Raw genomic sequence first — 283,326 nt, forward strand, 5'->3', positions numbered from 1 at the left:
GTTGAGTGGATTGAGTATATCAAAGCTTCTGGAAGTGCTATTGTTATTAATCCTGAAAAATATAAAACCATGGTATTTTTTTTTTTTTTTTTTTGGTTTTTCGAGACAGGGTTTCTCTGTGGCTTTGGAGCCTGTCCTGGAACTAGCTCTTGTAGACCAGGCTGGTCTCGAACTCACAGAGATCCGCCTGCCTCTGCCTCCCGAGTGCTGGGATTAAAGGCGTGCGCCACCACCGCCCGGCCATGGTATTTTTTTTTTAACCAGCTTCCCCCTGATTTCCTTACAGGATCTCTCCTAAGAAGAAAATACAGCTGCTTTGTTTGCTGAGCCATCAGCAGGCATCCATGTGAACCCATCCTTGCTGGTCCCTGGGCTATGGGGACTATTACACCACTCACTAGTTACTCCAAGGAATTTTTAGGTAGACAGAACAACCATTAGACAGCCCTCTAGACAGAATAAGAGTGTCACTACTTTTAACTCAGAATCATTTCTTTGGGTCCCTAAGTTTCTCCTATGATTCAAACGTGTGAGTCTGCTTTTCCTACAGTGTGGATTTCAGTACAGAGTACAAACAGTGGCAACGCTAATACACCTAAAACTTTTATCTCTTTTTATAAACTTAAAACAAAAATCCATGTAAGCTTCGACTTGGATCCTCCTCTTGCAGGTCAAATGGACTCCAGATAAGTACCCCTCTCTCTCTCTCTCTCTCTCTCTCTCTCTCTCTCTCTCTCTCTCTCTCTCCCTTCCTCCTCCCCTCCCCCCACCTCTGGTTTTGGGACTCCCCTCACCCAACTACCAAGACTATGGACCTAAAAGTTTCAAACGTATACCCAAGATAAAAATTTCCCCCTAAACTCCTTAACTTTACCTTCTCTCCCTAGCCTATCTGCCCGTCAGGTTCCAAGTCAACTGCAGACTGCTTCAAGGTTGTCTACAACTCTCCAGCCCCAGGTGGTCCTTTGGAATCTGTATCTTAGACAGCTCTAAAGTATCTAGCCCAGGTGGTCGTGCAGCCTAGACTGCCCAATGCACTTCATTAGCCCCAGGTGGTTCTCCAAAACCTGGGCCTCAAGTGAAACAGATGTCTCCCAGCATGCACTCTGCTCTACCTTCCTGTCCTTTGATGTCATTCCAGTCTTCCTGGACCCTAATAACGATGCCACCTTCCTCTCAATTTTGCTACTTGAGAAAAAGCCCTTGCAGATACTGATTATGTCAGGTCGGGTGCTTTTATAGACACAGTTCTTGGCCAAGTCAGAATGAGCAGCAGGGCCCAAAGGCTGAGAGGGTCAGAAAGGAAAGAGGGTGAATGAAGCTCAGGGTAAACATGGGGGGGGGGTGAGGCGGTCCCACCTGGGCCTGCACCTGGTTTAGTACCAGGAAATTAGTCTCCAAGCAGTCTGTCTGTTTTCCCTCCCTCCCTCCCTCCCTCTCTCTCCCTCCCTCCCTCCTTCCTACCTTCTCTCCCTCTCTCCCTCCCTCCCCCTCTTTCTCTCTCCATGGTCTAAGTATCCCTGTCTGTCCTGGGACTAGCTATGTAGACCAGGCTAGCCTCAAATGTACTGAGATTCATTTGCCTGCCTCCAGAGTAAGGCATGTACCCCTACATCCAGTTTTCGTTTTCCCTTTTTCTTCCTTCCTTTTTTTTTTTTTTTTTTTGGTTTATTTGTTTTTGTTTTTTGAGACAGGGTTTCTCTGTGTAACAACCCTGACTGTCCTAGAACTCTCTTTGTAGACCAGACTGACCTCTAACTCACAGAGATTCACCTGCCTCTGCCTCCTGGAGTGCTAGGATTAAAGGCATGGGAAGCCCTTTTTTTCTTAAAGTATGATAATGTGGAATGCTTATTGGTATGTAAAATTACCCATAAAATTCTTGCTTTGTTTTGATGTGAGGCAGGGCACATTGCAGTCTAGTCTAGTCTAACCTGTAACTTATGACAATTCCTCTGCCTCAGCCTTCTTCATACATAAACCAGAAAATCTGACTTCATCATAACATTTTTTTTTTGAGACAAATCTCACTCTGTAGCCCAGGCTAGCCTGGAACTTACTGCACAGCCCAGGTAAGCCTCAAACTGGTGACAATCTTCCTGTCTCTGTTTCTTAATTGCTAGGATTACAGCTATGAGCCACAGTGCCTGGCCCATAATGTTTTTAAAGTAAAAATTCCAAGCTATAAAATAATAGGCATACTATGATCATAGTATTAATTTTTATATTATTTGTATGGGTGTTTTTGCCTGGGTGTATGTGTGTGCCTGGTGCCCATGGAGGCCAGAACAGGGTTTCGGATCCCCTGGAACTAGAGTTATAAATGGTTGAGAGCCACTATGTGAGTGCTGGGAATAGAACCTAGGTTCTCTGGAAGAGAATGGCCAGTGCTCTTAACCACTGAGCCATCTCTTTAGCTCCCTGCCCTTTTTTTAAAACGTAAAGCTCTATATACAGATACATATATCAAAATGTCAATGGAAGAATTATAGCCATTATTTTATTTATAACAGTAATATCTGGGGCTGGAGAGATGATGGCTCAGAGGTTAAGAGCATTGCCTGCTCTTCCAAAGGTCCTGAGTTCAATTCCCAGCAACCACATGGTGGCTCACAACCATCTGTAATGGGGTCTGGTGCCCTCTTCTGGCTTGCAGGCATACACATAGACAGAATATTATATACATAATAAATAAATATTTTTTTAAAAAAACAGTAATATCTGAACTTTTATACAATGGCATTTTTTAATTTATTACTGGATTGGACCCCTCTCTCTCTCTCTCTCTCTCTCTCTCTCTCTCTCTGTCACACACACACACACTCACAAAACAAAATAAAATAAAGTGATCGGCATTTTTAAAATCAACAAACAGACACTGAAATGACTTTCCTGTCGCAAACATCGCTCACGCTAGTTTTGGCACGCAGTCTTTAGCCGGACAAGAGTAGAAACAACTCGTAATTTTGAATTCAAATAAAAATGTTAAAATATTTTGATGTAGATGCTATCTCTGATTGAAGAGGACCTATATTGGTCTAAATTTCGCCTCCTTTTTATGGCTATGGGTAGCACTTCTCAAAGGACCCTGTCCAAATATGACTTAACTATCCAAGCTAGAGAAGGTGTGGGGAGTTGGGATGCACAGCCAGGGGCTTGGGGAAGACAATTTCCTAATGCCCCTGCTTACATCTGAATCTGGCTAGAGCCCGTGTTCTGCCCTGAGCCTCCCTTTGGCTGGAAACACGTTCCGTCCCTTCACAGGTTTCAGGGATCCCCACCAGCTCCCCCAAGACTGTCAGTTTTATCTTTAACCCCTTTTCTCCCTGTAATACTGTATGTGTATCTTGAAAGCCTTCCCTCCCTCCTTCTGTTCCTTCCCCCACTCCCTACCCCAGGTCCTTCTCTTCCCTACCCCTTCCTCCCTTCTGGCCTCTTCCTCTCCCTTCCTCAAACTTTCCAAGTTCTGGGAACTATACTTGGTGCCTCAGCATGCCAGGCAGGGGCTGTGCCGCTGAGAAAACCAATCAGCACCACATTCTTGAAATCGCAGTAAAAATCATGTAAGATAAAGTTCACACTTTTCACCATTTTAAGGGTATCTCTCAGTTCAGGGGTAATAAATACATTCACATGATTGCACAACCACCAACCCCCATTCATGTCCAGAACTGCTTTGGCCTTTCATATCATAGTTTCATATTAGAGTGTGTGTGTGTGTGTGTGTGTGTGTGTGTGTGTAGCTCATAGTTTCTAAGATATGGATATGGATATATGATAGGGAATACTGAAGTAGTTCCTGAGATGAATGAGACGGTGTTTGTGCAACAATGTGAATATGTATTAGTGTTTTGAGGTTCAAACTGATCTTGAACTCACTACCTACCTAAGAATGGCCTTGAACTCCTGTTCTGCCTGTCTCCACCTCTCAAGTGCTGGGATTACAGACTACACCCAGTTTGTGGGAATTACAGGGTGCTAAAGAGCCCATCAGGAGAAGGGCTGGGGCAAACTGAACCCAAGGCTTTTCTTGTAAGCTAGACAAGCACTCTATAAACTGAGCTACATTTGCTCAGTTTATGCTTGCCTTGTTTATGCTTTTGAAGAATGAATTTAAAAGGGATTCCCAGTCCCTGCTGGAGTCCAAACAACCTGGAGGCTGTGGGATTCAGGCTTTGATGGCAATCAGGTCTTAGGGCCCTGGTGCTGGGTGTGCCCTCGCTGTCTGGGCTCTGTGCAAGGGTGGGAAGTTGCAGGGATTTACTTCTGAAAGGGAGGCATGGATTCCTAAGGAGTGGAACCTCACACTAGGATGCTGAATTTACTCCGCCCTTCCCAGGCTCTGGCCATAGCCCACTGGGGAAGGTTTCAATTTTGCCCATCCTCCAACTTTATGAGGTATCCGTTCTTTTCCATTCCTGCACCCAGGAGCTCACTCATTTCCTGAGCCTTTATAACCTCTGTAGTGTATCAAGAGGGATTTAAGCCCCTTCCTCTGGAGTAAATGTGTCCTCTATTGGGAAGGACCAGGGGCTGACTAGAGCCAGGATGGGAGCTCTGCAGTGCAACAGGCTTTAGAGGGGTCTGGTCTCCTTCAGAGGGGTCTGGTCTCATAAGGACCTTCAGTTCTGCTCAGGCGTCCCATGCCGCCCATCTGCTCTGGCCCCTCTCCTGGTGGCCTCCAGAAGGAGACGCCTCCCCAAGGCCTTTAGCCCTTGAATCTCCATGTCTATAAACAGCCGCAATGTTCCAGGTCATGTCTACAGTCACCTGACATGAGGGGTGTCTGGTGATAAGGCAGGACTAGGCCATGCCTCGCTGCCCTCAGTTACAGCTTGCTCCCCTGGCCAGAAGAGGGAGGGCCAAGACCCACAGAAGTCTGGGACCACACCAGCCTGCAGACAGGTTTTGCCCAGTGAGCACTGCTGGAATCTGAGGGGGTGGGGTTGAGAGGAGAGCAGAGTCTCAGGCCTTTAGCTTGCAAGAATGTTCCCCATCCCCCCACACCCTGAAGTGGGAGTTCCTTCAATCATCCATGAGACATTCAGCAATTTACTTAGCCATTCCAAGCTGTATGAATGGGGGATTTAAAAAGACCCTGAAGGTTTTTTGGAGAATTAAAAATGAATGCTCTTGTCTTTGATGCCTTGTATTCAGAAAGTGTTCATTGAATGCAATTTCTCAGCCAGGCACACACACACACACACACCTTTGATCTCAGCACATGGGAAACAAGGGCAGGTGGATCTCTGAGTTCGAGGCCAGCCTGGTCTACAGAGTGAGTTCCAGGACAACCAGGGCTGTTATACAGAGAAACCCTGTCTCAAAAACAAACAAACAAAAGAACAAAAAAAGAAGCTACATAATGGAGAGACCTTCTCTTGAAACAAAACAAACTAACAAGTAGAACCCCTTCTCCCCCCCAAAAAAAAAAACCCTCAAACTAGAATGCTATTTCTCGTTGCTTCCTTCTCTCTAAGAGCTTACGACCACGGCTCAGGTGGCTGAGTGTGGTTTGTGTCTAATGCGGGTCTGGGAGGTAGCCCCACTGTTGGGGGCGTCTACTTCCATGTGGTTCACACATGGAAGGCAGAAGCAGGACAACTGATGCCAAACCCCCAAAATAATAACAACAAATACAATAAAATGCAATAAACTTACGAATTTAAAGGTGGCACCATCAGATTGTCTAAACCAGGTCCCTTCTAAGCATTCGGTCTCGAGGTTGGAGGGGCTGGAGAAAAAGTTCAGTAGAGAGTGTACAGAGGGTCTGAGTTCTGAGCCCAGCACCCACATCAAGTCGCTTACAAATGCCTGTGATTCCAGCCCCAAGGGATGCAACGCCCTCTTCTGGTCTTCGAGCGCACTGCAGCATTCATATGCACATATTCACACAATATATGAAAACTAAAAATTTAAATTAAAGTTAAAAACCACTGAGCGATCTCTTTCATACAACTGAAAAAATAAATTTTTATTCATTTTTATGTATATGGGTGTTTTGCCTGCATGTAAGTTAAGTCTGTGCAACATGTGTGTCCCTGGTGCCTGAGCCAGAAGAGGGCATTAGATCCCCTGGGACTGGAGTTACAGACAGCTGTGAGCTGCCATGTGAGTGCTAGGATTCGAACCTATGTCCTTTGGAAGATCAGCAAAAGGACTCTTAAGTGCTGAGCCATCTCTTCATGGCTGCTCCTCCCATTTTTAGGCTTTGGCACTTTACGCTGCACTGGCGCCTGAAGTTACACAATCCTGGCCCCTAACTCCCCGAGCTTTCAAAGGCCTGCGTAGATAATGCTCCCATTCAGGAAAGGTGGGGACAGGCATAGGACACAGGCTTGCTGGCGTGCCGTCAGGAGGGATGAGAGACAACTTCTCTGGCTACTATCCGCTGCCAGCCACGGGAGCACTAAATGCCCACCCGATGCTGGCTGGATGGCGGTGGGAAGATGAGGGTTGAGGGTCCGCGTCTTTCAGGGAAAGCAGTGAGGACTTTGGCAGAGACTAAACCCATTCCTGGACCTCTCTTGCTAGCTGTGAGAATTAGTCTGAGCCTCAGTTCCCTCGTGTGTAGAAGGAAGAAGAAGAAAATAGTACCAGAATCACCATAAGGCGGCCCAGCATCCCGACCGTCCCACTAGGTGCTAAAAATACTTGATTTCTCTTCTATTTGTGGGGGAGAGAAGAAAGCAGCTTTCTCCAAAAGAAGGGGACTCACGTGTCCCAGATGCAGCCTCTCAGTCATCCAAGGTCTTTTGAGGGATATTGCGGGGAGGATCTCAATAAACCCCTGGTTTCTGCTTTTCTTAGGTAAATTAAGGACAAGCAATTCTGTGTGAAACAGAAGTCAGAGCCAGTGATTGAGAGCTGCCGTCGCCCCCTGGTGGTACTTTATGATACCGACCTGTTATTCTAACAGGAAAAATAAATTCTTGGTAATATTTTTAACGCAATTTACTGAATATGTATTCTGCTAGGTAAGGCTACAAAGAGAAAGACACGGCTTGTTACGATTTGAAAATGAAGTGTCCACACAGGCTCACGTATTTGAGAATTTAGTCCCAAGTTCGGTGGTGGCTTTTTTTTTTTAATTGTGGACCGAGGTAGGTCACTGGGGTGGCCTTTGAAGATCTCACTTCCTACCTAAGCACTCTGCTTCCTGAGTCAGTGAGATTAAGTTTCATCACAGCTCCTGCTGGACGCGTGGGCAGGTGTAAACAGCTTTGGGGAGTCGAGGCAGGGTCTCGCTTGTCTCCACCGCGCTGTATTATTCCAAGCTAGCAGCTCTTTAAGCTTCCAGCGGCTTCTCCTGTCTCTGCTCCCATTTTGCTGTGGGAGTGCTGGGATTGCAAGCAGCCATTGCTCTGGCTTTCTGTGGGTTCTGGGGATTGAACTCTGGTCACCAGGTTAGTGCGTTCTCACTGAGTTATCTCTCTGGATCAGAAAAAAAAGAATATTTTCAGTCTATTGTCCTTTTTAAAAAATTTATTTTAGGGCTGGAGAGATGGCTCAGAGGTTAAGAGCACTGGTTGCTCTTCCAGAGGTCCTGAGTTCAATTCCCAGCAACCACATGGTAGCTCACAACCATCTATGAAATCTGGTGCCCTCTTCTGGCAAGCAAGCATATATGCATAATGAATTAATAAAAAGTTTTCTAAAGGCTCTAGAAACTACAGGGAAACCCTGCCTCGAAAAAACCAAAAAAAAAAAAAAAGTTTTCTAAAAAATTATTTTACTATTTTGTGTGTATGGGTGTTTTGCCTGCATGCACGTCAGTGCACCATATGCATGCCTGCTGTCTGAGGAGGCGGGACGCCTCCATGTGGAGGCTGGGAATCGAACCTGGGTCCTTTCCAAGAGCAAGTGCTCTTAACCACAGAGCTCTCGCCCAATTTTATTATTCTTAATTTTAGTCTGAAATTCAAATTTACCCCAAGCCATTGTAGCAATAGTAGTTTGTCACACCCAGGTGTATGTGATTCCTCAGGGCAGCAGGCCCTAGTCACCTCAAAGCCCAAGAAAAACTCAGCTGTCCACATCCACTGCGGTTGGGAAGTGCCAGTCTAGGTTCTGACACTGAGACAGGGATATCTACATGACTCCATCTCGTCTGGATGTTCCGAGGTTGCCCAAGGGAGCTCTTAGTGGCTTAGCTCTGCCCGACCGAAGCCAAAAGCTTTGTAACATCATTGAAGGTCTACCACCGATTTTCAATTTGCCTTAAGAGAAGGCAGACTGAGGATTCATTTTACTGGTCATCAAAGCCGGCAAATCTGAGTCAGCCATGAGGACTGTGCAGCCAGCCTTCTTATCTGAATTGGTAAGCACCTGTCCTTGTCATTCTTCACACCCACAACTCAGATGGCAGTCTGCCCCGACCCCCTCAGCTGGCGCTGAGACACCTTGGGGAGCTCATCCAGGCGTAGGATTTTAAATGGCAGCTAGGAACGCATCATTTCCAAGTGACCTCTTTGCCCCAGCTTTTCCTCGTTTCTCTATACTTGCATATCTAACAGCACACCTGAAGCCTTCCCACCTGGGGAATTAGCCTCGTTTCATTTGTGCTGATGCAATAAAATAAATAGCCTTACAAAAAGCAATTTAGGAGGTGAAAAGGTTTATTTTTAGCTCACAAGTCCAGATTAGGGCAAGGCAACAGGAATTTAAGGCAGCAGGAACTTAGGGCAGCCAACAGTCAAGAGTGAGGATAAATGAACTGCATGCCCATCTGCTGGTGCCCAGCAGAGTTTCTTCACTCACATAGTCCAAGCCCCTCTGCCTAGGGAATGGTGCCGCCCATCATGGACTGGCTCTTCCCACACTCATTACCTTCACTAAGACAACCCCATGGGGATTGGCCCACAGGCCCGTCCAGTGTAGATGGTCCTTCACCGATACCCATCCCAGGTGACTCTAGGTAGCATCAAGCTGACGAATCATCACGGGGGTCCAGCTGGCATCTTAATCACGTTGCCTGACTAGAGCCTGATACTCTGCTCCCTCCTTACCATTGCTTCCTTACTCCTCTACTTTTTATCATCTTTCAGGCCCTAAACCTCTAAGTTATATCATCATAGCCTGCAATCTGTGGGCAGCTACTGTTAGCTCCATATCTGGAAAGTATCTGTAACACAACCGTGGTTCAACAGCCCCTGCACCCCCAGGAACCTTGGTCCAAAATCACTGCCATAAAGTGTAGACCAATTGTCTCCACGTTTATTTGATGTTTCCCCTTAAGAACACAGGATTACATTAGAGGGGCTGGAGAGATGACTCACTGATTAAGAGCACTTGCTGGTCTCCAGAGGATGAGAGTTCAATTCCCAGCAGCCACATCAGACAGCTCACAACTATAGTTCCAGGTCCAGGGGACCTGAAGCCTCTGGACTCCAAGGACACCTACATTCATGTGAACATGCCCATACGCAGATATAAATACCTACTCATGATTAAACATAATAAAAGAAATCTTTTAAAAGTAACATACAGAGGGGCTGGAGAAATGGCTCAGAGGTTAAGAGCACTGGCTGCTCTTGCAAAGGTCCTGAGTTCAATTCCAGCAACCACATGGTAGCTCACAACCATCTATAATGGGATCTGATGCCCTCTTCTGGCATGTAGGCTTACATGCAGACTTATATATTTTTTTTAAAAAAATACATATAGAAAGGTGTTGAATCTGTATCCCCAACATATGTTGTTGTGGGTCTCACACTGTAGCCCTGGCTGGCCTAGAATTCACTATGTAGACCTACTTAGCTTTGAACTCAGAGATCTGCCTGTCTCTGCCTCTTGAGTGCTGGAATTAAAAGCACAGTGCAACTATGCTCAGCTCTTTTCTATTAATACATATTAATATATATATAATATATATATTATATATATATAATGAAGTGTAAAACTTAGAAACAATAGTATAAATAAGTAGCAAGACGGGTTTACATGCCCAACTAATCATACTTTTTTGTTTTTTGAGACAGGATTTTTCTGTAACAGCTCTGGCTGTCCTGGAACTCACTCTGTAAATCAAGCTGGGTTTGAGCTCACAGAGATCCACCTGCCTCTGCCTCCCCAGTGCTGGGATTAAAGGCAAGCCACCGATGGCATTTTCATCTTTTTTTTTTTAAAGACAGAGTTTTTGCAACACAGCTCAAGAACTCTGGATTCTCCTGTCTCAGACTTTTACTCCTAAGTGCTTCAATTATAAGAACATGCCAACACGCCCAGCTAATATTTCAAAGTACAACAAACATTTGTTAAGGTCCATGGCTTTTTATCCTTATAAGAAAAACAATCTGTTCCCAAAGCCCTCACTCCACATGGTGGTACACACTGTGATCCCTGTTTCAAAGACCTCTTCCGGCATGGCGGTACACATTGCAATCCCAACACTTGGAGGTCTGAGGCAGGAGGACCAGGGAAAGAGAGCTCCAGGACAATCTAAGCTGCATGTCAAGGTCTTTTATTAAAAATAGACAATGTTGCCAGGCGGTGGTGACACACACCTTTATTCCCAGCACACAGGAGACAGAGGCAGGTGGATCTCTGTGAGTTCGAGGCCAGCCTACTCTACAAGAGCTAGTTCCAGGACAGGCTCCAAAGCTACAGAGAAACCCTTCCTTCAAAACAAACAAACAAACAAACAAACAAAAAACCAACCAAACAAAAAAATAGACAATGTTAACAAAAATTTAACAGTCTCAGTAATTCTAAATCTTATCTGGATAACTTAAATGCAAGATTTTATTGAATTATCTTTTTTTCTTCAAAATACGGTTGGTATTCTAGGAATGGTGTCATATTATATTTATGTGTTGATTTGTGATTGAAATATTAACATTAATGTGAGGCTTTATTATAGGAATTTTACAAGGCCATGTGCCCTGTTCTGGAAAGAAATTTTAGGTTAATACTCAGTCAGATAATTCTAAATCCCCTTAATCTGGTACCAATAAAAACTCATATGAGGGGCAGAAGAGACGGCTTAGTGGTGTAGAGCACTTGTTCTTGCTGAAGATCGGAGTTCAATTCCCAGCACCCACTTGGTGGCTCACAACCATCTATAACTTCAGTTCCAAGGGATCCAACATCGTATTCTGATCTCTGTCCACAGGCACACACATGATATCTATATGTGATAGCAAAACACTCATACATTTAAGATTTAAAAATAAATAAAATAAGTACCATTCAGTGGCCAGGGATGAGGCTGAGAGGGAGCATTATCGACAGGTACCTGCCAGGCCCTGGGATCCATCCCCAGCAACCATTCCTCCAACATACAATAAATTAAAAAGAAAAAGAAACACCTATGGATGTTGGAGATGTTGGTACAGGTGCTTGGCTGTCCAGCATGCACAAAGCTGTGGATCTGATCCCCAATACCCCATAAACAGGGTTTAATGGGGGCATGCCTGCAATCCAGCACTGGGGAGGCAGAGGCGGGGTGATCACAGAGGTTCAAGGTACATCACCGGCTTGAGGCCTGTTGGGATACAAAAGTCACAACAATCAAACAAACAACAAAAACAAGTTTAAAACAAAACGCCACAAAACACTAGCATCTATTGAATGGATGAGGGTTAAGATTTTTGTTTTTAAAGGCAGGTTCTGGGAATATAGACGTTCTGGTATAATTTTTTTTTTTCACCCAAAGAACTGACTTAGGTACTCTCTGGTGTGTTCGTTCCTTCCTTAGTTTGTAAGACAGCCTCCCAGATGTTCTGCAGACGCCTCGTGGATCGCACTGCTTCTATTTTGACTCCTTTGGTGGCCTGTAGTATATCGAATTCTTCCACCTAGGACCCCGAGTCCTGTCACTTCCCTTCCTTCCCGGAAACCTTTCCCTGCCTTCCTGTCCTTCACAGGATCCACAGCCCTTCCACTGTACTCCCTGCTGCCCGGCTGGCCTGGAACCCTCGATCCTCCTACCTCCGCCTTCCGAGCGTGGGGATTATGAAATTCATCTTTACGGAAAAAAAAAAACAACTAAAGCCTCCGTCACCAGATTCTGTTCCCTAAAAACTTCAGAGTAGTCTAAAGAGAGTCTGACCCCAGCCACGCCAAACCCCAGCCCGCACACCGCCCAGGCTCCGGGGTCCCAGGAAACAAGCCCCGCCTCCGACACGCACACGCCCCCGAAGTACCGCCTCTTTAAATTTTAAAACGAAGGCTCAGGCCAATGAGGACTGAGTTTCTCCCCGGAATCATCGCCCCGCCCACAGTCACACCCTCCACCAATCAAGCGGAGCTTTTCTACCCTCCTTCCAGTTAGGGTTAAAAATGGGAGTGCGTACGTAACTTACGTTCAACTCGCAGCCAATAAGAAGCAAGCTCGGGAACCGGCTCCTCCAATAGCGGCAGCTGTCGCGGAGCGCGGGAGGCTTCGGAGCCTCAGAGAAGCGGGCAATGGCGCTGGTTCACTGAGGAGAGTGCCTTGCAACGCGCGGCCGGGGCTGAGCCCGGTGGCGGCCGAAGATGGCCTGCTGTCACAAAGTGCTGCTGCTGGTGGACACCGCGGGCGACGCCGCTCGCCACAGCCCGGCCCGGCGCGCCGCCCTGCGCCTCCTCACTTACCTAAGCTGCCGCTTCGGCCTGGCCCGGGTCCACTGGGCCTTCAAGTTCTTCGACTCCCAGGGGGCCCGGAGCCGGCCCTCCCGCGTGTCTGACTTCCGCGAGCTGGGGAGCCGCTCCTGGGAGGACTTCGAGGAGGAGCTGGAGGCCAGGCTCGGGGATCGCGCTCCCGGCGCCCACCTGCCCGGCCCGACGCCCAGGGCCACCCACACGCACGGCGCCCTGATGGAGACGCTGCTAGACTATCAGTGGGATCGGCCGGAGATCACGTCGCCCACGAAGCCGATCCTGCGGAGCAGCGGCCGGAGACTGCTGGACGCCGACAGCGAGGCCCGGGAGGCCCAGGCCGCGCTCGGGGGCTTTGGGAACGCCGTCTTCCTCCTGGCGCCCTGTCCGCACTCGCAGAGGGAGCTGCTGCAGTTCGTGTCCGGGTGCGAGGCCCAGGCCCAACGCGTGCCGCTAACCCCCAGGCAGGTGATGGAGAAGGTGCTGCCCAAGAGGGTCCAGGAAGTCATGATCGCCCGAAATATAACCTTGTACTGGGTGGACACCATCGAGCGGTCCAAGGTAAGGTGAGAGCGGTCTCGGATCCAAGACTAGATCCCAGCTAGAACTTGGCAGGCTCTGTAGAGGGCCATAGACCCGGAATGAACGGTGCATCATGACCCGCGTCCCTTCCGAAAGACTCCTGCGGGTCCCAAAGAGGGACCGTTTTCCCCAACAAAATGAGTAGATTCCACACTAAGTACAACTGTGGAAGAGCTTTTGCGCTTTGGTAGCTGTGTGCTTTCGTGTACTTAATTTTCCTGCACAGTACTTTGTTCCAGCATGTGGAAGCTTGGTTCGGCCAGGCCACTGATCTTTTTTCTTTTTTGTTATTTTCCGAGACAGGGTTACTCTGTGTTGTCCTGGCTGCCCTGGATTTCACTCTGTGGTCCAGGCTGGCCACGAACTCGCAGAGATCCGCTGCCTCTGCCTCCCTAGTGCTGGGATTAAAGGCGTGCGCCACCACCGCCCTGCTCTGGTCACAGATCTTGACTGCTTGTTTTGTCTTGTGCTGCCCTGTCTTCCTGCACCTCTAGTCCTACCCCTTCTAAAGTTGTAGAAACCTGTCTTAACTTTTGTTGGCATGGTGGCCACCCAGCCCACACCTGTAATCCCAACACTCAGGAGGCAGAGAGAGGCAGGTGGGTCTCTCTGAGTTCAAGGCTATATAATGAGCTCCAGACAGCCTGGGCTATGTAGAGAGAGACTCTGTCTCCAAAACAAACAAAACCAAAAACCCTTTGTGGTTGTGGCATGTAGAACTTTCTCTATTCTGTTCCAGTTGGACACGTCTGTCATTTTCCATCTGTTCTAAAATACCACTTCAATGATGATGGCCTATGGGAAGCTGAGGCAGGATTGTACAGCTCAAGCCTAGCCAGGCTGCATAGAAAGATTTTTATCTCAAAAAAAGCGAGCAAACAAAAATCTCAACCTTGACTTCCTGGTCTCTTTCATGTATAGACCAGGCTAGCCTTAACTCACAGAGATCCACCTGCCTCTGCCTCCTGAGTGCTGGGATTAAAGGTGTGCGCCACCACCGCCTGGCCTAAAATAGAGTTTATTTTCTAGTGTGGAAGATGTGTTAAACAGATGAGCAAATAAGTGATGATTTCAAAACTTGCTCCAAAGAAAAGAAGGGCTGGGTGAGGCCAGGCAGGTGGCTACTGTATTAGAGGTGTCCTTAGGGAAGGCCTTTCCTAGCAGAATTGGACGGTGAATGGGGAAGACCGTGAAGGCTTGGGAAGAACATTCCCAGACTTAGAGAAGGGTGTGAGCTGGGAATAAACTTTGTATGTTACAAATAGAAAGACCAGGACCTGGGGACCCAGGAAGCACTGGGGAGAACAGAGTTGGGAAGGCGAAGTGCTGCTCCACCAGGCCTGGCTTGAGTCGTGGGTTTTGTTCTGTTCAGTGAGAAGATTTGGACAGTGATTTAAGCAGGAGGAGAGCTTCCACTTAACAGAATACACAGCTCTGAACCAGGAGTTGGTGAAATAGGAAGATTAGAGATGAGAAATTAGCAATAATCATCCAGAATGTTAAGATTTAGGGGAAAGAAATGGGAGGTAAATATGATCAAATACATTAAAAGAAATTCTCCAAGAATTAATCAAAATTGTTTGGCTTTATTTTACATATGGGTGTTTTGTCTACATGTATGTCTACAGGGGCCAGAAGATGGTGTCAGATTCCTTAGAACTGGAGTTTTAGGTAGTTGCCAGCTGCCATGTGGGTGCCAAGAAGTGGACCCGGTTCTAGAAAAGCAGCCAGTACTCTTAATTGCTGAGCCATCCATCCAAGTCTAATGAAAACATTTTGTTAAATCTGGATATAGTGGATCTCTGAGTTCAAGGCCAGCCTGGTCTATGTAGTGAGTTCCAGTCCACCTAGAGCTACATAGTGAGGCCCTGTCTTGGAAAACAAAAAGCAAAAACAAATAAAAATTATGTTAAGTGCTGGAAAGATGACTAAAGTTAGGAACACTGATTGCTCTTCCAGAGGATCTGTATTCAATTCCCAGTACCAACCTGGAGGCTTACAACTTTTTGTTTTTGTTTTTTTCTGAGCTAAGGTTTCTCCGTGTTGTCCTGGCTATCTTGAAACTCACTCTGTAGACCAGGCTGGCCTTGAACTCACAGATATCTGTCTGCCTCTGCTTCCCCAGTGCTGGGATTAAAGGCAGGTGCTAGGATTAAAGGGACACGCCACCACTGCCCTGCTTTTTAAATTAAAAAAAAATTTTTTTTTAAATGTGCATTGGTGTTTTACCTGCCTGTATGTCTATGTGAAGGTATTGAATCCCCTGGAACTGGAGTTACAGACAGATGTGGCTACCACCTGGGTCCTGGACCTCTGGATGAGCAGCTAGTGCTCTTAACCACTGAGCCATCTCCCTGGTCCCTGTTTACAACCTTTTGTAACTCCAGTTCCAGGGGATCTGACATCCTCTTTTGGCCTCTGAATGGCACCAGGCAAGCAAGCGGTGTATACATTCAAGAAAAACACCTGTATACATATAATAATAAATTATAAATATGTATCTACACACATATATACATACACATGATAAATTTTATATATATATATATATATTTAACACATGTAAATGAAAGTCAACATGCTTTATCAAGCTTTGCCTTCATTTGCAAACAGCCCCACTCCACCTTTCCAAGCTGGTCTTGGCTGAATCAGTTTCAATAGATTTGTTTCTATCCTTTTGACAGGAAAAAAAGTCATACAGTGATATCTGAGCTAGTTTGCTAGCAGTGAACTGTGTGTATGATAACAGATTAATTGATGAATTGTTATTTGCTGTTACAACACTTACATGATGTGCACAACTGAAAGAAAACTTTCAGAATATATTATGTTTTTTGTTTTTAAAGCTGAGACCGGTGTATAGCTCAGGTTGTCCTGGAATTCAGTCTTCCTGCTTTAGCCTCCCAAGTGCTGTGACATTTAGTTGATCCATGGAAGTGTCATTTTTACAAACATGAAGGTGGTTTCATTCTTGGACTGGTTGTGTTCTGTCTGCATTTATGTCTGTATTACTTGTGCTCTTGGTGCCCTTGCAGTTCAGAAAAAGGTGTCAGATCCCCTGGAAGTGGAGTTACAGATAGCTTAAGGTACCATGTAGGTGCTGGGAAGTGAATCTGGGTCCTCTGGAAGAGCAACCGAGGACTGAAGAGTATTTGCTGCTCTCCCAAGGGACCTGAGTTTGGTTCCCAGCACCCATGTTGGGCGGTTCATAACTGTGTATGTAGTGTTAGCTGGCCTTTGAAGACACCCACACACACTGCATATACTTATACAGATATATGCATATAAATAAAACATGAAAAGCACTAAAAAGGGTTGGAGAGATGGCTCAGAGGTTAAGAGCATTGCCTGTACTTCCAAAGGTCCTGAGTTCAATTCCCAGCAACCACACGGTGGCTCGCAACTATTTGTAATGGGGTCTGGTGCCCTCTTCTGGCCTGCAGGCAGACACACAAACAGAATATTGTCTACATAATAAATAAATATTTAAGAAAAAAAAAAGCACTAAAAAGAGGGCTACTTTAAAAAAAACAAATCTTTTCTTTCTGTGTAGTTTATATTCATTTGTGTTTTATGTGTGTAGGAGGGCAGTAGGCAATTCTGGGTGGTGTTGCTCAAGTGGAATTCACCAAGTAGGTTAGCCAGCCAGTGCTCCCTAAAAATAAACACTCACTCTATTTCTCGGTGCTAGGATTAAAAGCATGTGTCATTGTGCTTGGCTTTTTAACCTGGGTTCTGGGGTTTGAATTCAAGTCCTTACACCTACAAGGCAAGCTCTTTATTGATAGTCATCTCTCCGGTACTCTGTTTCCTTGAAGGAATGTTATGTGGTAATTATGACTGTGTAGTAATAGATGCTAGCCGTTATTTGTACTTGGCTCAACAGACACATTAATTGTATAATTTGACCCTTTAATGTTGGTATCAACTTTTCTCCAATTTCCTCTAGTTTATTCACAAGTGCTTAATTTACACTAACCTAAGCTCTTTGTCATGTTCATTTTAGTTGTGGGCCTCCCCAGACCACGTTGGGTACTGGACAGTTTGTGAACTGCTACACCATGGAGGAGGCACCGTCTTGCCATCTGAAACCTGGAGCCTGGGTTTTACTAAAGTCAGGGAAACGGTACTGCAGAGTGATGGCAAGCTGTCACATGAACCTCACCTCTCCCCGTGGATCTCAGCTCTGCCAATAGATGCCACTGTAAACTGCTTACTCTATAATTCTCATGAGTATGAAGCCTCATTTCCCCAGACTGAAGGGACATTGTTTCTCCCTGTTAAAGGTAAGCAAATAGCTTTTTAAAAAATCTTATTTTTTTTCTTAAGGCATACTTCTAGTTTCTTTAGCATTTCCTATAGTCAGTACTCAGTTTCACTGAAATAATTTTAAAAATCCATAAGCAAAATAGACAGCACAGGAAGACTGCCAGTGCCCGTGTGGAAGGAACAAAGGAACGGTCATAAGAACTGTTTCAGCCCTTCCAAAAAGGAAAGGTGATATTGCTCAGATACCCAAGCACATTGCCTTGTAGAAGAAACTGATAAATTAGAGATCATATAAAAAGAGGATGATTACAGAAGAAATAAATTACAAAATCCTCAAACAGTTCTTGTTACCAGGAAAAACCAACAACCTCACAAATTTTTCCCATATGATTTACTATGTGGTGAAGCTCATTCTGAATATATCTGTATTCACAGAGAAATACTGCATAGAGATGGATAATTTAAACTATGTTGTAATTATGCGCAGTTTAAGGATTTTTAGTGGTTTTTCTCTTTGTGATTTTTTTGTTGTTTTTGAGGTAAGATCTCAAGCTGGTTTCAGGCTTGCTAGCCTTGAACTACTGGTCATACTGTCTCCACCTCCTAAATGGTGGGATTCTAGGTGTATGATTCAAGAATTGGCCAGTTTAAAGAATTTTTAAGAGTATTTTCGGAGGCTGGAGAGAACACCTGCTTGGTTTCTAGCACCCACATGGTGGCTCACAACCATCTGTAACTCCAGTTTCAGGAGATCCAACATCCTTCTGACCTGAGGACACTAGGCACATACATGGTCCATATACATACACATATATAAACACTCTAACACATAAATTTAAAAAAAATTTAAAGAGTACATTTGTTTAAGCAATTTACCATTCAGCCTTTAGAATTATGAAGATAATATATAATACAGTTTTTATAAGATTTTTTTTTCTATTTGGTACCTTGATATTGAACCTAGAGCCTACATGCTAGGCAATTATCTACCACTGGCCATATCCTGATCTTACCAAAGTAGGGTTATTTTTCTTCCAGTTTTGTTTTTGAATCTTCTTTGAGACAGGACTTCAGTATGTAGCACAGGTTGCCGAGGCCACTCTGTCTTCCCACTCAGGCACCTCAGTGCTGGGATTATGGACATTTGCCACCACACTAGTCAGGGAGTCTTATTTTTTGTGAGTAGTACTACTTGAGTACATATTTCCAAGTAATGATTGGGAAGTTCTGGTACCATACCCATTTGTGTACCTCCTCTGATAGCTTGTAGACCACAGGCTAAGGGTTGAAATGTGAATTGAGTGACATTACTCACTGTCTCAACTGGAAATCTGATTCTTTTCATTCTTGCTATGAAATCTCTTTTAGAAACTATTTCTTACATTAAAATTTTAATATTCTTTATTTCTATCAGGAAAAGAAATTCAAGAAACATGGACAATCTCCCTAGAGCCCTTAGCCATGCATCAGAGACATTTCCAGAAGCCAGTCCGAATATTTCTAATGGGCTCAGTGGCCCAGTGGTCTCTCTCAGTGAGTAGTGAGTTAGGCACAGACAGCTGGATGCTACAAAGTCCAGGGGCTCCAAGGCTGTTGTTTCAGGAGCTGGTAAGCAGGTTGACTGCTGAAGAATTCCATCTGGTAGGTGTCCTCCACACGTCAAGGATTCTTGTCAGTAGCACACTGGTGAGATGAGACAAGCTTGTTCATAAAATGCCAAGGATCGCCTACCTGATACACTCTTACTGAAATTGGTGGTGTTTTTCAAATAATATTGTTTGTACTGAAGCATAACAAAAATGATGATTATTAGTGAAGAAACCATTTGTGAAGTTGCATACATTATGAATCCAATTAAGTTAAAGACCCTGAATTTACATAGGGAAAAGGTAGTTGACCCAATGAGTGTTGAATGAGAATGAGATGATGGGTGGTTTCTCACTATTTATTAAATATTCTGTAATATACTTTGATTTTAATCTATTTAAGAAAAAGCTGCTATAATGTAAAATTAAATATAATAACTTAAGAATAGGTACTCAAACTTAGAACTGTCTTCTGAAAGGAACACAAATATATCCAACTTTGACTTTAAAATGGTGGCTTCTTTTGTTTCTTTTGTTTTGGTTTTTTAAGGCAGAGTCTCACTTTGTAGCCCTTGCTGGCCTAGAACTCAACTTTGTAAACCAGACTGGCCTTGAAGTCAGAGATCTGCCTGCCCCTGCCCCTCCAGTGCTAGGATAAGTGTTGTGTAGCACCACGTCCAACTATGATGCCTATTTTGAAATTACTCTCAAATTCCTTTTTTTTTTTTTTTTTGCCTTTGTAATCTCAGGAAATATCTTTATTCTGGATCCTGTGGTAAAAGATTCTAGAGGAAGATTCTAGATCTGTGGGAACTGTCCTAAGAGTTGCGTGCTCCAGTGGAAAGATGTGTTAATATTAATGTGATACAAAACTTGGTTATACTAGGTAGACAAGCTTGGGGAATCAGGCATCTGGATTAGGTCTCAGCTCTACTGCCCAGATGTGTTGGCTAACTAATCCTTCAGTGATTGTATTGCTTCACAGTGAAGTCAGGTGTACCTAGTAGCATTTTCTTACACCAACAGGTGACCTTGAACAAGGAGCTTTTTCCTAAGCTTCAATCCATCCTATAAAATGGAAGTGATAATCATTTTAAATTGAGTGGTTGTAAGATTCGGCAAACGTGTAATGCATGTATATATAGCTGTGCTTGCTTGGGTTGTCATATTCTAGACTTGAAGAAAGTGGGCCAGGAGTTCTTTATTCTTTTTCCCAATTATTTAAACAATTGTTTAAATTGAATAAATCTTGTTTTCCTGCTTCTCACTATTAAAATAAAGCAAATACAATTGGAAGGATGCAGAGACCATAAGCAAATAGTAAATATTATTGGCACTGTAAACTTTTTCTTATAGGTTGAGATTTAGCGACTGTATAATTAGTAACTGTAAGTTCTCTTCTGCCACTGTTAACCAACTATTGTTCTATCTTCTAGTAGGCTACATTTTTTTAGGCATATTGACAATAATAGTCTCAACTAATTAGCATTTCTTTGCAGGTTGCCAGTGTGGATCCTGGTGAAGGCTGGCCCCCCATTACAGGAATTATTTCCCCATTCTCTGCCAATGCTATGATTCTCACAGTGTTCCGAGCCAAAGAAGCTGAATTTCAAAGACATTTTCTCCAGACAGCTGGGGCTGAAGGCCCCCAGGAAAAGGCGTCCCTTTTCTCAGATGTTGTAGATAGTGTACTGAATCAGGTTCATAATTTATCTGAAGATCCTGCTTCTTCTGGTAAGTTTTCCCACCAGTAATTAGCATGGCATGAGGTGGTCTGCAGTCTCTTCCAGCCCTTTCCATCATGCATGTACTGGAGCTCTAGGGTGCTGTAAGACAGATGAAAAGCAAGCCCCATTATAAGCTATAGGCAGTTTAAGTTTCTAGTTTTAGTAATCCCAAAGGCCTTCAGCTGAAGGCTCTAGAGAACACTTCGAAAGTCGTCCTAAGATGAAGCCTGGCTTTTTTTTTTGAAGCTTGACTCTTACTATAGTTTATGACTATACATGTAGATGGATAGGACATAAAAGTAGAAGGAGATTAAAAAAGCAGGAAGGACATGGGTAATAACAATGTACAAAAAGACAAAATATTCTATATTTCTCTCATGTGGGTCCTGTTTTTCTGTATACACACATATATGTGACATGAAAGCTGGAGAGCTGTTTGAAGGTGGGAAGGGGAACAGCAGAATTAGGACAGTTTAGGAAGGGGTGATAAATATGAACAGGGTTCAATGATGCATGATAAAAGTCCCAATGAAAAAAATTTAAATGAATGAAAATACAGTGAAACCTATATTTTATACACTGAAAAATTAATTTTAAAGCTTGGGGTGGAGAAGGCTGCATGAGGGCTGGAGAGGTGGCTCAGTGCTTAAGAGCACTGACTGCTGCCCTGGAGACCTGCGTTCAATTTCCAGCTCCCATATATACGGCTCACAACCATCTATAATGAGATCATGGGTGCCTTCTCACAGCTGTCACGGGCACTACACAAAGTGGTGCACAGACACATGCACCCATACACATAAAATTACAAAAAGAACCGTGAGGACAGTGGAGATGGCTCAGAGGGACTAAGAATGCTTGCTGCCCAGCCTGAGAATCTCAGTTTGATCTCTGGAACCCATGTATAGAAAGAAAGAACCAGCTCTACAAAGTGTCTCCTGACCTCCATGTGCACACTGTTACACGCGCACACACGGTAATATAATTACTAGACAGCTTTTGTAAAAGGTGCACTATATTCATAAGTAAACTGCTGAGTGCATGTTTTTCATTCCATAAATAAGAGGTAGAGATGCTGCTGTGGAAAGGGGTGAAAGGAAAGGTTGGGATTGGTATTCTAGAGATATGTCCAAGTGGCAAGGAAATGAATGTGTCCTGACGGCAAGAGTGTGGGCTGGAGGAGGGCAGTGGATAGTACTGTGTTCTCCTATTGTGTTCATGTTAACTCACTCTAAATTCAATTGTTGCTTTTTAGGTGAAAGACTCTAAATGCATTTGTAAGCCCCCTCAACCCTAAGACATTTTTCTAAAACCTTACACTCACTCTTGGAAACTGGACAGTTGCCCACACACACACACACATGCAGGACTGCTCATCCTCTTGTGTCTTTGTGAATAATCTTCAAACATTACTCCATTCTGGGAATTGAGACAAAGACAACCCACAGATGTTGACTCAGTTCCTGATGTATTGATTTAGTCACTAAAACAAGGTCAGGATGGACCACAGATGCTTCTCTTATCTCACCCGATCATGCAGCGATTCTCCTGCCCTGGAATAGACCAATCACTGCTAGTAACCCTTTGAATAAGCCAGTCCAATAAGTTGGAAAACAACCTACAGGTCCCCCCTTGTGTCTGTGGCTTTTTGCTTTAAAAGATGGATTGTAACAGCTATCAGGTGTCCTTCATATCCCGAACCTGAAGGGCCCTGTCATGACAGAATAAAAATCCTCTTGCTTTTTGCATCAATTGTGCTTATGTGAGTGGTGTCTGGAGCAACTCCTCCCTGATGTTTGGACTTCTAGTCCAACATAGGTACAATAACGTATTAGCATATTTGAAATAATACATATTAACCAAAGCAATGGATTATTTTGTGTCATTGTCTTATTTGTCAAGTGTGTGTAGGCTATTTGTAAAATCTTTAGAAACAGGTCAGAAAGCTATTTTAGAATACTGTAAAACAGCATTCTGAGTATTTTGCCAGAGTGTTCTAGCATGGCTCAGTTTCTTGGAGTACGTAAGTCGGCGTGATGCCTTACTGTCCAGGCTCCCCACCATTCTCTATCCTGATAAGATCCTATTCATGAGGTCCTACTGAAGCTTGGTCTGGTGCTCCAAACACATGCTCTAGCAGGCCTGTTGTGAGGGAACCCACTCTTCTATAACTCAGTGTCACATCTTACTGTCTCAGAACTACCAACCTGGTGCGGTGTGGTGGCTCTGCTCTGTGGTTTTAGATTGCGTCTATGTTAGTGCATTATTTATTCTTTCATGTTAGTGCATCGTTTATTCTTGTACTAAAAGGTACTTTTAAAAAGAAGTAAATTTCTTAGTATAGAAAAATAGCACAATTTTAAAATGCATTTAGAGGAATATTTCAGAAATAAGATCAAAGGTTGTGAGAATAATAGGAGCAAAAAGCTTCAAATTGTGTTTGTATTCCCCACCCCCTCCCACCCGTATCGCAGACAAGATAGACTGAAGGAGTCAGTAATGCAGAATGGCGGTTGTTATTAACAATGAGCATTTACATAGCCTTTGGAGAGAGGGAGTCAGTCCAGGGACAAAGAATTGAATTTTCGCCTTGGTTCTGATGTCTTCTGTTTCTGTCCTTTTAGCCCCCTGTGTTCCAGAGTGGGCCCAGCAGGAGCTTAGTTGCACCAGACCCTGGAGTCCAGCTCTTATGGAAAAGTGGTTTCCTTTCTCTAACGTCAGTGGTGCCACTTCAGACTTGATGGAATCATTTTGGTAAAGCTTTATACATCTTTCTGAATATTGATTATTAAAGTCAATAGTCGGATGTGAACAGGCTTGTCATAAGGGAGCTTACTTAAATAACTCAGTGTCACGTTTTACTATTGCGGATTTACCAACTTGATGCAGTATGGTGGCTCTCTGCATTTTACATTACTATATTATTTTCTTATACTAAAAGGTACTTTTTAAATGAAGTAAATTTCTGAGAATAGAAAATAGGATAATTTTTAAATGCATTTAGAGGAATATTTCAGTCAAAAATAAATAAATATATAGTATACAAACACATTTATCTCCTTTAATCACTGTTATATTGCTATGAAGAGACACTGTGACCAAAGCAACTTATAAAAGGGATTTAATTAGGTGTTTGCTTTCAGTTTTAGAGGGCTAGTCCATGACTGTCATGGTGGGGAGTATGGCAACAGGCAGACAGACATGGTTTGGGAGCAGAAACTGAGAGCTTACATCTGATTGTTAAGTTGGAGGCAGGTCAAGAGAGAGATGAGGCCTGGTGTGGGCTTTTAAGCCCAGTCACACACCTTTTCCTACAAGGCTACCCCTCCTAATCCTTAATATTCTACAAACTGAGAACCAAGCAATCAAATGTGAGTGAGTTTATGAGGCCATTGTCATGTAAACACCACACCGTTTATCTGTCTGTATAAATATATGGCAGCAGGAAACATTTAGAACTAAGTATCAGTGAAAGCAGAAATTAAGCAAACGAGTTGGTGAGATGGTTCAGTAACTAAAGCTGCCAAGCCTGATGATTTGAGTTTCATCCTAAGAACCAAATGGTGGAAGAAGGGGTAACTTCTGCGAGTTATCCTCTGACCTTTACATGTGCACCGTGGCATGTGTGTCTCTTCTGCTGCCTGTGACTCTCAATGTAGAGTCTTAGCTACCGTGTCTATCTACGTGCACCCTTGTTCCTCATCGTGATAAAATGGACTAAACCTCTGAAACTGTAATCCAGCCCCAATGCTTTCTTTTATAAGAGGTGCTATGGTCATAGTGTCTCTTCACAGCAATAGAACACTGACTAAGACAATAGATTAATTTATACTGAAAGAAACATAGGCTTCACTGACTATTTTTCTAAAGAGAATTTAAGGACCAGTTAATAAGAATCAAGTACAAGAAGGGATAAAGAATCAGTATTGCCAGGCAGTAGTGGTGCACGCCTTTAATCCAGCACTCAGGGGGCAGAGACAAGCGGATTTCTGAGCAGATCAAGGCCAGCCTAGTCTACAAGAAACCCTGTCACAACAAAACAAGAAACAAACAAACAAAATCCAAGATCAAAATAAAAGTTCCTCTTCCCATGGCATGCAGATTTTCTGTAAAGCTTTAGTACATGAGGCAGTGTGGCATTAGTGCACAAATAAACCAAAACAGAAGAGAACCTGGAACGTGACTGCTATATGTGGCACATAACAAACAAGGGTGGATTGTGAGCCAGCAGAGAAGATAGCCAAAAGATAAAATCAGATTTTAATCATTCAGAACACACAACAGTAAATTAAAAAATATGAAAAGCACTTTAAAATTATTAGAATGGTAAAGCCCAGGATAAATTATATCTAGGTGTGTATGTCTGCATATAGATATGTCACATGAGTGAAGGTAACCTAGGGGGCCAGAGTTGTCCCCTGAAACTGGAGATAGAGATGGTTTGAGCCACCATGTGGGAATCGAAATCCTATGAAAGAACAGCACATTCTTTTTTTTGTTTTTTGTTTTTTGTTTTGTTTTTCGAGACAGAGTTTCTCTGTGGCTTTGGAGCCTGTCCTGGAACTAGCTCTTGTAGACCAGGCTGGCCTCGAACTCACAGAGATCTGTCTGCCTCTGCCTCCCGAGTGCTGGGATTAGAACAGCACATTCTTAACCACCGAGCCATCTCTCTAACCCTCATATACTTTTGATAAAACTTGTAAAGATGAATAAACTAGAGATATTTATATGCAAATGAAAAATATGTTGAATATGAACAATTGCAAAAAAAATGACGCCATTTTTATAAAATTTACAATGCGGAAAATAGAAATCATGCTGGGTAGTGAGAAAAGATGGACTGTGACTTTAACTATGTCTGCAATGCTCAATTTCTTTTAACAGTCTGGAACAGGTGCAACTATTAACAAGAATTTAATCTCTAATTTTTTTTTTGTTTGGTTTTTTGAGACAGGGTTTCTCTGTAGCTTTGGAGCCTGTCCTGGAATTAGCTCTTGTAGGCCAGGCTGGCCTCGAACTCACAAAGATCCACCTGCCTCTGCCTCCCGAGTGCTGGGATTAATGGCGTGTTCCACCACCACCCGGCTAATCTCTAATCTTGATGCTAGGTTCATTCTTACCTTTTTCTACTGTTTTCTCTGTTTTTCTGGTTAAAAAGTTCATATTTCCAAATTAACAGCAAAATTTTAGAAAGGGAAAAAGGGGAAGACAAACCTTTACCTTCCAGCTCTCATGGGACAGTCAGTCTGCTGAAGATTAGCATGCGTGTATGAAGTTGATAGCCCTGTACCTGTTCTGATTCTGGTGGTTTGGAAAGTTAGAATTCATCTTTATACTATGTATCTTGTCTTATAGGTTATTACAGGCCGCCTCATCTGATAATGAAGAATCCTCTAAAGCTGAAAGTGAGCTAACTCGCTGCCTCTCTGAACTCTACCAGAGAAAATCTCATGAAGAATCAACTGTAGTTAATCAAGACCGCAGCAGAAAGAAACGTATGCTTATAGAAAGCCTGGTTCTTGAGGCAGTCTTTTTTCCTTTTGAGACTATATTTAAATCTGTTATTCTTTCTAAAAAAAGAAACAAAAGGTTGATTAAGATTGAAATGGTAACTAAAGGCAAATTTTTTTTTTTTTTCGAGACAGAGCTTCTCTGTGGCTTTGGAGCCTGTCCTGGAACTAGCTCTTGTAGACCAGGCTGGTCTCGAACTCACAGAGATTCGTCTGCCTCTGCCTCCCGAGTGCTGGGATTAAAGGCGTGCGCCACCACCACCTGGCCTAAAGGCAAATTTTTATATTTCAAATTTGAAAGTATTAATTCAGTTTAGATTAAATCACTAATGTTCTTGCTAATGAATTGAACATTCTCATTTTTATTATAATAGAAATATCAATACAGCTTTTTTACTCCCTATTTACAAATATTTGCTCATGAGTTACTTTGCCTCTCCTAACCCCATGCTAGGGGCATGAACCTGGGCATCAGGCATGCTAGGCAGTGCTTTCCCCTAGAGCTGCATCCCCACATGACTTTGCCTTTTTAATCATTCTGCTTCGCTCATGTTGTTGACTATGTAGATTGTTTTCAATTTTTGTCATTACAATAATATTCTAGTATGTATACACTACACACACACACATATCATGTATAAACTCTGAGTTTCCAGGAGTGAGTTGTCAGTGTTAAAGAATAAGAAAATTGGCTTTTGATGCAGATTGTGCTTGAGAAAAGCATCTACTTGCCTAGCATGCCTGAGCTATAGGCTCCATCCTCAGCACTACCAGAAAGAAAAGTCTCACCACCACTGTCTCTTGAGCAACATCAAACTGAAGCATGCTTATTATTTGCTTTGGGTAAAATCATTGAGATGGTTCAAGAGAGATGGCTGAGAGTTAAGAGCACTTTTTTCTTTTGTAGAGGACCCAGGATTAGTTTCCAGCACCCCATGGCAGTTCACAACCATCTGTGATTCCAGATCCAAGGGATCCAGTGGTCTCTTCTGATCTCCCTGGGTACTAGAAACGTACACATACACAGGCAAAAACATTATATACACAGATGTAGGCTTATGCATGAAAATAAAGTAATCTTAAAAAAATGACTGAGTTATTTAGTCCCTAAACTTCAGCAAAAAAACCGGTTTATATTATAGGAAGAAGCAGATAAAAGAACTACCTAGTTCAGATAATTTCTGAGGGGAGCTATTTCTTTCATATATGTATGTATACATACATTCATGCATACAAACAACACATACACACACACACACATAGCATAATATAGTTCTTGATTCCATAGAGGTGAAAGTTGACTTTTCTTCCATGCTGATGTTTTGGCAGGTGGTATTCCTCGAACTCCAGTGAGACAGAAGATGAATACCATGTCCCGCTCCTTGAAGATGCTGAATGTGGCAAGGCTAAATGTGAAGGCTCAGAAGTTACACCCAGACGGTAGTCCAGACGTTGCTGTGGAGAAAGGCCTCCAAAAGACAGCTGTCGGGAAAACAGGAGATAAATCGGAAGATAGAGGAAGAACATTAAGAAGTTCTAAACTTAAGGGTATTCATTCATTCATTCTAGAGCGTTTAGTGTCTGTGTTGTTATATAAGAGAGCTGGAATCTGGGGAGTCCAGCCCAGTTGATAGAGTGTTTTCCTAGCATTAATGGAATCCTTTGGTTTGATTCCCCACATAAAACTGAGCGTGATGGTGCACACATGTAATCTCAGCACTGGGAGGTAGAAGCAGGAGGATCAAAAGTTCGGTGTCATCTGTGTAATGAGTTTGAGGGCAGCTGAGCTATATGAAACCTCTTGTAAATAAATATACAAATAAATAAAATGAAATAGGTGAGGGGGTGGGACATTGAGATAATCTGGGGACATGAAGACCAGACTAGGATTTGTCCCTGTGTAGGCCGGAGGACAGCCTTGGTTGTCCTTCTTCAGGAACCATCACCCTTTTAAAATTTGTATTTAATTTATTTTATTGACTTAGCTATCTTCAAGCTCTCTATGTAGCTGAACCTGGCATTAAACTCCTGATCCTCTTGCATCCACCTCCACAGTGCTAGAACCACAGGCATTTGCCACTATACCCACTTTTTTTTTGTAGATAGATAGATAGATAGATAGATAGATAGATAGATAGATAGATAGATAGATAGATAGATAGATAGATAGGGTCATTCATTGACCTGAAGCTTGCTGAGAGGCTGGGCTAGCCTGGCTAGTAAGCTGTAAGGACTTATCTGTCTCCATCCCCCAGCACTGGGATTATAAGTGTGGTCTACCACATTTGTCTTTTAAAACGATGATGCTGGGAGATCAGGTTCTCATCCTTACAACTGAGCTGTGACCCTCGGGTGGCCATATTGTTTGATTTTAAATAATTTTTGTAACATTTTCATTTATGTTGTATGTTATGGTGTGCATACATGGTGTGTGCATGTTATGGTGTACATGAGAGTCAGAGGACAGCTAGTGGGAGCTTCTCCTTTCCATCCACGGTGTGAGTTTGATCCTCAGACCATCAGTCTGGACAGCAAGACTGTTTAACTATTGATCACCCTTACTAGCCTTTTATTTTTTAAGAAGTCTTTGCATATTTTGGATAATGAACCTTTATCAGATGTCCTTTGCAGATATTTTCTTCAAATCTATGACTTACCTTTTACACTCTCATCAGTATGTTGGTAGAACATTTCATTTATTTAGCTTTTCATCTCAAGGAGCCTAGTCTAACCTCAAGCCCACTATGTGTCTGAGTCTTGCCTTGATCTTCTGTTTTTCCTTCCTCCTAGATATCTAGATTTTGTTATCTTCTACCAATCTTAGACCTTTTATTTTTGTATTATGACTGACTTATATTGAATTAATCTTTGTGGAGGGTAAAAGTTTGTGTCTGAACTTAGTATTTCCCATTTGGATGTTCAGCTGTTCTACACCAATTATTTATCTTGTATCTGTTTATCACCTTGTTTAAGTCAAAAGTCAGTTGACTGTACTAATACTGAGCTCTATGCTGTTCTACTGATCTGTTTGTATTTTGGTGGTTTTTTTTTTGGGGGGGGGGGGTTTCCCTGTAGTTTCTAGAGCCTGTCCTGGAACTAGCTCTTGTAGACCAGGCTGGCCTCGAACTCAGAGATCCGCCTGCCTCTGCTTCCCGAGTGCTGGAATTAAAGGCGTGCGCCACCACCGCCCGGCTTGTATTTTGTTTTTCTGATACCACACATATAGTAAACTTAAAGTTGGGTAGTTTGTAGTCCTCTGCTTTTATCTCTTAGCATTGAGTTGGCTTTTAGCCTCTGTATAAATTTTAAAATCAGTTTGCCAGTATCCTCAGATTAATTTGTTGAGGCTGTCAGTTGAACCTGTAGATCAGACAGTAAGAATTTACATCTTGACAATACAAAATCTGCCTGTTTATGAACATAGGGATACTTCCATTTATTTGGTTCTTTCTAGTTCTATAGTTTTCCTCATATAAGTCTTCACATATTTTGTTAGATTTAATTTCTGAGTACTCCATTTTTTTGCATGTTAAAAATGATTAATGATGTTTGTGCGAGTTTATAAAGATTTATTTATGTTTATGAGTTAACCTGCATTTATGTATTTGTACCACATGTGTGTCTGGTATCTGCAGAGGTCAAAGGAGGGCTTCACATCACCTAGAACTGGAGTTACAGGGAGTTGTGAACCTCTAGATGGGTGCAAGGCACCAAACCCAGGTTCTCTGCAAGAGCATCAAGTGCTCTTAACACTGAGCCTTGTCTACTAATCCCTGCTAATGTGGTTTTAGTTTCAAATTCCACTCATAAATTGCTAATATTTAGGGGAAGTGGCAGCTTTTTGTAGGTTAACTTTTTTATACAACCTTTTCATAATCCCCACTAATTCCAGGAGCTGTTGTGTTAGTTCTTTCAGATTTCCTGTGTAGAAAATCTTGTCATCAATGAACAAAGACATTAAAAATTTTTTTTCTTGATCTTAAATTTTTATTATATATATTTACAACGCCTTAGACATAGTCACTAATCTCTGTTCTTCCTCAGCCTTGGCACTAGTGATATTTTGAATGAGATATCCTTTCTTGTTGGCCTGTGCTAGGCACTGTGGGGTGTTTAACATTATTCTTAGCATCTACACACTGTATGCTAATAATCCCTAGTGTCTGTCATGGCAATCCAGTCCAGATATAGTTAGATTTTTCCTGGGAGACAAAAGTCTCTCTCCCCAATTGATAAGCCCTTTAAATGATACAGAGTTGATCAGAGTATGATAACTAAATGTTTGGTTTTTTTTTGTTTTTTCACAGACTTTAAAACTGAAGAGGAGCTAATGTCTTACATACATGAAAACTACCAAAAGACTGTGGCTACGGGAGAAACCACATTGTATTCATGTGCTCAAAATATGGTCTCAACCATTAAAGTGTTCCTAAAGTCGAAGGACATCAAGGAAGTAGAAGTAAGGACGTCTAGATGATGCAGTCATCGACGTAGTTGATAGTTTAGTGCACGTACCTTGAAGAATTTCCATTATGTATACATGACTAAAAAATTATTAGTAGACTGGAAAGCTGGCTCAGTGGTTAGCACTGACTGATCTTCCAGAGGAACAGGTTCAATTCCCAGCTGCATGGTGGCTCACATTTGTAACTCTGATCTGATTCCCTCTTCTGGCTTCTTTGGGTACTGCATGCATGTAGTGCACAGATGTATATTCAGCCAAAACACCCATACATGTAAAATAAAATAAAGATAAATATTTTTTTAAATGATGAGTAAAGGGTTGTATGTAATTCCAGATTTTGAAATGTGAGCCTGATAAAATGGAGAGTGGACTTTTGTCCTAATGAAAGTGCTATAATTTGTGTGTGTGTGTGTGTGTGTGTGTGTGTGTGTGTGTTAGCTACATGAATTAAACTAATGGGTTTAACCCTAGCTGCTCTTCAGAATCAATTTGTTGTTGTTTTGGTTTATTATTATTGATTATTGTTTATATTTGATGTATATGGGTGTTTTGTCTGCACATATGTCTGCACACATATGCATTGGGTCCTCTGGAACTGGAGCTACAGACATTTGTGAGCTGCTGTGTGTGTGGGCACTGGAGTAGTAGTAAAGTTGAACAAAGTGGTTGCTTACTCTCTGACTTTGTCTTTATCCAGTTTTCCCCCGTGATTCTGTTGGAGAGTTTTCAGACCAGCATTTTCTGGAAGAACAGCCACTGCTCTTAATCGATGTGCTATCTTTCGAGGCCTTCTGTTTTGTTTTTAATGCTGGTGTCTAGTCTTTCCAGACTGACAGACTAACTCCAGGTCTCTTTGTATTAGGACTTGAGCATCTATATGTTTTTAAAAACTCCGTACATAACTTTAGCAGTGCTGTAAACCACTGTTTTAGAATACCTTATTCTTTTTTAATTAAGTGGATATCTCTGGGTGTGATGACACACCTTTCATTTCTGCACTTGGGAAGTTCTAGGACAACCAGGGCTACATAGAGAAACCCTCTCAAAGAAAAAAGTGTGTGTGTGTGTGTGTGTGTGTGTAGTATAAACGTGTGAGTGCAGTGTGTTCAGAGTCCAGAAGAGGATGTCAGATCCTCTAGAGCTAAAGGCACAGATGGTTGTGAGCAGTCCAGCATAGGTACTAGGAATCATCTGCACAAGCAGTTTGTGCTCTTAACCTTAGCTGTTGAATGTCTATAGCTCAGGAAACCTTCCTTTAATAGTTAAAATCTAAAGGCTTGTTGTGTCTACTTGGGTACACATAGATTTTTTTGTTTAGTTGGTTTTTTGTTTTTTTTTTAAACCTGCATTCTCTTGATATCAAAGGAAAACATTCATTCCAGTGCTTTTCATTCAGATGAAAGAAAAGGAAAGTACATAAGGCATTAGTCAACTGTGCAGCAAACTAGAAATGAGTAACATTTAATATAAAAATTTTGTATTTGCAGGTGGCTTGCCTGAATCATATGAACAGCAGCCTCTTAAAAACCAGCAAAACTCTCCGACAGAATCACGGGGAAAAACTGGATAAAGAAGACAAAGTCAGAGAGTAAGCAACCACTTTGTTCAATTTTACTACTACTCCAAAACAGAGTTCTCAGGTTAGCTTGGGACGGTTTAAAGTTGTCAACTACTCAAGCATGCTTTTGTTGGTGATCTTTATGATGCTCTGAGGGGCAATTTGGATCACCTGTTACCTAATAGGTACACCAGTGTTTAGAGAAAGCACTGGATTCTTATTGGACTTAGTCTTTCTTTCCTTTTTTTTTCTTTCTTTTCTTTACTTTTTTTTTTTTTTTTTTAAAAAAAAAAAAAAAAAAAAAAAAAGACTGTATCATGGCACCTGGCCTGGCCTCAGACTTGCTGTGTAGCTGGGGCTGGCCTTGAACTCCTCATTCTACTTACAAGTATTGAGGTTGCAGATATACATCACCATGCCCAGTTTATGTAGTGCTAGAAATCAGATAAAGGCCTCAGGCATGCTAGGCAAGCACTTCACCAGCTGAGCTACACTCCAGGTTTCCCCACCCACTTACTGCTCTCCCCCCCTTTTTTAGTACCGGAGATTGAGTTCAGGGCTCGGTGGTAATATGCTAGGCGTCTGCTTTGACACTGAGCTGCCTTCCCTGTTCTTGGTCATTGCTTCTTATGTAAATAGATCTTTGCTCAGAGAAAGAGTTTCCAGTAAGCGACAGTCAAAGGAGATGTGACAAAGTATTTTGTTTCCTACAGGTGCCAGCTTCAGGTGTTTCTTCGTCTGGAGATGTGTCAGCAGTGCCCCTCAATACTGGAAAGTACAGATGAGGTAGAACAAGTAGTGGAGGAGGTGAGTCCATGGCTGCTGCCCTGAGAGCATGTGCCCGCACTTTTTGCTTCCCAGCAGAGGCTATGGTTATTTTCTGCAACCTCTTCCAGGTAACAGATTTGCTGCGCATGGTATGTCTCACTAAGGACTCAGCATACCTGTCAGAGTTCCTGGAGGAAATTTTGAGACTGTAAGTTTGATTACTGGCTTAGTTTAAAATTGTTACTGAGGACTCCTCATGGTGCTATCTTAGAATTACAAGATTACAAGGGCATTTTATTTTCAGACTGGGTGGAGGGATAGGGAGGATGACATGGGAATCTGTTCTGTATCTAACCAGTATACTTCACAGGTATATTGACTCTATCCCGGGGACAATTGGACAACTTTACCATAGCCTGGGGTTAAAGATTCCTCAGAAGCTGGCTGGAGTCCTTCCTACAGAATTTTTTAGTGATGATTCTATGACTCTAGAGAGTAAGTCACCACCTCCCCCATCAAGTGATCACAGATCGGTGTCAGGCGCCACTGAGTCTGAGCAGCTGGAGGAGCTGCGGACCAGATCAGCCAAGAAGAGAAGGTATTGGAGCAATTACCTGTGCTATAGTTGAGTTCAGAGAAGGGGCAAGTTTGAAGACAGTCTTGTTTTTGTTCATTTAATGTGCTGAGTTGGTAATTGCCCTTGTATCAGAACCACAGACATAAATTTTCAGGAGTTCCTCCAAGTAGCATCTGACACTTTATGTTTTTTACTCAGGAATATGTGGTATTTATTTATTTGTTTGTTTGTTTGTTTTATACAAAGCCCTTTACTGTCTACAGGGGTGTCTAAGAGCTAGGAACCTCTTCTGAAATAAGATTAAGGTTTCAGCTTATTTATAACACTTTCCTTGCTGCCTGTCATTGTTATTAGCTAGCTGAATCTTTAGTAGTTATTATTGATTCTGGATTTGTTATAAATACAGGCCAACCTCAAGATAACAACTAGAACTTACTTAAACAATGTATTTTAGATTCTGGTTTCATGCAAGCCTCACTACATCTTTTATTTGGTGTGTTTTCTATTTTTAAAAGGAAAAATGCACTAATAAGACATAAAAGCATTGCAGAGATTTCACAGACTCTTCGACAAATTGAAGTTCCCAAAGTGTCCAAGAGAGCTACGCGAAATGTAAGTGATGGCATTGATTAAGAGCTAGCGGCTCCTCTCTGGGTAGGGTTGACAGTGAAGAAAGGTGGTGTTTCTCTGGGTGGGAAGACAGCTTTGGTACCTTATCTGAAATGACACTTCAGGGTTTGGATTCTGGAGTATTTACAATAAAAAAAAAATTTTTTTTCTTAAATCTTTGGGAGTTAGAGAGATGGCTTAATGGTTAAGAGCAGTTGTTGCTCTTTACGAGGTCCTGAATTAATTCCCAGTACCCTTCATTGTGAGTCAGAGCCTATTGTAACTGTGCTACTATGGCATCTGCTGTCCTCTTCTGGTGTGCAGACATACATGCAGACAAAACACCCATATACGTAAACAAATCTTTTGGAAAGAAAAACCTTTGGATTTTAGTGCAGTTCTGACTTTGGACTTTTGGATTTAGGTATATTCAACTGATGTTGAATATTTATGTGAACATGTATGAAACTATAACCAAAGGAATAAAGAAATATAAATTTAAAAAACCAACAAAAGCAACAAAACAAGAGCTAGGGTGATAGTTGAGTTAGTACTTGCAGCCTGAATTCAGTCTTCAGAACTGCTGCGTGGACGTACACAAACATGCAAGTGCACGCGCACACACACACACGCACACACACAAGGATGGGGGTAGGGAGAGATAGAAGCTCAGTCAATAAACTTCTTGCTTTAACATGAGAACCTGAATTTGATCTGTAGAACCCATGTTGAAAAAAATGCATCCAATAGGACTAGAGAGGTGGCTCAGTGGTTAAGCAAACATGAAGACCTGAGTTAGTTCACAAATCCCTGGGTCTGCTAGACAGCTCGCCTAGGCTACTTAGCAAGTTTCAGGCCAGTAAAAGACCGTATCTCAACAAAATTGTGGATAGTACCTAAGAAAGGAACCCCTAAGTTGGTCTTTGGCATCCACGTGCACACATGTGGACCTGTCACTACAGAAATACACACATCTGTGAACAAACTCAAAGACAGTGATAGTGATAGTAAAATGAAGAAAGCAAGGAAAAGCTAGGCGTTGGGGCTGGAAAGATGGCTCAGTTAAGAGTGCTTGCTTCTCTTCCAGAGGACTCCTTTGGTTTTCACAACCCACACTGGGAAGACTCACAGGCACCTGTAACTCCAGTGCTAGGGGATCCTGTGCCTTTTACCTCCAAGGACACCTGCACAGACACACATACACATAACTGAAAATAATAAAAATAGGTCTTGGCCAGGCATGTGACTCACGCTTTTAATCCCAGCACACGGGAGATAGAAGTAGGTGGATCTCTGTGAGTTCAAGGACAGCCAGAGCTAGTTCCAGAAGAGCCAGGGCTGTTGTACAGAGAAACCCTGTCTCAAAAAGCCTAAGAATAAATGAATGAACGAACAAATGGATAAATAAATGAGTCTTTTTAAAAAGTTAAGCAAGAATAAATTAAAAGTCTTTAATGTACATAACAAAACTTATAAAACAACAGTGAAAATGTTATTGAAAAATAATATGATTGTACTAGGTGTTTGATTATCTTCCAGAGTCAATGTGTTACATTTCATTTCAATAGTAGTTTGGGGGTGGGGAGAGTAGATAAAGATGACCACTGTCAGGAAGCCTGGTGGTATTGGTTTTCCTGTGGCAGAGTAATAAGGGCTTGTACGGAAACAAAACAGTACACCTAGAATCTGCTTACTAGGTGGGATTAACGTCGTGCTGAGGAAAGAAGGGAGAATAAAGATGCAGTGATGCTTTGGAACACGAACTATTTGAGAAGAGGGCAAGTCTAGAACTTGCTTCTGCAGCATCTGCTACGACAGTGGCTGCTCATTTCTCCCTTAGCATGGGAGGTGGGGCTTCTTTTAGACATAGAAGTATTCACTTTTCTTAACTTACCTTATCTGTGGATAGCTGCCAGTTTCACAGATCTTACAGTCATGACTGAAGGGCAGAAATCCAAAATTGGATTACAGAAGCTGAGTGAATTCTGTTATCACTAGTTTTTATAGTGATTTACTCTTTCTAGCATTTTTAAAAGATTTTTTTAATATTTATTTATTCACTTATTATGTATACAATATTCTGTCTGTGTGTATGTCTGCAGGCCAGAAGAGGGCACCAGACCTCATTATAGATGGTTGTGAGCCACCATGTGGTTGCTGGGAATTGAACTCAGGACCTTTAGAAGAGCAGGCAATGCTCTTAACCACTGAGCCATCTCTCCAGCCCTTTCTAGAATTTTTTGAAATTTTTATTTTATATTGTCCAAGACAGCCATGACTGGACCCAGTGCTCAGGAGGCAGAGGCAGATGGATCATTGAGTTCAAGGTTGGTCTGGCCTACCTAATGAGTCTTAGGCCAGCCAAGGCTACATAGTGTGACCCTGCTTCTAAAAATAAACAACAATAAAAAATATCAGCAGACTTATGGAGATCAGAATTTGATATTGATTATAGAATTATTTCATGACAGTTGGTACCATAGGTAATGATAGCTATTGAACAGGCTCAGATATTAGTTTCTGTTAGAATGATTGGGAAAAGTACCTCCTTGATACACTCTCCTAGTTTTTCTTTCTTTTCTCATTTCCCTCTTTAAAAGTTTTTTTCACTTTGTGTATATTTTATTTATGTGTATGTTTTAACTGTGTGTGTGTGTGTGTGTGTATGTGTGTGTTTTAATTTACCATGTGAATACCTAGTATCCATAAAGGCCAGAAAAGGACATCAGATACCCTGAACTAGAGTTACAGACAGTTGTAAGTGGCACTATGGGTAATGAGAACCAAACCTGAGTCCTCTGCAAGAGCAGCTAATGCCCTTTAACCACTGAGCCAAAACTCCAGCCTCAGTTTTCCTTTGTAAATGGAAGAACAAGGTAGATAAACAAGGTTAATTACAAAGGGCTGATTAAAATGTTAATAATGTGTCATTACAGAAAAAGTAAATAATAGTAAATATTTAAGTCTTAGTAGGCTGTCCAGTGTCTGTCGTTTTGTCACATTTCTGTTAGGAAAGTGACCATGGGCAATTTGTAAACACACAAGTTTTGTCTTCTAAAAGTAACTAAATTATTTATTTAATTTATGTGTATGATTATTTTGCCTGCATGTCTGTATGCACATTTGTACCTGGTGCCCAGGGAGGCTAGAAGAGGACATCAGGTCTGAGGGGACCTGGTTGCTGGGTACTGCGAATCAACCCAGGTTGTCTGGAAGAACAGTCAGTGCTAGTGCTCTTGACCATTGAGCCATCCATCTCTCCAGCCCATTTTGTTTCCTAAACAAGAGCTGATCCAGACTTTGTCTGTATATTTTGGTTTGCTCATTAGAGACTCTTATGTTAAACGTGTTTTCGTAGTTGTTATTTAGATCATTATAGAAGGTATTACCAACTATTGTAACTAATAACTATCATACTTGGTTTTTCCAGAAACACCCTAATTATATTACTGAGAACATTTATTAAGTTTTTCTCTGCTAGTGCAGAACTGTAATCCCAGTTCTTTGAAGACTGGGGCTGGTGGATTGCAAATTCAGAGCTTTCAGAATGAGTTCACAAAACTAACCTGGGCAAACCTATCTCAAAATAAGGTACAAAAACAGGGCTAGGGGTGTAACTCGGGAGAAGAGTCCTTGCTTGTTTCAGGGCTCTGGGTTCAATCCCAGTGCCATCAAGAAAAAAAAGTTACGTGATATGTGGTATTCCATTCTTCAACTATTATGAGAAATGGCACAGTTGAAACAGCAAGTATGTGGGCTGGAGAGATGGCTTCATGGTGAAGAGCACTGGCTGCCTTGTGCAGGACCCAGGTTCAATTCCCAGCACCCACATGGTGGCTCAGAGCCATGCATAGATCAGTGCCAGAGGATTCAGTGCCCTCTTCTGACCTCTGTGGGCACATTAATGGTACACATACAGACAATGCAGACAAAACACTCATACACACAAAGTAAGAAATAAATCTTTAAAAAGAAAGAAATAACAAAAAGGAAAATTTTGAGAAAGGATTCCCTTATTAGATGCACCTGGAATTTAGAGTTTTGACTTCTTTACTAGAATACCAAGCCAATCGAGGTTCGATAGAGATATGTTAAGAGTCCCATGTCCTAATCAATCTGTATGGCTTTCACCTTTTTAGGTCAACATTAAAAAGTTGAACAATATCTCTTCTCTATTCAGTCTTCAAAAATTGTAACACCAGTTACAGTCTGTATAATCCTAGACCCTTTTCTGTGTATACCTAAAACAGACATCAGCAGTTTGTTTGTTCATAACGAACCCACATCTATATGAACTTTAAAAATAATTTCATTCTAGCTGGACATGTGCACATCCCTGTAAACCTGGTGTAAGGTGCTGAAGCGTGAGGATTGTTACATGGCCACCCCCAACTACATAGAAACTCTTGTTTACAAAGAAGCAATAAACTTAAGCTGCCATACTTACTATTCTGAATTTCAGAACCCTTTCCATCACCATCTCTAAGGTGGTGAGGTGGTACACACAAGTCTCCCATGTGTGGTTTCAAACCCTCGTTGGTTGGGTGTGTGATTTCACTGTTGCTCTTTTTGTTTTGTGTGTTCACAGTGCTTCTCATTTTGGATTACTGCTCTGTTGCAGAGGTGTCTTTGGAGCGTGTACTTTAGTGCATTTTTGCTTTGGATCTCTCTGAATTGCAAAGGTCAGAGAGTTTCAGGTTGAACTTTTATCGTGAACGAATGCCTGTGTTGATCGTCCTCATTTCTCATTTCCAGGAGAATTCTCAGCTTGCTTCTGCACAGCCATCACTCCCAAGGAAAGACACGGGTCAAGGTGTGTTTTGTGTTTTCAACACCTATTCACTGGATTGGCAAATTTATTTTGATTGGATGTATTTAATGTAAGTTACAGGTCTATATCAACACTGGTTTAAAAAATACATCCAAATCCTTGTTTGCGGGGGAATAAGATAGTTCATATAGCCTAAATGAAAATACTGTGTCATGTAAATCACTGACTTAAAATATTTTAAAATGTCATTATCATGGAATCCAAAATTAGGAAAAAGAAAAGAAAGAAAAAGAGTGAGGGAGGCAATGAGACTGTTTTAGACAAAAGGAGTTTAACATGTTGGTCAAAATACACTCCGTGTCCTGCTTGGATCTTAAGTTAATTTTATTTCTTTCTTTTTTACAATTATAATATAAATATATCACTTTTATCCTTCCTTTTCCACTCTCTAGTCCTGCTCATGAGCCTTCCCCTCCCTTTGGAATTCATGGTCTCTTTTTCTTTGTTATTGTTATATGGATGTGGAGTACAAACCTAAACATATAAATATATAAACTTCTTGGTCTGTTCAGTGTTGCTTATATGTCTATGATTTCAGGACTGGCCATCTAATATTAGATAACCAATTAGGGGCTTATATCTGCTGAAGACTATTTCTCTGAAGTTAATATATTTTTGTTTGTGTTTTTGTTTTGTTTTAAAATAGGCTCTTACTAGTTAGTTCTGGCTGCCTAGCACTTGATATGTGAACCAGCCTGGCCTCTGGAGCCAGAAAGCTGTCTTACCTTGACTCCCTAGTGCTAATAGATAGAAATATTTAATAAATCTATAGTAAAGATACTAAATTCATTGTTTAAAAAAATACTTCCCACGAAGAAAAGTTGAAGATTAGATTAGATGATGGCTTCGCTGCTGAATTGTACCCAGCATTTAAAATAAACACACTAGCTTGTATTATTTCTAGTTGATAATTCTAGACAGTTCATTGAGGAATGAATTACATTGAATAAATGATGCTGGGATAACTGTATATCCATGAACAAAAGAGTGGTACTGGACCTCTACCTCATTGAAAATTCTTTGTAAAAACTTTTGGAACCTGTAAGGTCAATAGTTTTGAGATCCCCGAGAAGAGTGCTATACAGGGGAATCATTTTAATACTTAGGGTTACAGAGTGGCTTCCTTTAGCAGCTCTGTGTTTAGATCCCGTGTCAATTAACACCAACATAATGCTTTTTATCTCTGTCTCCCTCCCCTTAATGCTCTTAGAAGTGACGAAAGTCCGAAGAAATCTCTTCAACGAGGAAATGCTTTCTCCTTCAAAGCGGGGGCTGAAGCGGGGACTGCCTCGCAGCCATTCTGTATCAGCCCTGGAGAGTCTGCACCACAAACAGAACAGCTTCAAGAAGACCAAAAGTAGCACTTTTCAAGGTAACACAAACACAGTTGGTAACAAGTTTGCTGGTAACATTGTTACTACTTCTATTCCCAAATTAGTAATCTGAGTCTTTTGCTCATTTCTGTATTAGTTTAGCTAACGATTTGCTAGTTTTATTATCTTTTGGAGAAACTTGAACTTTTCTTCATTGACTTTCTAGCCTTGCTTTCTCTGCTTACTTTGGCTTTAGTTTATTATTTTTTCTTTTTCTTCCTTAATAATTTTTGTCATTGGTTTTGTTTTAAGACAGGGCCTCTATTTGTAGGGTGTGGGCAATACATTGTCTCTTTGGGCTCATCCTTCTTGGAGTACATTAAACTTGAGCAGTTAGTTCGTGTCTTTCATTCTGATTTCTTCAGAAACATTTTCTGCCCCTTTTTCACCTAGAATTTTCATGATGCATGTGGTGACATACATGATGGAACAGTGTATGCGGGTGCCTCAGTTCTTTATTTTTATTTTTTTCTGGTAAGGCTGTTTGGTCAGGCTGTTTAATTTTGGAAGCCTTATTTTTCAGATTCACTGATTATTCTGCCTGCTAAGTCATGTGGTTGAATCCCTTTACAGAGTTTCTTATTGCATCTGTATTTCTTTGTTGTTATTTTGAGTCAGTTTCATTTAAACTAGGCTGGCCTCAAACTTGTATATTACTAAGACCTTTGGTTTCTTCCTTCCTTCCTTCCTTCCTTCCTTCCTTCCTTCCTTTCTTTCTTTCTCTCTTTCTTTCTTCTCTTTTTTGTTATCCAAATTATTTTTATCTTTTGGAAATGTTTAAATTAAAATATAACTACATCATTTTTTTCTCCCCTCCAACCCCTCACTCCCTTTCAGATTCATAGTCTTTTTTAAAAAATTATTACTGTTAAACACATACACACACACACACACACACACACACACACACGTAGGTAAGTGTATGCATATATATGCACATAAATATATAAATATAATTTGCGGAGTCCTTTTAGTATTGCTTGTGTATATATGAATTTAGTGCTGAACACTTGGTATTAGATAACCCCTCGATTTCCTCTCTCTCAGCCATTAGTTGCCCATAGTTCTTTGTCTAGGCCTAGACAAAGAATCTATGAGATTATGTTAGCGTGTCTGCTGATGTCATTGTTCAGTTTTTATTCATCCAAATTGTTGAAGTACAATGTATGTAGCTCCTCTGTCAGCAGGTTTTCTGTCTCCTGGCTCTTATTAATCTTTCTGCCCCCTATTTGGTGATGTTCCCCAAGCCTCAGGTCTGCGGTTTATGTTGTGGATATACTAATTTGGGCAAAGTACCCTACAATCAGTTGCTCTCGGGATTTTGGCCAGCTATGGCTTTTTGTATTGGTCTCCATTAGCTGCAAAGAGATGCCCCTTTGATAAGAGGTGAACGCTCTACTTACCTGTGGGTATAAGGATAGATATTTAGAAGGCAGGTAGGGATTATACTAGTTTAGTAAAGTAGAAGGCTGTCCCCTAAGACCCACAATCTCACTAGCCATAGATAGTTGGTTAGATTTCTCTGCCAGGCCTGAGTTGACTGGGACTTAAGTCTAACTAGACAGCTGTTGGTTACTTACTGCCAAGACAGGTGCCGCTATTGCACCTTTAGGGATGTTTTACCAGGCTGCTCACTGTTACAGTTCATAGGCTTCACAGCTGTTTAGGACTGTGGGTTACCTCCTTCCTTTGGCAGCTTTCATGGCAACTTCCAGTGCAAGAAAAAGCTAGTCCTCAGAAAGGAGGCTTCTGGGTCAGATCCAGTTCAAATCTTAAGTCCTGTGTCCAAAATATCTCTCTAAGTGGCATAGCTTCATATATATTTACACAAATATTTTATATATAATTTTAAGTAAATATATAATAATATGATTTCTTTGGCTTTTCAATCATCCTTAATATTATTTATCCCTCTTTCTTCCTTCCCTCTCCTGTATTGATCTCTCCTTCCCTCATTCTTAATTAAAGCCCCCTCCCTGATTTAGTTTCTCCCTTTATATCAGTTTTGTTGCTCCTGTTTCTGCCTCCTGAGTGCTGGAATTTGCTGCATGTGCCTCTTGTTTTTGTTCAGTGCTATTGATTGAATTCAAGACTTCCTATGTACAAGGTAGAAATTCTTCCAGCTGAGCTATGTCCCCACTTCTGGCTATATATTTTAGCTACAGAATTCCCTTTGATACTTATATTGCTTGCTGATATTTTTATGTTAGTTATGTATTATTTCCCGGTTTCCTTAATTTTTGTAACCTGTGAGTTCATAAACTCATTGTCCATATTGAGACTCCAGGGTCTAGGCTACTTTAGGAGTGGTTTTTGCCGACTTCTTTTTTCCTGTGAATAGGCCATGATTTATTGTTCCTTTGTATGCCTTTTGAATTTTGTTATGAACTAGCTATTCAACAAATTATAATGCAAAGCATTTCTTGTTATGAGTGACATTGAAGTTCTGTCTTTTATTTTTGTGTACAGTAATGACTTGCCAAAGGTTTTCATAAATGTCTGGATTTGAAAAGGATTGGAAAAAGCTGTGCCTTTCCCTTTAAATCTACTGCTAGAGGGCTAGAGAGATGACTGATAGTTTATAGCACTTCCTGCTTTTCCAGAGTACCCCCATCCACACTGGGCGGCTTACTACCACCCTTAACCCCAGCTCCAGGAAGATCTGATGCCTCTGGCTGCCACCAGCAACTGCACTCACACACACACACACACACACACACACACACACAAGCACTTAAAAATTAACAATCAAAAATCAATCAATCAAACTATTGATAGATGCTGTGGGAAAAAAAACCACTTGTTTGAGAGGCCCAATGTCTATAGCCATCCCACATAGATTTTTATTATATCTTCCGTGGGCTTGGTTTTTTGTTTGTTTGTTTTTGAGATAAGGTCACACTGGCCTTGGCCATTGTGCAGCTAGGCTGGCCTCAAACTCACAGAGATCCACCTGCCTCTGCCTCCTGAGTGCTGGGACCAAGCCGGCTTGTGTCATTTTTAATCAGAGCTGAAGACTACTCTATTTTGATGAGCCCTGAAGGTGTAGAGTCTAGCTCAGTTTAACATCTTCTCTGGCCAGTAATAAGGCACACATAAGCTCAGACTGCTCCCTTTCCCTTGCTGCTGCCTGAGGGTTAAGTGAGATTTACTGTTTTCACTGGTTTTGCATCTTAGGTTATCACAAACTGCTGACTAAGAGTGTGGCTGAGACCCCAGTCCATAAGCAGATCTCCAGGCGACTGCTCCACAGACAAATCAAGGGCAGGTGAGTGACAGCCCAGTCCAGACCCCGTCAGGCCACCTTCACATCCCACAGGCAGCTCTTTCTTGGCTAATTCTTCACCTTGTTGCTTATATTTGACCGACAGTGGAGCAGTGTGCACTGTTGCACCCTGGCCTCTCACCAGCTGTAAGTGATTATTCTGAGATTTACGCACACTGCTTGTTTGTCCTTTTTTATTATTAAGTAGTATTCTATTAAATGGATCTTCTGCAGTCACCAGCTAACATGGGGAAAGGTCGGTCCTTTTTCCTGCCAGGCAAGGCTGGAGAGCAAGTTAGCCTTTGCTGAGATATGAGCAGCACAAATAAAGCTCAGGGAGCTCACTGCCCCTCCTTCCAGGTCCCTGTTGGACTCTTTCCTCCCACAGCTCATTAAGAACAGGGGAAATACATCTACTACATATTGTCACAACTCCACCTGGACATCGTATACAGATTTCACACCCTTGTGAAAGTTACAGGGGATTTGTGAGAATAAAAGTCAGACGTCTTTGACGAGCTGATGGCTGTTAAAGCTCTTCATAAACATGCCTACCCTCCACTGTGACTATACAACGTTTAGCTGTACTTTCTTTAAAATACATTAATGGAATTAAAAAAAAAAAACTTCTATTTTAAAACTAATTTTGACATTGTCAAAATACATTTCACACCCGAGTAGTGGCAGTGCACGCTTTTAATCCCAGCTCTGGGGGGGGGGGGGAGAGCAGAAGCAGGCAGATCTCTCTGAGTTCAAGGCCAACCTGGTCTACAAAGCAAGTTCCAGGACAGCCATAACTGTTAAACAGAGGAAACCCTGTCTCAAACAAACAAACAAACAAAAAAAGAGTACATAGTCTCTTACAGAGGACCTGAGTTCAATTCCCAGCCCCCAGCACCAGCACCCACATAGTGTAATTTGTAGCAATCTGTAACTCCAGCACACATTTATAGATAGATAGATCCACACATTTATATATATGTATTTATTTATATATGCTGTTTCTCTTCAAGGTCTTCTGATCCTGGTCCTGATATTCACGTAGTTGAAGAATCTCCTGAGAAAGAGGATGGTGAGCATGCTATCTACTCTTTTTGCATTCTACCTAGCTTCCACGAAAGCTGTTCTGTGTTTTTCACTCAGCATATCCTCAAATAGTTACAGAAACAGGGGTGGCTCTGGATCTAGCATATGTGAATGTTGCTTTACTGCAAATGTATTAAATTTTTTGGGAAGAAATTGAAATACTTTTACATACTAGAAATAGGGTTTGGTGTGAGGATATAACTTCCATGTTATATAGAGTGCTGTGACTTATTTTAAAGTGTATCTTAATAAGGGCAGGTGTTCAAAACCACTTTTAAAAATTTTTTTTTCCGTCGGGCAGTGGTGGCGCATGCCTTTAATCCCAGCACTCGGGAGGCAGAGGCAGGCAGATCTCTGAGTTCGAGGCCAGCCTGGTCTACAAGAGCTAGTTCCAGGACAGGCTCTAGAAACTACAGGGAAACCCTGTCTCGAAAAACCAAAAAAAAAAAAATTCCTTCCTTCTTTTCAACAGGGTTTCTCTGTGTAGCAGCCCTGGCTGTCCTGGAACTAACTCTGTAGACCAGGCTGGTCTCGAACTCACAGGCCTGCCTCTGCCTCCCGAGTGCTGGGATTAAAGGCGTGCGCCACCACCGCCCAGCTCAAAGACTACTTTCTTAAATTGTTTAAGTATTTGTGGCATAAAAATGGCTTGATAATCCCAGCACTCAAAAATACTTTAAATATATTTTAGTGTGTATTCTTCCTAGACAAAATATTATGTAATGTGTATAGAAAACCTAGGTAAGCTGGGCGTGGCGGTGCATGCCTTTAATTGCAGCTCCACCACTCTGTACGCAGAGGCAGGTGGATCTTTGTGAGTTCAATTCCAGCCTGGTCTACATAGAGAGTTCCAGGGCAAGCAGAGGTACATAACAGATAAACTCTGTCTCAAAAAACAAACTTTTGTTTTATTCAAAAGTCACACTATTTATACTTTTCATTCTTTCTGTCACACTTAGTAGTGACAATTGATGAGACTTGTAAAGGAGGAAGCTCACAGGTCAGTGTGTTCTACCCCCTTGGTGGGACTGTGTATTAGTCTCTTGTACATTTTTCAGACATTTCAGATGCCTCTAAAAGTCATTGTTGAATCTGGCATCACAGATTGATGCCTGCAACACAGACACTGGGGAGGGAAGTGCTGAGTCTGAAATCCCTCCTGTTTACCAGCTCTGCTTCTGGTTTTGCAGAAACAAGTTTGAGACGAAGTCCTCGAATCAAACAGTTGTCGTTTAGCAGAACAAATTCTGGTTCCTTCTATTCTGTGTCTCAGCCAAAGTCTCGAAGTGTGCAAAGACTCCACTCATTCCAGCAGAAGTCAGGTAATGCGAGCCCGTCTGTCAAGTGAATGTTTCTGGGAAAGGGAATGTGCAATTTGATATCTTCTCAACGTTTGAGAAGGTTAAGACTAGAAGTCAGTAATCAAGGTGATGCCTAGATAGCAATCCTTAGTCTGTAGCCATTCCTCCTTGGATTCCTACAGCTGGTCACCCATGCTGCTGCTGTAGGTAACTCATTCACTCCTACACACAGTTGCCCAGGTAGAGGGTGGGTACTATCAGTTTGTCTGTTCTTCATAAGTTATTTCAGTTACTTACATTTTCTAAAATAAGGTTAAAAATCCAGGTATACAGGGCCTACAGAGATGGCTTACTAGTTAGGAACAGTGGTTCAGTGGTTGCTCTTACAGAGGACTGGGGTTCCCAGTACTCACTTATTGCTAACACCTGCAACTCTAGTTCCAAAGGATCCAGTACTCTGTTGGGCTACCTCAGGCACTGCATGCATGTGGTGCACAGGCTTATATAGACAAGACACCTATACACGTAATAAAATAAACCTAAATAAAATATATTTTTTTAATCCAGGAAGGTAGCGGTCATTGCAGTTATGTGCATCATCAGTGGGGATTCTCCACCCCAACTGCGCTAAACGTTGTTTTTCTTGTTTAATCATGTTGGGAGCACTGGACATGGTGGCACACACCTTTAATCCCAGCACTAGGAAGGCAGAGGCAGGTGGATTTCTGCAAGGTTGAGGCCAACCTGATCTATGTAGTGAGTTCCAGCAAGTGCTGCATAGAGAGACCCTGTCTTGACCCCACCCCCCAAAACATATTGCCAGGGCAAGTCTTGAGGAAGAATTAAATGTTGTTTTTGACTTGCAGACCAAAGAGAAAACTTTCCAGTCCAAAATATTCAGTCTCCTAAAACACTTCTTTTTGGGGCACTATCTGAGATAACTGGCTCCTCCAAGAAGGGCTCAGACCGAATTAGGAAGTCCTCAAGAAGCATATTGGATTCTGAGATCTCTACAGCTTACCAGGTATAAAATTTCTTTAGTTTTTAAAATAGTACAGTCTTGGGGAACATAGAAACATGGCTGAAAGAAAACTGGGAATCTGTAGAGAATAAAAGGTGTGGATGGGTGTGGTGGTGCATGTCTTTAATACCAGCACTTGGGAGGCAGAGGCAGTCAGATCTCTGGGTTTGAAGCCAGTCTGGTCTACTCATTGAGTCCAGGACAATCAAGGCTGTGTAAAGAAATCCTGTCTTGCCGGGCGGTGGTGGCGCACGCCTTTAATCCCAGCACTCGGGAGGCAGAGGCAGGAGGATCTCTGTGAGTTCGAGGCCAGCCTGGTCTACAAGAGCTAGTTCCAGGACAGGCTCCAAAGCCACAGAGAAACCCTGTCTCGAAAAACCAAAAAAAAAAAAAAAATCCTGTCTTTAAAAAAAAAAAAAGGTTTGGGTGGCTGGCTTAAACCTCATGAATGGTTGCTGGGAATATGGGGTTTAAAGCAGCAGGTCTGGCTGAGTCACGACAGTGAGGAGGAGATAGAGGCACTATTGACTGCTCTCTCCTTTGGCTGTGTCTACCACATGTATGATTACTGCAGAGACTTTTCTAGTTTCTGCTTCTTCCATCCAGTCCCACTTCACTGGCAGCTGCTTTTCCTGTCTCTCAGGACGAAGCCACTGAGTTAGTCCTGTATGTCTTAGTACAGACATTTATGCTCTCCTCCGTCCCCCACAGCCCTGCCCTCTTCAGTTCACCCGGAGCATTTTATTGGCCATCCTCCATTTGGAGCAAGCTGGTCTCTGCCATCTGGCCTTGCTAAAAGCAAAGTTCCCTGAGTTTTCCTAAAGCAGAACCCTTGCGTTCAGAAATCACCATTTTGTTTGAAAATCATTGAAACTGCTTCACTGTTAGAGGATGCCACAGGGCCACACGACCATGGCCACTCTCCCTAGGGCCGTCCCCATGTTCTCATCGGTCCACCATGTCCATATGCGGGCCTGAGCCCTCACCACTGAGATGCTGTTGCTACTCAGACTGGACCTAGAAAGCTACCAGTTGTCATATTTCTGCTTTTGTTTGTATTGTTTTCTGTAAATCAAGTCCGCGTCCCTCCCCACCTCCCCACCCCTGCTGCCCCACTTTTACAGTCTCTGCCTTCCCTCGCAGATGCTCATTCTTTTTTTAAATTAGTACTTATTTGTGTGTGTGGTATGTAAAGTGCTGTGCACATGTCATAGCATGTGTGTGAAGGTCAGAGGGTAGCTTTTTGGAACTGGTTCTTTGTTCCTACCTTTATTGAGGGATCCAGGGATCTAAGTTAGGCATGTATGGAAAGCATCTTTACCTACTGAGCCATCCTGTTGGCCCTCAGCTGAGCTACACAGCTCCCTCTGTGCTTTCTTCATGTCCCTGCCAACTCACTGAACATGAAAACCAGTTAGCCTGGGCTTCCCCTGAAACAGACAGTCATGTTATAGAAAGATGGACATTGACTGCCTTACCTTGTAGAGTTTTTAGCTACACTGCTAACAAAACAGAAGGAGACTTGGGGTTTGGGAGTAGCCTTTCTGAGACATCATTGTTGCTATGTATATTCTGCTGCCTCCTCTCCTGCCTTGACTGTAGGAAAAGTGTACCAGTAAAATCTGAGTAATGTTTGGGAACAGGAAACAGGTCACTACTTCTAATTTCCAACTTAAGACTATTCTTTTGGCTGACTTTAAATCTCCTGTTTGGTTTTCTAGAGGTCTAGAGATTATTAAGACTAATCTTTAGAGAATAGAGATTATAATATTCAAGCTCTGAAATAAACATTTTTATCTTTTCAGACTCCCAAAAAGAGTAACAAAAAATCTCCAAGCTTTCCTAAGACTACACCAAGAAAGTTCCCTCGTACGGCACAGACTTCACCATGCACTCCAGAAAGACTACAAAACTCCCCTACAGAAATACCTCCGGCTGAGCGAGCCATTTCTGAAGCATCCTTAATAGACTCCTCACGCAGTTATAGCTCACCATTGGCATCAAAAGTCACTCCCCACAAAAGAGCCTCCCCTGCAGCAGAAGAAACCTCTCCTCTCCTCACAGAGCTGCCCAGAACACCCAGTGGTGAAGATGTCCGACCTCCTCGATGCTTGTCGGACTGTGCATGGCTACACTCACTGAATTCCAGTCCAAAGGGCCTTTGTTGTCCAGCATCCCCACCTCCCTCGACTGCCCAGTCCCAGAGTCAGTGTCTAAGCCCTGTAAGCTATTCTTTCAGAACACCTCCACGTACAGCCCTCGCTGGCACACCTGAGCATCAGAAGCACCAACAGCTCCCTCTCCCCAGGACCTCTCAGGTACAGGAACCTGCACAGAAACTACAGGAGAAAGCCGTCAAAATCCCAAAGAAGCCAACAGACTCCATTCCTTCTTCCCTACTTCTTTCTCCAAAGGAACACTTTACTTCTGGATGTGATGGCTCCCAGCATCAGCTTAGGAAATCCTTGTCAGCCTCTCCTCCTACATCAGCCAGCAAAGCTGCATCTGCCTCTTACTCTGTTCTCTCAACTCCTCCCAGAACCCCACAGAGAATGACCTCCCACCCCATCCCCCCTTCTCCACCATCGAAGCTTAGGAGACAATGGAGAAAGACCTCCAGTCCTCAAGACTTCCCAGAGTGCCAGCCTGGACCCTCTGTTGCTCCAGTGCTTGAGGCAGCTGCCAGCCTAGGGGCCATGGCAGACTCTAGAGGACAGCAATCTCAATCTCCTGAAGGACAGAGCTGCCCGGGCACTGGTTTCAGGAATTCCTGGCAGGTATCCTCTCCTGTGCTCATTGCAGGTGACACAGAGCACCATCCTCTGATTGAAGCCCAACTCCATAGCCTTGAGAGCCATGAGGTAAAAGGTGGCATCTTACCAGGGGAAGAAGGTGAGGGGTGGAAAAGCACACGAGCTGATGAGCCTCCCTCTGTATCTGGCCCTGGGATTCTTCCACCTGTCCCTTCCTCTGTGTCCAACTCCCCTGAGCTGGTGGCCTACACCTGCATGGCAGGCAGAAGGCAGAGCGAGACTGGTGCCCAGCAGGGGAGCCCACACACATTGGAGGCCACTGGCAGCCCTCAGACCTATGAGGTTGAGCTGGAGATGCAAACATCTGGCCTTCCCAAACTCCGAATTAAAAAAGTAGACCCTGGAGCTCTTCTGGAAGCTGAGGCTCCAGGAAAGGAAAGCCCTGTGGGAGAGGAGGGTTCCCTCCCTGCTCTTAGCATGCCCAAGGCCAGCAAGTCCTCCAGTACCTATTTGTCGCCCCCTTGCCTCCGCCCCTCACACAGCACGCCTGGCAAAAATGGGGGGCAAACCTTCATCTGCCAGTCTTGTACTCCCTCGCGCTGCCCGCCTAGTACCCCCTCTCCATTTCAAGCAGATGTCGGGGTTTCTTGGACACCATCCCCCAAGCAAAGTGGGAAGACCACTCCTGAAATTATCAAAGACTGGCCCCGAAGGAAGAGGGCGGTGGACTGCAGTGTTGGTCCCTGTGCTGGGAGAGGCGAGGCCAGTGCGGACTTCCCTGGGACTTCATCACTGCTTGAGCCTGAGACTGAGGGAAAGGAGCAAAGCCTTGAAGGTGACCTCCCTAAGGCTCTTGTCTTGGAGGATTTTGAACTAGAGGGGGTGTGTCAATTGCCAGACCAGACACCTCCCAAAGACAGTGTGTCTAAGGCTGAGGAAGCCTTCTCCTGGGAACAGTTTGGATTAGGCTCCAGAAAGAGACACCAGTCTGCCAAGGAAGAAGCCGAATACGATGTCAAAAGGGTCTGTGATTCCCTGAGTGAAGACCCCCAAGCTAGCAAGCACAGAGAGTGGTCTCCACACTGGAGTGCACTGCCACTCTGCTCTGTAGGGGAAGACGAGGTGTTTGTTTCTGGTGAGTGTAGTTTTCAAACCAACATGTGGTGTGTTTTCTCTTGGGCAGGGTGGTGAGGAGGTGTTTGGAGCTGTGGGTCACCTGGAGTCTTGTGGCCCACACTTACCCTGTGGCCTCTCCTTAGGCTCCACCCCACCCTCTGGCGGCATGGTACGGAGCAGCCTCTCTGCCAGTAGTCTGCAGGCCCTGACTCAGTCCCCGCTGCTGTTCCCAGGAAGAACACCATCCTCTCACAGCAGGGACGGCAGAGGTAACCTGTGTTAAAGGTCCCGGGTGCTTACCAGGGCAGGGCTTTCCTGTGAGTGACGCGCAGGATTCTTGAGAGTGCAGAGTGTGGGAAGGTGTGGTTTGGACCCTGAAGTGTTGTGTGCCTTTCCCAGAGACTTCATGGTAGAACTTAGGGCGCCTGAAGAAAAACCTGCAAAATCCTCCCAAACTAATTCAGATTCTGGGAGTGGTGCTGGTCTGTAGTCTTGGGCTCTGGGTAGTGAAATGGCTTGGGCAGCACAAGTGACAGTAGTCAGCACTTTCTCACAGCTGGTTTATGTCCACATTTCCTTTACATTCATCACTAGTAAGTTCTGTCGGCCTCTGCCATTGGACCCTTGCTTCCCTACCTTCTGGCCCTTACACAGGATCCAGCTACTCAAGACAATGGTTAGAAACATTTGTGTTGAGGGACTTGGGTGGCTCTCTTCTCACAAAACATTTCAGCCATGCAAAGTAACATAAACTCCTCTACTCCGACCTAAAAGAAAGACTTATGTGTGGACACACGTTCGGGCACTTTGCAATTCCAGTGGTTTTGCACTGTCTGCACGTAGGTGGCACTCCTGAGTCCACTCTTGTAAGACCCTCTGTGGTTAGAGCATGCTGTCTTTTATTCAGGCCTCACTGACCTCTGCTTTTCCCTAGACGAGGATGTGGATGTGTTCCCCTCCACTACCGAAGTGTCTCCTTTCAGCCAAGCCTTCTCCCGGAGACGGCCTTTCAGAACCTACACAAGGAAGAAGCTCATTAGCTAGCCCTGGTGGAACACAGCTGGAGGACTCAGAATGAGGAGCACAGAGCCTGGCCAGATCCCTTGCATTCCTGGAGCAGTACTCCAGAGTGGCTTTCTCTGGATGTGGAAACAATGCCAAACTCATACCACCAATCCCAGCAATGTGCCCAGAACTTAATGGGACTGAGAAAGTTCACAAGCAGCTAGGTCTCCTGTGGAGTTAAAGAAATTGGGGGCTTTGCAGGGTGTGGTACTAGGCCTATAGTCCCAGCACTTGGGAGATGGGGGCAGAAAGCTCAGAATAGTCTGACCGCTCAGCAAGTACAAGGACAGCCTATGATATATGAGACCCTGTACCAAAAACAACAAAAAGACATCAAGGACCTTGGCTTTTCCCCAGTCATTGTTGAGCTTACCACTGGAATGCCTCATTGACTTCATCTGAGGCCAGACCCTGGTCTTTTTGGGGAAGGTTAGGAATCTGTTGGGCAGCCTGGCAGTCTAGACACCAAGCAAGGTCCTACTCCAGTGCTTCCATGTCATGACCTTGGTGAGTCAGAGGACCATTGCCACACTGAAATGGAGAAAAGAACCCTTGATATAGTCCCTTGAGGTACTTGTCATAAGGCTTGAGTTCCCTGACACAAGCGGTACTTCATAAACTAAGACCTGTATGTAAAAGCCTACAGTGAGAAGCTAGATCACAGTAAAGTCCTCCTGGCTACTTAGCGTTCAGTGTTTTTGCCTGGGAGTAATTGCAACTGTGGTCCAGAGTGATCATACTGTAGGTCTGCCCGGAGAGCCAGCCACATGGCAGGGGTCTTAGCCAGGTATGTGCTTGGCATCTGAGTTGACCTGTAATCAACTAAGCCACCTGCTGTGGAGTCTTGGCAGGAGCCTTATCTGCAGTGAGGGCTGCTTTGGTACCTTCTCAGTCTTCCCAGAAGGGTCAACCCTATTGTGGCTTCCTATTATCAGATTCCAAGTGAAAACTCCCATTTCTCCTTTCAGAGATGTTCACTTTGTGTGGTTGAGATAAACAACTAAAAATGAAGAAAAGGCAGACCTAGAGTGTCTGCCTGGGTTCAGTTCCCAATACTGCTGATAAAGAAAGGGCTTCAAGTTGGCTCAAGCTTTCCGAGGTCAAAGTTCATGGCTATTTGTCCACCTGTGCACTGGCAGGGAGGCAGCCAGGAAGTAGAGAGGAGGGGCAAGACTCTAGTATCCCCCTTCAGGGATGCTCTCCAATAGCCTAACTTCACTAGACCCCCAACTCCAATAGGCTCCACTGCCTCGCTGAGGACCAGCCTTCAAGAGTCTTGTGGACACATTTAAGATGTAAACTGTAATGAGATTATTTGTTTATTATTAAATGATATTTTTAAAAATTCTAAAAATGGTAATAACTTTCCTAGCTCCCCACCTACACAAGACCATCGGAGCTTTAACCCTGTTGTTGCTGTTGTAATCAAGCCTTGGATGATCTCCAGCTGTGTCCCACAAATGGAAGGTAGCTGTCAGGTACTACAGCTTAAAGGGGTGGTAGGAGTTTGCATGTGTTTAAAAAAAAAAAAAGACTTCCTGGATTTGATCCACAGTGGGGGAAAGTCTCGTTCTTTTGGGCTACAGCCTGAATTTGCTGACTCCAATTAGTGTAAAGATGAGACAGGGTTTACAGTGTGAGGCTGTCCTTCACAGAAGCCAACAGGCAGCCTCTCAGCAGGACTGCAGTCAGAGGCAGGGCCTGACCAAGGCCTACAGGGGGTTTTTCCTGACATCAATCATCCATGGGCTGGTTCTTCGGGGTTCCCACCGGGGCTTAGGCAAAGGTCCAAAGTTCCAGGAGAGGCCCGCTTCACCCACGGATAGCACCCGCCCTCCTGGAGGTTCAGTTGTTTCTCGGGCCCTTAGCTCCTCAGAGGAGCCCTGCTCGCTGCACAAGCTCGAGCGTTTCCATGTCAGGGGAAGTGGGGCATGGACCAAGTCCCTGCTCTCATCCCAGGCACGGGGTGCCCCCTCCAGAAGGGAGGACTGCCAGAGAGCTTCAGGAGCTGCTGGGTGGAGCCCATCTTCGTTTCCAAGGCCTTGTCTGTTTTCCAGGCAGAGGCTTCTCCTCTCCCCACCTGTCAGAACAGCATCTTTGTCAGACATGGAAGAAGACAGATGTTCCCAAACCCAGTGGGGCAGACTCACAGGGCAGCACCAGTGTTTACCTCGGCTCTGGCCTGCCGTGTTTCCTGCCCCGAGCTTCTGTTTCAGCTCCTGGTTTATCCACATGTGTCGGCCCAGTTCCTTCTCCAGAGCTTGAATCCGGGCCTCATATTGCCTCTTGCTGTCTGCTAAGCCCTCGCCAAGGTGCTCTGGTGTGGAGAGACAGGATTAAGGAGTGAGGGCTGTGGGCAGGGCACCTTGGCCTAGAGGCAGCCAGTGTTGTGGGCAGAGCACCGGCACTCCCCTGCCCTCACCTCGGCCCTGCTGGAGGAGCAGCTGCACATTCTGCTCATGCTCCTTTTGCTGCAGGGTCAGCTGGCGGTCCATCTCCAGGCGCTGCCGCTCCAGTGCCACCTCCAGCCAGTACACCAGCCGCTGCTGCTCCTCCAGCTGCATCTCGAGCTCCGAGAAGGCAATCTGTTGCTGGTGTTGCTCCTCTCGGAGGGTCACCACCTGTCCCAAGACCAGCCAGGCTCAGCCCAAGTGATCCTTAGCCAGTTGGTGATGTGGTCCCCAGGAAATCACAGGGTCTTTCCTGCCTCACACAGTGCTGTAGACAGTGAACTCCCAACACTCAGAGCTGGCTGTCCAGATGGAACTTAACCACAAACCTTTCCCCACCACAGAGTACACAGTGGAACTGTGGGATTGCACCCAGACCAGGATTTCTCAACCAAAGAATAAGGCATTTGGGGCTGGGTGATTCCTGGTCGTGGGGCCTGTCTATTATGCAATATTTATCAACATCCCGGGCCTCCCTCTCCACCTCCCAAATATCAACCAAAAGGACCTGGGGGGTGGGGAACCAGTCTCTCTTGAAATCCCTTGAGTGTGGGCCAGGGCCTTCAGACCAGAAGGGAGAGGAGACTGAGTCCTAGCTTCAGTGAGATAACTTCAAAGAGACTGTATAGTAAAGGGGACCCTGCCCTTGACTCCTCATCTGGGAGAAAGGAACAAACTTTTTGGAGTTGCCAGCAGAGCCTCCAGCAACAAGCTAAAGGAAGCAGAGGCAAGGGTTTGTGCTGGTAATCCACCTTGTCAAAATACTTGCAGAGCAGAGCTCTGGTCTCCGAGGAGGAGAGGTAGCTGAGCTTGGCCATGAGATTCATCTCACACTGCGACAGCAAGGAAGCCGAAGCCCGCAGCACCCGCTGGCGGCATGTGATGGCCTCGTTCTTGTACTCAATGGCAGCATCCAGGGCCTCGATGGCTTCATCCAGCTGGAACAGTGTCCTCTCCTCCTGAAGAAACAGGTGCATGCATGGAGGAGGGGTACCAACCTTCCTTATCAACAGAGTCCTGGGCAGATATAAAACAGCCAATGCACAGACACAGCTGAGCCTTCCGTGTCCCCTCGACCAGAGAATGTCTTGAACATAGCAGAAGTGCCCCTCACTGCAACAGCACCCGGGTCTGCCTGACCACAGCGTGACGGGCACAATGCTCTGAGGCTGGGTTCTCAAGGGAAGCTACCTCTATTCCCTTTGGGAGAAGCTCGGGGAGCTCCAGAAAGCGGAGCTGCTGGGACTGCCTAAGATCCGGGACAACCGGGGATAAGCTTATGCAGTGCAGGCTTTCGCTGTTGGAATGAAGAGCATTTTGTATACAGCACAGCACAGTTGTCTAGTTCCGCTGGAAGGGAGCTGAGAAGTCCGTAGGGTCCCACATCCATCAAGGGGTCCCAAGGGACAATCTCACTCCACCTTACGAGGCTTAGCACACCCTAAGGCTCTTGTGTCCTAAAGCAGCAGGGCCAGCCCTGACAGAGCCAGGGGAGGAGGTAGAGGGTGGCAGAAGGATGGGTGGACAGGGATCAATCAGAGAGCTGAAGCATAGGGACAGTGCTGGGTGGCCGCCCAGTGGCCATACCTCGGGTGACAGCAGGCTTCCTTGCCTCAGCTTGCTGTCAATCTCTAGGCGTTGCTTCAGCAGCGAGTCCTTCTCCTGGCGCAGGGTGTCTATCTCCCCACGGATCTGCTGCTGGTTCTGGGCGCTGCCTTGCCGCAGCTGCCCGCTCTTCTCAGATAGCTCCTTCTCCAGGTGTTCCAGACGGCTGGACACGCGCACAATGTCCTCGTTTAGGGCCTGAGGCAGCACCACCAGTGATCAGAGAAGGAGCAGGCACTATCCTCACAGAGGACACAGAAAGGGCCCGGCTGGCTCACTAGATGCTAGGGAGGATGTGGGTCTTTCCCTGGCCTACCTGTAACCCCAATGCTTGCTTAGGGAGCAGGGCCCTTTAGAGGACCAGATCATCTGTAGGGGAGATGGCCCAGAGGATTGTGCAAGCGGAGAGAAAAGACTCTAAAATCAAGAAGCTGCTGTGCAGGAGGCTATCGGGGAGGAGACTTGGCTGTAGAGTATGGGACTATGGGAAATTGACCCTTCCTGGAGGCTCATGTGGGAGGAAGCAAGGGGAACTGTGTCCAAGGGATGTTAGAGATCACCTAATGTCCCCTAGACCTCTCAGATCTCTTGTGTTCCGTGATGACAAGGACAGGAGCCCTAGTCTGAGTGTCCACAGCCCTTCAGGAATCTGGCTTTGACCTAAGCATCTGGATTAGAACAGGCCTGGATTTGGGTGTGACATAGTCCCACTGAATTCTCTTGGCCACATTCTGATCCCTTCTGACAGAAGGACAAGGTGGCTCAGCAGCTGGACTTCCTATTAAAAAGGAGGTAACCATGGCAGATGTAAATGGACCCACAGCCTGCCTCCCACAAAGCTGGATTCTACTTGGCCATACCATTTCCTACACCTGTTCCTCATTTTGCCCAGGTGGGTCCCAAAAAAGCTGTTTGCAAAACGCGAAGTAGACTATAGGATGGGTACCACTGTCCCATACGCTAGTTCCTGTATCATAAACAGCCTAAAGCCTTAAGATTCTTGGGCACCCATAGGATACAGCCCAGAGGGCAAAGCTTCCCCTGTCTTACCTGGCAAGACTATCACTTCGAAGAACCTCGCCCACCTACACACTGCCCTGCAGGGCCTCACCTGGCCAGGAATCTTGTGGCGTGGGAGGAGGGGTGGGGGTGGAGGGGTGGAGGAGTGCTCACCTGGCTGGACCTCAGGCGCTTGCTCTCTAAGCCGGTCTTCTCCTGTATCAGGGCCTCCTTCTTAGCCAGGATGACCTCCCGCTTGTGGAGCTCTTGCCCTAACTCCTCCAGCGCCCGCCGCTGTTGCAGTACCTTTTCCATCTCCTGGTCCAGCCACTTCTTCTGCTCCTCGATCTTCTGAGGGACCGTGGGGGAGGCGGGAATCTCAGTACCCGCCTCGAGCTGGAGCCACTACCGTGGCAACGAGCAGGCTCCCCGCCAATCTCACGGGGACACGGGCTCAGCCCAGCCGCACCTGCTGCTGCTCCAGGCTGACCACGGAGCCATTGCTGCCACTGCGCCTCTTCCTCTGGAAGGCTGCAATCTCTTCCGTCTTGATTTTCAGGATCTTTTGCTGTTGTTCATGCTTCAGCTCCAGTTCCTGGGGGGAGGAAGCCCGGTGAGGATGGAAGAAGCGCGGTGGGGAGAAGGCCTGCCGGACAAGGCCATGGCGTGCGCTCATAGCCTCAAGTTTCCTATAAGCTCTTGGCGGACCCCTCTCAGTGAACCTCCAGTAGCCTGTTTCTAAGATCTTGTAGCTGTGAGTAGTGGGAACCAGACAGACCCCTTACCCACCCGGCCAGCCAGAGCCTGACCTTGACACGATGCTGCCGCTTGTTCATCTCTGTCTCCAGGCGCCGCTTCTGCTCAGTCTCCTCCCGGAGCCGCCTCTGAAGCTGCCCCTGCTGTCGCCGCATGAGCTGCACGTTCCTCTCCAGCTCCTGGAGCCGGGCCTCACTTTGAGCCGAGAGTGACACCAGCCGCTCGGTTGCTTGCTTCTTCTCCTTCAGAACCTGGGACCCACACAGCAGCCACGGGGCTATGCACAGGGCTCCTAAGGAGCTTGGCACAGTGTTTGGCACTTAGCAAGGGTGGGCAGGGCTAACAGGTGGGTGAACAGGAGGACACGAGGAAAGAGGGAAAGGTAGGTGGACGGAAGACTAATGACTGACAGCAGAATACTAATAACGTAGCTCCGACAACTTCTGCTGCTCTTTGGGTGAACTGTGCTAGGTGCTTGGTACGTAGTAACTGATCTAACAGACTTATGACAAAGTCTGCCTGCTGGGATGGGAAAATAGTTCAGTGGGTAAAGATGCTTGCTGCCAAGCCTGGTAACTGACCGAGTTTGATCCCTGGGACTCACACAGTGGGAGGAGAAAGCCAGCTCCTAAAAGGTGTTCTCTGAACTACACACATACATGCACACACACGCATGCACACACACACACACACACACACACTGTGGCACCCTTATACATACACACAAAAATAATAAGGAAAGAAAATTGGTATGGCCATTATCCCCACTTTATAGATTAGGAAACAGGCACAGAGAGAGAGGTTAGGGGAGTTGATCAAGAACCTACACCCAGGGACTGGAGAGATTCAGTGGTTAAGAGCACTTGCTGGAACCCTGGGTTGGGTTCCCAGCACCTCCATGAGCTCACAAGAATCAGTAACTCCACTTCCAGAGGATCTGATGCCCTCTTCTGGCTTCTACAGGTACAAGCACCCATGCGCTACACATATTCAGGCAAAACACTCATCCACATAAAAATAAGTGAGTCTTTGATCCCAGCACTTGGGAGGCAGAAACAGGCAGATCTCTGTGAGTTGGAGGCCAGCCTGGTCTACAAATTGAATTCCAGGACAGGCAGGGTAACACAAAGAAACACCGTCTCTAAAAACAAACAAACAAACAAACAAAAAGACAGAGGCAGGTTTTAAAGCCAGGCGGGTTCCAGAGCCCATATTCTCAGCCATTCTACCAGATCACCTCTTGGGCTGGAACTGAGAACAGAATGAAAGACGGAAGTGGAGAGAGGGTAGATGGGTGGGTGGAGAGGCAGCTGGGATCGTCTGAAGGACGGACAGGGCTGCGGGCCAAGCTGTTTTTCCCCACACTCTGAATGGGATGGGGCGGCCTTTCAAGAAGTAAGTGGAGGCCTGAGGGTGATCCTAAACTAGCATCCAGCCATCTGATAAAAGAGGGAGAAACACCAAGAGCGCAGGGGCACAGGAAGGCAGAGGACCACCATCCTCAAGCCTCAGGAGGCCTCAGACAGGCCAGACCTGTGGAGACCTTGAACTTGGATGCCCAGCCTCCTGTGTGTGCGCGAGGCTAAGGCGCTGCTGTGCGATCCCCCTCCTCCCCCCCCCTCCCCCCCCGTGGAATCCGCTCTCGCAGCACTAGCGAATGAATATAAACTGCACGAGCTGCTCAAGGGAATGATGTGAAAGATGGGCACACACAGCTACGTGAGCCGTCATCTAGTGGAAGGCTAAAGCAGGCCACGGGACAGTGCTCGGTCTGGGCAATCTTCTGTAATACTCAAGGTCTTAGGTTTCCTTCCCAGAAAAAAGCAAGCAAGCTAAATTAATGAGGGGTCAGGTGGACACACACACTGACAAACAGGAAAGACGGGACTGAAGAGCTGGGTTGCAGGCAGAGACGGAAGTAAGTGTTGTGGGCTGAAGGACATTCTCTTTAGACGACCGCCCTTCCTTGGTGGGCAGCACCTGCCTCTCTATCCCTGTTGTGTTGAAAGCTAAGCTCAGCCTAGAGGCCAGGAGGAGTAACTGCCACCAGCTAGGGCTGATGGCAAGGATCTCGGTACACACAGATTCCAGGCCCACAAGCCTGTTCCCAGAAACCTCCCACCCCCCGCTGGGAAACCCCAACACTGACCTGCACCTGGCTTTGGGCTGCAGCCACTCTCTTGCGGAATTCCTGAAGCCTGGACCGCTCGCTGGCATCTTGGGGCTCCCTGCCCTCCAGCTCACGAAGCTGCCTCTGCCCTTCGTACAACTCCGCCCGGACACACTCGGCCTCCTGCTCCAGCTCCCGGATGCGCTGGCTGTGCTGGCGGTTCAGGGCCTGCGCTGCCTTCCCTGAGAAAGCAGGTCTATGGTGGCACAGGCAGACCCCTTTCCAGAGTATTGTTTCCTGGGCTGGAACACTACATGGGTTTCTCCAAGCCCTCTAATCCACTCACTAAATCACAAACCCCTCCCTCCCCACACACACACACACACACACACACACACACACACACACACACACAAACCTTGCTTCTAGTCCTGGCTGACCAAAACTCCTGATGTTCACCAGGTTGGCCTTGAACTCAGATCCACCCATTTCTGCCTCCCGAGTGCTGGAATTAAATATATGCACCACCCCTTCTAGCCCCCTACTCAATTTTAAATGAGTTTTCCTCACAGAGGTGACCCAAATTAGCAAGTTTTATCTTTATCTTAATGCCAGACAAAAATCAATATATACCCTGAACCTGCATATATCTCTAGCTTGAATCTGCAAGAAATATGAAGGACAGAGGAAAAACACCACTTCTGGGAGTGACCAGACAAACTCTGGCAGGATGGCTCAGAGCTGAGAGAAGGGAACCTCAGAAGCCCACGAAGCCAGCCAAGACTGCCCAGGGCCCAGGTATGGGAGGCCAACTCAAGCCAATGAGGCTGAAGAACACCGCTGGGTCACCAGGAGATAAGGCCTGGGTACTAAGGGAACAGGAGTTCCTAATGTGGAGAGCCTGCACTGCGCAAAATACACAAGCCAGCCTGCAATCCCAGCACTTGGGAAGTGGAGACAGGATCAAGAGTTCGAGGCCAGTGCTGGCTACACAGTACCTTTAAGGCCAACTGGGGCTACATAAAACCACCTAAGAAAAGGCGAGAAAACAACAGGATCATAGCATGGTGGTTATTCAGGAAAAGGTCCAAGCTGTTTTTTGTTTGTTGTTTGTTGTGAGGCCATTGTAAGTAGAAAAATAAAAGGGTACAGTAGCTGGAATTTGTTTCAAAATCTTTCAGCAAAGAAATGGGCACAGAGCTCAAAGGGGGCTCCCTCAGTGACTGCTAATTCTGAATGATGACCTCTGGACTGTTCTTTCTTCACTGTCTATTTGAAAGTTTGAAAAGGGAATTTCTAATAAATTCACAGCTAAGACATTCAGACCTGGGCAGTGGTGACGCACACCTTTAATAAAAATGTCAACCACCAATCTAATTACCCCAGGCCACAGGGTAGAAGCAGAAAACTCCGCCTGTGAGTTACCCTGTGACCTTGGCGCGCGCACACACACACACACACACCACACACACACACACACACACACACAGAGAGAGAGAGAGAGAGAGAGAGAGAGAGAGAGAGAGAGCAGGGGCGATAGAGAATAAATAAAAATGTTTTTAAAGCCGGGCGGTGGTGGCGCACGCCTTTAATTCCAGCACTCGGGAGGCAGAGGCAGGCGGATCTCTGTGAGTTCGAGACCAGCCTGGTCTACAAGAGCTAGTTCCAGGACAGGCTCCAAAGCCACAGAGAAACCCTGTCTCGAAAAACCAAAAAAAAAAAAAAAAAAAAAAAAGAAAGAAAGAAAGAAATGTTTTTAAAAATTTTTTGGGGGGCTGGAGAAATGGCTTAGAGGTTAAGAGCATTGCCTGCTCTTCCAAAGGTCCTGAGTTCAATTCCCAGCAACCACATGGTAGCTCACAACCATCTGTAATGGGGTCTGCTGCCCTCTTCTGGCCTGCAGGCATACACACAGACAGAATATTGTATACATAATAAATAAATAAATATTTTTTAAAATTTTTTTTGAAAAACCTATCAAATGGCCACCACTTAAATTATCCTCCGTTCCTCAGCTCAGCACCAGTACCAGATGTGGCACATCTGGAGGGAGTGGGTTCTCATTTATACTGTGTGACAAGGACCAAGAGTTACTGGTCTTGGCACCTCCAACACAGCAGGTCAGGAAGTAAGGGGCTCTGTTTACTGAGGACTAGTCAAGACACGCCACCAGAGTGATGTCATTTCCCCGTCACAGCCATCCTATGAAACAGGTTCAGGCATCACTCCCTTCAGACAAGAGGAAGCAGAGGGCTTATTATACCTGATGAAGGCCAAACAGCTATTAGAGGCTGAGCTAGGTCTCAGACCGAGGCCCTGTGGCCTGTGCTGCTAAGGGGGACGCTGCCAAACCCTCCCCAAAGCAGCATAGGAAGAATGCAGGGGGAACGGGGACCATCCCAAGGAGGAACCACCCCAATACCAGCACTCACCTGTGCGGACCAGCTCACCAATGAGCTCCTCCTTCATCCGGATGTTGATGGCCAGTTCCCGGATCTTCTGCTGGGCCTGAGCCAGCCGCCACTCCGAAGCCATGGCAGCTGAAGCCTGGCAGGGCTGGACTGGCACCTTGCTGCCACCAACTGCTACGACATGCAGACCGTTAGGGTCAGCACCCTGACTAAGAGTGGAGGAGGCAGAAGGGTAGTGTGGAGGGGCTCCTGCGTGAGTAGACGGGAAGAGGACCCCTCGGTTCTCCATCCAGCTTACCATGGGGAGCGGGGTTGGCAGGAGCTGACTCCTCTAGGCAGACCTCTGGGCCCTTCCTGTCAGGTGGGCTCCCCGGCTGGACCCCTGCCCTCTGGCTCCAGTTGCTGATCCCATTTCTGGAAGGCAGAAGCAGAAGTCAGTACCATTCCCCAGCTCCTAACCGAGACTAGCTACTACCTCTTAGGCCTGGAGGGAAGAGGAGAGGCCTCTGGACCCTCCAACCCTCAGGATCAGGTTGAGGCAGAAGCCAGAAGTCAGGAGCAGAGCTTAGAAGATGCCAAGAAGCTCCAGGTACCAAGGATCACCTTGGAAACTGAGCAGCAGGAGGCCTGGGCACTTCCTCTCACAGGCACCCCAGTGAAGCCTTCCTAAAGCTCACAGACCCCCAAGGGCTGGTGAACATGAGACAGGCAAGCACCTTCTGTCATGTGAGAAGCCTTCACACCACCACTGGGAGAATGACCAGGAGTCTCCCACAGCCTAGCGCAGCCCCGAGCGGATCCAGAGTGTCCACACACTGAGTCTCCCTCACCTGCGAAGGTGTAAGGTCCGCCTGGGTGGCTCCTCTTCTTCCTCTTCCTCCCCTTCCTCCTCTGAGGTACTGGAAGAGCTACTTCCCAGCTTGTCCACTTGGGCCAGCACCTCCGCCTTGACCTCCCTGCCGTTTGTCACCTGCTAGGGGAACATTAGGGACTCAGGATGAGAATATTTGTGGGGCATCCTCCTAGCCGTCTCCCTCCCAAGGCTGTTGCTGGGGTGGGCCCAGCCGTGCACACCCTCCTCCCCTCAACTTCCCCCACCATGCTTTACCCTCCAGATCTGTCAAGGGACACACTGGGAAGTAGTCTCGTCCTCGAGGAAGCATCTGGGTCTCCTCAGGTGACAACCTGCCCTTTCTAGTAGGCAGCTCGTGATAACCTAAGCTCTTTCTCACATTGACGCCCCACCGGAATGACGACGGGTACCTGACACACTCCCACCCAACCCGAGCCCTCTACAGCTGCAGAGCTGAGATGAGCTGGAGTTCTGAAGCAGCGCAGGATCAAATCAACTTTATCCAAAAGACCCCAAGCTGCAGAACCTACGGGCAGGGGACCAAGCCTTGGGGAGACAGAGCAGAGCTCGTGGAGGGGTGAGCCTGCAAAGAGTCACCCGCAGACGGTAAGAGTTCCATCCTCAGGTGTACAAGGTGCCACCTTGAGATCGCCAGTCTCCTCCCTCCAAGTAGTCTCCAGCTGTCTCAAGATGCTCACCGGCCCTGTCCACTTCTGAGAGGCCCCACAGTCTCTCGAATTCTGGCCCTTTTTCTAGGGACGCTTAAAATAGGAATTTTTTAAAAAGATTTATTTATAACTATGTATACAGTATTCTGTCTGCATGTATGCTGCAGGCCAGAAGAGGGTACCAGATTTCATTACAGATGGTTGTGAGCCGCCATGTGGATACTGGGAATTGAACTCAGGACCTCTGGAAGAGCAGTCAGTGCTCTTAACCCCTGAGCCATCTCTCCAGCCCTAAAATAGGAATTTTATAACTCACAGCTGGTCCCGTGGAGACACGAGCAAGGGACACACGCCCCAATGTTGCCCTGACCCTGCTCCAAGCCTTGCCGCTTCCTCACCTGCTCAGAGCTAACTTCTCCAGGAAGACAAGTGGGGGACACCATGCCCAGCATGTTAGGGTGAATACCCCCCAGGGGGGCTGTGTGAGGTCGAGGCATAAAGGACCCGGGAGGCAAGCCCTGCAGGAGCCCTGGTGCTCCCCAGCCAGGCCGTGCCAGCTCCAGCCGGAGCCGCAGTTCCACCATCTCCTCCTGTTGTTCTCGCAGGCGGTCACTCTGCAAGACACAAATCCAGGGGACGTGGATGCCAAGGGATGTCTGCTGACCAGCACAAAACCCAATCAGAACATCTCACCTTCTGGGATGAAACAGACGTTTGAGTACCACTGACCCCATCTGGATCCCATTCTGTCTGAATAACATACTAACTACACTGGTTGACTCAAGCTCCCATGTCCAATGCTCATCACATTCCCACCATGCCTGCATGCCTCCCCTGTCCCCGACGGGAGAGCCCAGCATAATGCTGACCTGATGAGCAGACTCCCAGATAGCACCCTGCTGCCCTCCTGCAAGGGCCGAGGTGCCAGGCAGTCAGCACACTCCTTTCTCTGTTCTGCCCTCACCCCATGCTTCCGTTCATGCCGGGCACCTCCCGTCTCTACAGATCCCTTCACCATCATCCACTGCCCCAGTTCCCCCATTTAAGCAAACTCCCTTCCACTCTGGGAAACTCTCCCTCCCTCCTGCAGAAAGCCTTCCTGCAGGAATAACATTCTACCTGCAGTTTGTACTGTTCCATGGCATCCTCCAAAGCCGCCAGGAAGTCTCGATTCTCCTCCTCCAGCCGGGCCACCTGGCTCTGCAGGCTCAACAGCTGCTGGGCCCCCTCATCTTCCTATGCGGCAAGGACAAAAGCTGTAGGTTAAGATGGGGCCTGCTAAGGCACTGGGACACCCCAACTCTTTCTCTGCCCTGCCCCCAGCTCACCCAGTCCTATTCTCCACTACGTTCTAAGAGCTGCCTTGCAACGGGTGCTCCTGGCCCCATCTAAGCTTACGTGCTCTCTGTACGCCATCTGAGCCATCTCCCGCCATTATTAATAAGGTTTTAAATGTTGCTTATTATTAATAGGACCTTAGTTTTGAGCTAGGGTATTGCTATGTAACCCAGGCTAGCCTGGAATTCGTGGTCATCATGTTTCCGCTTTCACGGGGTTGGAATTAGAGATGTGGTCACTATTCCCACAGGTCACGTTTTTATTAATGTTATATTATTAAGAACACCTCGGTCTTTACCAATGTGCTTGGTACCTGTTACACCTTCCGATCTTATAATATCCTTGTTTAGCAGATCTAGAAGCTAAATAAAGTTAAGGAAGTGACAGTGAACCCCGAATATACTGTTAACAGGCACGACTGCCTGGCAAGGACCCTCTTCCCTCGATCCCTACCCCGAGCCCACCCCAGGGCCACCTTTCTCCCGCTGTTCCCCTGCGCAGTCTGGTCCTCGGCTGGAGCGCTCTCGATGCCGCTGTCGGGTCCAGAGGCAGAGCTCAGGGCGCTGCGCTCGCCTTCCACAGCGCACAGCCAGTCCCGCACCTTACGGGCAGCAGCGCCCGGCAGCCCCGGCTCTGCCTGCAGTTCCCGCAGGAGGCTGTAGGCGGCGCTGGTGCGGGCCCGGCAGCGCGCGCACTCGGCGCCCAGGCTGGCAGCCGCTACCGTGGAGCCCCCTGCGGGGCCGGGCACGCGCCGGCCGCGGTGGATGATGCGCGTCTCCGAGCGGTGTCGCGGAGGCCCACGCGCGCCCCCCGCCTGCTCTTCGGGGGCGCGCTCGGCCTCGGGCCGCCAGTTGACTGTGGCGCGATTGCGGATGTTCTGGGCGCGGCTGGCGTAGTTGAGGGTGTTGAGAGTTTCGTCGAAGTCGGACGAGGAGGGGCTAACGCAGGCGATCATCACCGTCTTGGCGTTCCCTCCCAGGGAGTCTTTGAGGATCCTGACGGCAAGAGGACGATGAGCATCAGCGGCTGAGCTCTTGTGAATACTCATCTGGGACCAGGTGACAAAGCCACCCTTCCTGGAGGGCTCCATGACCCCAACCGAGCCCAGAGAGATGGGCCAGCTCACCGGGTGATCTTGGAGTCGCGGTAGGGAATGTGGCTGCCTCGGCGCTGAGGGTCCCCTAGAGCGCTGATGACATTGCCGAGCGCTAGCAGGGTGCTGTTAATCTGGATGCTCTCCTTGAGCCGTTCGCCGGTGCTGCCGGTCTTGAGAACCCTCTCGGAGCCTGCCAGGTCCACGAAGTGGAATTTGGAGACCAGCAGGTGGCCGGCGGCGGGTCGAGGCAAACGGCTGGGAGCCCGTCCCCGCTGCTCCAGGGTCACAGTGAAGACGGTGTGTGAGCGGCTGGAGAGCCGGTTGAAGTGGGTGGCGCCTGTGTGCCGCGCAGCGTTGCCCATCTCCAGGAGGCTCAGCACCTCATCCAGGCCTTCCACGTCCACTTCTTTCACCCCGCACAGCACTGTGGACACAGAAGACTGTGAGCAGCTCCCCTACAGACAGCCAGAAGACAAGCACAACAGTCCGGGACTCCTACCTGTTCTTCCTCCCCAGAAGCACCCACTCATGCCCAGGGTCCCAGCTTTCCCACACTTAAACTTAGTGCTTCTCACTCTGGACACAGAAGCATATATTCAACTAACTGGAGGCAGGGGGGAAAAAGCGTCCAGGGCCTGGATGGTGTTTTCCTTCATGGAATGTCTCTCCCACACAGGTAAGCCAGCCCACTCTCAGAGCAGCCTGAGGTTTTCCTTGCCACAGGCCTCACTCCCAGTCCCCGAGATTTCTCACCAACGTTTCCCCGCTCATCTTCCCGAAGCTGGATGTCGCGGCTGGCGGTACCCACTTCTAGCAGGTCTCGGAACTCCTCCTTGTACACTTCCAGGTAGGACACGTGCACCAGGCAGTCCAGCAGGTCATTCTCATCAATGAGCTTGAAGGCCTCGGCCATGGCCCTTGGGATGATGCCCTGCTCATCTTCACGCAGGGAGGCTAGGGAGATACCACAGAGTCTCCCGCTGCCATCTCCCGCTGCCATCTCCCGGCTAAACCTGGCCCAAGTATCTTACACCCCACCATCGGCTTGAGAATGGGGCTGTAGCATGGAGAGGACAATGACAGGGAAGAAGGACAGACAGCCTCTGGTAGGCGGTGCTCCAGGACGGGTAAACAGAATTAGGGAATTCAAGCAACCGCTCATGGTTTCATCAACCGCCTTCACTACATTCCCCACAGATATCAGATACCCTGGGCTTGATTACTCCCTGGGACAAGTAAGTCACCAGCATGGCCCATGCACAGCTAACTAAAGGGCTCTTAGTTTGCTTCAAGGAAATACAGTGTTCATCCTAAGATCCCATGTGAAGTTTGCTTAAATATATTCACAGCAAAATGCCTGGAAGTTACTAAATAAAAAGAAGATTGAAAGACTCCTTAGTGGCTTAGTGGTAGAGCACTTGCCTCACATGTGAGACCCCAAGTTCAATACACACACACACGACTGAACAATATTTAACAATAAGTGTTCATCACACACTCACACACACACACATACACACACACAGTCTTTATCATATCCCCAATTCAGAGTAAATGGTTCCACATATCGGGGTCAGGAACTAAAATACTATTCTGTGGCCAGAAAATTCAGATGTTGCCAGGTGTGGTATTGCATAAGCCATGAACATTTACCATGAAATATTATTCATTTGAGTGTAGGCGTCAGCGCATGTGGTGTTGAGGATCAAAGTTATGACCTCAAACATGACAGCAACTCTACCAATGAGCTACATACAACCGTGGCCCTATGGCATATTATTAAGAAAATAAAACAGGCTAGAAAAGATTAAGTATAAAATAATGCCATGTTTAGCTGGGCATTGTGATGCATGCCTTTGATCCCAACACTTAGGAGGAAGAGGCAGGTGGATCCCTGAGTTCTAGGCCAGCCTGGTCGACGGAGTAAGTTCCAGGACAGTGAGGAATACACAGAGACTACACAGTTTTTGTCTCAAAAGCCATAAATAAATAAATAAATAAATAGACAAATAAATAAATTTCATGTTTAAAGAATATTTTCACAGAAAAAAATGCTCGGAGAGGCAATTATCAAACATGCTATTTTACATTTTTCTGCATTTTCTTCATTTTCTATAATAGACAATTATACCTTTGTAATGCTATGGTCTGCTTATGTCTCCCTAAAACTCATGTGTTAAAATACTCACCCCTATTATGATAATATTAGGAAACAGGGTGACTAACTCATGAGTTGGAGCGCTCATGAATTAAATGAGTGCGTAGAAAAAAAAGTATATGGTGCTGGAGAGGTTGCTGAGGGGTTAAGGTCACTTACTACTTTTGCAGAAGACCAGGATTTGGTTTCCAGCACCCACATGGTGGCTCACAACCACCTGTTATTCTAGTTCCAGGGAATCTGGTGCCCTGCTCTGGCCTCTGAAGACACCGAGCATACATGTAGTGCACATACATACATACATACAGGCAAAACATTCATACACATAAAAAGAAATCTTTTTTAAAAAAAAAAGGTTTTGAGCATGGTATGGTAATTAATGCATGTCTATAATTTCCTAGCACTTGGGAAACTGAGGCAGAAAATTGATAGTTTGAGGTCTGCCTACACTATGCAGTGAATTCCAGACCAGCCTCAGATACATCAAGACTCTGCCACAAAAGACAAGAGAAAATAGTTCATGTTGCTTACAAGGAGGCAATGGAACTTCCATTGGAACTGGCTCCAAGAATCTTCCCTGGATGCGGAGGCTCCAATCTCTGACTGGAACACAGATTCCTAGACCTTGGTAGCCCTGAGACATAGTAACTTGCCTTGTCCTTCCTATGCTACGATTCCAAAACCCATCTTATCTCATCTCGAGAAAGACACCCATTCTCAACTCTACCCTTCCTGCCTTTCCCAGCAGCTGGCATGCTGGTCCCACTATGGAGTGCTGATCTCTGTCTAGGAAATCTGCATTCCCTCCTCACCTTCGCAGGGTGGGGGGGGGGCAGAAATTCAGGAAGACCTTGAAGCCCCTCAAAGTGGTCAAACGGGTACAATACGGGTCACTCACCCACACTGGCCTCCCCCATGGTATACGTCTTCCCGGAGCCTGTCTGACCATAGGCAAAGACAGTGGCATTGAAGCCCTCAAAGAAAGCCTCAAGAAGGGGCTGGACGCAAGCCTGGTACACGGCCTCTTGTCCGGTGTCCTCTCCCAGTACCACATGGAAGCCAAAGTGGCGGTCACGCCCCAGGGTGATTCGACCATGCTCCGGCTCCACCTGCAGGCAACTCTGATGGCCATGCAGCAGCTCCTTGGGTAGCAGTGGGCGAACTCGAAGGGCCACCCTCACTGGGGCTTCCTCAGCTCCAGACAGCCTCTGGGCCTCCAGCCCCATGTTGAAGGAGGGCAGCTCTTGGATCTGCAGAGAAGAGGAAAGGTCCCTGCCATTAGGACCAGACCACACAGCTGTAGACCTTGAGTAGTTTGGGAGAGGGGTGTTCAAAATTGAGAGCCTCTGCTCAACCCGGTACCCATCTGCCACACAAACGGTGATACCACCTTAACACAGTAACTTCTCTTGACATCCTCCACTGGCAAAAAAACGCCCCACCACTTCGCACCCCCTTCCCCTGTGACCTCATCTCGAACCACACACAGGGCACCACACCAGGGAACTCCTTCACCTAGATACCCACTGGGCTTCACACAGCCCACCAGTGCCCATCTCCGAGACTGCTCGGCGCCTGCCCATTTCTTCAAAGAAGTCATGGGATCCTTCAAGGTAAGTTCCCATTACTAAGTTCTGCCAATTCCATCTCCTAAACACCTCAAGATCTATCCTCATCCCGTCTTGCTACCGACATCCTGTCGGGTTTTTTTTTTTTTTTTTTTTTTTTTTTTTTTTTTGTCAGCTTTCTGAGTCTCAGTCTCCCTGCCCTCTCCAAACCCACAGCCTGGGGCAGCTTTCAAAAATGCAGTCACAAGCCGGGCGGCGGTGGCGCACGCCTTTAATCCCAGCACTCGGGAGGCAGAGGCAGGCGGATCTCTGTGAGTTCGAGACCAGCCTGGTCTACAAGAGCTAGTTCCAGGACAGGCTCCAAAGCCACAGAGAAACCCTGTCTCGAAAAACCAAAAAAAAAAAAAAAAAATGCAGTCACAGCCATCTCCTTTTTATATACGCCGCCACCAACAATAAAGGAAGCTTAGAACAGACACCCCACTTTCCCCGTCTCCTGGACAACCGTGCCTCTCCTCACCTCTCAGGTCAGCAACCACTGTGTTACCACCCACGCTTGGGGCTGGACCCACTTTTTGCACAGGGCCGGTGAAACTGCTCTTTTCCGTGCCCACCACCACCATAGACAGACCTTTGAGCTGCCCACATCAGACACTGACCACACAGATGCAACTGCCAGATTCGCCTTCCAGATGGAAAGCAAGAACCCTCTCTATTTTGAATCCTATCACCAGCACCCAGCACAGGGTACAACACTACCCAGTAATCCGTGGTGACCCCACCACCACCACCACGAGCTCCATTCCCCCTTCCTCATCACATTCCTTAGTCCCCAGTACTCCCACACTGAACTTTGTTGTTTTGGTATTTACTGTTTAGTCTCGCTACATGTATAACCGCTCATTCATTCGGTCCGGGTTAGGTACCCGGACCTGGGTACACAGAGGTAACACTGTCTGGTGGTGTGATAACACTACCTGGAGTGGTAGTAACACTCCAGGTAAGGCTCTGAAGCTTAGACCTGGCTTCTCCATCCCCACAATCAACGCCCCGAGCCTCAAAGGAGTCCTGACAACTCCACCCGCGCGATCGACCACTGGGAACAGGCCCTCCCGGAAAGTTTGCAAAAGCGATTACAAACGCGGACCCTCGCAGGCTGCTCCTCCTGGCCAGGCCGGCCCAGTGAGGAGCTCCGGGCAAGCTGGAGAGCACCGATGGGGCGCTGCTCAGGCGCCACCCGGGTGCGCCCCGCCTCGCCCTCCACCCTCTCCTGACCCACACCCACCTGCCCGTGTGCAAGCTCAGTCCCGGGACTTGCGATCGTGCTCGGCGCCCCGGTGCGGCGCGCTCCGATGCCGTCATCGGGACCCCCGCCCCCCAAACATCCCTCCCTTCACCCGCAACTCCGCCTGCCCTGGCGCTCGGGGGCGGAGGCGCTAGCTGGGCGCCTCCAAGTCGGCCCGCAGACAGGGCGGGGCGGGCCCTCGGCTGGGGGAGGGGCGGGCCTAGGCCAGAGGGGGCGGGCCTGGAGAAGCAGCCAGTGGCGTCTCTTCGACTCTCAGAAGTCTCCGAAATCCACACTAAGCATCTGTCCTTCACTCAGAGACCAACTTCTTTCTACTCCCAGCGTTAAACCATCCTCCTCATTAAAAACAAAACAACAAAAGCAAAAGCCCGCCTTCCTTCAATTCTAAAACTAACTTTGTCACATTTTAGGATTTCTGAAATCAAAATGCATTTTACAGTCACTGTCAAAGGACACATGTCGTGGAGAGAGGTGATACAGGTGTGGCCATCTCAGTGACCTCAGAGGGATTGTTCCCACTGGAAACACCATGCATTGTTGAATGTTTAATCCAGAACTGGAATCCAAACGGGACGGGAGGCACAAGCCTGCAATCCAAGCGCTCTGAGGGATTCCTAAGGCAGGGAGACAGGGAGGCATTCAATGCCATCCTGAGTTACAGAGTGAGACTTTGTCTCAGAACAAAAGCAAAAATATGAAATCAGGACACCGAACCGGAAAAGTAGTAAGGCATATGCCTAGACCAGGAAGGCCTTGGTTTCCATCCCAAGTACCGCAAACCACCACCACCATCTCAGAACACATATGTGTCACTTAAAACAACACCAAAGAAAACTCTGATATAGCAGTAATTTTTAATGCGGTACATCCGCAGAAGATTGCCTGTTATAGACGGGCAGCATAATTAAAGGCTTTAGAAATTGCCGGCTCTCCCAGATCTACATGAGAAAACTCTCAGCCCCGAATGGAAGAAACACAGCCTGAAATGACAAGAACAAAGACCATGCGGTATAAGCAGAGGAGAGGGGAGGGGTCCCCAGAAGGTGGAGTCAGGGGCAACAGTACCAAGGACCTTCTCTTTCACGGGTATGATCTGCTGCCATTACAGACGTTAAACACCCAGCGAAAGGAGGGAGCACCATGTGGTGTGCAGGGCTCTGGGGATCAAGCGATCTGACCCTACGTTCTCTCCTTCAGCCCTTGTATGTCACATGGTAAAGTCTTTATTCCCGAGCTAATCACTGGCAAGGCGATGGCCTACAGGTGCTCAGGAGATGGCATAAAGAGTGAGAAGTCAGCCAGAGCCATAGTCTAGACTTTTGAAATAAGAGCAGGTAGCCAGCAGATTCCTGGGCGAGGAAGGGCTACCAAGAGGACACCAGACAGCTCTTTGTTAGGTGCACATGGGCTGATGCCCGGGATCTGCCGGAAGCTGTGGCACTTCCTACCAGATACAATTCAGTGAAGGAGATAAAGCAATTGGGAAAGGCAGATGCAGTGCAGAGTTCTCTCACACGCCATAGAAGTGCATTGTCTGCCCCAAGTATTCTAAACCAGTTGGAGACCTGAGCAGGAATAACCCAAAATGCAAAGCAGCCTGCCACGGAGACAACCAATGAGATTCATTCAGACTCTGGATGTGAAGAAGCCAGATGCTAAACCTGCATAAACATCGCACAAGGCGATAGTGACTGATGAAACATCGCATTTTTCAGAGGAGTTATGACTATAATTATAATGGCAATTATAGTAATTAAGTTACCGAGAAGGTAACACTGAAGCTGCCTCTGTTACGGTAAAACTGTAGAATCCTGTGGTGTTAGGCGTCTCTGGAGCTGTCAATCCCTATTCATGACTTTACAAAGAAGTGACCTTTGTCCAACCCTTACTACTGAGCAAGTGGTGACTTCATGTCTACCGCCAAAGCCCAATGTGGCACAACCTAGTATGCCCGTCCCAGGGTTCAAACTGTGGTCTTTATCACTGTCCTCAATTCAAAATAGCTGATTCCACATATTAGGTCAAGAACTGAAATAATTTTGTGTGTGTGTGGTCAGAAAATTTGGGTTCTGTTAGGTGTGGTGATGCACACCTGCAGTCCCAGAACTGGGAGGATGGACGCAAAAGGATTAGAAGTTTGGGGCTAGCCTCGGCTGAATATCAAGTTTGAGGCCAGCCTGGGCTATATAAGACCCAAGAAAGAAAAAGGGGTTGAGGAGGAGAGAGAATGATGAGGCAAAAGGGAAGGGAAGAGGAGGATAAAGAGGAAGGGATAGAAGGGGGCAGGGAAGGAAAGAAAAAGGAAGGAAGGAGGGAAGGAAGGAAGGAGGGAGGGAGGGAAGGAAGGAGAGAAGAAAGGGAGAAGGAAGGAGGGAAGGAAGGAAGGAGGGAGGGAGGGAAGGAAGTGAGGGAGGGAGGGAGGGAGGAAAGAGGGAGGGGGAAGGAAGGGGAGAAGAAAGGGAGAAGGAAGGATGGAAGGAAGGAAGGAGGGAGGGAAGGAAGGAAGTGAGGGAGGGAGGGAGGAAGGAAGGAGGGAAGGAAGGAGGAGAAATCCAGATGCTCTGACAGTGTGATAGGCCTAAAGACCATAAGGACCTGACCAGCGGGTTTTTATTACTGATATGGAAATGCAAAGTGCAGGGAGTAGCAAAGACCCTCCTGCCGATGAGCAGCATGGAGATGGCTAAACAGATAGAAACACTGGAACATATGACCCAGATAATCCCGTAGAAATAAACAAAAAGAATATACCAGAAGCTAGGCTTGTATAACAGGATGTTGATCAGCAGCAGCAAGTCAGGCTGCCTGAGACATCAAATAGAACTCAGTTTGTTGACTCCAACTAGGCACCAAACAACAATAGGTCAGAAATTTCCAGCTGACCTCTGAGAAACTCTCGATTCTCCTGTAGTATTCAGTCACAAAGAAATTCCAGGGTGAAGCGATTGGGAAACATGCAGGCCTCCAGGCAATCCTCCACATAGATGGAAAAACTGACTCCTCACTTAAATCATGTTTTACAAGTAACCAAATGTATAGAACAACATTATGAAACTATTTGGAGAAATACAAGAGACATTGTTGTGAGTTTTCCACTGGGAAAGATCACTCGGATGTAGGTTTAAGCCAATAGAAAGTATTTAATAGCCAGCTGGTAACTACACCGGTGTTTTGGGGACCCAAATGCAGTCTTGAGCCTTTCTTAGGGTGGGCACACATGCACACACACACACACACACACACACACACACACACGTGCGTGCACGCACACGCGAGCACACACAACAAACAAGAAACCCCACATCCCTGGCTGACACCCCTTAATTAGCAATAACAGTTAGCCAGAAGTGGAACTACAGAAGCCGAAAACCAAGGTTAGTGCATTTAGGGACTTTCTCAGAACTACGGGATCTAACGGATGAGGTCTTCGTTCTTGTTTTAGCAGGCAGGCGTAGCTGCCACGTGCTGGGTTCCCAAGCCTATGTGGTACTTCCATCACGGTGTCCATTGTGCGAAGGTCTAGGGCCTACAAAGTTCTGGAGCCCTGTTACAATAGCATAACGACTTCGTGGTAAAGAATAATTTTAAAGTTGTAACTAAGAATTACAAACTATAAAATAAAAAATATGGTAATATGACTAAATTTAAATGAATCAAATTTTTTTTTTTTTTGTGGTTTTTCGAAACAGGGTTTCTCTGCAGCTTTTTAGAGCCTGTCCTGGAGCTAGCTCTTGTAGACCAGGCTGGTCTCGAACTCACAGAGATCCATCTGCCTCTGCCTCCCGAGTGCTGGGATTAAAGGCGTGCGCCACCACGGCCCGGCTAAATGAATCAAATTTAAATCAATCTGTGCTTGAGAGCACATATCGCTCTTGTAGAGGGCCTTAGTTTGGTTCCTGGTACCCACACCACGTAACTCACAAACAATTGTAACTCCAGGTTCATGAGATCAGACACCTTCTTCTGGCTTCCTGGGGTAGCTCACTCAAGTGGCAAACCCACACACAGACATGAACTTATACATATAATTTAAAAACTTTTAATTTAATGTTATTATTATTATTATCATCATCATCAGTTTTTTCAAGACAGGGTTTCTCTGTGTAGCTCTGACTGCCCTGGAACTCTGTAGACCAGGCTGGCCTCGAACTCAGAGATCCACTTGCCTCTGCCTCCTAAGTGCTGAAATTAAAGGTGTCTGCCATCACTGCCAGGTCAAAATAAAACTTAAAAAAGAAAGAACTCCTGCTCGTTTAAAAGCAGTCACAAAGATGAAAAATAGTCATAATCAGAAGGAAGACATGTGCGGCACGTGCAGCCGGTGAGCCATCACTATCTGGGGAAACGTGCAGAGCCCAAGCCTCGAGGAGGAAAATACAAAGTTACCAAAAGGAAAATACTTAAAAGATATAATGCCACTTCACAGTAGGGGAACTACGAATGTTCAAGAAATATAGTAGGACTTCTTGCGATTTGGTTTGCTTTGTTGCAGCGCTGTGGGTGGAATCTCAGGGTGGATGGGGAGGTCTAACTTGGGTAGGAGATATCCAGGGTTAGACAGGGGAGGTCCAGGGTGGTGCGGATGCCTACAACAGATAGGGAGGTTAGGATGAGCTTGCCTTTCTCTCTGCACATCCAGGCCTGGTGTCACTTTCCAGCAGCTGCCCACATAGCTCTGCCAGAGATGGATGGGTTCTGTCTTCATAGCTCTGCCCCCCAGCGTCTAAGAACTCCTCTTGCCAGATCCAAACCCACTCGAGTCCAGGGCATTCCTGAATGCAGTGTGTACTTAGGAGGAGTGTGCTAGTCATGTTCACATGTGCATGCCCCTGTCCTCTCCCCTTCCCTACTTTTTGGCATCCTCAAATTCCAAAACCATGGATGAAGGTATAGAACTTATTACAACAGAGGTCTGCCAAAGACCAGGGGTCAACATACCACAGAGCAGGGGCCAAGGAGGTACTCATGGGTCTGAGGGATCCCAACAGTATGTTGTATATATGAATGTCTAAAAGGACTAACAGACACGACCTAATGATTTGTGTACATTTATACAGCAGCATATGGCAATAACTGAATAAGAGTTTCCTTTGGAAAGATAGCTGAAATTATTGTTTTTTGAAATCACGTATTATTTCATCAAGACTATCATGGTTGCTGGATGGTGGTGGCTTATGCCTTTAATCCCAGCACTCAGGAAGCAGAGACGTGCGGATCTCTGTTAGTTTGAGGCCAACTTGGTCTACAAGAGCAAGTTCCAGGAGGACAGGCTCTAAAACTACAGCGAAACCCCGTCTCAAAAAAACAAAACAACAACAACAACAAAAAGAATATCACGGTTACAAATTACAATTTGTTCATAGATTTATGCATATATGCATAATAGTGTATGTTGCTGGGAATTGAACTCAGGGCTTTGTGCATGTTACGCACATGCTCTACCACTGAGTTATATCCCAGCCTTATTGTTTACAGACGGGAATAAAAAGAAAACAACCTAGAAGTTCATCATTAGGAAGCGAGCTACACCAAATTATTCTTATTATTTTTATATTCTGGATTATCATTCAAAAGAGAACATAGGGCTTCTGATTCTGGTACAAAAAAATGGCTAAGATGTACAGTTGAGGAGCTGGGGAGATGATTCGGGGCTTAAGAGCACTTGTTGCCTTCGAAGAGGACCAGGATTTTATTTCCAGCACCTACATGGCAGCTAACTACTTACATATAACTCAGTTTCAGGGGATCCAGTGCCCTCTTCTAACCTCCATGGACACCAGGCACACACATGGTGCACAGACACATATATGTGAGAAAAACATTCATACATGTAAAGTAAAAGAAAAAGACCTTTTTAAAAAGTGTAGTAAGCATTTTAAAATGATGTATTAAAACCAGGGAGGATACCACCCACGGTTTGTGTAAACAAAGATAGGTGTTTATACACATGTGCTTGCCTATAACTGGAAGGAACCATAAGAAACTGAAATGTGGCTGTTTTTGTTTTTGTTTTGTTTTTCGAGACAGGATTTCTCTGTAGCTTTGGAGCCTGTCCTGGAACTAGCTCTTGTAGACCAGACTGGCCTCGAACTCACAGAGATCCGCCTGCCTCTGCCTCCCGAGTGCTGGGATTAAAGGCATGCGCCACCACTGTCCGGCATGTGGCTGTTTTTATAAAAGAGAACTGAGAAATCCAGAAAGGAAAACACACACCTCTCAATGTTTGAACGTTACAAGTATATTTATGAATTCCCTAGATTGATCAAATATTGATATTCTCCAAAAATGGGATTTGGAATGAATGGTGGCTATGGATATGTGCTCTATATAGTATACGCTGTTAGGCTAAAGGTGACCACTGTCGGCTCCCAGCGTCTGGGGTATCAACATTCAAGAGTGACCGCACAGGTGGAAGGCAAGAGTGATGAGATGGAACCGTGGCTGTGAGCAAGAGCTGGGGCTATAGAGGCTCCACTGTGCAGGCAAGAGAGACGCAGAGTCTGAACTGTTATCTAAATAAGCGCACAAAGGCTTTGGCACCTCGTTGTTCTTTTTAAAGCGGTGTGCTGAGAGTCAGGTTATCAGAGGTTCTCAAAGCTCAGCGCTAAAAAAGCACCAGGAATTCCTGACATTCAGAGGGAGCAGGCCAGAGAGGGCATCTCCTAGCACTGGAGAAGGACCCAGCCTGTGCTACTTGGGAGAAGGAGAATAAGAGGAAAGAGAGAGGGAGAAGAGAGGGAGGAAAGAAAAAAAAGAGAGAAAAGAAATTGTCAACTGATCCACTACCAAAAAAAAAAAAAAAAAATACATGTTCACAGAGAATGAATTTGAATTTTAGAACCAGTCAGGTGTTATTTCGCCATAAATTTTGACACAGAAGTGAGAAATTGAATTAAACAATTACATTTTTAGTGAAAGAAAGAAAGGAAGGAAGGAAGGAAGGAAGGAAGGAAGGAAGGAAGGAAGGAAGGGAAAAGAAAAGAAAGCCATGAAATGAAAATCGACCGCTACTCTGGTGCCCCTTAAAAACTGCCTGTGATGGCCAAGCCCCCAACGGATGCTTTAGAAATGATGTGTGCAGCATCGTGGGGATGTTGCTCAGGCTTCCAAGGAGCCACCCTGACCGAGAGGCCCACTTAGAAATGTGGTTTCTGTTTCCTTGGTGAGAGGCGGACCTTCCATGGGGTGGCGCCGGGGCGAGCAGGGACGCAGGTCGCTCAACTCTTCTTGCGCAGCTGGTTGTACTGTGCGCGGCCCAGGATGGGCTCCATGACGCTGGGCCGGAAGAAGCTGTCGCTGACCCTGCGCGCAGGCTTCTCCCGGGGCATGGCCAGGAAGCCGGGACGCGCCGACGACTCCGCCTTGTCGTCCAGACCCGGGCAGGAGGGTGCGCTGAGCCCCCGCACGCTGCGCAAGCCACCGCGAGGCTGGCCCGGACGCTGCGCAGACTCCGGACTGGCTGGCCGCGCCCCGGACCCCTTGCGCTCGACCTCTGCTGGCGGATTATCGATGTCTCTGAACTCGCTCTCGGGCTCCATCAGGGACAGCCTGGGAAGCTGACAGCCGGGCACTCTGGTTAGGGATCCCTCTCCTTGAAGTCATGCCCCTTTCTATAGCTTTTAACCTAGTTCCCCCCACCGGGGTGCGTCCATCACAAGGGCACAGACTGGGGTGCAAGCCATCAGGATGGAGGGGGGATCCGAGAGACCCCTGAGGTTCTAAGGACTCTGGTCGCCTCTAGTAGTGGGAGGAGTCCCCTCCTTGAAGCTGATTGAGTAACCTTTCCCCTGGCCAGCTCTAGGGACACCTCCCGTTCCGCTAAGCTCTACTGCAGCCTGCTCACGCTGCTCACCCTTTGGAGAGGGTATCAGGGATTCCCAAAAGGACGGTATTAATCTTGGCTCCCCCAACCCCACCGCGCTGCTGTTGATAGAACTGACCTAGGGCCCGCTACTCTCCCTAGGATGCACAGTCTACTGCGCAGGTTGCCCTGAAAGCTTATGGCCAGGCCCTTCCTCCGGAGCTAAAGGGGAGGTCTGAGCCTCTAGGGACTCACAGACCAATGACTCCATCATCAAAGGAGAGGCACAATGTAGGGGAGAGATCTGAGGCCAGGGCTATGAATGTTTGTGCTCTGGGCTGGCAAAGATCAGTCTGTAAGAAGGTTTTGAGTACTGAAGATTGGAGAAGGGTCTCCACGGGGCTGGAAGAAGCGGGGGCGGGGTGTCCTACATCTCCTTCAGCCAAATCTTGGGAGAAGGTGGCCCTGGGGTGGGACTCACCGGCACATAGTGTACCACAGTGTCTACCACGTTATCGGTAACACCCTTCAGGGCATCGGATAGGGACATGGCCCTCCCTTTGGTGGGGGAGACAGCCTGGGCTGGTGTGAGGTGCAGGATCCTTCCCACCGTGCCCAGCACAGCCGCAGGTGCCCATGTCACTGCTGAGATGGTGTTCCGGAGAGTCTTCTGCACGGTGTGTACCACCCCACCCAGGAGGCCTCTCGCGTTGGGCAGGGCTGTTACCTGCGGGCCAGAGAACCATTAGCCCCTGCCCTGCATCAACTCCTCTGATCCTTTCCCTAACCACCAGCCCAGAGCTAGAGGGGAAATGTGGTCACAAAATGGGGTGGGGGGTGTTCTGTCCCTAGCTGTGGGTCGTGTGGCCTTGGGCATGTCACTTCCTCTCTCTGAGCGTGCCACCCCCCCCCCCCGCCGACTTTCAATTGTAAAAAGGAGCAGCAATCCCCACCCTGCCTACTTTTCTGGGTGTTGTGAAGCCTGCTGAGTGACACAGTGATACTTAGTTGGCTGTGGATTGGGGGTGACCTGGGGACAGAGTCCTTTATTTTACTCAGCTTCTCTGCTTCTCAGCCCCACCCACAGGCTGTGTGGCCTTAGGCGCTCAGTCCCCTCATCACCTCTCCAAGCCCGTTCTCTTCAGCCTCTGATCCCTCTTCTTCCTCCTCTTCTGTCTCCTCTCCCTCGCTGTCAGTCTGGTCGTCATGGCTCTCATCCTGGGAGGCTGCTAAGTTGTGCAGCCAGGGCACCCGCACCTCACTCTGCCGCCGCGGGGACACCACCTGCAGGGCTGCTGATGCACTCCACTGGGCCAGGCTACTCTGTGGGAGAATGGCCAGCAGACAGATGTTTCAGTGGACCCCCTAGGCTGGAAGGCTTTGCCACAGGAGCAGGGACAGGGGTGGTGAGCAGGGTCTGGCCCCACAGGGTCTTGGGTTTATTATTTCTTTATTTCATTTTATGTGTATACATGTGTACCACCTGTGTGCCTGGTGCCCACAGGGGTCAAAGAGAGCATCAGATTCCTTTGAACTACAGTTGTGGGTGGCTTTGAGCCATGATGTGGGTGCTGGGAACTGAACTGGGTCCTCTGCAGCAGCAACAAGTGTTCTTTTTTTTTTTTTTTTTTTTTTTTTTTTTTTTGGTTTTTCAAGACAGGGTTTCTCGGCAGCTTTAGAGCCTGTCCTGGAGCTAGCTCTTATAGACCAGGCTGGTCTCGAACTCACAGAGATCCGCCTGCCTCTGCCTCCTGAGTGCTGGGATTAAAGGCATGCTCCACCACCGCCTGGCAGCAACAAGTATTCTTAACCACCGAACCATCTAGCTAACCTCTTCTCCAGCATTTTAATTAGTAATAGCTTATCACTGAAGGCATACATTGTTAGCATAGAACTCTGTGACTTTCTAAGCACACCTTACTGTTGGGAGCAGTGAGACCCCAGATCCTGAATTTCTTGTTTTCCCCTGATCTGAGTGCCTACAGCTGCTCTGGGCACGAGACCTTCAGGAGTTCCTGATGGCAGGAGAGTGGTTTCTGGTGGGTTTGGCTGGGGCGTGGCTATCTCTATATAATCTGCCCCTGAACACAATAAAGGGGGCATTCTTGGGGAATTCAAGGATGACCCGTGTCGCTGTCTCTCTGTCTGTGTGTGTCTGTGTATTTTAACCTCCAGCCCCTTGCCCGAAACTCGGTAACTGGGTGCCAGCACACTGAACGCAGACACGGTATATAACAGATAAAGACAGAGACTATTTCAACATCCCAAAAGATTCTTGTCAGTCTCTTCCATCTGTATTCCCCAGTCTGTGGTCCCTTACGACTTTACAGTCACACATTCATTTTGGCTATTCTCTTTTCTTTTTAATGTTGAGGTGGAATCCGAGGCCCTTCTATTCAAAGCTTGAGTTTGTAGCTCCAACCTCGGTCCATATATACATATATTGAGACAAGGTCCCACTATGTAACCCTGGCTGGCAGGATCTCACCATGTAGACTGGGCTGGCCTTCAACCTGCAGGGATCCTCCTGTCTTGCTTCTCAAGAGCCCCAGCCCCTGAGAGCTATCTTTTGACCTCGGGATGGGTGCTATCACCACCATGCCAACATAGCATGAATCCATCCCTATCTCAGAAGGAGGAGGGGGCTACACACAGAGTAACAAGTAAAACCAAATGTGAAAAAGACCACCACTCACATCCAGGTGTGGTGGGAAACACTTGCAATCCCAGCATTTGGAAGGTCAAGGCAGGAAGACGGCCACAAAATAAGGGCTAACCTGGGCTACAGAATAAAACCCATCTCAAAGAAAATTAGTCAATTAAAGCTTAAAAAATAAAGTAAAAAGACCTTTCACACAACTGAAAAGTGGTTACTGCCTGCTGACTCCTGAGATTTCTCGTCTCGAGCTCTGTGGGTGTGTGGCCTCCAGTGAGCTCTACCACTGAGCTGCAGCCCTGTTCAGACCCCACCTCCGTGTTCTCCACACTGTTTTACTTGTCTCCGGTGTTCTCTTTATTTTTGTTGGAGGGTCTTGTCTTGTTGTCTTTTGAAACAGGGTCTGGATACAGCTTTGGATAGTGTCTGGAACTCACTCTGTAGACAAGGCTGGTCCTACACTTGAAGAAATCCTCCTGCCTCTGCCTCCCAAGTGTGGAGATTATTAGCATGTTCTTAAGTGCCTGACTTTAATGTCTTTCTCATTTTTTCTTTCATTTTTTTCCCCTCTTAGTTTCCCACTAAGTTCTCTATTTCCAAAAACTGCAGCCCGACTGCAATAAGATGAATGGAGATGCAGCTTGGCCTGGGCATGGTGGGGAGGTGGCCCGGGCATTTTGGGTCATGAAGACTGGGAGACAGGGAGACTTCTGGAGAGGGTGGGGGAGACAGAAGAGGGTGGTGGATCAGGGCCACCCCTCAGTTTGTGTCCTGTTCTTTCTCTTCTCCCATGCCCTGGGCAATTAGCCCAAAATCCTATTTATTTATTTATTTATTTATTTATTTATTTACTTACTTACTTACTTACTTACTTATTTACTTACTTGCTCGTTTGTTTGTTAAGACAGGGTTTCTCTGTGTGACAGCCCCAGCTGTCCTGGAACTAGTTCTGCAGATCAGGATGGCCTTGAACTCACAGAGATCTGCCTGCCTCTGCCTCCCAAGTGCTGGGATTGAAGGCGGGCGCCACCACTCTCTTAAGATCCCTGTCTTTATGTCTAAGGTTCCAGACCAGCTTGAAGGATGTTCCCAGGACAGAGGGACCAGGAAACCCACAGATCAGGGCCAGGCAGAGTTTTGAGCAAACACTCACCAGAGGTGCCACACCCGGGATCCACATGGCCAGAGAGTGGCCCTGCTTCAGGGCCCAGGCAGTGGTCTGCAGGGTGTGTCGAGAAAGAGTGTTGGCCAGTGTGCTGACCCTCCTCACCAGGCTCGGTTTGGCCTTGGGAGTCTTCAGATCCCTCTGCCGTCCAGAAGTGGGGACTAGACAAAAGATACAGAAGAAAACAGATAGAAAAGGGATGGAGGGACCTTGACTCAGCAGGCAGGAGTGCTTGTCACTCCTATAGAGGACTTGAGTTCAGTTCCCAGCACCATGTGGTAGCTCACGGGCATCTGTCACTCAGTTCCAGAGGATCAAGAGCCTCCTCTGGCTCTTGCAGGCCGTAGTCACACACATGCTGTACACACATACGTACAATCAAAACACTCATACACATACATTTTTGAAAGACCAAAAAATGACCTCAGGGTGGTGCATTGGACTGGAAAGGGGGTTGTCTTGCTTCAACTATGACCCCACTGGTGCTAGCCAATGCCAGCTCCCTCTCCCTCTTACATCTAGGGTGGAAGGAGCAAAGGACCGAGCTCCTCTAGAGACTCTGAGGGGCATTCCCTATTCCAGAGCAAGGCCGATAAGACTTGGGGTCTCCCACTGATCCTCAGGTTCTGAGTGAAGGGCAGTTACCTGACTCCTCCTTGTCTGGTGGCAGAAGGAATTCTACCACCTTCTCGATGCCGCCCAGAGCCAGATCAGCCCCTCCAGAAGCCAATCGGCCAACTCGGGTGTTGGCAGCGTATTCCACGGTCTCTTTAGCCATTCCCAAGGCAAGCTCGCAGCTGGCCAGGACCTTATCCGATGTGCTGGCGATGGGCACGCTGATGCTGTTCCTGGCGCTTCGAAGGCGGGTAGAGATGGTGCCTTTCAGTTCAGAGGCGAGCTGAGGAGTGTGGGGAGGCAGTCAGCTGTGTGGATTTCCTTGCTGGCCCTGAGCCCAGTTCTCTGGAGGGCCCCATTTAAAGACCTGGCATGCTAGGCATGGCCCCACATACTTGTAATACAAGGGCTGGAGGCTGAGACAGGGGGATCACCATGAGTTTTGTGTTATCGTTGGCTACAAAGCGAGTTCTAGACCAGCCTGCGCTGCTGTGTGACACCATGTCTAAAAACTGAAAAATTAAAAATTAAAAAAAAAGGGTGCAGGGACAAGCAGAAATATGTGGACATGTGGGAAAGAAAAAGGCCACCTTGGCTGTGCCAGTCACCTAGGTCTCCTGGCTTCTCCACATTGCATGAAGATCCATTCTGTAGCCCCCAAAACTCCCCTGCTGGCACCAGTCCTGATACCCTCCTTCACATAAGGCACCCCGTCTTCCAAAGGCTCACCTCCCTCTTCTGTCTTTCCCTCAGCTCACAGTTCACACCGATTGACAGATATGACAAGCTTTATGCTGGAGTAACTCGCCTTCTTCCTTCTGAGCCCCCAGGAGCTCCTCGGTGGCTTGGTCTAGGGCACTAGAGAGGAGGTGACCAGCAGGCCCGCCCCTGGTAGTCTCCACCTCAGGCTGGGTTTACTCATCTGCACAATGAGGGCAGCAAGCCCCATCCTCAAGGATGACCTGAGAGGGCTCTATGAAGGCCACGCTGTGACTGTTGACAAGGGCAGGACATAGGGCACAGGGCTCAGGGGAGATTTGTAGGACAGGCTGGTGGTTGGTCAGTAAAATAGATGAGACCATAGGCATTACTGAAGCCAGTACTGGATAAGAGGAGATAAAGATGTGGCCGGGGGAAGTGACTTGTTTCGTCTCACGGTCTATAAAGGGTTGGATCTCAAAGCCGTGTATGTGACCCCAAGATCCCAGTGAGTAGACTTGGTAGCTTTGGTGGTTGTGGTCACCACATAGTCCTGTGCCAAACCTCGAAGTCCCAGATCCCAGGGCCATAGTAGCAGAAGGCTGAGCAATTATGGAAGGGACCACATAGGGGTTAACCCTTTCTCCCCCTTGAGGACCCTGAAAGGGTCTGTCTGAGCTTGTCCAAGGCATATACCTGCTATTCCAGACACCCCGACTCTACCTGACCCCACAGAAAGAGGAAGAGGGGTCTCCCTCTGCCTAAGAGGGTGCTCACCCCATGAACACAGAAAGTTACACAGCCAGGGTGTTGGCTGCTCTCCTTCCTGAGAGGAGGTCACAATGGAGTATACGGAGCACCACGGAAGAGGGAGGACTCACCTTTTCCGGAGGGTATTGAAGGGCTGGAATCTTTTCCTCCAGGTGGTCCAGGCCTCTGCAGGCCAACTCATTGGCAGCTGTGACTGAAAGGGAAGGCTGTGTTGGGATGATCTCTGCCCCCTCCCGAGGAAATAACAGTGGCCTCTGTCTCAAAGGAAGCACATCGGGGCCCGCAGATCCCAGCTCTGCTGTTTCCAGGTCATCTGGACTCTGCTGTATTTAGTACCCATGTACTTAGGACTCCTTGAGAGCAGGGTCATTTTGGACTCAGACCTACACCTGCTCAGCATGGTCGTTGTTCTCCACTTCTAGAACCCTGGGCAGCAGCTCTCTGCTGCCCCCTCCTGTCAAGATTCAGAACCGTCCGCCTCTGTGTTTGTAAAGCGTGAATGGATGAGCAGATTTGGGGTGGGCAGAGTTGGAAACTATAAATCACCACCAAAGACTGCTCTCACTCCTCCCAGACTCCCCGTTCAGTGTTCTTAGAAGGCTGTGAGGAAGTGAGAGAATCCATGTGGGAGTGAGGCAGGTGGCACCAGGCCCCTGGCATTGGCCTCAGGGGGACCAGGCCTGGGCTTGCTTAGTCCTGGAGATGATGGATTCAGCCACAGCCAGAGCAGTTCCAGATTGCCCCTAGACCCAGATTTAACCCCCAGCTGTCAAGATAGCTGCAGCTGAAAGGAGTCATGAGGAAGAGAACGAAGTTGCCCCAGAGGAGTGGGACAAGCCCCAGGATGCAGATGTTTCCAGGGGCAGACTGCCCATGGTCTGAGAGAACGCAGCCTCTGTGGTCGAGGTCACAGACAGCATGGGTTTGAAGAGTGTTCATAGATACTCTTTCATATTTGTTTTAAATAGCAAACAGCCCAGATGACTTTGGCTGTCTTCAGATTGGACAGAATAAGGGCATCCATGAGGACTAGCCTAGAGCCTGTGGTATTTATCATCATCATCATCATCATCACCATCACCATCATCATCATCATCACCATCACCATCATCATCATCATCACCACCATCATCATCATCATCATCATCATCACCATCACCATCATCATCATCATCATCATCACCATCATCACCACCACCATCATCATCATCATCACCATCATCATCATCATCACCATCATCACCATCATCATCACCATCATCATCATCACCACCACCACCACCATCATCATCATCACCATCATCATCATCATCATCATCATCATCATCACCATCATCACCACCACCACCATCATCATCATCATCATCACCACCACCACCATCATCAGGTGAATGCATTTTTCTTGGACAACTTTATACACATATAGAATCCATTTTCTCACTCATCCCCACGTCTTCTCTTATCTCTCACCCTTGCCAACCCCCATGTCTGTTTCTCACATTCCTCATCATTTTGTTTTGTTCTGTGGCCCACTGAATTTAACCAGGGCCGTCAATCTGACTGTGAACCTGAAATGGAGCCTTTAGGTTTTCTTTGCCTGGTTGCTGGGTAGAATTCTCACATCCCCCAAATCTCTTAGGACGATAGAAGATGCTAGGGGCTTCTCAGTGCTGCTGAGATTTCCCTCAGCCCTGTGAAGAGCTGAGTCTTAGAGACAGTATTTTTCTGATGGAGGCAGGATGGTGGAGACAGGGGGAGCCTTGTTTCTGCCCCCAGAACTGTGCCTAGTAACTCTCTACTGCTCCACCTGGCGGGAGCCGGTATCAACAACAGTGGGGTGAATGGGTCTTTTCTTTGCCCTTGTGCACTGCTAGGCCGGCTCTCATTGTTCATGATACCGCTCCTTCTGCTGTATTTGGAGTCGGGTTAGCTAGCTGTCCTGACCCAGGCTCCCCTCACACCACTGTTCACATAGTTCTACCCATCTTTCTCCTTGAAAATTCTTTGACTGTCATTGTTAACCTAGGATGCCCTAGACCGAGCTATAGTTGAGGCATGCATAGTAACAAAGAGATCTGCATCTATGCCTCTATCTCTGCAGACAAAATGACCAGGAAGTTGTTCAGGGAGGTGGACAAACAAGTTGTGAGATTATCAGACAGACTGACAAGCAGATGGGCAGATGTGCAATGATTATCAGTGGGCGGGCAGGCTGCTGCCAAGTTCAATGAGAACTCACACTGGGTGGACAGCCGGCGGACCACGGGCTCCATGCTCCAGGCAGCCAGATTGCTGGCACCCTGGACACCCTTCTCATAGGCATTGCACACAGAGGCCACCAGGGGGTGGGCTTCTTTGGTGCTGTTGTAGGTCTTCTGGACGCATTCGCAAGTGCCGCTCACCACAGGCAGCTGCAGGACTCTGTGGAGCACATTCTCCTGCTCCTGTGAGGAAAAAGAAAAGAGTCAGAGCCTCCCACTCAACCTCCCTGCAAGCTGAGCCTAGCTAGGGTCTTGCATGGTCTTTCTGAGATTCTGGGCCCAGGTCTAAAAGTGCTGGACCACTGCCGAATAGGCTGGTCGTCCCTCCCCACACCCCTTTCTGCTTGCTAGATTCTCTCACTCTCACCTCTTCTGTGAGACAGCGTCTCAAGTAGCCCTGGCTGTCTTTCTGGGTCTGGGTTACCTCACTCAATATGTTTTCTAGATCGATCCATTTGCTTTTTTTTGTTTTTTGAGATAGGGTTTCACTGTGTAGCCCTGCCTGTCCTGGAACTAGCTCTTGTAGACCAGGCTGGCCTCAGACTCATAGAGATCCACCTGTCTCTGCCTCCCAGTGTTGGGATTAATGGAGAGCACCACCACTGCCCATGGGTTCTTCTTGACTACACAGACTAGCAGATCTGAGGCCTCCTGGGGCTCCTCAGCAAGAATCCTTTCCAGAAAGTCTCACTAGACTTGCATTTGGCTATCTCCTTGGTGGGCTTGATGCCTTCACAGAGCAGCTGGTGCCCTTGTTGGGTAACTTTGCTGAGCTGAAGCCTTCCTCCACACACACACCCCCGCCACTGGAACAACCCTAAACAAATCTCCTTCCCCTTTTGTGTGTCAGCCCTTCACTTACTTTCAGTCAATGACACCCTGCAAAGGTCCCTATTCCGTAGGAAACAGCTACACACCCTATCTTAGCTTATGAATGGGTCACAGGATGTTCTTGTGACCCTTTCCTCATGGCGCTCCAGGATTTGGCACAGCCTTTCTTAAGCTGGTACTCCAGTGAGTCTGAGCCTTTGGGGGTGCCCTGTGGTCCTCTCTTCTTATTGGGATGTCATACTCTCACCAAAGCATTTTGCTTTGTCAGCAGTTACTTAATTAAGCTTTGGAGAATAGAAAAAGTCCAATCTTAGAGTGAAGGAGTGAGTCTGGTGGCGTGGTAGCAAGTGACCTTTACTAAAGGTCATTATGCTCCGGGAGTCTGGTCAGGGTGCCTTTATCTCAAACCTAACAGTCATTTACTGTTTCAAGTATTTGAGATTCAGAGATAAGATATGACTTACCCATGATCACACAGATAGTAAGTAGCAAAGCCAGGAAGTCCGTCAGGTTTGATTTGATTGTGTGTGTGTGTGTGTGTGTGTGTGTGTGTGTGTGTTTCTGAGACAGGGTCTCACTGGATGTGATGGGACATGTCACTGATCCTAGCACAAGAAGGCAGAGGCAGGTAGATCTTTGTGAGTTCAAGGCCATCCTAGTCTACAAAGTGACTTTCAGGACAGTCAGAACTGCTACGAAGAGAGCCCCAGTCTCAAAGAAAAAGATAGGGTCTCATCTAGTCCAGACTGGCCTTAAACTCACTATATAGCCAGCACCTGGATTCTCCTGCCTCTACCTCCCAAATTCTGAGATTCGAAGCATGTGTCACCATATTGGACTGTTTCCAAGTTAGGTTTGAAATGGACTATATGGAATTTGTTTCCAAATAAATTAAGATAAAATAAATTAACAATTGGGTAAGGATGAGGCAGATTGGCCATGGATTCATAGTCTCTGCGATGAGTCAGAACTGCCTGGGACCTTGGATACTTTTGCTTAGTCTTGTGAATGTTAAGAATTGTCCATTCAAAAAGTAGTACAAGCCAACTGTCCAGGATTGACCCTTCTGCTCCAGCTCTGTATCACTTTAGATGTACCCTGTGACAGGCTCTACTTGCAGGGGGGTCAAGTTAGGAGAACAGTTCGGGCTCTGGGACAAAGAAACCACACTATTTTAGTATATCATCCTGCCGGTGAGTCAGATATCAGAAGGAGAAAGGGGTTTGGAGAATGTGAGGAAATATTTTCCTTAATGTTTTGAACAGTACTTTCAAGGGTTGTTTTGGACAAAGTTAAAGGAGAAACAGCTGGGCATGGAAGAAACCACTAACTAAAAAGACTTAGCATTTCTTGCGACCCATTTTCACCCCTGTTATGGTTTAGTACAAAATAAGGCAGTTATCCCCAGAATGGAGGTTCAGTAAAGCCTAATTAGGGATGAGTTTAATCTCTGATAGGGTCATAACTCTGAATGTCACTAACTATCTGAACTGTACCCAAATCAGAGAGGTTTTAGCAAAACATATCAAGGGCATAGAAAAGTATCAGAATTATTTAAAATCATGGTGGAAACCAGGCCAGAGATTCATGATGGACACACTGAGTGTCCCGTTTATTCCCACGCGTGGCAGCACAGGCAGTGAGGGCATTGCAGGGCCACAGAATGCATGGGCTCTCTATGGCATGCATGTCCTCCTGGGTGGTGCACTTTTGCTTTGGGGTGTAAGGCATGGTGAGTTCTTGCCCTGTCTCTCCTTAACCCCCAGCCAACATTCTTATCCTTTTCTCCGAGGCTCTTAGACCTTCGTAGGCCTGGTCTCTTTTCTCTAGTTCCCCCTCCTACCCTTTTCTCCAAGGCTCTTAGACCTTCATAGGCATTGTCTCTTTTTCCTAGTTCCCCCAAACACCCCTGCTAATGGCGGCAAGGGCAGGAATAGTTGAGAACGAGTCAGAGAGTTGGGAACGTAAGGCAGACTCATCTTGCTTGAGGCCCCCTTGGCTCTCCCTCTCTCTCCTCTCTCCTTCTCCCTTGGTTGTACATTCCCCGTCTCACATGAGAGGCCAAGTTACTTACAGGGAGGTCTCCATCCAGCAGGGTCGGGCCCTTGTTCATTGCCATCCTTACTCTTCAGGCTGCAAAGCAGAGTCCCAGGTCCATCAGAAGCCCATAGGCTTGTGGTCGGCAGGGCGACTCCCAGCCTTCCCCAGCCACCCTCCAGCCATCCGGGAGCTCAGCTGCCCTAGGTTGGAGGATGAATGTCCCGTACAAGAGCCATTCCTTGGAGTCCCAACACAACGAGTCTCCTACTCTGCTCAATGAGCTCCATGGTCTGTTCAAAATTAGGTCTGCTTTTTTTTAAAGGGCTCAAGATAAAAGAAATTGTAGATAAGGAGAGGATGAGAAAAAAGTTTAGGATGAAGTCTGGGGTTCTTAAACCAGAGTCCCAAAGAGACTGAAGAATGAGTGTCAGGTAGAGACTAGTCCTTTCGTCATGACAAAATTCTAGTACCATTTCCCTCTCTTGCCAGCTAGGTAAGCCTCCCAAAGAACTGTCTCCTGGGTAAGCCCACCGCCGCTCTGCTCTTTTTCCTTGGTGTTCTCCCCACTGAGCATGGCGCCCCTTCGGATTTTCCCATCTGCTCTTTCTCCCAGCCCCTTCCCCTTTAACACTCAGAAAGCAGCAGGGTAAGGCAGACACCCGAGAACCCCCCGCACTCACTGCAGCTGATGGCCACCTCAGTGTCAGAAGACCCAGCTGTGGAAAGTCTCCTCCACAGAAGCACCTCCAGCCACTCCAGGGAATCTTGGGCAATGCCTCTCAGACCTCCCAATTGGAGGAGGGCAAGGAGGAAGAGAAAGCTGGGCCGGCCCGTTGCCATAGCTGTCTGACCCAGGATGTCCCTTGGGCTCATCCTAGCTTCTATGGGGGATGCTTAGCCAATGACAAGGTTGCTCACAGAGCTGACAGAGCCCTGTGCCAGAGCCCTGAGATAGTAGTTCCAGAATATTTCTGGCTTCCAATGGACAAAAATTGCTTTCCATAAAGAAAGCACTAGTATTTGTGCCATTAAACCCCTAAGATCAAAGTTCCATGCCATTCTGTCCCTGTCCCCAATCTTTGGTCCCTTCCCCCAAAAGTCTCTATGGAACAGTACTCCCATAGAGTTTCTCCCATCCTCTGCTATTTGCTAGCAAGGATGACTGTTGAACAGCACTATTCAAACCCACACAGGGATGGGGTTGGGGTTCAGTTTACTGTATTAGTCTATGACTATCAAGATAAATTCCCAGAAAAGAAGCCAAGATAGAGCTGAATCCTTAGTAGTCTGGGCTCTGAGAGAACAGTTTTAACCTCTGTAAATCTCGAACATTAAAGAAAACATTTTGAAGCTGGTTGTACGTGCCGGTAATCCCAGCACTCAGGATGCTGAGGCAGGATTGATAATTTGAGGGCAACCTGAGCTACAGAGCAAGAGCTCTGCTCAAAAAAACCAGGGGCTGGGGGCGGAGCTCAGTGGCAGAGTGCTTGCCTAGCATTGAAGACCCTGGATTTGATCTTCAGCACTGAGGAAAGGGGGCCGGGTGAAACTTTATCTGCCCGAATAGGAAGGAGGAGAATCATTGTTCACCTAAGTCTGCAGAAGTGATGGTGTTGAGTTTGGATTTGTTTTGCTTTGTTTAGCCAACCAATAGCACCCAGACAGTCAAGAACTATCAGTGCATGTCATTCCTTCCTCCACATAGGAAGCTCAAATTTTAGTTCCTGATTAAAGTAGATGGAACACTGTGGTCCCAACCAGTGTCTTCCGACCAGCTAGAAAGGGCCTCTTAATCAAAATGAGAGGACAACACAAAATAGCATTCCTAGTTAGCAGATTTGCATGTTGCTGACTCTACTGAGTTAGCGTGGATAACAGAACAGAAAGGTACCGGGAGGTAGGTTCAGCAAAATGACTCAGCAGGTCAAGGTGAGTGCCACTAAGCCTGACCACCTGAGTTCAGTCCCTGGGACCCACATGGTAGGAGAGAACTGACTCTGGCAAGATGTCCTCTGGCCTCCAGACATGCATGCTGTGATACTTGAGAGTGTGCATGCACACACACATACACATCTACACACCTACACACAGACACACACACACACACCGATACATAAATAAATGTAATAGATACAGATAGCTCTCTGGTAGTAAATTTTATCCTCCGTGGATAAACCAGGGAACAAGATGTCAGGAAAGGGAGGAATGTGGAGCGAAGAGCTTCCAAAGAGGTAGTGAATAAGCAAAGCGTTTGATACTTATCAGCCTTGGTCTGAGCCTTTAAGCTTTAAGACAGCTGTGGCGAAGGAGGGATGCGTGTGTGTAAAGTGGCCTCTGCTCTCACTTCAAGGTCCAGGACAAATGATCCGGAAGGCTCGCGTCTGGACACGGCCCAGGTTAAAGGGCAGTCTGCCTTCTCGGGCGGTGGCTCTGGGCCAGAGGGGCTAGAGGGCTCTGTGCCTAACAGTGCTGCTGACAAGGCTGGTCCTTTGACTGCTTCCACTGGGATTCTAGAAAGTGGGTGAGAGGTGAGAAGGGAAAGAGCCAAGCAGATCCTAAGGGGGGAAGGGGAAGAGGCATTCTCTAGCAGTACTGGGGGGATAGGAAGGCTCTGAGCTATCTGGCCCCTTTCCTCCACTGCAGGAGAGCAGGAATCCTGGCCAGTCTGTGCACAGGTGGGTCCCCAAGCCGAACAGGACACTCAGACACTTGCGGAGCCAGCCCTCAGTAGCAATGCTCAGGGTGAATGTGCTGGTCTGTGCAGTACCTCAGGACTGTGGACCCAGGAGGAGAGATTAGGCGTGGAGAAAGATACAAGGATGAGGTAGCAGGGCCCTACAGAGTTTACAGACTCTAGAGATGGTAGCTCCCAACCTGCCCACCATCCTCTCCACTGTGTAAGACCCAAGGACCAAACCGATATCTGCAAAACACTGCTATGAACTCAAGGCAGGCTTCTCCAGGAAGAAGCTAGCCAGCCATGGTAGAGCACCTTGGCAGGGATGGTCTGGACAGTGTGCAAGGGAACCTTTCAACCAAGAGCCTTGATATCCATAGTCCCTGTGCCGTCTTCCCAGCCTGCACCTGCCAGCCGCGAGCTTCCTCAACTCACTTACTCTACACTCCAATCCCAGACACATTCACAGACGCACAAGTCAACTCTGCTTAGAAATTTATTAGACATAATCGATGTTACCGTACAAGCAGCTACTTAGGCATATTTGTCTTGTTTTAGCCACTCAGTTTCTCTCGGATTCCCTCAAAAGTTTTCTCCCGTCACTCATTTTAAAATTAGAGAGCCAAGGACCCGAGTCCACGTTTCGAGGATCTTCATCACATTTATGGGAAGCAGTTATTCAGTACGTATTTCTCATTTCCATTTAAATGATACAGATGGCTTTATAGGTGCTGTCATGGGCCCACCTGGTGGTGGGGACTGGGTGTGCCCATGTACTCTTCACTGGCCCTACTGCTCTTTTCCATCCCCTCCCCCACCCCCACCCCGACCCCACTGTCCTGAGTAAACCTGATTTATCACAGAAAACTGACATTCTTACATTCAAAGACAAAAAATTTTTAATTCTCACATTTTGATGAAAATTATTACGGAATTGCCCCAACTGTTACGTAGCTTTAAACAAAATCAATCTGGCTAAGTCTAGATTTTCTTTTCACAGACTAGGACAGAAACCATCAGTGAAAGTTCCAGGCCTGGAATGTGTACGTGTGTTGGGGGTGGGGAGGGGCATGTCAAAGGGCAAAAGGCAAAGGACTCTTGAGCCTGGAAATGCTGCTGATGGTTATAAGATGATAGAGGAATCACCTTGGAAAGAACCAGAACAAACCTCTGACTTCAGTTTTGTTAGCGTCAATTTCCTTATCTGTCACAGACTATGTAATAGGCACCACAGTGACCTTTGACCCACTTTCACCTCCGTCTCCTCCGCTGCACCCTTGCTGACCCCACAGCATTACCTGAGGCTTCCACCCAGACACAACTTACACCCTGAGGGTCCTGACGCTTCCCTGAGTCTACCTCTGGACACAGTAAGGACACACTGCAGCGACGGCCAGGACCAACAGGTTAGGAGGCTCCAAGCCCAGCTCCCCTCCATCCCACACCGACACCTGTGGTGTCAGAGGTCTGAATAACAGATGGGAGGAAAAGGAGGCCTTAACCAGAGCCAGGGGTGCCATGCTCCAGCTCTGATGAAAGCAAGGACCCATAAGAACAATCCACAGTTCTGGTTTCTTTGGGTCTTCTATGATTTCTTTCCTTTCCATTTTTATTCATTCAGCAAACATTAAGCTCTTACGACACATATAAAAAATACTCAGTAATGTTAGCTGAAAGGAAAATACTTAGAAATTCCGAAGTTACTGCAGCATTTAAACAAAGTATCAGTCTGCACGCTCCATTGTTGGTCCCACTTCTCACATTGCAAGTTGGTAGACACTCACATGATTAAACAATGAAGCACAGTGAGACCCTGTGACAAAAACAGACATTTGCTCCACTAAGCTGTTAGCTTTCAAGCCTCCAAACACCTAGTGGGTCTTCAGTTTCAACTGAGGATACACTATAGTGATGAGCCCGGCCATGGAAGACACGAGACCTCCTAGTCCCACGACACCGAGATTGGATTTGTAGATCCCGAGCTGATTCAAAGGGATGAGGATGTCACACAAGTTCTTCACTGTGTCTAGCAGCAAGGGAGGATGCCGCTTCAGAGACTGGAATAAGAGTAGGAGAAAGGACTGGAGCCAGTCGGTGTCTTCAGTGACCACGCTGTACCCAGGAGGGTCCCGGGATGACTTCTCTCTCCTGGCCCTGTCCCGGGCCACTCGTTCCATCTGCAGCAAGATCTCATACAGATCGCGGGCCAGGCTCAGCAGGAGGAAGTAGTAGTAGTGGCGGGTCGCCCACATTTGCCACTTCTCTCTGTTGACTCCAGAGGTCAGACCCACACTCTTCACCCACAGGACAGTATCACAGATGTAATAAACCACTCGGTTCAGGTTGGCTAGTGTAAGGCATAAGCGGGGCACTAGGTCCGTGACTTGGATGCTCTGCTCTGTTGCCTGGATGGCGTGAACCACATTGCCTAGTCTGAACCCTGTAAAAAGAAGCCACAGAATCAGCACTTAATTAGTTCTTAATGGGAGGCAGAAGCCCCGGGACAAGTTAAGGATTTAGAACTTAGCAGCTGATCGCAGTTGAGGCTCACAGTCCTAGATGAGGAAAGAAGGAGCCCTACCGTGATCCTGAAAAGCCCAAAAGATAGTGACCTTTACAATTTGACACCCCCATTCCAAGGCTTGCCTTAACATGCATTTCCAGGATACTCCAGACCAGGTTAATCATGGGCATGTGTTACTGTGTTTGAGTATTAACCTCTCCACTTTAGAAGCAAGAGTACTTAACACGAGTTCCAGGCTTAACATTCTTATACATTTGATTTCACATTTGTGGTAGCTTAAATAAGAATGCTGCCCGCCCCCATAGGTTCATAATTGAATGCTTAGTCACCAGGGAGTAGAACTCTTTGGTAGTATTAGAAGGGTCAGGAGGGTGGCCTTGTTGGAAAAAGTGTCACTAGGGGTGGGCACTCAGGTTTCAAAAGCCCATCCCAGGCCAAGGCCCAGGCCCAGTCCAAAGACTCTGTTTCTCTCTCTTCTTCTCTCTCCCCCTCTCTCTCTTGGCCTATAGATCAAGGTGTGGCTCTTAGCTACTCTCCATTACCACATGGCCTGCCACCATGCTCCCGTCCATGACGATCATGGACTAAGTCCCTGCAACTGTAAGCAAGTCCCAAGTTAAATTCTGTCCTAATAACAGTTGCCTTGGTCATGGTGTCTCTTCACAGCAACGGAACAGTGACTAAGACACCATCAAAAGGCTGCCTTAGGCAAAGCAGCAGTATCATTTGAGGATCATTCTAGCTCATCTTCCTCTCACTATGGAAGAAGAGCACAGAGAAAAGTTAGGACTGAGAGGCTATGGTGATCAGGACTCACAGGGAGCGCCTAGATGAACTGCCCAACCACTGCAGTGTGTGCCCTTATATAAGCATGCATTAGTCAATTGGGGGTCATCTGTATTTCTTGGGTACCCAGAGATGGGTTATTTGACTTAGGAACTGCCCAGAAGCAGCTACCCTCCAAACACAATCTCAGAAGAGCACTTGACATTATTTTAACTAGCACAGAGCAGTATATGAAATGACTGTTTCAAAACCGGAGCCTCGGGTTCTCATTCCAGCTCGTGGGCCAGCTGGCTAAATGACACTGGGTAAGTACCTTCTGGCCTTTCAAGACTAGTGAAACTCTAAGGGACACTTCAGCAATGACATTCTGGAGAATTTATTACAGAATTTCTAATCTTAGCCTTCAAAGACAACCAGAAATCTTACCCAACTTTTCCCAGTCCTCTTGTTGACTATTTAAGTCTTCTCTCTCTGCCAAACCAGGTTTTTGGTTTGACACTGATGCTCCATATTGTAGTGGTTGGGTAGGTCATCTAGGCGCTCCCTGTGAGTTTGCACCTAGCAGTCCTGAGCCTCTGCTAGGGGAAACCTCCCTTTCAGAGTCCTTTGTCTCTCCAGCCACACCCCAAATCCTACCTCCTTCAAAATATTTTTTTCCTCTACCCCAGCCATCATATTTGGCACTAAATAGGATTTATGTTATTTTATCTCTCCCATAAAGCGAGGAAGGCTCACTTATTAAGTAGGCACTCGAACAACTCATCGATATGGGATGGTCTACATCTCATCCTAATGTATCTGCCGATCTACGGTGGAAACATCTGCTTTGCAGCACACAAGGGAGTCAGGCATGCAACTGTTATAAGAAGTATGGGCTCTCCCAGGATGGTTGATATGAGGGTGTAGCCATCGGTGAAAACCCCTGCCATCACTCTCTGCCTTTCACATGGAGCTACCTGACAAACTAAGAAAATGGACCCATTCGGATCCCCCACGGATCCTCACTGGAGGAGGAGGAAAAGGCATGTGCTCTGGGATATGGCTGTCCTGGTCTACAGAACTGCAGGGGTCATGCTAGACTGAAGCTCATGGTGGACACTGCCAAGACCTTCTTAGAACTGAAGTGAACCAGCACGTCGTGGGCCCCACCGGCTAAGATTATGCAGGAGGCTATGGTATGGCATCAAATGCGACCAGAGGAAGACGTCTGTGAAGGCAAAGCATTCAGCCTTTTTTGGATCCCCAGCAGGACTACTGCCAGCTGCACTGTAGACTTGGGTGAGTAGAAATGGAGACCTTGAAAGCACGTTGTCAACTCCAGGGGCTGAGGCTAAGGATTTTAAACCAGAAGCAGCCGTCCCTCGAGAGACGGGTACTTACATTTACGGCCAGTGCTCACACTGGACTCCAGCCTCTTGAGCTTCGTTACCACCGCCTCTTTGCCAGCTCTAGACTCTAACAAATATCTAAGCAACATGCATGCGTGCTGAGTGGCTCTGAAATGGAAAAAAATACGAGGAAAATGGTTTACAAAGCAAATAAAATTTGATTCATGAAGGGAAGGAGGAACGTATGCTCTAAAAGCAAAGAGAAACACGGTGCTGAGGCCAAATTTCTGGGAATGTTTCTCATGTTGCAGCTCTTACAAAAGCAACATTCTGCAATAGTCCTTGCACAGGAGGGCCAAAGGGTGAACATGCAATGGAAATGTAACACAAAGGTTAGGAAAGAGGACTCCAAAGCCCTTTGCTGGCACAGGAAGATGGATGTCGTGAAAAGCTGCACAGAGATGTCTCTCAGCTCCGCAAGGGTCCACATTCACTATCTGCCCCTAGGTAGATCCGATTTCCGAAATGATCGTTTCTACCACATAGTTTAAACTTACTATTTATGTGACAGGACACAATCTCAAAAACCAGTCTCCATATTTAGTTTTTAATACTAAAGGACCAAAGACACACCAATCTACAAATCAGCACCTATAGTGTTTGTCCTTCAAACCAACTAGTATTTTACATACAGCTGTTTAATAATATTGCACATTCAATACAGTGATTATTATCACACCAACAATGGTAACAATAACAACAACATGGTCACGAATACCATAAATCAGAATCACAAACATCCAAGTGCATCTGCAGTCTTAATAAAAGCAGGTTCTGTGCCAGGTGTGGTAGTTAGTGCACACCTTTATTCCCAGCACTCAGGAGGTAGAGGAAGGTAGTCATGACCAGCCTGGTCTATATACAGAATTCCAGGACAACCAGGGCTACAGAGTGCAACCCTGTCTCAAACAAAACAAAAGAGCAACAAACAAAGATCAGTAGGTGCTGGTTGGTCCCCGCTGTCTTAGAACTGCACCTGTAGGGTATCAGTGTTCTCAGCAAAACTGGCACAGGGCTGGTGGCTCGTGCCTACAATTCCAGCGCTCAGAAGGCCGAGACAAGGGGATTGTGGTGGCAGTCTGGGCTACAGAGTTGAGATTCTCTCGAAATAAAGAAATAAATCCTCCCCACAAGTGGTCCATTTTCCACAATGATGAGCTACTTCTGGGTAATGAAGTCAAGAAGGGAGAGTGGAAGACAGAAGCCACTTCTGGCCAAAGGTCTCAGCTGCGCATGTCAATACTTCCTCCTCTCTCAGATTTAGTCTAACAGGAGAGGGGCTGAAACCAAGGCATTATTTTAGGAATGCTGGCTTGTTTATGGTTACACAGATCCTTAAGAGGGTTGGGAAATAAAATTTTGCTGACCACCTATATCCAAGATTACTATTTTATTAAAAGGCATGGCAGGGTACATTCTGGCACACTAGAATTCTGTGTGTTGACTTTTTTTTGGGGGGGGGGGGTTTCGAGACAGGGTTTCTCTGTGGCTTTGGAGCCTGTCCTGGAACTAGCTCTTAGACCAGGCTGGTCTCGAACTCACAGAGATCAGCCTGCCTCTGCCTCCCGAGTGCTGGGATTAAAGGCATGCGCCACCACCGCCCGGCTCTGTGTGTTGACTTTTGATGGAGCATGTATATTTCCAATCATTTTTGAAAATCTATCAAGTCAGACGGAAGATAGCATGACCAAGTTAAGAGGCGGGCGCTAGAGTCGACTGTGTGGACCTGCATCTCTCGGCTCTGCCGTTCTGTTCTTCTTAACTGCCTGCTTCAGTTTCCCTAGATGTGAAATTGGGAGGTTCAAGTGTCTCCTCCACGGGGCTGCACTGAGGAGCTCTACAGTTGGTCTCCTGGAGACTATTAGGGTTTTTCTTATACGTTTAGTGTATATTAGAGGTTGAACACAAACACCTGGAAAAGACTGTTAAATAAAACTGCTATTTATTTTTTTTCCTTTTCTTTTAAATGGCCATTGAGCAACACTCAGACAAATTTCTCTTTTAAAACAAAAATGAAGGGGGATTAGTTTCAAACACTCATGGGTGCTTTTAAAACTACACCACCATGTACTTTGGAGGTATCGACCAAACGTTTTTTTTCCACTGTACTTCTTACAGTTTACAAAGCTTCTTAACACTCCGTGTCTCCAAGACACAGGCTGAGCCCAAGTGGAAGATAAAGATACAACTGTCTTTCCGTGAGTACTTCATCTGGCGCTCCAAGCCGCAGGGGTTCTGCTTCCTTAGGTACAAAAGAAACCCAAAGTTTCTCTTGAAAAGAAATCTCTAGGAAAGATGTTGCGCGTTGGGGACTCAGTTTCCCTCTCTGGGGAAAAGTCAGAAGATAAGCTGCTGTCATAGGCTGCAGTCACCGAGGTGGCGGGCGCGCACAGCCCCATTGGATTTCGGAGGAGGAGGGACTCGGGTCCCAACTCCCTCAAGTGGGAGCTGGTCGCCTCCTCGTGCCTCGATTTACAGGGCTGTTACCTCCTCCTCCGATCCCTGGAGAGGAAATCTTGAGTCCGCTCCGGACAGGGGTGGAGGCCGACGACACCCGACTCACCTGAAAAGTCGGTCCCGGCCCTGGCTCTGGTTGGTGAAGCGGATGAAGGCGTCCATGGCTCCCACCCACGGCCACGCGTCGCACCCGGCTCAGTCGTGGGTCCTCTGGGGCGCCGTGGGTCCCAGGGGACAGTCGGGGTCAGGGTAGCCGCGGAGTGGGCGGGACCGGGTCTCTCCGCCCACACGGGGGCGGACACACCTTCGGAAGCGCGGCTTTTTAGGTTTCCGGTGGGGACCGGAAGTAGTAGTTACTAAGGCGACGCCAAGCCGCGAGCAAAGTTACGTCTCACCAGTTTGGCTGTAGTGGCCTCTTCCCTGCCTCGTTTCCAGGTGGAGGCACTGAGTGGGTCAAACCCCTCCCTGCCTCGGGCGTCCCGGTGTGCTCAGGTACCCATGAACCCCACCTGGAACGCCGAATGGTCTTCTCAGGCGGAGGACCCCGAAGTCTTCTTTTGGAGACCGCAGGCGTCCTCATTTCCCTGTGTCCGGCCTGATGATGCAGGCGACAGAGCTAAGCCAGTCCTGAAGGGTGTTTCTAGCTGGAGAGTGGGGTAAAGTGAGAGAATTTTCTATTAGGAGTATTGAAACCCGAATGATTCTTTCCTGAGGGAATCGTAAAAGTGCAGGCGAAGGAGATCGTAGTGTTATCGCGCTGCTGATCATTGGTTCTCTGGAACTGGAAAATGGGGACTCACTTATTTTGTAATCTTCTTTTCACCGTTGCTCTCTCCTTCCCCCTTCCCCGTTTTTCTGTTTGCTTCTCTCATCTCCCATTATTTCCTCCCATCCCTGACTCTGATGGCTAGGGTGGGAGTATTCTGCTGAAACACAGACTCAGTCATGTCACCCTGCCTTCTTAGAGGATCCCCCGGAGGTGTTTTCTCAGGATGGGGTAACATGGGAGTTGCCAGTCTTCTCTGAAAGCATCTCAGCCGGGACCTCTCAGTGACACCTCTCTAAGCAGCTGTGCTTCACCTCACTGATCCCTGCAAGGACCCGGGCCACAGTACACAGCCCTCCCTTGTCTGGCACTCTTTCCAGGGACATCAAGGCTCCCTTTTGTGGGTTAGACTCAGAAGGAGACTGGAAGGCGATTTTATTGAGCATTTGAAAGAAAAACAACAGGGCAGGCAAAGTGTAAATCTCAGTAGCGTCCAGGTATAGAGAGATGAAGAAGAGGAGGAGAGAAAGCTGTGCTTTTTCACAGTGGAGGTCTCTAAGCAGCCACGTGGTGGTAAGAGAGGGTGGAACTGGAGCCTCAGAGAGCCAGTGAGAAGGCCCAAGGCCCCCCGAGAAGCTCTGCAAGCAGCCGCTTCTAAGTAATTTTATAAGATTGTTCTCTATAGCCACGAAGTAAGGTGGCTTTCCCCTTTTCTGCTTTTCTCGTCTTTATTACCTGCCCCGGACCTATCCCTAAGACTTGAAGGCTGAAACGATTTCTCTCCCACCTACCAGTCCCCTCAGCCACTTTTGAAATAATCATTTGGATGTTTAATATTAATTATATTCTGTTAACCGATGGCTCAGGCTTCTTAGTGGCAAGTCCTAAGCCACTAAAAATTAACCCATTATAATATAAATTGGCGGTTTGAATAAAATGGCCCACATAGGATCATAGGGAGGGGTGCACTATTAGAGGTGTGGCCTTGCTGGAGTAGGTGTGGCTTTGTTGGAGGAGGTGTGTCACTGGGAGCCGGCTTTTAGGTCTCAGAAACTCAAGCCAGGTTTAGTGGCTGGCAGTCTCTTCCTGCTGCCTGTGGGTCCAGATGTGAACTCTCAGCTTAGTCTCCAGCACCATGTCTGTCTGCATGCCACCATGCTTCCCACCATGATGATAATGGACTAAAGCTCTGAACTGTAATCCAGCCCCAATTTAAATGTTTTCCTTTCTAAGAGTTGCCATGGTCATGGTGTCTCTTCACAGCAACAAAACCCTAACTAAGACAAAGGCCAAATCTCCTCATCCTTCCCAAATAGTTTCCCCAATTGGTAAACCTAGAAAGTTCCAGGACATCAAGGGCTAAATAGTGTGACCCTGTCTCAAAAACAACGACAGCGAACAATATCAGAGCTTCTCACAGTCAGCGGTGGTGATCCTGCTGATCTGCCTTTTCCTGCACCCAAAGCGCTCCATGGCTTCCATCCTTCACCTTTCCCAAGACCACAGTTAGCCATCCAATCACTCAGTCTTTACAGTGCAGAAAAAAAAAAACAAAAACAAAACAAAACGGAAAACTATTTAGGTTGGTTCAGCATCTACCATGGACGAGATGGCAGGACTGTGGGCTTCAGGGTGATCTCACCCTCAGATTTCTCCTCATGGGTGAACTTTCTCCAGTGCCATTCTGGTGTGTGAAGTTGCCACCGTGGCCTATCAGCAGCTCTGGGCCAGCTCTAGGAAAAGATGAGCCCATAGAAATCCATTTCTTCTCTCTGGTGCTCAGAGCATGATGATTTCCGATGGTTTGGAACTCTTGTCTGCAGACAGCTCGAAGGAGACACAATCCAAGAGGCTGGCCATCAATTTGGATGTTGAAGAACACAGTGGGGTTTGACCATGGATGACAGCAAACAGCAACAGGGGACAGTGGCATTTGAAAGTGATGCTAGATTTTTTAGTTTGGTTTGTTTTTTTTGAATTCTTATAAAAGTTCTTAATCTTTGCTCTGAGATAAAGTTTGTTAAAGGCTGTTTGGCCTTCTACATTCTAATACATCATTTCATTTGTGTGATTCTGATGCAATAATTCCCTCTTGGGCTTATGTTCTCCACTACAAAGTCTAGACCCTTCTGAATTCTCTATCCACGCTTGTGACTTATGAGATTGTCTAGTCTAGTTAGTTAAAGAAACCACAGTTTCCTGCCCTGTGTGAGTTTAGCTTACTGTCCTCACTAACGCCTTCAAGTGGTCCTTGCCCCAGTATCAACTAGGCTTGTCCATCACGTGGTATATGCACTCCAGCATGTAGGGAGAGACCGTGATGGCAGCTGGGTCTTTATAGGACTCGCATAGACCACAGCCACTTTATCAATAGAAGACCATGCTGCTGAGTTAAGCACCTTAAAATGTGTCAAAATTTCATCATCAAATACTTTTTAAAGCCATGACAGAGGCTGACACGATGGTTGAGTGGGTAAAGGCACTTGTCACCAAGCCTAATGACTTGTCACCAAGCCTAATGACTTGAGTTCAATTTCTAGGACTCGTGAGGACGGAGAGAACCAACTCCTGAAGGTTGTTCCCTGAACTCTCATATCTTAGTTTGGGTTTCTATTGCTGTGAGGAGACACCGTGACCATGGCAACTCTTACAAAGGAAAACATTTAATTGGGGGGCTGGAGAGATGGCTCAGAGGTTAAGAGCACTGCCTGCTCTTCCAAAGGTCCTGAGTTCAATTCCCGGCAACCACATGGTGGCTCACAACCATCTTTAATGAGGTCTGGTGCCCTCTTCTGGCCTGCAGGCATACACACAGACAGAATATTGTATACATAATAAATAAATAAATATTTTTAAAAAAACAAACATTTAATTTGGCTCACAGTTTCAGCGGTTTAGTTCATTATCATCATGGGGGACATGGCAGACGTGGTGCTGGAGAAGAAGCTGAGAGTTCGCCATCTTAATCTGCAGACAGCAGGAGTGATGGTGTACTGGGCATAGCTTGAACATATATGAGACCTTAAAACCTGCCCTCACAGTGACACAAAGTCACTCTAACAAAGTCACACCTACTCCAACAAGACCAAACCTCCTAATAATGCCACTCCTATGGGCCAACATTCAAACACACGGGGGTCTATGAGAGTCATACCTATTCACCATACCACACATGCACTATGGCACACATGTGTATGTGCATGTGTGAGCACACACACACACACACACAAATAAATAGGAAAATGTAGTTAACATTTGAAATCTCTTTTACACAGAATTGTACAAAACTTTTAAACTTTTGAAATACAGATTATTTTTCCCTTCCTGTAGGTTTGTACTTTACATAGAAATATAGAAGAGAGCTGCTAAATTATAACTACTTTAGAAATATCTAATTATTCTGATTTTGCAAGTTTTTTAGTCAGTAGTCTTTCCATGCCCCAGATAGTTCTGTAGACTCTTGAAGAATTTCACAGATGCAGGGTGCGGGGCATGAGACCCACAAAGCTCCTGATGAGGGAACACATTACACCACCAAGATTGGAAGTGTTAAGCTGCATCTGACTGGTCCTGAGGAAAGAGAAAGAGGGAGACTCAGTGGCTTAACCAGAGCCATCTGCAAAGGCAGACAACCCGGGAAAGGTATTATCTGTAAGTGGGTTCAAATTGGAACAAAAGATAGTTACTTCTATCAGGAGGGGAAGAAAGACAACAGAATGACAAATTCTTCCACGACAATGCACATCATCTTGGGTTAGCCTTAGGTTAACCTGTCCCTTCTGATGCCCACGTGACTATGAAGACCATATCCCGGGAATGTGGTAGCAATCCTATGATACATAAGATACATAAGGAAGTCGACTGGGACAGCCTGGCTTCTTCTTTTTTTTTTTTTTTTTTTTGTTGTTGTTTTTTTTTTTTTTTTTTTTTTTTTTTTTTTTTTTGTTTTTCGAGACAGAGTTTCTCTGTGGCTTTGGAGCCTGTCCTGGAACTAGCTCTTGTAGACCAGGCTGGCCTCGAACTCACAGAGATCCTTCTGCCTCTGCCTCCCGAGTGCTGGGATTAAAGGCGTGCGCCACCACCGCCCGGCGACAGCCTGGCTTCTTATTTACCTTCTTCTCAAAGTCTCTCTTCTCGCTTTGCTTCTCAGCTTGGAGTTCCTAGAAGCTCCCACTGCCGCCTGTTGAGATGTCATCCTCCAAAGGAAGTCAGGCTCAGAAAGTCAGGCTGTCTGTGTTTGCCAAGGGACCACTGGAGATTCCCTCTCCAACAGAGGCAGACTGGCCTAAGGATGATGAAAAGGATTTTGTCTTCAGGGACGTGGATCAAGAGCTGGACTCCCTGCCTCAGCCTTACCGAATGATCAACAAGCTAGTGAACCAGCTGTTTGACCACTCGTGGGAAATTATCGAAGAGAGAGAAGCTGTCCGGGAAATTGAGAAAAACCGCGTCCAGCCCACTGTCTACCCTCCAGTCACAGAGATCCGGGTATGAACGAGTATGCCTGGTTTTCATTTGAATGTTAGTGAAAATGCCTGATTCAGGGAAGGGAGGAATTCCTACTGAGCTCTATGAACAGCACATGTGCATTTTTGAGTGATAGTAGGCATGTTGCTTTTGGTCAAACAAACAAACAAACAAACAAACAAATCTGGCAGCTGCCTGTGGGCAGTGGGGTGTTATGGTTAGCCGACTGCACTAAGGCCCTTTGTGCTGTGTTATTGACACTGAAAAGCTTCATTAATGTGTTAGACCCCCTCCATACTTGGCAGTTGAGGCCTGTCGGTGGCTCAGCTGTTGTTCTTCCCACGGGACACTAGATTTAACGCAGCAGAGGACCTGCAGGCGTGCTTACGTTCAGAATATCTATCTAGTCTCAACTTTTGTTTTCCCTGGCTACTGGCCCTCAAAGGGAAATGCTTACGGCAAGCATTTCCAACAGGCACGCGTTTGGCAATGCTGTGCCTATGATGAGCTCTCTTTGAAAAGTTAGCTCAGATTGCTCGATGGCATTGACAGCTGGAAAGACTCAGTTTGGTCCTTTTGTGTCTGTGCTTCCCCAGCTCAGCAAAATGCCTGGTGGCATGGCTGTTTCACACGACTATCTGTTTGTTGGAGGAGTCAAAGGATTCTCCATCTATAATCTGCACAATTTCAAAAGAATGTATGCTTGGGAGAAGTTTAAGGTTGATGTTGTTTCCATCTGGGCCACGGATCTGGGCAACGAAGTACTTATTGTTCCTGTGGATGAAATAGGTATTTGTTTTCCTTCATTTTTAGATTAATTTATAAGTACTTGCAGACTGGTATTCCGTTTAATTTCTTTTTCAAGTATGGGTGGAGAAGGAGAGAGAGAGAGGAGTGAGGGGGACTTGTGGAAAGGACTGATGTTTTCAGAAGAGAGAAAATTTGAAGGTCTGAGCCAGGATGGGTCAATAAAGGAAAAATTGTTCTGTGATGGTCCAAGCTGTGGATTTAGCTGAAGTGAGGGGGAAGATACAAGGGAGTGTTGGTTCTGTTTTTGCACCTTTCCTCTAAGAATAAAATTAGCTCCAAACAAAAAACTTAGAAATGAAATGAGAAGGCTGGCAGGATTGCCTCGCTATTGTGCCTTGGTTTGAGCCCTAGGACTCACCTGGTAGAAGAAGGGGCCTGACTCCTGCAAGTTGTCCTCTGATTGCCACATGCCTGTGTGACATGAGTGCCCCCTCTCATAATAAATAAGTTGTGATAAAAAATTTAAAATTCTTAAAATTGAAAGGGGAATACAATAGACGTGGTGATGAGTAGCAGCTCATACATGCAACCTGGCACTCTCAAGGCAGAAGAAGCAAGAGGATCGTGAATTCAAGGTCATCCTCTGCCACATAGGTTTTCTCTGAGACCATCCTGAATTACATGAGAACCTGTCCCAATAACCCTTTCTACCAAAAAGACTTAACGATAAACCTATTTGTGGTAAAGGAGGCGTGCTGGGCAGTGTGGGCAGTGAAGACTCCTTCCTGTGTTGGATACCTGAAGGAGCTTAGTAAGAATGATAGGAGAATAAAGTGTTCGGGGCATGTGAATTGAAGAAGTCCATCTGAACACCCACAGATTTGAGATACCTGCAGGATATCTGGTCAGGATAAAGAAAAAGCCATATTCATTTTGATCCATTATATAGATAGTTTCATGTCTGTACTGTCTTCTTCTGATGAATCTGAAGGCAGACTGCCTTGGGGACCCTTGTACAGTGTCACAGACAACCTGTCCCGGGAATCTTTATTAGGATGGATTAGATTCACCCACAGTGGGCCAAACTCTATGTGGTCAGTTTGTATCATGGGTGCAAAGGAAGGTTATGAGTAACTTCCTAAATAAACGTAAGAAAAAAATAGAAAGAAAAGAAGAAAGGGAGGGAGGGAGGGAGGGAGGGAGGGAGGGAGGGAGGGAGGGAGGGAGGGAGGGAGAGAGTCATTGTAGGTGACAATTGCATCCTGAACTCAACAGCATTAATTGCACGAGGAGCCTAGGGGGTTAAGGCTCCTGGAAAGGTGAGGGATAATCCTTTCTGTCAAAGGTGCTTATGAACCCAGAGCATTCACAGCAAACAGCTGGGTGGCAGCGTGAAGAAGGGGCTGGGAGTGCTGTGACTGGCCTGCTTATAGGAGACCTCAAGGAAATGGGGGTAACACTAGCTAGGCAGGAGGGGACTGGGAGGGAAAGAAGACTGAGGATCTCAAGGTAAGGTGGGGACTGCCGGGAGATCAGAGCAGCATAGGCCGCGTGGGGCAGTGAGCTTAGAGTCAGAGACTATGTCCCGACCCCGCCTGGTTCCCTGGGCTCACAGTCTCTTATTTTCCTGTTTCAGGCATTGTGAGATTGTTTTACTTGTATAAAGACAGTCTTCTTCTCATCAAAGCCATCAATGAAATGGTGAGTTCCTGTTCTTTCACCTTTGGCTTGGTGAACATCAAGTAGGCAACGCAAAGCACTCACTGATAAAGGGCTTGTATCCAGGATGTATGAAGCTGCAGCAAATCAAACTATACTAAAAACAAATGAGGCCAAGATGGCTCAGGGGTCAGGTGCTTGCTGCAGAGCCTGCTGCCCGATGACCTACGATCTTAAGACCTACGTGGTGGAAGGAGAGAACAGACTCCCAAAAGCTGAGTTCTAACTTCAGTTCTCACTGTGACACACACACACACACACACACACAATTTTAAAATTGCTTTTTTTTCCCGCATTGAAGTTTTTATTCATGTGACTTGTTTAAAATTATCATCCATACCAGTTGTCAAGTGAAGGTGGGAGAGGAAGGCAGGGCAGGGCAGGGGAAAGAAATCCCCCTCTTTTGGTAATAAAGCGCCTGATTTATCCCATCATGGATTTTATGATCTTCTGAGACATATGGTCCTTAAAAATTGTGTTCCACTTTTAAGACCGATCTTACTCCAAAGGACGCCAGTGTGGACTGCTACCAGTTTCCTCCGGTCCCAGATGGCATCAGGGTTGTATTTGAAATGGACTTTCTTTCCCAGATGGTTGTTGCAAACACCTCCATCGTGGGGCAGGAAAATCCCAAACCTATGGGTGTTGCAACCTCTAGAAATTTTTTAATTACTTTTAATAATAACTGTCTATCCTGGATTTTTAAAAAATGCTTTTCTTTTAGCTAGCTTTCTGGTCAGGCGGTAAGATGGGGACTGCCCCAGAGTTCAGTGTAGAAATGGTAGTGACTAACCCAGAACTGCTCAAGGACGGAGAAACCAAAAAGGGAGCAGAATCTTTGGAGGAACAAGAAAATGAATCCCATGCCAAGAAAGACTCTGCTGAAACTCTAGTCTACAACTGCCATGGATTCTTGTCTGGGAAATGCCAGCTGCTATGGTAACTGAGCAGTCAGGTGATGCTTGCAAGGCTCTGTGAAGCTCTTGGAGACTCACAATAGTCAGGGAGACGGGATAGAAGTTTTGTCTGGGGACAGATATGATCTCACTAAGGGATGTGAGAGTATGTTGTCAACTCCCAGAGAAGTTAGAACTGGGCCATAAAAATGCCCCCTCCCCCAGGCACAGCAGGAGTTGAAGGATGCAAATGCAGGGGCTGGAGAGGTGGCTTAGCCAGGGAGAGTGCCTGCTGTTCTTCCCAGTCCCTACATCAGGTCACCCTGAAACTCCAGCCCCGGGATATGACACCTTCTTCTAGCCTCCTTGGGCACCCACACCACACATGGCATATACTCTTACAGATACACACATTAATATATATATATATATATACACACATATATGTATATATACATATATCATGGAATGGAAAATAGCAGAAGTTGATTTTGTGTGTGTGTACACGTGTGTGTGTGTGTGTGTGTGAGAGAGAAAGAGGGAGAGAGAGAGAGAGAGAGAGAGAGAGAGAGCAGAGTCACTGCACACATGAGGAGGTTAGAAGATAACTTTCAGGAGTTGGTATCTCCACTGTGACATTCAGAAAGAACTATATTTCTCAGTATTTTTTTCATTAATAAGTTCTCAGAACTATAGTAATTGCAGGTTTTAAAGTACAGTTTGATTTGTGTGTGTTCATAGGTGTGTATATGTATGTGCAGATGGGCATACGCCCATGTGGAGGCCAGAGGACAACTTCTGGTGTCTTCCTCAACCACTCCACCTTAGTTTGGCAAGGCTCTCACTAACTCTGTGTAGCTCACTGACTTGACCACCTGAAGAAGCAAGCTCAGGGTCTTTTCTCCACCTCCCCAGCACAGGGATTAGAGGCACACACTGCCTCCCCAACTCATTATCATCATCATCAAATTTATGTTTTGACAATTTATATCCAAATTTTATATGAACACTAGGGATCCAAACTCAGGTCTTCATGCTTGCATGGCAAGCCCTTTGCCAGCTAAACTGTCTTTCCAGACCCATGGACTTTGGAGTTTTTGTTGGTTATTTGTTTTTGTGTTTTGAAAGAGGGTCTCCCTATGTTGCCCTGCTTGGTCTAGAATGTGCTATGTAGACCAGGTCAGCTTTGAACTTGTAGAGATCTGCGTGCCTCTGGATTAGAGGTGTGCACTACAGTGCCTGATGGGCTTTCTTTTGATTGTGATCTGAACATAACAATTGTGAAAGATATTAATATCCTCAATGAGGCAACTGAGGAAACTAAAAAAAGACTAGTAATTAGCTCTCATTTAGGAATTCATTAGGTGAACTTAAATAAAAATTAGCAATTTCTTGGGTTTGGACAGTAATAAATACAACTAAAATTGTGATTCCACAATCAACATCGTGATGTTGCAATGGAAATTGTCACAGTGGAGTGTAATGCCACAATGGGTACTCCAGTAGCACAGTGGAGCTTTGTGGACTCACAATGTAATATTGTTGTAGTGCAGGGCAGTGATGTCACAACGCATCATTGTGATGTTATAGTGCAGGACAGTGATGTCACAATGCATCATTATGATGTTACAGTGCAGGACATTGATGTCACAATACATCTTTGTGATGTTACAGTGCAGGACAGTGATGTCACAATGCATTGTTGTGATGCTACAGTGCAGGACAGTGACGTCACAATACATCTTTGTGATGTTACAGTGCAGGACAGTGATGTCACAATGCATCATTGTGATGCTACAGTGCAGGACAGTGATGTCACAACACATCATTGTGATGCTACAGTGCAGGAAAGTGACGTCACAATGCATCATTGTGATGCTACAGTGCAGGAAAGTGATGTCACAATGCACCATTGTGATGTTACAGTGCAGAATAGTGATGTCACAACGCATCATTGTGATGTTACAGTGCAGGACAGTGACGTCACAACGCATCATTGTGATGCTACAGTGAAGGACAGTGATGTCACAATGCATCAATGTGATGTTACAGTACAGGACAGTGACGTCACAACGCATCATTGTGATGTTACAGTGCAGGACAGTGACGTCACAACACATCATTGTGATGTTACAGTGCAGACAGTGACGTCACAACGCATCATTGTGATGTTACAGTGCAGGAAAGTGACGTCACAACAAATCATTGTGATGTTACAGTGCAGGACAGTGACGTCACAACGCATCATTGTGATGTTACAGTGCAGGAAAGTGATGTCACAATGCATCATTGTGATGTTACAGTGCAGACAGTGACGTCACAACGCATCATTGTGATGTTACAGTGCAGGAAAGTGACGTCACAACAAATCATTGTGATGTTACAGTGCAGGACAGTGACATCACAACGCATCATTTTGATGGTTCAAGGAAGCATTTTAATGTACCTTACATTTCATGGTACAATCACAAGTTGTCCAGTGCAACATCGTGACAGCACAGTTAGTAATGTGACATAAGTTGGGATGGAATGTGATGTCACAGTGGAGATTATAACATCACAGTGCAGCAGTGTGGTGACAAAATTGAATATTGTAATGGCACAATGCAGAATTATTATGTCTAAATGCAAAATTGTGTTGGTACAGTAGAGCATTATAACACAAAGCAATATTGTCATTACACAATGTGACATAATGCCACAGTGCAGCATTCTGACTACACAAGTTAGCTCTGTGATGTCCCAATGAAACATTCTAGTGACACCATAGAACACTATCTCGTCACAGTTCAGCATTGTGGTGGCACAGTACGATATTATGTCTATAGTGGAGCATCGCAACATCACAAACGACATTAAGACTGCAGAATGGAGAGTTGAGATGTCACAGTGCATCACTGTAATGTCGTCATGAAGCACTGTGTTGGCACAAGTCAGCATCTTGAGGTAACAGTGCTGTATTTTGATGTCACGATTGCACATTTTTATGTCACAGTGGAGCTATGCTGTAGCCCAATGGAGCCTGGTACTGGTCCAGTGGAGCATTGTGATAGCCACATGGGGGGCTGATTATGCCACTTTCATTTTGTATGTTTGCAAAATCTCTGCTGTAAGTTGATAGATATTGAGATAAACAAATAAAAATTGTTTACTGTTTAAACAAATTAAGGAGCTCACCAGTAAAACCAGTCTAGCCGCCTTATTTTATCTGTAGCTCTCAAGCTCCTCCAAGGTAGCATACCCATCCCCCAGCCTCTCTCAGTTGGCCCCACATTAGAGGAGCTCTATTGGCTAAACTGAATAATTGACTTTAGGGTTTGCAAACCACATCAGATGGCATCCCATGACCCACGAGGAACGATGTCTACAGCAAGTCCCATTTCTTCACATGCTGTCTTGTCCAGTTCCTGGGCAGAGATGGGGAATGCAAAGTGATGGGCAGCACCTCACCATAGCAGGCTTCTGGAGGACCCCTGTCCTGGTGTGCCCCACAGGAACCCCTGCCATATGCTCCTCCCCTGTTGCAGCTGGCCCTCACTCTGTTGGCATCTCTTCTTTTCAGGATGATGTCAGCAAACAAAGCAGTTGTGTAAAGACAGAGCTCTCTCAGACCGGGGACTACGCGGCATTCCTCTTCCAAGGCAAGCTCACCCAAAAGCTACGAGGGAGGTTCTGATCAGTGTCTCTCCCTTTTATTTAGAACTAATTCTAGATTTAGATATGTGTGGTGGCACACATCTGTAATCCTAACACCAGGGAGACTCAGGTAATAAAAACAAACAAAAGAAATAACTTTCAATTTAAAAAAAAAATAGCAAGGGCTGGAGAGATGGCTCATCAGCTGAGAGCACTGGCTGCTCTTCCAGAGGTCCAGGGCTTGATTCCCAACATCCCCATGACAGCTCACAACTGTCTGTAACTCCAGTTTCAGGAGATCTGACACCCTCTCTTGGGCACTGCACACAGGTGGTGTACAGACATACCTGGAGACGAAATACTCATACACAGAAAATAAATAAAGCCTTAAAAATAAAACCAGGAGCCGGGCGGTGGTGGCACACGCCTTTATTCCCAGCACTCAGGAGGCAGAGGCAGGCAGATCTCTGAGTTCGAGGCCAGCCTGGTCTACAAGAGCTAGTTCCAGGACAGGCTCTAGAAACTATAGGGAAACCCTGTCTCAAAAAACAAAACAAAAAAAAACACACACACACAAAAAAATAAAACCAGAACAGTAGCAAAGCCAGACATAGTTCCTCTGTATTCTTCACTAACCTCCATTTACCCTATGGCGTGAGTGTGGACACAAAACTATTAACTGTGGTACTGTATCACTGACTAGCCCCTACTGACCAGGTTTCCCATCGCTTCATCTATTTTTTCTTGTTATTTTTTTCTCCTTGCTTTAGGCAAGGATACAGTATCGCATGGCGTCATATGTCCCCGTGGTGTACTCCTGGGACAGCTTCTTGGTCATTGCGTGGTTTCTATTATCCTGACATTTTCCAGGAGAATCAACCAAGTAGCCAGTGGGATGCCCTTCACTTCAGGGTGTCTACCTTTTTTTCTCATGACCCAGCCAAGGCTGTGGATTTAGGGGAAGCTAGCACACTGTCTCAGGAACTGTAGGGTCCCAGGCTGACTTGCTTTTTTGCTCATATCAGCCTAGGTTACAGGTTCCTCCAGACTGGCTCCAAAATCCTGTGCTCAAGCAAAGCAATCCTCCTGCCTCACCCTCCAGAGTAGCTGTCACTCTGGGTCTACCATGCCTAGCTCAACTGTTTTCCTTTTTATCTTCTTCAAGGAGCAAGTCCCTAAGTCCAGACAGCATTCAGAGGAAGGTGATGTAGGTGTCTCCCGAGGCAGGAGTATCAAAGATCACGTGGTCATATGTTAAAACCACTGTTGTAATAATTAGATATTGTGGGGAGCTGCTTTGAGAAGATACAGATATCCTTTTTTGGTATTGTTTCTTTCCTTCCTTTTTTTTTTTTTTTTAAATTCTTCTCTCATATATTACATCCTGACCAGTTTCCTTTCCTCGCGGTCTCTTCTCTCCCCTGGATCCACTCCTCCTCCGTTTCCCTTCAGAAAGGGCAGGCTTCCCAGGGATGTAACCACACATAGACCAAGTTGCAATAAGGACAAGGCACCTCCCCTCATAGTAAGGCTTGACAAGGCAACACAGTAGGATGAAGGGGTCCCAAAAGCAGGCAAAAGAATCAGAAACAGCCCCGTTCCCACTGTTAGGAGTCCCACAAGAACACCAAGCTACACAGCTGTAACGTGTGCAGAGGGTGCTCAGACTGGTGGGTAAAACTTTTTTGTTTTGTTTTGCTTTTTGTATTTTGAGGCAGGGTTTCTCTGTGTAGCTTTGGCTGTCCTGGGATTCACTCTGTAGACCAGGCTGCCCTCAAACTCAGAGATCTGGCAGGTAAAACTTTAAGGAGAATTACAGTATCTGAGATTACCCGCAGTCTTGCCGGCTGCAGTTATGCCTGTGTCAACAGAACATATTTTATTCAAATGTTTAGTGGTTTGATTCTCAGCTTTTAAATATTTGAACATATTTTATATGAGTCTGAATTTATACTTTTTTTTTGTCCCCTACGGGCCCTCAAATGCTAAATGCTTGAGGAAGATAGAGATTTGAGATTTTTGAAAATTTAGGACATGGTAGGGGCCAGAGAGATTGCTCAGCAGTTAAAAGCACTGGATCCTCTTCCAGAGGACCCAGGTTGGATTCCCAGTATTGATATGGCAGCGAACAACCATATGTAACACTAGTTCCAGAGGATCTGGCACCCTTTTTTGGCCTCTGCAGGTACCAGGCACATACATGATGTACAAACATACATGCAGTCATGCTCTTGGGCTGTCAAAACAAACTACCACAAAGTGGGCAGCTTAGAATGATAGGCATTTATTCCATCATGGCTCTGGAAACCAGATGTGTGACGTTAAAGTGTCCAGATAACTATATTCTTTTTTTAAAAAATATTTATTTATTTATTTATTATGTATACAATATTCTGTCTGTGTGTATGATCGCAGGTCAGAAGAGGGCACCAGACCCCATTACAGATGGTTGTGAGCCACCATGTGGTTGACTGGGAATTGAACTCAAGACCTTTGGAAGAGCAGGCAATGCTCTTAACCTCTGAGCTATCCCTGCAGCCCCCAGATGACTATATTCTTAACGGAACATTGAGGCAGGACCCCAGTCCATGGGAGAGCAACCTCTCCCAGCTGGGCCTTGCACTGGGAGAAGGCCCAATAGCCTCCCATAGATCATCATCTCAAATGTTGGCCGGAAGAATTCCAGCCTTTCCATTGCTCCAAGACTCTCTTACTGTGCTCAGAAGTGCTGCCTTCCTTTCCTAGGTGGCAATGTCAACTCTAGGGCAGACTGCCAGTAGAACTGACTGTTTGCGGCATAGAAATCAGGGGACTTGGCAAAGAAGACAGCTTGATTAAAAAGGCAGTGTCGGTGTTACAGGAGAAGCCCCCCCGATTCCATTAGATAGCAGTGGTGTAAGGGGTCAGCTCTCCATACAAACGTTGCTCGGTTAGTGAGGGCTTGCCATAACCAGTGCTTCAGTTGGTGCAGCCTCTCTTCCATGGGTACCTGCTGCAAAGGTTCAGGCTCTGCAGGCCAGCACTTCCGAGAAAACACACCTCCTTCAGCTGAAACTGGTCGCCTGCTAGCAGTTACTTAACGCTTGCTTGGTTCGTTTCCCAACACAGGAGCTGGGGATGTTTGGCTGGAAGTGTATAAATTGCCCAAGGAGACTTGGATAAAGGAAGTGGAGCACCCACAGTCTGCTCAAAATCAAAAGAAAAAAACCAAGCAGCTGCAACTGGTAGGAAACAGCTTTTTCAATCCCTGTTTTTCTCTCTGCCCTTAGCCCAAATCGACCCTAAATCCTCCGTGGAAATAGCAAGGCCACTGAAGGCTTGCCAGATGACGGTAGGAACAGTGACTGCCTCCAGAACTGATTTACTTTAGATAGAATATTTGTCAATAGAGGTATCTTAAGGAGCCCAAGTTTCAGGGTCTCTCGACTTGGACTTGCTACCCCGGATACGGCACACAGGCGTTTCTTTGGCGGAGGACAGGGGGTTGTTCTGATTCCTGCCTCACAGATAACTTTCCCTCTCCTGGTCTGAAGTGATCCTTGAAGGTTTTTCGGTCCACTAAGTCTCCCAGAGTGTAGTAATACAGATGAGGTTTCTCTGTATAGCCCTGGCTGTCCTGGAATTCACTCTCTAGATCAGAGATCAGCCTGCTTCTGCCTCCCAAATGCTAGAATTAGAGGTGTGTGTCACCACTGCCCGGCTTTTAAATTTTTATTCATTGATTGATTAATTGATGTTTGTTTTTTTAAGACAAGTTTTTTTTGTTTGTTTTTCTGTATAACCCTGGCTGTCCTAGAACTCCCTTTATAGACCAGGCTGGCCTAGAACTCGGAGATCCTGAGTGCTGGAATTAAAGGTATCTGCCTCCACTGCCTGGTTATTCATTTTTTTTTATGTACTGAGAATGAACAAGCACGTAACAGTTGTCGATCTTTTTGTTTGTTTGTTTGTTTTTTGTTTTTCGAGACAGTACTGTATCTCTGTAGCTTTGGAGCCTGTCCTGGAACTAGCTCTTATAGATAAGGCTGGCCTTGAACTCACAGAGATCCACCTGTCTCTGCCTCCTGAGTGCTGGGTTTTAAACCCAGCCGCCACCACCCAGCTGGTAGATCTTTTACTGTAAGTTATATTTGGAGTTACTTAATTATAAACTGTTATAATCATCGCTATATTTTCCAAATCAGAAATGTTTACTTTAGGAACACAACAGAGGCTGCTGGGCATAGTGGCACACTCCTTTCACCCTAGCTCTCTGGAGGCAGAAGCAGGTGGAGTTCAAGGCCAGCCTGATCTACACAGTGAGTTCCAAGACAGCCAGTGCTATGTAGTAAGTCTTGGAAGAAAAAAGAAAAGGAAAAGGAACACAACACAATATGGCCACGTGCAGAAACATCCCATGGTGCTCTATACAAATGTGTCAGTTTGAAAAAGAAAAGGACGGCCCTGAAGATTGCTCGGTGGGTAAAGGAACACACTGACAAGTTGACAGCCTGCGTTTGACCCCTGAGACCCACATGGCAGGAGAGAACTGACTCCCACAGGTCGTTCTCTGATTCCCACAACCCAACCATGGCACACACAAGGCTCCTTCTCACAAATAAATAAAAGTAAATTAATTATTAAACTAAATTATTTCTTTAAATATTAAAATTTTAAATTGAACTATTTAATTCGATATTAAATTTTAATTTAATTTATCAAAAATTAATTACAGTATAATAGAATATATATCACATAAAATAATAAAAAATTAAAGAAATACTTGTTGCAAGTTTCTCCAACATTGATTTTTATAATGGTGTCCTAACGGATCCACTCATCCCGCACCTATAGTCTCTAAGTACTTCATCTTTCTCCAACTACAGTTTAAGGTCCTGAAGGGCCTTAAAGGTCACGTCTTGAAAGCCTACAGGCTAGGGGACTGCCCAGATACTGCCCAGATGTATACGCCATGAATTCGCTTGTTTTTGTTGTTACTGTTTGTTGTTGGGGTTTTTTTGTTGTTTTTTTGTTTTTGTATTTTTTTGTTTTTTCAGATAGGGTTTCTCTGTGTAACAGCCCTGGCTATCCTGGAACTCATTCTGTGGACCAGTTTAGCCTTGAACTCACAGAGTCCTGCCTGTCTCTGCCTCCTGAGTGCTGGGATTAAAAGATGTGTGCCACCATGCTCAGCTCGTGAATTCACTTCTTAAAAAAAAAATGGGACCAGGGGAGAAAGAACATCTCTGAAGATAGCAGGGAGTCAGGAACACACATCAAACCTGTTGTGAATTTGTTTCCGTTTTCCCTTTCCTTCCTCAGAGCACTCCTGAGCCTGCTGCTATAGAGTGTGTGGAACCGGTAAGGACCCTTAAAGACAGTCCTCAGAGAGACCTAAGTTGCATTTGAAGGGGTCAAGCCTGTAAGTGAAAAGTACATCCTCTACCAAGTGTACTGCTCACATGTCCTGCTGGGGCCCTGCTCCCAGCATCTTTGTGTCTTTTTTTTTTTTTTTGGTTTTTCGAGACAGGGTTTCTCTGCAGCTTTTTTAGAGCCTGTCCTGGAACTAGCTCTTGTAGACCAGGCTTGCCTCGAACTCACAGAGATCCGCCTGCCTCTGCCTCCCGAGTGCTGGGATTAAAGGCGTGTGCCACCACCGCCCGGCGCATCTTTGTGTCTTAATTGCAAATCTTACAAGCACTGAAGACAGCATCAAACCATGTGACCTGAGGCAGGTTTGTCTGAAGCTCAGGGAGGTCAACCCCAGCCCCACCACTGACAAGGCCCTAAAGTATTGTTCATCGCCATCGCTTGAGACTCTAATTTCCCTGTGCTGTAATCTCCCTCGTGTGGAGTGGGTTAGAATGGCTGTGGTCGTTCTGGGTTGGTAACTCTATCGGTATTTGTTTTTGAGGCTGGGTGTCCATGTAGCCCACACTGGTCTCGAACTAGCAGTTTTTCACTGCCTCCCAGTGCTGGGATTCCAGACACACACTACCATGTCCTGATTTTGTTCTTTGCTTAAAGAGGACCCCATGAAGCCTGGGTTTACCCCTGCCACTGTGACAGTGTGGTCCACCAAGGCAAGTGAGCTGTGGGGTTCATTTTCATCTTGGAATGCTTTGGGAGATGGTGCAGACTTCCTGTGCTGGGGTGCATGGAGCATACCCTTTCTTAAGGTTTAGCAGAGGACCCACAAACATCTGAAATGGGGTCCCTTGTGAGAGTCCCTCCTTCCACCCTTCAAGTTACACTTTGTCTCAAGCTACATAAATACCACATGGCAACATCACTCTTGGAAAAGTTAGCTCACTAGCCGACAGCATGGAGGCATCTGCTCCTGCAGCACTTGGGAGGTCCATCCAGGAGGATCAAGAGCTCTCAGTCTTCCTTGACTATGGAGCAATTATGAGGCCAGCCTGTGGTACATGTAATTCTCTCTCAGAGAAGAAACATTCTTCAAGACATAAGCAGTGGTTGAGGCTCCTCCAGATAGAAGTGTTCAGGGCTGGGGAGGCGAGAGAGGAGGGGGAAAGAGAGAGAGAGAGAGAGAGAGAGAGAGAGAGAGAGAGAGAGAGAGAGAGAGAGAGAGAGAGAGAGGGAAGAAGTCAGACATGGTGGTGCACAACATTGTTTGTTTGGTTGGCAGAGGCAGGCAGATTTCTGCAAATCCAAGGTCAGCCTGGTCTACGTAGTGAGTTCTAGGACAGACAGTCAGGGCTACAAAACAGGACTCTGTCTCGAAGAAGACGTCTCTACATGGACATTGGTTCATGTGAACTACTGATGTTGTGTGTTGCTTAAATGACAGTGCAGAATTTAAAGCGATAAAGAAACAAGGGTGGCTGGAGAGACGGAGGGTGTCTCGGTGATTAGGAGCACTTGTTGCCCTTGCAGAGTCTGAGTTTGGTTCTCAGCACCTACAGCTGGAGCTTACAACGGTCTGTAACTCCAGCTCCAGGGGATTTGAAGTCCTCGTTTGGCCTCTTCAGGCACCTACACTTAATGCACACTCCTCCACACAAGCACACGACTTCAAAAATCGATCTAATGAAAGGGAGAGACTCTTAGGTGCAGAGTTCACACATCAGAACGAAGGCCTCTGTGAGTTCCTCCAGCCCCGCTGGGCTGTGAGCGCCTTGTTCTCTTCCTCCCATCCCGGCCCTGCCGGTCTCTTTATTGGGCATTTATATCTCTTTTCATGACTTGCTTGCTATCTAATAACTTTGTATCTTGTAGACATAACCACAGGTACAAGTCCTGACAACCTTTTCCGTTTCTTGTTCTTGCTCTCTTACGCTTTCCAGGGTCCCTGCTAAAAATGTTGGAGAGGCAGTAAATTAGCCTGTATCAAATTCAGCATGTGTCTGTCCCTCCAGCCTTGGCTTGCTAAGAGTTTTTTTTTTTTTACTTAAGAATGGATATTGACTTTGATCAAAGTTTTTCTCCTCATTAAAAGAAATGAACTTTGTGTGTATTTAAGGTACAAAACAGGATGCTGTGGGATACATACAGATTTTTCAGAGAGGTGAGACAAATGAATGTCTCCATCTGTGCACACCCACCTGCTGTGCTCTATGAGAAGAGCAGCCAGACTCCCGTTCTGCCGGGTTGCACACACAGCACTGTTTTGTTACTGTGGCCTCAAGCGCATTAGTCTTTAGGTTGCTCATCCTGCCCACCTGCTTCTTTTGTATCCTCTGATCTCACCACCCTTTCTCCACCCCTGTGCCATGGCAACAACCGTTTGGTTTTCTTTCTCTGTATGTTTGAGATTTGGTTGAGGTTCTACACTGAGATTGTGATTGGTGTCCCGGGAGTTCACCATAACCGAAGACTTGGTCCCTAGACTAGTAGAATTGGGAAATGCTGTAGAACCTTTAGGGCAGGGTACCTAGTGGTTGTTGGCTTGTGCTCTCTCGTGAATCCTCATAAGAGGGAGCAAGCCTAGCCTTTCCTTTTCTCTCTAATGTAAGATAATGCTTGGCTTGCGTCTGCACAGACTGCGATCCTTGCTGTACACACCATGAGGTAATGTAGCCAAGCGATGGCTTCTTGTAGTAGTTTGTTCTTTGAGGTTATGATAAACACCATATCATAACATGGAGGAAAGGATTTATTCCATCCTATGCTTCCATGTCACAGACCCTCATTAGGGGAAGCCGGGACAGAAGCTCAAGTCAGGAACCTGGCAACAGAGACCAGGGAGGAAAGCTGCTTAGTGGCTTCCTCCCTCCTGTGACTTGCTAAACTTCCTTTTTATGCAACCCAGAACCACCTGCCCAGGGGTGGCACCACCCACAGTGGCTTGGACCCTCTCACATCAATCATTAATGATGAAAATGCTCCAGACCAATCAGATGGAGGTATTTTCTTTCTTTTTATTTTATTGGTTTTTATTGAGCTCTACATTTTTCTCTGCTCCCCTCCCTGCCTCTCCCCACCCCTTCAATCCTCACCCCAAGGTCCCCATGCTCCCAATTTACTCAGGAGATCTTATCTTGTTCTACTTTTTACTTCCCATGTAGATTAGATCTATGTTAAGTCTCTCTTAGTGTCCTATCGTTGTCTAAGTTCTCTGGGATTGTGGTTTGTAGGCTGGCTTTCTTTGCTTTATGTTTAAAAACCACCTATGAGTGAGTACATGTGATGTGGGAGAGTCTTCTGATTGTGTTGAGTTCATTTGTTAATAAAGAAACTGCCTTGGCCCATTTAATAGGCCAGTCCTTAGGTGGGTGCAAGGCAGTTTCTTTATTAACAAATGAAATCAACACAAACAGAAGACTCTCCCACATCATACATGTGATAATTGTCTTTCTGTGTCTAGGTTACCTCACTTAAAATAATGTTTTCTAGCTCCATTTTCCTGCAAAAATTCAGGCTGTCATTTTTTCTGCTGTGTAGTACTCCATTGTGTAAATGTACCATATTTTCCTTATCCATTCTTCGATCGAGGGGCATTTAGGTTGTTTCCAGGTTCTGGCTATGACAAATAATGCTGCTATGAACATGTCCTTGTGGTATGATTGAGCATCCTTTGGATATATGCCCAAAAGTGGTATTACTGGGTCTTGAGGAAGGTTGCTTCCTAATTTTCTGAGAAATCGCCAGACTGACATCCAAAGGGGTTGTACCAGCTTGCTTTCCCACCAGCAATGCAGAAGTGTTCCCTTTTCCCCACAACCTCTCCAGCATACGTTGTCATCAGTGTTTTTGATCCTGGCCATTCTTTCAGGTGTAAGATGGAATCTCAGAGTTGTTTTGATTTGCATTTCTCTGATGACTAAGCATGTTGAACATTTCCTTAAGTGTCTTTCTCTTTCAGCCATTTTAGATTCCTCTGTTGAGAGTTCTCTGTTGAGGTCTGTACTCCATTTTTTTTTATTGGATTATGTGATCTTTTGGTGTCCAATTTCTTGAGTTCTTTGTATATTTTGGAGATCAGACCTCTGTCTGATGTGGGGTTAGTGAAGATCTTTTCCCATTCTGTAGGCTGTCATTTTGTCTTGTTGACTGTGTCCTTTGCTTTACAGAAGCTTTTCGGTTTCAGGAGGTCCCATTTATTAATTGCTTCTCTCAGTGTCTGTGCTGCTGGGGTTCTATTTAGGAAGTGGTCTCCAGTGCCAATGAGTTCAAGTGTACTTCTCACCTTCTCTTCTATAAGGTTCAGTGTGGCTGGCTATATGTTGAGGTCTTTGATCCATTTGGACTTGAGTTTTGTGCATGGTGATCGATATGGGTCTATTTTCATTTTTCTACATGTTGATATCCAGTTATGCCAGCACCACTTGTTAAATATGCTTTCTTTTTTCCACTTGATATTTTTTGCTTCTTTATCAAAGATCGGGTGTTTGAAGATGTGTGGATTGACATCTGGGTCTTCTATTCGGTTCCATGGGTACTCCTGTCTGTTCTATGCCAAGACCATGCTGTTTCCAGTGCTGTAGCTGCAGTAGAGTTTGAAGTCAGGGTCGTGATGCCTAGATGGAGGTATTTTCTCAGTGAAGTCTCTCTCCCCAATGACTCCTAGCTTGTGTCAAATTGATAAAAACAAACAAAAATAAATAAATAAAAACACCTCCCCAGTGCAGGCTGGCTACGCAGCCTGTGCTGTGCTATGCTGTTCGGTGGTGCTCTGTTTGGGTGATCTACACAGACACTCGCACACATACACATGCGCACACATAATAATCTTAGCTTCACAGGTATTTTCAAGTTTAAATATGAGACATGAGTCTGGCTTCTTGTTTCTGTGTGAATTTGTCTGGATAGTTTTCTGTTCTGCTTCCAGTGTCACGATGTGCTCACCTTGTAAGGTAAGCTGTATATCTTCCTCTTAGGTGAAAGTCGTGAGGTCTTACTTAACAACAAAGAATTTTATTATGTTTTCAACTTCTATGCTGTTTAGCCCATTTTTTAGTGTTTTGAGTCAGTTTCAATGATAATTCATTTTATGTAGGCATTCTATTTCATAAAGTTATGCGTGTGAAGCTGGGCGTAGTGAACGCCTTTAGTCCCAGCACTCAGGAGGCAGAGGCAGGCGGATCTCTGTGAATTCGAGGCCAGCCTGGTCTACATAGTGAGTTCCAGGACAGCCAGAGCTAAATCGTAAGACCCTGTCTCAAAACACATGCATACATCCCACCACCGCCACCATCACCACCACCACCAACAACAAAGATATGTGTGTAAATGTTTCCTTTGTGGTTTTTTCTTTTGTCTGTTTCTCTTTCTTGATCACAACATTACTGAATTATTTGTGGGTTTTTTTTCCAGAGCTTGGGACCAAGGCAAAGCCTTCATACAGTCCAGGTAAACACCTCATCGCTGAACTACCTCCCCAGTCCTGTGCCATTCTGTCGTCAAGACTGACTCTTCACAGATCTAGCTTGCTGGTTTCAGTTTGCTAATATTTTACTGGATTTTTTGCAAGTGTGACACCTTTCAAGTCTATTAAGATTTGTTTTATGCCCCAAATATGGTTTACATTGTTAAATGCATTTGAAAAGATGGTAAATTCTGCTTGTTTTGGACAAATGATTCAAATCCTCTGCATTCTTCTTGCTTTTCTTCCTACATCCATGCTATTGCACTCCCATGTCTGGGTGCTTCATCCTACCATCCTGTGGAAGCAGCGTTTCTAAGGCTGTATTTGTTTTCTCCCTTCTGTGAGGTTTTGGTTTGTGTATTTTGAAAACCAGTTATTAGATGCAGAACAGTTTGAGGAGCTGTGTTTTCCGACAAACTAACATTTAACTTTACTCACGTACTCTTTGGCTCTGAGTAGTCTGTTGATTGAAACCAAGTCAGACATTAGTATCAGCCACCCCAGCTTTCTTTTAATAATTTTGAGTTAATATATACCACTAGTTTTAATAGTTTTATTTTTAATATGTTTATTATATTTAACCTGAGAATCAAAGTAGGGTCTCTCTCTCTCTCTCTCTCTCTCTCTCTCTCTCTCTCTCTCTCTCTCTCTCTCTCTCTCTCTGTCTATTTGATACAGCATCTCTCTGTGTAGCTAAAGCTGATTTAAAACTTGCCCTGTAGCCCAGGATGGCCTCAAACTCATAATCCTACTGTCTCAGCCTTCCAAGTGCTGGCTTAAATGGAGTTTGCTTTTGACATCATATAGTTGAAATTTGTATTTTCAATAATGTGTCTTTCTTATTTTTGTGCTTGGTGCATTATGCATATTCAGTAAATATTGGTGATAACACAGGGATATAAGAATGAGTGAATTCGCCGGGCGGTGGTGGCGCAGGCCTTTAATCCCAGCACTCGGGAGACAGAGGCAGGCGGATCTCTGTGAGTTCGAGGCCAGCCTGGTCTACAAGAGCTAGTTCCAGGACAGGCTCCAAAGCTACAGAGAAACCCTGTCTCGAAAAACCAAAAAAAAAAAAAAAAAAAGAATGAGTGAATTCCACCCAGCAGTCAGAACTGATGTATCTGCTTCCTAAGTATAGTATTTAGAGCATTTACATTTAATGTTGTTAGTGGCAAGTGTGAGTTTTCCATTTCTTTCTTTTTCATTTCTACTTGTCCTGCTCATTTTTCTCTTTTTCTTGGCATCCTTAAGAATGATTATTTTAATGATTCCATATAATCTCCTTTGTTAGTTTATTGTGCCTTTGCCTTATTTTAGGACTTAAACATTTGTTTTAAAAGTGACATTAAGTTGAGTCCTCCAGTTTATATAATGAAGATTAAACCGCCTAAGCCCATAGCAGGTAAGTAAAAGGTAGCACTTTTTTTTTGCTGTTGGTTCCCCTTTTGTTTTCCTTACTAGCCCTACTCCATGTTTTTGTTTCCTACTTATTAGCAGTAATAACTAATTAAATGCACAATTCTAAAGAGGAATTTTTTTAAACTCTGAGGCCTTAGGACTAAAAACCAAAAGGAAACACAAATATTACAAGAATTCAGTTAGTAGAATTAGCAGATTGGGGCTGGAGAGATGGTTCACAGGTTAAGAGCCCTGGCTGTTCTTCCAGAGGGCCTGAGTTCAATTCCCAGCAACCACATGGTGGCTCAAAACCATCTGTAGTGAGATCTGGTGCCCTCTTCTGGCTGCAGGCATATATGCAGGCAGAATACTATACATAATAAATCTTTAAAAAACAGAATTAGGAGATCAAAGAGATTGCTAGGAAGAATTAACTCATTCCCATACTTGTATATAAGTCATTATCACTCTTTTGCTTAATGTCTGCAAACAAGCACGGAGATCAGAAAGACAAATCTCCCTCATTCTAGAAGCTGAAGGTCTACCAAGGGAGAGTGGAAAGAAGCCACAGTACGGTATTTTAAGTATAATAACTGGAAACATTTAGGACTGTAAGAACAGAACTGGGAGGGCGCGGGGGCAACTAGATGGATCCCTAAGCCTAGTCGTCCATCCAGTCTAGCTTAATCAATGAACTTCAGATTCACTGAGAGACCCTGTCTCAAAGACTAAAGGTAGAGAATGATCAAGCATACCTATAGTAACAAGTACACAGACACTGCACACACACATGCACACATGCACGCAGGCACAGGATGGCATAGTGGACTGGGAATGTCTTAATGGGAGTGATTGCCTGCTGGGCATGAGATCCTGGGTTTTACTCTTAGCTCTAGAATGCAGAGGAGGGCAGAGACTATGTAGGAATAGCGGGAAGTGATGGTCATCGCCAGGTCGGTGCCTTTCTTTGTTGGAGAAACAGCAGCACAGGTCTTAGCACACCATGGGCATTTCCTTGGCCCTTTTGTAGAAAGCCTGGGGTGCTGGGTTGGAGGTGCAGAGAGGGAGAACATTTGCCCCTTTGCCTGGACTCTCTGAGCCTGTGCATTAAAGGGAGAGGGTGGGGGGCTGGAGAGATGGCTCAGAGGTTAAGAGCACTGCCTGCTCTTCTAAAGGTCCTGAGTTCAATTCCCAGCAACCACATGGTGGCTCACAACCATCTGTAATGGGGTCTGGTGCCCTCTTCTGGCCTGCAGCTGTACACACAAACAGAATATTGTATACATAATAAATAAATATTAAAAAAAAAAAAAGGGGGAGAGGGTGGCCGGGACTGGATCCCCATCTCACAGATCCACTGCAGGTTTCTGAGGTGATGCTTCTGAAGGAACCAGCAAAGGGAAACAGGATTTCATTGAATCCTGGGATCTCTTCAATCCAGGTACCACATTTAAAAGCCCCTTGGAGATTTTTTCAAAGATAGAGGACTACGGTGGGCTGGGCTCCGGGCAGAATCACTTCATCAAGGATGTGCAGTGGGAACAGCACACGGAGATCTTCTGTGCCTCCTACAGGAAGTACCTGGAAGGGGAGTGGGAGGAGGAGCCGCTCAGGTGAGCACAGGGGAGGAGGATCCATGTAAGCTCAGGTGAGCCTGGGTGAAAAGGAGCTGCTCTGGTGAGCGTGGGGGAGGAGAAGCCATTCAGGTGAGCCTGGGGGAGGAGGAGCCATTCAGGTGAGCCTGGGTGAGGAGGCTGCCAGGCCCTGCTTCCTGCAGAGCTCAAGAGTAGTCCCCCTCTAAAACTTCTTTGAGCTTGGGAGAACTTCAGCAGATTCTTCTTAAAAGTTTATTTTAATTTTACTTAATTAACTTTTTAAATTTTGTGCATGGGTGTTTGCCTACATGTATGTCTGTGTACCATGTACATGCGGTGCCCATGGAGATCAGAAGAGGGCCTCAGATCATCCACAGGAACCGGATTATAGACAGTTGTGAGCTACCATCACGGGGGTGCTGGGACTCCAACTGCTCTAGAATAGTGATCATAACCAGTGAGCACTCTCTCCAGCCCCAGCAGATCCTGGTAAAATGTTCTGTGGGGCTTGTTTAAATACAGCTATAACGAAAGCTGGGAACTAGAATGTCAAAGAAGGAATAGCTATATGGCTCAGCGGAACACTGTCCAAAGCCTGGGTTCAAAGCCCAGCACCTCAAACAAGGGAAAAGAAGCAGGAGCTTCATATGTATCTATGGAGATGAGATAGAGTTAGATACATGCATGACATCTTTTCTGTTTCTTCCTGGTTTCCAAAAAGGAAAAAACACACAAAGAGAAGATAAAAAAAAGAAAAAGAAAGAAAAAAAGAAAGAAGGAAAGGAAGGAAGGAAGGAAGGAAGGAAGGAAGGAAGGAAGGAAGGAAGGAAGGAAGAAAGAAGTTACCACCATTATGGACATTCCCCTCTATTTCTTCTTGCTATTTCTTGCTATTTTACAGCACTAGGATCTAACCCAGGGCCTCTGTGTGCCAGGCAGGATCTCTGCTGCTGAGCGTCACACCAGGCTCTCCTTGTCTTTCTAAACGTGATGTTGTATAGGTCTGCAGTTATTACAGTATGTTAGCAATAGCATATGCTAACACCTCAGTCAGCAGGCAAGCCTTGTTAGCCCACGTTCTGATGGTCAGAACTGAGCCCAGTGTCTGAAGTAGCCATGGTTTTAAGAACCAACTTGCCTCAAAGCTGTGTATGACTTTGGAGCAATCTTGTTTTCACATGACAAATGAGCTCTCTCCATCTTGCTGTCAAGTGCACCTTGAATGTCCTCATCTCAGGATATAGATTCTGAAGGCTGAGCCTTGATGGCAGCCCTTTATTGTGAGCTGAGACCCTTGCCTGGCTTGATGGTGCCCACTTAGGTCCTTCTGCCCAGGAAGATATTTAGGGACCACATGTATTATCCGCTGTGGGAATACCACGAAAGTCCACAAGTACTCCAAATAAGGGCCACTTTATCAGCACACTTTGAGTGTTGTGACCCCCTGGTGAGAAAGCTTTTATGGAATGTCACCCACGTCTGGCCTTTAAGAGATCTCCTCTGAGGACAGACGAGGCCTTCTAAAAGTGTGTGTGTGTGTGTGGGGGGGGTCCTTTGCTGAGTCTCCAGCCGTATCCTGCCGGCCTATGAGTGACCCACAACTTCACTAACACTGTCTTCATCTGTGACCAAGGTCTGTGTGGCCCCTCAGCCCCAGCATGGGCTGTCGTGAGGCTCTGGGAGGCTCATCCCCAGAAAATAAGCCGTCCTGCTCTTAGTCACATATTGTGCCAGATCTCTTCTTGCCAAGGGGTCTACGTGGCTCTGACTCCTGTCTGTCTTTCCCAGCACGGCCACATTCCACTTCCTTACTCACTCCATGATCCCAGTGCCAATGGATGTCAAGAGCTGTCCAGGTAAGCGAGAGTGGGACAGTAGTCATCTGGGAAGGGGGCTTCCTGGAGGTGTGCCACGTGGCAGACCTCACGTAGTGGGTAGGAGTGAAGGTGGAAATCAGGCTGCCAGTTGCAGTTTGGCAGTGTCTGTCTGGGTATGTGACTCTGAGCCCAGTTTCCCTAAGATGGAAGGCACTGGACTTCGGGTAGGGGCCGCCCTGGAAGGGCGTATGAGCATACATCTGTCACGCTGCTTCTGGTTATGAACGTGTAACAACCAGACCAAACTCTGACATCTAAGTGGATGTCTGTCTAGAAGATGTAAAAGCAGCCAAAGGCAGCTGTAGCCTATGCTAGGAATGGCCTCCAGGGAGGTACCAACTGTCCTTCCTGGGAAGTCCATCTTTCTGCCGAGAGGAACCTATTAGAACGAAACACTCCAGACTTGACAGGCAGGACACAAACCAAAGCCTATCTGATGTCTAATAACACCCTTTCTTCTCTTCCCTCCTCCAGGGGCAGCCCTTGTCCTCAGCATACACTGGACGGGAAGTCATAACTTCTTCCTCTATTCGCTGAACAAAACTCTGAAGGATAAAACTGGTACTTTAACTGCCGAGGCCGAGACAGTGCCTTAGCGCGGGGCTCTGAGCGCCTGCGCTTCTCCAGCTGAGCTGCCAGGGTGTGTCCTGAGGGACCCAGAGCTGTGCAGGCAGAAGTGGGGTGCTCAGTGGGTGCTCAGGGTCTGTCCCTGACTGTCATGTTTCTTGTCAGTAGTGACAGTGTCCAGAGTCCAGTGCACAGGGCCCTACAGAATGAATTGTGAATGGAGAGTGGGTTTGGCTTCAGAAGGCCAGCGCTTGGCTCAGCCCAGTGTATGTAAGAGGTTCAGTTTCAGGCCATTTGCTTCCCATCCCAATTTTTTTTCTTTGAAACAAAATTCAGGTATTATATACATCATTATATACATTATATACATTATATACATCACTGTAAACTGAGTGTATTTTCTGTAAGTAGCAAAATCCAGAGGGTTCAATACAGGAAAACCCTTTGAAGCTATAACACAGGTAGTGATTGCTGCTGGACACATCCATGGACACAGCCCTATGTGCAGTCCACTCAGGATAAGGTCTTGAGTGGCTGGCACCTGTGCTTTTTACATTCATGCTGTGCTCCCAAAGTCAGGTTAAAGCCAGGCGGTGGTGGCACACACCTTTAATCCCAGCACTCGGGAGGCAGAGGCAGGTGGATCTCTGTGAGTTCAAGGGCAGCCTGGCCTGCAGAGCAAGTTTCAGGATAGGCTCCAAAGCTACACAGAGAAACCCTGGAGAGAGAGAGAGAGAGAGAGAGAGAGAGAGAGAGAGAGAGAGAGAGAGAGAGAGAGAGAGAGAGAGAGAGAGAGAGAGAGAAGAAGTCAGGTTTAGTATGCATGCAGAAGGACTAGCTTTCCGCTAGCAGGCAGCCTGGCTTCTAATCCCCCCTCCTCCCCGCTTGTCTACTGATTGGCTATGGCCTTTAGGCAAGCTGCTTGTTTATCTCTCAGTCTTACCTATGCGATGCAGTTGTAATAGGATCTGCTGCATAGAACTCTTCTGAAAGTTAAATGCTACCTGTGACCTGTAAGAAGCCTATGTCCTGCGCATGCCCGCAAATAGCCACTAAATGTTAGCTATGACTTATTTTACTCTGGGAAAGGACACAGTACTGAAGAGAGGTGGAGAGTCTAGACAAGGGGCTCCCGGTGCTCAGAGCCTGGATCGGATAGACCAGTCTGGGCCTCAGATTCCCGGGGGGGGGGGGGGGGGGGAAAGGGGAGGAGAGGAGGCGCTGGGCGGGGCGGGGCCTGGCAAATGTCTCCTCCCTCTAGACTGTGAGAACGTGTGGCCCTGTGCTGCGCCCATTACAGTGTCTCAGATCAGCAGCTCCTCCTCCTACCTGGCCCTTGCCTGTGAGGACGGTGTGCTCATTCTGTGGGACCTGGCCCAAGGTGAGTTTCCCATCTCCCCCCTGACTGAGCACCTGATGGGTCTCCTCAGTGAGCCTCCAGGAGCTGGGGATTCCTTCATTTATGTTCACAGTCCTCTTGGGGCAGCTGGGCCTGCTTCCCCTTCTACCTTCCTGGAACACACTAGCTTCTATTGCCCATGTTGTCATTGAGAGCTGGCTCTGTGCCTGGCGGTATATCAGGTCCTGAGAGCACAGCCATCGCTTCCCTTGTTCCACTGCAGGGAAGATATGGCTCCCAGCACAGCCTGAGCGGTCCTGCAGCCTCTGCCCCTGCTCTCAAAGAAAGCAGGTCTTCTTCCATGCTGTACTGCCCCCATGCCAACCAGCGGGAACTCTGCTGGTATTAGAGCTGAGGGACCTAGAAAGCGGCCAAAGCAAGACCAGCAGTGGTCCAGGTTCCTGGTCCAGCCTGGCATATGCAGGGATGGTGACATCTGGACGGGTCCACGAGCCGGGCTTCAACAGGGATCGCAACTCAACAGTGACTCACAGCCCCATAGCCAACAGCTTGTTTTCAACTCAAGGGGAGGGTATCAGTAGATTCTTGCTTGGCTAAACACACATACAGTTTCTAAAGCCACATCCTCTGTGTGCTGTGTGTCATCCCTTGGGCAGCTGTAGGTCAGCTGGGCTGTAGATACCTCCATTCCATTGCTGCTTCTTCACCTCCAAGGCCTTGGTCCCCCATCTCCCAGCTCCTCTCTAGGCACAAGATTCCTCACGATGGTTCTTCTGCAATGGGCATGGGTTTTCCCTTTGCCGAGGCTGCACGTTGCTTGACTTGGTTCTTATCCGACACATGCCCCTCACACACTTCCTGGTCACAGAACTAGAACCCATGGCTGCTACCTCATCTTTTCTGATCAGCTAGAGTAATTTTTTTTCTCCCCAGGATTCCTCTTTGGGGTCATTGCTCTGCCCGAGGGGTGTTTCTGCCAAAGCATTCACTTCCTAAGATCCTTCCTGGTGCACGAAGGACGGAACGTGTATCTGGAAGGCCCGGTGAAGTCTGAAATGATGTGTGTGGTGCTCTGCACTGACTCTTCCCTCCACCTGGTGACAGCCAGCGGGACCAGGGGACCCACCAGCGAGGTGCTTGTGAAGAGGTCAGTGGCTGAGGGTCAGACAGGAAAGACTGGCAGCCTCTGCCTAGTGCCCACCGCCATACCTGCCACCCTCCTGGCCTGAGCACGGTGGCATGTGGGTAGGGCACAGATCTCTAGAAAAACTGTCCCTTCCCCATGCCATGTGACCACCCACAGAGAGGCTCAGCTCTCCCAGAATAACTTTCACCAATTTCCCCAGAGATCTTTAAGAAAAAAATTAAAAAAAACAATAAGGCCAGGCATGGTGGCATACACCTTTAATCTTAGCATCCAGGAAGCAAAGGAGCTTGGGTTACATAGTGAAACCCTGTCTCAAATGTTTTTTTTTAATGTTATATGCATACAGTGTGTGTGTGTGTATGTGTGTGTGTGTGCGCGCGCACATGCGTGCAAAACTGATGAGATAAACTGTCTGTGCCCAGCAGAAACTGATCATCCCCTGTTCCCCAGGGAACTGATCACATCCTCCTCCTTTCTCCTTGAAGGTTGCTATCAGCTGTCACATAGCAAATCTCCCCCAATATGACTGGCCGCAGAAGGCAGTCCTTCAGCATCACCCCCATGCCTGCAGTCAGCCAGACCAGGTCTCCACAGACCTTACCTAGCTTGCACAGGTGCTTGCAGGCCACTGGTGGCTCATCATCCGCAGGCTAGGGAATATGATAGCTTCTCTCCCACTCCTGGAAGCCAGCAGGATGTTGACCAAGAAACACTGGTTCCCTTCCTTCTGCTCTCTCCTGCTGGCTGCCCGAGGCTCCTCACATGCCAGTCTAAGCTTGCCCATCCGCAAGAGAGGGCAACAGCAAAGTACACATGCTTCTCGCACTCGTGGATTTTCTGACATCTGCTAAGATCTTACTGGAGAGATACGTGCCCTGGCCATGCCCACGTTCAAATAGTGGGAGACGTTTTATTTCCTTAGCTTCTGTAAAAATTTATTTTTATCTAAGTGTATGAGCACTTGGCTGCATGTGTGTTTGTGCACCGTGTGCATGTACCACCTGCAGAGGACAGGAAAGGGATTCGGATGCCCTGGAACTGGAGCCACATGCTGTTGTTAGCTAGCACATAAGTGCTGAGAACCCAGCCCAAGTCCTCTGGAAAACCAAGTGTGTTTAGTCACTCACCCAGCTCTACAGCCCGTTTTCAGGAGAGTTGCTGCTAAATATTTGGGTTGGATTTTTTTCCCAATTTCCACATAATTTTCCTATTTTCTTTCTTTCTTTCTTTCTTTCTTTCTTTCTTTCTTTCTTTCTTTCTTTCTTTCTTTCTTTCTCCCTTCCTTCCTTTTTTTCTACTTTTTTCTTTTTCTTTTCTTTGAGACAGGGTTTCTCTGTGTAACAGTCCTGGCTGTCCCTGGAACTCATGTCATAGACCAGGCTGGCCTCAAACTCACAGAGATCCGCCTCCCTCTGCCTCCTGAGTGCTGGGATTAAAGGCATGCGCCACCACACTTTTTTTCCTTTACTTATCATTCCTTTGGTTTAAGGATTTACCATCTTTGTATGATTTTGCCTCTAAACAATGAATTAAGTTGTGTGTGTTTAGGAAATTATGACTGGAATAATATTCTATGAGCCTTCAATTTGCTTTCTATTTATTCTGTTTATTCTGACTTGCTTTGTAACATTGACCATGAAAGCTATACATGTTGGCACATGTATGTACCTCCATCCAGTTCAGTTTCCATTGTGTGTTATATTCTGTGCTTCAGCAGCCTCCTGCTGGTGAGTATCTACACTTTTCCTGGTTTTGTTGTTTGTTTGTTTTGTACTATGAATGATCCCTTCATATATGTACTGGTATACATTAACTGTTTCTCTAGGGACTGGAGAGATGGCTCAGTGGTTAAGTGCACTGGCTGCTTTTCCAGAGGTTCTGAGTTTCATTCCCACCAATCACGTGGTGGCTCACAGTCATCTGTAATAGGATCAGATGCCCTCTTCTGGCGTGTGGGCATGTATGTAGAGCACTCATACACAAAATAGAAATAATACCTAGGAGAAGATAATAAAAGCTTCAAACCTCTGCAGAAGGGGAATTCCCTTTTTGTGCCCCGTAGGCCCACGAAGCACCTGGAAGAAGCCATCTGTACAGTGGCCCCAGTCCCAGCCTTACCTGGTATGGTAGGTCCTTGGTCATCTTCTGTGAGTTCATCATCCCTTCCAGAGACAGTTGCTGCCAGCCTGCTGCATGCTAGGCATTGGATTTGCTTTGGATATGTAAATGGATATGGAAGAGAAACCCCAAGGCTGGGTAGGGGTAGTGATCAGCAGTAGGGTAAATGTTAGTAGGCTCTGCATTCAATCCCAAGCACCAAATAAATACTAATACACCAAAGAGAATGTCCTCACCCTGATTTCGCTGACACTTCATCAGGACACACATCACCAAACAGCTGCCTCAGACCTAATTTGTAACGTAACAGAGGAGGCGCCACCTGATGCAGAAGCTGCAGCGGGGAGGGGAGTGTGACAGGAGGGGACAGCAGAGCCAGAGAAGCTGAGTGAGACAGTATTAAAAGGTACTAACAAAGTTCAGGTCAGTAGGTATGAAGGAGGAAAAGGGTGGGGATGGGGCGGAAGGACCAGCCTTTGTGTGCTGGCAGAGGATGCAGGCATCCCTCCCATCAATAAGACCCATAGCACTGAGAGGTGGAAACAGAGAGCATCGTCTTCTAAGTGGGACTAGAACCACGTGCTGACCTGCCTCTGGGTGTAGCTGGAGGAGAATGGGCGTGCTGGCTGGTCCTGCGGCATTCTGCAGACTCCCTAATTGTGTCAGGGTCAGAGACAGAGGTTAGTGAGAACGGCTGTGACTTCTGGTATGGTGTGGCAGTGGGTGAGGCTCTGCAGGGCCCAGGGTGGCTCTTGGAACATGAGTTTACGAATGTCCACTCTGTGCCCACCAGGAGTTAGTAATCACTGTCAAAGCTAGTGTCCTGTTGGGTCCCTAATAGTCCCCAGAAGATGAGTGGACCTGACAGGCAAGACCAGGAGAGTGAGTTCATAAGTGTCATAGAGGGACCCCAAGGGCATGTAGGGAGGGAATGAGGGCAGCATCCTGGACTGAGAACCAGATTTTTCCTTGTGGCAACGTATGTCTGAAGTGGGCAGATGCCAGGAGGTAGGAAGAGGGTCCCAAGGTGGACTCTACCCTCTGCCTTTCTGTGAGAACCAACTCTGAGAGTTCTTTCTTTCTTTCCTAGGTGCTCATCTTCTCCAAGAACCACTCTATAAGTCTCATGAACGTGACCAAGGCTGAAGTCATCTGTGCCTTTGCGGCCCCCATACACCACCACCAGGCGATGCCCTGGAAGCCGCTCTTCATTGTGTCTCCACACCGTCCCTATTTTCTGCTTCATGGTATGGAAGGGAATCTGAGTACAGCCACTTAGTGCTGGGGTCTACTATACTTTTCCCTGACCTTTCCTGACCGCTCACAAAAGCTTGGCAGCGGTTCTCAATTGCCTCCTCAGCCCCCTCTGTCCCAGGTCAAAAGAGGCTTCAGCCTGGTTCCCACAATGTTCTTTGATAAAATGCTAGCAAGGTCTTTGTTCTGAATGATTAAGTAATCCCCTCCCAAAACAAGCCAGGTAAGCCAGCCTCCATAGCCAGAGAACAGTCCCACATCCTGAAGACCCTACCCCCATAGAGAGACAATTAAACTGAACACAATGGTCTCCTCTCCTCACAGGAGCCCACCCGGATGGTAACACCACACATACTGATGGTGCCAAGGGCACCCCAGATTCTGTTTTCTGTTTCAATTTTGAGGACTATTCCCTCCTGGAAGATATCTCCAAAAATTGCACCATTTCTCAAAAGGACTTGGAATGTAACCAGGCCTTCCCCCAGGTGTTGCCCCTGGAGAAAAGATGCGAGCAGTATCTCCAGAAGAGGTAAGATCCCCCAATCCCACCCACCGCCCAACTGTGGGGTTGTGTCTGGTGAGACCCCGCCCAGCCACGAGGTGGTGTCAGGTGAGCCATCACTGAATGTGGTTTGTGGTTAAGAACTTTTCCATATTTAATTACTGCTAACTGAAGGGTTTTTACCACTTGAGCCAACCTATCCCACTCTGTGAGTGCTAGGCCAGTGAGAGATTCTGCTCCTCCAGAGACCAAGGTTCTATCCCCACCACTTACATAGTAGCTCACAACCATCCTGTAGTACCAGGGGTTTGATACCTTCTTCTGGCCTCCCCTGGTCCCAGACATGCAGGCATCAAAACACCTATATACTGGGGATAGAGATCCACACAACCATCCTGGAGGACCAGGGGTTTGATACCTTCTTCTGGCCTCCCCTGGTCCCAGACACGCAGGCAGCAAAACACCTATATGCTGGGGATAGAGACCCAAAGGCCAATCAGCAGGACCAAAGTCTGACCTGAGAGTCTGTATTAAGTTTAGAGAAAAACACTTCTCATGAATCAGCCTCAAAAGTGTTTTCCAGGGAGCTTTTAAAGGCAATGGACACAGAACAACTACATCTTGATTGGCAGTTGCAGGGGGAAGAAAAGCAAGCAAGCAGTTTAACAGAAGCCAGAAATGTGCAATTAGCTGGGGCATTTCTAGCCCAAGTTTCTAGAACAGGGTTGGGTACTTTTCCTTGGGGCTTTGAACAGCCAGGGGGCAGAAGGCGGTGGGTGGTGGTCTTCATCAGCTTAAACCAAAGCTACCTCCTGCTTGTGACAAGACGAAGGAACATCTGATCTGTTACACTACACACATGAAATAAGATCATTTTCTCTTTAAAATAAACAAGGTGAATGGCTCTTGAAGAGCATGCATCCCTGCCCATGCAGCTGTGTGAGCACACACCCAGACGTACATACCACATACAAAAGGGGAAGAAATAAAAGAAAAAGGAGGGAGGGAAGGAAGAACAAATGTTTTATTCATGTTTCCTGCCAAGACTCTTCTTTTTTGTGGACTATTAGATACCATTCATTATAACAGGCTTGGCCAACTGTGCCCCATGAACCATATCAGCACAATTATTCATTGTGCAAATTAAAATGTTTTGTTGGGTCCAGGGATGTATGTGCTGGTCAAGTGTTCCAGCCCTGAGCCACACCCCCACCTTCTAGTGTATTATAATAACTGGCTTTTTATTCTTTGAGAATTTCATAGATATCAATGTATTTTAATGATATCCATCACTACTGCCCTCCTCCACGCCCCCTCCAACTTTATGTACTTTGTTGTTGGTTTTTTTTAAAAGCCCTCTGCGTCCAGTTAGTGCTGCCCATATGCGCATTGGTGTGGAACATCCATTAGAGCACTGGCAACCCAACAGGGGTTCCCCTCCCACAGTAATCCCAACAGCCAGGGTCTTCTCTGATGGCGCCGGACTTCCTGGACCCTTTCCCATCCACACTGCAATGCTGACCAGCTTGCCCTGTGTAGTTCTTGGGTAGGCAGCCACAGCTGGGTGCATTCATGGGGCAATGGTTCTGTCGTGTCCTGAAGACATTGGTTGGCACTGACCTCTGGCTCTGGCAAACTTTGTACCACTTCTTCCTTGATATTTCCTGTGCCTTGGGAGGAAGGTGGTGTTAGAGATGTCCATTTAGGGCTGAGCATTCTGCATTCACTTACTCTCTGCACTTGGACCAATTGGGAATCTCTGTAGTAACTGCCACTTCTTGCCATATTCCCATATGGGCAAACAAGCCAGCAACTGTCCTCTTAGCTCCAGACCGGAGCCCAGGGGCTCCTGGGAGCATAGGCCACACACCACACAGTGCCTGGAAGCTGCTTGTCTAAGTGGGCTAGCCTTTCTTGCAGGTCAGGTTCTCAGAGGTAGAACTTTAGGGTCTGGTGACAGGCACATCTGAATTCCCATTTGCCCCACTGTCCTAACCCTTTCCCACACAGACTACAGGAACAGAACCAGAAATCCAGAGTATAGTCTGCATGGCTTTAGTCTGGAATTCAGTGGAGCTCTACTATACATCCAGAGTGGCACTTCTCTCCTGTGAAACTTGGCACGTAACTTTTCAGTTTTGTCTATTGATTTTAAGAGTTCGCTGTCAGCCAGGAATGATGGCACATGCCTTTAGTCTCAGCACTCGGGACAGAGGCAAGTGGGGGCCAGCCTGGTTTACAAAGCAAGTGTCAGCCCAGCCAGGTTACATAGCAATATATATATATATATATATATATATATATATATATATATATATATATATAACTTTAATTTTTCCTATTTTGTCCTTGGAGAAACTAAGAACCTGGAAACAACTAACCTAGATGCTAAGTTCCCATAAGTGTCCTAGAGCCAGGTTTGCCCCTGTGTCTCCTTTGGATTTTGTCCCTGTCCTCTGTGAAGAGTTCCCATGTCCAGCTTGATCTGAAATGTGGCTGTGGGCCTGAGAACCAGGAGTTACAATGTGGGTAGCTGACACTGGCACCTACTAGTGGTGACCATGGCAAACCTCAGAGACCTTTGAAAACGCTACTGAGCTCTGCCAAGAAAGCGTGGTGACTGCGCCTTTAATCCCAAGCAGAGGCAGGCAGATCTGTGAGTTCGAGGTCAGCCTGGTTTATGAAGTGAGTTCTAGGACAGCTGGGACTACATAGAGACCCTATGTTGAAAAACAATAAAAATCCAACAAAACAAAGGACAGTCTCTGTCCTTTGCCACCAGAGAGAAAGTCAAGGAGGAATGCTGGACATATTCTCATATATCTTTTCAGGAACTATTCCTAGAGCCAGGCATGGTGGCATAAACCTTAATCCCAGCACTTTGGAGGCAAAGGCACAGACAGGTGGATCTCTATGAGTTCAGAGTCAGCCTGGTCTACATAGTGAGTTCCAGGACAGCCAAATGTATAGGGGTTTTTAAATTTTGTTTGCTTGTTTTGATGGGTATGGGGACAAGGACCTTGGGGATGACAGAGATGTTTCCTGCCAGCTCTCTTTAAAAAGGAAATTTTAAAAATTGTGTGTTTGTGTGTATTCTTATCTGTATGTACACCACATGCATACACATGTCTGTGGGGACCAGGTCCCTGGAACTGGTGTTAGTGGTGGTTGAGAGTTGTCTCATGTGGGTGTTGAGAGCCAGACCTGGGTCCTCTGTAAGAGCAGTAGGTACTCATAATCACTGAGCCATCTCTCCAGCCCCTGAATACCCCCCCCTTTGTTTTGTTTGTTTGGCTTGTTTTCTTTTTTTTCCCCTTCGAGACAGTAGCTATGGAGCCAGTCTCGGAACTTGCTCTGTAGACCAGGCTGGCCTCTAACTCACATAGATCTGCCTGCCTCTGCTTCCCAAGTGCTAGGATTAAAGGTGTGGGTGGGCTACCACCACCGGGCTGAATTCTCATTTTTAAAAGCTGACCATAGACTTCTGCAGCTGTGAGCCACAGTCTGCTTTAGAAATGGTGTCTGTCACTCAGTGTTTGCCCCTGCTGTGTAGCAGGTACGATCGCTGTCCTTCAGAAGGCTGAATGATTCCCTTGGGTATTTTGTTTGTGCATGGGCTTCTAGGCACCCATCTTCCTTGGTCCTGCTCCATAGAGCAATGGGCCTGCCGCTCTCAGGAAAGGTCTGTCGGACTGAGGGTACAGAGATGAAGCCAGTGTGTCATCTTCCAGAGTTCCCCACCTGAATGCTCAGGGTCAGCCAGAGGACCAGGGGACTGGGTGGCTGCGGTGACAGCTCTCATTGATGGTTGTGTGGCCCTCAGCTTCCAAAAGCAGGTGAAGACCCAGATGAAAGGGCGTGACCAGTGGGCACGGCTGCGGAGGTACTCCGTTATTCTCCAGAAAGAAAACTTAAAGAAGTGACCACTCTGGGACCTCCGCAGGAGCCTCCACCTGACAGCCACTCCCCATGACCCTGGAAGGCAAAAGGACAGTGACAAAGAGCCACACTCCAAGCCTCGGAGCTAGTGGGGCCAACAGATTTTGAAACCCCTCAAATACCAAATGCCTCGTGGAGGTTAGATGTATCGGTCAAAGAAGAAACTGGAAGCTGCTGTGTGTGTGTGTGGCTCATCATTGCCATCTTGCCCTGACCCCAGCAGGGCCCAGCTCTTGGATTTCCCAAATCTAGTGAGGACCACTAGTTCCATAGGCCTAGGGGAGTCACTTCCTTCAAGGAAGACAGCCAGCCTGCCAGCTACTGTGTGACCCCTTCTCTTTCTACACTCTTTCCCACTCAAAACAGTTCTTCACAGGTTCTTTGACGGCCTGGTGTGTAGCACAGTAGGGAAGTATGTATTTAGCATGACCAAGGCCCTGGTGAGGTGCCCCAGAAGAAGGAAAATGAAGGAGGGCCTGGAGAGTGGAGGGAAGTGATGGGATAACCTTAGACCATGCAAATATGGGAGGTGGGGTGAGAGAGTCGGGACCTGGTGGGAGACGGACCGCTAGAGGAGGACAGAGAGGCACCGGGCTCTTTTCCAGAAATCGCCCCGATCGCCACACTCCCTGCTGCTCAAGGAAGTGTTTTTCTGAGGACACCATGTGGTCACGTTGAGAACTGCAGGAGGCTACCTCTCAGGCTGGCCCTAGGCTAACCCAGGGGTTCCCCTGCTGGGTCTTGACCGACCTTGCAGGTCTGAGCTGCTGCTTCGTTGGGCTCCCTTTCACCTCTTCTCGTGGGGCACAGGCCTTGCCCTGGCTGGCACTGACACCGACCGCCCAAATGTCCCCGGATAACACTGTGCTCCGTCCTCTCTTTCAGTGGGAAGGAGAATTCAGTACACAGCCCCTGCCTCCCTTCCCCTCTCCTATCCCCTTCCCCTCCCTCCCCCTCCTACTCTTCTCTCTCTTCCTCTCCCTCTCTTACCATCCCTCTCTCTCTCTCTCTCCGTTTACTCCCTCCCTCTCTGTCCTCCTTCCCTTCCTCCCTCCTCCCTCTCTCGCCCCTCTCTTTCCTGACAGCGCTTCCTGGAGATGAAGTGGAAGCCTTGGGACTTCAGTCTTAACCCAGCACAGGAGCCAGGCTTCACAAGGGGCGTGCATGCTTCGTACGCCAGCCCTTACGTCTGTTCTAGACATACAGAGAGGAGCGCAGACCCAGGTTACACGGGTTGAAACAACCTCCAACAGTCGGGTCAACTTTCCTGCAACCAGCCATCCAGCTCCACGGTCACAGTCAAAGGGATTTGGCTAACTGGAGCAGCAGCCAGCTAGGAGTGACACTTCTGGAGCCCCAGGAAGAGCGGGGACCTGGCATGGGAGTTTCCCACATCTCCCTCAGCCCTACTCCCTTTCAGCTAAGCTCTCGCCTGGGGTGAACACGCAGGACACACACAGTATCCAGGTACAAACCACATCCATGGCACCCAGTGCACAAAGTGGCCTGGGAAAGGATGCACACAGCACACACGGCTCATGTCCCTTTTCTGTGACTCTGGCTGAGTCCCAAGCCTGCCTCTTCTTGACCTGAATGCGGTCAGATGGTGATGTAGGTGACACGAGTCTGTGGTGCATGCATATCCCTGGAGGGAAAATAGAGGTCTGTCCCCCAAACTTCAAATCTGCCAAGGGGAGGGAGAGCTATGTAAGGTAAATGGAAGGTATCCTGAACCGTGTCCTGCCAGCTACAACTACACTGTCACGTCTGCCAGCAACACAGACTCTCTTACTTCCCGTGTGTAGAAGGGAATAGGGAGCTGGAAATTCCAAGGACTTGGGTGTGGCATCCAGAAGGACCAGCGAGACCTAGCCAAGTCCTTTCCAGGCTATGAGGGTTCAGTGTGCCATCTGCTGAGGAGGAAGCTGGTGGTTCCCAGAGAGGGTCTTCCCCTGGATGATAGAGGCCCCAAGGAATATCAGTAGGAGGAGCAGCGCTAGGGTGGTGCACACAGCACCCAGGCACAAAACTTAACACAGCATCCCTGCTCAGGGTGACGGGCACCAGAGGGAAGGTGCACATAAAGCCATGAGGCCTGGCCCCCCAGGACAAACGGCATTGTGGCGAGATGAGGCTAACCCTCAGCTCTCCAGTTCTCCGGGTTTCACAAGCTTGCTGCACGCTTACCCATGTAGAAGGCCCCTATTCACCATGAGTGGCCAGAAAACCTGTGATCTCAGCCACGTGCCGCTTGTCTAAGCATTGTCACTTTCTCTTTCTCTCTCTGCGAGGACCCCATCAGCCCCGTTTCTCTTCTACCTGATGCTAAGCCAAACTCTTGAGCCTGCTCAGGAACCATCCATCATCACCTGCTGATGAGGGCACTGTCTACCGCCACCCCCCTCCCTCGGCCCTGCCTTCAGATGGCATCCTTCTTATGTCCTCAGAAAACAATGGCTTAAATACTAATTTTTATTCTTCGTGCGTGTGAGTGTTTTACCTGTACCACAAGCACGCCTGGTACCGGCGGAGGCCAGAAGAGGGCGCCAGACTCTAGGCGACTGAGATTACAGACAATTGTGCGCTCCTGGGTGGGTACTGGGAACGCAACCGGGTTTCCCTGGAAAAGCAGTCAGTGCTCTTAACTAGGTTAGATGGAGAAAGCAGCTCCCTCACTGGAAGAAAGGCAGCTGGAGCCAGCGGGGTTCAGAGTGGGCTGCCCCTAGCCTGGTTGGTACCCATGTGCTTGTGCCCTGCTTCCTGGCGTGGGTCTGGACCTCTCCAGACCTTGTAAAGAACTCGAAGGAGTTGAGGTGCTGTCTAGCAAGGCTCCAGAGTCAATCCCAAAGCAGACACTTGGGATCTGTAGGACCCGTGAACCTCATCCTTCCTTACAACTGCCCACCATCAGTAAGACGGGCCTGTAATTGGGATACCTCTTAGGTTGGCTGCGAACCAGGGCGACAGGCTCCCCCACCATCTGCCTTGGGGCTGCCCTCCTAGGCTGTGGTCTTCATTATGAACTGACACTTGGAGTCTGCTCCAGGTGCTGATTGGGCCAGGAAGGGGGGGAAGGGGCCTGGGAGCAGTGGGAGGTGACCCTTTCTATCGACAATCCTGTGTCCCAGCCACCATTAGCAGGGACCTGTTAATGAAAATTCACACCCAGGTGCTAATAAACAGTGGGCTGCTCCCAGGCCCCTTGGAGGAGAGGCCCTCTGCAGGGAAGGGGGCTGGCAATGAGCTCCACTTATCTGTGAAAAGACTTGCTAATATCTTTAATTCCCCATCCTAAAACCCCGGGTCTTTGCCTCCCTCCTCCCTAGTGCTGGGATCAAAGGTACACCATAGCATCCATATAAAAATACTCTAAAATTAGTGAGAATAGTTGCACAACTCTTATGAATATGCCAAAACTGTCGCGTTGTGCTTTTTAACACAAACATGCCGCCTCTTGTGGCGGCACACACGTCACCACAGCGCTTCTGTGAGGCGAGGGCAGGAGGACCAGGAGTTTTGGGATAGTATCTCAATAAAATGCTTATTTAACAAAAACAAATACCAAGGCCTAAATTTCTGACAGTTGAGGGGGAGAGAGGGCTGTTGGGCCTGAGAGCGAGCCCTTGGCAGACGCTACTATGAGTCAAGAGCCCTCATAGGACTGTTCTCTGCAGCCCCCTGGTTGGCTGACGCCAGTCTCGCTCAATGAACTCCAGGTACCTCTTCCAGCTGCTTCTTCCTGATCTGAATCGCATCAGCACAGGTCAGCAATCAACAAAGTCCTTCCTTCACCTCACCCTAGCCCAGGCCTCCAGGAACCAAGATCACGCCATCTCAGCTCTCCTACCAGTGTTATGGATATCTCCAAGTCACGTGGGAGGGGCAGCGCCCCTAGCGCTGTAGCCCAGCGGCCCAGAGTGAATAGACACTATCCTTTCAAGGCTGAGCCCTCCAATGCCCAGGTCCTACGTGGGTCTGAGTCTTACCTTTACGCTTCTGTTAAACATACGCAAAGGTAACCAAGCCACAGTTTGACCAGGATGGGGTTAGAAAAAAAGGACTCTGGGCCTGTGTTTCCAGGCTGAAGATGGCAAAACTCTCTCTCACCAATCCCGTTAGCTTTCCTGCCACATGGCAGAACTTCCAGCAAAATATGTAGGTTCCTGCTTATAATCCCAGCATGAGTTTGTGCCAGCCTGGGCCTTACAGTGTGAGGTCCTAGCGGAGAGGCGGTGGGGCGGGGTGAGGGGACAGGACCGGGGACTGACAGACACACAAATGCCAAATGACACCAGCACAGACGGTTTATTCACAAATAAATAAATATACACCAAACAGAGTCTTGTTCCTGCTTCATTTTAGAACGTCTACCCTATGGGTCCCTCCTTCCAAGGAGGGCAGAGAAGGTACATTCTAGATGAGGCTCCCAACCCGGGAATGCCCACGTTGATATCGCTGGTGCCTCTTCCAGGAAATACTCGCTTCGAAGGTGCGGAGGCAAAAGGAAAGAGTCTCTGTGCTCAGACAGGGTGCCAGTCATCCAATGTCCCTTCGACTCTTCAGGCTGGCGGCCACTCCTGAGGCGTCCAGGTTTCCAGCAGGGCCAGCACGTCGCTGCTGAAGAGCTGCAGAAAGAGTGAACAGCGTCGCAGTCAACACCTGCCCGAGGGCCAGGTCCGCCCGCTTATGTGCTCCACGCTCCAGGTTCATCGAGCGAGCAAAGCGACCTTAATCCCTGCCGGTCCCCCACTTCCCACCCCGTTTGGGCACCCAGGGAACGCGGGGATGCTCGCTAGGGAGATCTGAAGTGCAGCAAGGAAATGGTCCGCGCTGTGGGGCTGTGCGTCGCCGCCCCGACAGCAGGCGGCGCCACCCAGACGGCGCGAGGAAGGGGCTACTAACCGGAGACGAGGGGCTGGGCTCCATCTCCTGCCTTTCCAAGGATGCTGTCTCTGTCTCAGCGTACAGGAACGATGGGTCCCAAGGCTCCGCGACGACTCGGGGATCAGGACAGATGGGCCGGGACCCCCACGACACCCCGCTGCAGGCGGCCGGACTCAGATGCTGACCGAGCGTCTGCGACTGCGCAGGGCTACCGTTCGGGCATAGTGGGCAGCCTCGAGGTGACGCCGCGTCTGCGTGCCGCTGTCGCCGGAGACTGTCCTCGCTGAGGCCCAGCACGGCCGAGAGGTGGCCGATGTAGCGGATGGCCAGGCGTAGCGTCTCGATCTTGGTCAGGCTCTGGCCGGTTGGTGCCACGGACGGCGGCAGGAAGCGGCGCAGCTCATGCAGCGCTCGGGCGAGCGTGCGCATGCGTAGCTTCTCGCGCTCGCTGGCGCTCTGCCGCTGCCCGCTACCCAGGCGGCTGCCGTGCGTCCCGCGCCTGCCGGGGGTCCCAGCGCGCCGGACCGGGCGGGCGCAGGGTGGCACGGGGCTGCCGACCTGGGCACCGTCCCACGAGTCCGAGGACCAGGCTGGGGAACAGACGCTGTCCCGGTCGGAAGGCATCGGAGGTTGCCGACGAGCGGGACCCGTGATCCAGGACTGGGCGAGCGGCGCGCACAGGGGCTGGGCCATAGCAGCGGAGGCCGGTCCATTGGCCCCACGGCAGCTTTATCCCGAGCCCAAGGTGTTAAGTGGCCCCTTCCAGAACTCATCAGCACATCAAAGCCAGCTCGGGCCAGGAGTGGGGGCAGGGGCTGACCATTTGAACCAAGAGCAGGGGCTCTAAGGTGCAGGACCCTTGCTTGGTTCAGTCTATCTACCTGGGCCGTATTTGGGGCGTTACAAAGACAGGCGTCTATGACCTGCAGTGCCCAGGGCGTTGAACCAGCCCTGCAAATAGAACCACGCTCAGAGAACGGAAGGAAGTTCAGCTCGAGGTTTAGGGTATGCCTTCCTATAATATGCAGGTTTTTTCCCCCATCACTTTAATTTACAAATTGTATAACGAGATCCTGGATTGCATTGGCCGACTGTGGACTAGGGTAGGAACCTCTAGACATGGAGAGAACTGTAGCCCATTCCTCCTCAGAAGCTTGGTGGTGGCCTGTAGCCCTTCCCTGATGTCCAGGCTTGGGAGGCACAGTGAAGAAACGATCTCAATCGGTGAGGTTGCTGGGTTGTCTGAGCAGGGGGAAAGGTGAGCCTGCGCCCTACACTACAAGTCATTCCTAGTCTTGACTAGATGGGGAGCTTGGTCCGTTTCCCAGTTCTCCTGTGTCTAGTGATTGGAAAAACTCAACAGCCCTGAGCTGGATATGGTGGCACACTTGGGAGGTGGAGGCAGGAGAATCAGGGCCAGTCCTAACTATATATAGTCCAGACTAACTTGGGCTGCTTGAAATCCTGTCTCAAAACAAACCAAAAGCAGGAATCTTCCCCTGTCCATGGCAGTCTTGCAATCCCACTACCTCCTAGGATGCTATCTGTTGGGTTCTTTTGGATGCCTTTTATTTTTTCTAAGATTCATTTTTATCACGTATAGGTATAGATGTGCACCGATCTGTGGCAGGGCCCGCAGTTACAGGCAATTGTGAGCTGCCTGAGGTGGCTTCTGGGAACTGAACCTTACGTTCACATCAGGAGCAACATGTGTTCTTCTTAGCTGCTGCGCTGTCTCTCTGGTGCACCCCCACTTTGAAACAGTGTCTCATGTAGACCAGGCTAGTCTCAAACTTACTATAACCTAGCTGACCTTTAACTCCTAATCCTCCTGCCTCAGCTGAGTGCTCCAATTGCAGTTGTGAGCTACTATGCCTGGCTGTTGAGGATATCTGCTCTTACCACACCTGTTTAGTGTTGTGCCGGATGGAAGGTCTCAGTTGGAAAATAAAGAGATATAAAGATATGTTGAAGAGGAATAAAACTGTCCCTACTTACACGCAACATGCTTATTCACATAGTCTCAAGGAGTTGGGCATATAATACATGCCTGTAATCTCAGAACTTGGGAAATAAAGACAAGAGGATCAGGAGTTTGGGCTAGTCTTGGCTACAAAGTGAATTTGAAGCTATCCTGGGCTACACAACTGTCTCAAAAAAAAACCTACTAGAGGTCTAGGTATGTGGCTCAGTTGGTAGAGTGTTCGCCTAGCCAGCAGGAAGCCCTGGAGTTGCACCTGTTTGTAATTCCAGCGCTGGGGAGGTAAAGACAGAAAAACCAGAAGACCAAGATCAAGATCATTGGCCTAGATACAAGGCTCAGTAGTTAAGAGTACTGGCTGCTCAGCTGGGCAGTTGTAGCACACAGCTTTGATCCCAATACTAGGGAGGCAGAGGCAGACTAATCTCTGTGAGTCCAGGAGAGCCAGAGAAAACCTGTCTCAAAAAAACAAATGGATGGATGGAAGATAGATAGGTAGATAGTTAGATAGATATATAGATAGATAGATAGATGATAGGTAGATAGGTAGATGATAAATTGTTAGATAGGTAGATGATAGATAGATAGATAGATAGATAGATAGATAGATAGATAGATGATAGATAGATAGATAGATAGATAGATAGATAGATAGATAGATAGCACTGGCTGCTCTTCTGGAGAACCCGGTTCGATTTCCACCACCCACATGGTGACTCACAGCTGTCTGTAACTCCAGTTCCAGGGATTTTGCACTCTTCTGGCCTCTGAACACTACATGTGCATGCAGTACACCAAAGACACACAGGTGCTCATACACACAGAGAGAATTGAGAAGTATTCTCAATTTTTTGTTTGAGGTGCATCTCAGAACCAAGGCCCTATGCCTGACAGGCAGATATGGGATCAGCTGTCTGAGGGGCTGAGGCAGGAGAACCACAAAGTCCTGCTAGGCTACAGAGTAAGTTCAAGGCCAGCGTGGATAACTTAGTAACTCTCTGTCTCAAAATAAAAGTAGGGGCTGGTAGAGCAGTTGCTTAGCATGCACCCGGCAAAGTATCTGATTTGCCTACCGAGCCCCTCAGGTGTGAGTTTGTGTCATTAACCTAGTGCATAGTTTATGGCTGTCATCTCTTCTCCAGCCAGGCCACCAAGTACCTGGTGTCTGGCCTTATATCTATGACCTTTCTTCAGAGGAATGGCATCTCATATCTCCCAGAGGTCTCATACATCTTCTGAATGGATGATGGTTTGTAGCAGAGAAGACCCCAAGGATTGGTGCCCAATTCTCTGGGCATCTGTGCCCACTCCCATCCCTTTGCCCTTTGCCTCCTCAAACACTTCTCCATCCTTCCCTCTGTCCTCTGTCAGAAGGTACATGCCCACAGTCACACCCTGAGAAGCAGCACTCCACTGGGGAGTGGAGAAGTGGGGTTCACACTGTGAACTTGCTTATGTGCCTGACCCGAAGGTCCCTTCTCAGGATCCAGCTGTCACAGGGTCCATCCTTCCTGAACTGTGGCAGATGGATGCCTTCCTGGGGCTCCCAATCTGAACCACAAGCTCCAGGATTGTGTCTCTTGGTTAACACTAGAACAAGCAACTAGGGACATGCTGTATACGGGGGCAGGGTGGGAGTGCACACAGTAGGTCCCCATGGGCTTGTGGGCATGCTGTAGGCAGGGTGGGAGTGCACACAGTAGGTCCCCATGGGCTTGTAGGCATGCTGTAGGCAGGGTGGGAGTGCACACAGTAGGTCCCCATGGGCTTGTGGGCATGCTGTAGGCAGGGTGGGAGTGCACATAGTAGGTCCCCATGGGTTTGTAGGCATGCTGTAGGCAGGGTGGGAGTGCACACAGTAGGTCCCCATGGGCTTGTAGGCATGCTGCAGGCAGGGTGGGAGTGCACACAGTAGGTCCCCATGGGCAGGAGATGTGAGGTCTCCGCTCTGAGAACACCCGAGTGTCCCACACAGCCTCTGATGCCCATGTGGTCATGACCTTATAATAAGTCTAGCCCAAACTGAGACAATCCACTGAGAGACCTCAGCTAGATGCACACAGTTTCAAATGAAAAGATGCCCCGGTCCAGAGGGCATAGCCAATTCCCTGATCAGCCTGTTTCTGGATCCTCGGCCTGCCTGCTCCAGACCAGACCGGTATTGCTTACTACTTGCTTCTTATTAACAACAGCGCTTTGAAGTGAGCTCTATTTTATTAAGTACAAAGTGAGTCAGGATAAGATGTGGTGTCAGAGATGAGGGAGGGTTTAAAAGGCCCAGGGTTAGTGAAGGACTCAGGACTTGCCTGAGAGGCAAGGCAGATGGCAGGTCCTTTCTCCAACCTGCCCCTGAAGTCTTGAGTCCTCAGACTAATTCACTGAAGTACCTCGTGGAGTGCCTCCCTCCTGCCCCCCCCCCCCCCCCCCCGTTGTCCCAGTGGTCTCTGGGAAACCACCTCAGGGGCCCAGCTGGCGCAAGGGCAGTCCGAGCCTCCACTTTCCTCTGCCCCTTTGATCTCCTTATCTGGCCACTGTCTTCAGCGGGTTCATTTGGGAGCTGCTTGGAGTTAATGAGTTCTCCAGGCTGCACTGGCCCACACAGCCTCCCCGCTGGGCCAAGGCCTTCACACTTTTGGAGCCTATGTTTTGACAAGTGCCAGAGCTAGTGGCTGCTGCTCCCCTGGCCCGAGCCTCCCCTGGTTGCCAATGTGTAAGGCTGGGAAATGAGGCCTTGCCTCCACCCCACCAAAACAGAGGTGAAAGTTCAAGCCTCATCTGGGTAGGGGGGCAGGCAGGACGGAGGGGGGCCTTTCAGGCTCAGGGTCCAACCTCAGCCTTCATGCTGGAGCCTGGGCACCACACTCCCATCCACTCTGCAACCCCGCCAGCCCCTCTGACACAGCCTTGCTAATCAAAGGCGCTATGTAAAACGACCTTGCAGCCCCTAATTCTGGGGACCCTCAAATCCGCAGCAGGTCCTTAACCTCACGTCTCAGAGCCCCAAGGAGACATGGGAAGAAAGAGGTTTCAGGACACAGCCAGGCCAGGACCACATGAACCAGAAGTTCTGCAGGATGGAGCCCGAGAATCCAAGAATATAAAACCCCAGGCCTGTGAGATGGCTCACTGGGTCAAGTCATTTGCTTCCAAGCCAGGTAGCTGGGGTTCAGTCCTCAATCCTTAGGACCTACAAGACCTGAGGATTGCCACCAGTGCACCTGCAAGTGTGTGTGTGTGTGTGTGTGTGTGTGTGTGTGTTTATGCGTGTGTTTATACAGAAACAGCCCATATATACATACGTACATACATACATACATACAATAATAATAAATATTTTTAAAATTGCTTCAAAATAACGAAAGCACCACCCCCCAATCCAGAGATCCAGAGACAGAAAAGGGACCAGAGAGCGGCCAGCCCCTCTCCTCCCCTGGTGCCTTCATTCCTTAGGTCACAGATAGATGATTCAGGACCCATCTACTTAGAAAGCCCAGCAACAGAGGCCTCCATCTCTACCCATTCCTGTACCTCCTTGCCCATCAGCCACCCCACAAGCCTGGCCCACCCGATAAGGCTCCCCGAGGTTCCTGAGGCTCCCAGGACAGCCCTTCCAACCAGACCCCCACCGGCCTCCTCCTCACACCTTCAGTTCTTGGAGCCACTGAGCTGGCACACCATCTGGAATATATTATTCTGGACCCAGGATAATCTGATTATCTGGTCGTGGGCCAGTTGGATGCTCAGCCAGTGGCAGCCACAGGCAGCAGAGGGGAGATGAGGAGGGAGGGGGTGGGAAAAGAGGAAAGAGATTTGGCAGATCACCCCTCCCCACCCCCGGAAAGGCTCAGGAGGAAATGCCAGAAGCCCCGTGGGTCTGAGGCTGGCTGATAATATGGAGGGAGTAGGTATCACCTCTCTCTTTAGGGGGTCATATTTATGACACCCATCCAGGTAAGTTGGGGGTGGGTCTGGGCCTTAGGGTGAAAAGAGGAGAAACTGAGCTATAAAAGGATTAAGGATCTGAGCTAGCTATCCCAAAGCAAGACACAAACACATATGAACGCAGGAAATGTGGCACGCCCCCCTCGCTTCCTCAATCTAAAAGGATCAGGTACTCTCCCTGTGGAGACCTCTGCTGGCATCTGGGTGTTTTTACGTTCTTGCCTTCCCAGTTGCTGCCACCAGAGGGCAATGTACAGTCACTTGTAAGCTATTTATTTGCTGGTGCTTTCTTTTTAATTGATTTTTATTGAGCTCTACATTTTTTATTATTCATTTATTTATTATATATACAGTGTTCTGCCTGCATGTATGCCTGCACAACAGAAGAGGGCACTGGATCTCATAGATGGTTGTGAGCCACCATGTGGTTGCTGGGAATTGAACTCAGGACCTCTGGAAGAGCAGCCAGTGCTCTTAACCACTGAGCCATCTCTCCAGCCCCCTGAGCTCTACATTTTTCTCTGCTCCCCTCAATCCTCTCCTAAGGTCTCCATGCTCCCAATTTACTCAGGAGATCTTGTCTTTTTCTACTTCCCTGTTGGTGCTTTTTTTTTTTTTTTTTTTTTGACAAGGTCTCCTCCTCCCGAGGAAGCCAGAATGGCCTCAAACTATATGTATAATCGACACTGGCCTCAACTGGCCTCAACTCTGGGAAATTCCTCCTGTTTCCGACTCCTGAGTACTGGGATTACAAACATGGAACATCGTGGAAGCTTTAAACCTGACCAGGCCAACCTTCTCCAATCATTAGACTTTTGCTGGAACCATAGCTGAGGTTATGTTTTAAGGTAGGGTGAGATGGGTGAGGGAGAGTAGGGGGACAGGGGGATGGGGATGTCCATGCCTTTGGGATGAGCTCTGTGAACCTGTCTGTTCATCGACCTGGCAGGAAAAACGAATTTATATGCAGACAGCAAAGCAAGACAGGGGCCCAGAGAAATGAGAAGGGAGATCAGGAACACACAACCCTAGGTCCAGCTAAAGCAGAGAAAGAGCTGGGCTTGGTAGTGTGTGCCTGCGATACCAGCCCTTGGGAGGTGTAGGCAGGAAGATCAGGAGTTCAAGGTCATGCTCAGCTATACAGTCGGTTTGAGACTAGCCTGGGCTCCCCACCTCCAGAGAAACAAACAAACAAACAAACAAGCAAGCAAATAGCATGAAAGGTCAGACCCCCCTTTGCTCCAGCCAGTCCAGGAGGATCTGCAGAGCCTGTCAACTACCGACATGAGGAGTGGGGCTGTGGGCTCCTCAGGGCCCCAGCACCCGCCGCCTGAAGGAAGATGGGCCAGGGTATCGTCACTCAGACAAGAGGAAGGTTTGGGAGCTCTGGTCCCTCTGTTGCCTCCCTCCATCCACCCACCCTACAGCAGTGAAGCATCAGGCAAGGGGTCTACAGACAGGAGCAGGAGTGGGGATCCCACACCACATTCCAGGGGTCACCAAGGCCCTCAGCTTGCTCCAAGGCTCTGTCTCAAAGGCACAGGTACCTGGCATTAAACCCAGGAACGAGCTGGAGACTCCGGTCATGCCAAATGGACTGTGGAACAAATAGGGGAAGAGGCCGGAGCTTAGACTGGTCACATGACTAAGAAAAAAAGAAGGGCCTCGTGGGGTCAGCACTTTGTTGTTAGAGCCAAGGATCTGGTGGATTGACCCTTGATTTGTCGGGGTTCCTCTCTCAGAGCCAGCCCTGGGCCTGATGCAGGAGATTTCTTTACTCCTCAGATTATGTCCAATCCCAGTCCCTGGGAGGGCATGGTGGGGGCAGGAGCCAGGGGCCAGGCTGCTGGCCTCAGCCACCCATCTCTGGAGCTGGAGTGGGCTGGCCCGAGGTTTCAAAACATTTTCCCAAGCACCTTGCCCAGCCATTCTGGATGGGAACCTGTCCTGATGAGAAAGGGGTAAAGGGGCAGGTGTGGGCATGCTGAGTGACAAACTCGGATGCAGAAATAGCCACTCAGTGTAAGACTATGGCTCCAAGCCTGTAAGACAGCTCTGCACAGCCAGCAGCCTGTGGTGCTGTGTGTTTTGCAAAGGTTTACATTGTGTATGTGTGCAAACGCAGAGAGAGCATCCTCAAGGCTCATTGCGTGCATGTCCTTCAATTGTTGGGATACAGTCTCCAAATGTGACACAGGCAGTTTGGTCACCATGTAGAATACAGTGGCCTAAACCAAGGGAGCCACCTCATGGTAGAGCACCGAGCTTTACCGTGGGATCTTAGGGACCGTCTCGTACATATTGTTGGCTGTAGTATCATTACCATGTAGTACCTATGCTGGGGGGAGGGGTAGGTCTGAGTTCAGATTTCAAGAGAAATGTGACTCTTAACTGTAATGTTTAGTTTTCACAAGGAGACTCCATCTATAAATTATTGAAACAATTTTTTTAAAGATTTGTTTATTATGTATACAGTGTTCTGCCTGCACACCAGAAGAGAGCACCAGATCTCATTACAGATGGTTGTGAGCCACCATGTGGTTGCTGGGAATTGAACTCAGGACCTCTGGAAGAGCAGCCAGTGCTCTTAACCTCTGAGCCATTTCTCTAGCCCTCTGACATGATTTTTAAAGCTTTCTTCTCTTCTTTTTAATTTTTTTAAAATGTGTGCAATCTATTGTTCTTTTTTAAAACAAGGCCTCATGTGACCCAGGCTGGCCTCACTGACACTCCCGATCCTCCTAATTCTGCGGGCCAAACACTGAGATTACAGGTGTGTGTCACCATGCCTGGCTCACGGTGTGCAATATTAAAATGAGTTTTCAGGGCTGGGGTATAGCTCAGCGACAGAGTACTTTACCCAGCATACACGGGTTTCATTTCCAATAACACATGAACTGGCTGTAGGGGCTCACTGGAGTCCCAGCACTGAGGGTCATTCTCAGCTACACAGGGAACTCAAAGCAAACCTGGGTGGGATACTTACGACCCTGTCTCAAAACAAAAACCCAAAGTACACTAGAGGATCTGAGAGCAGAGACTCAGGTGATTCTTGTATGTTTGTTGGTGTTCAGAGCATCCCTAGTCAAACAGTAAACACTGGGAAGAGCTCAAGGGGCCCAACAGGTGAATGGATGACAATGTGTGGTCCAAACCCACCATGCAACATTACCCGGCCATAAAAAGGGTGGCCTGTGATCCATGCTACAATTTGGGTGACCCTCAGAAACACGGTGCTGAGTGAACCGAGGCCGACGCCAAGGGCAGAGGTGGTGTGGCTCCCCAAAGGGAGGTATCCAGGTATCCGGAGAAGGCAAAGCGCAGGAAGGGGGCAGGTGAGAGGCTACCGTGCGAGAGGCTACCCTGTGATGAGGCCACCGTGTGATGAGGGGGAAGCAGGGCACTTTTGTCGCTTAAGGGACCAGGGTCCAGTTTGAGTGATGAAAACAGGTTGGAAATAGGAGTGGTGGCAGCTGCAGTATCACCGTATGTCTTATGTCACTCGAATATGCTTTCCAAAGGGCTGCCACTCATCCTGTAAAGACCTCACTCACGTGACTGAGGGCCTGGCATGGATTCTCAACACTGAGGGAAAAAAACCAAACATCTAGGATGGGTGAGGCTCCAAGTTCCACCCCCAAAACAAAGACAGGGGGAAAAAGGATATAAGTGGGGTCTGCGTGTGAATGTGTGTGTGTGTGAGTATGTGGTGTGTGTGTGTGTGTGAGTATGTGGTGTGTGTGTGTGTACACAGAATATCACTCTGTAGCCCAGGATAGGCTCATATTCATGGCAATCCTCCTGCCTCAGCTTCCTGAGTGACAGACTTGTAGCACAGCCACAAGGCTTAGAAATTTTTAGGTTGAAGATTCACATTTTTTAAAAATTAAGAATGTAATATACAAAAATCTTAAATTGTGACTTCTATCTCAATGGGAATTTGAATTTTCTCCTGCTTTTTGTAGGGAAATACAGGGCCATAAAGATGGTTCAGTGGGCGAAGGTGCTCACTGCCAGGCCCGACAACCTAGGTTTGAGGCCTAGGGCCCACCTGGTAGAAAGAAGGAATCAGCTCCTGCAAGTTGTCCTTTGACTTGCACACTCAAGATGGGACATGCCCCTCCTCCCTTTCACACACACACACACACACACACACACACACACACACTGAATGAATAGATTAAAATTTGAACAATCTTTCAATGGAAAATAGACTAGAGCCTTACTAAAAATGGAACAAAACAAATAGCCAAAAAGCCAGGAGCTGCAGAGATGGCTCAGTCAGTACAATACTGGCTTCGACCTGCGTTTGGTCCCCTAGAGCTCACCTAAGACATCATGCCCCTGTAACCCCACACTAGGGAAGTGAAGACAGGAGGAAGGAGGATCCCCAGGACTTCATGGTCGGTCTAGCTGAATCCGAGAATTCTGCAGTCGCTGAGAAACCAGAAATGGTTGAGGAAGACAGTGTTGGCCTCTGGCCTACACACACACACACACACACACACACACACACACACACACACCACGGCATGTGTCTCTAAGTGCCTGTGAGGTGGAGGTAGAAGAATTGGGGGTTCAAGGTCATCCTCAGGTATAGAGTGTTTGAAGCCAGCCTGGGCCACAGAAGATCATACTTTTTTCTTATTTTTTTTATTTATTATGTACACAATGTTCTGCCTGCGTGTATCCCTGCAGGCCAGAAGTTGGCACCAGATCTTATTAGAGATGGTTGTGAGCCACCATGTGGTTGCTGGGAATTGAACTCAGGACCTCTGGTAGAACAATCAGTGCTCTTAACTGCTGAGCCATCTCTCCAGCCCCCATGAGATCATATTTTAAAAATAGAAAACAAACCAAGTGGTAGAGGCGCACGCCTTTAATCACACACACACACACACACACACACACACACACACACACACACACACCCCCCAGTCAGGCATGGTAGCACATACCTTTAATCCTGTAGCTGAGACTTAGAATTGAGACAGGGTGTGCAAGGCAGAGCTTCCTTCCGGGTGGATAGAAATCGGGCGCTTATTTTCCCCAGTGCTTTCTTACTGCTCTGTAAGGTCTGTGTATCACTTTGGTAGAAGAAAGAAAAAAGGGAAGGGAAAGGGAGAAGATGGGAGAGGAGAAAGAAAGGGCAGACACTGTAGCCCCTGCTGTCCAGCTGAGTGGAACCCCACCATCATCCTCATCCCTCCATCCCCATTGCAACACTGGCAGGTGCCTAGTGCATGCTCCATCTCCCATTTCACAGAGGCTGAGACTCAAACCAGGACTCTGCTGACCCTGGGTAGGAGCTGCCTCCAGTAGGCCTTGTTGCCCTGCCTGGTTTAGCCTTCTGGGCAGAGGAAAGAAGAGGGTGGGCTCCGATCCCTGGCTGTGGGACAGTTCCTTCAAGGCCTGTGACCCCAATCCCTTCAAGGCCTGTGACCCCAGCTCCTTCAAGGCCTGTGACCCCAGCTCCTTCAAGGCCTGTGACCCCAGCTCCTTCAAGGCCTGTAACCTCAGCTCCTCAAGGCCTGTGACCTCAGCTCCTCAAGGCCTGTGACCCCAGTCCCTTCAAGGCCTGTGACCTCAGCTCCTTCAAGGCCTGTGACCTCAGCTCCTCAAGGCCTGTGACCCCAGTCCCTTCAAGGCCTGTGACCCCAGCTCCCTCAAGGCCTGTGACCCCAGCCCCTCCCTGCCTACCCGGCACATTCTCATTCACACCCTTCCACACACACGCCGCCCTGATCCTGGCCCAGACTCACTGGACCCTGCCCTGTTCCAGCTCCAGCCAGTTTCTGTCTGCTGTAATCACAGCGTCTTCTTTCCCTTCCAATTCCCCCTCCAAAAAAAAAAAAAATCCCGTGGGTCCACTGCCTTCCTAAGATCAAGCGCTCCACCCAGCTTGACCACACCACGTCCCGCCTCTCCCCAATCTGTCCGGGGGTTCCAGCACCCCTGGCCCTCCCCACCCAGGCCCAGACTTCCAGCTCTGTTTTGTACTTTTTATTCTGTCCGCAACCCCTCTCCTCGCAGAAAATCGACCATTTCAGGTCGTCTTTTACCATGGAGCTGGGCCCTGACTGCCTTCCTGATTTCCAGGCCCCCTGCATATCAGGTCCCCCTCAGACTCAGAGCTGACCACTTGTCCCTTAGCCCTGCCTAGTGTTATAAATAGCTAGGTGCCACTGGGTTAGAATCTGGCTCAAGAGGCCTTCCATGAGAGATAGCACCTCTGTGGGCAAGAACGACACTGTGGGATGAGCCATGGGATTTGAACTCAAAAGTGCTTAGGATGGCTCTTCTAAATCCTGGCAGGAGACACCCAGACCCTGGGGCGTCTCTGTGGTCTTGCTCTGGTGGCTGTCAGTTTCTGGGGCTCCCTACGACACTGGTGGTGCCCAGCATCAAACACAGCATCCCAGGACCAGAAGAGGCTGACTCAGAGCCAGGGGACACCTTCCATCTCTGGTCCAAAGACACAGCCCTGCCTTTCCTCTGGCTCCTGCCCCAAGGATTCTCTGGGGTGTTGAGAAGCCTCTGCCGCCTGTTTTGGAGGCCCGAGCACACTCCAGTTCCCAAGTTAACACCTTCTGCCCCAAGGGAGGCAGCCTTTCGTGTCAACAGGCAGCCAGAAGGTGTGAAGGCCGCCAGTGGCCTGGCCCATGGGGAGCCCAGGCTGGCCCTCTCCACTTGCCAGTAATGAGAATACCACCCAGCCCTGCAGCCCCTGCCCACCTGCTCGTGCTGTGCCCTCCTGCCCTCCCTTTTCCCACAGCCTGACACCCTGGGGCAGGAGACTCATGGGAGGAGGCGGAGAAGCCAGACTTATAGTCACAGGCCAGCCTTAATATGGCTTCAGCTTCCTGGATCTGCTCCTAACTATGTACAGCCATCAAGGACAGGTTGGACCAGACACCTCACCACCACCATCCCCCTCACACACACACACACACACACACATGCAAGCACATACACGGGCATGCGAGTGTTCACGTGTGTGCACATGCTACCCCAACACACTCCTCCAAAGAGCCAGAATTGGAAGTGCATCCAGGTGATTCAGGACACCTGGCATGCGAGGCAGTGTTGAAAGGCGCACAGGGTGGTGGGCTGGAGCCAAGTCTCCCTGCTGTCTGAGGCAAGTAACATAGCACACAGCACACAGCACACGCCAGGGTAGATGACTGGGGGATTCACAAAAGCAAGACTAGCAGAGGACAAGACAGGCCTCAGTTGCTTGTGGGCACCTGGGGCAGATTCTAGCACAATAAAACCTGGCTTAGGCACATCTGTGTTCAGGGGGACGCTTGAGGGCTGAGGGGTTTAAGAAAAGCAGTGGATAGTGTGGGTACATGGGTCAGAACCCCACCTCAACAGGAAGTAGTCTGAGCTTCCATTTCTAGTCTGGTCTGGTCTGGCTGGCTGGCCATCACCTACAGCTATGACCTAGGTCCCCTGCCACGCAGTCTCAACCTCACCCAAGCTGAAGGGCAAAAGTGACGGTGGTCTTAGAGTCCCAGCCCTGACAGCAGGTTCAGCAGGGCCATGGACCCCAGGCACACAGTCAGGGCAGGGCAGGGCAGGGCAGTGTCAGGTAAACTCCCTCCCCTGGCACACTCCCACTTGGCACTCCCCAGAGTCCTCTCTCCAGTTCTGGGCCTCGGGAGCAATCTCACAGGCTCCGGAGCCACTAGTCTACTCTGTGACAGTCACCTGCCTAGCTCTTGTAGGCACCTGTCACTATGGCCTTCAGGGGTCAGGCCACTTCATCTTTCATAAGGCAGCTCTTGGCCAGCGGCTGGACTGGAGCATTGGCTCAGTGGTTAACAGCACTTACTGCTCTTGCAGAGGTCCGTGGCTCAGTTCCCAGCATCCACCTGGTGGCTCAGAACCATCAAAACTGAGCTTACACATGGTTGTGAGGCACCATGTAGGGGCTGGAACTGAATGCCAGTCCCCTGGGAGAGCAGCTCACGCTCTTAGCCACAGAGTCATCTCCGTAGCCCCTCCTCTGAGGTTGGTTTGGTTTCTAAGATAGGCCTTTACTTTGTAGCTCAGGCTAGCCTTCAACCCGGGCTGGCATCAGAACTCCAGCGTCCTTCTTGGCAATTCCGGCACAGCTCGGGATTTGCTTCCGTGCCCTTGGCACCTGGAAGGCATCCAGCATCACCTCTCCACAGGTGCTGCTTGCCTCTCAGCCGATGCCTCCCGAACCAGAACTCTCACAAGGGCTCACGTGGTTCTGTGCATCCCATCTAATTGTGGCTAAGGGAGGCACAGGCCAGCCTATCGTGATGGCTTTGGATCCTGGCTGATAGCCATCATTTCCCACCCTATGGGTCACTCTAAATTAGATCAAGTCATATCACCACTCAAGATCAGGAACTCTGCGTGCCTGGGCTGTAGAGCCTGTGGTAGATATATATCTATATCTATACCTATACCTATATCTATATCCATATCTATCTATCTATCTATCTATCTATCTATCTATCTATCTATATATCACAGGTGTCTCTATATATATATATATATATATATATATCAATATATCACAGGTGTCTCTCTCTCTATATATATATATATATCAATATATCACAGGTATATATATATATATATATATATATCACTAGAGACCTGTTACGGGTGAACATGCCCCAGCATCTTCCAGAACACTGACTCTGATATGAATCCACTTGCCCAAGCTGCACCCACTGACTCGGGCCCTCTGCCGATGAGGAAAGCCAAGCACACACTTGAAATGTCAGCTTAACATAGTGGTTTGTTTTCTTTCACATTAAGGAAATTCAGGGGTGAGCAGTCTCGAGGCAGCACGGCACTCCACGTTGTCCTCAGGGATGGGGTTTCTTTCAGCTCACCCATCCTGGGTGCGGTGCGTGGTTTCTGCCCTTTAGATTGCCTTGGAATAATCTGGTTAGCTCAGGTTCCAGCCGTTGCAGAATTTTCAGGTGGAAAACAAAAAGGCAGGAGCACTGGGGGATATGCACAGGATGGTACCGCCGAGTCTTGGGGCATTTTCCCAACACAAGCTAGGCAGGAGCTGAGGCAGGAGAATCACAGGTTTGAGTCCAGTTGAGGTAACATAGTAAGACCCCCTGGTTTTTGTTTGTTTGATTATTTTTAAGTTCTCCCAGAAGACTGAGCCAAAGGAAACCACTGACATCTTGTTGGTCTTCCTATGCGTGGGAGAAACCAGGCTATACCAGGCCTTACCAACAGCCACGGCATCACAGATCCCATTAGTAAGGACACAGAAAGCAGGTTAAAGCAGAGGCCGTGTGGGTAATGAGCAGCGTCTGCTACACTCCTGAAGACCATGAACATTCTGCTGATTCTGTTGGCCTGATCTAGCCTCTTCCTCCTCCCCTCACAGGAAGAGGGGAGCCTGTGCAGCCAGGACACTGAGGCCCAGGCCCCAACCTTCTTAGCCACAGCATACAGCAGGGAAGATAACCAGAGGGACTCAGGAAGAGAAGACTGGAGGGCAAGGCTCAGGCCTAGGGCAGATTACCACGTGGGAAATACCAGGTTCAGGCACACCTATGTTGAACAACACGCTTGAGGGCTCCAGGACTCAGGGCATCCAGGAAACAGCAGATAGTTCCAATACCTGAGTGAGAACCCTGCACCCAACAGGAAATAGTTCTGAGTCTCCATTTCCTTCCTTTCTTTCTTTCTTTCTTTCTTTCTTTCTTTCTTTCTTTCTTTCTTTCCTCTTTCTCTCTTTCTCTCTTTCTTTCTTTCTTTCTTTCTTTCTTTCTTTCTTTCTTTCTGTCTTGTTTTTTTTTGTTTTTATTTTTCGAGACAGGGTTTCTCTGTGTAACAGTCCTTGCTGTTGTGGAACTAGCTCTTGTAGACCACAGGGATTCATCTGCCTCTGCCTCTTGAGTGCTGGGATTAAAGGTGTGTGCCACCACCACCTGGCCCCTGAGGCTCCATTTCTGGTCTTTTCTGTCTGGCTAGCACCTTCAGATCTGCGTGTTGCCCAGGGGACCACAGGACAATGTGTGTGCTGAGGACGGACATGAAGGGGACAGGAGTGTGGACCAAGGCCAGTGCTGAGTGTTCCAGAGACCAGAACGTTTCCTTCTGCCAGGGCTGACACAGAGGAGACTGGAGTCCTCATGGTCCAGTCTACCCCTTGACTCATCTGCTGCCCCTGAATGTCCTGGAAGAGGTACATCAGCTATGTGTTCCATGCCATGTTATTTTCCCCCAACGGTTATCTTGAAACCAGAGTCATAGAAGGAAAGAAACAAAAGTAGAGCCAGACATGGTAGTGAAAAGCCTTTCATCCCAGCACTTGGGAAGCAGAAAAATCCTGTCTCAAAGAAACAAACAAACAAAAAAACTAAAGTTGAATAAATCACCCAAAACCTACCAGTTGGAAAGGGGTGTAACTGGGGCCCTAAGCCAGCCCCCATGCTATAGCCCAAAGCAGTAACCACTGACCCACACGGTCTTTTTGTACCAAATAGAGCTGGTGAAGGATCGACATTCATCTACCCCTGCACAAATAAGGCTGGCACAGAGTGTGCCCTATGATTCACGAGTCTGGCTGAGGTAATTTATATCTTCTAGAAATATACTCTGAAGCCCTAGGGCCTGGGCTCTGGAGCTAGCCCACACCATAGAAGTGGGCCAAATTAGCCCAGAGAAGAGAAAAGTATTATGTACCATGTTCAGGGCCCTGTGCTGCTGGTAGACTCTTGGAGTTCACCAAATTCCTTCACAGGAAATCCCTTAGGCTGGCTCTACAGATCGGAGGAGGGGTAGAATAACTTCAGAAACTCAGAACTTCCTGGAGATTATAAGGCCAGTTTACACACGGCATTCTACAACTGCATGTCTAGCTGGCTAGGCAGAACACTGCCAAGTAAATAAATAATAAACGGTGGGATTTTTGTTTTGAGAGGCGTGCATTAGAAACACCATGAGAAATGTTTATCTGAGATTTCAAGTGACCGCTTTTGCGGTTCTGGGACCTGACCTAGGGCCTTAGCCAGCGCTTTACTGAGCTACATCCCAGTCCCACAGTCTAAAATTCCAGAGATGCAAATGCAGATGAAGATATCCACGGAGACAGCCACAGCTGGGTAGGTAGAATTAACATCTAATGCTCTATCTCGTAGCAGGTAATTGTTGCTAATTGTATATTTTCAAATAGCTAAGAGAAAAAGAGTGATAGCTAACACTTGTGATCCTAGCACTCAGAAAGCTGAGGCAGGAGCATGTCCATGAGTCTGTAGCCAGCTTGATCTAAAAGATGCTGTTCCCTCCCCCCCAAAAAAATTAGAGTTGGGCATGGTTTCATGTGTTTGTAATCCGAGTGCTTGGGAGGTGAATATAAGAGAGTTGATCGTTGAGTTCGAGGACAGACAGATGGACTTGAGAACCTGTCTCCCCAAAAAACATATCAGGGTGTTTTAAACTGAGAAGGGTGCAGTCAGTCAATCATGAAGACTTTCAGGACTGTTGTGGCCTACTGGATGTGGTTTGAGTGTATCCCTGCAGGTCCCTAAGTTAGAATTTTGATTCTCAGTGTGGCAATGATAAGAGGTGGTATAGACACTGATCTGTTGGCATCAACTTATAATTCCAACACTTGAGAGACAGAGGCAGGAGAATCAGTCCCAAGTCTAAGTCCAACCTGGGCTCTATGCATGAAGATGGAGGGGACTTTTAAGATATGGTATCCCACAGGAGGTGGATGGGTTGTCCTTAGAAGGATCAGTGTGTTCTCACAGGGCCCCAGTCAGTTCCTGCCAGAGACAATTATTATAAAAAGGGCAAAACCATGCAGTAACACAGACCTCTAATCTCAGCACTTGGAAGGCAGAGGCAGATGCAGAGACAGACAGATCTCTGTGTGTTCAAGACCAGCCTGATCTACACAGTGAGACCTGGTCTGGGGGAAGTGGGAAGAACATTTAAATTTTTTTTTAAATTAGCTTTTAGAAAATTCAAAACATGACAGAGAAAGGAAGAGTCGGTTTTGTTGTTCAGTTTGCAGTACTGGGGATGAAACCCAGGTTCTGGAACATCCAGGGAAAAGGTCAACCACTGAGTTCATCCTCAGACCCAAAAGATGGAAATTAAAATGCAGGGAATCTCCCAGTAAATGAAGCAACGAGATAAATCAAGAGATAGAAATAAAGCCGGGCAGTGGTGGCGCATGCCTTCAATCCCAGCACTCAGGAGGCAGAGGCAGGTGGATCTCTGTGAGTCTGAGGCCAGCCTGGTCTACAAGAGCTAGTTCCAGGACAGGCTCCAAAGCTACAGAGAAACCCTGTCTCGAAACAAACAAACAAACAAACAAACAAAAGAGATGGAAATAAAAGAGAAAATAGAACTCGAATCCAGGAGGTTCAACATAGGGAGACCGTCTCAAATTTAAAAAACCCAAAAAGGCTGGATATGGTAATACATGCCTTTAGTCCCGTCACAGGCAGGTACAAGTTTGTGAGTTTCAGGACAGCTAGAGCAGCATTATAGAGACCCTGTCTCAAAAAAGGAAAAGAAACTCGTGTCTTTCCATTCTGGAGGCTGGGACATTCCGGAGCACAGCTCCGTGAGGGCTGCATCCTACGGCAGAAGCCATCCCAAGTCAAAACAGAGTGAGAAGGAGAGAGAGCTAGACTTTTCGACAAAGTCAAATTCAGTCAGGAGAGCAGAGCCCTTGAGGGCCCTGTCACCTCCCAAAGGCCCCGCCCTCCACACCGTTGAGGGGGAGGAGTATTTTCAACTCAGGAGTTCCAAGGGAACTTAGTGTACTTACTGTGTACTTCCTAAGGAGACCTGAGTTCACAGAGATGCCGTGATTGCGCTAGACCATGGATGACCACCTAGAGCTATCAGTTTGGAAAGTCACAGGGCCTTGGGGAGGGGTGGCTTAATCTGTCAGGGTTCCATCTCTCGCCATGAAGTATTTGGCTATGTAACCTGTGTGATAAAAAGTTAACTTGTAAAATGAGTAACTTTTACACGGCCATTATTGACTCCAGGCTGTGCCGGCTAAATCAGTTCTTGGAAACTTTTAAAATTTATTTGAACTAAAGCTTTTTTTGTTTATTTACTTTGTTTGCATGAATATTTTGTCCACGTGCATGTATGTACACCATGTGTGCCCATTGGATCCTCCGGATTTGGGGTCACAGATGGTCATAAGCCATTATGTGGGTGCTGGGAGTCGAACCCAGGTCCTTTGTAAGAACAAATGCTCTCAACCACTGAGCCATCGCTCCAGCCCCTCTTAAGTACTCAGGTTACACTGACCTTGACCGATCACTGATACATGCATATATATATATATATATATGCATATATATATATGCATATATATTTATATTTATATGTATATATTTATATTCCAGGTGTGCTGGCCCTCACACCCCTGCCCCAGCAGCACCCTGTCATCCCACCATCAGGCCTTCCCCTTCTGGCATGGTCTCCACATCCCCTCTCCCTCATCAAACAATGCTCTTGGTTCAAGGCCCAGCGGCAACCGCTCAGCCTCCGTGGCCAAGGCCCAACCGTCCCAGGTGCTCTCATTTAGCCCCTTACCGGAGGTCATGCAGGACACGGGCGCCTTGTTTAAACTGTAATTGTCGCTGAGGGAGCCTGTGCGTCGTAGGCTGTGTTAACTCAGTTGTTTCTCACAGCCGTCCTGGGAGCAGACGCCCTACTCATTTTCCTGTTTCACCCACCGGAAGGACGAGCTCAGGCAGGTTGAGGGCCCTGCATAAAAGCAAAAGAGCTCCCATAAATGCTTTGATATGCTCGCACATGGGCTTCGTTTGTTTTCGGTTTTTTTTTTTTTTTTTTTTTTGGTTTTTCGAGACAGGGTTTCTCTGTAGCTTTGAAGCCTATCCTGGAACTAGCTCTTGTAGACCAGGCTGGTCTCGAACTTTCTATGTAACTAGGGATGGACGTGAACTCCTGATCCTCTTGCCTCTGCCTCCCAAGTGCCCGGATTATAGCTGTGAGCCCCGGTTACAGTATCTGCAGAAGAGAAATGCTCTCGGACAAGAGTTGTACAGGCTGACCTCACACACTATCCCCCCATCCTCCTGCCTCAGACTCCCCAATGCTAAATTACTAGCATACGCCGCCACACCTGACTGTCAGTCCCTTCTTTATAAGTGGCAGGTGCACTGAAGACCCATTGTAAGGCCTTCAGGACCATTCCAGCGAGGGCCAGAAGCCACCCTGCCACCCTGCAGCAATCCACTACAGAGAGGAAACATTAGAAACATGAGTTCAGAGGCATTAGATGGCGTCAAGGTGACACAAGGCATAGTTAGCTTGGGTACCCACTTCCTTCCACTTCCTACTCTTTTCCCCCCAGGCTGCCGGGTTCCATTTTTAGGGGGTAGAGAGAGCTGAGGTCAACGAGATGACTTTCTTAGTGTCACTCAGCAAATTAGCTAATGTGGGGCCCGAGGAAACCCCTAACATGTCCTGCCTGCCACTGGGCCTGTCACTGGTCCAGTCCCAAGCAGCGTACCTGGGAGCACTGGGTAAACGTTACTAGGAATAGCTCATCAGAGGCTAATGATAAAGGGCGGCCGCTTCTCAAGTGGGCCAAGGAGGCGCAAGAGGGACAGCCAGATACCCTGCAGTCCGTGGACCGGCCATCCATAGTGGCAGTGGGTTTCTGGGCACTCGGGCTGCAGTAGCTGGGCGGAGTGCGGGTGGGGGCTCAGTGAGAAGCTTAGCAACTCCATCCAGATGCGAATTGTCCCTCCCACACTTTCCGGCAGCAGGGGCCTCAATTAGAGCCTTCGAGGGGTCAGAATCCACACCTCCGCAAATGGGCCCGCTTTCCCAGGGCCCCCCCTGCCCAGACCTTCCCTGGGCTCTGTGGGTTTTGACACCTCTCTGCAACCTGGCAGGGGGCCACCTCACACCTTTGGTCCAGATAAAAGTTAGGGCCGGGAGGTGAGCTGAGCGGTCCAGCTTCCCAGAGTCACACCAGCCATGGCCCAGTCACCCCCTCCTCGTTGCCTCCAGGGCCTCGACCACTGCTGGGTCTTCTCCCAGAGCTGGGGCTGGACCCAGCACTCAGATTCCACGTCCCCGGCCTCATCCTCGGACTCATCCGGATCGTGTCCCTGCTACATTACCCGCCGGCCCTCACACTCCGCGGGCCTGGCCCGCAGCTCGAGCAAAGCCCAGGCCGCCCCGACGGCGCCCCGACGTGCGCGCCCCGCGCCGGCAGGAGGACTGCGGCAGAGCGCCAGCGAGCGGGAGAAGCTGCGCATGCGCACGCTCGCCCGCGCGCTGCACGAACTGCGCCGCTTCCTGCCGCCGTCTGTGGCGCCTGCTGGCCAGAGCCTGACCAAGATCGAGACGCTGCGACTGACCATCCGCTACATTGGCCACCTGTCAGCCGTGCTGGGCCTCAGCGAGGACAGTCTGCAGAGCAGGCGCCGACGAAGTGCAGACACCGCGTCCTCTCACCGATGCCTTCTGTGCCCCGACGGCGGCCCGTCGCAGGCTCAGTTGCTTGGCCCTTGCCTGGGATCAACCATTAGTAGTGGGGTGTCCTGGGTGTCCCCTCCCGCTTGTCCTGGACCCCGAGTTTCACCTGAAAACCTTGGGAACAGGATCTCCAACGTGGATCCCTGGATGACACCTCCTTATTGTCCCCAAATACAGTCACCCTTGAACCAGTCCTTAGGAAGAGTCCCTGACACCTCTCACTGGACACCACCCCAAGCCTATTCTGGTGTGCAGACATCCCCAGAGCCTAGCAACAAGACTGGACTCTGGCCACCGTCCACTGCTTCCGCAGAGCTGACTGAAGTGTACCAGGTAGGTCCCAGGGCTCCTGCCGCTTTCTCCAGGGAGGTCCCCAGGCTTCGGTTGGAAATAGAGTAGCTGGATGGTCCCTAGTCTGTACAGGGTCTCCAACTTTTGAGGTCCCAGGTTCTCTAGTGAAGGGGAGGATGGAAAGAGCCTTATTGACAGCTATAGAGGAGAAGACGGGTCCCTGGGACGTTAAAGCCACCTCCACAGTGGCTATCACTGCTCTACAACAGTCTCCACAGCCTGGGGAAGAGAGGATGGCCCTCGGATTTACACAGAGGCCAAGGTGGAAGATGAGGGGTTGCAATGCCAGGAAATTCTAAGTTCAGGGCAGGACTGAGCCCCGGGGGTATGGGCAGCACTTCCTGAATAGATTCTTCTGGCGTTGGGGACCTTTGTGTTTTCTTTGAGGTCTATTCATTTGTGAAAGCCTTGTTTGTGGCCCATAAAAGATTCTATTAATGACTGAGTTTTACTGAGCGCTCAATGTTTGCTGACACCATTCTTTGTACGTTACCTGTGTCTGATTATTCATCCCTGCCAATACAGCCCTGTGAAGCCTTAGCAACCCCGTTTTACAGGTGGGAAAACTGAGATGAAGAGACTTCTCATTGTTAGTGAGGAGCAGAGCTAGGATTGAAGGTTGGCAGTGTGTCTCCAGAACCAGTGTTCTTGACCTCTGCACCCCACTGCCCTGTTGGGGCCATCCGGACACCACCAGCCACACTCCGCACTCTGGGGCGGAGGTAGGGGGGGGACAGCCAGGTTTGAAATCTCCAAACAGTGGCCGGGGAATAAGCCCTTCTTGTCTTTCTTGCAGAGTCTTTCCGAGTCTCCGGAACCCTGCTTGTCCCTGGGGAACTCACCCCTCCCGCCCCGCCCTTCGTGCCAGAGACTACAGCCTCAACCTCAGTGGGGCTGCTGGGGCCACCATGCAGAGGCTCTCTCCAGCTCTGAGGACCAAGGTTCCAGTCCAGCCTGCCGGCTCCCTGTGGCCAGCCCCACCCCTGGCTCAGGCCTGCAGCTCAGTAGCTGTCCTGAACTATGGCAGGAAGACCTGGAGGGAACCCCACTGAATATCTTCTACTAATAAATGGCCTTGCTTGCACCCTGTCGGTGTGGAGGCAGGGCTGGTTGGAAGTGCCTTCGTCTGTGTCTTCTGTGACATTCTGAGTTTTCTGTAGTCAAGAATCTCTTTTCCCAGGTGACGCCTTTCATGGAACCTGTCTGGAACAGACAGATAGTAGGTACCTTCCCTGACTGGAGGGGTCTGTGACAGTGCCCTTCACTCCTAGGTATTCTAGACCAGTGGTTCTCAACCTCTCTAATGCTGCAGCCCTTTAACACAGTTCCTCGTGCCATGCTGACCCCAACTGTAAAATTGTTTTCATTGCTACTTCTCAACTGTACTCTTGCTACTGTTATGAATCACAATGTGAATACCTGTATTTTCTGATGGTTTTAGGCAACCCCTGCGACCCCGCCCCCCGCCCCCCGCCCCCCCCCCCCCCCCCCCCCCCCGGTTGAGATCCGCTGTTCTAATGGCTCGGAGCTCTGTGAAGTCTAAGCTGCTCTGAGAATGGGGTGGCCTAGGTCTGGATGATAGAGCATGACCATGCTCTGCTTGCTGGTGACAGCTGACCGGAATCTTATATGCTTGTTTTATAATTAAAAAGTAAACCAACAAAAATTTGTTTGCTTCTGATTTTCTTTTATCAGTTTACATTTTACTTGTTTTTGAAAGGAAGTATTTCTGTTGAGGGGAATGAGCCTGCCACTGCTCCCCTTCTGCAATCCAGGCCTGCCAAGATTGGCATGAGCTTGTCAGTTTGACAGTGTTTGCAGTGCCTGGATACAAGGGCCAGGAGCTCCTGACCTACATTGATAGATGACTTCAGGATGTGTGTGTGCAGGCATGGATCAACAGGGCTCAGTGAGGATACTAGGTGCCCAGATACTGTGAGGTAGGGCTCTTCCAAAGCTATGAGAAATGTGGTGGCTGGGCGATAGTGGCGCACGCCTTTAATCCCAGCACCTGGGAGGCAGAGGCAGGTGGTTCTCTGTGAGTTCAAAGCCAGCCTGGTCTACATAGTGAGTTCTTAGGGAGCTAGGACTACATAGAAAGACCCAGGTGTCTCAAAAAACTTTTTTTTGTTGTTGTATTTCAAGTGATTTTGAGTGACCCCTTCTGGGTAGGCCCAGTTCTAGTTGTGTGGACTTCCATGACAAAAGAAACCAACTGGGTGTCTTGAAGGACAGAGACTTAAAGTCAGTTCTTGAGGCTGAAAACCCAAGACCAAGGTGTAGGCAGGCTTGGCTGTTTCTGGGGCCTCTCCCTTTAGCCTCCAGGTATTCTCCTCCTTTTATTTGTATTATAATCTCTTATAAGGATACCAATCATGCTGTGTGTGTGTGTGTGTGTGTGTGTGTGTATGTGTGTGTTGTATGAATGTGAATGTGTAGGTGTGCACACACTCCCCATGAGGAGGCCAGAGCAAGGATCAAGGTTGTCTCTTCCTCTACTGTTACTCTCCACCTTACAGCCTTGAGACAGGGTCTCTCACTAAACCAGAAGCTCCCTGTTTGGGCTAGCCTGGCTGGCCACCTCTGGTTCAGTTTGTCTCTACCTCACAAAGCTGGGGCTACAGACACAACCTGTCACGTCTAACTTTTTACAAGAGTCCTGGGGATCCTCAGGCATGAAGAGGTTCTTAATGATCTCTTACTGACTGAGCCATTTCCCTAGTCCCTCCTCCCCATTTAATCTTAATTCAGTCCCACTCTGAGGTACTAGATGGCAGGGATTGCATTTGCTTCCTGTCGCAATCACAAAACACCAGCGGTAATTAAATTTAAAAGGGAACATTAGCCGGCCAGTGGTGGTGCACACCTTTAATCCCAGCACTCAGGAGGCAAAGGCAGGTGGATCTCTGTGAGTTCAAGTTCAGCCTTGTCTACAAGATCCAGTTCCAGCCAGGCGATGGTGGCACACGCCTTTAATCCCAGCACTCCGGAGGCAGAGGCAGGCGGATCTCTGAGTTTGAGGCCAGCCTGGTCTACACAAGCTAGTTCCAGGACAGGCTCTAGAAACTACAGGGAAACCCTGTCTCGAAAAACCAAAAAAAAAAAAAAAAAAAAAAAAAGACCCAGTTCCAGGACAGCTAGGGCTATTACACAGAAAAACCCTGTCTCAAAAAAAAAAAAAAAAAAAAAAAAAAAAACCACCAAAAAATTAAAAAAGGGAACATTAATCTTGGTTCATAGTTCTGGAGGTTCTAGTCTAGATCAAGTTGCTTTCGACCTCATAAAGACAGAGGTCATCGCAAGAATGCAGGGCAGAGCAGGACACTCACTCCAGGAACCTAGAAGCAAAGAGAGGTAGCCTCAGGTCCTCTTGCAAGGCCTCACCTCCCAATAGTACCCTCCGGGGCGCCAAGCCTTCAACGCATGGACCTGTGAGGGCACATGCAAAATCTAAATCACAACAAGGAGCTTCAGTCTCAGTTCTAAGGGGACCCTGTTCAGCCTGTTGTTAAGTGCCAGTGAAAATTATTCCCTAACAAATCAGGCAAATTATAGGGAACCCCATAATCAACCCCTCGATTCTAAATGTAAAGATGAAGCTTGTATAGGGGCTTGGGGACCATTTTATTCTTCAGTTTCTAGACCATCAATCCCATCGCTTGGATTTGGGCCATCTTCAGCAAGCCTAATAGGCTTCTGGGAAAGGATATGAAGATCTACTAGCAGGTAGAAGCAGTCAATGTTTGAGTTGGCTGGGGAGAGCAGAGAGTTGAAGAGGGAATCTCAAAGGAGGCAAGATTAAGTGAAACCCCATGAGTTCTGAGTTCGTAATGAGGAATTCAGCCTTCCTGGGTAGTAGATTATAGAGGCTGGGAATAGGGGTGAAATGGCCAGGGGAGATCTTGGGTCCTTTCAACACTTCATTAAAAAAAAAAAAAAAAAAAAAAAAAGCACTAACTTTGACAATGGAGTCAGAGGTCAGCTCCTGCGCCAGAGTCATGACTTAAGCTCTCTGGCCTTGGCTCCCTATCTATAAATTTAAGATGAGTGTGGTTATGGAGCTCCACAGCGCAGCACACGCCTAGCGTGCTTTAGGTTTGGTCCACAGTACTGAAAAAGTCAAATTAAAAACAACAACAACAAAAAAAAAAAAACCCACAGATTAAGATAGTCTATGATCATTCAGCATCAGCTAAGAAAGAGGGGATGCTGGTAGACAGCTCTCAGATAAGCCAATTCTCCCCTGTGATATCCACAGGGACTGGAAACGGTAAGACTGACCCCTCCCCCAGCTGAATGCCAGAAGGTCAAGTGCTAGCCACGGCTGCTGGGTACTGGCGACAGGAAGGGTTGGTGCAGAGTGAAGGAGTCCGGACATTTAATCTAGGGCAGCCCAGGGAGTCTCTGTCAGAGCCCCTCACCAAGGCCAGGCCGCAGGATCTTGCTCTTCCTTGCCCTTTGATATGCAGATAGAAGGAGAGAAGTTGGGAGCTTTCCCACCCCAGTACCCGACTACCCCCTTGTCATTTGGGAAGGAGGGATGCTTGGAGCCAAAGGAGGCTAGGGATGGTGGTACTTGCTGTGTTGCTAAGAATGACCTTGAACTCCTGTCCCTCCTGCTCCTGTGTCAAAAAGTCACCAAAAAGCCAGAGAGATGGCTCAGTTGATAGTGCCTGCTGCTGCTCAGGCTTGAAGACTGACTTCAGAGGCCCTCATAAGGTGGAGAACAACCCGGAAAGACAGACACTCAATGTAGACTGCTGGTCAAGACACACGCGGATACACATGTGCACACAGGTATACATGTACACACACCCACACAAAAGCAGCCAAGAACATAATAGCTCTGGTACGTCTCATGCCTCGAGCCTTTAATTCCAGCTCTCAGGAAGCAGAGGCAGGCAGTTTCTGTGAGTTCAAGGTTAGCCTGGTCTATCTATATCTGGAGGTCATCCAGAGCTACAAAATAATCAATTGATTGATTGATTTTTGAGAGGGATTCCTGTTGGGAAGTGACGTTTGTGGGTAATAACTGATGTCCCAAGGTCCCCTGTGGCTGTCAGTCACCTTTTTCCTTCAGACTATCCAGCAGGGCCTGGTTGGGCTGAGGTTGTGAGAGCATGTTCTACAACCGGGCTATGTTACTGTTTTTGCTGAAAAGAACTGACTCCTTGCTTGGGATCCCACAGTAACAAAAGAATAAAAGCCTGCCTTCTCCATCTGTCTCCTTTTCCTTAAAGCTACAAGACCAGGGGCTCGAGGTCAGTCAAGCACTTGCCTCACAAACATGAGGATCCAAGTTCAGCATCGCAGCACCCATGCATAAAGCTGGCCATAGCGGTGCAAACCCAGAACCCCAGCTCTGCAAGGGGGAGACAGGAGGGTCTGCGGGGCTCATAGGTGAGCTCTGGGTTCAGTGAGAGACGCTGTCTCACAATAAATAAATAAGTACGCCAGGCAGAGGTGGCGGATGGAGGCAGGCAGATAGATCTCTGTGAGCCTGGTCTACCGAGGGAATCCCAGGATGGCAAGAGCTGTTATACAGAGAAACCTAGTCTCAAAAGAAAAAAAAAAACTAAATAAACAAAATTTTAAAAAAGTAAGTAATAAATAAATAGGTGGATAGTGACAGAGGAAGACCACCTGTGGCCTTCACACACCTCTGCACACACACAAGGACTGAGACACGCAGATACGGAGATACAAATAAGAGTTGGGGACAAGGGAGATGGCTCAGCGGCCTTGTAAACCTGGCGGTTCAAGTCTGATCCCAGGACCCCAAGTAAAGGTGGAAGGAAGGAACCCACTCCACAGAGCTGTCCTCTGGCCTCCACACACGTGCAGTGGCGTGTGAGCGGCTGAACCCTGCCCGCAGGTGTATTAGTCACTGGGGGGGGGGGGGGGAGTCTGAGCTATCTCATCTCCAAGGCCAGAAGTACAGCCTCAGAGGTGTCTTGCTCTCGGCCTCCTTTTATAATGTCTGTCCCATTCCCAACCCCTAGGAAGGTGCCACAAAGCACCCAGGAGCAGGCGGGGCCTCAGAGACAATCAGTCCACGAGGGGTCAGTCCTCACACAAGAGCCAGCTTCTTCCTCTCAAGCACAAAGGACTTCTTGGGTCGTCTTAAACCAGAAGAGGCAGTGATCCCCATACCATACCTAGACTAAGATGACTTAATTATGAATGACCCCCTCCTGCCTGCTGCCCCAATTCTTTCATTCATTCACTCCTAAAGCTTGTGACAGAGATGGACTTGGGAGGCACTGGGCCTCTTTATCAGTACTTCCCAGTATTCTTATTATGTTTAACTCTCTCTCTTCTCCCTCCCTCTCCCTCCCTCCCTCTTCAGATAGGGTTTTCTTAGTCTGGTTTCCAACTCCTGATCTTTCTGCCTCTGCCTTCCAGGAACAAGAGTGTGCCACTGTGCCTAGCCTGACCCCTGATCCTTCTGCCTCTGTCTGCTGGGAACTGGGAGCAAGAGTGTGCCACTATGCCTAGCTTGCTCATCTTTTTAATTTGTAAATAGAGACGAGCAGCCCAGCCTGGTGTCAGGACTGACAGTAACTGTGGACTTTTGCACCTTTGCAATCCCCAGGGGCAGTATGTATCTGGCACAGGAGGCCACTCTCCTCCAACCACTCTCCATTCAAGTCTTCCCAATTTCTCCTCACCCAGCAGCCTGCTAGCCCCTTGCCTTCAGCCCAGCCCTTCTGGTCTCCCGGAAAATCCACCTGGGAGCCTGGAGAGGAGGTTCATGCCCAAGGTCATGACTCAGCATTTAGGTTTGGGGTCTCTACTATACCTTTCCCCCATTTCCAGGTGCCCAGCATCTCTTTGAGTGCCCACAATAGGAGGGCCACACCCAGCACACTGCCCCTTTGAGATTTGGTAGAGTGGATCCTGTGGGAACCACCATACCCACCCACCTCAACTTCCAGGAGGTTCCTCAGGGCCCAACCCTGAAAACTTGTCCTTGGAATGGCTGCAAGACACTGTATGGGGCCAGGAGGTACACTTCTTCCTCCACTCCCCTAGAGCTACAACATGCCTCCCCAGCTCCCCTCTCCCCTGCCTCCCCAACCATGAGTGACAAGTCTGCGAGCTGATTTTAGAAATTCTTTATTTACATTTTCTCTTAAAAATATATATAGATCTTAGTGCCCTGTTGATTCTTTGGTTCTGGGTCCTGTGGGGAAAGCAGTAATGTGTGCAGGGTGACTCTATCCAGGCTGCCGTTGGTCCAGTAAAGTCTTCTTAATCTGTCCTCAAAGCTGGGCTTCCCTGAGATCAGCCCCAGAGGCCTGGGCCTGGGCCTGGGGCAGAGTTGGCATGAGGGGCAAGGGCTGGGCGGTGCCAGAGCAGCCTGACCAATAGGAGCAAGGCTAGCTCCACCGGGTCCTTGAGGGTAGGATGCTGGTGTATGGCGTGCTGAGGACAGAGACCCTGCACAGATTGCGGAGAGAGTTGATTGGTGTCGCAGGGACCAAGTGGCTCTCAGGTCCAGGTCTCATTCCTAGCTGTTTGCTGTGAACCACTGGAGTACCGTGTCCTTGTTCTCCCTCACCCACTTAATGTTGGCTTTCGTCTTCTCCAGAGCTTGCTCCAGAGCCCGGGTGCCCGAGCCAAAGCCTGTGTCTTGGTTGTCCGCCTTAAACTGCTCCAGCTGCCAGGAAAACACAGCGTCAGGTCTGGGCTGGCTCTCAAACTCAGCCCAGAGAAGAGAGGGGCTTCCCAGTCCTCTGCCTCTCCACCTAACTCACAGATCCCTGGGGATGGAGACCGTATCCTTTTCCCTGTATAAGGAGCTAAATCCCTCACCACTTCGTGGGGCTAGAAGTACTCTCTACACAGAAGTGGGGGAAATCACAGCCCCTGGTGGAATCTACAAAGAGGGTATCGGGCTCCGTTGTGCAATATTCCAATGAGTTGGCTCTGACTTTCAGCTGAAGAATCTCAACCCAGTAGTGAGCAAATGAAACAGGTGCCACATAGGAGCAACGGCTGTGGGAATTTCTGACCCTCCGATGATCCAGTGGCTTCAATGCCTAAGTAGCTTTTTATTTATTTTTTTATTAAAGGAAGTGGGAACACAGGAGTACAGCTCAGGAGCAGAGAGCTTGCTAAGCCTGATCGAGGCCCTCATCACAATAAAGTGGGGTAGAAAACTTTTTTTTTGGTTTTTTGAGATAGGGTTTGTCTGTGTAGCCCTGGCTGTCCTACAACCCACTCTGTAGACCAAGCTGGCCTCGAACTCACAGAGCTCTGCCTGCCCCTGCTTCCCTGAGTGCTGGGATTAAAGGCGTGTGCCCCAACCACCCAGCTGGAAGACTATTACTATTCATTCACAATATGGTTTTGTGCACACCGAATCTTAAGGTATCTGTGAAAGTACTGTTAGAACTCAGGCTAAACTACCTCTCACCGACAGTTTGCCCAGCATGTGTGAAGCCCTCGCTTCCAGCCCCAGCACCAGAAGAAATAAAAGGAAATTGTGAGAGCTAATAATTTAGCAAGGTTTCATAATCTACAACATCAAGGGTACACCTCGGAACAGCCGTGACAACCTGAGAAGCGACATGATTGCCCCCTTAGAACAGCACCAGAAAATGTAAGTACTGAGTCAGGTGTGATGGCGCACGCCTTTGACCTCAGCACTCGGGAGGCAGTAGCAGGTGGATCTCTGTGGGTTCGAACCCAGCCTGGTCTACAGGGTGAGTTCCAGGACTGGGCTACAGCTACTGGGAAACCCTGTCTTGAAAAGCCAAAAAACAGAACAAAACAAAAAAAGACAAACCAAAACCAAAGGTGTAGGTTACACCTTAGTGGTAGAGTGCTTGCTTTCATGTCAAGGCCTGGGTTGAATCCCCAGCACCACAAACACACTTCTTAAAATGTCCTATATACAAGAAAAGAATACAACTCTTTAAAACACACAGGCCTAATATGATATGACACTCAAGTATAAGCAAAGAAAAACAACAAATTAACTGAATTTCATAAAAATTAAAGAGTCACTGCAAGTGAGAAGCAGAGCAGGAGGATGGTGTGTTCAAGGCCAGCCTGGGCTATATAGTAAGACCATCTCAACAAAACAAAATAGAAATATGTGCATATCAAAGCTGAAAAGACAGCTCACAGAATGGAGGGGGAGATGTTTGCGAAGCATGCAGCTGTATTAAAATCCACAGGGAATGACCACAGAACAGCAATAAAAGGCAGCAGCAGCCCAATTTCAAACCAGGCAAGAGACACGGATACAAGTTATTCTGGAGATATGCTGATGGCCAGTAAGCTCCCCTCATTATTCGTCCAGAAAAGACCATAACACCACCCAGGGACGCTGAGAAATTAGAACCATCCTACACTCTTGGCAGGAATGTTGCAACAGTAAATTTGCTCCAGACAACATTTTGGCCATTTATTCAAAAAAGCCAAACATGAAGGAAAGCAATGACCCAGCAAGTCCACTCTTAGCAATATGCCCAGGAGGAATGAAAGCGTGTTTGTATAAAACTACGTGCATAAATGTTCACAGCGGCACTGTTCATAAAAGCCAAAAAAATGGGAAGAACTGAAAAGCTCATCAGCTGCGGAATGGAGGAACAGACGTGGTGCATCTACTCAATGGAATACTACTCAGCCATACAAAGGAACCATGCGTCTTACAACAGGAACAAACCTTTTAAACTTGAGATGCTAAATGAAAAAACCCGACACGAAAGGGTCACATATTACATAATTCCGCTTTTAAAAAAGGTCATGAAATTTCATGATTCTATCTTATGAAATGCAAAAGTAGAGTAGCTGAGTGATTGCCAGGAGCTAGGGGATGGGACAGAAATGAGGAGGAACTGCTAGTAACTAGAGGATTTCTTTGGGGAGTTGGTGGCAAAGACTGGTTGTACAATCTTTTTTTTTTTTTTTTTTTTTTGGTTTTTCGAGACAGGGTTCCTCTGCAGCTTTTTTAGAGCCTGTCCTGGAACTAGCTCTTGTAGACCAGGCTGGCCTCGAACTCACAGAGATCCGCCTGCCTCTGCCTCCCGAGTGCTGGGATTAAAGGCGTGCGCCACCACCGCCCGGCTGGTTGTACAATCTTATAAATATACTAGAAAGCATTTAAAATGGTAAATTTTATGGTAACTCAATTTTTAGGTAAGGGAGTCTAGGTATACAATCCTAGTTATTCGGAAGACTAAGGCTAGGAGCTAAGGATTAGCCTAGGCAATCAATCAATGACTAAATTTTAAAATTCAAGATTTTTTAAAAATGGAAACATTAATATATACAAAGTGTCTCTATTTGGTCCTTGTTCTGTGAACGGATGCCACCACCTTCAACGGGGACAAATAGAGCCTGGGACGGGACAGGTCTGGTCCTTACCTGCTGCAGTTCATATTCAGTGGAGAAGCGCCGGGTCACTCCCTGGATGAGATTGGCAAAGGAGAAAGATCCTCCTCCGTAGCTGTGGGGTGGGGGAAGGATGAGCATGAGCAGTGGAGGGGCAAAGACCTAAGGGACATTCTCTGCGAGCGTCAGGGAACTATAGAATTTTATAACCATTTTGAAGGAGACACAAGGAAACAAAACAAAATGGACACCCCAAGATCCCAAAGAGACCCTGCCAGGACATGCAGAAGCCAAGTCTTGAACACAGCTCAGGCTGTAGGTCCCTGACTCCTTGTCCCTGTCAGAGATTTTTCCCCTGGCTACAGTTTTCTAGGTAAGAAAGTCCAGCACAGGGGTGGGGAGGTGTGTGGATCACCCCGGCAACCCCAGCCTTGGCCATTGGTAGTCCAACACTTCAATCAGACTCACTCCTCAAAGAGCTTCTTCCAGTTGCTCCGGACAAAGTCCCAAACCAGAGATTGCCCGACCACATTGCTGGCAATGTTGATGATGGTGGAGGTGGCATCCTGCCTCCGGATGTACTCAGAATTCAGAGTGTAACTCAGGTACCTGCGGCAGGAGGCAAGGGTAGGGACCACTTGAGAACTGTGGTGCCATGATACAGGATTGGGAGCCTGATGTCTCACACCCAATCACTGCCTCTTGCGTCGCTCAACATCCCTTTGATGTGTGAAGGGCTGTGGGGCAACCCAGGGGTTACCTCCCCTCTGCAGGTGGGAAACTGAGTCACAGGGTCACTGGTCATGCAAGCATGTGCTGCCCTACAACTCCCTGAGAACAGATGAAGGAAGGAAGAAGTTCCAGCCATTGCAGCCCTCACACCAGGTAGGGTGGCCGCTCCTCATTTTGACGTGAGACGAGACTCAGTGGAATGGTTTGTCACTAACGCTGAGGGAGCACTCATGGGTCTAGGGGCCATGAGTGTCCTGTGGATCAGAAACCATCTCTAGCAGTGGTCTCTGGAACTTTGCAGGTCTGGCCTCTGAGAGGGCTACCAGGGTGGGAGAGACCTCACTGAGGTGCAGGAGACCTTGCCCTGATGCTCACAGCAGAGTCCGCAGCAGGTAAGAGTTGGGGATCCGACCCTGACATAACCCTGTATCCCAGTCTTGGCTCAGTCACTTACTAAGCCTGTGGTCATTGGGCTATTAATTGTTTTGCGTCTGAGCTTCTCTGCCCTCACCAGCACAAAGCGGCGAGGCTGTAGGAAGAGGAGCACAGAGGCTTGGCTGAGTCTGTGGGTGGGGTCATGTCCTCACCTGTTCAAAATCCACACATCCCTGCTACAGGCCAGGGCTGTTCGGAGTTTGTCTGCCTCGTTTACCAGAGTGGCATTCCGGAACTGTCCCCAGGCAAAGTCCCACTCAGCCTCCCCGCCGAAAGAAATGGCATTGCAGTAGACAGTAGACCGAAGGTTGGGGTGGATCCTGGCGTGGGGGAGTCGGGAGCAAAGGATCAGTGGAGAACAGGGAGCAAGGAGTAGCCAGTGACTGGCGGGGGGGGGGGGGGGCAGATGAGGACAGACAGGGAAGGAGCCGGGGAACACTCACGGGTTAACAGCAGGATTGCTCATCCACTGATTATAAAGTCTAGAAACCAGATCCTTACACTCTGAGAGACCATTGGAGCAGGCTGTGCTGATGGCGTTAACTTCATTGTACCTGTCCCAGGGGTGACATGTGGTTAGCACATCCTGCCCGGACCCCCACCAAGACTGTCCTCTCAACACCACAAAGCAAGGGACCTAAGACTCTGGTCCACCAGACTCTGGGGATTTTCCTGCTTTCTTCCTGCCTGTGATTTCTGGGGTCCCAAGGTAGCCTCAGGCTTTCGGTTTGAGTCTTTGTTAAAGAGGTTAGGACTGTGGAGGTTTGTAGATGTTTACAGCATTCAGGAAACCCTGGGTTTGATCCCAACACTGTACAAACCGAGGGTGGTGATGCACACCTGTAATTCTACTACTTGAGAGCCTGAGGCAGGAGGATCAAAAGTTCCAGGCCAGCCTGGGCTACATAAGACCCTGTGACAAAGAAGCCCATAAAACCCAAAACTTTAGAAGAGACCACAGGTGGGTTCTCAAGAGAGCCCCTTGCGCTTAGGAGGGCTCTCTCCCTGGCTGGTGGTCAGACATGGAAGGATCCAGAGAACACTTCCAGGCGGTGTTCTCAGCTCTCAGGTCACATGGGACGTCCGGGCTCACAAGTCACACTTACTGTTCCATCAGCGTATCTGGGCGATCGGTCCAATTGTTGGTTTTATTTTTGAAGTGATTGAAGAGGGGTGTGACTTGCTTCAGCAGGTATTTCTGGGGAAAGAATGTAGGAGCAGTGTCAAGGACCCAGGTCCACCTGCCTGGGCTGGCAGCCTCTGCAGTCGTGAGTGGCAGGCAGGGAGAGCGGTCAGGCTGTGCCCAAGGCCAGCACCTCAGTCTAGGTTTCAGATGGCTGACCTGGTGTTCTTTCTCCTCAAATCCAGTCAGTCCTAACCCACGTCATCCACCCATCACTGTTTCTGACTGTAACACCAGGTCTCCCTTCCTGATCTTATTGTAAGCAATTTAGAACACAGACGAGCAAACACAGTGGACAGACCCAAACTGCAATTTCTAAACTGGCAAGTTCATCCCCTCTTGCTCTTGCATTTCTTTCTTAGCTGTGCTAATTCTGTACACTGTTCTTTTTTACCTAACTCATGTCAGCCCCACACTGTTATTAAAGTGCAGATTCTGATTTGATGTGACACACTGAAGCCATTCTTCAATGGTAAAAGGAATCGCTCCCCTCCCCAAGAACATCTTTGTTCTTACAGGAGAGATAGTGGTGGCTGTGATGCCAACACAGGGCCACTGGGAAGGGAGAAAGGAGGTAGGCCCAGTCTGGCAGAGATGAAGGATTTGCCCACCAAGCTTTTGCAGAAAAGGACTTGCTAGCCAGGCAGTGGTGGCACACACCTTTAATCCCAGCACTTGGGAGACAGGCCAGCCTGGTCTATATAGCAAGTTCTAGGACAGACAAGGATACACAAAGAAATCCTGTCTCAAAAAAGCAGAAGCAGAAGCAGAAGGAGAAGGAGAAGGAGAAAGAGGGAAAGGGGAGGGGGAGGGGGAAGAGGAGGAAGAAGAAGAAAAACAAAGAAGAAGAAGAAGAAGAAGAAGAAGAAGAAGAAGGAGGAGGAGGAGGAGGAGGAGGAGGAGGAGGAGGAGGAGGAGGAGGAGGAGGAGGAGGAGGAAAGCAAAAGAAAGGAAGGAAAAATGAAGAAAAAAACATAAAAAGAACTTGCTGTAATGAGGCTCAAAATTAAAAACACCTGGGGTAAGACTAGGGCTGTGAGTACTAGAGGCTGGAATCCAAGTCTGTAAGTCAAGCTCCAGTGGCAGCTGACCCTCATTCACAGGAGATGCTAGACCAGAGAGGCTGGGGGTGCTGGGAACCACACACAGTGAGAAGGGTTACAAGGAGGTCAGAGGTAGAGGTTTCTATCAGTTGCCACTTTGTCCCCCCAAGAATGGGTGCTACCAACTTCACTACACACAACAGAGGCCCATGCCAGGGATGCCAGACAATCCTGAGAGAACATTTAGGACCTATGGCTATTTCCACCTTCCTGTGGTGCTTCTAATCCCTTTTTGTTGTTGTCTTTATCATCATCACCATCATCATCATCACCATCATCACCATCATCATCATCATCACCACCACCATCATCACCACCACCATCATCATCATCATCATCACCACCACCATCATCACCATCATCATCATCATCATCACCATCATCATCATCACCACCACCACCACCACCACCATCATCATCATCATCATCACCATCATCATCTCACTATGTAGCCCTGGCTAGCCAGAATCTTGCTCTGTAGACTAGGATGGACTCACACTCAGATCCTTCTACCTCTGTCTCCTGAGTGCTGGGATAAGGGTGAGTACCACCATGCCTTTTGTTCCAATTCTGGTATGGCTTCGGGTCATTGTTTATTGCCTCACCCTCAAATCCAAAAATGCCTCTCAGCCTCCAACTTGACAAGAGACCAAAACAAACAGAAAGCTCAGGGGAAACAAGTCAACAGAGGGAAAAGGAGACTCTGCAAGCCCTGTAATAACCGCCCTCAAGAGAGACGAGAAGACCCTGTACAGGACAGGAATGAGAGGGAAGAATAGAAGCATCCAGCAGGTGAGAGGCAAACATTGAGGGGACCCTCCCTGGGGGAGAGTGAAGAGTCCCCAAGCTGAAAAGTAGGAGGGACATAGAAACCAGGCCAAAGCAAGAGAAAGAAGTGCAATTACTCAGACTTCCAGAAAGACAGGAAATGGACACCAGACAGGGAAGAATTTCAGAGGGACAATAAAATAGTTCTGATACAGCGCATCTGTGTCCAAGCTGGCAAGACCCAGACTGGCCCACCAGGACTGCTAGAAGAGCCCAGAAGGTTCCAGGAAGGAAAACTGGTCACATACCAAGAACTGGAAATGACAAAAGCTCTGGACTTTTCAACTGTAACATGAGAATCCTGGTGTCAACAGATCAAGACCTTAGACATTCTGGGTCGTGATTTCCAATTCAGAGACTTTCCAAACCCAGATAAATTCTCAGCCCAGCGTGAAAGCAGAACAAAAGACATTCCTGACAACTTGCCTGAGAAAACCTACCCTCACAAATCCTTCCTCCAAACTCTCAAGACCATGTACTCCCTGAGAGAAAATAGATAGACAAGGGAGCCATGGGATGCAGGAAGCAGAGGGCCTCTCAATCAGAAGAACGGACCTAGCACGTGGCCCGAGCAACAGTCCTGGAAGTGGCAGAAGACTCCAGGAAAGACACCACCCCTCCTATGGGATCAGTCTACAAAGCCTTCCTGGACAGGGGAACACAGGTGCCAACACAGCACCCAGATGGCTCCGAAGGGCATCCAAACCCCAGGCATATGCTTCATGCTGGTATTGTGATTGTGCTACAGTACCAGTACCAGAGGAGCCTAGGCAAGCACAAAAAGTTCCATTTACTAAAATAGGCATTTGCTATCCTAAGCTGATAGTGGGTTACTTTTAAATAAATAAATAAATAAAAAAGATGATTCAGAGGTTAAGAGCACTTGGTGCTCTTTCAGAGGACAGAGATTTGATTCTCAGCACCTACATGTTGGCTCACAACCATCTGTAAATCTAGTTCCAGGGGACCCAAACCTTCTTCTGGTCTCTTTGGGACCAGGCACACACATGGTGTGCAAACATAGATACAGGAGAAACACTCATACACACAAAAAATTAAAAATTAGGGCTGGAGAGATGGCTCAGAGGTTAAGAGCACTGGCTGCTCTTCCAGAGGTCCTGAGTTCAGTTCCCAGCAACCACATGGTAGGTAGCTCACAGTCATCTATAATGAGATCTGGTGCCCTCTTCTGGCATGTAACCATATATGCAGACAAAACACTGCATACATAATAAATACATACATACATACATACATACATACGTACATCTTTTAAAAAGTTAAAAATTAAAAAATTTTAAAGAATTCCAGGCCAACCAACAAAGACTATCTAAAAAATGGACATAGACAAGCAAAATAATAACAATAAAATAAAAAACAACCAAAAACTGGGCTAGGGAGTTTGTTCAGTTAATCAAGGGTTTGCCATGCAAACATGAGTTAGTTCACTTTCCAGAATACACACACACACATACACACCACACAGACACACACTCATACACACCACACACACACACACACACACATACACCACACACACACACACACACACACACACACATCACCAATACCTGCAATCCCTGGGCTAGGAGCTGGGCTGCAGGGTCAGTGAGCCCAAACAACAAGGTGGAGGGAGCTAAAGCGCTTGCTGCCCAAGCATGAAGACCTGAATTCAAAGCCCCAATCCCATATAAGCACATGCCTGGGAGCCCAGCTCTGAGTGGACAGACACAGGTATTGGCCAAACACAGGCTAGCCAAAATGGTATTGACCTGAGACCTCCACGCATACAAAATTCACACACAATCAATCAATCGAATCCCAACAAGAAGTCTCTTAAATGTGGTCTACAGAGCTAAGACTCCACCAAATGAGCATCGCAGTGTAACCCAGCCAATCCCAGCTTCCAGACGTGTTAAGAATTCCTTTGCCCACCGGGCAGTGGTGGCGCATGCCTTTAATCCCAGCACTTCGGGGGGCAGAGTTTGGAGGAGGATCTCTGTGAGTTCAAGGCCAGCCTGGTCTACAAGAGCTAGTTCCAGGACAGGCTCCAAAGCCACAGAGAAACCCTATCTCGAAAAACAAAACAAACAAAAAAAAGAATTCCTTTGCCTCTTTTATGAAGGATGCTGTGAACATCCCATGGGTGTGACTTCATTCTGAACCAGCTCCTATGTCTTTGGTCTCTCCAATGGGAGCTTCACATAGCTAAGCCACTCTATGAACTGTCAAAGCCTGTAAGACCAGTGCCTTACTGCCAGCCTGGGAGGATGGACTGTGGCCAGATCCACACCTCAGTAGACCAGTGCTGCTGGCAACAGCAGCTTAAGGCGCCTGGCTGGTAAGACCGGCCTTTATCTTCCCGTGCAATGTCCTCTCCAGGCCTCCCCAATGCATTAACTTCCCACATTTCCAATGGGCAGATTTTGCTAGGAATCTTGTCTTCATGGTGTGTCTACTCTTCTAACCTTCTCTGTGCCAGTTCCTTCTAGATCCCCCTGACTCTGTCACCTTACCCACACCTACTTATTTTATTGAAAGAGCTTGGACAGGTAATGAAGCTTCCCAGCGGTCTAACTCGGACACAGGAAGTCAGCAACTCATACCTTCATGGGGCCATAGACCTCGGAGCGGTCGAACATGAGCTTGAAGTAGTTAAGGCTGGTCAGGGCAGCCTCCCATGGCATGTATTCTGTTTCTTTGTTGAGGAAGAGGGTGTTGTTTAGCGCCAGAGTGACGGGTATCTTTTGAGCACTGGAGACAAACAGGAAGGCCCAGGTCAGCACCCACCCAACCCAGCTACACCCTGGGGACCCTAGCTCAGGTTCTCAAGGAGACACCTAAGTCTGGGTCCCCTGATGCCTTCATATTTTCCATGGGGGAAGGGGTGACACAGGTGCTCTGTGGTGCCACCAATAGGGCCCCACCTCAACCTACTGCCAGTCATGTTTTCTCGTCTATTGTCCTTATTCTGTTTAGTTTTTACTATGATAATTGTTTGTGTGTGTGTGTGCTTGTGGGTATGTGTGAATGTTTCTATGAATGTGGAGTCTAGAAGCCAACGTTGGCCTCTTCATCAAATTTTTTTCAATGACCAATGCTCTCCATTCTCTCACTGAACCCGGAACTCACTGAGTCCATGAGGCTGGATGGCCAATGAGCCCAGGAACCTGCCTCTCCCCAACAGTGTTAGGGTTACGGCACACTACTATAGTACTTTGCTGCACCAGGCTTTTATGGGCTCAGGGAGTCTGAACTCAGTTGTCCTCATGCTGAGTGACAAGCACTTCACTGGCTGAGTCATCTCTCCAGACCCTTCTACAGGACCCTTCCTCCCTCTTCTGGCTTAGGCATGTGTGGGCATTGGGTCCACAGATGTCTCTGGGGAACGTAAGTCATGTCAAAGAGCTCAGCACCTCACCATGAACAAAGAAAGTGTTCAATAAACATCGCTGTTCCCAAGCTCTGCCGCTCTGTCCTGCTCAGCCCAGATTTTTTTTTTTAATTTTTAAAAAAAGCACCAAGTGTAGGTCTGGTGTGCACACAGCACTCTGGAAAGCTGGGGCTGTGGGTGGGAAGTGGACGGTAGAGCGGGACGGGCCTGTGTGTGTCTGCTGTGACACCTGGGGTAAGCTGTTCTTACGCTGTCAAAATCCTTCTCCGTGAAATGGCCATGTCGGGACCCCAGGAAGCTGCTCTAGGGGCCCCTGGCACAGCACCTGGTGGGCATCTAGAACAGCAGGGAGAACATAGGTCGAGTCACTGTCTCAGCCAGGAGTGCACTCACCTGGCCAGGTTGAAGGAGTCGTAGATAATCTGCGCACGATTGATGGCAGGGATAGCCTAGAAAGGGAAACTGTGTGACTAAGGGGCAGACCCTGCGGTCTGATGACCCATCATCCCATGGGGGGCAGGGCAGGAGAGATACCCACAGTGAGGTCTGTCTGCAGCTGGTTCTGAATCTTCTTCCAGTTGCCTTCATCGTAGTTCACCTGGTAGTAGCCCGTCACACCCAGGTTCAGCAAGACCCACTCATTGGCTCCAGAGGTCCTGAAGTCATCATTCAGGCCTGTGGGGCAGGGCCAAGAGCAGGACTGAGTGGCGTGTTCCCAGAAGGTCATGAAGAACCCTGAGCCTCCTCTCAGCTGCTACCTCGCCTAGACAACTTCCACTGGTAGCCTGTATAGGACACAGTTCACTTTCTGGGCCTTTGCCTGGAACCTGATCCTGATTCCTGGCCCACCACTCCGTCATTCCAGCCAGACTTTACAGTTAGACAGTCAGAGAGTCCTGGATGTTTCTAATTGCGTGCCTTCCTTCTGCTGCCTGTGATTGGCCTTCACCTTCGACTCTTCAGTGCCTGGTCATATAAGGCAGCTTACTGTACCTGCCAATCACTTTCCTAAGCGTTTCACAGGAATTCCCTGCTGGAATTCTCACATAGCTAATGGAGCAGATGTAGTCAGCTTGACAAAAAAGAAAATAAAGGCCAGAGAGGGTCAGTAACTTGCCCAAGACTACACAGAAGCAAGGTCAAATGGAAACAAAGACATCAGCTCCATCTGTGGAGTGACATAAAGAAGGTAATCTTCCCTCAGCTTTCCCATAACCCCGCCCCCCCCCAGAACATGGGCCAGGAGCCAGCAGATAAGATAGGGCTGGATTACTTTTCTTGGTTTCCAGCCAGTAGTGATCCTCCTGCGGGGGCTGCTGCGCTCCATTTTTGAGAAACGGAATGGGCACGATCCAAGTGTAGCTGCGGTGAGAGACCCAGAAACCAGTCAGTGGTGATGGCAACTCTTGGACACACCATGGGTACCCCTCTCAGGTGCCCAGAGATGTCCCAACACCGATCCCAAGTGTCACCGTGCTCCTGACCCCTCATGATCTCCTCCCTGTGGTCCACCCTTCCCTGGGACCCAAACCTTCATGACCCCATGTGCTCACTCAAACTGGGAGGGGCGGGTAACAGTAGACTCAGGGTCAAGGAGGAAGTGTTCCTGGGAGATTTCTCCTGTAGCGGTGTTCACAGTGACAACGGGAAAGCCCATCTGCAGAATCCAGCGGTCCATGATGGTACTCACGCTGCCTGGGAGTTTGATTTCTGTCTGGTTGTCCACGGCCTGTTCGAGGGACACAGAGTGGCTGACAAACCATAGTCCTCCTGTGCCTACTACCCAGGCAGCCTTATGGTCAGCCTAAGTCTATGGTGCCCCTAATATGGGTCAGGGGAGCAGAGGACAAGGGACCCCAATCAGCGCTGCCTCTCCTTGTCTGCCCAGTGCTGAGTGAGCTGGAGTATAACCTCTCTGCCTCTAGCTGACGCCACACTGATGACACACCTGCGTGTGACCCACGGCCAGGGCACCTTCTGAATGTTTAGAGATGAGAACAGAGAGAGATAAAGCAGTGCCCAGTGTCACAGGCAGGCCAAGGGACCGGGCTTGTGGGGTGTGGAGGAAAGGTACCCCAATAGGAGGGAATGGGGATGCCACAGCCCTTGTTACTGTCTTCTTGGGTCTTTTTCATCATTTTCCAAATGCATGGGCACCGCTTTTATAGTCAGAGCAAAAAGCCCAAGACATCTGCTAGTAACTAAAGCCGCGAATCCCCGAAAGCTGGGCAGAGGTGGGACTGTCAAAAGGGAGAGCTGAGGCAAGGGAAGTCTGGAGCCACAGAAGACAGGGAAGGGGAGCAAGCTTTGCTGGAAGGCAGGAAGGCAAGCGGTGGAAGAAGGATTCAAGGGAGTGCCACCCAGTCAGCTGCCAGAATGGGGGGTGGTTAATAGACAGGCTGGGGGCAGGGGGAGGGGGGACTGGAACCTGCCCAACTGTGACTCTGTGACGTCCCCTCCACAGTGAGATGGCCTTGGGGCCCAGAAGGACGGGGCTGCAGCCAGGGAGTGGTTGGACAGATGATAGGGGCCCTAGGGCTCAGGAGGAAACACTGATGAGGAGAGGTGGGTGGGGCTGAGGAGGGTGGGTGTGGCTGAGGAGGGGTGGGCAAAGTCTGCACAAGACTGGGAGGCAAGTCGGGGGGAGACAAAGTGATGGAGTTCATGTGCATGGTGGACTCCAGCCCTAAGGAGAGGCAGGGAGGAGAGGGGCCTCTGGGGAAGACAGGAGGGCTTGGAAGCTGAGGGATGGAATGTGAGGCAGGGAGGGACAGAGAGTCGGAGTTTGTATCCAAGGTGCTGGTGTGTGCAAGGATGTACCAGGTAGGGAGGGCCACAGGGCACAGGGCAGCCGGGAGTGCTGAGTCAGTTAAATGGCTGGTGCCAAAGTTCTGGCAGAAGAAAGGGGAAAAGGAGGATAAGGAAGAGGAAGGGGGATAGAGGTAGTAGTTTGGACATAGGTGCCCTGAAGCTCATGTTCTCAGCACTAAGTGACCCCATGAGGCCCACCATGGTGTGTCTAAGCAAGAACATCAAGTAGGCCAGCTCTGGTGGCACAGGCCAGTAGGACATGCTGTAGGGACAAATACAGGAGGATCTCTGAGTTCAAGGCCAGCCTGGTCTACAGAGAAAGTTCCAGGACAGCCAGGGCTACCCTGTCTCAATAAAAAGCTGAATGTGTTGGCAAGCGTCTGTAATCCCAGCAGTCGTAAATGAGTCAGGGAGTCAACTGTTCATGCAGAAAAAAAGACCCTGCCTCAGAAACAAGATGAGAGAACCAACTGAAGAAAACCCACTAAAAAAAAATGAAGAAAAAGAACCTGAAGTGAACAGGGAGAAGGGGCCTTACCCACTGCCTTTAAGGATTCATCTTTACACCCATTTTATAGACAAACCCAACAGTTTGCCTGGACTAGTGAACAGGGAAGCTGGGCATGGTCTCACGCATGCTGTCCCCTTAGGACCTTAGTGGAGAAGGCATGTTACCCACCTTCTGCAGGTGCTCCCACAGGTCCAGATAAACGGTGTTGGAGTATTCGAAGGCGTGGAGGTAAGACTGTAGAGAACAACAACCTTGGTAAGAGCTGGGTGGTCCCCAGGGCTGTGGAGGGCTGTGCTAGGGGGAAAGCCGCCATGCCGAGGGACCACCTGGAGCGATACTCACTGCAAGGCCCTTCTTGAACAGTTCCTCTGTCAGGAAACTGGACAGCATCCTGAGGACTGAGGCTCCCTGGGGTAGGGGTAGAGGGAGCTCAGAAGACCAAGCTGGCTACCAGGGACAGACATCCCCAGAGCAGCGGCTGTGCTGAGGTTCCCTGCAGGATAGATCCCTCCCCACAGCCCGTGACCCTCAGGGCCTCCAAGAAGCACCTTGCTGTAGGTGATGCTGTCAAAGAGCTCGCTGATCTGGGCCGGCGTGTTGACCTCATCGGCAGGACTGGATAACGGGTGGGAGGAGGCCAGTGCATCCACGGCCATCACACGATACACTTCATTCTGCACTATGAGGTCTGTCTGCAGAGTCCCCAAATGCCATCAGGCAACTGGCCCAGGAGGGGTATCCTAGGCAGTCCACTCTCCCAACCCCCAGGATGGTGGCTTACCAGATTCCAGGTGGGCTCTGCATAGTCAGCACCCAGATATTCCACATAGGAGGCAAAGCCCTCGTTCAGCCACAGGTCGTTCCACCAGGCCACCGTCACCAGGTTGCCGAACCACTGCAGGGGATACGCAAGTCTGCTGAGTGTCACAGGCCTTGCCATCACTAATAGCAGCTAAGCACGGCTGACTGTCTACTAGGCACAGGCCAACTGAAGGCTGGACACTCCAAGGCCTCTGCTCCTTCTTGCTTCCCCCACAGCCATCTATCTACCTGATGGGCCAGCTCGTGAGCAATCACGGTGACCACCCGCTCCTTGTTGCCGATGGAGGAGTCCAGGGGATCGAAGAGCAGGGCATTCTCACGGTAGGTCACTAGCCCCCAGTTCTCCATGGCTCCAGCGTTGAAGTCGGGCAGGGCAATCTGGTCTGTGGAGGGGAGACACGTGAGAGCGGGCAGGCATGGGTGGGGATCCTAGCATTAACTCCCCATGAAGGCCCCATGGTCACTCACCAGACTTAGGTAGAGGGTAGGGTGTATCATAATGTTGGGCAAAGAAGTTTAGGATGCGGCCTGTCACATTCAGGGCATAATCACCATGGCCCGCTTCGATGGCACTGGGCCGAGCCCAGATTCGAATCTGCAGGATGAGAGAGAGAGAGAGAGAGAGAGAGAGAGAGAGAGAGAGAGAGAGAGAGAGAGAGAGAGATCAGGTTTTATTTATTTATTATGTATACAGTGTTCTGCCTGCATGTATGTCTGTCTGTAGCCAGAAGAGGGCACCAGATCTCATTACAGACGGTGGTGAGCCACCATGAGGTTGCTGAAAATTGAACTCAGGACCTTTAGGAAGAGCAGGCAGTGCTCTTAACCACTGAGCTATCTCTCCAGCCCCAGGTTTGAGATCTCAAGGAGAGTAAGTAGAGTCCCACAATCCAATGAGCTGGAGGTTCCTGATAAGTCAGGATGGGGACCAATTAAACAGAAAACCAAGCATGGTATCATATGCCTATAAACTCAACACTTAGGAGCAGGAGTGTCACAAATTCAAGGCCAGCCTGGGCACATTAGTGGACCCTAACTCAAAATTTAAGACAGAAGGGTGGAGAGATAGCTCAATGGCTGCGCTGGCTAATTTTATGTCAAGTCAACAGGTTAGAGTCATCTAAGAGAAGGAACCCCAATTGAGAAAATGCCTCCATTTCTCATTGGACTGTAGGCAAAATGTAAGCATTTTCCTAGTTAGTTATTGATGTGAGCAGGTCCAGCCCATTGTGATGGTCCTGGATTCTATAAGAAAGCAGGATGGGCAAGCCATGAGGAGCAAGCCAATAAGCAGCACCCTTCCATGGCCTCTGAATTCACTCCTGACTCCAGGTTCCTGCCCTGCCTGAGTTCCTTCCTGAATTCCTTCAGTAATGGACTAAGATGTCAAAGTGTAAGCCAAACAACCCCTTTCCCCCCCCCCCCCAATTTGCTTTTTGGTCATGGTGTTTCATCATAGCAATAGTAACCCTAACTAAGACAGTGGTTAAGAGCACTTGCTCTTCTTCCGGAAGACCTGGGTTCAGTTCCCAGCACCCACAAAGCAGGTAACAATCGTTTGTAACTCTAGTTCCAGAGGACCTGATGCCTTCTTCTGGCCTCCAAGGACACTAGGCATGAAGGTGGTACCCACGCTTACATGTTGGCAAAACACCCACACACATAAAACACATTTGTTTTAAATATTAAAAAAGGGGGCCAGGCATAATGGCACACAACTTTAATCCCAGCCCTCGGAAGGCAGAGGCAGGCGGATCTCTGTGAGTTTAAAAGGCCAGCCTGGTCTACAGAGTGAGTTCTAGGACAGCCAGAAGACTCAAAGACTGTCTCAGAAAAAAGCAACAAAACAAAACAAAAACAACAACAACTTAAGAGGCAGAGAGTTTAGAGGTTTAGAGCCTGGGTGCTTGCTGCTCTTCCAGAGGACCCAGGTTTGGTTCCTAATACCCAAGTCTGGGGGTTCACAACCACTGTAACTCCGCCTCCAAGGGACTGGACACTTCCTTCTGGTCTCCACAGGCACCTGTACTCCTGTGCCCATACCACATACAAACACACTCATACACATAATTAAAAACACATTTTAAAATGGGTTTTAAAAAGGAGTTGGTGATATAAATCAGAGGTAGAAGACTTGTATGGTATGCCCAAGGCCCCAGGTTCAATCCCTAATAGTGTAGAAAAAACAAAAAGCCAGTAAAGGTCTGTCTCCTGTGGTCAGGAGCTTCCTTACCGAAGAGGAATTGTGATTTCTACGTTCCAAACACAGACTGGGAAGTGCTTAAGAGTGCCTGGGGTCACTTGGAGCTGGGACTCAGCAGCCTAATAACTCAGAAACTAGTACTGAGAAGATCTAGGAAAGTTCCTCGAGCCAGGGCAGGGCCATACCTGAACAGCATTGGATGAGTTCTGAGCATCATCGGTTGAGTTCTCTGGTTGTACAGAAGTGAATTCGCTCACAATGTAGGCCAGCAGGTATGTGGACATCTTGGGGGTGGGATGGAACTCCGTGACAGTCCATTCAGGGTCATCCGGAAGGGGCTTGGTCTCTGGGCATGGAACACGTGAGTGTGTGGGCTTCCTGCTCTGCACTCTAGTCCAGAGCAAACCCAGGGCAGCCAGACTCACCTTTGGGATTCATGTTTGACAGGGCTGTGTGGTTAGTGGGGTAGATGAGTGTGATGTTGAAGACGGCCTTCATGGCTGGCTCATCGAAGCAGGGGAAGGATTTCCGGGCATCAGGAGCCTGCATCTGTGTTGTGGCCACCACTCTGTCGAAATCAGAGTGTTAGAAAGGGCGCTAGGAGACTATCTTTAGGGTACAGAAGAAGGGGTACATGGAAGGCTGGCCCAATCTGCTTACTGCCCTTCACCCAACTCCAAACAACCTGAAGACCCTGGTCAACATGCTGCCATGGGAGACCAAAGTTTCCAGACTCCATCTAAATCCTGGCAGGCTCCACGCCTGTGTGAGCTGAGAGGTCATCCCAGGCAATTTTCTCTCCTCTCAGTATTCCTGTCCGTCCAAGGAACCCTTCCACCCCACATCCCTAGAGGCTGGAAGACAGGACCCCCAGTAATTGCCCCCCCCCCCCGCCACCACAGGAGAACAACGGAGCTGCTGAAGCCTCCTGAAGGTTCCAGCCCCTCCTTTCCATGATCCCCAGATGCAACCCTATTTCAGCCTGTGCCCATGGCCCGGGAACTTACTTCTTGATGCCATTCTCCTCGTACTCGCTGCGGTAGAAGCCAGCCAGGTCGTCGGCCAGCTCCCCCTGGAACTGGCTATCCATCTCATACTGATTGCCCGCTACCAGGCGTCCGTCCAGGTGAACCACCAGGTACTCGGTGCGCTCTACCAGCTCAGTTTTGATGATGTTAGGTGCCGGGGAACCACCCAGGGCTCGCAGCTCCACCAAGTGGTTTCCCTTTTGGGTGTAGTTGAGCTTTTTGCTGTGGATGATGATGACATCTGTGGCCTCGTTACAGGTAAAGCGGACAGTACTGTTACCTTGAAAGATGTACAAGCCCTGTTCATTGGGTTTGAGGTACGGTCTCAGAGTCACCTGGTAGGAGTCAGGTATCAGAGTCTTGGGCAGGCGGTACCGGTTCCAAGGTATGCTTTCATCTACAGTGGTAGCTGGGGTGGCAGTAGAGGTGGTAGCCGAGGTGGCAGTAGAGGTGGCAGTGGCAGGCAGTGTGGGAGCTGTGGCAGAGTTCTCCGCGTTCTTGTTCTTCTCCTGAGCATAGACCACTGACAGCGCTACGATCGTGGCTATAGCGGCCACACCCAGCACGATGCCCAAGATGCCCAGGGTCTTGGAAATGTAGAAACCCTTGGCCATGATGCTGGTGGGCAGGGAGCTCGGAGTGGCTCAGGCCAAGCGAGAAGCAGAGCAGCCTTGGGCCAATTTATGTCTCCCAGGGGGCAGAGCCCCACTGTCTTTGGATTGGACAAATATTAACCAGGGCTCAGGCGAAGGTCACTAGCTTAGATAGGGGTATTCTCTGCCCAGGCTCTGGAGAGATCAGAAACGAAACACTGTGCAAAGCTGGCTTGTGTGTATGTGTGTGTGTATGTGTGTGTGTGTGTACATATGTGTGTGTGTGGGGGGGGGTGCCTGCTGGGAGCAAACAGTGTCTGGTTACAGGCTGCAGGTGGCCGAGAAGTGGGGGGATCAAGCAGAGCTGGGGCTGAAGGGCAGACTGCAGGCTTGGCACCCAGAGGGCAGAGGGGAAGGCTGGTGACACTGATCCACCTACAAGCACAAATGGAAGACAGAGAAACATGAGGATTGAGGTGAGATTTAGCAAAGGATTCACCCAGCCCAAGAGGTGGGACAGGCAGAGCAGAATAAAGACAATTCCCAGCACGCCATCAAAAACAAAAACAAAACAAACAAACAAAAAAAAACCCCAAAACACTCAATCCACCTTTGGGCTGGGTTCCCTGAGGGATGTCAGGGCCTGTGGGGACATTCTTCAGATTCTCTCCCTTTCTTTCCTGACCAAATTCTTTTTTTTTTTTTTTTTTTTTTTTTGGTTTTTCGAGACAGGGTTTCCCTATAGTTTCTAGAGCCTGTCCTGGAACTAGCTCTTGTAGACCAGGCTGGCCTTGAACTCAGAGATCCGCCTGCCTCTGCCTCCCGAGTGCCGGGATTAAAGGCGTGCGCCACCTCTGCCCGGCTCCAAATTCTTTTCTTAACTCCCCAAGGAAAGCAACATAAATCTCTTTTCCTTCCTTCCTCCCTTCCTCCCTTCCTCCCTTCCTTCCTTCCTTCCTTCCTTCCTTCCTTTTCTTCTTTCCTTCCTTCCTCCCTCCCTCCCTTCCTTCCTTCCTCCCTCCCTCCCTCCCTCCCTCCCTCCCTCCCTTCCTTCCTTCCTTCCCCCCTCATAGCTACAGCTTCCCCCATGAGTAAATAATAGTATTTCCCCCTCAGTTTGCCTAGCAGATTTAAGGGGAAGCATATGGACATCCCATGTTCCCATGTTCGAAACTTAGATCTATGGCCTTCCCCCCCAGCACGGCACTGCCCTTTCTGTCCTGGGTAGACACGAACAGTTACCAACTCCGTAACATATGGCCTTGCCATTCTCTTGCACCAGTCCTGCCTCTCAGACTGCCACACTGACTGATGCTCACCCCAACATGCAGCTCACCCCCATCTCCTCCCAGCATTCAGCAGACCCTGCTGTATTCCCAGGAATTCCCTGCTTCCTCCAGTGACCCTCAAACCTCTTACGCATCAGACCATTGCATTCCACTGTTTCAAACCTTTTCACTCCCTGGGACCCAGGCCCCACCTTCCTAAGGGATCCACACACAATGTACAGAAGTCAAGCCCACCCACTTGTCACCCTCACCCCGGACACACACACATACACACACACACACACACACACACACGCTGTCACAGTACTTCAGCCATCATCTAGCCCCTCAACCTCAGGGCCTTTGCACAAGCAGTGCATACTGCCTGAAGACTTCACTCTCACCCTGACTAGCTTCTATAGATCCTTATATTATTATACTCTTATTATACCCCCGCATCAACTCCAGCCCCAATGGGTTGGCTTTCCCACCATGCATGTCCTCTTCAGATCCCTGTACCTCAGCATAGCCTTCTACTCCATTCAGAGGTAACTGTGAACCTCAGGCTTGTTAGACTAAGGCTTTAGCTATTTCTTTTCCTTTTCTCTTTTTTCTTTTATTTTCTTCTTTCTTTTTTTCTTTTTTATTTTCTTTTTCTTTCTTTCTTTTTTTTTTTTTTTTTTGTTTTTCAAGACAGGATTTCTTGGTAGCTTTGGAGCCTGTCCTGGACCTAGGTCTTGTAGACCAGGTTGGCCTCAAACTCACAAAGATCCGCCTGCCTCTGTCTCCTGAGTGCTGGGATTAAAGGCGTGCGCCACCACCGCCCGGCTGCCTTAGCTATTTCTGCCCCCAGACTTGGCTCTGTGCCTGGCACCTGTTAGGTACTCTGCATGGATCTGTTGGGTACATGCTCACATATGCAACTGAGTGACTGCATAAGTCATTGAAGAAGAAATCCCCTTTGAAGTCCTCCAGCCTTTATCTCCACCCTGCCTCTGCCAATAAGATATTTTAAGAGAATAATTACCCTTCCTCTGAGCCCTCCTCCAGCCCATCTGACCCTCCAGGACCTCATCCACCCGCCACCAGCACCTGGCCTTCAGGGAGGTGTGTGGAATGAGTGTGTGATGGGGGACGCAGGTGTGCAAGAGAGCCGGGGTGAGGAGCTGCCCTCTGCTCTGGCTAGCAAGGCCAGGATCTGTGTTTGAGATGTCTGGTTCTGAGTGTCTACAATTCAGGCCGAGGGTTTACGGTACTCTCGGGTCTTCCCCGGAATCTGCAACCTAACCCCAGAGCCACAATCTGGAGCCTGAGTGGACTCAGCTCTACCTATGAGGCCCGGGCTGATGGGCAAAGGGCATTAATAGGAAACTCCATGTCAGAAAGGCACATAATGGTGCCCCAGCTTGCAGAAATAAGGGATAAGGGTTGAGGCCTCAAAGGGTTTCACTTGGGTCCCAGGTTTCCTGCAACAGAGCCAGCTTGACAGTGTCAGCAGGCTAACCCCCTGAGGGCAATGTCGTCACACACACACACACACCCCGTCATACCCCTTCAGTACATCCCCAACTGGTCCTGCAGCCCCCTCCTACCTGAACAGCAGGCCAACCCACAAGTCCATTCGGCTAATCCGGTCTCCAAACAAAAGAGCTAGGTTCTGCCCGGCCCTCTGCAATCTCTTCCTGTTTGCTTTGGATGCGGACCATGGGCCAGCTGGCCAAAATCTGGGCTCTTCTGCAAAGGAGCCCTGGTGTCTAGATTTGGCGCAGCTCCAGGAATGGCACCAACCCAGGCTAGGGGTGTGTGGGGTGCCTGGGCTCCGCAGCCCCTCTTCTCCAAAGCTCCTGCCTCAAGGCCGGTCTCACCACTTCCTTATCCTAGCAGGCAGGTTCTCGTCAGCGGGGCTCTGTGGGGTTCTCATCCCCCTGCTCCACCAGCCTCAGGGGTATCTTCCTGGGTGTGTGGATGAGATGACCCTCACTGCCTTCAGGGTGAGACTGCAACTGTAGCTGGGGGCCGAGACCACCCCTGAACCTGACCCCCCTGGCTGCTCCAGGTTTTCACAGTCCCCTGGGCCTCTTTCGGCTCCGCCTTTGTTCCTCTGGCCCACTCTTACACTTCAAAGCCCAGCTCTAAACACCACAACTGTGTCATGCTCCTTAGGGACATACTTCTGTGGTCTCCACGACACTTACAAAAAGACCAGGGCTGTGTCGGTCTCCACACCAGGCCAGCACCAGCGACACAGCACCACAAACATGACAGACAGAAGCTAAGGCACTCAAGGAAAGTCAGACCCTTGATCTGGGGGACAGCTCCGTGCTCCGCCCTCTGCACAGCACACTCCGTCCTGGGCTCTGAGACCAGGCAGAAAAACCACCTCTGCCATCAGCCAGTAGGTCATTTACTTCATATTTTTCTCAAAACCAATCCACGTTACTTGGCCTGGTGAGCAATAAGGAACCTGACGTCGTGTGTTAAGTTACTTTTTTTTTCCTGGTCTGCGGCTCACCTTATACCTCAGATGATAACCGAGGCATTAAGGCAGCCTGAGATCGCCCTGCATAGATGCTGCTGCTACTGGAGAAATAGCACTCTGTCCCGCCTGATCTAGGGGGGAGGGGGTGTCATTGCTTCAGTGTAGGGCCTTTCTGACCTTTTGCTGTTTCCCCTTTAGGGGTGGGAGCCCTGATCACTGACCACTGTTTCAGATATGCACTCGTGTGCACATGTGTATGCACGTGACCTGACCACTGAACACTGTTTCAGTGTTTCACATGCACACACACACACACATACACACACAGGTGCACTAGGTAGTCTGTGCTCCAAACCACACCTCAGGCTCATGATTCCTCTCCAGAGCTCTCTCATCCTGAGTTCTGGCGTAGATACTGTGAAGCTGGCCAACGAGGAAGCTAGGGGAAAGTGTGTGGACCATCTGCCCACTTTGAAGTAGCCTCAAGTAGGACCAGGGTGAAGCCAGCTCCCAGAACAGGGCCATCCTGGCTGATGGCCTATTCCCATGTCACAGCTGGATTGGGCTGGTCTGGGCCAACCCCCAGGGTGCTTCCTCTGGGAGCCCTGGACACTGTCCATTCTGTGGGAACAGCATTAAACCCATGGCAAGTGGGTCTCTGTGGGCCGGGGAAGTGTCCCTGAAGAGTGGGAACAGGGAGGCCTTGTGCACCAATCATACAGACCCACACTTTATCACTTCCCAGAACAACTGCCAATTCCTGGCCATGATCTGAGTGAAGGAATCTGTCCTTCTTGTGGTCTTTAGAGCCACCCCTACCAAAGGAAAAAAAAAGTCGGGTGGTGGTGGCACACACCCTTAATCTCAGCACTTGGGAGGCAGAGACAGGTAGGTCTCTGTGAGTTCAAGGCCAGTCTGGTCTAGGAGTAAGTTCCAGGACAAGCTCCAAAGCTACAGAAAAACCCTGTCTCAAAAAAAAAAAAAAAAAAAAAAAAAAAAAAAAAAAAAAAAAAAAAAAAAACACGAATGAATGAACGAACAAAGGAACAAAATAAATAAAATAAGATCGGACTTAGGCTGAGGTGAGTGGTTACAGCCAGTGGGGATTCTAGTACGAAGGGGCTTCAGGGCGAGCAACTTGCAGTTTCCCTTCAAGTACTCCGCAGAGCTAGCATGCATGCGGTGCCAGGTCCAAACACTGGGGGTGAAGGAAGAGTCCCAAAATCAAATACAGAGGCCGAGACTGAAGTCGGAGTATTGTCTAGAATTCCAGGCCAACCCAGGCTACACGGCTCACGGTTCCATCATGCACTAGAGCCATAGCCCTGGTCCCTGTACCTGGGCCCCTCCCATGCAGGAATAGCCCCCTTGCCCCTGGGAAACTATGGCCGGTCCTGTGCGGTGGAGGCCCACCTCCTTCTTACTGGCCACCCAAGCTGACAGCAGCGGGAAGCCACCTGCTCCAAGCTCCACTTTCACAGTGAACTGGCCAAGGTCCTGAGAGTCCACCTGTCGCCCTAGACTTTACTCTCACGGTCAGCCACAGGGGTGCGCGTTAGTGCCCTGAAATCTCCCAAGTGCACACCTAGCTGGTATCCTTGGAGCAAGGAGGGGCTTTAAGTCACAAAAGCCCTGACCCTCCAGAACGGCCTGACGACCAGAGGTTATTATTGGAGATTTTCTGCTTGGAAAGACCCCATTCGTAGAACAAGTTCTGGTTGCCACCGGCGCTGCTCCCAGGAGGGCACCGCTTAGGATCGGCCACCTCTGACTTGGCACGCTTCCAGGAAGAATGCCAATGGATGGGGTGGGGTGGGCTCCAGGAGTCCAGGTAGCGAAACGAGGATAAAGTCTAGTTCCCGCTTCCTCACAAGGGGCTGAGGTCCTGCGCCCGGGCCACTGCTCTAAACCCGGCTGGGCGGAACTGCAGAGCAGAAACTTGTGGCTTTGCTCTGTGACTTCCCTGAGCCAGAGCGCGCCCTGTTACACTCGCACCGTCCCCAGTCCTCTGTGCCCCAACCATCCACTATCCTCTCGACCCCCGGTTCTGCCCACCATGTGTCCCTCGACACCTTTCCTTCCCCTGTATCCCTGACTCTGGCCACCCTCTCTCCACAAGGACCCAGCCACCACCCTGTGTTCCCGGACTGCAGCCACCCTGTTTTCCATCTTCTGTCATCAAAGCCGGGACCTCCCTCTGAGCCCTGTAGGCATCTGGAGACGGCTGGCGACCTTGGGGACCCACTTCAACAGCCTCGGCAGCTCCAGGCCCTCAGTTTACCCATCTGAGTCGGGGCAGAAGCTGCAGTTGGCTCCCGCATCCCGGATGCCAAGCCCCACGCTGGGTGTCCCCAAACCTCCGAAGCCCGAAGTCGCCGTCCCGCACTTGCCTGGGACACCACACTGCTCCGAGCAGCTCTTGCCTAGCTGCCGCCACCCGCCTGGCCGAGCCGGTTAAAGGGAAGTAACCCGAGCCCACCGCCGCTGCGCCAGGATTACCCCCCCACCCCCGCACACTCCTACCCCCGGCTCCGCCCGCGCTCCTCCCAGCCTGCCAGCAAACAGCCATTCCCCCGACGGCGCGGGCCCCTGGCCCCTAGCGCGCCAGATCCGGACCTCTCGCCCTCACCCACCCACACTTCGCGCCGCTGTCCCAGTGTCCCGCCCATCACATCTGGGAGACATCTGCAGCTGGAGGGAGGGGCTCCTAGCCTCCTCAGACTGCAGGAGAACCCCCACAGCCCTGGTTGTTTTCCACACAATTTTATATTGTTATTATTATTATTGTTATTTGTTATTATTATTGTTGTTGTTGTTGTGTCTTCTTCCTCCTCCTCTTTCCTCTCTTCTCCTCCTTCCTCCTCCTCTTCCTCTCCATTCCTTTCCCCCCCCCTTCCCTCTTCCTCTCCCTCTTTCATAAAGGTCTCATATATGTACAGCCCACGCTGGCTGGGAACTCACTATGTGGTCCAGCTTCTAATCTCAAACTAGCAACAATCTCCCTTCACTGCTAAACGTTCCCATATGCTGGGATTATCCACCAATTCCATCCAACTTTTTCTTCCTCTTTCCTTCTCCCACCCTCTCTTCTGTTCTTCAGGCAGTGGGAATTAAGTCCAGTGTCTCTTGCATACTAAAGTGTTCAGCCATGATTTACACCCTCAACTCTTTTCTTTAAAAAGAAAAAAAAAATGAGATTTAGTCTCACTAAATCATCCAGGCTGACCTTGAACTCACTGTAGCCCAGACTGGCCTTGAACTGTTAATCCTTCTGCCTCAATCTCTCCAGGCCAAGCTCTAGCTAACTCTTGACATCCAGTCTGTTTTCAAGAAGTCAAAGTTAGCCTGGTCTACAGGGTGAGTTTCAGGACAGGTGCTAAAGCTGCAGAGAAACCCTGTCTCAACAAAACAAAACAAAAGTCAATATAGCGCCGGGTGGTGGTGGCGCACGCCTTTAATACCAGCACTTGGGAGGCAGAGGCAGGCGGATCTCTGAGTTCGAGGCCAGCCTGGTCTACAAGAGCTAGCTCCAGGACAGGCTCTAGAAACTACAGGGAAACCCTGTCTCGTAAAACCAAAAAAAAAAAAAAAAAAAAAAAAAAGTCAATATAGCTGGGCGGTGGTGGCGCACGCCTTTAATCCCAGCACTTGGGAGGCAGAGGCAGGCGGATCTCTGTGGGTTTGAGACCAGCCTGGTCTACAAGAGCTAGCTCCAGGACAGGCTCTAAAGCTGCAGAGAAACCCTGTCTCGAAAAACAAAACAAAACAAAAAACAAACAAAAAAAAAAACCCAAAAGTCAAAGTTAGCAGGGAGGTGGTGGTACATGCCTTTAACCCCAGAACCTGGGAGACAGAGACAGGTGGATCTCTGAGTTCGAGGTCAACTTGGTCTACAAAGTAAGTTCCAGGACAGCCAGGGCTAAACAGAGAAACCCTGTCATGAAAAACCAAAAAAGTAAGTCAAAGGTATCAGAAGGATCTATCAGACAAAGGATTGTACTCTGGAGTGCATGCTTCTCCTGCTTTTTCTGCTTTGAATGCTGTGTGTGTCTGCCAGGGCATGCCCTCTCTGAGCATCTTTTTGTTGGCAGGACAAGGTAACACGTGTGTTAGTTTCCTGCGGCTGCTGCAGTAAAACAGACTGGAAAAGGCACACACTTACTCGCTTGCCGTTCTATAAATCAGTCTCACCACAGTGAAACTCGGGGTGCTGGCGGGAAGTGTTCCTCCTGGAGGCTCTACTAGAGGGCATCTTTTGTCCTTTACAGAAGCTGGGCTCAAGGCCGCCTCTGTCCAGTTTTGTCATTCGGGACATTGACTGGCCTCTCCCATGGGATCCGCCCATATAATTCAGGATAATCTCCCTGTTCCAAGTGGGCTCCTGAGCAATTGAATCTACCCACAGCTCTAATTACCCTTAGATGCAGAGGATTGCATTTTCTCAGGTTCTGGGGACTGGGAGGGATAAGGGTATCTATGGGAGATTTGTGCGTCTCACAACAGCCTCAGATTTGGAGGCATTGTAAATAGTTTCAGCTCTTCCTTCCCATCCCTGGGAGTTGCCCACACTGATGGCCAGGGGGCTACACCCTGTCCCAGCCTGGCTCTGTTTTCCTCTCATACTCGCCATTCCTTTGGAAGTCAAAGAATAGGCCAGGGCACCCCTAGGCAATGCCTTCTTCTTTAGATCTGTCTCTGTGATCTTAAAAGCCAGGTCACAAATCTATCGGAATGTAGAGTCGCAGGAGTTGCGAGTTGCTCCCAAAGCAAGAGTCAGTGGGCCCCGGAGAGCCTGAGAGTCAATTTCAGGTCTCCTTTCTCTTTCAGACTCTGCCTGCCTACTTCCTCCATCATATATGGTGTGGCTGACAAACCAAAGATGGGCTACATCAGGCCAAGAGAAAGTCTTCCGCCCTGGGCCTACCTCTCTCTGGAGGGCAGTGTAGGGTTGGTTGGAAATGAAGGTGGTAGCTCTCAGGAATTCAGCCTAGGGAAGCTGGAAATTTATGTATAGGCTTCGTACTACTGTGTCATTCATAGTAGTGGGAAAGAAAACACTTTTAAACATTCAGCAATAGACTAGCTAAATAAATTATAGCCCTCTCATATGGTGACATAATATACCACTATTAAAAACACATCATGCTTTGACTAGCTAGAGGCATGACTAAATGGATAGAGAATGTTCAAGGGTTCAATGGATCCCTACCCCCAAATAAACATATGTATGTAATATTTCATATATAGCAACACATTTACATTTCAGTGAAACCCTGGAAGGGTTTTTTTTTAAAGGTAACTTGAGAAAAGCCTGCTTAAATATTTTAGCAAATCTGAGACTTCTAAAGAAAAGCTAACAAATTTGACTACATAAAGAATTAAAATTGATGCCGGTCATGGTGGCACACATCTTTAATCCAGCACTTGGGAGGCAGAGGCAGGTGGATCTCTCAGTTCGAGGCCAGCCTGGTCTACAGAGTGAGTTCCAGAACATCCAGGGATACACAAAAACCTTATCTCAAAACACCAAAAAAAAAAAAAAAAAGTTGGGGAGCTCCAGATCCCAGGAGAGACCATATCTCAAGGGGATAAGGTAGAGGGTGTTAGAAGAGGATGTCTAAGGCCCGTCTCTGACATCTTCATGTAGGTCCTTGTACCACGCACACGTGCACATGCACACACACATATACCACACACACAGGAGCGCACATACACAAACATCACACCTCACCACACACACATTTCTGCATTGTAAAATACCCAGTCTAATCAAAGTAAAAACCAAAACAAAACTGCAGAATGGTGGAAGATTGCATCTCCTAAAACAGGCCAGGGGAAATTTCTCTGATATAGAAAGAGCTTCCATAGATCATGCGAGAAAAGAACCCACGGTGATTCAAATTGATTGGGATTCAAATCAAAAGGGCAAAGGACATAAAGACTCAGTCAGTGGAAAGAGAAAGTCCAGTTGGGCTATGGAGATCTGACAAAAGCTCAATGACCCCTTCCCTTCCCTTGTATACATTTAAATGTTTGTTTATTTGTTGTATGTGGTGTGTGTATGGTGTGTGTGGACAAATACTCTATAGTGCTCTTCTGCCACTTTTATGTGGGTCCCAAAAACTGAACTCAGATCACCTTTACCTACTCAAAGCACCTTTACCTACTCGGCCATCTTGCCCTGTTTCTCATCACGGTTTTGCTGTTGTTGTTGGTGCTTTGTTTTGGTTTGATTATGGTTTTAGGGTTTTGTTTGTTTGTTTGTTTGTGACATGGTCTCATATAGCCCGGGCTGACCTAAAATTCATGAAACTCACCATGTAGCCAAAGGCTGGCCTTGAATTCTTAATTTTCTTGCCTCTTCCTGCCAAGTACTGGGGATGTAGACTTATGCCACCATGTCTGGCAAGAAAATCAATAACTCTTAATAAAGTAATTAAAAATTTTAACTATAAGTTAGTTGGGTTTTATTTTGTTTGTTTGTCTGTTTGTTTTGTTCCTCGGAATGTATGTAAATACTTACCTCGCACACAGGGACTCAAAACCCAGAGAAGCAGAGTTACGTGTCCTATACCTGTAATTCCAGCTAAGGCAGGAGGATCTCTACCTCAAAGTCAGTCTAGCTACACAGGAAAATATTGTCTCAAAGCAAACAACAACATTATCATCACCATCACAGAAACAACAAAAAGCTGGGTGTGGTGGCACACCCACTTAATCCCAGCAATCATGAGGCAGAGGCAGGCAGATCTCTGAGTTCGAGGGCAGCCTGGTCTACAGAGTGAGTTCCTGGACAGCCAGGGCTACACAGAGAAACCCTGTCTCAAATAAAGAAAACAACGACAAAACCCCAAGATTTTGAGAGGGTAGTTGGACAGGAAGAAGGGAGGGAGAAAAGATCCCATTATTTGGTAAGCAAAGATCAAAAACATTTAGCAAGACTGTTTAGCTGGAGGAAAACAGGTCCCACCTGCCTTTTTGGTAAACATACATCTGAGCATGGGCAGAGGTGGTTTGGTTTGGCAATATTTATCATGAATACCACATCTCTCTTCACTTCCTACAAAAAACACTCATAAGTTTTTAAATGCAACATTATTTACAGCTGGAAAGTGTCTAAATGTCCATTGGAGAGGTAAAATAAGTGAATTTACTGCCTGCTGCTCTGAATACAGCAGTAACCCCAGGCTCACTCTTTGTGGGCCAGTCCTGGAGATACAAGAAGGAGGGAGTCACACAGAGAGCAGACTGAAAGAGGTATCTGTTTACTGAGTGAGCACAGTATCTATTCAAATAGAAATTAATTAAATCAAGTGTTGAGTTTATAAGATGACCAGAAGAGCAACAATATAAAAGTTCAAGGCTTCCTCCTCCTCCTCCTCCTCCTCGTCTTCCTCCTTCTTCTTCTTGAGACAGGATCTCCTGTAGTCCAGGTTGGTCTAAACTTGCTAAGTAGTCAAAGATGATCTTGAATTCCTGATCCTCCTGCCTCCATCTCCCAATTGCTGGGAGTACCCGTGTGCACCCATGCTCAGCTTATCAGGTCCTGGGGAGGAAACTCACGGCCCCATGAATTCTAGGAAGGCATTCTACCCGCTGAACTACATCCCCAGGCCAGGTTCAAGTTACAGATGAAGTAACTTGTTGTCTGGGGTTTCCTTTGACATAAATCCAAATGGGATTGAGAAACCAGAATGCACAACATGACAGGATTTTGCATAGGGGAACCTGAACCGACTGAACGCTCAGTAATTGAGGGTTTGGTTAAATAAATTATGGGTCTTGCTCTGAGAATGAAATGCCGTGCCATCATTTAAAACTAATAGATCATGTATTAAAGGCACTAGAAGGACACTTTTTGCTTTGTTTTGCTATTAATTGTAGAGTGGAATTACCTTTTAAAGCTTTATTTAAAAAAATTCAGAAGCCACAAAAAGGAATGTCTAAGTAGCTAAAAGCAAAAATTTCTCCACTGCAAAAAAAAAAAAAAAAAAAAAAAAAAAAATCACAAGGTCTGGGCATGGTGATGTGGTGTGGGGACCCCATAATCCCAACACTCTAGAGACGGGCTGGGCATGGTGATGCGGTGTGGGGACCCCATAATCCCAACAGTCTAGAGGCTGAGGCAGGAGGATTGTCTTAAATTCAAGGTCCAAATGAGCTACACAGCAAGGGAAGGCAAAGTAGAGGCAGGGTCAGAATTTCAAGGCCGGCTTTGTTTACACAACAAATTTGAGGCCAGTCTAAGATCTTTCAGACCCAACCTCAAAAAATAAAGAGCAAGGGGACAGGAGAGATAGTTCGGCACTTAAGAGCACTAGTTATTCCTGCAGAGAGCCTGGGGTTTGTTTCCAGCACCCACATAGCAGAAGAAATCCAATACCTTCTTGTCCACATGAAGTGCACAGAGTGCACAGACATATATGCAAGCAAAACAGTCATACAGATAAAATAAATAAGAGATAAGTAAGTAAATAAAATCTCAAAAAGAACAAAAAAAAAAAACAAGCAAAAATGAATATGTAAAGCCAAAGGAATCGTGTTGGTGTGCAGGAGAACTAGCCTTAGTGGTGACTGTGGGATCCCAAAAAACGGGCGTATTCAAGGATTGTCATAACTTTTAAAACAGGACCATGGTGGGGCATAGGCCTTTAGTAGCAGCACTTGGGTGACAGAGGCAAGCAGATATTTGACTTTGAGGCCAGTCTGGTCTACAAAGTGAGTTTCAGGTCAGCCAAGAAACCCTGTCTCAAAGAACCAAAAACAACAACAACAACAAAAAACCCTCATTTTATTTTTAATAATGTAAATAAGTGTTTGTCTGTGGGAGGGTTTGTGCATGTGAGTACAGGTGCCTTCAGTGGCCAAAAGAGGGCATCGGGCCCCCTGGAGCTGGAGTTATAAGTGGTTGTGAGTGGCCACAAAGGGGTGCTGGGATTCAGACTCAGATTCTCTGCAAAAGCTATCCACACGCTTAACCACTGTGCTACCACTCCAGCCTGGCCGTGCTGTTCTTATCCAATACGTTTTTGAAGTTATATGTCACAGAGACAAATCACATGTAAGTGACATCACACTGGGTAATATCTGCAGCTGAGCTGGAGGTGAGCATAGAACAGAGCTTGAGCTTGTCTGAGGTTCTGGGTTCGACCCCTAACACCCTGCCCCCCGCATAACTGATACACGTAAACAATGTTCAAAAGGCCTTCCACGGTGTTTGAAAACACACACACACAGTTAAAAACTGGACAAAGGATTAGAGTGTAAAGTTCTCAGAAGAGGAAATGAAAAGGCCAGTGGACACAAGCTAAGACGCCAGCCTTGATTACATTCAGGAAACTGCATCAAAAACAATGAGGTTCCACCTGTGATCTTGGCAACTGTTTATACTTGACATTCTCAGCATCTACAGTTGGCCAGGTGTGGTACATTCCCACACTCCTAAGGGACTTGTCCCTGTCCCTATCAAGACGGAAAAACTGCAAGGTATGTAAGAACTTAAATGCATATACGCTGTGACCCACTGACCCTGTTGGGAAAATTTATGCTAAAAACAGGTGGGAGGAGCCAAGATGAACAGACAGGCAGGATCAGGCTTATTGCCAGGTCTCCTTCTTACAGGGTATGACCTGCTCCTTCCTACTGCTATGCCTGAAACACTTGACAAGGAAGGAGGGGTTTACTTTGGCTCCAGGTCTGGGGAAGGATCCAGCGCTTCACGTGGGGAAAGCTTGGTGGCAGGAGGATGAGGTGGCTGACCGCGTGGACTCCAAGGAGTTAGGATACAAAGAGAACTGGCTCCCAGCTTGCCTGCTCTTTTTTTAATTTTTATTTTTTTCTAGGACCACAGCCCACACATTCAGGAGGGGGTTTTTCTTCTGGGAACTAAACCACCCAGGGACTAACACACTCTAGCTTTCTGAGGGTGGTTTCCTCTCTATACAGTTCAGGTCGACAATGTGTGTCAACCACGGTGGTGTCCAGCCAGCTCACTTAAGTTATAACAGCTCACAGGACCATGGCTGGGTTTAAACTTTCTAGGGAACCTCACCTGGCCTTGAACTCCTTTAGCCTCCCGCTCCACCTTCCAGGACTGGGATTACAGGTGTGTAGCACAAGACTCATATATTTTTAAGTCACAAAAAGAAAATTCCAAAGGCTGGAGAAATGGGTCAGCAGTGAAAGTCACTTGTTGCTTTTGTAGAAAACCTGAGTTTAGATCCCAGCACCCACGTGACCACTCACAGATAACTATAACTTTAGGTAGGAGATCTAATGCCATTTTCTGACCTCCGTGGGCACCAGGCATGTATATGGTGCACAGATGTGCATGCAAAAAACAAACAAACAAACATAACACTCACACTCATAAAATACTTAAGCCAGGTGATGGTAGCTCATGCCTTTAATCCCAGCACTGGGAGTGGGAGGGGGCGCAGAGGCAGGAGGATATCTGTGAGTTCAAGGCCAGCCTGGACTACAAGAGCTAGTTCCAGGACAGGCTCCAAAGCTACAGAGAAATCTTGTCTTGAAAAATAACATATCTTAACATGGAAAGATAACATTTCCTAAACTAGCGTGGTGCATGCTTTTAATCCCAGCACTTGAGAAGACGCAGGCAGATCTCTGAATTCAAGGCCAGCCTGGTCTATACAATGAATTCCAGGACATCCAGGACTATGTAGAGAGACCCTGTCTCAAAACAAAACAAAACAAAAAAAACCAAAACAAACAACAACAACAAAACAACAAAAACCCAACGAAACAAAATCACCGCTCCCTGGGGACACTAACGCTGCCTAGCCATGAATGCTAAGAAAATAGAAAGGAAACTTGGCAAACTGTCAGTCCAATTCACCTCTGCAGGGCAGCCTGACGCAGGAAGTTGTTAGAGGACCCACACACTCAGATGAATTCTTCGAAATGGAAGAACAAACACGCTGGTTTTAAAGCAATCTTCCACCACTTCCCAAACCATAAAGATATTACTTTAAAAAGGAAGGGCTGTGGTATGGCTCAGGGTGGAGCTTGTATTCAGTACATGTAACCCCCAGCACAGAGATAGGGAAAGGGAGAAGAAAGAACGGAGGGGGATGATTATGACCAGGGCGGGGCAGCGCTCGTCTGAAATGATGCCTTATGTGGGCCCCTTTAGTGCCGCTTGATCCTGGGTACCATGGGCTCACGCCACGCTGGGTAGAACCCTGGGGGGACATCCCGGGACTCTTCAGCGTTTCCAGGGCAACAACTGCAGGAATAACAACCTCGAGGCGCAGGACCCTGTCAGGTAAAAGAACCAAGTTTCCGCTCACACAATTGTCCTAACAGCAGGGAAGGCTCCTCACTGCGACTGCGACCTGCGACCGCCACCTAATTGGGTGGCGTCTTGAGGAATAAATTCCTCTGACCAGATGGTCAGAGGGAGAAGGGTCTGGGCGGATATATCTTGACCTGCGAGGCCGTCTGGTAGCCATCTTAGTCACGGGCAACACCTCGTCCACGGCATCACCTTCTCATCGCTGTGGCAAAGGCACCGACAGAGGCCTTGTAAGGAGAGAAGGCTTATTTGGCTCCGTCTTAAGGATGCAGTCCATCGAGGCAGCAGGTGTGCGAGACAGCTGGTCACACAGTGTCTGCGATCAGGACAGGGAGGGGGATGCTGGCGGGGTGGGGCGGTGGGGGGAAGCAGTCAGCTCACCTCCTTCTTTTCATTCAGTCCAGGACCCCAGACCAAGGGCTGCTGCTGCCCATAGTCAAGGTAGGTCTTCCCATTTCAGATAAACCTTTCTGGAAACACCCCCCACACACACCCCCAGGCATCCCGAGAACAAAGACTAGCCATCACATCCACCACGTGACCTGACCCTTAAGACAGTCAGTGGAGAGTTTTGTACCCAGCACTGAACAATGGTGCCCTGACTGTCTCCACTGACTTTGCGATCTGAGAAAGCTCAGGTGCAGTCCGGATGGCCTCCTTTGTCTCCCTAGACAAAGCGTGTGCATACACCTCCTCCAGATTTAGGGTGCCGGAATCTTCCTGCTTTACTCCTACCCAATACATACTTCTGTTTGTAAGCCCCTGGTGGGTTGCTCTCTGAAACTTGGGTTTGTCCACCTCTTCCTTCCTTCTTGTCTTCCTGCGTGGGCATAGACCCTCCACTCTGAAATAACGTCATTCCCAGAGAGTCCAGCACGGTACAAACACAGGCATCCACTGCTTGTGGCACTGAGGCTCAGGAGTTCAGAGGGTTGGTCATCTAGGCTTTATCCCTGATGACTTCTGACCAACAAATCTGGACAGGTCTCTCTCTGCCTTGTAGAGAAAGCATCCCCGAGGCGATGGGAGGCAGGCTGGGATGGGAAGGGCAGGGGTTCTACAGACAGACAGCTGTGCAGAGTGAAGGGGGGCAGTAGGAAGGGACAGTTTGGGGTAGTTTCTTTTCTTTTCTTTTCTTTTCTTTTCTTTTCTTTTCTTTTCTCTTTTTTTCCTTTTTGTTTTTTTTGAGACAGGGTTTCTCTGTTGCTTTGGAGCCTGCCCTGGAATTAGCTCTTGTAGACCAGGCTGGCCTTGAACTCACAGAGATCCGCCTGCCTCTGCCTTCTGAGTGCTGAGATTAAAAGCGTGCGCCACCACTGCCCGGCCTTTTTTTTTAATTTTTTAATTTTTTTGAGAGGGTTTCTCTGCATTACAACCCTGGCTTTCCTGGAACTCACTTTGTACTGTATAATAGGCTCCGCCCGGCTTTTTCATTTCTGTTTTGTTTTGTTTTGTTCTGTTTTTTTGGGGGGGCTGGTTTCAAGAGACCTGGTGAGAGGGACATGGAGGGACCCTGGAGGAAGATTAGAGGCAGCGTCAGATCTCTGCTAAACTGGGCGGACAGAGTCGGATAAGCCATCCCTGAGCTAGTTTTTAAAAACAATTCCTCGGGGCTGTTGTTTTCAAGAATTTGGTATGGTTTTTATTATAAAATTAATTGAAAACATAATTTTTGGAAGAAAAAACAAAACAAAACAAAAAGGCAGAGAGGAACATTTAAAGCGAACTTCCTCCAGAGAGACAGAAAGTGGGAAAAGGGCTTGTCCTAGCGGCAGCTGCGGAGGGGACAGGATGGACGGACCTGGAGTTCAGCGGGACGTGAAGAGTGTCTGAGATGATGGGATGCGGAGAGGCACCAGGACAGCCAGGCAGAAAGGCTGAGCCCTGCATCCCTCGGCGGATCCCATGGGCACCCAAATGTTTGCATTGGCGGAGGGCCTCATGCCAGATCTCCATAGGGTATGAGCTTGGCAGGCAGACATTGGCTGCACCCAGTGTCTGATACTCACAAGCTGGACAACTTCTGTCTGCCTGTGTCTCCTACACAGAAGTCAAATCACAGTCCTAAGGCTGTGGATCTTAGAAGCCCCAAGTCATCATCACACGTCAAGATCAAGTGACTTGCCTGAGGTCACTGGGGAGGGGCAGGATGCTGACCTCAACACCACAATGACAATCCTAATAGTCACACTTCCTGGCCCCCATGCCATGTTGCTGTCGACCTCACTAGTATGATTTCAGTCCCTCTTGATGCTGTGGCAGGACCAGGCTGCAAAGCCCCTGGGTGGGAAGAAGGGAGCCCAGCCCCCACATCCCCACTCACCCCCTGAAAGCCGTGTGTATGGTTTAACAGCTTGTTGCACCAGTTTCAGATTCTTCATAAAGTTTTTTTTCTCTTCTGACAGAGTTTTACTCTGAGGCCCAGGCTGGCTTGAACTCTGTGTAGCCCAGGCTGGCTTGAACTCTGTGTAGCCCAGGCTGGCTTGAACTCTGTGTAGCCCAGGCTGGCTTGAACTCTGTGTAGCCCAAGCCAGTCTTTTCCTACTTCACTTTGTCACGTGCAGAGAGCACAGGCCCGTGCTACCACAGCCAGCCCTTTGTAGTTTTGAACCAGAGGACTCGTATTTTCATTTTGAACTGGGCCCTGCAGTTGCTATAGCTGGTATGTGATGTGGGCTGCTCCCCCAAGCATTTAACAGCCACGTGAAAAACACTGAGGACAAACAGAGGAGGACCAAGTTCCACAGAAATGAAGATCCCAGTAATATGGCTCTGGGTATCACCCAGGGACCTGGAGAGAGTTTGAGGGGCAGTATTGGAATACAGAAAGTTTGGTTCCAGGATGAGGAAAGTTAAGAATAGATATCTAAACCAGGTATGTGGCACACACATTTAATCCAGCACTCAGAAGCAAAGGCAGGCAGATCTCTGTGAGTACAAGGCCAGCCTGGTCTACACAGTGAGTTCCAGGACAGCCAGGAACATAAAGAAACCCTGTTTCAGTAATAAATAATAATTAATAATAATAAAAAGAAAAGAATAGAGTTCTACTTGCCAGGTGGTATGAAAAGCCTGGAATCCCAAGAACCTGTGAAAGTGAAGGCAGAGGAATTAAGAATTCAAGATCGCCAGCCAGGCATGGTGGCTCACGCCTTTAATCCCAGCACTTGGGAGGCAGATGCTTGCAGATCTCAGTGAGTTTGAGGCCAGCCTGGTCTACTTAGTGAGTTCCAGGACAGCCAGGACTACGCAGAGAAACCCTGTCTCAAAAACAAAACAACAACAACAACAAACCAAATTCAAGATTATCCTTGGTTACCCAATGAGATCAAGGCCAACCTGGACTACGTGAGGCCCAGTCTCAGAGACAATAGTGGGTATTCAGCAACCTACCTCTGAGGTAAGAAGACAGGGTCAGAGAGAGCCTGAGGCATTCTCCAAATGGCCCAGTCAGCAGGGCAGAGCCCCCAGGACATGAGAGACCCAAGAAGGGGGGGCAGTATCCTTGACTCTTCAAACATATTTCTCCCTAGAGGTGGCAGACTTCCATCCCAGGAATCCACAGCTCAGGAGATTCCCTGACCGCTTCACTGGCCACCCCTCCTACAGCCCAGGGGCCTCCCTGGGACCTTGTCTGTCTTGAAACTGCCTCACCAGAAGGTGTCTGTTTGTCCTTTGCCCTTTTCTGTGACATATCCCTGAGAATGTATCTTCAGGAGGAGAGGTTTCTCTTGTCCATGATTTCAGAGGGCTCAGTCCATGGTGGGGGTGGGGTGCTGGGCCCTTCACACTTGGCAGTTGGGAAACAGGGAGGACCTGCTGAGGTGGTGGCGTCCTCCTCTTTCCTTTTATTCCATCAGAGCCCCTGTCCCCACATTCAGGACAAGACTCCCCTCCTCCGTTAATCCTCTCTAGAAAACCCCTCACCCAGAAATGTGCTTTATGAATCTCCCAGGGGCTTCTTAACCAAGTCAAGCTGCCAACCGTGATTAACGAGGACCTTCCTGGAGGGCCTCCCCCTCCAGTCATGGCCTCCCCAGTCTTTCCCCCAGCTCTTCAGAAGGCTTTGTTCAGCCTGCCAAGCGTCATGTGTCTGCCTTCCTCCCCTGTTCACCTGCCCAGCCAGTCTTGCCTCCCCGTCCCTGCCCTGCCCAGAGCTGGCAGAGGAATCCCTGCAACATGCCCTGGCCTTTGGTGACAGATGACCGCACACAGCCAAAGCCTGTAACCCCGGGGTCAGCAGGGTGAGATTCTTTGAAAAGGTGTTTAGGGAACGGCTCCAGTTTCTAGGTCTCTGATCTCTCCCTTTGGGGTTACATGGTTTCCCTGTTTATCCTGCAAGGACAGTTGTCATTGGATTTAAGACTCCTTTTCCAAGTAAAATGAAGAGCGGGAAGTAGACGTAGCTTTCAGGTGCCGCACGCACGTTAGCTCACTGTTCTCAGCCTTGTCCTGGGACACCGCTCCTCGGCCCCGCTTGGCCTCCTCCCGCTCCCTCTCAATGTGGCTCACCTGGAGCACAGCCCCTGCTCCTCATGAAAGCCTCCCTTGCCTTCAGCACCAGAAAGTAAAAATCACCTGAGGTCTTTCCACCTGTGGAGGGCCCCACCCTCCTCGAGCCTGGCTTGCTCCGACCTGTCTCCTCTGCATGCCCTTCCCACTACCTCAGTAGCCTGAGGCCTTTGTGGGAACTCTCCCAACAGCCCACAGGCTCTCACTCCACTTTACCCCACAGCCACTCTCGGGCTGGGCTGCCATGCTGACTATCCCAGATGCCAATGTTCACCTCCCTGACCGCCCCTTGAATTCCTTTCATGGACTCACCTCTCCAACAATCCCCCACCTCTGCCACACACACCAGAGCACCCTTTCCCATCTTGTCTGGATGTGTGTGGGGGTCCTTCTCTTGCCATCAAGTGTCCCACCCCTTTCTTGGACTCACTGGCTCCTGGATCCCATCCCCCATTTCCAATCATGGCCAGGAAAGTGAGACCCAAACACCCCCTGAACTATCGTCTCTGAGCATATATTCAGTAAATTCAGACAAACCTCACCATCCTGCCACTGAGCTGGCTGCCATTAATTCTCATTCCTGGCCAGGGGCCCTGCCAACAGCTCACTGTTTTCTAGTCGAACTTGGATGTGCCCAGTGTTGAACCCATGGCCAAGCTCTGTTCTTAAGGGAGGCCTCAGTAGCTCCTATGGCCTTTCAAGCTTTCCAGAGTCCCTGAGTCCTTGTAGCTTCTGTCCCATCTCTAGCTGGGGGGGAACTTACAGTGGCCTCCTCCATAGCTATTTATCAACCTCAACCCTCAGAGCTGCTCCTGGGCCAGCCACACCCCAGGCACGGTTTCTCTCGTCTCATTACCCACGGTCAGCGTGGTTACTTCCCTCTGACTCACAGACAGCTCTCTTCCCTGACAAGGGATGGCTGGCAGGCACCCTGGACTTCATCTAGCCCTTTCCAGGGCAAGAAGGAAGTCAACCTGCTTGGCACGGAGCTACTTGACCAGATGTCAGGAGAGCAGGGTTGGGACATGATCAGCTCTGATTGGTGGGACCTCACAAAAGGATGTCTTTTGGTTGCTAGGATCTAGAGTGTCATGGTGTTCATGTGAAAAGTCCCCCACAAGCTCATGTGTTTGAGCACTCAGTTCAGCTGGTGGTGGTGCTCTTTGGGGAGGCTCTGGAACTTTGGGGATGGATATGGGTCCTAGTGTTAGTGGATTGTACCTGACTTCAGTTCATCCAGTTCTCTGCTTCTCTAATATGCCAGGATATTAGAGAAGCATATTAGAGAAGCACCGCACGCACCACTGGGACTCCACTGTGTTTACCCACTGGGATGCTCCACCATGCTCACCCACTGGGGTGCTCTACCGCCTCACCATTCTCACTCCTGGGTTGCTCCATATGATTTCCCTACTGGGATGGACTGAAACTTTGAGCAGTAATAAATCTTTCCTCCCTTAAGCTGTTTCTTTGGGTTTTTTTTTTTTTTTGAACCTTTAGGAGACTACAGGGCTGGCCAACTGCTCCTGGTTACTTCAGGAAAAGGCCTATGTGCCCTTGGTCTGGGGCCTGAGGTTTCCCAAGCAGCGTTTTGATCTGCACAACACATGGCTTCCAGAAGAAGGGAGCCACTGGCCTGCTGGTGGATGATGCTCACTCCAGGACAGCTTTGGGTCCTGGAATTGACACCTATTAACCAGGTGATGCTGTGTAAATATCTCTGTGCCTCAGTTTCCTCACTTGAAGCTAAGAACAGCACTTGACCTCACCGGGTGTGGTGAGGAATGCATTCTGAAAATCTACTTATGCATTAAGACTCAGTGTGCACTAGCCATTTAGGATGATGACAGAAAAATAGCCCCAGGCCCTGCTTGTCACCATCAACTCCAGACCTGAGCTTTCCACACCCTCTCCCCACTCAAGTGACCCAAGGTCCCAGGGGTCAGCGACGAGACAGCGTACACAGCAAGGGGTGGGAGTAGGTTAACATTTAATACTTAAACATTTGCCGATTTCCACGGTGTAGGGTGTTCCACCTGATCAGCTGTCCAGCTGCCGCAGGAGATGGAGTAGAGAAGCTAGTGCCAGGGCCACCCCCCCTGCACAGTCCCACTGTGCAGATCCACAGGCCCCACAACCCCGAGTAGCATTAGCAAGAGCCCAGTGTGGCACAAGGGTGATGGCTGATGGGCTTTGAATATTCTCTTCACCCTTTGAAAAACAAATCTATTTTGATTTTAGTGACATGCCTATGTGTGTGGGGGGTATGTGAGTGCAGATACTGTCTAAGTCCAGAAGACCATGTCAGATTCCCTGGAACTGGACGTACAGTTGTGCCTGCTGGTGTGGCTGCTGGGAACTGAACTCAGGTGCTCTGCAGGAACAGCCTACATTCTTACCCACGGAGCCATTTCTCCAGCCTCTGTCTCTGCCTTTTATAAGGGCTTCTAGGACTGGACCTAGAGTCTCAAGCAGGCTAATCATGTGCTTTGCCCTATATCCCAACCCACTTTTATTTTTATTTATTTACTTATGAATTAATTTTTTCTTTTTTAAAAATATTTTATGTACACTGGGGTTTTGCCTACATGTATGTCTGTGCAAGAATGCCAGATCCCCTGGAATTGGAGTTACTGACAGCTATGAACTGCCATGTGCCTGCTGGGAATTGAACCCAGGTCCTTTGGAAGAACAGCCAGAGCTCTCAATCACAGAGTCATCTCTCCAGTCCCAAGATAGAATCTATTTTATCCCAGGCTGGCTTCGAACTCATTATATAGCTGAGAATGACCTTGAACTTCTTCTGGTGGTCCTGCCTCCAACTTCTGAGTTCCTGCACTACAGGCGTAGGCGTATATCACCACGCTCTGGGTTATGTGGTACTAAGGTTTTTTTGCATGCTAGGCAAGTATTCGACCGATGGAGCTGCGTCTCCAAGCTCCTCCCCACCACTGCTTTTAGCAAACATTAGTTAGCTTGTTTCTTTGAAGACGTATTTTCTTTTTAATTATGTGCACGTGTGTGAGCATGTGTTCTTGCAGGTGAGCTCAGAGAAGGCGCTGAGTTCCCTGGAGCTGGAATTGTAGGTGACTTCGAGCTTCCCAGCTCCTGCTTTCAATAAATTTTAATTGTAAGCATATCTAGTTTAATTTTTCACAAGGGCCGTGCTGAACAACTGACCCATGAAATGGTAGAAGTTTAACAACTGGCTGTCCCAAGCACATACAAGCTGGCCCCGGCACGTCACTATACTTCCTTCCCACGAAGGCTCTGGTTACTTGGTTACTCTGGTAATTCTAGGGCTTGACCTCCACCCTCTCAACACACAAAGCAACAAATATGCCCCGCCCCCACCACTTCCCAGCCCATTCCACTCTTTGGAATGCTAGGCACACACAGAGGCTGTCTTTGGAATGCCCTCCGGCACCTGGGGACCCCTGGTCTGCCAATCATGGTCCATTACAAAGCTGGAGTGGCGGCACATGTCTTAATCCCAGCATGCCAGAGGCTGAGGCAGGGGGATTGTGAGTTCTAAAACAGCCTGGGCCAGCAATCAAACAACAACAACAACAACAAAAACTGTTTTCATTCTAGGTGAAACAAGCCCAGGGCTTGGATTCAGGCACACTTTGATATCTATCATGTTGATATCTGTCATTAATAGCCATGGGACCCTTAGCAGTTAATCTAATCCCCACACTGGTCATTTGCTGTGTCTCTAAAAAGGGAATATTATTAATTCTAGCCAGGGAAGTGGCACAGGTCTGTTATCCCAGACCTTGGAGGCATAGGATCAGGAGGTTATCCCTAGCCTGGGCTACATGGGTCAGCCTGAGCTACATGAGACCCAACCTCAAACCAAACCAAACCAAACCTAGGACTGGGCCCTGACTCAGCAGGTAAGAGTGCACACAACACAAATGTGAGGACCTGAGTTCAAATCCTCAGACCCATATACAAAGCCAGGTTGTATGCTATAGCTGTAAACCCAATACTATGGAGGGCAGAAACAGGACACCAAGGTTTGCTGGCCACAGGATCGGGGGCTGGGCAGGAGGATCCCTGGACTTACTGGCTGCCAGCCTGACTCCAGGTTCATGGAAAGACCCTGTCTGGAGAGAATAAGGTAGAAAGTGATAGACTGGAATACAGATGTCCTCCTCCGGCTTCTGTGTGAGCATAGGTGCATAGGTGTGTATACCCAGGCACACACATGTGCAGACATCACACTTATGCTACACACACACACACACACACACACACACACACACACACACACACACACACGAACACCTCAAACAAAACAAAAAACCAAAGAGAATTCTCAAGAGCCTGGGCGAAGAGGTCTTACTTAGCCCTGGTTCCAGCCTGTGCCCAAACCAGTTTTATCAACCTGTTTTGGCATAAAGTCACATTGGAAGTTTGCAAGTCTGACATTACATACTGGTGACATGAGGTGACATATTCAGTGTCCTTCCTCTGCAGTCCCTTTTTTCAACCAGGCAGACAGCCATCCCCTGTCACGAGGGGATAGTTGGCATTTTCTTTCTTTTTCTTTCTTTTACTTTCTCTTGGTTTTCGAGACAGAATTTCTCTGCAGCTTTGGAACCTGTCCTGGATCTCATGCTGTAGACCAGGCTGGCCTCGAACTCACAGAGATCCACCTGGTAACAAACAGCTCCAGTTCTTGAGGTTTCCTCCTTGTTCACATTCCGTGATGTCATTGGTGGCTACGGTTTTGTGCCATGCCACCTGCACTCCAGGACCCAGGTTGAAGGAACAATTCTTATCTGGGGAACGGCCCATTGCCTGGCAGGAATAAAGGGACCCTTGCATCATGCTCTGACCCTGAAGGTGTCTCTGGGGAACTGGCACGCCTCCTTTATGTACACTGTTACCGACGGACGCCGCCACAAGCAGTGGTCCTATCACTGTGCAAACATTGACTGGGGTAGGATCGGAACAGCGTAACGCCTACTTCAGCTGCCTCCCCCATCCTCACCGGTACTCCTTAACCTTCCTTGAGCTGACAGAGATCACACTCTGTTTCACACCAGGCGGGCCAAAGTCTTCTGGCAGCGTCTGGTCAGCTGGACTGCCTATGTCCATCTCGGGCCATGGTCTACCCTGTACACCCACCCCACGGCAACCGCTTCCCTCGTCCTTCCCCGGACTCCTAGCGTTATGTAGCTAGAAAGACAGTAGCAGACCTGGGGACCACTGGAGATGGACACCCTATCTCCTGTTTCCCTGGTAACACTCTGAGCGGAGGTTGCTTTGCAGGGCTTATGGTGGAGTATCTGGCCTTTGCTGAGGCACATTAAAGAACAACTTCTTAACCAGGTGATGGTGGCTCATGCCTTTAATCTCAGCACTCAGGAGTTAGAGGCAGTCAGATCTCTGTGAGTTCAAGGCCAGCCTGGTCTTACTCTGTTAAGCCGAGGCTGTTACACAGAGAAACCCTGTAAAAAAAAGAAATGCTTCTTGCTTCTTCCTCTTTCTTGGTCAGAAGACTCACACGAGTTCTTCTGACAGCCTGGGTAGTGACTTGACACGCTGTTGTCTTCAAATTAATCCAGCTGGCCTGTCAATTATTCACCAGGCTAGGACTGCATCCCTGAGGAAAGCTGGTGAAGACAGGCTAGGGAGAGGGAAAAACTAGTCGTCCCCTTAGGGAGATAATACAGTCACTTGCCCTTCCAGAAGGCCCTTCCTGGGGCAGTTGCAAGACTTCCTTCCTGTAATCCTTCCCACAGCACTGTGGAGACCTAATTCAGAAAAGAGTAAGTGGTCCTTGCCCCTGCTTTCTTTTTCTTTCAGAGAGCACGCTCTCTCATGGCCCCAAACTCTCCTAACTTGAGGCTGTCTGAGCAAGCGGCCTAGAGCAGTGGCCTCCCTTAAGCCATGTTCTTCCTGGGCACAGCAGTCCCTGGGGTCTCACCAGTCTTCCATAGATGTCCTTTCAAGTACTCCCAGACCCCCCCTGAAACTCTCTTAGCCTCATCTTACTCTGTTTCTGATCTTGGGGTGCACCCTTGTCATCCTGCCTGACTCCAAGCAGGCCTGTGTTACTCGCTGGTCACCAAGGTCTTGCCCTCGGCCTCCCTCCATACCATGACACTTCCCAAGTCCCGCCAGTTCTAGCCCTACATGTGCTACAAGTCTTGCTTCTTGCTGTCCCACTCAGACCGGACCTGGGCCACCATGAACGTGCTCCTGCTTGCACTCTGAGACATTTTCCTTTCTCTCTTCATCCACTCTCTGCACAGGAGTCAAGGGTAAGAATGAAAACAGATTCGAACCTGGCGGTGCATGCCTATCACCCTGGCATTTGGGAGGCAGGCCTCCTGCAGAACCCTCTTGCAGCCTCAGGCTTGCTCTCCCATCTTGGGGACCGTAGTCTGTGCCCGGAGCCTGCAAAGACCAAGAGCCGGAAACTTTACCCCCAGGGTAGTGATGATGGGGACGGGACCTGTGAGGGCACTGTGCACTCAGGACTGGAGTGGTGTGGTTGTGGAGTGCATGTTTTTGTTCTAAATCTGATCCCCCCTCCACCTTCTGCCATGGGATCATGACCATGCAACACAAAGGACTTCCCAGACTCCAGAAAAGAAAAAGGGAAAATTGTGTTTGTCCGCGTGTTTGTTGTTTGCGGTTTGTTTGCATTAGATACGGAGGTTTGTTTTAGCTCATGGTTCAGGGGACACACTCCTTGGCGAATTTCGGAAGAGGGCAAGGGGCTTGTTGCTGGGAAAGCTCGGCTCCCGTCAGTGGCAGCAGGAGGATGCTTGCTCCTACCACAGTGGGCCAGAAAGCCAAGAAAGGAGACCAGGTGTTCCAAATTCCTGATCTTTATACACAGCCCAGTCTAATATTCCACTGCAGCTGCACAAGGGGACGGAGGTGAGCAATGAGGTCTGTCTGGCCTCTGGCTCCAGGCGCTGTGCTTTGCTCCTGGTTCAGCCCAAGGCACGCCCTGGAGGGGTTGGTTAAAGCCCTTGGGGGGCCATTGAGCTGTGCTCCCCCCCAGGAGTTCTCTCCTCACCCCCACCCCCAGAACAGAACCCTCCAGCCCCTGAGCTGAGAGCTCTGTATTCAAGGTTCCCGAGAACACAGTGAAGTGTCTCCTCCAGCCTCCTGAAAGGGTGCAGTGAGACCGTGGCATTAGCGAACACTGACGGCCACGGGCTGACATTTCTTCAGCTCACCCACCAGTCAGTCGCCATCCCAAATGCTTCTTACAGATTGGTTTTCCACCCACAAAGCTGTATATTTTGAGACAGGGTCTGATGTAGGCCAGGCTGGCCTCAGATTTGGAGCAATGCTCCTGCCCCAGGCTTCTAAGTGCAGGACAATATAGCTGTTCATCACCAAGTCTGGTGGTTGTCTTTTCTTTCCCCCACCGGAAGTATAGCATGCCTACAGAAAAAGACAGATTCTAATGGAGCACTGAGTAAAGCTTCAGAACACGAGCGCCCAAGAGAACAAGTGAACAATTCAAAGAGAGAGCTCTGCCCTGTAGAAGCCCCACTGTGCCTGGCTGGCTCACCCTCGTAAGACACCCTTCCCCGACTTCTGGCCCCGGAGATCCATCTCACCTGTCTCCAAGGTAGAAATAAATGAAACTTGGCCTTGGGCAAAGCTGATTCTGCCTCTCCCACGTGTCTGCAGGCCTGAGCACCAGTTTCTGGGCTCCATGAAATGAGGCACCGTGGTTAGCTGTGACTTGCTCCTTTGGGATCAGGTAGCCTGCCTTCAGAGAACCAGGACTTGCTCCATTGTGGATGAGTACTGTGGTGTCCTAGTTAGCTTTGTCAACTCGACGCAGCCTAGAGTCACCTGAGATGGCAGCCTCAACAGAGAAATTGACTAGATCTGGGAGCGTGGCCTTTTGTTTTGTTTGTTTTTTGATTTTTGTTTTTCAAGACAGGGTTTCTCTGTAGCTTTGGAGCCTGTCCTAGAACTCCCTCTGTAGACCAAGCTGGCCTCGAACCCACAGAAATCCACCTGCCTCTGCCTCCCAAGTGCTGGGATTAAAGGTGTGTGCCACCACCGCCTGGCATGTTTTTGGTTTTGGTGTGTATGTGTGTGTTCGGAGGGGGGGGGTGTCAACTGCCAATTGGAAAAGAAAGACCCAGCCTACTGCAGGTGATACCATCCCTAGACAGGTGGTCCTGGGTTGTATAAGAAAATTAGTTAAAACGGGAGGTGGTGGCACACACACCTTAAATCCCAGCACAGGAGGCAAAAGCAGGCAGATCTCTTGAGTTTGAGACCAGCCTGGCCTACAGACTGAGTTCTAGGACAGCCAGAGCTACACAGAGAAACAAACTTGGAAAATTAAGAAAGAAAGCTAGTTAAGACTGAATCTGAGCAAGTACTGTTTCTTCGTGGTTTTTGCTTCTGATTCCTGCCTTGATCTCCTTCAACAATGGTCTGTGACCTAGAAGTATAACAAATAAATCCTTTCTCCTCCTAAGGTGCTTTTGGCCAAGGCATTTGACTTAGCAACAGAAAGGAAACTCGAACTCTACGCGGTGTCCCACGCTTTGAGGAGCATGTGCAATGCACCTGTCCTTCTGCCCACATCTTCTGAACACACATGAACCAGTTTGGCCTCCCTGAGTCGTGGGGTCAGCACACACACGTCGGTGGGCTGCATCAGCTGCACCTGAGCATCCCGGATGAGTGGTGACTCCAGTCTTCTGCAGGCCCGTGACAGCAATCCTGGTCCTTCCACACGGGCACACTCCCCACCATATGTGCTCAGGACCGGCCTCCTGTTACTTCCTGGCTACCAGGCTTGGCCCTGCACAGATCAAAGGTGCCTGCTGGCATTCTGCCTCTGACCGTGGCCCTCAGGTCCAGTGTTGGCAATGCCAGCACTGAGTCTCAGAGTTCCAAGACAGCCAGGGCTACATAGACAGACCCTGTCTCAAAAGCAAAATCAAACCAAACGTTCCCCAAGCAAAAATGAATGTTTTTAACTCTGTTCCTGGACTGGGTCTTCTGTTTGTGCTGAGGGTGTGGATTCGCACAGGGGGCTGCACTGTTTCCAGTGCAGATGAGGACACAGGTACAGAGGTTTGGGATGTTGCCCGAGTCCCATATCTGGAAGCAGCTGAGCCACTCAGACATATCTATGTTTGTTTTGAAGATTTGTTAGTTTGCTTTGAGACAGGGTTTCTTTGTGTAGCCCTAGCTGTCCTATAACTCTCTCTGGAGACCAGGTTGGCCTTGAATTCACAGAGATCCACTTGTCTCTGCCTCCTGAGTGCTGGGGTTAAAGATGTGCCCCACTACCACCTAGCATGTTTAAAACATGTTTTTGAATAAATAAATAAATAAATAAATAAATAAATAAATAAATAGGAAGGACATGACTGCTCCTAAGTATGGTGGTGATTTATTGTAGATAAGAAAGAGAATACAGCCAGAGACAGAGATATCTGGGAGAGTCCAGAGTGGACATGACCAGCAGACTGAGTCGGGGGAGGCTTGTGAGGACAAAAGGGGAGGGGAGAGAGGAAAGGGGAGAGTTGGGAGCCAAGAGGACAAGAAGCAAAGAGGCCAAGGGACTAAAACAGGTAAAAGGACTGGTGTAGTCAAAATGGCTGTTATATAGAGACCAGAATCTGGGGGAGAGGAAGCTCCAGCCCCAGAGTAGGGGACAGGGTATAACAGACTGAGGGATGCTGGGAGAACTTGGCCGGTAGGCCGGCTTTGATGGCATCTCAGCCATTTGTTCCAGGCTTGAAACCTAATGATTCTCTCTCTCTCTCTCTCTCTCTCTCTCTCTCTCTCTCTCTCTCTCTCTCTCTCTCTCTCTCTCTCTCTCTCTCTCTCTCTCTCTCTCTGTGTGTGTGTGTGTGTGCCCGCCCACTGAGTCCAGAAAAAGGTGTTGGCTCTCCTGGAACTAGAGTTACAGATGGTTGTGAGCTGCTTGTTTTGGGTGCTAGGAACCAAACTTGGGTTCTCCGGAAGAGTGAAGTTGGGTCCTCTGCAAGAGCAGCAAGTGCTCTTAACCGCTGAGCCATCTCTTCAGCCCTGCATTTATGTTGTTTTCAGGGCTCTAGGAAGTGCGGTCTCTACATTACTATTAGGCTTTCCTTTCAATTCTGTAACATTCATTACACACTTTAAACAGCTACTGGGCCATGTTATAGGTCCCAGGGCAAGGCAGGCCCACGGGGTAGAAAAACACAGAGCTAGCATAAATGGTGGCACTGCAGAAAGTGGCCCCAAAGACCTGAATCAAACACAGGTGGAAGCTACCTCAGGGACTGTCGTGGGGGTGGGGTTAGCCAAACCCTTCAACCTGCAAGGCAAGATCCAGAAAAGCCAGTTTCAAAGTTGGTGGTTCAAACACTGCTTTGGTGTGGAAACCATTGCTCTAACAGGAAAAGGGTTGCACCATAGGCCCAACGTTACTATCTCTGGCCAGGGAGTGTGGCTCAGACATCTGGCAGCTAGAACCAGGTGAAAGGGGGTCACCTGCCCAGTGCCCTGCACTTGAGGCTGGAGAAGGGTGGGAGCTGCTCTCATGATGGGAAAGCACTCTGGCATTGAAGCTCATGACCCCAACTGCAAAGGTCTGCTGTGGGAAGACACTTGTCCCTCTTGCCAATACAATTGGGTAAGAGGCATGCTGACCAACAAAGCCACAGGAGCAACCACAGGCTTTTGTCTCTTCCAGGACAGCAAAGAACTGAGATGCAGTGACCTGTGTGTCTCCCATCAAGGTCAGTCTACTACCCATAGCCAAATCAGTACCTCCATTGTGATGGGGTCTTAATCATGATGGTTGGTAAGTCAGACGGTGTGAAAACCGTACACACAGCTGTCCTTTAGCTGTGGATCTTGCCAGGTCTAGTAATGTGTGGATTAATCATCTCCAAGGCTGGGCAGTGGCAGCAGCCACAGCCCCATCCAGCCCACAGCTGCATGAGGATCGCTGGACAGTGGTCCTACAGCAGACTGAGCTGCATAGGCCGTTCGGTGGCTTTCCACTGAGGGCATTTCCAAATGGTGATGGCTTTAGAGCAACAAAACCCCATTATAAACAGGGGAGCATCTGGATCTTGAGCATTCTCTCAGTCTGAGGGACCTGGGGCTCATGTTTGACAACTGTTCCTGGAACTCCCTTACAGTTTTTATCTGTACTTTTCTCTCAGCAGCTTGCAAAAGCGGTTTACCATCATGCAGAAGACAACCTCCAGCCTGCCCCCCTGGACGATAGATAGGGTCCTCAATCATTCCCAAGTGCTCCCAGGAGGCCGGTTTGATGATGGCATAGCTGGCAAAACCATGGGGTTTTCCAGGGGCTAGGTTGAGGGTCTCTGTCTTGAGGGGGGCCTAAAGGTCTTATTTCTCAAAGAAAGTGGGGGGTCCTTACATGAGCCCATGCTTATTGGACGTACAGGCCATAGCCCATCACCTGGCTCCAGTTCTGCAGAGAATGTGGTCCTCCTTCCATTGCACCTGCTGGGTGTCCAGCTTCCTGCAGCTCCAGGGGAAGATGTCCAAGGTCTCTGCCACCCTTTGCAGTCGTTCCTTTGTCTTCAAAGCCTCATCTTCAGGGAAGCTGCACTTCTGCGATCCCTGCCACCCTCAGTTTCACCCTGTATTTTCTCTGGACATGGCATGGGGGTTTTCCAGGGGCTAGGTTGGGGTCTCTGTCTTTCTGAGAGGCCCCTGATTGCTGCTTTTCTCACTGTCAAGATGAGCATCAGATACTGGTGGCTCTCTCCTTCCCAATCCCAGCACTGGCAGCAGACCCAATCTGTGGAACTCTTTGTGGCCTACACTGGTGGTATGTCACAAGGAGATCTCCTGATAGACAGCCAATCTAGTAACATACTCCTAATAGCCAGCCTAGTCAGGACCCTGCCCACTGCCAAGCTGGGGTTATTTAATTAGAGAACGGCTTTGCTAGCCTGGCTGGATAGCTCCAAGTAGGAAGACATCTCTTCTTTGTCACTTCCCCACTGACAGACACGTAGGTGGAGTATCTTCGAGAGCATTTCTTGACTCCTAGTGAGTTTAGCTGGGGGGTGGAGGGGTAGAAAGCTAGGGTCCTGGAAAACATGACAGTCACAAAAGCCTGGGACGCAGCATGGGAGGAGGAGTTAGATGACCCGCCCAGGAAGTGAGCCCGTGCTTCTGCAGTTTCAGTCACATTCTCGTGTGCAGCGTCCAGGCAGGAAGAGAAGGATCCAGGACCTCCCCTGGCTTCCCTGGCCTCCCTGCTCTGTCTGACCAGGGCTTCCTATCCTCACGGCTATCAGCAGCTTTCCCTCAATTTGATGTGGTTCCAAAGTCTAGTCATTCTTCTCCCCGTCCAGTCTGTCACTCACTCTCTCTCATCACTTGGCCCCGTCACTTTGTTCTTGATCTTATTTCTCAAAGAAAACAGGGCGTCCTTACATGACCCCACTCTAACTGAGCCTACCGGCCCAATTAAAAACAACTCCATATATCTCAGGGATGGACCAACCAGCGGGGATTACCCCCAGGGCAACTCCAATTTAACACACCTGTATTCTGTCCTGCTCTCAGTACAATCCTTGCTATCTTCCACCTGCAGCAATAGGCCCTCCCACCCCCACATCTCAGTCCTAGTGAGCACAGAGCAGAGAGACCGTAAGGATGAACTGCTGCTCTCCTCGACCACCCACTCAGCCAGCGTTCTTGACTGAGTACGGACGAGGCGCTGGGGAGAGCAGCTGGGGTATAGCACTGGGTAGGAGGCTGACTCCTGCCCTTGAGGGTTTACATCTGAGGAGGAAACAGACAACTTAAAAACACGGTGTTCCGGCGCCTTGAGGAATGGGAAGGTTGAGAATGGCTGGGAGCTGCTGTTTCACATGGATATGTGTGTGCGGGCATGTGTGTGTAAGGGGGACTGTGTGTGCACATGTGTGTTAACGGGACTCTGCACCTCTGGAGGATAGCAGGACTGAACTGGGCTGAGGTCAGCTATGTCCTCAGCTTAGAAAGCAAAGAAAGGATGCGTGTTTCATGCACCTTTAAACTGCAAGCCCTTACTGTCAGGAGGACAGCGCTCAGAGGTTGGGGAGAGGCTAAGTCTTTCTTTTGCTCAGAGGTCGGAGAGAGGCTAAATCTTTTGCTGAACTTTTTTCTTAAACTGTGAACTGCATGGGGCTGGAGATGGCTCAGCACTCTGGAGCACTTGCTACTCTTCTAGAGGACCCTAAGTCTGGCTCACAGCACCCCATGTCAGGCGGTTTACAACCATTTAACTCCAGCTCCAAGAAATCCAATGGCTTCTGGTTTCTGAGGGCACCTCCCCTCCCCATATAAAAATACTGACCTACATGAACATCTTTCCTATTTGGAAAGAAAAAACTTAAATGAAAAAGAACTCTGGGAAGGATTAATCATTTGCATCGAGCTATTTCCTCAACAGCCACTTCTGCCAGACGGTGCAGGTGAAGAGCACTCTAGAACTTCCGAGAAGGCAAACACTTGACCTTGATGTTTGGGCCTAGGTGAGGCCTAGCCTGGAAGCTCCCACAGAGAGCTAGCTCACTCTGGTTGGTTAGTGCACTGAGAGCAGTAGGCATCCAGGATGTTTGCAGAGCCCACATCCTCCTGGGTGGGTCTCAAGACTCCCACCTGATGGGCACAAAGGTGGCCACACTCTACTCTGGAGCTTTTTTTCATGTACCTGTCCCCGAGTACTCTCTAAAAAGACATGGACAGACAGACGGTCATGCTAAGGAAAGCCTTCCACAGGCCAGGCCACAGACTGAGCCAGGGACCTGGTTTGAGCCATTTCTCCTGGTTTCTTTTCTGAAGCTGAGGTCACGGAGAATAGCTAGGTTGCCTCTCTAGTGGTGAGGGAAGGGGGCTGGGTCTGTATGTGGCAGAGCATGAATATGCTGGGCTTGTGACTCATGATATCATCAACGTAACAAGTATGGGACCATGGTCAGGCTTGGGGGAAGGTGATCTGTCCAGCGCCCTGTGGAGCCGGCCTGACCCTGGCGAGTCAGGGGTGGAAATGTCCTTCAGTCTTTCACACAGCAAGCACCGAGTCCACGGCTCCAGGCTGCCAGTCAGATGCTCATGGCCCAACCATGTGAGCATCGTTAGGGAAGCTCACAGTGGAGCACAGAGAGTCTGTCTCTCGGTTGAGGACTGAGCTTGACCTCATGGGGCACGTACACAGAAGATGGGCAGCGGGAGGCTCCAGTTTAACTGGGCAGTGAGAAAACCCGGGAAGCCTCAGTGCAAACTCTCCAGGGCCAGGATCCCAGAGCAAACACAAACCCAGTCCCTGGTTGCATAACTAACGTCTCAGAGCAAAGGGGACACTCCTCTCCAAAAAGACCAAGGACTTCCTTTAACTACTCCACAGGAAAGTGCACAGAGCATGGAGTATACACTTGTAATATCAGAACTTTGGAGGTGAGGCAGGAGGATTGAGAATTTACATTACAAAGTGAGACCTTGTCTCAAAACACAGAGGAGAGGGAGGTAGAGTTCGATCTCAGACTATGGCTTTGTTGATAGCTGATAGACAAGCTACAAGTCATTAGCAATTAACTAACTAACTAACTAACCCCTCTGGGGTGACTAGAGGAACCCACACTATAAAGGGGATGGTGCGACCCATTGTCTGGTGCTTGCTTTTGCAGCCTACAGTGCCAGGCCATAGTTTTGGAGAACAAAGTCGTTTGCAGCAGGCAAATGGCTGAAATCAAAACTACCTAGAAATCCCAGTTCTTCTGACTCAATGGTGCCTCAGTCAACAGCAAACACACTTCAGAACACTGGCCCTCAACAAGACACACTCTAGGTGTCTAGGTGGCCTCATCTCCAGAGGACCCTCCAGCTCTTAGGCTGGCTTTTAAAAAAAAAAAAAATCAAACCTTGGGACTGGAGAGATGGCTCGGAGGTTAAGAGAACTGACTGCTGTCCAGAGGTCCTGAGTTCAATTCCCGCAACCACATGGTGGCTCACACCCATCTATAATGAGATCTGGTGCCCAGAACACTATATACATAGTAAATAAATTTAAAAAAAACCTCTCTTTATAAGTTTCTGAGAGTGTTTCTTTTTTTTTTTAAAGATGTATTTATTTATTATGTATACATTGTTCTGCCTGCCTCTGCCTCTAGAGTACTGGGTGGGTGTGCCACCACCGCCCAGCTTCAAAATAAATCTTTTTTTTTTTTTTTTTTTTTTTGGTTTTTTGAGACAGGGTTTTCTGTCCTGGAACTAGTTCTTGTAGACCAGGCTGGCCACGAACTCACAAAGATCTGCCTGCCTCTGCCTCCCAAGTACTGGGATTAAAGTCGTGTGCCACCACCGCCCAGCTTCAAAATAAACCTTAAGAAAATAAAATGTCTATGGCAAGGACTGTTATGGATCTTGCTCATGTCATTCTACAGCAGATGCAAGAAACATCGGTTTCTTCATTTCTACTTCCTATCCAGCCATTGCAAAAGAGGCCTGGATGTACTAAAATAGCAATAAAATAACATAAGTAAAAATAAAATGCTTCAAGAGAATGGCATTAGGGACTTGGTCTCAGATCTCATCTCCAGCAAACTGCCCTTTACTGCCGCACCAACAGAAGACTGGAAAGATGGGGACAAGATGCTGTGGGCAGTGATGGGCAGAGTGCAAAGCCTCGTGGGAAAATGAGAACCCCTGGGTTCTCTAGGATCATCAGCAACATCCCAAGGCGGTGGGAAAGGGACTAGGGGTCTGGCCAGCAGCAGGGAGGTCCTGGGCTGGGAGAGTTCCCTGTGAAGGTGCATCGGTCCCTCACCACCATGCCTGAGACGCAGCATGGAGAAGTGGCCCTGCCCCCACAGCAGTGTGTTAGCTCCAAATCAGGCACAAGAAGACACAGCACAGGTTAACATTCACAGGTTTCCAGAGGTGCAGGAGAATGTTGCCCAGAGGAGTCCAGTGTGCTCACTGCAGGGCGCAGAGTGGAAATACACAGCAGTGTGGCTAGCATGCTGCAGGCTCAGCCCACACTGCTAGCACCCAGTTCAGGCTCTCAGCTCTAGAAGCTGAGACTGGACAGCGGGCTTCTGAGCAAGGGGAAATGGTTCATCATTCACAACACAGTCACTGAACCTTCTGCTTCCAGGAAGACAGCGTATTTCAAACTTGGGACGAGTCATAACTCTGGGAGGATCCAACCTTCATATTCTACAGACACAGCAGTCTCTCATCTGAGAGAGGGCTGTGTGTGTGTGTGTAGGGGTGCCCTCCCTATTGGCAGGGGTAGTGACATGCACCCAAAGTGTGATTTAAGTTGTGCCCAGCACACAGAGGCCTGTGACAACAAAACTAGGCCTGTGCCCTTGGGGAAGGTGCACTCTGCAGCAACTGCTGACCAAAGGCTTGGCTACACAGAGGGACACTAGGAGCAGAGGCCCTAGTGGAGCCAGCGCACCCTGCTCCACCTGCCACTCACCACACCTGACATCTGAAAGGCTGGTCCTTCCTTCTCCCTGGTCTCTTGCCCAGTGACTGATACAGGATCTCAGAAGTCCTAGGTGTAAGGGAGGAAGTCAGGCCCTGGGAAACAGGTGGCTTGTTCTGCAGTCCCCAACCCTGAGGGCTTGTGTGGGAGGCAAAGGAGCAGTGGCTTAGTGCACTGATGTCTACCACGGCCATGTGTATCAGCAGCAAGATGGCCAGGCAGTGTGCACCAACTCCCTTCCCACTCTGTGAAAGGCTTAGTGTCCCAAGTCTCTAAAGGCTCAGCGGGGTTCTGGTTCTGGCTGTGACTGCTTTGCTCATCGAAAGGACCCCAGTCCAGCCCAGTCCTCCACCTTCACACAAACTGGGACAGGTTGGGAACTTTGATGTTGAGATCGCCAATGTTGATGTTCCTCGGGATCTCAGGAAGGTTGATGTTCTTCACAGCAGACACGGCCCTTGCGGGGGCTGCTGAAAGGCCACCCTGGGAACAAGGGGAGGAGACTGTCAGTCGCTTTCCCAGTGACATCTGCTTAAATCTTAAACTAGATGATGTAGATCTGAAGAATTCCAGACAGCACACACAGAAGACTTCATATCCCTCTGCCTCAAAGGTGGTAGACAAAACCTATTTAGATAGCTGGAGCTTGGCGCAGAAACCACAGCCTCTGCCCCCATCCCACTGCATGGTCTGCAAAGGGGACTGTGTCTGATGCACTTTTACAGCCGCAGCAGTTAACAGTGCTCATGGCCCATGGTAGATGCTCAATAAATGCCTGCTGAGGGACTCTGATACGGTTTATCCAAGTCCTAAGTACTGAGGATACTCCATTTACAAAGCAAAACAAACCGAAACCCTTTCTCAAGAGTCTGCCTTACAGAAAAGTGCGAAGTTAAAGGAAAAAGAATGTCAGATTTAGGACACCTGCTTGCCAACTAGTGTGAGCTGTCATGTGGCAGCAAGCTGGGAAGCACAAACGCTGGGAAAGCTGAACAGACACAAGAGGAGGGTGACCACCCCCAGGCTCATCCTGGGAGTGGAGAGGGAGAAGCCCTGATGGACAGCTCCCAGGACACTCATTCCCACTCTACCCCAACACTGCACGGCTGTTGTGGTTTCCAGACCTCTTGCCTGACTCACTCACTGTGTCTGGAACACTCACTACCCAGCCTGCACTCCCCAGAAAACTAGCAGCCAGAGCTGTGGCTAGAAAAGCTTCTCCAACAGGATCAGCAGGCCTCACAGGAAGAACGCCTGGTTCTGTAAGACAGGTTCCATTACACAGAGCAAAGAGACCCTCGAAGACACTCAGAGATGCCACTGCTTGACTGTTTCTGCAGCTGTGAGGAGGTGTGCCTCTGACCCTGCTCACCGTGGGACAGGCCTGGCTTCACCACGAGCTCCTCCATCAAGCCTGGCCACATGAGGATGGGGTGGGTATGGTATTTTCTGTTTTGTTGTTGTTGTTTTTTTTTTTTTTTTTTTTGAGACAGGGTTTTTTCTGTGTAGCCCTGGCTGTGTAGACCAGGCTGGTCTCAAACTCAGAGATCCACCCGCCTCTGCCTCCCTGGTGCTGAGACTAAAGGTGTGCGCCACCACCGCCCGGCTGGGTGCAGTATTTTCAAATCAACATTATTCTAGTTTTGTAGAAGCCTCACTGAAAATAAGGAATCTCAAATTTCTAGAGACTAAAAGATACCATGAGATATGGCTTCTGGAAGAACAGATGTGCAAAAGCACCAGAAATGTGGGCTGTAACTATATCCCAGAAGCTGTTTGCTCTTTCTGCCATCTGCCTATCCTTTAAGCCAGACATCTCAAATTGCCCTACCTGTTTAATGTTTATACTAGCCTTCAAGTCAGTGTAGACAAATCAATAAAGACAGAGAGTAAGAACCACCTCCTAAGGACCCAGAGAAATACAAGTCACACAAGGTACACATCCCTCCCTCTGCCCAGTGCTCTCTACCCAGCGAGGACACAAGTAAAGCTACTTTCTTACCTCCGACTTTTCCAGTCTGTTTTGAGCTTCAATTTGAGCCACAATTTCATTCATATTTGTTTCCAAAACCATCCCACCCATCACCACCTCCTGAAGGATGTAGTGGACCTAGAAGAGAGGCAATGAGAAGACTCAGCACAGCACAGTGGTTTCCTTTGATGACAGCAGAAGAGAGGTCAGACAAGCCACACATTCTGGTCCATGCAGCAGGTGGCAACTGAGTCAGGAGTCGGCTCACCAGAATGCAAGGCACTGATGGGTGAATCTCAGAGTCACAGCCCCGAGGGCTTCGGCTCTAGAATGCCTCACGCTACTGTGTGCCTTTACAATAAAGGCATTTTCTTCTGGTATCTAGCATGGTGTGAATGGGTGTGGGGGCGTCCCCACTGCCTTTAATGTAGTGTTTTTATCTCATGGAGATCTCTTGTTCTACTGGGCATTTTAATCTATGGATTATTGTGAAGATGATTTCCTCTTAAGCGGAACTGTTTAACTGGAGCTATAATTTTATACAATGATAGTGTTAGTTTAAATAGATTTTGATAATTCAAGGTTTTAAACAAGTGTAGTAAGGGATTATGGTTGAACACTAATATAGGTAAAAGTAGGATATGGTGTTGCCCCATCCCTGATAAAGCAGGGGCTGCAGAGGACAGACAATAAGAACAAGGAAGCATCACAAGCTAGGACTTAAGAGTTTTACTTGAGGATTTGTATAAACTGTGGTGTAGGTTAGTGATTAAGGAAAACAATCTAGTCCCAGGAGTTAGCTCCAAGTCTTTCTGATATTGGGAAATGTGTTCATGGGTTTTGGGTACATCATAGCTAAAACAAAGATTTAAATTGACTTCATGTAAGTGAAAAACAAAATTAGATGGTTAGTTAAGAAAACTCAACAGGATTCTTTTTTTTTTTTTTTTTTTTTGGTTTTTCGAGACAGGGTTTCTCTGTAGCTTTTTTAGAGCCTGTCCTGGAGCTAGCTCTTGTAGACCAGGCTGGCCTCGAACTCACAGAGATCCGCCTGCCTCTGCCTCCCGAGTGCTGGGATTAAAGGCGTGCGCCACCACTGCCCGGCTACTCAACAGGATTCTAAAACGAAAAGCAAAACAAATAGTCTGTTGTTGGGCAATTATAAAACTACTGCCCGTGTAAACGGCTATGGCTGAAACGTTCCTGATCTAGAGAAGTCTAAACGATGAATGTAAAGCTAAGTGTGGGTTCTTGGGGATAATTAGCTTTTCATCTGTAATATGCAAAATGTTTACTCATGAAAGGGAAATGGAAACATGTTGGTTTTTATTCATTGTAATCATTCACTTTAAAAAATAGAATGCAAACAAGTAATTTTTATATTGCTGAAAGATTTTGCTGGGGTATATGAGCTGTAGGAGAAAAAATACAGACACATGGGAGGGAAACACCAGGGTAGAAGAACAGAACAGGGCAGAACAAGCAACAGAACGAATAGTAAAATGAAGAACTAAATTTTGCCCTTCAGAAAAGTACTCATGTGTCTGTCTGTCCAGTAGTTCATCTGCTCTGCATCTCCTCTTCAGGTTCTCTGATCTACCGAAGGCTTGCCATTCACCAGCACCCTAGGTGAGATCCTGCCGTGTTGGAGACGTGGGTGTGTAGTGTGTTTTTCACCGGCCCCATAGTATTAAGTTTCGCTCCCTACGATATAAACTGAGGTCAGCCCACTGACTCCATGGCTCCCTTCAACTCTTGAGCTGCCAAGGACTGGTCCTTACGGGAGCAGATCCACACTCAGCTGCCTCACTAGTGAGACCACAAGGGGCCTCTGCCTTTTGGTTTATGGCTTCGTGGTCATCTATTGGCAACAGCAGAGGGGCTGGTGTCCTCAAGACAGTGAGGTGATGGCTGGGGCTTCCAACTCAGACAGGTGGTGCTTAAAGTCTAGCCCTGCTGTTGTTAGCTAAGTGGTCTTTAGCAAATTATCTTCTCAAAGCTTCAGCTTCCCTCCAAACCCACAGGAGTAATGGCTGGGTAAGATAACTAGATGGAGAACTGGACATAAAACGCCTTGGCCGCTGCCTGGAGCACACTGGTCCACACACGAGAGACGTTTCCTATCACCCCTTACTGTCATCACACTGCGGGCACTAAGTAGGCCCAGCTATGAGAAACAATCCCCATCCACGCACCATAAAAACCACATAAAATTTTCTTTGTGTGAGGCTCACATTGGGCTCAGGTTCCATCCATCCAGTGGTTCTCTGGGCAAAACTAAATCTTGAAGCACAGCTGGGATGGAGCAGAGGCAGTTCCGCCACTGTACAAGACAGCAGGAGAGCTGCCACAAAGAGTCCTGGCGGTGAAGACAGAAGTGCTCACTGGGCCTACAGGGTGGCACTTCCCATTCCTTTGCAGTACTGAGGCTTGAACCTAGGGCCTTGTGCAAGCATTTTTTCCAGTCCCTCTTTCAACTTTAAAATTATTTTTTTGACTCATGTATCTCAGATTGACCTCGAACTTCTGATCTTCCTGCCTCTACCTCCCAAGCAGTAGGATTACAGGTATGTGCCACCATAACTGGATTATAGCCATGGGAACTCAGCCCAATGCTATGTACATGCTAGACAAGCACATCTGACCAATGTCCCTCATCTTTCTGAGAAATATTCTTGCTAAATTGTTCAGGATAGCCCTAGACTCACAATTCTCCTGCCTCATTTCTCGACTGGCTGGGCCACCAGGCCCAACAAAGCACTTCAAATTCCAAACCAAATCATATCAACAAGACTTGTGTAATTACTTTCTGACAAACCAGGAAGGTGTTGTCAAGTAAGTATAAAACTATTGGACCAGCCCACAGGAGGCCAGAAAAAGCCCTGGGAAAAGCAAATCAGCTACAGGATTGGGGGCGGGGTTTACAAAGCTCATGGGCCAGCCTGTCTGGGACAGAAGCTTTATATAAAAGGGAGACTAAGATAAGACTGAGAAGGTAGCTTGGATTTGAGCAAGGTGCCCTAGCCTTGATATGGTGTGTGTGTGTGCACGTGCAGGTGTGTGCTGAGACTGCCTGTGTGTGTAAATTCAGAGGCTAGGACACCAAGTATGCTGTTTATTGTTTGCTTTCTCCCTTGAGACAGGTTCTCTTACTGAAGCTGGAGGTAGGCTGGCAGCAAACAAGCTGGAGAGATCCTCTCATCTCCACCCTCCAGAGCTGGGGTTGTAGGTCATGTGACCATGCCTGACATGGAGGTGCTGGGACCTGAACTCATGTCCTCAGACTTGCACAGTATGTGCTATTACCCACTGAGCCATCTCTCCAGCCCGAGACGATTCTTTGTTGAGCTTTCCTGGATACTGTAGCATAATTCTAGTCTCTGAACACTAGCTGCCATAGTTCCCCTCCAGCTAGGACGACCCAAGGTCTCCTCAGACATTGCTAAAAATCTCCCATGGGATAGAGTCTTAGTTTAGACCCCTGACCCTCAGTCTCAAGTCAAGTTTCAATTTATTCTATGGTACCAAGAAGTTGAGAAAAAGATGTGTTTGCATGCTTCCATGCATTTGGTACAAGAAGTTCTCTGTGTCAACACATATAACTGGGATTTGTCCTTTGTCTCGGGGGAAGGAGTACATTATGGAGTAGCCCTGTAAGTGTACCCATTTACTAAGTTTTAACAAGACTTCCCAGCTTTCTCTCTCTCTTTTCTAAATTATATACAATATACATTACCCATATTATACATTAATATGTATCTACATTAATATATACCTATATAAAATTTAATAGCAAAAGTTTCATATTTAGGCAACTTAAAATGTTATGCAAGACTGGCTTTCATATTATTCCTTGGGGGAACTCCACTGCTTATACTTCCCTATCAAATGGTCCTCTGGATATACTGTCTGTATGGAAGTTCCTCATAAAGCAAAAACAGAACTACTATATGACTCAACAATTCAATTTCTGGGTATATATCCACAAAAAAACTAAAAGCAGAGACTCAAACATTTATACATCCATTTTCATATCATCAAGTCACAATGGGCAAAAAAATAAAAGCAACCTAAGTGGCCACTCCCAGATGAATGGATAAAAAAATGTTCTGTTCCATAAAATAGACTATTTATTTTGCCTTTAAAAGGAAGCTTTTTTTTTGTTTGTTTTTTTGTTTTTTGTTTGTTTTGCTTTTTGGTTTTTTCGAGACAGGGTTCCTCTGTAGCGTTGGAGCCTGTCCTGGAACTCGCTCTGTAGACCAGGCTTGGCCTTGAACTCACAGAGATCCACCTGTCTCAGCTTCCCAAGTGCTGGGATCTAGAGCCTTGTGCATGCTAGGCAAGTGTTGTACCTATGAGCCATCTCATCTGCCCTCGTTCTTCTTCTTTTAATTTTTCAGAAGGCTTTGTTGTAATTTTGGCTGCTCCCTAGCAGCAATTTTCTGTTATTTTGGTTTTCTTGTTTCCTAATTTTCTTTGTTGTGTCTTTATTTAGCTCCTGAGTAGACAGCTCTTTTTTTGTTTTTTTTTTTTTTTTTTTTTTTTGTTTTGTTTTGTTTTTCAAGACAGGGTTTCACTGTAGTTTTAGAGCCTGTCCTGGAACTAGCTCTTGTAGACCAGGCTGGCCTCGAACTCGCAGAGATCCGCCTGCCTCTGCCTCCCAAGTGCTGGGATTAAAGGCGTGCGCCACCACCGCCCGGCTTAGACAGCTCTTTATAATCATTTTTAAGTGGGTTTGCTTTTCAGGTGCCAGCTATTAAGAATTTTGCTTGGGGAAGTGTTTCAAGCTTGGCTTTGTTGTTCCCATGTTAGAGAGTTCTGGGTGAGTTCATTTACCCTTATTTCTAGGCAGTTAATAAAGCTCAGAACCCATGAACTTCTCCAGTGCAAAGATGTTCTTCTCTGCCAGAATTGCAAAGTAGGGGAGCAAGAGATAATGGCAGAACAGAAGAGAAGAAGATGAGAAAGTGTGTCATGGCAGAATCCAGGGACAAAGTAGAAGGAAAAAGAAAGTACAGGACTGACGGTAAAAACAGAAGAAACAAAGCTAGAGACAAAACTAAAAACAACAAAGAACAAGAGGAAAGAAATAAGAGAAAAGTGAATCAAACACAAGGAAGTGAGGGGCCGGGATATACCCTGGGCGAGTGCTCGCCTGGCACGCATGTAGTCCTGGGTCCCCAGCACTGCACAAACCAGGTATGATGGTTCACACCTGTCATCCCATCATCTGGGAGGTAGAAGCAGGAGGACTGGAAGTTCAAAGCCAACCTCAGCTAAATAGGGAGTTTGAAGTCAGTCTCCAAACCAAAAACAATGCTTAATGCTAGCAGGAAACAGTAATATTCTCACGGACACAAAGTGCAACTCAAGGGTTTTCTGCCCAGTTGATCATTCCTGAGTTTTCCTTAAGGAATCTAGAATACGTGACCACCAAGAGGCGACTCAGAAATACTAAGGCATAAGGGAAAGATCAACTGTGAGTGGAAGACAAAGACTGAAAGGCCAGCGTCAGGGGTCTGTGTCCTAACAGTGAGAACAAGTACCGACCAGGGAGAGGAGTAGGGAGGAGAGAGTACGAGACCACCCGCCCTCAACAGCCACAGTCCAGACAGCACATTAACACTCCCGATTTGCCTATTACGATTTTTACTGATTTTTCCTCCACAAAGTCCAACTCTGTTATTATTTGCTACAAACAAAACTCCGAGAGACACCAGTAAAGGCCAAGATCCGCTCTTTTGGATTGTTAGTTCTATGTCACTAGTTTATAAAACTCTCCCAGAAGGCATCATCTGTTATTTCAATGCTCTAAAAGAGAACTTGCCAGGTAGGTGCCTGTGATCCCTGGCACACAGAGTAGGAGACAGGAAGATCAAGGGGTCTAGATCAGCCTAGGCACAGAGTGAGATCCTGCTTCAAAAACCAAAAATCCCTCCTGTGCTGCTTTGGGGAGGGTTGTTGGAAAGATCATGGGAGTGGGGGATGAGGGAGGCTAATGAAAGGTGGGCATAACAGAGATGCACGGAATTCTGAAATAAATAAGGCACTCCTTACGCCCCTCCCCCCAGGGGAAACTCCAACACCTACAGGAGACAGTAAGTAGATAATCCTCAATTCCTTTCTTTTGTTTTTGTCTTTTATTTTTTTTTGAAAAAGGGTCTCTTTATGTAGATCTGGCTTTCCTAGAACTCTGTATAACTAGAAGAGCCTCAGACTCACAGAGGTCTGCTTGCCTCTGTTTCCCAGAGTGCTGGGATTAAGGTATATGCCATGAGGCTGGAGAAATGGCTCAGAGGTTAGGAGCACTGACTACTGCTCTTCCAGAGGACCCAGGTTCAATTCTCAGCTCACACCTGTCTGAAACTCTAGTTTCAGGGGACCTGACACTCTCACAAAAACATACATGCAGCCAAAACACCAATGCACATGCATAAAATAAAAATAAATTATTTTTAAAAAGGTGGGTCTTTCTTTCTTTTTTTTTTTTTTTTTTTTGGTTTTTCGAGACAGGGTTTCTCTGTAGCTTTTTTAGAGCCTGTCCTGGAACTAGCTCTTGTAGACCAGGCTGGTCTTGAACTCACAGAGATCCGCCTGCCTCTGTCTCCCGAGTGCTGGGATTAAAGGCGTGCGCCACCACCGCCTGGCTTTTTTTTTTTTTTTTTTCTGTCCAAGACAGGGTTTCTCTATGTAGCTTTGGAGCCTGTCCTGGAACTCATTCTGTAGACCAGGTTGGTCTTGAACTCACAGAGATACACTTGCCTCTGCCTCCCAAGTACTGGAATTAAAGGCATGTGCCAACACTACCCGGCTATGGGTCTTTGCACTTTCAAATTAAAAAAAAAAGCAAACGCCACTACATCTTTCTATAGCATTAGTTTTATTTCATTTTATTTTTTCTTTTCTTTTAGCAACAGGGTTTCTCTGTATAGTCCTGGCTGTCCTGGAACTTGCTCTGTAGATCAGGCTGGCCTCAAACTCACAGAGACTGAAATGCTTCTGCCTCCTGAGTACTGGTATTAAAGGCATATGCCACCACTGCCTGGCTCAGTTCAATTTTTACACAATGATTTTTCTTCTCTCATTCTCGGCTTGTTGTGTATATGTGATTAAATTCTGTAATTATAATATTTATGAAAACATCATGAGCACCCTTCGCTAGGCACATGGCTCCATGGACGTAAAAAAGCAAAGGATATGCAGACAGTAGCACATGGTAATCCTGTGTGGCAGTCAGGAGTTCAGAATAAAGGGCAGCAAAACTTATCTGAGTGAATAAAGAGTGAGCTGAGATAGCTGGAGGCCGCCACACACAGGTGTGAAAGCATGCAGCCAAGAAACGAAACTGAACCCAGGCACCCGGGGAACTAAAGGTCTGGGCAGAGCACAAAGGGTTCTGTTAGAGGACAGGAGGTGGCTGATAGGCTGGCCTGGAGGGTGCCAGCAGAAATCTAGAGAGCATTGAGAGGTAAAGTACTGCCCCGTGGAAGGAGTGGGAGGAAAAGAGGGCTGACACCTGAGTCATCGAGGTGACACTCAAAATAATGGGGCTACAGGGAGTCTGCTGTGAGACCATGTCTTAGGAATGTCAGAAGCTATACCCATAAACCCTCACCAACATGGCTGCCCAACTATAAGCTAAACAAGAATGGCACCAATGGACTGGCACACTGGATAGGGAAAAGCCCACAAGATCTTTACCCTACGCAAAGAACCATAGGCAGACGAGGAGAGCTGAGTGCGGGAAGAGCACACCAACTGGCTCTTCAGGGTCAGACGGTCGGCCCTGAAAACACGAATGCAAGTCACATCACGCAGACTGAACAGGTTCTGTTTACACAGATGCATGTACAAGTACACACATGCACACAGAAACAATAAAAGAAAGAAGAGGCCGTGAACTTGAAGGAGAGTGGGGAAGGGTATTCGGAAGGGCTTAAAGAGAGGAAAGGGAAAGCAGGAATGTTGTAATTATAATTTCAAAAATAAAAACAAAGAGTAAAACAGATGTGACCAGAAGAAAGCAAAGGTCAAGAGCCCGCGCCTAGCCGAACAGTGTGCACTAAACAAACACAAACGATCCTGCTATCTCAATAGCCATCTATCATAATGACACTGGCAAATCTATTAGGAATTGCTTACTGGATATAAGAGGTGCTATTTGATTTCTAAGTACTCTGACCTAAGATACTCGCAGGAGGAGGAAGGGTTTATCTGAGCATCAAGGTTTAAGACCTCCCCAAGGTTCCAACAGAACCATCTGATGTAATAAAAGCGGAGGTGAGCAATGCACTGGGGATCTTAGGAGTCTGCAGAGCAGCTGGGGATCCGCCAGATCCGTCTCTACAGATCTACAGCCACACATCAATGAGTGAAAACTGGTGCTTACAGTTCTATATAGTTAAAATTCTCCTGAAACTTCTATTCCCCAAAAGCCAAAAGTAGGAGTGATTTCAGCCAAATGTAATTCTACAGACACTCTGGCCTCTTTCATCATGTCTGTTCTGTTCCCATCTGAACGCCCACTCAGACAGCCGCATCCTTTCACCTTTCTAAAAAGCTGCTACAACCTTCTCTTGGGGCACCCACCTCTACAACTGGATCACTGCTACAACCTTCTCTTGGGGCACCCACCTCTACAACTGGATCACTGCTACAACCTTCTCTTGGGGCACCCACCTCTACAACTGGATCACTGCTACAACCTTCTCTTGGGGCACCCACCTCTACAACTGGATCAACTGAACATATAACATTTTCTTTTTCTTTTCCTATTTTTGCTGTTATTTTGTCTTTTTAGTTTTCTGAGGAGACAGGGTTTCTCTGTAGAGACATACATGGCCATTCTGGAACTTGCTCTGTAGACATGGCTGGCCTTGAACTCACAGAGATCCACAGGCCTCTGACTGGAAGGTATCAGAAATGTTAAGTGACTTGAGGGCAGCAGAGTGCTCATAGGGTATGTGCTCAGCATGCTCAAGGACCTGCCTCTGATCCTCAGCACACAACAAAGGACTCTCCCACCTGCTGGGTCTCCCTATGGAAAGAAAATGCGTCCTCAAATGAGGGCTTGCAATGCTGTCCACTGCTGAGATTTGCCAATTCCCACACCTTAGCTGCCTTAGACTCATTCTTCAGGGTGATCCTGCGAAGCAGCTCTGTAAAAATCAGAAATATTCTGCCAGGTTTGGGGTTCTGACTACTCAGGGTTGGGGCACCTAAGTCAAAGAAGTTAAGGACCTCTACTGGTAGAGTCAAGATTTTCTTCTTTGTGACTTGAGTGGGTGTCGACTGCAATACTTAAGTCGGTGTACTGTTGTGTTGTTCTTTGCATGTCTCTTGTCCACCGTGATTCTTTGAGGTTCCGTGTTAAATCTCCTGTGGGTGCCCACAGCAACAAGCTTATGATGCGTTAAGTCATAATTTCTGATGTAATGAAAGAAAGAGTCCACTACTGTACACAAAGTCTGGATTTCAAGACACAGCTGTCATCTGGCATGACCTTCAAACTCGACCCTCTGAAACTCCACTGCAGATAAAATAGATTAAAACGAGCCTGCTAACTTCACAAGAAGATTGGCAGAGTCCAACAGGAAGGACACAAATGCCACTTCAAAGATACAGAAACTAGGCTGTGGAACTGTTGAGGGTGGAGACAAGGCAGTTCAATAGCCCTTCCCAAGGACACAGGGTGCCAGGACCTCCAAGAGAACCATCCCTGCTTACATTTCTCAATCGAGTCAAAGAGCAATTCCGCCTCTAACCGTGTACCCACAATCACTGTGATTGGAAGCAAACTATCTGAGAAGTGGAAGGGAGCAAGCGCACTGAAATCAGGCGTCTCCTCTAGTGAGGCAGTCTCCAAACTTTTTTTAAAATTATATCTTTATTCTATGCGTGTCTGTGTGATGACGGCAGATCTTCTGGAACTGGAGTTATAGAAAATTGTGAGCTGCCATGTGGGTGCTGGGAATTGAACTCAGGTCCTCTGGAAGAATAGCCAGTGTTCTTAACCACTGAGCCATTTCTCCAGTCCCCAGTCTCCAAACTTTAACTTGGCTTGTTCCAAAGCTGAAGTATTCAACATCTCATTCCTTCGCCAATAAATACAGAGAGTAAAGCTCAAGAAGTCAGCTTTGATCCCAAGTGTCACCCCAAAATGTGGTGTATCAGAACACCCTGTAGTACTGACTCCACAGTACAAAATGTCTCTCAGTAGAGATGGCAAGACTTCATCCTGGAGGCTTCTTGGGTAGGGAGGGTAGGTACCATCTTCGGGAACACTATCAAACAAAACTTTACCTTTAGCTTAGTGACAGGCACAGAAACCTCTAAACTGGAGCAATTCCAATTCCTTACAGGACAGAATCTTACAAAAGACAGGGGCACACACACCCCTGCCTGGCCATTAATAAGACAGAATCAATAAAATGCTAACCAAATATAAAAGAACACGGTGGCTCTGCTTATGTTAGAAAATCAGGGCATCAACTTCACAACCCCTATGCTTTAAAAAGGAATTCCTAATCGCTTACAAACCTAGCTTACAAGTTCACTACATAAAAAGCCAAGTATAGATACCATTTCTATCCCCTCTTGGCTTAGACTGCTTCAGTGATTTCTAGGACAGGTCTTCAGGAGTGAGTAGGGACGGGCCGTGGGAGGGAAGGGTGGCTCACTTTCCTGTCTGCTGGAGGGATGTGCTCTGAGAGAAGCACAGACTCTGGAAGGGACATCACTTTGGCTTAGGGTCAGTTTCTGTTCTCATACTTCCCAAATAAGAAAGAACTGGAAAGCAAAGGAGACAGAAACGTGTCTTAGAGACCAGGGGAGCATGGCTTTTCTCTGACTCCTCTCGTTCCGAAGCCTGGCGTCGTACCAGCATCTCAAGACGCGCAGAGCAGCGCTGTTCTCTGGCCCCGTGGACTGCCTTATGTCTGTGCCAAAGAGAATGTGTGATTGTCAGATCTGCCCTGCCTCTTCCCAGAGAGTCTGCTGCAGCGGTAGCGGTTGCTGGTATGGGCTCAGAGGCACTTTTCTCTGATATGACTGAGAAGTGAGCCAGGGATGAAGATCCTGCCGCCCTTGGTAAGGGCTTGTCTCCACCCTCAACATGGGGATTTCTGCAATGAACACCATAGAAGGCATAGAAAATAACCAGAAATACTTGGTCCATTGAGGAACTAGGGAGATAAAACAACACAGCAGAGCTAATTCCTTCTTATTTTTTTTTTTTATTTTATGTGTGTTAGTGTGAAAGTGTTGGATCTCTTGGAACTGAAGTTACAGGCAGTTGTGAGCTGCCAGGTGAGTGCTGGGAATTGAATCCAGGTCCTCTGGAAGAGCAGCCAATGCTCTTAACCACTGAGTCATCTCTCCAGCCCCAAGAGCTAATTCCTAAATCATCATTATGTTAATTTAATAGAAACTTCTGAAGGTGTGTTACAGACTGCCAGGACTCTAAAACAGCGCTGGTGGTTTCCCACTCCACCTTCGGCCCAGTCAAGGTCAGCTGATGATAGCACTGCAGGGTTGAGAAGCCTCTAGAAACGCAGACAAACAGCTGGTTGGGCCTAAGCACCTAGACTAGAGGTAATGTGCTATGCGCAAAACATTCGCTCAGCTTCACTATCTTCTCAAATATGTTTAATATCACATAATGTTAAGTGCTGGTAGGAAGAGAGATAAGATGTGGACCATGTCCTCAAGCACTTGGAATCAAGAAAGATAAAACCTGTACAGAATTAACTATAATAAAATAAGATTGCGTTAAGTACCATGACCCATAAAGAATGCTATGTCAGCTCAGGGAGGGGGGCCTGAAACTAATTGTCCATGCCGAGCAGGGGCGGGGTGGCAAATCACCTAGGAACTGGATTGTCTTCATGTTCTAGGAATTCTGTAATGAAAGGGTCATTACTCAATGGCTTCATGATTTATGCTCTTCGAGTACTTACACTTAGCAAACTATGTTCACTGCTCCTCATTTCTCCCCCCCCCTCCTTTTTTTTCTTTAAGAAACCAATTCCAAGCTAGGGTTCTCTATTACTGTCTTGTTTCTTTAGTTCAGGGCATCAGATGAAGGGCCCTGTGCATGAGAGACCACCATAAGGAGTATGACACGGTAGGGAAGGGTCTCAGGAGCAAATGCCAGGCTGCAAATTCTGACTCCTCTATTGTTACTTGTGTGACCTATAGATGGGAAAGCCCAGCATCTTAGAGCTTAGACCTGCGTGGACTGAGGATAAAAAGATGATGCAGGAAGAACGCCATTTACGTGACACACCCGGTCACTCTGTGGCAGGCACAGCAAATACCTGACGGAAGCTGGCCATTCAGTGGCTGTCTAACTCTTCCCTATACCAGAATCCAGTTTTCACCCCTGTCAGCTTACAGAAGAGAGGTAGGCAGTGATGTCCCCAAGCTGTCTAGCAGAAGTAACTACAATAAAGAACTGTCTGCCGTCAGGCAGAGGACCGTCAAACACCTCTCCACTGCATGAGCCATCATGCATCAAACGACTTCCATTCCCCACCCTACCTGTGTCCTTTGGAGCAACGATAAGGAGAAAGCTCTGCCCTCTACCCTTAATTCTGACACCCTTCCCTTCGGAATAATGGCCGTTCAGTCAGGTAATGAAGAACTTTTCCTTTGACCATCACAGAGATAACAAATGCTGGATCACAAAGCTATCTTCAGGAAGTGACCTCCATTCCCATAATTCCTGCTCCTTCTAAAGCACTGACTCAGGAAAGCCCAGGGCTTCACTCCACTGCTACCTGTTTCCATGCACGCACACAGGAAGATACACAAAGCAAGAATATCCCTGAAGACGAGCCATACAGACAGTTCAGTGTCGCTGAGAACAAGGCTGACAGCAGGACATGGCCAGAGGTGAGGCCAGACAGGAAGGTGGGGAGATGACAGTGACTGCATATGATATTGAGGGGCTTCAGACTCACCTTTTTGGTAGTAGTCGCCAAGTATTTTCTATACTCAGGAAAACTCACTTGCTTAACCACTCAGGGTCATTTGCCATTAAAGGTTTCCAGGAAGAAAGAGGAAAGAATGCAGTGTGCCTGCCTTCTTGCAAGGGTCCCATTCACTAAGACGGGGGCTTAGTCAGAGTTAAGGGCATAGTGTGGAAGCGGATGCTCACAGGAAGGATGTAAAATAAGGCAAATTCAGCACTAACTGAACTGAGTAATTACTAACTCCAATCCCCATAAGTAAGGGTATGAAGCACTGTACTTACCAGATCCACAACCACGTGGTTTAATGTGTGACTATAAAAGGGAAGCGCTACAAATTAAACCATGACATGCCTCTGATTATAAGACAAATCCTGATTTGATATGGTAAGTCATAACTATTCCCCAAAGAAGTGAACTACAAAATGATAAGGCTTCAAAGCACTTGCCTAGCCCATGTAAGCTCCTACGTTCCATTTCCAGAAAAAAAAAAAGATACCCACACTGTTAAATACATTCTGCTTTACAACTGAGGAAAACGGAAGCAACAAAGCACTCTTTAAGATGGTTGCCTCAGCTGCAGAGTGAGAATCTGGTGACGCTGGAAGTCCACAGAGCCTCCTACAGGAAACACAGGGTCCTCCTGAGCCCACCCAGGTATCTCTGAAAAGAGGAGTCCCACCCAGCTCTTGCTGTCCTAGAACTCACTCTGTAGACCAAGCTGGCCATATGCTTCTGCCTCCTGAGTGCTGGGATAAAAGGCACAGGCCACCAGTCCCAGCCAGAATCTGTTTTCTACCAGCAGTCCACTAGTTAGGTGTGGGGGTTCATGTCTTCTGTTCCAGTGTCAGCTGTGAAGGGACAGAGACAGGGTTCTGTGATGCCACCCTCAGCAGCTTGAGGAATTCCCTTAATCGTCTAAGGACCTGGACTAGTTCAAAATGAGATTTGTGGCTTCACTCTGGAAAACACTTTCAGGACTAGTCAGTGTACGAAGCAGACTATTTATTTCTATTGTGCATGTGGCTCTGTGGATGCACGTGTGCACCACGGTGTCTGTGGAAGTCAGAGGACAACTTGGGGAAGTCAGGTCTATCCTCATGTGGGTTCTGAGGATCAAGCTTAGATCTTCAGGCTTGATGACAAGTGCTAAACTAAGCTATCTCACCAGTCCCCATAAAAAAATATTTTAATAAAGCCGGGCGGTGGTGGCGCACACCTTTAATGCCCAGCACTCGGGAGGCAGAGGCAGGCGGATCTCTGTGAGTTCGAGGCCAGCCTGGTCTACAAGAGCTAGTTCCAGGACAGGCTCCAAAGCTATAGAGAAACGTTGACTTGAAAAAAACAAAATTTAATAAAGGTTTAATTATGGGGGTTGGGAAAAAGAGATCTGCTCAGAAAACTGTAGACCACATTGAGAATGAATGTGGGCTTCTCAAAGAGCTGGAGAAAGGAACACATTTCCAAGTGTGATGACAGGCTCTTCAAGGGACAGTTCGCAATTAAGTGTCGTAATATTGGTCATATCTACCTTTTTGGTGGCTCTCAAAGTTAAACCTCAAAAAGCTGTTAAGAAACCAACTTTTCTATCTCTTTTTGACAAACGAATGAGGTGGCCCTAGAGATTCCATGGAAGAAATTATAACCTGTTAAAGTAACACCAGGCACCATGAGGATTGTATAAAGGGTTCTGCATATGTCCTTTCCTTGTAAATGAATCTCTTGTGAGATTCCTGGAAAATGTAGGCTTATGGCTGGGAAGGGAGAAAGGCCTTACGCAGCTGTTAATCATGTTGGATTCTTGTTCCTCTCCTGTCACGAGGTTTCCAATGGATTCCAGAGTGAAGACTCCTTTTCCTCCCCCTTGCTATGCTGCCTCTTCAATACTTAAGGGAAGAGGACTCCAGGTTTAAAGCCAGCCTGGGCTAACAGAGAGCAAAACTCTATTTATTTACTTATTTATTTGTTTTTTTGAGACAGATTTTCTCAGTAGCTATGAAGCCAGTCCTGGAACTCACTCTGTAGACCAGGCTGGCCTTGAACTCACAGAGATCTGCCTGCTTCTGCCTCCTGAGTGCTGGGATTAAAGGTGTGCACCACCACTGCCCAGCATCTATTTAATAAAAACCAGGGGCTAGGGATGTCAGTCGGTGGTAGAACACAAGTCTAGCAGGAGAACCCTGGGTCTGTGCTCTAGTACTGCAAAGGAAGGAGAGGGCAGGGATTATTTCACCTTGAAAACTAATCTCACAGAATTAGGAAACACAGCTATAACACATCAAGAAGGCAACTCCATAAAGACAACCCTATAGTGTTTGACTGACAGTCTGCAAACGGAATAACAGTGCTGACACTATTCCAAAGGTGTCTGCAAACTAGGATCGTAAATATTATGGGTTATGAGCAAGTAGATAAACTATTTAGGGAATCACAATACTGGAGTCTAGAGCAGGCTCTGTTCAAGATCAAACTTGACCCTGAAAAGCTTGATAAGCCCTTCACTGTGAACCAGCATGGGCAGGGGCAGAGAAGAGAGACCATCCCTATGCACATGGAGGAGGAGGGCAAACCCGGTGACCGAGGCGGGGGCAGAACAGAGACTGGGGGAGGTGGGAAAGTGCAGAGGACGTCTGGGTCGAGCTGGCGCAGTCACCAACACCCGAGCGTCACGTAACGGGAAGGAAAAAGGAGGTGCTGAGGAAACCACTGAGAAGCCATGCCCTGGCCACTGGGAGGGGTGGAGCAGGCCTGAGAGCCCATGCCTTGAAGAAAGCACCAGTCAAGTTATGGGGAGAGGACAGGTGGTGGGTGCGTGAAGAGCTGTGTATAGGAAAGCCCAGAGCAGTCTAGGGTGCGCTGATCGTGTGAAGGGTGGCAGGTCATGGAGAAGTGTACACACCCCTGGGGCACCAGCCTCTCACCTGGGTCAGAATGTGACATGGACTTGTGCCCTATCTGCGTGACTATGTCTAAAGAAAAGAGCCGACCGAAGGGAGGATGCCCGTGTTCCCACTTGTCCTACAGGTAGAAAGGCCCAAGAGGTGGGGCCTGATGAGCAAGGAACCGTGCGCTCCTTCCCTGGCTCTGTGTAAGCAGCATGTAACACAGCACCAACAGTGTAATTCAGGGGTATGTGTCCTGAAAAACTCAAAAGGGACACGGTGATATAGTAATGTGTCACTCTGGGCTCTTCAGAGTACTCCCTGTAGTTAAGATTCCACAACTGGGCATCTCTCTGTGAGAGCTGGCTGAAGTCAGAGACAGGCTCTAGAACTTACTCTCTACAAACATGGACTTAACTCTCCAAGTGCAGGCAGATAAGTACACAGAAGCTGAAGAGTGAGCAAATGTAAATGCACTGTGCGGCTCCAACTGGAACTCCTTTCAGACCAACGCGGGCCCTGAAGAATGCACTGGGCCAGTCCCTTTACTGGGCACACAATGGCTTATGAAGTTAACCAGTTTCTAGGCTGGGAAAGAGATAATCTGTAGACAATTTATTGTTTCACCTGGCCTCAAGCCATAAAGGAGAGGGAGAAGGGAAAGAGAAAGAGAAAGAGTGAGGAATGGATGGACGGACGGACGGACACACACACACACACACAGAGAGAGGCATTGTGCACACATGGCAACAACCTGTAAAGTTAGTTTCTATGTTTATTCAGCTTCTCTTCGCAGGGCCACAGCCCTCACCGCTTCTTCTATAACCATGACTTCCCGTGGTCTCCCCACCCTCTTCCCGCATCTCCCATCCCTCATCTCTTCTCCCTTCCTACTTTCTCACTGTGATTCAGCCAGAACATTATTTGCCTGCCTTTTTTTCAGGCATCAAGGTCTTGTTAGGTGTTTTTCCGTGGGCCTGGAATGTCCTACGCAGTCACGTATCTCTTTCTTCTCTTCTTTCTGTTCAAATGCTATCTTATCAGACACTTTCTTCAACTGCCCCATATAAAGTATCAGGCCACGTCCACCTAATCTTTCCCTTCCTGTATTTGCCCTCTCTCCCCAGTCATCACTAGTTAACATAGACTGCATTTTATTTCCCTGTACGTCACAGACTGCAATGCTTTATTAATTCTTTCTCCAGGCCAATACAGCAGGTAAATGAACTCAGAGTAATTGCACAGTCAGTATGTGCCAAGGTGTGACTGGAAATATGTGAATAAAACAGGCTGGACACGACTTTCACAATACTATCCAGTGGGGGAAACGAGCTGACTAAGTAGTTGCTATGTTCTAAGCACTTTACGTATATATTTTCACGGCCATTATCAAGGACTATGGCAAAAGTAGCAGAATTCCTAACAGAGCTAGGATTCAAGTCCGCCATGCAGGCTTGAGTCTGTACTCCTAGCCATACCAATAAGCAGAAACACGCTTTGACACTGCCGCTGCAGAAGCAGCCAAGACCATTGGGAGAGCCAGACTGGCAATCTGCTCCAGTCTCTAAGTGGGAGGTGCCAGCAGAGGCTTTGCAAAGGCAGGCTTCCTTGAAAAGAGTAACGACAGGCAGTCTGGAGCTGCATGGGGCTGGAGGCTGTTCTGGACGTGGTGCATATGCAGTGAGCTTGAGTGGTAACCCAGGAGCCATCCACACATAGCAAAACCATGGGACTTGAGATTTCCTGAGAGTATCTGACAGAAAGGAAACAAGGGCCCATTTAAAAGGTAAAAAGCCAGGCAGGCATGGTGGCTTTTAATCCCAGCACCCAGGAAGCAGAGAAAGGAGGCGAGTCTGGCCTACATATCACCTTATCTCAAAAAACAAGTACCAACAAAAAAGGTAAAAAGCCTAGAAAAGCTAAAGAAAATGGCCAGAATGTCAGGAAACTTCCAGGCCCACGAGTCATGGAAGTTGAGGACAAAGACTGCTTTAAGGCACAGAGGACAAGGCTTCCCGGTCATCACTGCCCACGGCTGCAAACCTCCAACTGGCCTGAGCACACGCCCTCACTCCAACCAGCACCCCGTCCTCAGGCTAGGAAGCACTGCTCCCCACCAGAAGACCCTTGTGGTAGTGCCTAGGGACTATTAGCAAAAGGGGTCAAGAACACTAAGACCAGTGATGAAATACATACAGCCTCAAAACGTCTCCAGCCCACACTTGGTTCAGCTGAAGTGTATGCCAAGTTCCCAGCACGTATGTTCTCCCCACTGCCACCAGATCCTGAGCCTTTGTGTAGCCTAGGATGGCTTCAAACTTGCAATCCTCCCGCCTGTCTTTTAAATACTGGGGTCATAGACATGTACCACCATACTCGACTTGTTCCTACTCTTGTTTTCTCGTTTTGAAAGAAAAACTAAGAGGAATACATATTTTCATACATAGAGTAGTCATATTTTAAAGTTCTGCAATTCTGTCTAGAAAGAACATATGCTTAAGTTTCAGGTACTTTAACCTACGCCTCAGCTTCCTCATCTGCTGCTGGAGACCATCGCCACAGCTACGGAACACAATGAGGAATGAAGTCCACGGCGTGATCCCTTGCACTAAGCAGCTGGTCACCAACATTAATCTCCTTCTCTGGCTCCCTTGCGCCCAGCGATGTCTCTGGTGGGAAATCACAGTCCCAACATTCCCATGCAATGTTGTTCTACTTCACACTGTGGGGATCTTCTCACCAGCCTTTGACTCAAGACAAGACCCAGAGAGAGTGGTCAGGGCCAGGGGCACTCGACTCAGGCAGGGGGCTGCCTGCTATGCGTCCCTATGTAGAGCCCCTGACTTTCAGCTAAAAGCTGGAGATAGGTCACCATCTATCCTGCCCACAGCATTTCAGAGTCTAGCCTCAGGAACAGGTATATCTTCAACATCTCATTCTTTTCTCTACTTCTGGTCCATATTGCTAAGAGCCTTTGACTGTGTGAAATCCAATAGGCTGGCATGCACACATATCTGACGAAAGTGGCAGTGCTGGACAAAAAGCAGTGCACAGTGGGGCCCCCCTCATATCAGCAGCACACGGTAATGAGATGGCATGAAGTTTCCAAAAGTGTGGCTATTCTAAGATCAGGCAATGGCTTTGGGTAACCCATCCTTTCAGCTGAACCATAGGCTCCTTGAGGGTAGAGAGTTAATGTAAGAGACAAATCTGTCTTTATTTTCATATCTCTACGTCTCTATATTTAGCAATTCTTCAAGTAAATGCGTAATAAACCCTTTTGCTCTGATAATCAGGAGAAAAAAAGGAAAATAAAGAAGAACAATGGAAAACAAAACCCCACAAATGCACCCTGCAAGCATCAGTACTTCCCCAGAGTCAGAAGTCCAGGAGAGAGAGGTCATTTGCACAGAGGAAGACGTTCCTGCTTCTCAGATCTGTTACTGGATTTTAATTTCTACAGTAACCTTAAATTCATGTAGGAAGCATGTAAGATATAAATATTAAGTCTAGTGCTAGCACTTGGAAAGCTGTTGTGTAAGATGCCCCTTCCTAGGAGTCAACCATGTTTCCTTGCTACAAAAACCTTTCCCTAGTTTTGTAATATGCAATAAAAAGTGTTAGTGAATTAAATGTCATCTTTATCCCAAAAAGAACAAATGAAAAAGCAGTGGTAGTCTGCTGTGCTTGATAAAAACAAAACAAGATGCAGGGTTTGTCAAGAGTCACGAAGGAGCTGTGTGTTGTGACATGCCTGGAACCCAGCACATGTGAGGAGAGGCAGGAGGATCTAGACTTCAAAGGCATCCCTACCTACACTAGGAGTTGGAGGCCAACCTGGGCCACACGAGACCTTGTTTCAAAAAACAAACAAACAAACAAAAAAAAACCCAACAACAAGAAAACAAATCAGCGACAGTCATCAGTGATATTAAAACAGCTCAGGTCCTCTTCCCTTTGGTCACAAGGTCACAAGGTAGGACAGTGTTTCTCGAGCCCCTTGAGCATGACAGATAACTTATATGATTAATGAAATGTCTGGTGGTAGGTATGTCTCTGTAAGAATCATCACACGAGCGCCCAGGTGGACTTTCATCAGCCTGGACCTCCAGATGACTACAGCGAACAGCAACAGCACAGTGACCAGGCAGCAGTCTCAAGAAATAAACCACTTATAAGTTACTGAGATTCTTGGAGTAATAGATTCCCAAGCTTCTGCTGAGTCACATCAACAGCAATTGTAGCAAAGGATTCTCAGCTAATGGTTAAGAAAGTCTTGCTTGTTTCCGAGGAGGCTCAGCCTCTGCTGATACACAGAAATGTATCTCAGCTCCAGCCTTTACGGGTGATACAAATCAGCAACCAATATGATCTGCATAATGTGTGATTTATTTCATCTGCTGCTTATGTAAGAGATATCATTGGCAATTAACGTTGTTCTTAATTACAGGTTGGTTATTTTTAGGATGGAGTTTTACCTCTATATGTCAGGATGGCTTGGAACTCACAGTGAGTTCCTGAGCTACCTTAGTTCTTCCTGCTTAGTTACCCAAGTGCTGGCATTACAGTTGTACACAACACCAGCTTCCTTCAACAATGAATTTTCTTTTCTTTTGTTTTTTTCAAAAAAGGGTTTCTCTGTGTAGCCCTGGCTGTCCTGGAACTCACTTAGTAGACCAGGTTGGCCTCAAACTCAAAAGATTCGCCTGCCTCTGCCCCCCAAGTGCTTAGGCTAAAAGAATGCACCATCACCACCTGACCCTTTTTTTGGTTTTGTTGTTGTTGTTTGTTTTGCTGTTTTCTGAATTTTCTTGAGAGGACTATATTCCAAACAGATTGCTCTGAAACATCAAACGTTCTGTGTACAGCATTAGCTACCTTGTTGTCCTTAGCTTCTAATAAGGAATAATTAAACAAATCAAAGAGGCTGTGTGTGATTTGAACAGCTAGGAGCCACTGAGTCTGGACCCTCAGCAGGGAAAGGGACGGACACCAGATCTTGGCCCACACACTCCTTCCCTGTTCTTTTTAAACATATTGTACAGATTTGGGGATTTTAAGAAAACCTTTTTGCTAAGCTGTCAGCTGTCCTGAGGGAATGAGATTCTGGCCTCTAAATCAAAGAAGTCAACACCGAGGAAAGGGGACAACAGGTGGACAGACGGTGTGTGGGTCTTTGACAATAGCACCAAACTGTTGTCTTATTGCTCTTTAGCCCTGGCCTACAGCTGGCTTCTGGAGTTGAGATAATAAGTGCATTTCCTCATTCTTTAAGTAAAAATCCCCACTTTTGACGCACCTGCAGGGAAGGGCTAGGGATGCAATGAGACAACAGGCTGGCCTTGACTTCCTTCTTCTTTCTCAGGCACATCCACAGAGGAAAAGACGGCCAGGCCAAGCAATGGTGGCACACGCCTTTAACCCCAGCACTTGGGAGGCAGAGGCAGGCGAATCTCAATGTGTTAGAGGACAGCCTGGTCTACAGAGGGAGTTTCAGGACAGCCAGGACTGAAACTTTGTCTCAAAAAAAAAAACAAAACCAAAAAACAAGCAAACAAACAAACAAAAACCCAAAAAACAAAACAAAACAAAAAGCCCAGCCAGGTGGTGGTGGTGCATGCCTTTAATCCCAGCACAGATAATCCCAGGCAGAGATAGGCCGATCTCTGTGAGTTTGAGACCAGCCTGGTCTACAGAGTGAGTTCCAGGGCAGGCTCTAAAGCTACAGAGAAACCCTATCTCAAAAAACCAAGGGAAAAAAATAAAAGGAAAGATGGCCAGAGACAGACAGTCAAGAAATCCAGCTAGCTCCTACTGTAAGAACTTAAGCTCAAACAGTATGTCTAATGTCCTCTCTTCAGTAAACTTACACAAAATTAGGTATCCCTCACTCTTCCTTTTGTTTCAAGAGGCCAGCAAGCAAGGCAGACTAGCTGCTGCTTGAACTGTTCCCAGAAGGGCCATCTGACAAACATAATCATTGTCACAGTTTACAGGCACACTGTCCTCAAATTTTCAAATTTCTGAAGTCCCCTTAGACTTCAGAAGTTCAACCACGAACACTCAGCATTTCCCACTTGGCAGTTTTTCTGGGCTCAGCCCCACCCAGCAGCACACCCGCCAATCCTACTGAGAGAGGACAAGCACGACCATCTAGCCCTTTGACGAAGCCACTGAAATGAGTCCGAAGACTCAATCTCAAAGACCCAGTTGGATTTCAACCCCTTTTGCTGCTAAGATGCTGCAGATGAGAATGCTACGTCACTCACTCAGTTTTCAACAAAACAAAACATCACCATAGTCCAACATCAGGACCCTGAGCTGTGTTTAGGGGATGCTGAAAGCACTGAGGACCCAGTCACCTCTGTGTCTAACGAGTGGATGGCCACCTCACAGACAACAGAACTGGAGCCTATTCAATCACGTTGAAAATTTGAGGACAGTGTGCGCCATGAGATCTTGTCTCCAACAAAGAGTAGGACATTAAAACAAGACCATCAAGACCGATTTGAGAATTACCATCAAAAGCCGTAGTTTCCCTGCATGGTAACACACGCCTTTAATCCTATAACTGGTAAGGCAGAGGCAGTGAGTTGGTAGCCAGCCTGGTCTACACAGCTGTTCCAGGACAGCCAGGCCTACACAGTGAGACCCTATCTGGGAAAAAAAAATAGTAGTTTAACTATGAAATAAGTATGAAATATAGAAATATAGCTGACTCTATAAAGGGGGAAGAAAACAGGTTAAAAATCAGGAAGATTCTGAGGTAACAACAGGAGATCAGAAAGAGCTCACAGCACTATGTACTACAGAAACAATAAGAAGGTGATGGTCAGGGCTGGAGAGAGGGTCAGTGGTTAAGAGGACCAGGGTTCAATTCCTGGCACCCACACGGCAGCTTACAAATGGTAACTCCAGTTCCAGGGGATCTGGCACCCTCACACGGACATGCATGCAGACAAAACACCAATCCACATAAAAATAAATAAATCTTTAAAAGAAGGAGGAGAAGGAGTGGGTAGTGTTGGCCAAGAAATGGTTACAGGATCTGGAGATCAGTAAGTCACCTAAGAATGGCAGGTGATGGTGGGGTTAATATGTGAAAACCAGGTTATGGGGCTCTAGAAAGGAAATTGATGAAATAAAAATGAAAGATGGGTATAATATATAGGACTGTTCAGTTCAAGGCCGGGCAGTGGTGGCGCACACCTTTAATCCCAGCACTCGGGAGGCAGAGGCAGGCGGATCTCTGAGTTCGAGGCCAGCCTGGTCTACAAGAGCTAGTTCCAGGACAGGCTCTAGAAACTACAGGGAAATCCTGTCTCGAAAAACCAAAAAAAAAAAAAAAAAAAAAAAAAAAAAAAAGGACTGTTCAGTTCAGCTATACAGTAAACTCAAGGCCAGCCTAGGCTACATGAGACCCTTTCCCAAAGCAAACAACAGAGACACCGAGATTGGAAAACTTTCCAAAGTATTAGAAATTCAGTCATACGCAGTCTACAAGACCGGTTGCTCTAAGCCCCGAGTGTGAGGTAACATGGAAGCTAACAGGACCAACTGGCGCACACCTGCAAAATAGGCTCTGGCCTCAGGTGGGAAGAGTCTTCAGTTAAGAAGGATGGAATTCAGTCATAACCTTGCCGTTCTGTGATAGGTCTTTTGCCTATACAAACAAAACAGCTGATGATGAGGATATACCTGAGATGGCAAATGTTTTGTGAGGGTGACTATAATAAGCTAGAAATGAAATGAAAGGGAAGTCGCTTGCTGGAAAACACCTTCAGACAGTCTAAGGGTGACTAAGACAGGGTTCTGACTCCTTCTTCCACCATTGATTTCAACTCCAATAGATAAGAACGGTCATTTCCTGTGCCAATCATCAGCTAAAAATAAACAGTTGTATAAACAGTAAAGGAATCTGCTGTGGCAGCGCGGTACTTTATGGAACTTCACTGAAGATAAGACATATGAAAAAGGGCAGTATTTTATTGCCACTTCCTTCTAAAAGCCATGCCCAGTAAAACAGAGCTGGAACCACTTTACTGACTGAGCAGACATCCTCACAGATGTTTAAAACAGCATTAGAATGAGGCCAAAGGTCACCCAGGAGATAGAGAAAATGGCTTCGGAAAAATCCTGACAGCCATTCACGATTAGAAACCCCAGGCAGCAGGAAGAACAAGAAAGAACCCTCTTTAACCTGATAGAGAATGTTTACAAAAGACCCACGGCAAATGCTGCACTTCATAGCGACGGGATGAACGGTGCTTTTGAAGCCAGCAACTAAGACCTGATGCCATTCACCCCATTTCTCGTCAGCACAGCGTTAGAGATCCTGGGCAGCAGAGTGGGGGGTGGAGCAAACATGAAAAATAAAAACACCGGAAAGAAATAAACAAAATGTCTAAAATATAAGAGTATTTTTAAGTGTTTAACACAACCACCGGTCTTGGTACAAAATATAAACAAAGTAAATTCTATATAGCAACAATACATTGAAAATTAATATTCCTGGGCTGGAGGGATGGCTCAGAGGTTAAGAGCACTGGCTGCTCTTCCAGAGGTCCTGAGTTCAATTCCCAGTAACCACATGGTGGCTCACAGCCATCTATAATGAGATTTGGTGCCCTCTTCTGGCATGCAGGCAGAATATAGGCAGAACACTGCATACATAATAAATAATAAATTTTTTTAAAAAAGAAAATTAATATTCCAAACACCATATACATAAAAATAGATGTCTAGGATAAAATATAACAAAATGATAATTAATAGAGCTAGACTTTTTCTTTCTTTCTTTTTTTTGGGGGGTTTTTAAGACAGTTTTTCTGTGTAGTCCTGGTTGTCCTAGAACTCACTCTATAGTCCAGGTTGGCCTGGAACTCACAAAGATCGACTCCCTCTGCCTCCTGAGTGCTAGGATTGAGGCAAGAGTCACCATCACCTGGCTTTAACTGACATAGCTAAAGAAATGGAAAACTAGAGCTAGATGTGGTAGCTCTTGTCTGTAATCCTAGACTTGAGAGGTGAGGCAGGAGGATCAGCATAGGTTTGAAGTCACCTACATAACAGGCTATGGGAAGTTCACAGACAGCCAATCTCAAACACTTTCCCCAAAAGAAGTGAAAAGATACATAACAGATACAGTTTTATTGTAAAAAATATACATTACCTTCAAATAGAACCCTGGTACAGTCAACAGAGAAGAAAAAGCAGAGAAGCCACTGGAAAATGGCCAGGAAGTGTTCTGCACAGTAATGCTAGCAGGGACGAGTCTAAAAACTCTTGCTGTCATGATCATAACAAACTAATAAAATTATGCTCGTAACAATGCACAGTTTTATCAAAACAAGGGAGGCTGGAGAGATAGCTCAGGAGTTAAGAGCACCGACTTCTCTTCCAGAGGATGCAGGTCTGATTCCCAGCACCTACAGGATGGGTCATAACCATCTTGTAACTCCAGTTCCAAAAGACCCAACACCTTTTTCTGACCTCCATGGGCACTGTATAAGCAGCATACAAACAAACATGCAGGTAAGATACCCATACACATAAAATAAATAATAAAAAATGAGGATTTTTTTAAAATTACATTTCCTTCCCAAAGCCGTGGATCACTGGAAGGTCATTGGCTGATTTGCCAGAGAACATCACTGAGGACAGCATGTGCCAGCTGGACGAATAACATTACTGTCCTCCTGTGAGCTGTCTCCTGTTTAACTTGGCACATGAGGACACAGGCCTCATCATAGTTATGCTAACAAAACAAATCTGAGAACACTACTTGGATCTGTGTTAATTCTGTCCAAATAGACTTTTCTAAGAGCATCTTGCATCTGATCTCAAATGATGTTACAGATGTATTATTTACTATGCTGCTCCTCAGCAAAGTTTTAGTTTAGTTTTGTTTTTAAAGATTTTTACTTTATGTGCTTGAGTGTTTGGCTCTTCGTATATGTACAACATCATGCCTAGCATCTGTAGAAGCCAGAAGAAATCTCCTGACTGAAGTTACAAACAACTGGTTGTGTGCTCCCATGTGGGTACTGGAAACTAAGTCTGGATCTTCTGCCAAGAGCAGTATGAACACTCAATCTCTGAGCCACGCAGCCTCCCAAGATACAAACTGCATTACATCAGAGTTCCCGAGTTCTCTCCATTCCAAAGCTTCACCATCACTAGCCTATGTCTAGGAAACTCATTTCAGTTTTGCAGGTACAGCTACTTATCCTGGTGTCATAACGCTATAAACCTGTGAAGAAAAGAGCCAGGAAACAGGCCTGATGGTAATATCTGTGTGCTAAAACTACTAGTAGATCTTAGCAAAAACCAGCCACCAACAACACCCGAAATACACTGGGGCTGGAGAGACAGCTCAGCAGTTAAGAGCACGGGCTACTCTTCAAAGGATCTGGGTTCAATTCCCAGGACCCACATAGCAGCTCACAACCCTCTGTAACTCCAGTCCTGAGGATCCAACGTCATAGCCTTGTCTCTGGGGGTACCAGATACACATTTATTACACAAACATACATGAAGACAAATACTCATAAACATTATCAAACAAACAAACAAAAAAACCACCAACTCTCGAAACTATTTAACATCTTTTAGAAATAGGGTATGGTGGCACATCACAAGCCTTTAATCCAAGCAGAGGGAGGCAGATCTGTTTCAGAACAGCCAGGGCTACACAGAAAAACCCTGTCTCAAAATTAAAAAAAAAAAAAGTAGATGGATAAAAACATGTTTGCTTATCTATCTATTTTTGGGGTGGAGGGCACACATGCCATGGGCATGTGTGGAGGTCAGAGGACAGTTTACGTGGATTCTGAGGATCCAGCTCAGGTCATCAAAGCTTGGCAAACAGGTACTTTCACCCACTGAGCCATCTCACTGGTCCCTCAGAACTATTAAACTTACTAAATAAAACAAATTCAGGCTTGATGTATGGCTTGGTGGTAGAGTACCTGGTTAGCATGTGAAGGGCTCTGGATTCAATCTCCAGTACTGCAAAACTTAATTAATTAATTGATTAAAACTAAGACTCTAGAAGTAGGTCAGAGCAAAAGAACAGGAGAAGGAACAGGAAGGTACACAGGCAGCTTGACATGTCCTAAACAGTCTTCCAGGAGCCCTGCTCTAGGAGAGGACATACCTTATCCATATGAAAGATCAAATCCAACTCACATACATTTTCAAAACACTTATCCAGAGTCTCCACAAAAACCTAAGAAAAAAGAAGAAAACGAGAAAACCATTACTCGCGGTTTTACCGATGTCACACAAGAAAGTAAAGGGGCGAGCCTGAAGTGTGTCTCAGTCCCACCGAGACAGAAGCTCAGGCATGAAGATGGCTGGAGACCAGCCTGAGCTACACAGTGAGACCTCAGGGTCATTAAAGAAGGGTGATGGGGATGGAGAGATGGCTCAGTGGTTAAGAGCATTGCCTGCTCTTCCAAAGGTCCTGAGTTTGATTCCCAGCAACCACATGGTGGCTCACAACCATCTCTAATAGGGTCTGGTGCCCTCTTCTGGCATGCAGGCATACACACAGACAGAATATTGTATACATAATAAATAAATAAATAAATAAATAAATAAATAAATAAATAAATAAATATTTTAAAGAAGGGTGAAACTAGAGATGCCGGCCAATAACCCCAACTATTCAAGCAGGAGGATTGAAAATGCAAGGACTTCTCGGGCCACTTGGGGCAATGCTATCTTAAAATTTTATAAAAGCAAAAAATAAATAAATAAAGTAAAAGGGGCACCCATGACACTCCTTTTCCCTCACAATAGAGCTCAAAGCAGATCAGCAAGCCCAATCCCCAACATTAACTGACGCCTACTTCTTAGCCAACCCCGGGGTCAATCATATAGGCAGGAAAGCCTTGTTCTCTGCCTAGCAGTCTGACAAGCAGACACATTAAGGCTTTCTCTTCTCTTTCATAAGATGCTAATTTACATAAAAGAATAAAACACCAACTACTTACCATATTATGGTCTTTCCCCAAACCTGAAGTACACATATATTAAAAAACTTCCTTACAATATGAATTTAAAATTTTGTATTTATGCATTTTTTCTTGTTTATTTATTTTTGGTTTTTCGAGACAGGGTTTCTCTGTGTCGTCCGAGCTGTCCTGGAACTCACTCTGTAGTCCAGGCTGACCTCAGATTCAGAGATCCACCTGCCTCTGCTGCCCAAGTGTGCCACCACTGCCTGGCAACTATTCCTTTTGTATCTGTCCACCCCTAAGATCTCATATTAACAGCACAATATAAACATTTAAAACTTTTAAAAAACTTATTTATGTGCATGTATGTCTGTTGTATATGTGCCTGAGGAGACCAGAAAGGCGTCAGCTCCCTGAAGCTGAAGATCCAGGCAGTTGTAAGCTGCCTGAGGCAGGTGCTGTGAATTAAACTTGGGTCGCTTGCAAGAACAATATGTTTAACCACTGAGCCATTTCTCCAGCCAGTTTCAACTTTTAAAAGTTCCAGTCTTTTTCTTTTCTTTTTTTTTAAGATTTCTCCTCAGGGACTGTGACCCTGCCACGCAGTACCAAGTCTCAGCTTCTCAACCCTGGGACTTGACTACAACTGAAGCTGCACCTCCTCTATGGCCTCTTCTACCCTCCTATGGTGCCAAGGCTCAGATGTTCACCCTAACCTCTTCACACCTTCAAAACCAGTACCAAGTCAATGACTCTTATTTATTACCACGGTTCCCAGCATGAGATACAGCCTCAGCCCCCTCTGGACCAGAGCTTCTGTATGCTGACCCTGAGGAAACACCTCTCAAAAGATTTCACCTGGGTGATGCTGACCTCTTCTTAACTATGGCTGATTTCTCAGTTCCAGCTGACCAGCGTCAATCATCCTAGCAAAGCAAAGGTCTCACTTCAGTCGCACTGGTCTCTTGTTAATCATGGCTGATTCTTCAGCCCCAGCTGACCAGAACCAAGGATTCTTAATTCAAAATATCATATAATTGGCCTTACTAATCTCTACTTCTCTCTGAAACTTCACAAACCAGGTCTCTACCATTTGCATTTCTCTCAGTATTCTTATCGTCCAAACTCCCACAGAACAAGCCACTGAGCTCTGAGCACTTGATGGCTTTTCCAGCCCAAAGTTCAAATGCCAGCACAATCCTCCCAAAACCACATGGTCGAGTCTGTCAAGCAATACCCCACAACTGGTACCAATTTCTGCCTTAGTTAGCAAAGTGTTATTCCATCCAGAGCTTGACTACCATCTTCCTTGATGATGCTGATATCAAGATGCAATGAGCAGAAGTGTCTGACATCCTGACCTAGGACTGATAACTGGTACTGGTTCCTATTAGAAACCAAATACTGGAAAATGAATGGCCATTAAGTATTAATACTCTAGGACCTAGCGACTGTATTACTCGGGTGTATATCTTACAGAAATGCAAGCACGTGAAATTCCAAAAATGTCACAGTGGTACTATGACAATATTTTGTTTAAAAACAGCAGTGGCAGGACTGGGGAGATGGCTCAGTAGTTGTTTTTGTAGAGGAGGCACTTGTTGCTCTCGCAGAGGACCCAAGTTCAATTCCCAGCACCCACATGGTGGCTCCCAACCTTTTATACCACAATTCCAGGAATCTAAAGCCCTCTTGATACCTCAGGAGGCACTGGCATGCACATGATACGCAGACATACATCCAGGTAAAACATTCATACACATTAAAATTAAATAGATAAAGCTAAAAAAATTAAAACAAAACAACAAAAAAGAAATAGCAGTTTAGTAGTTAAAGCTGGAGTAGTGGTGGTGCATACCTTTAAGCCCAGCACTCAGGAGGCAGAGGCAGGAGGATCTATGAGTTTGAGGCCAGCCTGGTCTACAAAGCAAGTTCTAGGACAGCTAGGGACTACACAGAGAAACCCTGGAAATACTAGAAAATTTTACCAAATTGAAAAGTTCTTCACGTACATATTCCAAATCAATCATTTCTGGAAAATATGAAAGAATACTCTAAGAAAACAGTGATAACAAGGACAGATTTTTCTTACTATGTATCAGAATCTGTCATAAAACATTAAGAATTAAAATATTGCAACACTAAAAAAAAAACCAAAAGCATAGGGCTAGCTAGCAAGATGGCTGCTCGTGGTAAAGGTACTTGCTGACAAGCCTGGACTCAGGGTAGAGGGATAGAACTGACTCCCACAAGATAGTTCTGACCTGGTGTTGGCTAGCTTTTTTTTTTTTTTTAAGTTTATTTATTTATTATATATGCACATGCCATAAGAAGGCACCAGATCTCATTATAGATGGCTGTGGGCCATCATGTGGTTGCTGGGAATTGAACTCAGGACCTCTGGAAGAGCAGCCAGTGCTCTTAACCTCTGAGCCATCTCTCCAGCCCCCCGGTGCTGGCTAGCTTTATGTCAGCTAGTCACCACAGTGGCCTATGGGCAATATGGGCAAGCCTGTTGGGCATTTTCTTGACAAGAAAGCCCAGCTCACTCACTGCAGGTGGAACCACCGATGGGCTAGTGATCTTGCGTTATCTAAAAGCAGGTTAAGTAGTCATGGAAAGCAAGCCAGTAAGCAGCAGTCTTTGGTGGCTTCTACTTCAGCTCCTGTCTCCAGATTCCTGCCCAGCTTGAGTTTCTCCCCTGACTTCCCTCAGTAATGGACTGTGGTGCGGAACTGTTAGTTGAAATAAACCATTTCCTCATAAGCTGCTTTTCGTCCTGGTGTTTATCACAGCCAGAGAAACCCTAACAAGACGGCCCTGTAAACCTGCACCAGGGCACTCATGCTCTTGTGTACACCCTCTCTCTCCCACAAACACATTTAATCAAAATGTACACATTTATAATTTTTTAAGCTAATGCAGTATTTTAAGCTGGCGGGGACTGAGCTGTTGTCGGCTGTAGCCACTCAGTGGCTAGGTGTTGGCACACAGCAACTTAGTGCTTTACTTTCCTCCCCTGAGTTTCCCTTTCCTGGCTCTTGAAGACCACCTGGTAGAACTGGACTTGGCTTTCATATCTGATCCACTGACTCCACTTCTGAGGTTGCTGTTGTCTTTGCGTGACCTCCCAACAATTACCCCGAATATGACTTTATGTTTTTCTTTTATGATTTTGCAATTTTTGTTTGTTGCTGTTGTTGTTTTGTTTTTACAGAGTCTCACTAAGTAGTATTGGCTGGCTGGAACTCACTGTGTTACCAGATGGGGCCTTGAACTTGGCAGTGATTCTCCTGCCTGTTTCCCTGAGTGCTGGGATTAGGGAATGCACTGCCACAGCTGGCCCAATTCTGTACTTTTATAGGAATCAGTATCAGATACATCATAAAAAGTTAATTTACAAACACTAACCAAAATCACCATGTAATATTTTCTTCAACTATGTATTTTCTAGCTGATTTTGTAGAAACCGGAAATCCAATGCTTTCTTGACCTCACACTCAGGAAGCATGATTTTCATGTGGAGGCCAGAGGGTACCCTCAGGTGTTGGTCCTCACTTTCCACCTTGTTTGAGAAGGAGTCTCTAGTTGTTCACCCTTTTTATGCTAGAGTAGCTGGTGCATGATTTTCTTGTATTTTATCCCCAGCCAATCCCACCCCCAATCCTGGTAGTTGCTGAGATTTCCAGCATGTTAGTCCTATTGTTTTTATCCTTCAAATTCCAATAAAAGAGCTCATATAGCTTCGGTCTTTTGTTGTTTGTTTGTTTTTCAAGACAGTTTTTTTTTTTTTTTTTTTTGAGGGTTTCTCTGTAGCTTTGGAGCCTGTCCTGGAACTAGCTCTTGTAGACCAGGCTGACCTCGAACTCACAGAGATCCTCCTGTCTCTGCCTCCCGAGTGCTGGGATTAAAGGCGTGTGCCACCCCTGCCCAGTACATTCTTAGTCTATTTAAAAACTCTTTCATCTTTAAGACTAAGAGTCCACAAAAGGCATCCTGCAACAATTCGGTCTCAGCCTCCTGAGTAGCTGGGACCACAGCACCACCGCGCTCAGCTTTCAGCTTCTTTCATTCTGTTTTGTTCTCATGTGTGCCTTTAGACTTCGTAAGATAACTCTGGCTCTCGGCTTTGCAACTAAAATTGGCTATGAAATTAACTAGGGGGAGAAGACACTATGTGTGCACCATGCTTTTGCCCTAGGCTACTACCATCATAAGTAAGAGTTAAATGTGTAGACACTTAGGACTGCGGAGATGACTCAGTCGGTAAGTTCTTGTGGCACAAACAGAAAGACCTCAGTTTGATCTCCCAAAACCCAAACGAAAAGCCCAGGGCAGCAAATCCTAGCACTTCAGGGGGAAAGATAAGATGCTGCCTGGGGCTTGCTGGCAAGACTGTCTTAGCTGAATCTTTCTTTGGCTCTAACTCAAAAATAAGGTGGGAAACCACTGAGGAAGGTACCAGATGTCAATCTCTGGCCTCCACAGCAGCTACACAAACACCAGTGCACGTGTCTTGTATAAATACTCCCATGTAGTTTGGTTTCAGAGGTGAAAGGAATTCAAAACTAAATTAAAAACCAAGGGCAGTGCAAGGGCTGGGCAGAAACCGACTAGAGGGCTGCTCAGGCGCGGTCCCAGAGCGCCACCTGGTGGACACTGGGCAACTCTGGCGGGGTAGGTGAGGAGACTGAAGAAAGATGCAAACCAAGGCAGATTACTCAAACCCCCTGTGAACTCTGAAAGTTGCCTCCATTATTTGAAGACTACACATACCTGGATAAGGTCCAAGATCCCAAGTTCACTCTCTGAGGAATCCACACAAAATACGAAGTAGAGGGTGGCATAGTGCCGGTAAATCAGTTTGTAGTCAGCACCACCGATCAGACTGCAGGAGACAGAGGTGAACAGTTGAGAACGCAGATCTTAAGTAAGCATATCCGAGAACCCCGCACCAAAGAAGTGAAATGGGCCTAACAAAGAGGAAGGCTGGTCACTCACAACGGCACGACTCAAATGGACAACAGCTAAGTTTGGGAGAGGAACTTAAAGCCACTTGACTTCACCCTGTAGCTTTCTTTTTACCTATCTTGCCAGTGACCCAAACATCAGTGATGGCTTGGGGCTGGAGAGATGGCTCAGGGGTTAAGAGCACTGACTGGTGTTCCACAGCACCAGGTCCAATCCCCAGCACCCACATGGCAGCTGACAACTGTCTGTAACTCCTGTTGCAGAGGTTCTGACATCCACGATGACAAAACACCAGTGGACATAAAATAAAAATAAATTAATTAAAAAAACTTCAGAGTGATGGCTGAAGCCCAGTAAAGCAAGTGTCACCCAAAGAAAGCCAGGCTGTCTTCCTGACATGAGCAGCTCATGCTAAGAACAGGTTATAGGGGTCTGGTGTAGTGGTGTGCACCTTTAATCCCAGCACTTGGGAGGTAGAGGTAGCAGACCTCCGAGTTCAGGGCTAGCCGGGGCTACACAGAGAAACCCAGTCTTAACAACATCCCCTCCCACACACAGGTTATGTATGCTGCATCAGGTAGCCACTGATCCCTGAAGAAACAAAAGTAACGAAGGCCCCCAAACATGGCTCTGGGGACTTGGGGCTGGCGACCTGAAGCTGATGGCTTACCTTCCACCTTCTAAGAAGTTACAGATGTTGTCATCCCGCTTGAGGACCAGATGGAACGTCTCTCGAACAATCTGCTGCTGAATTTCTTCTGGCTGTGGAACAACAAAAAGCTGGGTTGGGGGCAAGTGAGAAACAGAGTGTCTGTCAATAAGGACGGCTATGTAGAAAAGGGGATTTACACTGAGGACAACCGGAAAAGATCATGTATAAACACAGGGAGAACTGAGAATGACTACGGGAAAGACAGGGCTACAGAGATTAAGGTGGCTTATTTACCTACGTATCTCAGTCACAAATATTGCCATTTTATAGACAAGGAATCAGAATTCATAGACTCACAAAGATCCTCAAGTTTTGTTTTGTTTTGTTTGTTTGTTTGGTTTTTTGAGACAGGGTTTCTTTGTGAAGCCTTGGCTGTCCTGAAACTAGTTCCATAGAACTGGCCTTAAACAGAGATCCACCCACCTCTGCCTCCTGGGAGCTGGGATTAAAGGTACGTACCATCACTGCCCAGCTTTTTTTTCACCTGAAAAAATATCTATACTGTGTAATTAACAAATCTCAAAGTTCCAGCACTGTTTGAAGGTCAAGATGTACTCATGTACATTGCCTCAAAGATAAATTTGTCAGTGTTTTTAAGCTGTAATACCAGTGCTACATATAAGATGCTGTCTTGCTCACCAGCAATTGGGAGAAACAGAAAATGCTATATTTGCAGATCTTAATTTTGTACAACTAAACAAAAGTACAAATAAACTTTTTCCACTTAATAGTCACTCGCAATCTTAAGAAACCTCAACTGTGAATATAACTCTTGATAAATCACATTTGATTTCCACTTACATGTATGAGTTTTATAAAAAGTCATGTGTGATGGCCCACTTCTGCAAGTCCAGCATGCTGGAGGCTAAGGAAGGACTGTCACTGATAGCCTGGTTTATATGGTGAATTCCTGGCCAGCTTGAACTGTACTAGCTCAACAAAACAAAACAGAGGGAAGAGTCGGGAGGGGTAGAGAGGAGCAGAGAAAGAAAGCCCACTGTAGTAGAGCAAGTCTGTAATCCCAGCATTTGGTAAGTGAAGGCAGGAGGAACATGAGACCCTGTATAAAGGTGGGGGGGGTGGGGTAGGAATGGTAATGCTTTAATATCAGCAAGAAGCAGGAGAATCTGTAAGTTCAAGGCCAGCCTGGTCTACATAGTAAGATCCAGGGCAGCCAGGGATACATGGCAACACCCTGTCTCAAAACAAACAAAAAGGATTAGGGAAAAACCAGACAGAAACTAGGTAGTTAAAAACTCTAGAAGAGAGACCAGCAGTGGTGGTACATGCCTTGGAGGCAGAGGCAGGCAGATCTCTGTGAGTTCTAGATCACCCTGGTCTAGAGAGTGAGTTCCAAGATAGCCAAGGCTACACAAAGAACCCGTCTTGAAAAACCAAACCAACCAACCAACCAACCAAGCAAACAAACAAAAAAACCTACAACAATAACAAAACTCGAGATCAGGAGCTGGAGAATTGGTTTAGTCTTTAAAAGCATTTGCTGCTCTTACAGAGGACCCAGGTTCAATTCCCAGTAGCCACAGGATGCCTAACAACCATTAGTTAATCCAGTCCCAAGGGATCCAGCGCCCTCTTCTAACCTCCAATGGCACCAAGTACATATGTGGTAGACACACATAACTTCAGGCAAAACAGTCACACACATAATATAAATAAATCTAAGAAGAAAATTTAACCCAACCCTCTAGATAGTCTTCTCACATCGTAATGTGGGATCAATCAGTCAGGGATGATGTTTAAATGCAGGTTCCTCTTTAATATGCCTGGGCTAGAGCCTGAGACTACTCCTACAAGCTCTAACAAGCTCCTACAGGACACCAGTGCTTCGGTTCTGGGGGACCACACTCTGAGGGGCACAGCATAAGTAAACGTTCAACTTGAATCTTCCTTAAGTCAGGAAAACACAAATTATCCCAGTACTTGGGAGGCAGAGGCAGGCGGATCTCTGTGAGTTCAAAGCCAGCCTGGTCTACAAGAGCTAGTTCCAAAAACTACAGAGAAACCCTGTCTTGAAAAACAAAAAACAAAAGCAAACAAAAAAACTAGTCCCTTTCATTCTACATGCACTTAGCTTTGAGAGGGCCAGTTATTTCAAAGCTATGAAGTATGGGGAGGGAGGACGACAATACAAAAACCAGGAACTAATCACTGAGGAAATGGCTGGCTCGGTGTGGGCTCTAAAGGCTCTCAGTGCCTAGTGAACGCATGGATGCAAACTTGTTAACTGCTGGCCCACAAACTGGAACAAATCAATCACTATCTTTCTGGTTTCCATGTGAACACACCAAGCTCGCATTTGCCAGGATGTTGTCAAAGATTAACTCTGCGTGCTCAGAGGCACAAAGCACATTAAGCATCAGCACTTTTTTAAGCTGACAGAAACATCTTTTCAACTGAAGCCCTTTATCCAACTATAGGTGAAAGTGGCAAAAATGGGGATGTGGTGGTGGTATGGAACAATGAGGCCAACTAATTCCTAGCTCAACAGAAAGGCAAACTTCGGACTGCTTCCGTGCCCCAGTTATTTTACAACCCTTCCTATCTATTAGTACGCAGTAATTTTCAAGGGACTCTCGCTCAAGAGGTTTTTAAACAAGTCTATGATCTTCAAAGGCATACAAATAGCTAATAAGCATAAGAAAAGATAGGTGCTCAGCATCCTTAGTTACTATGGAAACAGACATCAAAACCTTTTAAAAAGAGATTCATTTTCATCCACTAAAATGCCTTTAATTAAAGGCAACATGGCTAGGATTTATAGCCCAGTGGAGGAAAAATGCCTAGGATGAGAGAGGCCCTAAATTCACTCCCTAGTTCAGAAAACAAATCAAAGAAGATGCACATTGGAAGACATATGAAGAAAATGGAATACTGATGCATTGTTGATAACAGTGTGATAGGGTACAACCACTTGAAAAACACTTTAGAAGGTTCTTAAAATGTTTACCATTGGAGCTGGAGAGATGGCTCAGCGGTTAAACAGCTACTCTTGCAGAGGACCCAGGTTCAATTCCCAGCACCCATATGGCAGCTCACAACTGTCTATAACTTCAATTCTAGGGGACCCAACACCTCACACAGACACACATGCGGGAAAACACCGATGTACATAAGAATAAAAAATAAACTACTTTTAAAAAAAGGTTTATCGCTGAGTTATTAATGATTCTACTACTAAAGTCAAGAGAAATGAAAAGCTATGCCTACTAAAACTAAAACTCAACACATGAATGATCACAGTAGCATTATTTATAAACGCTAGATACAGCAATAATGGGAAACATGGAATGAGCAGCAGAGCACAGTGGCATGCCTGAAACTTCGGGATGTGGAAGGCTGGGGTAGAGAATCTTTTCTATTCTTTTGGCAGTTGGTTGTTTGGGTTTTGTTTGGTTTTTTTTTTTTGTTTTTTTTTTTTTTGCTGCCTATAATGTCTTCATTATGTACCCGAAGTTGGCCATGAACTCACAATCCTACCTCAGTTTCCCAAGTGCAGTGAACATAGACCTGTGCCACCAAGCCTAGAGGGACCTCCAGTTCCAAGCCAACCAGAGCTACATAATGAAATCCTGCTTCAAAATAAGAACACACACATATATATGAATGCTACAATACAGATGAAACTTGAGTATATCTTCATAAGTAAAAGACTAAAAAGCCCATACATTATTACAATTCTACTTAGATAAAACGTTCAAAAACTTAAAGAGAAAGCAAGTGCTTGCTTACAGTCAGTGAAGTGGTCTGCTTATAGGGAGGAGTTTCTTTAAGGGTAGAAATAAAAAGGTTCTCAAATTGTGATATGGTAAGTAGCTGTATAATCATCTCTCTCTCTTTTTTTAAAGTCATTTATATCTCAATAACTTAGGAGAAACAAATGTATACACAAGTTGAAGTTATATTAAGCGTATTTTTTAAAAAAATGCTGCGCCTACTTAAAAAAGCAAATTAACCAGGCGGTGGTGGTGCTTGCCTTTAAACCCAGCACTTGGGAGGCAGAGGCAGGCGGATCTCTGTGAGTTCAAGACCAACCTGATCTACAGAGTGAGTTCTAGGCCTGGTTCCATAGCTACTGAGAAACCCTGTCCTGAAAACCCAAAAATAAAAATAAAAAAAGCAAATTATTTTTCATTTATGACAAAAAAGGAATAAAAATCCTAGAGACATTTCTCCCCTGTCAACTCACACAAGAGTAGGAAAGGTAGGGCTGAAGCCTGAATGTTTTCTAATTCCATTCCCCTTGGGTTTAACCAGTCTCTCAGTTTTGTATTTTGAAACCTAGCCAAGAATAAAAGGTTGGGGGACGGGAGACAAACAATGTTTGTGTTTTCCCAAAGGAAATGATTCTAGAAAATGAACATTGCTGAGCCATCCCGTGACAGCATTTGTTTAGTTGTTTGCTTTCTTGAGATACGGTCTGGTGCAGCTTAAGCTGGCTTTGAACAACTGTCTATCTGAGGATAACTTTTAAGTACTCATCCTTAGGACTCCATCTCCTGAGTTCTCAGCTTACTGGTGCACACCGCTACATCTGACAGCTTGTAATATACCTCATTTTACCCCTCCCGCTTTTTGAGACAGGTTTTCAATATGTAACAGTCTTGGCTGTCCTGGAACTCGCTTTGTAGACCAGGCTGGCCTCAAACTCCCTGAGATCCGCCTGCCTCTGCCTCCCAAGTGCTGGGATTAAAGGTGTGCACCACTAACCCCCACCCCCGGTTAACCCCAATTTTGAAATCTTGTAATCTTACTGGGTAAAGGGTAGACCAACCCTGATAAGTCCCAGCCAACAATGAAGCAAGTAATTACAGGAAAGAACTTCTCCCCACCTTGAGAAAACAAAAAACTTACAAGAACCCAATGACTCGACTATCACAAAACTACGCTCATCAATCAAATTTAAAAAAAAAAAAGCCTAAAGACAATGGTTTTTGTCGTCCAAGATCCCCATGTGGCACACTGTGTACCGTGTCTGGCCTAAGACCCAAGGGAAAGTGTCAGAAAGCACAGAAGAGCCGGGTCCCCGGGAGGATGAAGCGGTGGGTCATGCTCGGTGCAGGAGCCCGAGGTGCTGGCGAGCGCTGCTGCGCGCCGAGGGGAGGGGAATGGACGCGGGTGCGTGACGGGCCGGGCCGCACTCACAAAACGCTGGTAGAAGCGGACCAGCCGCGGCTTCCCATGGTTGTTGAAAACCAGAATCGCCTGAATCATCTTTGCCGGTCCCGCTTCTCTCGGCACCAGCTGCTCCAAGCAAGCTCCTCCTTCCGCCACAACACGGGCACTTCCGGTTGGTGCCCTGCCCAAAAACTGCTCCCGGAAACATAGCCGTGGTGTCCTGGGGTCCGAGCACCGAGGGGTCCGGCTGCTCTTGCGCCCTGGAGAGGCTGGCTCGTCTGGGCAACTGGGGTGTGGAAGCCGAGGAGCACGGTCGCCTTGGCCAGCCTGGTTGGTTATCAATCCGAGCCTGCCTAGGACATGAATCCCGTATTGGGGCCCTTCACTCTGGTTGCATGGCGGAGCCAACCGCGTCATCAACGCGGATCTAGGACGGCAACTCCGGCCAACAACTGCGCCAGTTTGAGGGACCGGGAGGGAGCTTGCGTGGCTTCTTCGCCGTCCTAACCTTGGGCCAGCAAAAACTGGGTTTTTAATTTTTAGTATTACAATGCTGCAATGAATTAGGGAAAAAAAAAACTCGTACAGACGGTAAAGTCGAAATCATATGGGATTTTTCATGCAATCCCATTTAAAAGGTACGGTTGGCCTCGAACTGGTAACTCCTTTTGTTTCCTTCTTTTTTTTTTTTTTTTGGAAACAGGGTCTCACTGTGTAGCCCTGGATGGCCTCGAACTCAGATTCTCCTGCCTCCTAAAAGCTGTGATTAAAAGCTTGCACCAAGGCATACATCCCGGTTGGGGGAAAGGGTTGTAAATAAAAATTTAAATGGCCAATTGCCCGAAGTGTAGCAAAATGACTCAGATATTGAGTGGGGCAATTGAACTATAACACAATAATCTGTAGTAAAATAATTTTAAGGATTTAGTTTTAATTGTGTGAATGCGTGTGTCTTTGTGCTGGTGTGAGCGCATTTGTTTACCCTCGGAGCTAGAAGAGAGCACCGTGGAGCTGGCATTACAGGCAGTTTAGTGTGAGCCACCCGATATGAGTACTGGGAGCAACTCCAGTCCTTTGGAAGAAGTAGTTTTAACCATCTTTCCAGCCCTTGGCATAAACTAATTTTAATATGTGGTGTAGGGGGTATCATAGTTTGGCTGTGGAGCATCTCCAGTCCAAAAACTGTCTCTCACCTCTCCATATTTGCAGCAGCACACTGTCCCTATGCTCACGCAGGAACAATAACATAATAATAAAAAGGTATGGTGACAATAAAGCTAGGGTTGTAGCACAGGTGCTAAAGTGCCTCCACCAAACCTGGAATTCTGTCTCCAGCCCTGTATAAATGCTGGTATGATGGCACATGCCTGTAATACTTGGGAGACAGAGATGGGAGGGAGAGGCAGAAGTTGAAAGTCATCAGCCTTCAAAAGGAACAGATACAGGGGCGAGAGAGATGTCTCAGCAGGTGGAGGCGCTTGTTGCCAATTCTGATGACCTGATTCGGAGTCCCAGAACCCATATGATGGAAGAACAAACTTCAGCAAGTTTATTACACACAGTAATAAATGTAACCAAAACTATTTTTTAAAGAAGTAGATGCAGGCCAGACAGTGGGGGTGCATGCCTTTAATCCCAATACTCAGGAAGCAGAGGCAGGTGGATCTTTGTGAGATCGAGGCCAGCCTGTGCTACTGAGTGAATTCCAGGACAGCCAGGGATACACAGAGAAACCCTGTTTCAAAAAGCAAGCAAACAAACAAACAAAAAAAAGAAGTAGATGCAGGAAATGAAAAAAAGTAATTTCACTCTAAGTAGAAGAAATGATAAAATATATTTAAGAATTTTCACCTTATCAAATATTTGTTCAAAATCTTCACCCCCAGTTCTGGCACAAGTAGCATGAAATCAGTTCTCTCCTGCACTGGCCCTGAGGCCGCAGTCTAAAGCAGCCCTTTGGGGAGGCAACTTGACAATATAGCAAGAATTTTACAAAGATGCCTAGATTCCCAGTGACCTGACTCTGGACACCTGCTCCTAAATCATCCAAACACAGTGAGGAGCCAGCTGTAATGATGAGCGCCTTTAGTCTCAGCGCTGTGGAAGCAGAAGCAGGCAGATGTGGGACTCTGTGATCAGCCTGGTCTAAAGAGCCTCAAAAAAATACAACTGTGCACTGTCATTACATAGTAACAATAGGGAGAGTAAAGTCCAATCACACTGACAGTCATTACATAGTAACAATAGGAAGAGTAAAGTCCAATTTTACACGTAGACATATTAAAGAGGCAAGATAATAGCAATTATTAACAGGACAGGGTGAAATTGTGGGTCTTTTCCACTTATTCAAGGTACCTGCGTGAGCCCCCAGGTCGCTACCCAACTTTGAAACAAGCACCTTTCTATCCTGGGAAGCAGGTTTTAACTCAGTTTCTCTAACTGCTAAACTGAAATCTACTTTGTTATTGTTTATTTATGTGGAGGGGTAGGTGCTCGTGAGCTACAACATGAATGAGTGTGGAAATTAGCCAACAGCTGCTGGTCCTCTCTTTCGCCATGTAAGTTCTGGAAATCAGACTCAGCTTCAGGCTTGGTGGCAATCACTTTTACCCACTGAGCCAGCTTGCTGGCCCTTTTGTGTTGTTTGCACGTATGGTTTTGGGTTTGGTTTTATGAAGCAGGGCCTCAGTCTGTAGCCCAGGCTAACCTCAGACTGTTGGCAACCCTTCTACATTTCTGCCTCCCAAGCAGTGGGGTTATAGGCATGAGCCACCATGTCTGTCTTCTCTACAGGAAACATGGTTTCCTTCCCTAGTAGTGTATTTCAGCCTCAGGCTGGGCTCCTACTAAACAACCGTATGCACCTCAACACTTACGCTCATCAGAGTCTGAACATTTTCTTGTCTCCTTCCTCTCTCCTGGGGCTTGTTGATTCTGCTCCCTAAATACCTCTGGGCACGAGCCTTTTCCTCACTCTTTGTCTCTGCTGCAGAGCAAACCACGCTGCCCTCTCACCGAACCATGGCAGCAGATTCCAGCAGAAGCTCACTGCTCCCATTTCTTCTCGCGCAACTGAGCTTCAAAATAGATGAATCAGCCCTCACTTCTCCACAGGACCACTAGCATCCAGGACACTAAGGATAAAGTCCTCAAAGCTTTAGTGAGCATGAAATTGCCATGCCCAACATCTAGCCGCCTCTAAAACACATGTCCCATGCTATACTACCTTCTGAACTTCAACTACGAGACCTTTCCTTCCTTAAAGTCCAGGATCAGAGCCCTTTGCCTCAAGACATTAAAAGGCTGGCCTGCTCCAGGGGTTGCCTGGAGCTTTGTGCAATAAGGTGTCCCAGTGTCCCCAGATAACCTATTCCTTACCATCCTCAAGGATAAGACCCCATCATGACCTGTCTGTAAGCTGCTCCAGATACAGGACACCAATGACATGGTTCTACATCCTCTTGCCCTTATACCCAAAAACCTTTTGTGGCTAAGGAAGCAGGGACAAGGGAAGAGACAAGAACTTTGCCTTTGGGAATTCTGGACTCCAAGCCTGGATCCTCCACTTAGAAACTGGGAGAGTTGTCTGACCTCTCTGATCTCCTCTTCCTTCTCTATAGTTTGCAGGTGGAGGCAAAAGAGTCCAGTAATCAAAAATGTGGACTTTGATCCCAGCATTTAAAAGGCAGAGGCAGGCAGATATCTACGAGTTCAAGGCCAGATGGTCTTGTGAGGTCAGCAAGGGGCACATAGTGAAACAGCATCTTAAAAAACAAAGCAAACAAAATAAACAAAATGGGTATGTGGGGGAATGTGAACTTTGGGACTGGGGATGTAGCTCAGTTGGCAGAGTGCTCACCTAATATGCACAAAGTCCTGAGTGTGCACTCCAGCATCACATAAAACAGGCCTGGGGGTGCGTGTTTATTATTCCAACACTGGGGAAAGGCAGGAGAATCAGAAGGTCAAGGACATCCTTAGCTACATAACAAGTTCAAGGTCAGCCTGAAATGTGTGTGGATCCTCTCTCAAAAAGGAGGAGGAGGGGGAGGGAGGAGGAAACGTGGGAGGGGGAGGGGGAGGGAGAGGAGAAGGAAGAAGAAGAAGAAGAAGAAGAAGAAGAAGAAGAAGAAGAAGAAGAAGAAGAAGAAGAAGAAGAAGAAGAAGAAGAAGAAGAAGGGAAGAAAAAAGAAAGAAATGTAGGTTTTGAAACTGACTGCCTGGGTTTAAATTTCTTTCTCTGGCAATACATACTATTCATAGAGCCTCAAAGCTTCAGTCTATGTACTAAAAAAATAAAATAAAATAAAAGGAGGGGGATACTAATCATATGTACATCATAGGAGTGTTGTGACAGAATACTCCCAAGTACTTAACACACCAGCAAGAACTCAGTATTGCAGTATTGGCAGCGCCAGTCATGGTCACAGAAAGCATCTGGCATTGCATTTGACACATTAAGGAGACTCAGTAATCCTATCCTCCTTCACCCCTTCTTCCCAGGATCAAGCAGGATATGCACAGCTGCCATGGCTACCTAGAATTAAACTCAGGACATGTAGACTTCCACTTCAGATTTTGCCCAGATCTGAAAAGGGACACACCTACCCAACGAGGAAATGTTCATCACCAAAGACCGGAGGCTGTCTGCTAGGAAGGTGGCTCAGCTGCCAGATCATTAACACCTCATGAGAACCCAGGAGTGTGGAGGAATTCCTCCTGAAAATTCACTCATTCATAAAACTCATTCATTAACACTTCACAAGAACCCAGTAGTGTGGAGGAATTTGAGGATTCACTCATTCATAAAAGTTCTCCAAGTACAAAACAACAGAAACAATGCTGCTAAAAATGTGGTCCATGGCTGTGGGTATAGGCGTGGCAGATCACTTACAGAGCAAGCATGAAGCCCTAGGTTTGATTGCCATTAAAAAATTGAAAATAAATAAAAATTTAAAAGTTGACCCAGTAGAACGAATCAAGATCTGTGGACCAGCCAGACACAGCCAGAAAGGCTGCTGGCCTTCCAGAAGAGCAGCCAGGTGGGTCTGTGCTGGCTGGCTTTATGTCAGCTTGACATGAGCTAGAGTCATCTGAGAGGAAGGAACCTTCAATGAGAAAATGCTTTCATAAAACCTGGTTGTAAGGCCTTTTCTTATTTAGTGGTTGATGGGGGAGAGCCAGCATCACTCCTGGGCTGGAGGTTCTGGGTTCTATAAGAAAGAAGGCTGTGCAAAGCCAGTAAGCAGCATCCTCCGTGACCTCTGCTCCTGCCCCTGGGTTCCTGCCCTACTTGAGTTCCTGCCCACACTGCTTTTGATGATGAACTGTTAAATGGAACTGTGTGAGCAAAATAAACCCTTTCTTCCCCAAGTTGCTTTTGGTCATGGTGCTTCATCAGAGCAGTAAAACAGAGGTCTAAGGCAGGAAACCCCATGGAGACTTGGAGCAGAATAGAAGTAAAAAAGTAGGACCTTGGGTAAGGGATGGGAAAGAACAGACTAAGGAGGAGTAGATCAGGAGAACAGAGGCACAAGGAGAAGGCTGGCACAGGACAGAAAGGAGAAAACAGCAAGAATAGAAGGAGCCCGCTCACTTCCCCCCAGAGCTCCTCTGTCTCAGACAAGGGACATTCCTTAATTGTGCATCAGGGCTTGGGGAACTCATCTGGTACATGTCCACCACCTAGGGAAAGGAACACTGGAGAAAGGTCTAGCAAAGCTAGCCTTGCATCCAAAGAGGGACACAGACATACAAAAGTTGTAACCTAAGCTGGGCAGTGGTGGTGCATGACTTTAATCCCAGCACTCGGGAGGCAGAGACAGGCGGATCTCTGTGAGTCCGATGCCAGACTGGGCTACAGAGCGAGTTTCAGGACAAGCACCAAAGTTACACAGAGAAACCCTGTCTCGAAAAACCAGCCAAACAAACAAAAAGACAAAAATCAAAAAACAAAAGTCGTAGACTGGAGACCCCTGTGAGTCTCGAGGTCTTGGATTTGATCTCCGCAGAAATGTGTTAATGGTATTCAGCCCGACAGACTGCTCTTTCCAGGGTGGAAGTCAGGACGGCCATTTCTCAAGGACACAATCTCAGATGCTGGTAATGGGAGGAGGCACTTCAGTCATCCTGGAGACACACAAAGCAGTCAAGGGATGTGAGTAGAGCATATTTCATAAGAGTCTCCTGGCATTCTTCAGATGAGTCTGATTCTGCAGTAGCCATGGGATCCTCAGCCACTCACTGCCTTGGCCTCCCATCATTAGTGCTGACTCCCCAGCACTCCCCAGCCCGTCCGGCAAATCCACCATTTGTCAGTTTTGCTGACACAGAAGGGAGCCCAGATCCTTCACATGCCCTCCCTAGCCTTCATTGCCCAAAGTTGTCTTTGTCCTTTCTGAGGTGAATACCAAACTTCTCTGTGATTTCATTGCTCTAAATGTCCTATTAGGAAGCCTTTGGTATGAGTTCAGGTGAAACACATACTTCAGATAAACAGCTGCATATAAACTAGGGTGTTAACGGAGTAGGGTGTTAACCCTCGGCACTGGAAGCATTGGTAAAACCAGGTTAGTATTCTCTCACTTTTCAGGCTTTGGAGTCCTGAATAAGGAAGAAAAAAACATTTGGTTGCTCAAAGACCTCCCAGGAATAATGTATCACTTCAAGAGAAACATTTTGAAACTTAATGACAGTCCCTGGCTCTTTCTATAATCTTTGCTTCCAGTCCTTGCTTTTATGAATCTCTGGGGCTTTGTGTTATGTTTCTCCAGCAAGAAATGCCTCAGGTTGTCGCTCTCCGATAATTCCTAATTCCGGGAGGGAATTTCCCTGATGCTAACACACTCAGGAATTACGAAGAATTTATCTTGCCTTCAATTCATTTTACTTCAACCATGTCCCATATGTACAAAACTCCCACCAAGATCCAGGGCCACAGGCATCCCCTTGACCTACCCATTCCTCATCCTCTGCTCCATCTCCTTGCTCTCGGATCTCCACTGTGTCCCTCTGTGAAGACTTCTGGGCCATGATGTTGTCTGTCCAGGATGCCCCCGTCTTTCCATCACCAGCAAAATTACACTTGGTCACGGTCCCCAGCTCCAGTTTGGCTAAGGAATCTGAAAGAAGAGAAGTTGAATGACTTTCTTCTTTTTTTTCCCCCTGGCATGTAAATTCTTTTTGAGGTCAGAGATCTCCTTTTACAGAATTTATTATATATAACAGACTCAAAATCCAAACTTCCTGACCTCTCAAATAGTAAACAACCAAATGTGCCAATGACCCCACCATTAAGCAGGACATCAAAGGCTATACATTTTCTATGAAACAATATGTGCACAGATTTTTTTTCAAAGCTGAGAAAATGCAATAAAGAGCATAACACACTTTTGTCATTTTATTAAATGACATTAAATAGTTTAAGTTTCAACTACTAAACAGCACTTTGAATGGTGAAAACACAGATAGTGTATTGCCATACTTGAATGCTTTTCTTCAAAAACACAATTCCAGAGCCGGGCGGTGGTGGCGCACGCCTTTAATCCCAGCACTTGGGAGGCAGAGGCAGGCGGATCTCAGTGAGTTCGAGGCCAGCCTGGTGTACAAGAGCTAGCTCCAGGACAGGCTCTAAAAAAGCTACAGAGAAACCCTGTCTCGAAAAACCAAAAAAAAAAAAAGAAAAAAGAAAAAAAAAACCACAATTCCAGTCCATATATATATATATATAAACAGCCTTGAAGGAAGAAGTGACATCCTTTCTACAGTACTTAAGATATTCGGTACAGCCCTGAAAAGTAGTCTAACAGAAACCACGGCAGGTCTTCACAGCTGTATGATAGCAGCAGCCCAAGCTGGGTGATGGACTGAAACATTTCTCTACAGCTGGAACAAAACATACACAATATCACAATTCTAGGCCAAAACGCTTTACACCCAGAGAAATAAAACAGGTTATAAAATGTGTAGAATTTAGCAGGCAAAACTGTATTACACGCCAAATGGCTTTTCTTCTTGTAGTGGACTAGCCAGGCTAAGGCACTTCATTCTGATCGGGCCGTTTACATCTGGGTTGGCTCTGTTCTCTGGTATGGCTACTAAGGTTCTTGGTGGGAATCCCAAAGCACTAGAAAGCAAGGGCCAGCTATAGGAGTTGGATGGTATCCTGGGATATGGTGCGTCCAGACCAATGGCTCCAGGACACTTGACCATAGATGTAGGAGTAAAGCTCAGGATCACAGTTCAGGCCCCTGTGGAAGGCCAGACTCGGCCTTCTCCTACAACTCTAAGCAAGAGAGGTGGGGAGCCTGTGAAGGGAGGCCAGGAGTCCCCACAAGCAGTGGTTCTCAACCTGTGGGTCTCAACCCTTTTGGAGGTTGCATATCATATATCCTCCAATACAGATATTTACATGGTAATTCAGTACAGTAGCAAAGTTACAGTTATGAAGTAGCAACAAAATAATTTTATGGTTGGGGGTCACCACAACATGAGGAACGGTGTTAAATGCTCACAGCATTAGGAAGGTTGAGAACCAATGGCCTATAGGCTATCGGAACAGGTAAAGTGAACCACAGTGCTCACCTATAAAGGGGCCATCACCCCGAGTTTTCAACCGCACTCCAGTCCCCAGTTCAAGTTCCATGACCTCCATCTCTGACTCTGGCATCCAGAATGCCACCGTCTGGTCTGGGGTGAGGCCCTCTGTCAGCTCCAGCAGGTCCGGCTTGTTGACCAGGCCCTTCAGCACCTCGAGCGTGAGCCTGTCAGTGTCCCCCTTGGCTTCCGTCTCTGTAGAGCATATGGTGCAGGGTGTTAGCATATAAGGAAACTTCTCCAAGTACTTTCAGGAGCTGTTGAGGGCATCCCTCCTGCCAGGGCTCATCAGAGAAGTCCACAGCAGAGGCTTTATGACCTGGACCCTGGAGCCAGGCTACCTGGAGTGAATCTGGACTCTTCTGGGCAAGTGAGCTTTCGCTTTGTCCCTGGAGAATAGGGATAAAAATGGACCCCAATCGGACAACCCTAACATGCAGTACAGGGGAGAAAAAGTGACTAGGGCATTCAGTATCTGTCACGAAGCCAGCCCTCATCAAGGGTCTTTGGTTTTGTTATTCCCATCTCAGAGAGGAGAAAAACAAAGACACAGTGGGAGCAGTGTTCAAACACTCACAGTACAGTTCTGCCTTCCAACCGAGTCTCTGGGACTAAGCAGAGTTCCTTCAGGTTCTAGAACCAGCAATCAGCTTGTGGTCCCCACACCCTCTACTGGCCTACTCCAGGCTGGCCCTTGTTGGGGAATATTACTTTCAGGTGTGTGACTTTTGTTTACGCTGTGTTTATTTAACTCTGTGAAGCTGTGTTGCTTTGCCTGTCCAAAATGCCTGATGGTCCTAAAAAAGAGATGAACGGCCAACAGCAAAGCAGGAACAAGGATAGGCAGGGCTGGCAGGCAGAGAGTATAAATAGAAAGAGAACTGAGAATAGGGAGCAATAAAGGAACAAGGAAGAGAGGACATCAGTGGCCAGCCACCCAGCTACACAGCAAGCCTTGAGGAGAGAAGTAAAGAAAGGCATACAGAAATAGAAAGATAAAAGCCTAGTGGCAAAAGATAGGCTAATTTAAGAAAAGCTGGCAAGAAACAAGCCAAGCTAAGGCCGGGCATTCATAACTAAGAATAAGCTTCTGTGTGTGATTTATTTGGGAGGCAGGGTGGTAGGCCCCCCAAAAAAAGCCAAAGGAGTGAAAGATCACACAACACGCCCTGGCAGAGCTCAGCAGCTCAGCGAGGAATCCAAGTCCTAACCCTACAGGTGGCAGGGTTCACAGGGCAGTGGCTGTCTGTAAGGTGCAGAAGGCATGCATGGTTGCCCCCAGACTCCTGAGCTGTGTCCCCAAGGCTTGTCTAGTAGTTCTGCCGCCAGCACTTTCCTGTTGTATGAGTCAAAGCAAATCCCCTCCCCTTCGAAGTCGCCTTCACCGGGTTGTTTTGTCGCAGCAACACGAAGAGTCAATACACACTAAAAGTAGCTACTACAAGGAGATTGAGAGCCACCAAGCAAACATCTGGATAGACCAGAGAGTGCTGGACCTGGCCTGGTCTCCACACACAATGATAGAGCCCAAAACCAAGTCTGGAAAAACCTGCCAGACTTCAGGAAATGGAAGCTCTGGGGATACTAGCCTGGATCCTGAGGCTACGGTGGAGCACAGGCATTCTCTGAGTAAGTGGGGAGCAGGAAGGAATCCAATAGGGGGATGCTCAAGCCAGAACCAGCATCAAACAGCCTCTTGGGGAGGGAGAGCCCAGGATACCTACTATAAGATGACATGAGGAAGCCTGTGTTCACCTTCCTGGTGGCACTGAAGTTGGGCTCGATTTCATTTCCTTTGGAGTCAAACTTCCGTCGGTGGATACAACTGGGCCGGATATACAACACATAGTAGCGCTCCTGGGTGAGGCAAAGAAGGGGTGAGGGCACTACCCCATTCCCCACCCCACTCTGCCCACCTCACCCTTTGTCTCGAAATCCCATCATCCTACACTGATGTGTAGGCTGGGCAGATGCCTGATTCAAATACTCACCCACTCCTATACTCGCTAGAGTACCTGTCCACATACCATGCCACACAAACTGTGGCAGGGCATCACAGGCCTCCAAGGCTTCACACAACCAATGACCATAACCCAAGCACCAGGGTCCCCAAATGCCACAAGGCAGGATGGATGTTGCCAACATGCCACAGAAAGGACACTGAGGACCTAAGGGAGGGCAACTACTCTGCTGCTCCCAGATATAGTACTGGAGCAGATCACCCCAAGACTCCCATGCCTCAGTTTCCCCTATCATGTGGGAACAGCATGATGCTTCCTTTCAGGGACATAACAAGGACCCAGTGATACAATGGGAGAAGAGGCACCTTTCAAAGCAAGGAATGTGCTGGAAAGTTATCGGCCATGTGTTCTCATCTGGCCAGGCACAGTTGGGTAGGGTGAAGTGGCAGGAGAGGGGAAGGAAGGGAAACTGTGGTGGGTATGTAAAATGGGGGGAAAAAAGCAGGCACAGAAACAGTACCCAGAGACGGAAGAAGCAGATAGTACTTCTGGGACAGTCAGAAAAGGTGAATTCTCAAAAAGCAGAGCATCTTGCAGGCGTAGGAAGAGCAATACAAGCCTGAAACTGGCCTGAGAATGTCACATACTTGTCTGGCATATACCAAGCCCTGGGTTTGAACCCCAGTGCTGCATAAACCTAGTGTGGGACCCAGCACTGTGGAGGAAGAGGCAGGAAGATAGAAATTCAAGGTCATCCTCTGCCATACAGTGAGTTCTAATGAACCTGGACTATTTTTTTGGAAAAGGCCCTATCAAAGGTCAAGAGCCAATCAAGAGGCCATATGCACATCTGACCAATGCAGACCTGCAGACCCTTGAGTGGCCTCTTGGCAGCCCAGGCTGGAAAGCAACTGAGATGGGTTCCAGATGGGTCTAGAATTGACATTGGAAATTTGGATCTTCTTGGGTAAATAAGAAGGAACCCATTAGCAAGGGGCCAACTGAGCACCACCGGAAGGTAGTGAAGGTAGGAAATCACAAAGATTAAAGAGGAATAGTTAAGGACCCCGTTGGAGGGGGACCATGGAAAGAGGGAGAGGATGGGAGAGAGAAAAGGAAAGATTGGGTAGGAACAAGGCTGCATGAGCACTGCTTACCTGAGGAGGAGGAAGAAGAGGATGGGGGAGGAGACAGGGGTTCGAAGGCTAGTAGCTGACAGGGCTACTGCCCTGTGTATCATCAGAAGGAAGGACAGAAGAGGCACATTTGGTAAGGGTTTGCCTGTGCTGGACCAGCTGAGGTAGGCCAGCTCCACATTGGTGCAGCCGTCCTGGGCAGGCTGGGTGAGGGCTCCAGATTGGTGTGTCTACCTACTGACCTGCAAGCTAAGGGGCAGAGAGTGTGGCAAGATCTCTGGGCATGAAAACAGTGAGCCAGTAGCAGCGACTGATCTCAAGGAATGTGTGATACAAAAATACAGGCTGAAGTCTAGCATGGTGGTGCACACCTTTAATCCCAGCAGAGGCTGGTGGGTTTCTGAGTTCAAGGCTAGCCTGGTCTACAGAGTTCGAAGACAGCTAGGGCTATAGAGAAACCCTGTCTCAAATAATAATAAAATAATAATAATAATAATAATAATAATAATAATAATAATAGAAAAGTGTAAGCTGAGTGTAGAATCAGCCCTTGGCCCACATTGAGAGGACCCAACACGGATGCTAAGCTGAGGTTTAGAGACCAAGGGCCACGGAGACAGTGTGCTCTGCACACCCAGAGGGGGCTGTCTGAAAGAAGGGCAGAAGAGCAGAATTGGTCCCCAGAAAGGAGACACGGGCTAGTACAGGGTGACCCTAGGAGTGGTCGTGGACACCTGGGGTGTGTGGGCTGTGAGGAGCCTGTGAAGCAAAGACAGAAGGCCCAGTGTGTAGACTGTATTCAGGCTAGATTGGGTTTGGGGCCTGGACTGTTCTTTCAGTGGTAGCAGAGGCTCTTCTGCAAGAACCATGTGGATCCTTGCCCCCCACTCCCTATCTGCTACACTGAAGGGCCCCCAAAGGCCCTTTCTACTGGTCCTGTCTGGCTGTGGCAATCTGTTCCATGAGCCCCTCGGGGATTGACCTGGACCCCATGTCTTAGTCCAGCACAGGGGACGATGTTTTGTGGATGAGGGAGGAGACCCTGTGAGGGGCACCCAGGACACAGACTCACCTTCCTGCCATGGGCATCCGAGATGCTGTGCCGAGATACATCCACCAGCTCCCCCTCTAGCAAGACGCCATTTCCCCTGGTGGGTGGGAAGGAAGGAAGGTAGGTTCTGTCAGTCCTCTGGAAAGTCACACCAGGGTTTAGTGGCCTGGGTGAGAATCTGCTCTGAGACAGAAACAAGTCTCACCTCAGACTCTATTCACCCGTCTCTGAGGGGGCCTGGTGTGAAGCCGCCACTGTCTGCGTCCCTTATCTGAGCCTCCATCCCTGCAAAGAACCTTCTCAGGCTGTGCTGAGGTCAAAAGATGCTCCTTCCTCCCCAGACACACACACACACACACACACACACACACACACACACACTAATTGTGACCAGACCCTCAAGATTCTTATCCACCAATGAGGAGATAGCAGCTGCCTCACTGTGCTCCTCTCGTTCTGGCCTAAGAGCGTGAATGTGCAGGTGATTGTGAGCTAAGTCCTTATTAAATGTACAGCGTTTGTTAGAGCTGGGCTTGATGGCACATACCTGGGATCCCTGTACTTGGGAAGGAGGATTGCTGTGAGTTCAAGTCAAGCCTTGAATACTTGAATATATAGCAAAATGCTGCAAATAAATAAATAAATTTCTCTACTATTTTATTTAAGCAAATTTGGGAACAAGTGGGTTTTTTTTTTTTTTTTTTTTTTTTTTTTTTTGAGGCAGGGTTTTCCCATGTATCCCTAGCTGTCCTGGAATGTCACTTGTAAACCAAGCTGCTTTGAACTCACAGAGACTAACCTGCCTCTGCCTTCCAGGTGCTGGGATTAAGGTTGTGAGTCACCATGCCTGGGTGTTTTGTTGTTTGTTTTTGGTGGTGGTGGTGGCAGTGGGTTTTGTTATGTGTAGGTATGTGTCTGTGTGAGTGTAAGCCAGTGTGTACTGGTGCCTGTGGAGTTCAGAAGAGGGAGTCAAATCCCCCAGAGCTGGACTTACAGGCAGTTTTGAGCCCCTGATGTGGGTGCTGGGAAGTGAACTAGGGTCCTCTGAAGAGCAGCAAGCCCTCCTCACTGGTGAGACGTTTCCCCTGCTTTAAAGAACTTTTACATTCCTGCTCCTATCCATTCCAACATGATCATCCACCAGGGAAATGGTTATTGTCACCATTAGCTAGAAAATTTGAGACTCAGAAGTTTGGGGGATTAGCCCAAGATCACAGGGTACCACACAGAGTGACCAGGGCCACCCCTTTACCACTCTCAGACCACAGCTTTCACAAAAGCAGAAGCTGGGACCTGGGCGCTTTCTTTGGAACCATCAACATGAGGAAAGTGTGGGTCTAAGCAGGTAGAGAGTGGAAGAACATTGGGCCAAGACTCCTTGCCTTGTGTATTTTCTCCTCTCAAATTCTTTCTAAAAACATTAAACTGACAAAGACAGTATATACTGGAGGCATTTAACAAGGTAACTTGATAGATACACACATTGTGTACGACTCACACAATCAAATCTATGGACACATTAGATCCTCAGAACCAGTTCCTCCTATGAACTGAAACTACTCGCTGAGAACCTTATGAGCCGGACTTTAGATTCCACTTCCTAGGTGACACCGTATTTGACTTTCTGGGACTGGCTTCTTTCACACAGCATGATCTTTGGTGTTCCTGACTGTAAATGGAACTGTCTATCCTGCTTATTACCCTGGATAAAGGCCTGTATCTCCTGATGCTCCTGCCCTCCCTCTGTCAGTCCTGCCACATCATGTGCTGGCCCCCTATGGTGCAACATGACAAATTACTGGAGTTTAGAGCCCTGGGGTGGGGTAAGGCCTGAGGTTAGTGGGAACCAATGCACCGCCTCTAGGGTTCCATTTGGGAGTCTGGCGTCCCTTCGGGGAAATGCCTGTAGGCGGGAATTTCAATTTTATCTTTCTTCCCGGTGTATGGCAGTCTAGGATGCTGGGAAGAGAGGCCTGGAGGCCAGAGGTGGCTTTGACAAGGCCAGTTTTATCTCTCACCACCAGCGCCCCCTCTGACTCAGAACTTTCTCTGAACAGGACTCCGCAGATTGTGAGCTCGACCAAGGCCTCGACCCACGATCCAGGGATGCTCGCAGACCATTCTTGGCTAACAGCAGGGGGCCAGAGCCCCAGGGACTTGATGTACCCGGCAGTTCCCAAGTCCAGTCCATCCTGGTCAGCAGCGGGAGAAAGTGCAACCCATTCCTGGCCAGCAACCAGGTGGACAGAGCAAAACCCACCCCTGGTCAGCAGCCGAATGGATGGGCGGATCACAGCCTACCCCTGGTGGGCGGCGGGGTCCCAGGACCCCGGCAGTCGCACGCTCTGCACCGCCTTGTTGCGGAGGACACTGTCGTGGTAGATGCGGCTCATTTTTCCCAAGCCAACCAAGGCCGGCAGCTCCAGGAAGCAGTGGGCGCGCGGGGCGG

At 47.6% G+C, this 283,326-nt stretch overlaps 10 protein-coding genes across 10 annotated transcripts in view; 3 read left to right on the forward strand and 7 right to left on the reverse strand.

Moving 5' to 3' along the window:
• Positions 1 to 12,477: 12,477 nt before the first annotated feature.
• Ticrr (TOPBP1 interacting checkpoint and replication regulator) lies at positions 12,478 to 52,020 on the forward strand. The gene is made up of 22 exons (XM_038314224.1): positions 12,478 to 13,140; positions 17,168 to 17,447; positions 18,845 to 19,071; positions 20,516 to 20,750; positions 23,368 to 23,497; positions 26,099 to 26,238; positions 27,583 to 27,801; positions 30,561 to 30,712; positions 32,206 to 32,306; positions 32,990 to 33,083; positions 33,173 to 33,252; positions 33,415 to 33,642; positions 34,137 to 34,233; positions 38,986 to 39,043; positions 40,272 to 40,433; positions 43,612 to 43,702; positions 44,713 to 44,771; positions 45,976 to 46,107; positions 46,953 to 47,110; positions 48,913 to 50,995; positions 51,120 to 51,245; positions 51,911 to 52,020. The coding sequence occupies exons 1-22, from the start codon at positions 12,478 to 12,480 to the stop codon at positions 52,018 to 52,020; spliced, it is 5,625 nt and encodes a 1,874-aa protein (XP_038170152.1).
• Positions 52,021 to 53,427: 1,407 nt separating this feature from the next.
• On the reverse strand, positions 53,428 to 71,405 carry Kif7 (kinesin family member 7). Its single transcript, XM_038313907.1, has 19 exons — positions 71,339 to 71,405; positions 69,384 to 69,735; positions 67,081 to 67,281; positions 66,358 to 66,751; positions 65,707 to 66,226; positions 65,013 to 65,129; positions 64,292 to 64,507; positions 63,203 to 63,345; positions 62,671 to 62,786; positions 62,394 to 62,546; positions 60,001 to 60,203; positions 57,905 to 58,102; positions 57,565 to 57,690; positions 57,270 to 57,446; positions 56,079 to 56,294; positions 55,244 to 55,450; positions 54,464 to 54,662; positions 54,212 to 54,358; positions 53,428 to 54,121 (listed from the first exon to the last, which is right to left on the reverse strand). Exons 2-19 carry the CDS (start codon positions 69,709 to 69,711, stop codon positions 53,754 to 53,756), a joined length of 4,029 nt encoding a protein of 1,342 aa, XP_038169835.1. The 5' UTR covers positions 69,712 to 69,735; positions 71,339 to 71,405; the 3' UTR covers positions 53,428 to 53,753.
• A 7,171-nt stretch (positions 71,406 to 78,576) lies between these two features.
• On the reverse strand, positions 78,577 to 90,306 carry Plin1 (perilipin 1). The gene is made up of 8 exons (XM_038314286.1): positions 90,233 to 90,306; positions 87,306 to 87,510; positions 85,177 to 85,259; positions 83,627 to 83,879; positions 82,970 to 83,142; positions 80,283 to 80,483; positions 79,642 to 79,887; positions 78,577 to 78,915 (listed from the first exon to the last, which is right to left on the reverse strand). The coding sequence occupies exons 1-8, from the start codon at positions 90,275 to 90,277 to the stop codon at positions 78,577 to 78,579; spliced, it is 1,545 nt and encodes a 514-aa protein (XP_038170214.1). The 5' UTR covers positions 90,278 to 90,306.
• Positions 90,307 to 93,353: 3,047 nt separating this feature from the next.
• Pex11a (peroxisomal biogenesis factor 11 alpha) lies at positions 93,354 to 100,299 on the reverse strand. The gene is made up of 3 exons (XM_038314106.1): positions 100,137 to 100,299; positions 97,566 to 97,681; positions 93,354 to 95,315 (listed from the first exon to the last, which is right to left on the reverse strand). Exons 1-3 carry the CDS (start codon positions 100,190 to 100,192, stop codon positions 94,747 to 94,749), a joined length of 741 nt encoding a protein of 246 aa, XP_038170034.1. The 5' UTR covers positions 100,193 to 100,299; the 3' UTR covers positions 93,354 to 94,746.
• A 96-nt stretch (positions 100,300 to 100,395) lies between these two features.
• Wdr93 (WD repeat domain 93) lies at positions 100,396 to 138,847 on the forward strand. The gene is made up of 18 exons (XM_038313956.1): positions 100,396 to 100,522; positions 104,947 to 105,284; positions 105,860 to 106,052; positions 107,650 to 107,714; positions 112,191 to 112,269; positions 115,373 to 115,488; positions 117,566 to 117,604; positions 123,020 to 123,055; positions 124,389 to 124,473; positions 125,911 to 126,082; positions 127,853 to 127,920; positions 128,416 to 128,502; positions 129,770 to 129,889; positions 130,802 to 131,015; positions 133,078 to 133,141; positions 134,224 to 134,380; positions 134,712 to 134,916; positions 138,713 to 138,847. The coding sequence occupies exons 2-18, from the start codon at positions 104,985 to 104,987 to the stop codon at positions 138,810 to 138,812; spliced, it is 2,100 nt and encodes a 699-aa protein (XP_038169884.1). The 5' UTR covers positions 100,396 to 100,522; positions 104,947 to 104,984; the 3' UTR covers positions 138,813 to 138,847.
• Positions 138,848 to 143,116: 4,269 nt separating this feature from the next.
• Positions 143,117 to 144,405, reverse strand: Mesp1 (mesoderm posterior bHLH transcription factor 1). Its single transcript, XM_038314228.1, has 2 exons — positions 143,731 to 144,405; positions 143,117 to 143,453 (listed from the first exon to the last, which is right to left on the reverse strand). Exons 1-2 carry the CDS (start codon positions 144,403 to 144,405, stop codon positions 143,388 to 143,390), a joined length of 741 nt encoding a protein of 246 aa, XP_038170156.1. The 3' UTR covers positions 143,117 to 143,387.
• Positions 144,406 to 164,635: 20,230 nt separating this feature from the next.
• Mesp2 (mesoderm posterior bHLH transcription factor 2) lies at positions 164,636 to 166,828 on the forward strand. The gene is made up of 2 exons (XM_038314263.1): positions 164,636 to 165,472; positions 166,287 to 166,828. The coding sequence occupies exons 1-2, from the start codon at positions 164,636 to 164,638 to the stop codon at positions 166,554 to 166,556; spliced, it is 1,107 nt and encodes a 368-aa protein (XP_038170191.1). The 3' UTR covers positions 166,557 to 166,828.
• Positions 166,829 to 172,593: 5,765 nt separating this feature from the next.
• Positions 172,594 to 194,419, reverse strand: LOC119803047 (alanyl aminopeptidase, membrane). The gene is made up of 21 exons (XM_038314261.2): positions 194,341 to 194,419; positions 190,867 to 191,915; positions 190,285 to 190,427; positions 190,045 to 190,205; positions 188,125 to 188,251; positions 187,885 to 188,039; positions 187,616 to 187,729; positions 187,383 to 187,526; positions 187,177 to 187,242; positions 187,003 to 187,068; positions 185,066 to 185,241; positions 184,786 to 184,874; positions 184,051 to 184,187; positions 183,906 to 183,961; positions 182,725 to 182,872; positions 178,111 to 178,202; positions 177,448 to 177,558; positions 177,157 to 177,324; positions 176,306 to 176,446; positions 175,871 to 175,952; positions 172,594 to 173,153 (listed from the first exon to the last, which is right to left on the reverse strand). Exons 2-21 carry the CDS (start codon positions 191,499 to 191,501, stop codon positions 173,004 to 173,006), a joined length of 2,961 nt encoding a protein of 986 aa, XP_038170189.1. The 5' UTR covers positions 191,502 to 191,915; positions 194,341 to 194,419; the 3' UTR covers positions 172,594 to 173,003.
• Positions 194,420 to 226,943: 32,524 nt separating this feature from the next.
• Ap3s2 (adaptor related protein complex 3 subunit sigma 2) lies at positions 226,944 to 268,296 on the reverse strand. The gene is made up of 6 exons (XM_038313714.1): positions 268,162 to 268,296; positions 262,957 to 263,048; positions 262,092 to 262,203; positions 256,511 to 256,582; positions 229,530 to 229,637; positions 226,944 to 228,010 (listed from the first exon to the last, which is right to left on the reverse strand). The coding sequence occupies exons 1-6, from the start codon at positions 268,228 to 268,230 to the stop codon at positions 227,882 to 227,884; spliced, it is 582 nt and encodes a 193-aa protein (XP_038169642.1). The 5' UTR covers positions 268,231 to 268,296; the 3' UTR covers positions 226,944 to 227,881.
• A 1,653-nt stretch (positions 268,297 to 269,949) lies between these two features.
• The window catches only part of Arpin (actin related protein 2/3 complex inhibitor), a 13,459-nt gene continuing 82 nt past the window's right edge, over positions 269,950 to 283,326 (reverse strand). The window contains exons 1-6 of the mRNA XM_038313713.1: positions 283,179 to 283,326; positions 280,899 to 280,974; positions 278,454 to 278,586; positions 276,718 to 276,924; positions 275,092 to 275,255; positions 269,950 to 274,263 (exon numbers count right to left, since the gene is read on the reverse strand). The exon at positions 283,179 to 283,326 is cut by the window's right edge and continues 82 nt beyond it. Coding sequence (XP_038169641.1) covers positions 274,255 to 274,263; positions 275,092 to 275,255; positions 276,718 to 276,924; positions 278,454 to 278,586; positions 280,899 to 280,974; positions 283,179 to 283,270 — 681 coding nt within the window. The 5' untranslated portion in view covers positions 283,271 to 283,326 and the 3' untranslated portion in view covers positions 269,950 to 274,254. The remainder of the gene's footprint in view (positions 274,264 to 275,091; positions 275,256 to 276,717; positions 276,925 to 278,453; positions 278,587 to 280,898; positions 280,975 to 283,178) is intronic.

Source organism: Arvicola amphibius, chromosome 12, assembly GCF_903992535.2.
Source record: "Arvicola amphibius chromosome 12, mArvAmp1.2, whole genome shotgun sequence".
Classification (NCBI taxonomy): Eukaryota; Metazoa; Chordata; class Mammalia; order Rodentia; family Cricetidae; genus Arvicola; species Arvicola amphibius.

Bases quoted from the DNA above. Each gene is read 5' to 3' on its own strand.
- Mesp2 (XM_038314263.1), top strand. From the start codon at position 164,636: ATGGCCCAGTCACCCCCTCCTCGTTGCCTCCAGGGCCTCGACCACTGC. The intron at 165,473-166,286 runs GTAGGTCCCAGG...TCTTTCTTGCAG, and splicing joins AGCTGACTGAAGTGTACCAG to AGTCTTTCCGAGTCTCCGGA.
- Kif7 (XM_038313907.1), bottom strand. From the start codon at position 69,711: ATGGGGCTGGAGGCCCAGAGGCTGTCTGGAGCTGAGGAAGCCCCAGTG. The intron at 60,204-62,393 runs GTGAGTGCTGGT...CTGCTTTCTCAG, and splicing joins TGGTGAGCTGGTCCGCACAG to GGAAGGCAGCGCAGGCCCTG. The intron at 57,447-57,564 runs GTGCGGCTGGGC...ACGGTCCCTCAG, and splicing joins TCAGCCTGGAGCAGCAGCAG to AAGATCGAGGAGCAGAAGAA.
- Plin1 (XM_038314286.1), bottom strand. From the start codon at position 90,277: ATGGCAATGAACAAGGGCCCGACCCTGCTGGATGGAGACCTCCCT. The intron at 80,484-82,969 runs GTGAGTGTTTGC...ATTCTCCCACAG, and splicing joins TCCCGGGTGTGGCACCTCTG to AGTAGCCTGGCCCAGTGGAG. The intron at 78,916-79,641 runs GTGAGTCCCACC...CCCGGCTGTCAG, and splicing joins CTGTGGTACACTATGTGCCG to CTTCCCAGGCTGTCCCTGAT.
- Mesp1 (XM_038314228.1), bottom strand. From the start codon at position 144,405: ATGGCCCAGCCCCTGTGCGCGCCGCTCGCCCAGTCCTGGATCACGGGT. The intron at 143,454-143,730 runs GTTAGTAGCCCC...CTCTTTCTGCAG, and splicing joins AGCCCAGCCCCTCGTCTCCG to CTCTTCAGCAGCGACGTGCT.
- Pex11a (XM_038314106.1), bottom strand. From the start codon at position 100,192: ATGGACGCCTTCATCCGCTTCACCAACCAGAGCCAGGGCCGGGACCGA. The intron at 97,682-100,136 runs GTGAGTCGGGTG...TTTCCATTTCAG, and splicing joins GGCCGGGACCGACTTTTCAG to AGCCACTCAGCACGCATGCA. The intron at 95,316-97,565 runs GTAAGTACCCGT...TTCTTTTTACAG, and splicing joins TGTGAGCACTGGCCGTAAAT to GGTTCAGACTAGGCAATGTG.
- Ap3s2 (XM_038313714.1), bottom strand. From the start codon at position 268,230: ATGATTCAGGCGATTCTGGTTTTCAACAACCATGGGAAGCCGCGGCTG. The intron at 263,049-268,161 runs GTGAGTGCGGCC...GTTGTTCCACAG, and splicing joins TCCGCTTCTACCAGCGTTTT to CCAGAAGAAATTCAGCAGCA. The intron at 262,204-262,956 runs GTAAGCCATCAG...TGTCTCCTGCAG, and splicing joins AACTTCTTAGAAGGTGGAAG to TCTGATCGGTGGTGCTGACT.
- Wdr93 (XM_038313956.1), top strand. From the start codon at position 104,985: ATGTCATCCTCCAAAGGAAGTCAGGCTCAGAAAGTCAGGCTGTCTGTG. The intron at 126,083-127,852 runs GTGAGCACAGGG...TGTCTTTCCCAG, and splicing joins TGGGAGGAGGAGCCGCTCAG to CACGGCCACATTCCACTTCC. The intron at 134,381-134,711 runs GTATGGAAGGGA...CTCTCCTCACAG, and splicing joins TCCCTATTTTCTGCTTCATG to GAGCCCACCCGGATGGTAAC.
- Ticrr (XM_038314224.1), top strand. From the start codon at position 12,478: ATGGCCTGCTGTCACAAAGTGCTGCTGCTGGTGGACACCGCGGGCGAC. The intron at 30,713-32,205 runs GTAAGGACGTCT...TTGTATTTGCAG, and splicing joins AGGACATCAAGGAAGTAGAA to GTGGCTTGCCTGAATCATAT. The intron at 43,703-44,712 runs GTGAGTGACAGC...TTTCTCTTCAAG, and splicing joins CACAGACAAATCAAGGGCAG to GTCTTCTGATCCTGGTCCTG.
- LOC119803047 (XM_038314261.2), bottom strand. From the start codon at position 191,501: ATGGCCAAGGGTTTCTACATTTCCAAGACCCTGGGCATCTTGGGCATC. The intron at 190,428-190,866 runs GTAAGTTCCCGG...TGATTTCGACAG, and splicing joins GAGGAGAATGGCATCAAGAA to AGTGGTGGCCACAACACAGA. The intron at 190,206-190,284 runs GTGAGTCTGGCT...TTCCATGCCCAG, and splicing joins GTCAAACATGAATCCCAAAG to AGACCAAGCCCCTTCCGGAT.